This window comes from Phaethon aethereus (assembly GCF_964289735.1).
Source record: "Phaethon aethereus genome assembly, chromosome: 2".
In the NCBI taxonomy this organism is placed as follows: domain Eukaryota; kingdom Metazoa; phylum Chordata; class Aves; order Phaethontiformes; family Phaethontidae; genus Phaethon; species Phaethon aethereus.
In genome coordinates, this window is record NC_138582.1 from 140,990,377 (window position 1) to 141,278,734 (window position 288,358).

At 37.6% G+C, this 288,358-nt stretch overlaps 1 protein-coding gene across 1 annotated transcript; it reads left to right on the forward strand.

The window, feature by feature from the left end:
- Positions 1 to 30,247: 30,247 nt before the first annotated feature.
- Positions 30,248 to 230,027, forward strand: THSD7A (thrombospondin type 1 domain containing 7A). Its single transcript, XM_082015333.1, has 28 exons — positions 30,248 to 30,422; positions 104,049 to 104,880; positions 122,665 to 122,913; positions 124,479 to 124,660; positions 126,446 to 126,514; positions 130,819 to 130,974; positions 134,285 to 134,488; positions 155,929 to 156,120; positions 164,955 to 165,189; positions 168,224 to 168,339; positions 170,755 to 170,887; positions 172,490 to 172,593; positions 182,457 to 182,651; positions 187,354 to 187,617; positions 199,661 to 199,839; positions 204,144 to 204,277; positions 206,141 to 206,294; positions 207,133 to 207,274; positions 207,773 to 207,888; positions 214,093 to 214,210; positions 216,915 to 217,060; positions 217,604 to 217,778; positions 219,868 to 220,041; positions 221,064 to 221,159; positions 224,126 to 224,208; positions 224,547 to 224,757; positions 228,224 to 228,311; positions 229,865 to 230,027. Exons 1-28 carry the CDS (start codon positions 30,263 to 30,265, stop codon positions 229,947 to 229,949), a joined length of 4,992 nt encoding a protein of 1,663 aa, XP_081871459.1. The 5' UTR covers positions 30,248 to 30,262; the 3' UTR covers positions 229,950 to 230,027.
- The last annotated feature ends 58,331 nt before the right edge of the window (positions 230,028 to 288,358 follow it).

Consider the following 288,358-nt stretch of genomic DNA (forward strand, 5'->3'; position numbering starts at 1 on the left):
GAGTCAGAGCAGAAAAAGTAACTCCTCATGAGCTCCCATTTTGACAGAGATGAGTTCAGTCTCTGTCTATGAAATAGAGCAGGAAAGACTAGTAGCTGGTATTTAGGAGAAAGGCTAAAAGACTTGTTCTTCAATCTGTGAAATCGATACTGGAAGAGTTCATAGTGATTGATGTTGATTGTTTAAAAAGGTGCAGAAGATCAGGAGAAGGTACGGAAAAATGTCACATAAATATTGCTTGAGGAAATTTTTCAAAAAACCCTGTTTTTTTTCATCGACAACAACCTTAAGTATTACTATGTGTAAGATGCAGAAATCCCTTCAGAGGGGGAATAAATATTGGGTGCTAAAAATATTCTGTTAAAGTAGATGTATTTCTGAAAGACACACAGAGAATGTGTGACATTTACTGATTTGGAAGAATCTGGGGGAGTTTAAGGTTTTGTAATAACTCAGCAAAATCTTCTGACCCTGTGAAGCCTAGGAACCTGTGAAACTCTAGGGAAACTGTTATTTTGCATGTAGTCAGATATGCTGTGTGAGGAGTAAAAGTATCCCACTATAGTCCAACTCTGTTGTGGTGGACACAGATAAGCAAGGTTGAGATTCCATAATGCTGGCATCTCTTCACTTTGAGGTGTTTGGTTTTTGGTTATTTAATAATTATTTCAATATTATTATTGTCTTTTGAAATAGTTGGAGTTTTTTGGGAGGTGGAGGGGGTTGTAGAAAAGTTATAGGCCAGCTTTTGGTGGTCAAGACAGGTCCATCACTGACAAGTATCTTGCGGTATCCACTCTAGTCTATGGTCATCAGTGAGAACCTAGGGTGTGGTGACAGACACTTCAGTTATCATAGTAAAAGTCACTGCCCTGCCAGATGCTGATATACACATATGTAGCCAAGCCTCCAGCTCTTGAGCCTGCATTCCAGACTGGCTTTGGAGCATGTTTGCTTGGTTGTGGCACCCATGTGTTCTGGGCTGCAGAGCTGCTTGCATCAGAGTATCCTGGAAGCTTGGACCTATTATCAGTTTGTTTCAGCCCATAGTTGAAGATAGCTGTGCCACCACTGGGAGAGGTATATAGATAGAAACCGAGCTGTTCTAGCAGCATTTTATTGTTTTTAGCAGGTTGTAGAGGCTCTTCTGTTCTTTGCCTACCCAGTTCTCTACATTTGTGTGTTTCATACTGGAAGCATAGAAAAGGTTCAAGGTGACCTGTGTTGGAAACAATTACCTGTTTATGGCCTGAGTTTTGTAAATATTTCCCAGACCAAATAAATGATTGCCTGGTAGGAAAATGTGTGAAAAGCATAAGAACAGGAAATACACTTGCTTATGAATGGAAATGTTAAAGAACTTTAATTGCCATATAAATAAATGTCAATTTTTTTTTTGTTTTTGCTTTTAATTGTTGCAGAAGGAAGCAACATACTCCAAATCTGGAAGCCAGAGAACATGGGTTTAATCTAATTTATATATCTGTAGTTGAGTAGGTAACATGACACTTGTATATTCAGAAAGCATTCTGAGGTTTTAGGGCAGGATTCATCTGACTGGTTTTAGATACACACTTCCAGGCAAGATAAATTGTATCTTATTGACTAGATCTTTATTGACTGTAATGAAGTATAGCTGGAATGTAGATAACAACAACGGACACTGATGAATCCTATTCAAGATATGTGCTGGAGAACTCCCACAGGCAGTGCAATACTGCACATTTCCATCAAAATGCATGTACTTTCTGAAGTAGTTGCGAGAAAATTATGTCCTTTCTTTCCAGCACAGCAATAGGAAAGCTCAAGTACTTGATTAATAGAGAAAAAAAACCCAAATGCTTTGTATGGTTGACTGATTTATGCTGAACAGTGCTTTTTATCTTTGAACTCTTGGATTGCAGGCCAGACTGGATTGTGTAACTTTTCCTATGTTTCAGAACATTCTGTGCGGATGTGATTGAACAGATATGTACAAGAAAGTTTTCTTTCAGACAAAAACCAGACAGACTTCTCCAGGTGTTGCCTATGCTGGATACAATTAATACAGTCTTGGGAAGTGACCCCAGCCCTCATAAATTGCACTAACCTTTAGCTGGTGGTTTGGAGCCAGGGGAGAAAAGTTCTGACCCATTTTCCTCAGCTTTCTCCCCTTAAGAATGCTAAGTACTTTACTCAAGTTTGCTTTATGTATTTGTTCATATACCTTTCTACACAGATATTGAGGCTTATTTATGTACTTCAAAGAAATAATTTTACAGGAATTATGAATATTTTTAAATGATGCCCACATACTCAGAGTAAATGAGACATTGTTCCTTTGACTTTCGTTGTTAGAGTTGCTCAATAAACTAGTTACCTTCTGAAAGGACTACTTCTGTTTCATTTTTCATTTTAATGTCACTTGGGTATTGACATTTGGTGAATTTATATTTTTTAGTGAAAATACAGACAACTTTTATATGGCTTGAAGTGTTAATGCCATGTATATGCAATATATTAAAACAATAGATCTTTGGTGAAAATAAGTGATGGGATGTTGGTAACTGCCAGAAGTACTGTGTTTTTACATCAACTGGCAAGTAGACTTCTGTATCTTTTAAAACTTGTAGTCAATAAACTTACTCTGAATTGAAGAGAAATTGTAAAAATGCATGGAGGAAAGTCTTACAATGGCCTTCTCATTTGGTCTTGGAACAAGGAAATGAATTTTTTTCTTTATAGTCATATTGAAGTGTCTGTCCTTTCTAATTTTGCGGAGTATATAATTGTTGAGAAAGTTCAAAATGTAGAACTGAAGCAGTTGAGAGAATACTTATCCATTTAAACTACAAGACATAATGCTGATGGACTGGTTAGGGGTGTGAATGTTTGTCTTAATGTGTGATGATTCCACCTGTGGTGAGTCGTTTTTAATATCTTCTGGCCACTGTTAACTGTAAAATGTCCATGCCAGGCAGTGAAACAGAGAACTTTAAAATTCAAGGATAACAATTTCTGTTGTTTTCTACTCTTTTGATGAATAGAATAAAAGAATGTAAACCCCAAGTGATCAGGCACGAATTGAATCAGTTGGGTTACCTCTGTGTCTTTGAAACACTCATTTTAACAGCCTGAGCCACTTTGTTGTTGTGTGAGATGTAATAATTGATTTAATATTTTAGATAAGTTTTTAGTGATATGTCAGAGAGTAAAGGAAACTTCTTCAGTGCTGTATCAAGATATGTATTTTAAATAGTGCCTCCTGATGCATGGCAAGTCCATGGAAATTCTGTTTTGAAAACTCGCTAGCAGTGATAGCACTTCTTATTACTGAATCAGCTCATGTTTCTATTCAGAACAGTAACTGGTAGGGAAAAAAAAGTATCTATTTGGGAAATTAAATTGCTTAAAAGCTGTAGTATAATGCAGTTTCTTAGTTATTCTGGTCCCAGTTTTATATGGTTTCTGTTGGAATTTGCAAAGCCAAATGCTTCTTCCAGACTTTGCAAGAGTGCTGAGTTCCTGAAACTTTACTTGCTGTAAGTACTAGAAACGCATGTGTATGCACAGAAGGTGGTTTGGGACGAGATTTGCATGCCTAAATGTTGCACCGCTGGATCTATTTAATCTTCCATTACAAATGAATAGCTGTCCTGCCATTAAAGGGAATGCGTCATGTCATGTATTTTGGCAAAAATTTCCATCCTATCTGCGGCAAAATGTTTGGTAGTGCAACCAGAGCTGCCACGTGCTTTGTGTTTTCTGGGACACAACTGCACCTGGCAGCTCTGAGACACCCAGCTCAGCTGGCCTGTCTTCTGCTGGGCTGGGGCAATGGCCTGCAGCTGCAGTCGCTCACTGCTGGGGATATTGGCTCTTGCTGTAGAGATCTGCTCCTGGTACACTACTGGCCTGAGGTGTTCATCGAAGCATGCTGTCTGGTGGCCTCCTATGTCAGTGTCACCCTCAGACACTGACACGTGTCCTAAAAGTCATCACATGTAGCCCGCTTGCTCCCCAGTGCCTTCTCCGGTGGCCAGGCCACCGCAGCTCCCACTGTGCCACCACCGCCCTTCCTCACGAATCATGGTCGGAAAGTTGTGCTTTTAAGCACTGTGTTTCTAAACACACGTGTAAAGTGGTTAAGTATGCATAAGATAACGCTAAGGTTTTGTAAAGAGCTGGAATGGGTAATGAATTGACAAAATCGGGCCCAATAGAGGTGGAGAATGTGTTTTTGCAAGGATTTAACTCAAAACTTTTAACTGAAAAACTCAAGGAAGTGTAAACAAACAAAAAGATTTCTGTAGAAATTTTATTGTATATTCTGAATTAGCATTTTCATGTTATGTCTGTAGCATGCTCTAAATTATTTTTGTAAGCTTCATTTATTGTTTTGCCGGTTTTTGGAATAAGGCAGCTACACACTGACGGACAAGCGAGCAGTAATTTTAAGCTTTTATCTATATTCATACATCAGCAGTTGTTGAGAATACCACTTCCCAGCACACTTTTTAGAAGGATCCTATTTCAGATAATGTTTCTTTTTATTTGTTCTTCCATGATTAGCCTTGGCTTCTGTATCTGCCAACTAGCCTCTCTGAGAAGCTCAGATATAGCAGACATGCTTATATATATATTTTTCAGGGGAATAACCAGGAATCTTAGATAAATAAATTTCCTCACAATACAAGGTAGATTAAAAAAAGCCTTTAACTATAACGAAAGCTATTGTACAAAATTAATCTGTAATTAATCTCAGATGTCTCTTGTACAGCTAAATACTTTTTTTGTCTTGAAGTCTATTATGTGCGTATAAACACACATATATATTTAATTTAAGCATTCAGTTATCTTATTTTTGCTTCCTTTGATAATACTGAGTGACTTCCTCTTATTATACTTCACACATTAGCTTCATCCTTTTTTTTTGTTTTCCTGCATGAAAAAAGACCATGTGCACAGTATGATAACTGAATGTTGGTAAGAAACCTGTACATGGGTGCTAATAATGAAATGAAATCATTCTCATTCTCAGTATATAGTTTACTTGGACTATAAATTAACTGAAGCACTGATAATTCTGTGGAACTTCTGGGTTTTAGATGACAAATCCATCTTAGTTTCTTTTTGATTTGTATTCTGTGTACAGTTATTGCATGACTTGGTGCTCATCTCCATTTTTTCTGTGACAGAATCATAGAAGACAGAACTACAAATGCACGTTCCATCACTAGCAAGAAATGTCTTTATGGAGTTTGATTTCTTTTTAGTGGGTTTTTCCCCTGTAGCTCTTCTAATAAATTGTCTGATAATGTGTTCTTTTTTTACTTTTTATCAGTAATTTGAAGTGTCAGTCTGTCTTTCAGGATTAGGACACATGTTCCATTAACTTTCGTGTCTCCCAGCAGTCTTAATAATGGAATTACAGATATTGAAATAACAATGAGAGGTGAGAAGTCTCCAAGAATGTCTTGTACTAACATAATGCCACACTTGAACAGTCTTATATTTTTCTGACACTGTAAACTAAAAAAAACCAAAAGTCCTGGTAGAATGATGGATTTATAGAATTCCAGTCTTTTTTACTGGAATTGTGCTTTTCCAGCACAATTTACATGTGCTCTCATGTATTAATGGAACTGTTTATAGGTTATAGAGGTAAGTAATAACTTAAGGTTACAATACTAGTACTTCTAAGGCATTAATAAGAGTTGTAAGCAGTCAATAGAGCTATGTTTTTGCTTAGAACTCTCACGTTTTGTATAAAAAACATTTGCCTAAAATACTTCTAACGACCTTGACCAGGAGATTTCACAACAGTGAATTTGAATTTATTCACAACCCTTTATTATTACACAGAAAACAGTAGAAGCTACTCACATATGAATTTCTTAAACTGTAACCTACAGTTTCAAACTACTGAAGACTGAAAGATTACTAAAATTATTTCTCTATGTGTCATCAGCATAGAGAATGTTGAAATGTTCTGTTACAATGTAGAATAATTAGAATTCTTGGGTTTACAAACAAGGTGTCTAAATTATACAGCTATCCTCAGTAAACCTAAACTATAAGGTAGTGCAAAGTCATGGATACTGAAGAGCAGCACTGACTGGTGCAAACCATCTGTCTTTTCTGTGAAGTCTGATCTTTTAACAGCTACTTAGGTTCTATATCAAGATGGTGAAAAATAATAATTAAAAAAAAAAAGAAGCAGCTTAAGTCCTGTTTTGAGAATTAGGTTATTCCTATAGAAAACTAACACTAAGTTTACTGTTGGTGTGCAAGTCTGCGCAAGCTTGTCCCATCACTGGAAAACACTGGTAGTCTGCACAATGCAGTAATAGAGGCTTTCTGTCTTCAAAATATTTCTTGAAAATATGCAAAAGTACTTTTCAAGCTTAAAGAGTTGTCATTTACTCTTTACTGGGAGAAGAGTTGGTGAATGAGTGCAGCCTCGTGAAAGAGATCTCAAAGAAAAATTTCTGGTGTCGGAAATACCTATGAGAGTCATTTATGAGTATTGGAAAGATGTACATCTCTGTTCAATAAGAGGTCACTGATGAAGACCCTGAGATAAATGATAGAACAGTTAGTGTTATGGGAAGAAAAATATGCAAACAGAAGAAATAGCATTTGAACAAGTGTGCCAGTGCTTTGTTCTAAAATTAAATAAATGCATTAAAAAGTTAAGCTTTGGACAACTTGGGTTTTTGTTTTGGTTTTTTTTTTTCCCTACAAAAAACATTAAAACCCTGAACTTCCACAAGACATTTTGGGCAAGCTAGCTGTTGATTTTGCAAACATAGTTTATAGTTGCTGATCATCAATGAACTACAGACTTAAAAGTTGGTCCAAAAGTAAGTTTTCTGAGAATTGGATTTCAGAAAGAAAATATTTGATATGTATTCAGATTAATCTTGCTAATAATTGAACATTCTGTGTACCCTCAGAGTACATTGTAATAACTCAGTAAATTTTAAAATCCTATGATAACAAGTATGAAGTGGTTACCTAAAAATTTCACCCTCTTTAGTCAAAATAACTAAGAATAACCAATACTGTAAGGTACTTATGAGGTGTTCCACAAAAATAAGGTTGTTTCAATCATTGTTTTGGTAATTTTTCCTCATGAACTTTTTATTTTTAGAGCAATATTTTTATTTTATTATTCCTGGTAAAAATCAGTTCCAGAGTCTTGTCAAACTGATCAGCATTGAGACATGATGGTAGATTAGCTCAGTTTAGTACAACACAGCTTTTCTGCTGTGGGCTGCATATGTTCATAGTTACTTGAGCTTGCTGGGTACTAGAGCCAATATGTAAGCAGTGTGCTTAAACACACCATGTTTGCCTCAATGTGGATAAAACAGGTAAAATTCTGATGTTTACTGTGTCTTCTTTTAAAAAAGCATCCTGCCTTCCTGCTTCAGACAAACCGAAAATATTTCAGTTTTTAAAAAAATATTTCATAATCTTTGCTAATGGGGGGAGAACAGCTTCATCTTCAAGCTTATTTTAATAGGTGAAAAATCTGTTTTTTGCATTTCTCTAGTTCCGTTACATCAAATGAAAAAAATGTTTTGTTCTGCCTTACATTAGAAAAAGTAATGTGCATATTCAGCTCTGTTGTTTATTACTCTAGAAGTTCAGGCTTGCCTACTACATGCAGGAATGACCGCACTTATTTGGGTGTGATAGGTGAATACATACCGACTTAATTATATGCATGTTTTTGTGCAGTGTTCTGTTTTTGTAGGGCTTTGAAAATTAGGGGCAGATGGGTCAGATTGCTGCCCGGGTAATATAACCCTTCACTGCCCCAATGGCATAGGTAAGGCAAAAAGTTGTCCTTAGCTGGAGAGTACTGTAAAGGTACATGTAAGTGTTGTGACGTCCTGCTTCATAGAGCCAGGTGCAACTATGCAACCTTGTGTTAGTGTAATAGCAAAGAAGAAGCAGAAGCTGGAAGCCAGAGCAGTCCTAGAGTAACCCAGCCTGCACATTGGTCTGACTGATCTTGGACGTCTTAGCGTGGCCAGAACTGCTCTGCTTATTTATAAAGGGGCGTACCTTTGTGGCTCCACTACTGAAGAAATATACAGTCAGATCTAATGAAAACTATTGGTCTCAGAAATTACATGCACTGAGGGAATGCTAGTCATAAAAGCACTTTCTGTCAGCATATGAAAATATTGTTTGTTTGTGCTGAAAATAATTGTATTCCAGATGTTTTGTATGCATAACAAACATCATATTTATTTATGTGTACTGAAAATAGCTGTTTGACAACATATTTTGTAGATAAATACATAGTAAACCTTGCTACTCTTTCCCCCATAGTGTATCACAGATGGAGTAAATGGGGCTGTAACTCCCCTGGGTTTTTAAAAATGCACTGCCTTAGTTCAGATGCTGTGGCTGCATCATTGCCTCAGTACTGAAAGTGTCTGATTCAGTCTGGCGTGCTGGATGCAAAGCCCTGCTAGATTAAACTGATAGCTTTTCTTAAAATCTCTTTATGGATTGTTAATCACCAAAACAGAGACTATAATGTACTGCAAATATTTACGGGACTGCAAGTGCTATCATACCTGGATAATCTGGTAGCTTTGAAAGCCAGTGGTGAGCAGCTACTCTGAACTGGTGAGCAGTTATTCTGAATTAAGAACCAGCTAAAATGTAGAATTAGTAACTGTAACAATAGCTTTGACTTCTGTAATTAAAATCCTTGTCTGTCAACCTACAGAAGTATCTCTCCCTGGAGTTCAAGGAAAGATTTTAGGATTTGCTCTTAAAATGATTATTTTTAGATGACAGGAAAAATGATTGAAGTGAATAAAAGCTTTGTCTACAAATACTTTGTAAGTGTTGAATTTCCCTTTCTATGTATGATGTATTCTGGAACACAGAATATGGTTGGAAATCATGAAATTCTGTCTGCTTGTACATTCACCTCCTTTATTTTTTCTACAAACTAATATGTATGTGGAAATGTTTTAAAGATTTCTTTTTTCCTGCATATCCGCCCCCCCCCCCCTTTTTTTTACAGTGTGCTTTTTTTCCCCCTTAATTGTGGGTTGGTATCTTGTTACTTACATAAGTTGATGTAATAAAATTTCGATAAACTCTCTTTTAATTCAGTTGAAGGGTTTCTTTCCTGACAAAGGATTTGTTTTGAAAACTTGAATCTTACCCTCTCTTCACCCAATGACAAATACATAGAGGAAGTTAATGTGCTAATCTTCCTGGAAAGCGTATGTAACAGGAAATGGGAGCTATATTTAATGCAGGAAAGGAAAGTGTTAACTGGAACAGGACGCTGATGAACCTAATTACCATACAGAATTAACTTATCATTCTATAAGCTAAATTATACCCGGGAGGTATCTATAGAAGAAGTGCAAATTGTGACATATAGTTAAGATATGTGTTTTGCTAATATAACTCATAGGTTGTATGAATGTATTGTGTTACTTTGATAGTGCCTGAATTGTAGTGTGGACTGAAATGTCTTGAAAATTTTCCCTTCATTTATAAATTTTAATGTGCACAAAAAAACACATTTCCATTTTTATTTTTGAAATTATTTAATTTAGCTAAAGGATATTCTATGTTTACAGTCCTGTAGAACAGCCACAGAAGTCCAGGGGTTAGCAATCTAATGGGCTGAGATGAGGAAGACAGCAGTTGAAGGATGGTAGCAAGATGAGGGTAGTTCTGATTTCAACCATGTGGCTAAGTGCTTGTGACAGAAAGGGATGTCAAGTGTATTCTTTAACCCCACATGAATGGAGTGCTCTTAGAACTTAGCTCTTCTGTGCATTTTCAAAGTGTGAAAATTTCTGTCTGGCTTTATGAATTTTGAAATATTTTAATTTCCTCAGTTTTCCTCACATGTTTATTAGACTTCCACTAAAGCTAGGGTAGCAATGGGAATCAAGCACAAAATAAAAAGATATTTTATGAAGCTATCATTAATATAAAACTTAATGGTAAAGCAGTATCTCCTCTAGAGTTAAAGATAAGGTCTAGCCTCTCCAACACATGCATGTTCGTTTGTCATCTGACAGAGAATTGCAGGATTGCTGATGCACCATCCCATTTCCAGGCATCTTCCCACTGTCCCTAGGCTGGGGTACTGTGCAGCACCCCACAGTCTTGCTTGGTGCTGAACCCCTTCAGCTCATTCATCATCCTACAAGCCAAGGTAGCCCAGCACCCTCAGAACTGGGCTGAGAGTCATTCTTTTGCACTGCTTAAAGGACTGGTTAAAACTTACTGTTGCAAACTTATTTTTGTGACTTTTCTGTTTCGGATAGCGCGAATGTAGGCTTTGCATTTTTCCTGTGCCAATTTCCTGATTGAGGATCTGTGCCAGCTCTCACTAACATCAGCACTGAGGCTATTCCAGTAATTGTTTTGGATGGAGAGCTTAGGAGGAGTCCTCAATTAAGCTAATTTTTAGCTGATTAACCATTTATTTGCTGATCCCTTACCTATTTGCATTTTGTTTACCTGTAGTTATGAAATCATTACAATAAAGATATGAAATTTAGATATTCCAAAATTACTTTGATCTTTGCTAAATAAATAGGTGGCAGTGTAATGGTGGCAGACATAATCCTAGAAATTTGAGTTTCCATATTACTGTGGCCACCCACCTCTCCTACTTTGTAGTTATAGTTGGAGAGCTATGTTTTTAATAAACTGTCAGTCTGACCAGCTACATGTACTGAAGGTCGGGAAGCAATTTCCTTTTGAAGCCTTCGGTTTTCTTTTTTTAACCTTTGTTATTAGACTATCAGTTAGGTATAGTTGGGTTAATAGCTGAAGGACTTGTAAATGTGATCTTCAGTAGTATCTAGTGTTGGTTATTTTATTACCACTGTGGGCAGGGTGGATGAAAGCAAGAAACAGCTAAGCCTTGTGCCTATGGAACAGGTGAGATCCTTAGGATTTATCAGAATAGATCTCATTATTTGGTTATTTTCATGGGTCAAGATTCAGAGGCTGAGATGAATATTACAACTAACCCTTGAAGAGCCTGTTTGAAGTGTGAGGGATTCGAGAGGTTGAATTTACCTCAAAATGTGCTTAACACAGTGAAACTGCATTCTGCCACTTTTAAATTAAAGGCACGACTGGAATGTGAATTTGATGAATCTCAAGGTTTTTTTCAATGACTTCAAAATTTTAATTTACACTTTAATTTTTATGAATTGAGTGATTTAAATATGTTTCTTTATGCTTTTAAAATTATAAAATTGTCTGAATAGGAGAGGATTGATAAGTGTTTCTTAGGTACAAGTTAAAATTCCAGTACTGTACTTCACATAGTTTGCTCCAGTATGAATTTATATGTATATTAATCTTTGAGATATTTTTTCCAAAATAAATTTGCTTTCTGATTGTATCTGCCCTTACAATATCAGATGTGTAATTTCTTATTAATTGTCTGATAATATTCTACATCTTTGGGAGATTTAATGTAGTGCTCGGCTTTTTTAAAAAGAAGAGCAATACAGTGATTGCTCTCCAACTCTAAAAAAAACAATTGTCCTTTGTCAATCTCCTTTTAAACTTTATGTGTACTCTTCGCTGGGTTAAGAACTGGCTGGACAGCCAAGCCCAGGGAGTTGTGGTGAACGGCGTTAAATCCAGCTGGCGGCTGGTCACAAACGGTGTTCCCCAGGGCTCGGTTCTGGGGCCGGTCTTATTCAACATCTTTACTGATGATCGGGATGAAGGGATCGAGTGCTCCCTCAGTAAGTTTGCAGATGACACCAAGTTGGGTGGGAGTGTTGATCTGCTGGAGGGTAGGAGGGCTCTGCAGAGGGATCTGGACAGGTGGGATCGATGGGCTGAGGTCAACTGTATGAGGTTTAATAAGGCCAAGGGCTGGGTCCTGCACTTGGATCACAACAACCCCATGCAATGCTACAGGCTTGGGGAGGAGTGGCTGGAGAGCAGCCCGGCGGAAAGGGACCTGGGGGTGCTGGTTGACAGCCGGCTGAACATGAGCCAGCAGTGTGCCCAGGTGGCCCAGAAGGCCAACAGCGTCCTGTCCTGTATCAGAAATGGTGTGGCCAGCAGGAGTAGGGAAGTGATCGTGCCTCTGTACTCGGCACTGGTGAGGCTGCACCTCAAATCCTGTGTTCAGTTTTGGGCCCCTCACTCCAAAAAGGACATTGAGGTGCTGGAGCGTGTCCAGAGAAGGGCAATGAAGCTGGTGAGGGGTCTGGAGAACAAGACTTACGAGGAGTGGCTGAGGGAACTGGGGTTCAGTCTGGAGAAGGGAAGGCTGAGGGGAGACCTTATCACTCTCTACAACTACCTGAAAGGGGGTTGTGGTGAGGTGGGTGTTGGTCTCTTCTCCCAGGTAACCAGCAATAGGATGAGAAGAAATGGCCTCAAGTTGCGCCAGGGGAGGTTTAGATTGGATATTAGGAAAAATTTATTCACCGAGTGGTCAAGCATTGGAAGAGGCTGCCCAGGGAAGTGTTGGAGTCACCATCACTGGGGGTGTTAAAAAAACATGTAGATGTGGCACTTTGGGACATGATTTAGTTGGCTTGGTGGTGTTGGGTTAATTGTTGGACTTGATGATCTTAAAGGTCTTTTCCAACCTTAATGATTCTGTGATTCTGTGATTATTCTAGCTATATTTGCTCAAATATATTGTTGTTGTTATTGTTATAGTAACATAAGTTTTGTGCATGTTTAGAAGGAAGATAGTAAGGGCCTCTTCTGCAGCTTTGAGTAGACAATTTGCTTTGAAGCGTTGATCCTATTATTGTTACTGTCTACTGATCCAGACAGTAATCAGCGTTAATGCTAGTTCCATTACATGAGTTCTTTTTAAAATAACATATATGTTCATGACTTCTAAGATATGTTGTCTTGTTCTTTATCAATAGTATCACTGAATCAGAAGAAAGAATAATAGATCATAGTTGCAAGTATAAATTGCATGAACCAAACCAATACTCAGTATCGTTACACTAATTTTGGTGAAGAAAAATGTGTATCTTTACAAAAGTTTATCATTAAGCGAATTTCCCTATTTGGAACAATGAAGACGAATGAAAATAAGCTAACAGTGCAGTGTGTGAAACATGCAATCTTAAATTTCAGTTGTTTCATTTAGCTCTACTGACTGAGAAGGCTGGAGGTGCACAAGAAGCTGGGAGGGGGCACAGCCAGGACAACTGACCCAAACTGGCTGAAGGGATATTCCATACCATATGATATCATGCTCAGTATATAAACTAGGGGGAAAGCTGGCTGGGGGGGCCTCTGCCTGGGGACTGGCTGAGCATTGGTTGGCCAGTGGTGAGCAATTGGATTGTGCATCACTTGTTTTGTATATTCTTTAATAATAACCATAACAATAATAATAACAATAACATTTTATTTCAATTATTAAACTGTTCTTATCTCAACGCATGAGATTTTTTTACTTTTACTCTTCTGTTTCCCTCCCACATCCCACCGGGGGAGAGGAGTGAGTGGCTGTGTGGTGCTCAGTTGCCGGCTGGGTTTAAAGGATGATGGCATTTCATCCCTAGAGTGGGGCTTATATTGACCCCATTACTATTACAGACTTTATCATAAATCAGTCAGACACTTGTAACATTGCCTTTTTTAGGTAACTCCAAAAATAAATACTTTTCTATTTTCTTCTTCCTTTTTTTTAGTGTTAGTTAGTTGTTTCAAATATGGAAAAAACACAGTTTTGAGTAGGTAGGAGAGGAGTAGATTGGGCCAAACCTGGAGAATGGGAAAGGGAACAATGGAGGCGTGTTTTCATTAGATTAGAAATATTATTCTTTGGAACTCAAGGTGCAAATTATGCTGTGCCATAATGTCCTTTTCAAACACACAAGATAAAATTTGCATATCTAAATTGGATCAGCTTGAATGAGTTTCCCTGCTGTCTCATCCCCTCAGCTGCAATCTTTCTGAAATGGCCTGCAGGTAGATCCAAATAGTATTTTTTAAGCCTATTTTTAAGAGCATCACTAAAATAAATATTTTTTCTCTTAGTTTTATATTGATTTCTTGCAGCAAACATCAGCAAAAATTGTCCTATGCCTTATCTGAGTATAATCTACATGATAATTGGAGGTTTAAATTTAATTCTGTTTACATTGACTTTAAGAATAACAATTTCAACTGTCTCAATAAAATCACAGTTGTTTCATAATGTTAAAATAACATTACTTTTTCACTTCTTTTGGATGAAACGTCTAAGAAGTATGTGTAATCTTTATGATAAATGTGAAAAATTCTGCTAGCCACAGGAGGTCGGTGGAAGACCCTGCAAACAATCTTTTTCTACACTTATGGGTTTTTCTTCTGTTTTTAAAGGTAAACTTACTGATTGAGATTTCTTTTCTCCCTTTCCATAAACATCTTTCTTATAACTTTGATAGTATTATATTACATTCATCTTGGTGGAAGTGTATAGATTCTCCCTTCCCCATTAAAACTGTTATATGCTTTATAGATTTTTCTCAAGTATGATTTAGTTCATCCATCTGCTCAACTTATTTTCTGTTCATTTGGTAGTATGACTTCTGGCTTAGTGAAGAAAAACAGCCAAAGGAACACTTTAATTTCTGAGGACAACAGGGCTACAGTTCAAAGATAATGCTTTAATTCCTTTAAAATAGAGTTTAAAAGTTCTAAGGGAAGTATTTTTACAGTGTTCCTGCATAGATATACTCTGATGTCTGCGAAAAAGTGTAGGGTGATCTTAGATGATAATGGTTTCTGTAAGTGACTGGAAAAAAACAAGGTGTGGATCACCTCAGGTTTGTGCCAGTTCAGCTATATCTTACTAGCTATGAATGTGTTTAAACAGTGCAAAACCTTCATGTAGGACTAAGGAGAATGCTGCAAAGAAAGTCCTCACTCTCTGTTTAACGGAGAAACAGAAGCAGGAAAGTGTTTGACATCAACGGAGATTCACCAGACCCTGTCCAGGGTGCTGAGGATTAGAACTCGTCTCAACGTTGTGCGACGGTATTGCACCTACTGCGGAAGGGCGGCTCAGGGTGTTCGTGCTGTAGTCTTCTGAAAATCATTGCGCTTATTGTAAGATTATATTTTGGGTGCGCTTGGGTTTTTGGTGTTTTGTTTTGTTCTGCTGTGGGTTTTTTTGTGGTTGTTTTGGTGGGGTTTTTTTGCGGGCGTTTTTTGTTTGGTTGGTTTGTTCCTTTTTTCTGGTGGTTTGGTGTGGGTTGTGTGTTTTTTCTTTTTTTGGGGGGGGGGGGGGGTTGGTATTCCCTTCCCATCTGGTATATGTAGAATATCAGAATATTATAGAAAAAATGAAATTTGGTTTGGTAGTTTTATGTAGGGATGGTTAAAACTCAGAATTATTAAATATTTATCAGTTTACCTACTGCCCTTAACTCAGGCTGGTGTTTCTGTTCCTTTATGTAGAAGATTTGAAGGCTCTAGTAAGTTCAGGTAACATATATATAGTTACATATTGATGGAGTTTGTTTCTCTTGTTCTTGCCAAAGTAATTTGAAATTTTATGAAAACAAGCTAGGGTTACTGCTCTGTCCCATAATGATGATACTCTTATGTATCAGTCAGAAAACAAAATTCTTCCTAATTAGTATTTCTGGTTGATCTTTTTTGAAGATCACAAAAACTGTCATCTTCCATCTGAGTGACATTCAAGGATATGTGATTGACTTAGAGTCCAATGACTGTGTCTAACTCATGGATGCTACTCTTTTCTGTTACCACAGTAAGAGATTAATAATACCACCTCTGCAAAAACACCTTAAATATCAATGGAGGGGTAAGGAATAAGAGATGTATTCTGGTGATTATTTTTTGACTGCAGGAATAGGTCTCTTGCTTTAGGCTTCTAGGGAGTACAGTAAGGTCTAAACATTGTTTTTATTGTGGAGAACATAAAATGCCATCATTTCGGGAGAAGGTTCTGACTATGTTGTGATGGGGAGAGGGGGAGCTGCACAGTAGATAATGTGGTGCTGTTGTGCTCAATTTATTAGTCGACCAAGCAGGGAAGGATGGGCTGTGTCAGGGGAAGCTTCTCACACATGCAAATACACACATACACATCTCAAACGTTAACTGGGACTTGCCCCAATTAGCACTGCAGTGGTTTGGCACAGCTGAACCAGGGCAGTGGGAGAACGCAGCACTTACTCTAACCAGACTCAGTGTCAGGCTCTGGGCAATGGCTTAGCAGCATCCCGCAGCGCTCCCACCCTGGGCACTCTGCTTCTACATGGCATTGGACCTCTGTGTAACCAGTCTTCCCCCACCATCTCGCTTAGTGTGTGTGTTAGCCAGGCAGCCGCTAATCAAATCAGCCCACAATGGTCAGGGTGCACCTTTACAGGTGTTTCTGGCGTTCTTCTCTTGTCGCTTGTTGATCCATGGCCCATACTGATGTTCATAACATTTTAACATAAGTGCACATTTCCAGAGGTCACATCATGGATACTATGTTATAACTCTGAAAATAGATGTGTAGAATAATTTTGTGTGAGTGTAACTGTTCGGCTTTGTTTATATAATAACTACGTATGTTAAGACAATATATTTGCCAAACTATAGGTGTGGTGGTTGGCTTTTTATGGGAAGTCCTAGCCAAAAAATCACCATAGTTTAGTAATGTGTAATCCAATTCCATGCTATTGCCTTTCTGGTTAACCTGTAGTCTGTTAAACTGCCTTTACTGTTTATAATAACGCTGAAGTGTTTCAGTTAGCAGACATAATACTTGTGCTAAGTGTCCTTTCTCATCTTCTTTTAGACCCATTCAAAGTATTTACCCTCAGAGAGAATGTGGGTTATTAGTTCGTTAGGGAAATGAGGGTACAGGAAAGTTAATTAAAAATGAAATAGTTGCTTTTCTGTAAGACAAGAAATACCTTGAAAGTTTACCAATAATCTTTGTTAAAAAGCGGTGTGTGTGCTTTGCAAAGATATAATTTGTTCTGCCATAGTGAAGCTAATTATTCTCAACACACACCAGCTATGTCAAATTGCAAAACGAACATCAGACTTTGTGTGTTGTAGGAATTAAAACACCATCAGTTGAGTTAATGAAGAGCATACAAAGAATATGATCTCATTTTTGCAATGCAGTTAAAGTAAAAGCCATTTAAAGAACTGTTGCAAAAATCATAATTTAGGGGGAAAAACAAGCAATAAAGCAAATGTTTACTATCTATTTTAATTACTTTCTGCTTAGAGGTATGCATTAGGTTTATTTATTGTTTGATTTCAAATTCTTTCTTTTAATGGTTTAAGAATACAGTAGCTAATGGTCTGTTCTGAAATCAAATGAATACAATCTTCTGTATTCCATTATACAAAGCCAAAGAAATGAATCTGGGGTTGTTTCATTATGATATCATCTGAAGATCACTACCTGAAATTGTAGGTTAACATAAGGATGGGAATGTGAAAGAGAATATGAAACACAGAAGAGAAAGGAAATTCTTGCACTTTTTTTGAAATGGGGAAAAAATGAGACGGGGTTTCTGATTTATGTTCTGAAGATGTGAATGCAATGAAAATGCCATTCCATATTAATATTTTAATTATTTTTCTTTTGTAGAATTGCTCACAAAGAGAGCACTACAAAGACATCTTTCTTGTAACAGATGATTTCCTTTAAACTTTCCTAATGCTTGTTGTATTGGTTTTGCAAGGCAAGGTTTTGGTAGTGGGGTTACTACAGGGTTGGCTTCTGTGAGAAGCTGCTAGAAACTTCCCCTGTATCCAACAGAGTCAATGCCAGCCAGCTCCATGAAAGACCCACCGCTGGCCAAGGCCAAGCCAACCAGTGGCAACGGTAGCGCCTCTGGGATAACAGAGTTAAGAAGGGGAAAAAAGCCCCACGACAGCAACTGCAGCTGGAGGGAGGAGTGAGAATATGTGAAAACAACTCTGCAGACACCAAGGTCAGTGCAGAAGGAGGGGCAGGAGGGGCTCCAGGCACTGAAGCAGAGATTCCCCTGCAGCCCTTGGTGAAGACCACAGTGAGGCAGACTGTCCTCTTCCAGCCCATGGAGGTCCACAGTGGAGCAAATATCCACCTGCAGCCTGTGGAGGACCCCACGCCAGAGCAGGTGGATGCCCAAAGGAAGCTGTGACCCCATGGGAAGCCTGCACCGGAGCAGGCTTCTGGTAGGACCTGTGGACCCGTGGAGAGAGGAGCCCAGGCTGGAGTAGGTTTGCTGGCAGGATTTGTGAGCCCGTGGCAGGCACCCAGGCTGGAGCAGTTTGTGAAGAACTGCAGGCTGTGGGAAGGACTCATGTTGGAGAAGTTAATGGAAGACTGTATCCCATGGAAGGGACCCCGCACTGTGTGTGAGTGTGAGGAGTCCTGCCTCTGAGGAGGAAAGAGCAGCAGAGACAATGTGTGATCAGTTGACTGCAACCCCCATTCCCTTACCACCTGTGCAGCTTGGAGGGAGGACATGGAGAAAAATCAGGAGTGAAGCTCAGCCTGGGAAGAAGGGAGGGGTGGAGGGAAAGTGTTAGAAGGTTTGGTTTTAGTTCTCATTATCTCTACTCTGATTTGATTCATAATAAATTAAATTATTTTTTCCCCAAGTCGAGTCTGTTTTGCCCATGACAGTAATTGCTGAATGATCTCTTCCTGTCCTTATCTCAACACACAAGTGTCTCATTATACTTTTTTGTCCCCTGTCCAGTTGAGAATGGAGTGATAGAGCAGCTTTGGTGGGCAACTGGCATCCAGCCAAGGTCAACCCACCCAATAAATTCTGTACTGGCCAAAGACAATAGCTATTTTTGCATACATATCAGAGAGATAGGAAGATTGATGTTCCTCCTTTCCTCCAGAGATCCAAGATATGTGGTTCTTTGTCAGAACTATGTATGCACCTAGAAAACTTAGGACATGAAGTCAGAAGTCTTGACTCTAACAGGGTCTGGGAACCCTCAGTGCACTTTACCAGTCCCTTCAGGAATTAAAATTAAATCTTGAAGCTTAGTGGAAGCCCTGCCAAACTGCCTATACCCAAATAAAGAATAATTTTTATTAGAGATCACTGTAGTCAAATAACTCAATACAGTTAAGTTTACATTTAAAAAATTCTGATTCACAAGGTTGGCAATCAAGCAAGTATTTGGTTGACTGCCAATCAACCAGTTATTGACAGAGTAAGATTTGGTGTAGACATATGCTTGTTTAAAATGTTTGACATAATGAAGGGAGTTCTTTTCTGAAGCCTATCAGTGTAATACTTTGCTGTGGCAACCCTGTAACTTTACAGGAGATTAATTTATTGAATTGTACCTTACTGGAGCCTAAGTAAGATACAATATGCCCTGCTATTCAGCAAGTTTCAGTATTTAGGATGTATTCAAAGACCATATAATATTTAAATTCCTCCTTTAGATAAGTGCATATGCTACAATAAGATATGGGGAAACTTCCACATATTTTATGCTTATGACTGTGTATCTGTAGGAAGAAGGAAGAACTGAAATGATCTGGGGATTTAACATGCAATTATCCTCTGGGATGTCCAAAGCAGGTTGCTTATAATATTTTTCTAGTAGTTTTGGGAGGAAGGAGATTTTTTGTTGTTGTTGTTTTCTTCATCTTTCTTCATGTAAAATTCTGAATTACTTGGTTTTGTAGTTGATATATAAAAGTTACTAAAAATAGCTTTTGTAAACATTGAAAATACCTCCTGGAGTTAATATGTGTGATGGAGACTTTAATGTTGGAGCGTATGTAGAAGTGTCTGCAGGCAATGGATGGAGTTTTGCCTACTGGTGAGAATATTTTAGCCACATATTACAAAAATTGCCATTTTCCTTTCATTATGTGGCATATCTCAGAAGAATAAGCTTCTGCTTAGGCACTGGTATATCAGCCAGACAATTAAAGTTAGATGTGTTGTAACTGTATTTATAGATGGGTGCTAAGAGAATTTAAGATGACCTAAATCGTGTTGATATTTTGTTTGTAATAGTGAAAACTCAATATGTATGTTAAAAAAACATTAAGATGAAAGAATAATAAATTATTTTTTATCTTGTAGATACATCTAGGAAACAAGTTCTTATGTAAAGTTTTATTTCTGCTTTATGCATGATATGCCTTTTTTTTGCGCTGGTAAAACCTGTTTATCTGTTTACCTGAACTTAGGTTCTTATTTTAACTGAACTCAGTGTCATTCAAATGTTGTTGTTGCAGTTTCAAAGTGATGCTTCATTTTTTTTAATGCTCCCTACCCCACTTCATCCATGTAGATTAAATTTCCTTGTCCCAGGGAAATCATGATCCATTCATCTAGCTGGATGGTAAGAACTGAACTTAATGTTGATCTAGAAACAACTGTTTTTGCAAGTTTCTATACTATTTCAATAACACTGCAATCACCGAGGGAACTCCTTGCTCTTTTAATCTCCTCCATACTGTTTCTTCCTTCAGTGAGCAGTATAACAAAGTTGTCATGTATTCTGCAGAGACTATATAGATGCAACTGTCAGTTATTTAGACCAAAGTTAGTTTTGAGTCTCATGGCAGAAATTTGTGGAAGTACTAGAGCTGCAACTAGCAGTTAATTGGAAAGCTTTTTCTCTCATTTTCAGATATGCAAGTATAATAGCTACTGGAGAAAACTGGCAATAACGTCTTTTGTCACCATAGGGAAAAACAACGGTGCCAATTTAATGAAATTTTTCCCTGTTCTGAAAGTGTCACATCACCTTAAGCTTGGTTTGATCCCCCTAGTGAAGCTCTAATTTTAATGCTAATGCTGATAAATTCGAGAAGATTTTTGAGCAGCACACAGAATGTGTTAAGTGCATTGTGATCTCTATGCAGAAAATCCATGTATATATGATTGTGATGTCACCTATCTCAGTGCATAGATTTGGCTACTTGCTTTCTTTTTGTGACAGAAATATTGGTGCAATGGAGTGTTGGAGAGGATGGTGCTGCAATAGCAGAGGAGGAAGAAAAGTCAACACTTATGATAATGGGAGGTGTTGTTAAACACAACTCAGTGTTTTGAAACTAGTTATCCATGTGGTTTGAAATGATATCATACTTTCATTAATATGGGCTTAGAATTCATTAATTTTGTTGCCTTCCCTATTTAGATTTAGTTTTTACATTGTCGTTCGCTACAGAGTTGACTTCAATGAGAGTGACCTATAATTTTCAGTCGGAATTGAGATTGATCAGTATCGGAATGAAGATTGATCAGTAAGAACAGATTTCCCTTCCACCTCCCAGTTAAAGCACCTACCATATAATGAAAATGTGACAGATGGATCATGCTTGTGAATTTTTCATACAAAAATTAGAGTGAAGTATTTATTTTCAGGTATTATCTTCTGTGCTGTAACTTTAATTATAACCTAAGATTCTGCAAAATGTAATTAATAATGATATAATATAGTTCTATCTTAGGGCTTGGTTAGTTAACAAATCACAGTTGAACCTTGGTCACTAATTTAACATGGTTTAAATCTCACTGCATCTTACCCCATGTCAGAATGGTGTGAGATCCTTTAATCAGTTTCCTGAAGTTATACTCCTCTTGTTTATTGATCTGCTGAAGTCAGCACAAAACACACAGCTGTACTTTTGGCTAGCTAAGTTAGGACTCTTAAGAAGTTAGCAAATCATTAAAAGCTATTTCTAACTATATTGTGTTTGTCACTACTGCAGAGCCTGTCCAGCTCTGGAAACCATTAAATGTATTGGTTGAGTTAAAAAAACCTAATGACCCAACAACTCACTAAAGAAAGCAGCCTTGTTTAATTTTCTTATTAATTTGTATTACCTAACTAATTTGAGAATTGATAACAGAATGTTTGAGTGATTTATGGCTTGAGAAAGAAGACCAGCATTTCCCTCCTTGAAAATGGAAATTGGCTTGTCAGACATTTAGATGAAGAATGATCAGTCAATAAGGTTTTAATAAGGAGAACGTTTAAAATTGACTGAAGGTGGCTTTTGTTTAAAGGTGATTTGGTATGTGCAAATTACTAAGCTCTCCCTGGAGAGGATTTTCAAAGGCAATAATGGGCACTGATTTTCTTTGTTTATTCCATTCTCTTTCTGTTCCCCTTGCCAGGGATTTCAGTACTTACTTCTCTGTTGTGTCTTTGAAATTTCCCTCCTGCTTTTCAGGTCCTGTGAATTATTCTACTTACTTGCATTTATAGCTATCAGTTTTAACTGTTATTTTTCTCCAGTGAGCATGTTGTCTGGATAAAGTTATTTATTTTCAGTGTAAGTTCATGTTAGGCATAGAGGCAAGTTGTTCCCACTTATTTTAGAAACAAATTCCAAAAGCATATGCACACATTGAAAGAACAGGGTTGACTTGGAAAGTCCCATTAGTCTTTCAGTTTCTTTTTGGAAAATCTCGTATAATGGGCTTGGTGATAGAAAACTGGTTCTACTGGCAATTATGGTCACCTTGGTTGATTTGTTTTCTCCATTAGTGAAGTCTGTCTTGAACTTTCTGAAAGTGAGATAACTAAAATTAGATTAAAAAAGCTCCATTCTTTGTGCAGTCTAAACCACATAGGTATACAAGCTGTAGATTCATGACAAATGTGTTAAAAGTGTAAACAGTAAGTAGCACACCCACACAAATTCTGGTTGTCACAACTTCTTCACAGTATTTTTCCCCACTAAGGCTTCTTATTCTGATTCTAGTCTGTTTTTGTAGCTCTTCCAATCATTTACTCTTTACAAAGCTTTCTATCCCAGTCACTTAGAAGCTAGCTTTATATTTTAGTCTCACTTTTGTGCTCAGTCTTAGTTTTTTTCCCCTCATTACCCTATAAGCGAGTGCATACTGGTACCACAATTTCAGAAGAGGTTCTAATTGTGTGCAGACTTCTTTTCAGATGTTATAATAAGAAGAGCACTTTCAGATGTTATAATAAGAAGAGCACATTGGTCAATCCCAGCAGAAGCAAAGTTCAAGTTTCTTCCCCAAAGTGCAAGTTATCAAAACCTTTTAAGTGAAAAATTCACCGCTTTCCTCATGCACATATTTTATTCCTTTTTTATTAACACAAAAAGGTAATGATTGTCTCTGGGACCAAGATGGAGATAATTTTTATGTGTTTTTCTCTTTCTTGTCTTTGGCTTTATCTATAAAGTTACTATGAAACTGCAAATTTGGCAGTCTTAAGAAACCAAAAAGTGTAATTGAGAGTCAGAGTAGTGATACAGACCTCGCTAAAAACCCTAGCTGTAATTAGTATTTTGCTTGTGAATTTTGTGTGTGATTAGAATTATGCTGTACATATAGTCTCTCCAAAAGAAATTTAAAACACAAGGACTTACTTCACCCACTTCTGAATATGTGAACGTGCTCAAAATCTCCTTGAGCAAGCTGGTGTATCAACGCTGTTGGCTTGCCAATGAAAAACACATACGGTATTTTCCTGCTCTGCAGCAAGTTCCATCAGAGGCTACTAAACAGATCTTTGAATTGATGAGAAAAGGTTGAGAGCTTGAATTCTCAATAGAGATGAGAATTCCTGATAGGGAACTATCATGGGCACTTATGCAGCCATTTCTGATCTTTGGAAAGGTTCTGCTTCATGTGGTTGGCTGTTGAAGCCAATGTAATCTGAGCTGAAAGGACGATGTTCATTCACAGAGCCAGAAGGTAGAATTAGCTGATTTAATCTGACCTTCTGCAGTTTTTGGACTACTATATTTCTTAAAGGTATTGATTTATTTAGCCCAGTAGCCTTTCCTCAAAATGTATCATCATGTCAAAACTAAAATTTTTCTGGAAGTCAGGCAATGGTGGTAAATGCAGAGTTTCGCCAGGTAGGTTAATCCAAAGATAGGTGCCTCCTTGATAAATCGATTGGTTTCTTACTTGAATTCCTCCAGCTTTATCTTCCAACAAGCAGTTCTTGATATACCTCCTGGTCGTACGTTATCGTGTTCTTCTTACAAAGAACACTGTCTTTCTGTGAGTGTTCCGTGCAGGGAATGTTGGGTGTTACCTACCAAAAGGATCTACAAAAAGTGCAACAGCCAGGTGTTAAAACAAACTGAGAGAACTACTGAAATACAGCAGTACAGATTAAAAAAAAAAAAAAAAAAAAAAGCCCACAGGTTACCAATGAAAGAATAGCTAGAACTACTACATTTGAACTAGATTAAAAACCAACCAAACACCACACCACACATGCCCCAATATAATGAAACAAAAACCCCCAACCCTCAAAAAAAAAGAAATCTGTACAATGATTACTAACTTACCTTAAAAAAACCAAAGCATTTGTAAAGTCAGAATCAGATGACCAGATGTCTGCTGCTCATGCATTCATGTAAGTAGAATCTTAATTAATTTTCCAAAAATATCTTTTTCTTCTTGCAAAGATTTTCAAAGTAATTGAGAAACACTGAAGATTTTAAGTATATATTATTAACATATTCGAGCGATTTTGTACATATAATGCTTTGTTACTTCTGCACAGCTCACATACATAACTCTTAAAGTTCATGGTTTGTCCTCCAAGTCCATGATCCAAAAGAATGATATAAATTTAAGAGGCATCATGATACTTCTAATGTTTGCAAAACCAGTTACTCTGGCAAAACCAAAAATAATTGTACTCCTTGTATGAAAGAAGCATAAATTTGCTGTTTGTTTTTTTTTTTTTTAAATTACAAATTTGAAAAGAGGATGTGACATAATATCACCCCTTGAAAGAATAAAATCAAGGTCTCTTATCTGCTGTGAAAGACTGAGAGAAATTAATAAATAGTGTATTATGACATGGTCGAGTGTGACACCTAGAGGCCATATGTTTAGGATCCCTAAAGAATAACTTTTAACTAAGCACCACACAGCCACTTGCTCACTCCCCCCACAGTGGGATGGGGGAGAGAATCGGGAGTAAATGATAAAACTCGTGGGTCGAGATAAAGACAGTTTAACGGGGAAAGCAAAAGCTGTGCATGCAAGCAAAGCAAAACAAGGAATTCATTCACCACTTCCCATCGTCAGGCAGGTGTTCAGCCAGCTCCAGGGAAGCAGGGCCCCATCACGCATAACAGTTACTTGGGAAGACAAAACGCCATAACTCTGAATGTCTCCCCTTCCTTCTTCTTCCCCCAGCTTTATATGCTGAGTATGTACGTTATCATATGGTAGGGAATATCCCTTTGGTCAGTTGGGGTCAGCTGTCCCAGCTGTGTCCCCTCCCAGTTCCTTGGGCATCCCCAGCCTTCTCGCTGGTGTGAGAAGCAGAAAAGGCCTTGACTCTGTGTAAGCACTGCTCAGCAATAACAAAAACATCCTTGTGTTATCAACACTGTTTTCAGCACAAATCCAAAACACAGCCCCATACTAACTACTATGAAGAAAATTAACTCTATCCCAGCCAAAACCAGCACACAGCTGCAAGTTTTGCACAGCACATTTAATTTTGAATTTAAGGAATGGAGCTGCTGAGAGATTAAGTATATTGCAATACATAAATTTTTTTTTTCACATTGTTCATGTTTAGGATATTTTTTGTGGCTTCCTGATTAGGGTCCCTAGCATTGATACAAAGTAAAATAATAGACCATTACTGTGTGGTGAGGAGTGCTCAGTGCTCTGCAGCAAAGCCTGAAAGAGCCCTGTACAGCTTATTCCAGCCTGAAGTTCTCAAAATCTAATAAAACTCTTGCAGGTGCCATCTCAAGACAATCCTTATGCTTTCATCGGGAGTAAAATATTTGCAGGAAAGTCAGGCTTAATATAATAATATTATCTCAAATAATGCAGAACTAGAAGGTTTGGACCATGAGTTTATGTCAGGGAAGAAAGAGAACAAAAGTTTTTTTGAGCTGTTATGAGGATTATTTAGATCATGGATCTTGCAAAACAAACATATATGTAAAGGAACATACCACACCTTCCCAACTTCTCCTCTAAAAGTTAGAGGTGCAACCAATACTGCTGCATCCCATACAGGGGATATATCCAAGGGCACCCTAATACTGAACCAGATTAGTATGTTACAAATTTAGAGTGCTTTTCAGAAATGTGTGGTACTGTATTATCCAATGGGTATTGTCTGTAATAAACTCACTGTAACTCTAGAGCTCTTTTCAGGGAGATATTTGACTTACTTGTCTTTGGCAGCGCTTGTCATTTTCATACTTAAGTGAAGGGAAAAAGTCTTGGAGATAAGATGAGCAGAGTTCAGATGTGGAGGACAAGAAAGAAAGCATTCTTTCACACAAAGAAAACATTTTTCAGTCTTTGGAATTTGGGTGATCTTTGTGCTATCCTGTACTTGTATAACGCAGTTGGTTTAGTGTGGTACAGTTGTAGAGTTTGCAAAACATCTTCTATAGGTCTAGAAGAGTGGACTGAACTTCTCTAAAGATTTCTGGCTTAAGCAGAGCGTGAAATTGAAGGTGGATGAAAGCGATGCTGGACGCACCTCTTCATTGTGTATTGACTCTAGAAAAAAATGTGCCATATATATGTTGTACTCTGCATGCTTTTGACTTTACTATGTGTAGAAATACAACATATTCAGGAGAGAAGATAATATGATCCTGAAGCTTTTATTCATGGCATTTCATAAACAGAGAAGGGTGCTAGCATAGGACTGCCTGCTAGCAGAGGAACGCCAGCAGTCTGGGGCTGTTTGGCAGGCAGCTTTTCATACCCAGCAGCTAAGAAATTTACGCCTTGTTCTCTTTTCTCTTTCCACTAAATAAAAGGTATTGTGTGTTTGTTTTGTCATCCTCTGTTTAATGCTTGAAAACATGAACAAAGTAATTCCAGTGTTTCATGGCTAACTCTACCTCGTTTTCATAAAGGTCTTTGAGGTTAGTCATGTTTTTTCCTAGGAAACGAAAAGGTGCTAACTTGTCAATCATTTGTGCGAGAAGTTTGAAGACCCCACATAGCTGCTGTGCCTCAAATATATAATTGTATCTGAATAAAAGTCTCCCAAGACTCATATGTTGGTGCTCCAAGGTACAACACTGACACTATTATGTTAGTGATATAGATACTAATGTCAATTGTGGCTTATATCTATGCTTTATCTAGAGGTTTCTGCTCGGAAGTAATTAACCGTTTATTTGGGAATGTCTAAGCCATAAAAAACTGACAAATTATGGTCATTAGGTAGGTATTAGAAGATGGGTTGCCAGCATGGACTGGAAATCACGGTTGCAATGTTAACTGGGAGGGGGGTCCTGTGTGGCAAGTAAGGAGAGGGTAAGAGCATATTGGGCACACCGGGATGGAAAAGGCTAACAGCAGCTTTCCGCGTTAGGCGTGCTGGTAGCAGCTGAAGTTTGCAACCAGGATATATTGCTTCTCGTGTCTGAAGTCCAGCTCCTGCAGACAGGTTGGTGTGGGTGTCTCTGCAGGCATCAGCCTACTCTTTGGCCTGTGGTTTCACTGGCCTTTCCCTGCCCTGATTAATAGAAGATGAGTATATGTACTGGAGAAGTGATCTAGTGCTTGCCAAAACCAGCACTTCAGGAATCCTTATTGTTTTTTCCAGACACAGAAATACTTTTGCATAATTAATATCCCTTCCGTTCTGTTCCTGTGACGTATTTCTGAACAGTTTTAAATGCATGTTTTAAATGCAGATTTTTATTTTTTACCAAAAAAACCCAAGGTGAAATTATTCTTTCATAATTCATTGATTTTTGAGAGGAAAAAATGATACAACCATAAAAAGTAATGTGGGATTATTTTATTTTAATAATCTATTTTAGTGAAGTTTTAAAAGTATGTGGTCCTATAGTTGCATAAATGTAAGAAAATATTTGAGTGTGTGTGTGGTGTGTGCGCGCTCACCCTCTCCCATGATATTGCTTTGTTCTGCTGTCAAAAACCACTTTGATTCATTGTGCCAACTACATGGATGATCTGTTTGCTGGTGATGTTTCCAGATGATCTGAGTCACATACAAAATGTTTTCAGAGGCTTTCTTTATACATTCATAAAAGTTCTACGTAGAATCCATTGTATTTAATAAATCTGAAAAGGGTGCTTTTTACCCTAGTCACTCTATAAACTTGACTTTTCCCCTGGTACATAACCCCAGCTAAAAAGCCAACATTTTTACTCTTAATTTTTCAAAGGAATGTGTAAGTTATACATGTTTTATTTCAACTATGCAAGTCAATAAAACTATTGCCACAGATTTCCTGATGTTCTTAAAACTTTTTTAAGCCCTTAAAATCTTCTTCTTATTTTTCATAAGTTATGAAGCTGGCATTATTTTTATTAGGTCAAATATTCTCGAGTTCCTCTATGTAACATGTAAAATAATGTCCATGTGACTGACTTAACCCCAAATTTACCTGTGAAATTGCTATAATTTGATAAACTCAGAGAGCATTTTGATTTAAAGCAGCATTGTGTCCAGTTCAATGAAGTCTGAAGGGGTTTCCATGCTTCCTGAAGTGAATACAGCATGATGTAACAGAAGTGAATAAAATGTATTTTGAGAAGAGCTTTAGGTGAGGGTACAAGTTCTGCATCAGGATGCCTTAAATTTGTTAAGATCATGGCTTTCTATGTATCCCTTATCAACCTATAATCTCCTGATTGTTGCTTGTTTTTCAACAGCTGAGGAACGGTAATCCACACTTGCTTATCTCTCTTAATCACAGCCTCACGGTGCTAGAGCTCCCTGAGCCTTTAATTCCCTCTTAGAGGCGTAACAGAGTGGAAAGTAAACAAAGACAAATTTGCAACCTTCAACATTGCTAATTTGCTCTGATGTCAGAATATTTAAACAGACGAGGACTTGGGAATTATTTGATCACAGTTGATTTTAATCTAATGCATGTGAAAAGGCTGAGTCTGGGAAGGTTGTGCAAAATGACAGGCGTCCCAGGAGAGGTTGACTGAAGGTTTCTTCTTTAAACAACAATAGCTCCATCATTTTCAAACTCTGGGTCCTGTGTTCCTACTGTATGTTTTTGCACTGTTTGCATTTTTAATGAAAGGCTTTGGATGTGATGGCAGTTTTCTTGAAGATTCGTCGTTTGCTTCCCAGTTTATAGGTGTCCGAAACCTGATCTTTAGGCTCGTTATTGCATCTGTTCAATGGGTGGGGAATGGGAGGTATAAAGATCCCTATTTAAAAAGCTTTGTCTCTCGCCACGTTTTTGTATTGTCATGACAGCCTAATGTATCCTGAATACTTTCATATGTAAAACTCAGTGTATGTTTTAAAAATGATTGATAACTTGATCTTCAAATTATTTTGAATTACACAGTTGACATTTACGCATGTATATATGTGTACATACTTGCTGGATAGGAAAGGATGTTATCTTGCATTATATATTACATGCACACTTCATCTACCATGGAGGTGATGTACTTACACCTACATACATGTTATCATATTCACATATTCATCTGTCCTCACAGCAGACAGCTATATATTATAACCTGAAACAGATTTGATAAATATGCAAGGCAAGTTAGTGGTTAGTGTTTTTTTTTTCTTTTTTTCTTTTTTTTCCCTGCATTTTCTCTCATTTCCCTTCATAAGGTCTTAATTGTCTATTTAATGCATGTGTAATCACTTATTTTTTGTTGTTTACAAAATGGTTAATGTAGCATGCATATTGTTATCAGGACAAATATGTGATGCTCTCCTAATTAATATATATCTTCCTGGTCGTATCTGTTCTGGTTGTATGACTTGTGTTTCTGACGCATGTCTGATGATGATTTCTTCTTTTCTTCTTAGTGTGTATCATTTGGGGTATTCCAGGGAGAGATGTGTCTGGGAAGCCAGCCTTTTGCAGTCACTCTCTGCATCGAGACTACACCACTGGGCTGTTTGTGTTTCTCCTCATCCCTGTTTCTCTCTGTCTCTCGCTCTCTCCAGCTGGTGTAAATGACTGCTGCTGCCTCCCAGAGCAAGATAACCTGCTCAGTCAGCTGGAGCCCCCCGTGGACAGCTGTCTCGCTTTTAGCTGATGGAAAACCGCTACTAACCGCTGAATGGAAGAGCGTGGAGCAGCAACCATACTAGCAGCAGCCGCCGCCGCAGTGAGAGTGAGCAAGGACTCTATTGTTCCCTGGCGTTAAACAGTTTTTCCTTTTCAACTGCCATGCACAATAGCGGGAGAGAGGTTTCCAGTCCCCTTCTCCCTGTGAAGAAATTCTGAAGAGGGGAATATTATTTGAAGAAGGTTTCGCGGCCGTGCCGCAGGTTTTGGGGGTGGCAGCAGGCTGCTGGAGGCATGGGGTTGCGCGAGGGGAGCGCTGCTTTCTGCCGTGGTCCGGGGGTTTCCGCCGTGCCAGCCTGGAGCGTGGGAGTTCTGGTGCTTCTGCTGCTGGGAATCTGGGACGCTCGTGCACAAAGTGAATTTCAAACTTCGTCGGTGTATTTGTGGAAGACTGGTAAGTAAGGATGCTATGTTAACACAACGGCAGAGTATTTATTTTTTTGTTGCAAGTAATAACCTTTTTGTGTGCTTTGTGTAGGTGGAGAGAGAAAGTTAAATCTAAATTACTAATGTTTACTTGCAGGATTATAGGAGAAGAAATTAGGTCATCTTCCAGGAATCCACCAACCAAGCAAATATGGCAATTAAAAAAAAAATACACTTGTGACTCTGTGGCACTGTTACTGGGATCTTTTCTGTATTTTCTGTGTCTTCTGAGGTTTTTCATTTTGTTTAGCAGCATTGTGTTGCATGTAAATAGAAAAGGTCAGGGATTAGTGCCTGTCCACAATGGGAAAGTACATTTGTTACAATTGGAGTCAGCAACGTTAACAGCGCTCTAAAAATATTGATACTTCATAAAGAAAGATGTAATTCAGCATGTCTAATCTTTGTGCTCTGTGCTGACATGTAATATATTCAGCGTGGTAATTGATGGGGAATTGGGTTTGTTAAATTTAGGTTTGTTGCACAGTATATAGGACACGTGAAAGCTAATGATGGATTAGGTGAATAATCCAAGTGATGCGAGATCTCATAACCAAAGAGCCAAAGGCAAATAGGCTATGTAGATTCAGCACCACACGAGATAGATAATTTCCTCTACTTTGATACTAATGAGCTACGTGTCTGTTTTAAAGATTGCGTAGTCATAACAGTGTTACAACCTTAACTTTGCATTAAAAATCAGCGGGGAATTTTCCTGTGTCTATTAATATATTACATTAATTCAGAACTTTAGCAGTAATGAATATGTGCCTTGTAGTTGTCTAATACAGTTTGAGTTCCTGTGTAGGTAGAGTCAAAACCTCCTTTAGGAAATTTAAAAATTGCCAGCCAGTAAATATTTCACATTGGCTTTGGCAGTTGGCTTTCTTCCCTGTACGTTGCCAGGAATAAAACAATCCAAAAAGTAGTAACTTGTTTTAAAATTGCTTTTCCATTAAAGCATAACATAGTAGTAAGAGAGTGTGCAAATTAATCATTTGTCTGAAAAACAACTTTGAGAAGACAGTCTCTTCCTTGGATGGAGGGTCCCAGTCTTCTGACACAGAAGCAGATCAATTTACAATTACAGTGATATCCTGAATTTTTTAAGAGGCTCTATCTATCCAGCAGCTCAGGGAAGAGATTAAAAGGAAATTCATTCAAACAAGAAGACAAGCTTTCCAATAATGCTAGAAAGAGAAATCTGAAGAAGGGAAAATCCTTTGCAACTTTCACTTCCGACTGAAAGATGGGTCGCACAATGACAGTGACACTTTTTTTTTCCTTTGAACCATTGACAAATTCAAAACATATTTTTCAGTTCCGTTACAAATTTGTAAATGTTCAGCGCACAATTAAAAAGCGATAAAATACATGCATAGGTTTATGCAAAAGCACAGTAATAACATAGCATTTTCATAAAGCATTTTACAATTACCCTAAGTCACTAGGCATTAGTAGAATAAACTCTCCAGCATTTTATTATGTGTCCATTTAACAGATTGTATTTAAAAATGTTAAAATAATAACATAAGTTGAGAATAATAACAACTGAAGTTAACTAATGCTTCTGAACATGCACTGTCAATATGCTGTGGACTTAACTCTCTCACTTTGCATATAGTACACGTGCTCTGAAGTCACGTCAGTTAAACCAGCTAGAAGGAAACTGTGTGGCTTTTATTTTCTCTCCCTTTTTCCCTTCCTGGCAAAAACTGCTTTTAAGGAACTTTTGTTTAGAACAGGTGTGATCTAATTGCATTGCCTGATGTTCTTTCCTTCAGCTTTTTTTCTGCAACCTCTCTCCTCTCTTTTGCCTGCAATGAGGAATAGGATAAGCATGTTCACTGTATAGTTTTTAATATAATAACATCAGTGATTTGATGATAACATGACGAAAAACAAGTCAGAATGGCTCTTTTCAAACGATGAATGGCAAGATTCAGTGAATAAGGTAGCGTGTTTGTGTCTGGCTTCTGATTAAATCTTCGTACTCCTTTTCTTAGCTGTTTATTGAGTTTTGCTGTTTCTCCCCTCCTCTTTGTGGGAGGTTCTAGAAAGTGAACTAGGAGAATTGCTGGTCAGTGATCTGAAGGGATGTCTAGTATGAGGTGTATAAAGTTCAGCTAAAGTATCAGAGGGAATAAAACTGAACAGTAGTGAGCTCATCCAACTAAGACGGTTTTTTGCTTTTCCTTCTGTGAAGGAAACAGGTCAGGGGAATATGAGGCTAAGACTATGTCTAGGAAATCAGCTTGATCATATGCCTTTTGGGACTTGGTATGTCATTTTTTTTTGAGAAACGTGCTATTTTTGTATTGAATTTAGTCCGGCATCAGCTTTTGTAAGTGCAGTTCATGACTTGCATGTGTCTGATTTTTATGTCTAAAGATTTTTGAAATAATGTCTTGGTGTATGCTACTCCATGTCTTCTCTACTGGTTTACTGCATTGTGTTTTCTTAAGGATACCCTTGGCAATAATGTGCAGGGGATATGAGGTTTGAGTTGGCACATTCTTTCTCTTACAACAGTTGTGGTACCTGGTACAGTTTCCTTACACTTTTTTTTTTTAGGTGCTGGTGTTTTGTTTGTGGCCTTTGGGTTTTTTTGTTGTTTTGGGAGGGGGTGTGTTCTTCTGTTTCGAATTTCAGCTGTTACTTCCAATCTGTGAAAACCTCTCAGGGGCCATGACTTTTCCTGTCTATTACCATCCTCCTGTCTACTAACATAAAAATCTGAGGTGTTTGTAATACTCAGGATAACAATTTTGGGATTTAATTATCTTTGATTCAGCATGGACAATGTTGTGAACAATCTGCCTTGGGCAGGGAAGTTGGACTAAATGATCTCTAGAAGTCCCTTTTAATCTCCACCATCCTGTGATGTGGACGCCATCACCAAGTCATTTCTACTTCTTTAACTGAAACTGCTTTGAAGTTTTGGCTTTTGTAACTTTTTTGATCTCCTGTGAGAATGGGTATTTGCTTTTGAATATTTATGCTAGAATGACGGTGTGTTTAATGGACCTTCAGTGTTTTCAATGACATTTCGATGAACATAGTTAATCATGGTTACTAGTCTTGAAACTAGGTCTCAAGCCAAACGTTCTCATTCCATACTGTGCACACCCGGTGTGCGCATTTTTTTAGACACAAATACACAGCTGGTTCATTTTGTGTGGTCACTGTGAGAGCTACCTGGTTTCTTTAAAATAAACTAAAGCAAAGTCTTCATCGATGCAGAATACCTGGCTCTTCACAGCAGTGATAAAACAGCTGTATTCCCAGGATTGAGTCACGGTGTCTGTCTGCTTGATGATTTGAGGTAGAAGGCAGCAGTTTTTAGCAACTCTTCGAACAGAAGTTGTGGTATTAAGGGGTGGTGATTCCAACGATGCAAAGTGGACACACACTGCCTAACGATGGACTTTTGAAGTTTTAAGAATTTTTGAATGATCTGTTTTGTTCATCAGTTAATTGCCCTTCTCTGAGTCTACTGATCTAATTTACGATGAATAGTTGCTTGGTTCAGGTTCTACACTACTATGTTGAACTTCTGTGAGTTTCTGAAATGTTTTAAATTTCATTAATATAATACCTTAACTATTAGGAAGCTTTATTGAATTGTTTCTATATATGCATAAAAAAAATTTTCTATGTACCACAATTCAGAAAAAACTGCTTGTGTGTTAGCTTTTGTTAAATGTTATTGTCCAGTCTCTTTTTTTTTTAAAGTGAAATTTTCGTGTTCAAGAACAGTTTATAATCTTGTTTATACTGCCCACCATAAGCTAAGATTTTGATGTACATGTAAGTTTTGCAGTGAAGAAAGTGAGGAGTGCTGATTCCTAAATAAAGACTGCCATACTGTTATCACTCTTCCAAAACAAGAAGATACGTATTTTTCTTGGTCTGTCATTTCATGATGCAGGCCATATATACACACCACTTCTGTACACAACTGACTAAGCATAGGCACGTCTTGCCACATCAGAACTCTCCTTTACTTCTTTCTACCCAGTGCTTCATTTGTTTTCGTTATATCAATCGACACGGTGATCTGTGATGTGCTGTCAGTGTTGGGTGTAATGCCTGCCTGCAGTTACTAATATAATTCCTGGAGAGCTGCACAAAATCAGCAAGGTTTGATCACATTGTAAAATTGCTGCTTCTGACAGTTTGAAGTAATGCATGTTACGCTCTTGAAGTGGAAGCATTGGTTTGATACTTCTGGAACAAAAAAAAGTCATAAGAAAAAATCTGGGAGGCAGTGCCTTTACCATCATTATCTATTTTAAAGACTATCGATCAGATCTCAGATGGTATAGATTGATATAGCTCTGCTGAAATATTTGAGCTATCTGCAGTTGTGTAACATCAAGGTTCGGTCTTCTGTATAACAACTGCAGTTGGATGTTTTCCCCTTCTTTTTACAAAGGTAGAACTCGAAATAGACTTTCTGTAGGTAACAGTGCCTTTTTAAAATTAAAGGGAAAAAGTCTTAATTTCTGGAACAGACCACTTAAGTATCTATATCTTTATGCTTATGTTGTGTCTCAGTATTTGAGAATTGGTCCTTAGGTAATAACTTGCTCAACATTTGAGGCAGTGGAAAATGAGAGGAAAGGCAATAATGTGGATATAGGAAACATACAGAAGTTCACGTGTACTCTTGAGGTAGTGGAGGCCCTGAGTGAAATCAGTATGCCAAGTAGTTTCCAGCGGCACTGGAGGGGTGTTGCAAGCTCTGCAGCCCAAGAGGTTTCCTTAACCTCTTTCTGAGCTTTTTCAGGCAGCAGCATCTCTCCTTGATTCTTCCTTGTTCCATCTTCTTGGGAAGAGGACTCCAAGGGCCTCCTACTTCACCTGAAGAGCCTATAAACAAATCCTTCTGTTGTTTCAAGGTGTTACTGTGGGATCTTCTAGCCACATCATGCTTCTTCACTACTTGATAAGAACTTGGATCTCAAAACCCCTCTGATCTCTAACTTCTTGGTTTCCCACTTACCCACGAAGTAGAACATACGCAACCTCTGTACCGTTGTGTATCCTTGTCAGGTTTTGCAGATTTACACGTTCCAAGGACTGACTCTATTTTAAAAAGAGTTTGGTGCCATAAATGGGTTGGAGAGAGGAGGTTTTCCAACATTTTGTCTGAAATTCCTCATCTACCACCTTTGGTAGCTAACAAACATAAAATCAACGAATAAAATGTCTTATTTTATTTTCCCTACATATATCCCTAGGACTGTCCTTATTTTCACAGGACTGAATGTTCCTATCTCATACTAATGCCTTAGGGGGGCAGAAGTCCTTCTGAGCACCAGCAGTCCAGCAGGCATTTAAAAATGTGTCTAAATACACACTGACAGGAATGATCACAAGGGAAGAGAGAGAGAAAAAAAAATTACCTAACCAGCCCTCTGATTAAAGCACTTACCTTTCAAAGGTTGTGTCAGCTTGTTTGTTGAAGCTGTTCCATCATATAGCAGAAAATTCCTCATTTGTTTCAGTATTTTTTTTTTTCCAATACCAGAGTAAAGAATTTTTGCAGTAATCACAACTGGAGACTAGAGACAGATAAGCCTATGTCAGTGAACAGAAAACTCACGATTTTAAAGAAATTATGAAGAAATAAACTGAAGAGGCGGATTAGATGTGAAGACCTAGGGAAAATGCTAAATGAGAAAAGATGTTTTAACTTGAGGCCTGACTGACAAGAAGGGAATTCACATGTGGTGATGAAAGAGGGCAATGAGGACCCCTTCAAAGGAAAATAGAGCTCTAGTTATGGCATGGTGAACTTGAGGTGGTACCTACACATCCTTGAGGAGGGAGAGAAAGGTGTCAAGATTTTTAAACTGTCAATGTAAAAGGTGTTATTCAGGATTCGTCTTTTGATTCTCAGGTCTTCAATTACAGAATAAGATAAAAGGAATATTAGAAAAAGCTGCATTTCATCAGCTTTTCAAAGAATAAAAATGATTCAAGCAAAATGTCCTAAAGATGCTTTACTGTTACCTCATTGATTTAAAATATAAGTGATCCTCCAGGACTGAACGTGGTTAAGTGTTAGTTACATACGCTCTGCATAAATTCGTATTAATTAGAGTTAGAATTTATCACTTCTATTGCATTCTGTAATGTGCATCTAAGCAACCACACTGTTTACTGCTTGTCTGCCAGTTAAATTTGACTTTTATGTAGTCAAATGGGGCTTGTCTACCTATGACTTGAATGAGGAAATATTAATTTTCATTAGGCATGTTCATCACTCTTGCTCTTTGCCTTCATTTATAAAATATAATTTCAAATGTTTTTATTCAACAGAAATTGTGCAAGGCAAGTATTAAGTCTTTGGTTAATGTAAAAGATTTTTAGTGCAGCTTGGCAAAAAAAACCCCCAACATTTGGCAGAGATGCAGAAAATGGTTGCTTTAAGGAAATTATTTATAAATGTTTTTTAATAATCTGTGCTTATTTAACAGAATCAGAGTAAATATTTAAATGTTTGGAGAAAAATTCTGTGCTGCTGAAATTCTTTTTCTTATGCAGTTACTTTGCCATATCTGAAATAGGAAAATAGTAAAAAAGCGTGGCTGATATTAGAAGCCTCTAGTTAAGATAAACAAGTAGTATACTCTGGACTAAGTGTTGACTTCACTTGTAGGATAGCATTTTGAAGCTGTCAGAAAGTGGAAAATGGTAGTTGATGATGATGTACTTGTAGCTGAGAATGTCTGGATTGTTTTTAGCAAGTGCCCTGGAGTGCTTATGCTAACTGGATCAGCTGAATCCCTCAGCTTATAGGGATGCTGGAATAGGAGAATACCTCAATAACTACAGGTCGTTTTGTTCTGTAGGTTGGCTGCTCCAGGACTGGATTAATTCAGTTTATTCATATCTTATAGACAAGGTTTTATCTTTGCAGTTCTCAACTCCACTTGTTGTTGATGTCTTCTTTTGTTGTACTCATCCACTCAGTTGTTCAGATGTTAGAAGCGTGTATCTTTTAACACAGTAACTCCAGATTTAATAGAAAGCCCAATTCCCATAAAATAAAGGCTAGTATTCTTAAAGACAAGTAGTAATCTATATTTTGAGGTAATGTTTGCCGTGTCATAAATTAAATTGCACGTTAAACTATGTACTGTAGCTGACAAAGCAATTTCTGGGGTTTAGGACACTGTATATATTTATTGTGTTTATTGAAAGTCCTTTTCTGCATTCACAACTTTCTTCATTATATATGTCTTTTTTCTTTTCTTGTATTTCTCTGTCATCTGCTTTCTGTCCACAGACAAGGCCTCTCTGTGTAACGGGACTGGGAGACCCTTTTCTGGATGTATGTCCAGTCAAAAATCTCTGTTTCTCTTTCATAGACTAACAAAGCTGAAGAAAAGTGGTGGGTTCCTTAGGTGGGTAAAGATGTGTTTAAATTCAGACTGACAGAAGTTGAAGATCCGGTTGTTTGGTGTGGAGCCTCAAAGGAGGCAATGGGCTGGCAGAACCTACAGTTGGAGACGGCAGTAGCATTGACATTTTATTTATGGATTTCTTCTTTCTTTTTATGTCTTTTTCTGTCTAGTGAGGCTGTAAAAATATGTGGAGTTACTAAAGTAATGGAAGAATTCATTGAGACAAACATAACTTGATTTTTTTAGTGTTTCTAGATATTGGGTAAAAGTTTTCCTAAATGATCACAATTGAAATAAATGTATTGTACTGGATATTGAATCTCAGTGAAACAAAAGTTAATGTAAGCAGTTTTGCTACCACTAGCACAAATTAATCTCGTATAGAAAAACCCTTATTTATCGCTTTCATATGAATGCTGTACAGTGTTAAACATACCAGTGTCTGGGATTTCACACAAAATCCAACAGACATTTATTGTAGCAATGGGCATGTTCTCAGCATAATGAGCACTGTGCGTTTTGGTGTGGCTGACATTTCTGGAAATTGTCAGTAGACCACAGTAGCTGGGTTTTTTTAATAACTTTCTGTATTTTGTGAGCATTACCAAGATTGTTTTGGTGTTTTTATGTCTGTGGAATAGAGAAGGAAAATCTGGTGTATTTGCATGGATTCAAGGAAGGAGTGGCATTAGATGCAGCCCTTATTGACTGGCCCAAGTGTGATCCCTAGTGAACAGTGTTGCTGGAAAAGCTTTCAAATGTCCAAATACTGGTAAGAGGTTTCCATAGGTATTTTAAGAGAGAGAGAGAGGGAAAGAGACAATAAGTAACTATTTTATGTAGACTGTTTATATTTCATAAAGTGAGTGTGATGATATTAATTGGAAATGGTTTCTGATGTAATGAGACATACTTAAACATTTTAAAGATTGATGACATCTGCTAATCCAATGAGAAATTTCTTAATGAGATATGTTATTACTTTCTACCTCCTGTATTATGCAAAATGAAATGTTTATATTAGTGAACACTCCTTATGCGTGCTGGGGAATAGCTATTTTACCACTAACTCATTAGAGAAATAAAGAATAGAACTGGGAGAGATTGTTTTATAATGACTTGTGTTTGTACAGGGCCTAGCACAAATTGAGTTCTCTTCAGTTGCTCATGTTCCTATGTACCACAGCTTTGTATGAAATTACATAATTAAGACTTGTTAAAGACACTGTTTACAAAGATACGAAGATAAATTATTAACATTCTAAAAGAACATTCAGATAATTTCAAGTGCCCAAACTAGTTCAAATGGCTGATATCAAGACACTGTACTAGACATTAATAGAGGAGAAAATTATTTTCATAGGAAAATGGTGTTACGAAAAGCCTTGGAAGCAGGATTGTCTGTGTAATAGTTCCAAAATGCATTGTTGGGAGAAAATGGCTTCAGTAGTAAGAGGAAAATTTTTATATGTTCCGTAGCATTTCCACATTTACAGATTTGGTAGTCATCCCTCCCTCTATCAGCATGTAGCAAAACTCTTTTTTTGAATTTGGTATGAATATGCTTGATTATCCTAAAAGATCACTCGCATTATGTAAAATTTTGCTTGTTTTGCAGTTTTCTACTGACTGGTTGGATCAAGTGTACATTATGATGAATTTTGTCCCGTTCTATTCTGCTTTACTCGATTGGCTTGTGATTTTTTCAGTCAAAATAATTCCCAGATTAGAGGAAGAGGTGAAGGAAGAGGGTAAAGCCACTACGGTAACAGTTATACTGCTACATCTTGCAACAGGGAACATCAAACCTTATTTACAAAAAAAAGTCGTTATAAGCTAGTACAGAGGCTGGATCTTGCACCTAGTCTCAGGTCAGCAGGTGGTTTCCAGTGGTGACATTGGGAATCTGTTTCTTCTTCTGTAAAGTGACATTTATATGAGTATAATTTTCTGGAGGTCTCTGTGCCTACAACAAAACAGAAGAAATTTTGAGACTTGTGATTTTTTGATATAGTTATCATACATTTCCCAAGAAACCAGCGCTTTAGCATACTTGTGTGCTACTGAGCACACACGTATGCTTTAGCACACTTGCCGTATGCAAGAAAAATGGATGTAATGAAAGAAATTAGGGCATTTGGGAAACAGAAAGACAGACATTAACATGAGTGGAGAATACAAACATGAAAAGTATGGGACAAGCAACCAGCAGCTATTTTCTGTTGAATACAAATATTTAAAATGGATTGTGAAATTGAAAAACTCAGGGGGCTGAGAGAAGGTGGCAGTTGATGTATGAACAGATACTGAAATTTTTTAATTAACATGAGTTTTCTAATGAATCTGTCTGGAAACTATTTTTGTATGACATTTACAACAATACATATACCTGTGTGTGCATGCTTGCATGTGTGATATATATATGATGGTCTGAAAACATTACTGAACAATTCTGTATGGATCCACTGGCACTACCTTAAAATACATCTAACCCTAAGTTACATAGATCTTCAATGTCTGAGTAAAACAACAGCACAGCTTGAATATGTGGTCACACCTAATAACAGAAGTGCATTTTTTTTTTTTATATATACCACTAACTTATTTTAGGGAATTCCAGCTTCGCTGCTGCTACTTAGCTTGCTATTTTTAAGAGGCATATTTGACGGCTGTCATTGAAACCACTTTTTTTTTTTTGTAACCCCAAATGAAATTCACAGCCAGCATAGCTTATTAGACAGAAGCATTGGAAAGATCAGCTTGTTCCCGTAAGACATGCTTGGTGCCATGCAGAAGATAATGAAAGGAAGAGGATGGAGAGTGATAAATTGACTGAGCATGCAAGGAAGATTTGTAGTCTTTAACTTGAAGTGGATGAATGAGTTGTGGCTTTCCATATTTCAACTTGATATATGAATGTCAACACCTTAGGAATAGTTTGGGTACCTGAAACATAAAGATAGGAAATTCAGGTTATTTTCTATATGGTACTTCCATTGTCTTTGTATGGAGCTGCAGGAGAAGTCTATGGGCTGTGCTGCACAAAAGTGAGTTCTCTGAAACTCTGCAAAGTGCATACCATGACAAATTTGTATAGGTTTACATATTTACTAGCGATATATATTTCATTTCCCCCCGTGTTTAATATATTTTAAAAGCTTTATGGGATAAATCAGGATTATAAGTGTATATACCGATTATAATTGAGTCTTGGTTCTTTTGTCATAGTACAGATCTAAGCTATTTACTACCAATTACATGTGATGGAAGTAACTCTAAGTTTATGATTTTGTTATATGGATGTAAGACAACTTGTTTTTTGAGATAGGATATGAAAAAGACAAAAATGATGCTAGCTCTGCAAGAAGTTCATTTTATTGCTCTGAGGACGTTATGTAGTAAACGCCTTCCCTTGAAAATACTGAATTTGCTAAGGTACATGCTTCATAATTTCTCCTGAACAGTGTACTGCTTAGTTTCTCTCTTAACACAAACGTAATAGTCTTTAAGAATCAGAATCCCCCCCCAAAAAAAGCTAAAATTGGGTAGTAAAAATTTTGCCTTTTGGATGCAGAAGTAAGTTTTCCAAAATAGGTGTTTTTCTGAAGCCTCACATATAAAGGGACATTGCTGATTAGAAATGAAATAAAATTCAGTGAACTAAAAATTACTGCCATGCAAACAGGAAAAAAATGTCTCTCAAAATGACAAAATCTGTTGCTTACATAATGTCTTCATCACTCTAATTTAAGAGATAGAATATAGATTTGTTCATATCAATGAGAAATCTTTATTATTGGACTAGAAACAGATGAAATGGTGAACCTGTGTCTCTGAGAGAATTGTTTGTTACTGTTTATAGATGCTAATTTGGGTGTAAGCCATTGTAAGAAAGATGTTAGTAGGTAATTTGCTTCTAAAGTAGCTTGTGTATCTCTTAGAAGGGTTGTATATGCATCTTCTGAACTAATAACCTTGCTGTTTTAGTAAATTAAAGGCAATCTTCAATATCTGCCCATATCTTTCTAAACATATTGTTTTCTCAGCAAGTAAAATGCTCTTATCCAGGAGGTTTTTTATTATTATTATTATTATTATTGTACTATGAATGGATTCCAATCTGTATATAATCCCCTGAGAGTGAGGTGTAGCACTCCTAGAGGCAGAGATTCATTAACAAAATATGGATTTAAGGAGAACTTGAGAGGAAGAAAAGGTGCAACTTAATTAAAGATAAAATATTAAAAGGAAGAGGAAAAAATTAGTTTTCAGTCTTGTGATGCTTATGTTAGTTGTTAATGTAATTCAGCGTTGAAGTTTCTTTTCAATTTCAGACATTCATCACCTTTTATGTAAGTGTTACCAGAGAGAGTTATTTTAGAAAGGAAAAACAAAATACATTAAGAAACCTTAAAATAAAGATGCTCAGCTTTTTGTATAATGACTCAGACAATATATTGCCTTTTAGTAACTTTTCTTTTTCATGAAAATATTTAAAAAGAAACAAGTTATCAGTAGCTAAAGCTTACTAAATCTTCAGAATGTTATCAAAGTAGTCTAACCTAAATGGGAATACAGATTAATAAATAGCACATCTGGAAAAAAACAAACCCAAACATAAATATTGGAGTGTAGAACATAAAAAATAGCTTGGCAATTAAAAAAAAAAAAGATTTACTTTTGTGTTATATCGCTTCACCTGGGTCTGGAGCTAACAGACAGAGAGTTCATCTAATTTTTGTTATAAACAAAGATTCCATTTGAAGTAGTAGAATTGCTTTTGCTTTTGAATTTTTAAAGATGAAGAAGGCTCCCTGAAGATAGAAATTCATTAAGAAAGCCAAGGGCTTTTCAGAGAATATGTTCTGTTCTGGGTGTTTTTTTGTTCCCCACTTTGTATGTCTCGGAGCACACTGCAGCTTCTAATGAAAAAATAATGCTGTTCATTAATCTGAAAAACTTCTGATAGTAGCTACATTCTCACAGTATTCTGGGAATTAGTTTGAACATAATTGGTTGGATGTCAGTATTAAAAAGCACTCTAATGAAAAAGGAAATTCTCAAACTATGATAGTTTGCTGCTTCTGATGAAAAATTTAATGAGGCTGAATAATTATCACTTCTCTCTTCTTTCTTCCCAATCTGCCATGTCTTTCCCAAGCTCTGCTTTACATTCATTGTAAATATTTTAAGCAATAGGATTTCTATCGCCGTAATTGAAAGACTACACTATTGTCTGCGTGCTGCACTATTTTATAGCTAGTTTGCCTTTTTCTGTAATTCTTTTTCCCTTCATGACTAGATTACTCAAGAAGAGTATTTGTCAGTTGTCATGACCCTCAGCTATCACTTAGCTGAATTGCACTTAGTGAACTCTAATCTTTCTTGATAAACCAACCTATTAGTGCCATGCCAAGCAGCGCAGTGTCTGCCATTTACATAACGGTTACTCTAGTTGGCTTAATGTGACTTTTATCTTCTAACTTCACATTGAGTATTACTTCCTTCTGAGATGTGATCATTGCCCATATACACACACTTTCCAGTTATTGAGTTGACTATTAATCACTTAAAGTTATGAAGTTCATGGAAGTTAGGATTTTTCATGGGGAACCTATTTTAAGAAAAAAACCCAACCACCCAAACCAAAACAACACACCCACACAAACTGAAAAGACACAAACCCACGTTATTGGAGGGCCTTTTCTTCTGATCCCAGTTTCCCAATATGACTTGTATTAGCTCTTCCATATCCTACCCCTTTTCTGCCTCAGTGGGATAATGTATGAGATGTTTGTCCCCATGACCTGGGGAGAGCTGCCTGTTCAATAACTGCTCAGTATTCTAGAGAAGAAACATGTGCTCTTACTGCCATAGGCCTCCACCTGCAACAAGAAATAGTGGTTCACCTTTTTGTGATGTTCTATTAATGCACTTCCAAAGAGAAAAATAAGACAGACACAAAGACAGCCTTATTTATCTTGTGCTGTCAACACCTGAGAATTTTTATCAAAGATGAATTGAAATTAGAAGACAAAGCCTGAACCATTTTGGTGGTTTTGTTAATGATATTCTAGATCTGTAAGTTACAAACCCTGAATGTCAGTCACACCATGATGGCGATGCAAAAGTTAATTTTAATATTCAGCTGTGCTCCATAGAGACGTTTAGTGCTTCAGAAGACATTTGCTGCTGTTTCTTTAGAACCTGCAGCCTCAAAGATGACTTGGAATGCCAGAGTAGGAAATTGATAAAGCTGTCAGTGCTTTGCTGTGCTCTACTTCCCACACTGCGAGCCACCTTGTCACATGTAGTGCTCATGATACTATCAAATACATGTTATTAAGAGATCACACCTTTTTCCTCACTTCATAAGAAGGTGAGAAAATTTTAGTGTAAGCTTAATAAGCAAAATATGACACATCTACACAATCTCTTAAAAGGAATTTTTGCTTTTTTGCCTAATTCCATTTCATTTAATAATTCTGTGAGTTTTCCCTTTTTATCATGGTCAAGAGAGAGGCAAATCTGAACCATAGAATCTTTGGGTTGGAAGGGACCTTTAAGGTCATCTAGTCCAACCCCCTGCAATGAGCAGGGACATCTTCAACTACATCAGGTTGCTCAGAGCCCCGTCCAACCTGACCTTGAAAGTTTCCAGGGATGGGGCATCACCTCTCTGGGCAACCTGTGCCAGTGTTTCACCACCCTCATTGCAAAAAATTTCTTCCTTAGATCTAGTGGAAATCTGCCCTCTTTTAGTTTAAAACCATACCCTTTGTCCTATCACAACAAGCCCTGCTAAAAAGTCTGTCCCCATCTTTCTTATAGGCCCTCTGGAAGTGCTGGAAGGCTGCAATAAGGTCTCCCTGGAGCCTTCTCTTCTCCAGGCTGAACAATCCCAACTCTCTCAGCTTTTCCTCATAGGAGAGATGTTCTATCCCCCTGATCATTTTGGTGGCCCTCCTCTGGACCCTCTCCAGGGTTATTACAGATTGTAATAACAGTGTATTTTTTCATTGAGGAAATAAAATTTCTGGGTCCAACCAGGTATAAAATGTGTGTCTTGATCTTATTTTCTTTCCAGGAGATTCTTAGCTACTAGGTAAATTAACCTTTATGCTTCAGTAAGGAATAACACCTAATCCCTTGAATTAAAAGGAATGGGAAGCAGGGGCTGAAAGTGAGCTAGGTGGCACTTTGCTCAGAAATATGAGTGCCTGTTGTGAATTGATTCTGAGCATAATACCAATGTAGTTTTAACATGAAGACTTGGTAAACATACAGATACATGAGTTTTGGATTAACATAGGTTGTTTTGGCATCCTTTAATTTTTCAGTTGTAACGAAGGATATATTCTTTGGGTGGGAGTTGGGGAAATTTTAGTTCCTATAGTTAATATACATTTGTAGATGATGGTTCAAGATCTTATTTAGGAGTTGTTCTGGTTTGTGTGCCCAAACCACTTCTGTCTCCTTTTTGCATCTACCAGGACCGTTGCCATCTATGGAACTAAAGTAATGAAAAATGCTACTTACATGGTTCTTGCCACCTCCGAGGTCCTTTGGTTATGTGGAAAAAATAATTTTAAATTTCAATGCAGTACAGGCAAAAAGGTGTTTACTCCTTGTGATAGCACAGCAATCTCTGAGTTAAACTTTTCAACTGTTATACCTGTCATTTTGAAATCTCACAGATGAGTACCCTTGGCCTGGCTGTTGGCAATGATTTTGTATTTAAACAAGCTTTTCATTGCTATTCCATTTCCAAAGCAGAGAAAGTGATGTGTAGTTAAAAATAACTGGTCTCAAGAAAAGTTTCAAAATGAGAATACATTGTTTTAAAAACTACTTAATGGAAAAGCTTTCAAACTAAAATTTACTTAATGGTAGCTGCTCGTGAGAAAGGCAATTCAGTATGATTCCAAGATTCTGCTTTTATCTGCCTTGATAATAGTGCATGAATCTTCAATGCTAGTAAAGATACAGAAGTTGTTCCTAGCAACATAAATGCAATGCCCATTTTAAATTTAAATTAATTTTGATGAATTTGTAATCAAGTGATTCTTTTTTGATAGTTAGTCTTTGTTTCTATTAAGTTTTAAAATTATTTTACTTTTCCAATTTAGTTTCCTTATGTAGCTTTTCAGTACAATATGGGAAACTAAACAATCTTTCTACTGCAGGGATAGAGGGTTGAACAAAATATGAAATGTATGTATGACCATTCTTTCAGAGCTAAGACTGCCTGCAGTTTCAGTGCCATCCATCTATTCAGCATATATAACAAGACATTTTTGTAGTTTGTTTACAAACAAGAAATTGGGTAAGGCATTTTGGAATGCAATATTTCTTCTTGGACCAGTGCAATCAACAGTTTCTTAGTTTGCAAATTATTAGAGTCTGTTTTATTATCACTGATGTGCTTGTAAGAAGAACACATTTCAACAGCGCGGCCTGGTGCTTCTGTATTTTAGAATATTCTTGAATACTTTGTGGTGATTAAGTATAAGTAGCCTCTTGGAAATACCTATAACATAGTGATGCTATAGAATTACTAAATGTAGTTTTCATCGCTGAAAGATTTTTGCTATCTGTTTCTCAGTGTCAGGATTTTTGATGTCCTGACAGATTATTGTAATTTAGCAGATGGCCTGAGACTTGATCTTTAATAAGTAAACTCAAACTGAGGGTTTGGTGTTTATCTGTTTCATTCTTAGCTATGGTCAAATAGCAGGACAGATGGATTCACTCTGGTCAGTGAAGCTGCTATACAGAGCGCTCTTTGGAGCAGCAGATATTGCTGTGAAATACAGCTAGCACCACTGTCACTTTGGATTGTTGTGCTTCAGTTTTAATGTAATGTAAAATCCTCTTTTATGAAAAAGACAATTTTATTCCACTTGTTACGAAAGCCCTATACAATTTTCAAGGGAAGCTCAACTAATTTCTAGTTAACCTTATGTAAGAAAAGGAGAGCACCTGAGAACAAATAAGGAAACAGGAATCTTTTTTATTTTGCTTTAAATGTATTACATATGGAGATTCTTTCATGTGGGCTTTCAACTTAGTTACCTATTGTGTAATATTTTTATTGCTTGTAGAGAACTATTTTTATGAACATTTGAAACTGTCTAAAAATATGTTCTTGAAAAATGTTGACAATTTCACAAAGATATATTTTAAAAAATAATTTATTTATATCTGATAAGTTCTTAACGACAAAAGAGATTTGTTGAGTTTTGGCTATTTTTATTTTTAATTTTTTTTAGAAATATATATGTTAAAGATGTCAATACACTGGTTGGTTATAAGTGAGACCCACAGTACTATTGATACTGCTTTATCAGCATGTTGTTTTCATGCAATATGTTCTCTTCATGTCAGAGTAAGAGTACTCTGCCATTAATTCAGTGGATTCAGTGACAGGTTGTTATAACTACATCTCAGAATATAGAGATAAAATCATGATCTCTATAAATACATATCTTTGTCAACCAGAGCTAGCTTCTGCTCTTAAAGCGTAATCTTCCTTCCTGCTAGTTTTTTAAATTTTGCATTTTGTGCTTTGTTACCTAGAAACTTTGTTTCTACAGAGGAAAAACTAACATTTTGCTGATCATACCTGGTTTTTTTCTCAGTGTTTCTTTTTTAATACTGTGATGTTTTCAATTACGAGCCTTAATCTCATCAGCATAGATTTTGAGTGTAAATTGGAAGGGAAAAAGAGTCAATTATGTTGTTAGTTTTTGTATGTCCTGAAGTAGTCCATCGTTCTTCAAAACTGCTGCTGCTGTTTGTTTCCTAGAGGAGAATGATGGCTGGCTGTCCCTACTTGGAAGAGTAACTTTAAATGATACTCGATTGACTCATTCAGCAAGTGTGTTTAGAAATAACATTGTTTTATATAATGAAAAAAAAAGTAATTCTGTGATTCTAAAAATCATCTTAAATGTAAAATACAAAGTTTACATGAGCTTGCCTTTCTGTTATTTTGGGCAACCTTCCCTAAGCAACGTTTTATTAATGGTAAATCATTTTGCTTTATTTAAATGTGACTGTCAAATAGTATAGGTAGACCTTAATATCACACATGAGAGGTCATAATAGGAATAAAGCTAAACAATTTAGAGCCAAGTAGACTAATTATTGGTGATGGAGTGAACTAATTATTAGCAATGGTTGCATTTCAACTCCCTTTTTCTTCCCCTAAGTATGGTATTTTGGGTATTCAGTCTTTTGAACTGCATTAGAAAAATACGCCATATGGTATCGCTTGTCTTTCTTGATTGGATGTAGCACCAGCTGTTACTTTGCAGATTCCTGAGTAGACAGTATAGATTTTGTCTGTAAGTGCTCAGGCATTCATTTTCGTATTTGTTTTCAGCAGGGATTGTCTGAAAACTAGATTATGATTTATTTGAAAATATGAAAGGGATCCAAGTATGGATATTGTTTAAAAGTAAGTGTAATTTCAGTTAGCGGTTTGAAACTTCATATGCAAAATAAAAGCACAGCATGGTGTGGCTTTCTTGTAGTGCGTAGACTTTGCTTGTATTTTGAAAAATTGCATGTGTAGAAGTAACTGACTGTATTTCTTTAAAAAAAATTATAAATAACTCTCTGTAGAGTCAGTTTACATGTATCATGTTTCCTTGTAATATAGATGACTACATTGCATAAACATTTCATGTTTGAGCTCTTCATATTTATGGGGATTTTTAGAGTTACTGAACTATTTTAATTTCATTAAAATAATGAAATAATGGTTTGTTGTGGGTTTGTTTTTTTTTTCAACAACATCGACACTTGGTTATGATAAAAGCTAAAAGGTTTTTCTTAACACTTACGAGTTTGGTAGTAACTGGATCAAAATAATGAAACTGTTTGCTGTATCAGAGGTTGGATAGTATTCATATTTATTTATTTCGAGTTTCCAGTCAATATATCTTCTATTGCATCTTGTTTGTTGTGAAAGCAGAGTCAGCAGAACTGACCAGTGACTTGGGAGTGCTGGGAAGAGCAGGGCATTCCCAGAGTGACTGTACGAGCACCCAAAATCACGTGATGCAAAGGTTCAGGGTTCAAGGAAAGAGTTTGTACTCTTAAGTTGTAGCATATAGGACAGTGTTTATAGTACTGTGGAAAAGACTGTATTGTATAAGCATCAGCTTATCAGTGTCTTTCTGTTCCCTCTACTTTTCCCCCAAACTGGTGGATGAGAACCTTTGTTCCCTTCAGGTGTTTATGCAGTGGACTTTGCTATAACTGCATTACGGGAACACGTGAGTTCCCCAACTGCTCTGTGCCCATCATAGGATGGATGGTTTCTAACATTCATAGTCATTCTAGTTGGATGGTTTATTGATGAAATTGCTGTTCAAATCTGATGACAATTTAATACAGTACATGATAACTGAACTGAGTGACCTTTGCTGCAATTGATGTTGGCCTTTCTCCTTGTTAAGTGACCGCTCAATTTATCTAACTTATAGGAAATACTGTGATTGCTGAATAAACTGTCTTGGACAAAGATATCCACCATTCATCTTGAAAAGGTTGAGTGGGCACTAGTAATCAGAAAAGGTCAAAGAGCCTGATGTAAGATATTTTTTTTTTTTTACATGTAGTGCTCTTTTTCAGAGGTAAAAGTACATGATGTAACCAAATGTCTAACTCTGGTATCAGTGAGTCTGCTGAAGGCAAACCAGTGGTGTAGAAGACTCTTTAAAGAGTGTCACCCAACTGTCAGTTTGGCAGTGCTAGACAGAACAAAATAAAAGTTTTAGGCTTGTCTTCAATTTTGACAGAAGACGTGTAATTATTTAGTTTTATCATAAAGTTGTGTGGGACCTTTTAGTATAAATATAATTAATATTTCGTAGAACCGGAGACAAATGCTTCTCTTTAGGGAAAAAGATCAAAGAGAAATGAAGGGCAATCGATCTGCATGCTTTTCTTCAACATATACTGATTTAGTCCATGAAGATTATTTTCTGTTTGATTATTCTGAATCTTGAAGTGTTTTAGCAGGAGATGATTAACACAGTGATTTTTGTTCTCTCCTCTTTCACTGTTGATTTGATAGCGCTGGTGCATTACTTACGGAGTGCATAGCACAGGAATTTACTACTTACTTAGAATATTGTATAGAATGTTGGGATGGTTTTACCATATATGGTACCTCCCCCTTTTTCAATCTGACACAATTGGAAATCTCCCCCCCGCCCCGCCCCAAGACTTTTGTTGGGTTAGCACACTAACATTTAAATGGATGCAAGCATTGTTTCAGAGTTGTATGAGAGATCCAGTCTGTCCTAACATGAGAGTATTCACAACTTTTCACTCTAGGCACCCAAGTTAACTGGCTAGTTCCTTTAGAAGATAGTCTGTTTGAACAGGGATGTTGAATTACTTCAAATCATTGAGGCAATCTAACAAGCATTTATTAATTTGGGGTTTTTTTTCTTAGTTCAGTGTGAGTTTCTCATAGCATTGACGCACTATTTCAGAGAAGGGCTATAATCACACAGTTGTGAGATCCAGGTCTCCTTTAGATTTTCCTAAATTGATCTGTATGAAATATAGACATATTTCTACCCTGGAGGTAGAAATATAGACACTTCAATTTCTCGTCCTTATCTTGGTCAATGATGAGATACACAGACTAAAGTGTCCTGTGTTTATGTATTTTAGCATGTTTTACTTTTACTTTCACTCATTAGATCGGACTACAGTCATCATTCCAGTGTGGATACACGTGTCTACATGTTTGCTTACCCAGTGCACAGTGTGACTTGATTGAAGTTTCATTATAAGCTTGTTAACAGCTAGGTTAAAGAGAGTGTGTAGGCTGTCTGGTTGTTAATTAGTTCCCGTCAGCAAAATTATTAGCACAGTAGGTCAGAATTACTCCTGCCAAATGAAAGCCTCAATAATCAGTACTGTATCTGGGTCAGAGACCAAGATGGTCATTAATACTGTGATTGCTTGGGCCTGGAGGGTGCAGAGCCAGAGTCAGCGGCACCACAAAGCTGATGACGTAGAATTGCTCCTCTGTCACTGTTAAAACTATATGCTGAATGTTAGCGGTAGTGCTTTTTTTTAAAGTTTTTGCTGACACTGTGGAATATTGCCTATTACCAATAACAGTGTTCAAGCATGAGGCAGCAGCTTTTGTAATGAATCAACACTATAGGAGATGTGTGAATTGGGATTTTTTTTCTTTCAAAATATTGTGCTGATAAGGATCTCATCACACAGGCGATAGTAGTTAACAGTTACAATGGTAGAAATAGCTCTCAGGTTAACTAATCTGTCTGAATTTGCTCATAGGTTTTTGTCCATACTGTTCAATTTCCTATGCATTTTTCTTTGTTGTAAATAAAAGTTCTTCAGAAAGAACTTTTCTTTGTCCTTCCTTCTGCATCAGCCAATGGTCTCTGATGTATTTTGGGTTTCCAGTTTGCATACGTAAGCAGTATTTTTTATAAGGCTTAAAGTCACATTAAAAATAATGTAAAAAATAATTATTGTTTTGGTGCTCTTTGATTTGCTTTTGTAAGTTGAAGACAAATGTTCCAATGACAGTGCTATATTCTCAGGTTTTGCTCCAAAACCATGTGTATGGGTTTAAAAACAAGGAGAAAGAAACAAGGATATCTTCAGATGTTCATGCGTTAGTGTTTTACGGGTTTTCTAAATCTCTTAAATTTTATATTTTCCTGCCTTCTTTTTAGTTCCAGTGTATAATCCTAACACTGTAGGGATTTTTTTCTTCCCTATTTATCACTAATTTGCCGCAGTCTTGCAGCGGTATTAGCATTTAGGGTACCAATAGCAGCATCTAAATTAGAATGGGTTTATTTCATACTATATCTCCTCAATTGCTGTATATACATTTTCATTAAGTGGTCTGGAAAATATGAATGTGTGGTTTAGGAGACTTCATCTTCTAGTCCTAAGATCTTGTGCTTATAAGGTCACATTCTTTTAGAGTTGGCGTGATCTGCTCTCTGATACAGGCTTGTGCTGCCCTGCTGCTCGACCTTGCTTTTGTTACCTCTAGCTTTTCTTTGTGCCCCTTATCACAGCGCTGAAGATAAAAAAGATAAAAAACTACTCTGCAGTTTTCACCCTCAAGGTCCTGTGGTGGTGGTGCTTCTTCCCACTCTGTAAAGCTTCATTATTCTGTTAGCCAGCCAGCAGCTTAGTGTTGAATGGCAAATGTGTATCACTCCTTTGTTATGTGTTGGGATTTCCCCCCCCGCCCCGGTTAGTACTAGGAATAAAGCCAAGGTCTCTTAAAGGGCAGAGTTCTGTGCCCTGTGTCAAAAGGCTCATGGAATTATTTTTAGTAAGCGCACCTTCTTGGTTGTCATCCTCATATTCATCTTACTGCTTGTTGTATGACTGAAGTAATGTAGTAAATGAGAAATGTCTGGATATTGGTAATATGGGACAGAGCTATAGAACTCCTAACATACCAGTGTGCATCCAGCCCTTGTGAAAACCCAGATCTCGGGAATTGTCGGAATTCTTTTATTTTCTTACTGGTAAGCTTGGCCAGGAGTTTGGTAATGGGTTACTCTGATAATGAGTGGTACCGGGGAAATGGCGTATGCTGTAAATCTAGTGAGTGCATAGTATAGCAATAATACATAGATTTTCTTTTCTCTAAATATCTCTTGCATATGTTGCCATAATGTTGTTTTAAACCTGTCTAGCCCTTACGCTTTCCTCAAGTAACAGTATTTAGTAAGTTTAAAATTTTTTGTCATGTCAGAATTAAATATCCAAGGTCAAAGAACTTAGAATATACACTAAGTGAATTCTTAGCCAAAAATAAAAGCACAACTCCATAGTGGGCTATGTGTTTGCATGTCGGATGTCAAACCAGTATTTGGGTCCGTTTCATTTTTCATGAGAATGCGCTAAGAGAGAGAAGTCCCTGAATGAAATGGGTTTGCCATGCCCTGTGTTTCCACTCTTATTTCTTTGACATTCCTCTTTCCTTCCCCAAAGCCTCTGCTTCTTGTAGCATGCATTTCTAGGAAACTGACTCTGTTGTCATCCTTTCGTTAATTTTGGATGTAATTACATTAATAATGAAATGCACAGTTTAAGTCTGAAAGAAAAGTGGAAGCTTCAGAGACTAAAATGTTCATAAAAAAGGGAGGAAATCCACAAATTACTGTCCACACTGAGGGGAATCAGGCAAATGGCTCTTACAGTACTGGCCACCTTCTACATTGTCTATCAGTTGTATATCAGTTCTTCTACACTGTCTATCAATTCCATCCTACAGCTGGAATAAAGGACTTATCAGATACAAACTGTCAACTTAGGATATTTTTTCATGTTTCTTCTCAGTGTATGGCCTGGTTCAAAGTTTTACTCGGTGTTTTGGGTCCCTCCCTGACCCCCAAGCTGTGATGAAGCAAACCACCACTTCAGAGAGGACCCTCACTGTCCTTGTCCATGCTGATGAGTGGTGCTGGCCGTGGATCTGGTTCATCTGTGCCATTTTGGCTAAGAAATTGCTTAAATGAAATGTCTGTGGTGCCTGTGCTGGCCGCATTGACCAGAGCATCCCTCTTCCTCCCTCCCTGAGCCATTGTATAATTGGCTGTGTAACACTGCCAGATTTGCAGGCTGTGTTAAGAAGCTGCTGGTACAAGGCATTAGCCAAGGTTTTTAAATAGCTATAGTGGGCACTCGGCAATCTGTGAACAGAGTGGGAGAGCCCCGTCAGGGCATATGGCATCCTTTGGCATGACCGGTAAATCGCTGCTTCTTTAGGAGAAAATCTTCCTCCGAGCTGCAGTTGTTGCCCCCAGCTCCATGTATGATTTCTGCTTACAGAAATCATAGGATTTATTGAGACATGGCAAGTAACTGCTACAAGACTTCTGGAAGAACTGCAAAAGTCTGCATGACATTGGCATGACATCTCCCTCTACCCCACCTTCCCAAAATCTAAACTCTAGTTACAGTGCTACTGCTGATGAAGGTACCAATGTACCTTCCCAACCCACCTGTAGTGGGAAGCAATCTGCTTTGTTAGATACTTGTGTTGTTTGTACAAGTTATATCTTCCTTTCTGATTTTAAGGTAGAATTCAGTGGTATTCAGTGACTGTAAACAGTGGATTTTGGCACCCTACAGTCTACAAATACACAGCAATGTACAGAATGTGAGAAAAGTGCTGTCAAAAACTGTTCATGCTAATAAAATGCGTAGAGCTGAGAGAGATGAGAAGGCATTTGACTTTAAATTCTGAGCAACGTAGAAAATACTTCTTAGTACTGAATGCATTATGTAATGCTGTGCTTTCTGCTTTGAATTTTTTAATGTATGTATCCATCTAATTACAAAACTCTTTTGTTTCATCATAGGATGACCCAAGCCAGATATCCAAAAGTTTGAATGTAATGTGAAACCAGTAATATTTAATATATGCAAAACTAAGAGACAGGGAAACTATGGGTTTTCAATGAGAGAGGTTCAGAGGTGGGACAAAATAAAGCATTTGATTACTAAGAGATAAACGTTGGATACAAAGGAAAACAGGAATTTGGAGATATAAAAAAGAGCAGAAAGAGAATGAGGGGGGTTAAAAAAGATGTTTAATGAAAAATTTAATATGCAGTCTTTTGACCCCTCAGGCTGCTAAAGAGTTGCTTTGCTCTGATATGTAGAGAAAAGAGGGATGAATTCTCCATCCCAAGTTGTTTGGGTTTTTGATGCGGGTACCATGGTGAGGCAAATTCTTTTAAGCTCTCTTAATGGAGATACTGACTGATAGAAATGATATCTGTAAGATGTGCCTTATTCTACTGTAGTATAGAGAAATTATTTTTCTTTATCATTTAATATAGAACAGTGTTGGCACAAAATGCCATCTATGACGTTCTCTGGTCTGATGCAACTGCACAGATAGTGCAAAAAACGGATCCTGAAATTACTATTCTGCTTGCAGTTTGTGGCACATAATTGGAGGCCGATAACTGGCGGTCTACCCCAGGGGTCAATACTGGGTCCAGTCCTGTTTATCATCTTCATTAATGAGCTAGGTGATGGAGCAGAGTGCACTCGGAAAGTTTGTTGATGACACCAAACTGGGAGGAGTGGCTGATATGCCAGAGGGTCATGCTGCCATCCAGAGGGACCCTGGCAGGCTGGAGAAATGGGCTGACAGGAACCTCCTGAAGTTCAACAAGGAGAAGTGCAAGGTCCTGCACCTTCCAGGGAGGAACAACCCCAGGCACAAATATATGCTGAGGCTACCCAGCTAGGACGCAGCTCAGCAGAAAAGGAGCTGGGAGTCCAGGTGGACACCAAGCTGAACGTGAGCCAGCAGTGTGCCCTTGTGACAAAACAAGGCCAATGGTATCCTGGGCTGCATTAGGAGGAATGCTGCCAGAGGATTGAGGGAGGTGATCCTTCCCCTCTACTCAGCACTGGTGAGGCCCCATCTGGAATGCTGGGTCCACGTTTGGTCACAAAGATGATTAAGAGTCTTAGAGCATCTCCTCTATGAGGAAAGTCTGAGAGATCTTGGACTGTTTATCCTAGAGAGGTGAAGGCTGAGGAGGGATCTTACTAATTCAAATAAATACCCAAAGGAAGGATTCAAAGAGGACAGAACCAGGCTCTTTTCAGTGGTGTCCAATGACAGGAGCAGAGACAATGGGCACAAACTGAAACACAGGAGGTTCCGTCTGAACATCAGTAAACACTTTTTTTTTTTTTTTTAACATGAGGGTGACTAAGCACTGGCACAGATTGCCCAGAGATTTTGTGGAGCCTCTGTCCTTGGAGACATTCAAAAGCTGTTTGAACATGGTCTTGAGCACCCTGCCATAGGTGGCCCACCTTGAACAGGAGCACTGAACCAGATGACCTCCGCTAGTCTCTTCCAATCACAACTGTTCTGTGATTTTATGAATTTGTAAGCAATAGAAAAAGTATCTATTGCTTTTTGATAGATCTCTAAATTACAGGAAAATATTATAAACAAATTCTACATAAATATATAAAAAAAAAGAAATTCCTCTTTAGTCACTGCCATTTAAAAATGCAAAGATAAACTCAACAAAGAGTCTTCACCCATCTGGAGTCCTTCAAACCTGGTATCTCCCCCACCACATACATGTGCACATCTGTGAATATGCCAGCAGCTTAGATGCCTTAAGTTATTCCCTCTCAAATGCACACTTTCCTTCACATACCATGACCTCTGCTTTTGCTGCCAAGGCTGAATTTTGCCTTTCGAGCTGAGAAGCCTTGAGCTGGTTATGAGGAAGGGGAAGCAGTGATTACTGCCACTGACTCCTTCAGAAATGCATACACAGCTAACCTGGGATGAAATATTTGAATAAATTGTTCTACTGACATATTTTAGATGTATTTTATACATAATGTCTTTTACTCTCATCCATGGAAGAGACAAGGTTGTGTCTTTGTTTCTGTGCTGTTCTGAAGTTGGAAAAAGGCATTAGCTTTGTGCAGTGCACAGTGCCACTGAGCTCTGCCAGGGAAGAGGCACCTGGGCTCTGCTTTGAAAATAGCAACAGGTTTTTGGTTCCATTCCATGGGGTGCTCTTAGTTACTTCTACACAGATGGTTTCAGCCTGAAAAAATATTTATCCAGCCAGGTAGTTATCTGAAAAATGAAGTTTTAGCATTAGTTGGTTGGTTTTGTTTTGTTTGGGGTTTGGTTTAGGTTGTTTTGGTTTGGTTTTGGTTTTTTTTCCTAATTACTGCTCATAATGATTCTCACTGAAGACCATTTTCCTTTAGCATCTCACTTCCTTAATGTTACTCTGGAAATGTTGATGTTAAAATAGAATACTTTTTTTTTTTCTTTCCTTGGACCTGTAATGTGTACTTTATAAAAGTAAAATAAACCAATATGAAGTTGCATAATCATCTTGTATCAGTGGATCAGAATTTTTTTGGAAACTGATAATTGAAGAAGCAGCGTTTGAAGACACTAGTGATTTTTACATACCTACTACAGTTCTTTCTCTAAAACATCCATTAGAATTGTTGAAATATGAGGGTTGTTTGGCTGTTAGATTTTTTGAATTCTTGAAGAATGCGGAACTTAAAATGTCCAGCAATTCATACTGGAACTTCTGTGTTCACAGAAAACTTGTGGACAACTGGGAAACGTATTACTTAGGTTTGCAACACCAACTTCTAGCTAATTTGGAATGTTTGTTTTTTGCATAGCTCAAAAATTTTAATTAAGTTAACATTTTGACAGTTACATGACTTTTTTTTTTTTTTTTTCCCCCAAACTTGGAAGTCCTGCGGTGTTATTTGAGTGCTGGGGGGTAGGTTGACTGGTTCTTTTTTCAGTTGGTTGGTTTTCATTAGTATGTGGGCATAATGTAGTTGTCTCTGATATGCAAAACATTCTTATTTTGGTGGAGATTAACTTAGCTGTAACTTATTATTTATTTTATAGTCATTGCTAAGAAAACAGTAGGTGGTGGCCTAGTTAGCCTTGGCTGTGTGAGCGAAGGTGATGTTATTCAGTTGCCCTTTTTATTACTCTGAAATTGGCATATTTGATAGGTAATACTCTCCTACGACTACTGTTCCTGCAAATGCAGAAAGCCTGGTGTTGGTATCGTTGGCAAAGCATTGGTCTTGATTGATTGTTCTTTTGCCAGGCAGTAGACTCCCATAATTTGAAGGTAAATCTTTCTTACTTGGGTAAAAAGTAAAGCTTAGAATCAAATATTTGTGGATTTTTTTTTTTTCCAGTTGTAGCAATTGCTATGTACATGAATGGTACGGAATGAAGTTAGAAATCCAGTGGACATTGGCATCACATAAGCAGTAAGATCAGATGGCAGTAAGCCTTTATCCCATTCTGTGACGTGGCAAAACCTGGGTCTCTTCAATCACTCTGAGTATACTCAGTATTGCCTGGCTTTTCGTCTAGTGTGACTTGTTTCCAGTCACTGCTGATATATAGCAAATAAATTGAAACATGATCAGCATGATGGATTGTTTAACCCACCTTTGTCTGTTTTATGGCACATCTATCGTTTGTAAACTTGAATGAAACCTTGAAGTATCTTCCTTGCTGCATACATTTCTTTTTGCACGACATACTGCCTACCTTTGTGTGATACAAAAAGTATGTCAGTAGAAAAATTCAAAAGTAGGTATTTGCTATTTGGTAATTTGTGCTTTGGTTTCTGATGCTTTGCAATGCAAAATTGCGATGCTTGTTGGAAGGGATTTTGTGTAGCTTTAAAGGATTGCCTTGGAAAAAAATTAATATGCTTAATTTAAATTTAACTATTTCCCCATTTTCAGGAAGTTTCTGTTAATTTTTTTTTTCAGTGTCAAAATTCAAGTAACAAAGTAGTTGTATCTGTAATAGCTGCTATTTTGTGATTTATAAAGACGATTTTTCAAAGTGGCATAAGAATGGTCAAGAATTTGTTTTTGAGTGTAGTGAATAAAGCAAGGCATATATTCTATATGTTAATAACTGAGAGAAAGTATGCATAGAAAAACATTGTTATTGTCAACCACATAGTCTTCCTTAAGTCCATGGTCATTTTATTCACTGCTGATTTTAAACTAAGCTTAAAGAAGAAAAATACAGTTTATGTATACTCTGTAGGTAGGTGCTGTGTAGCTTTATATATGTGTGTGTGTGTATATAAAAAAAAAGTTTTACTGCAAGTTGCATTTGTACTCCAGTGCAGAGGTTTAAGGTTATGCCGTTAAATTCTGTTTACATAGCTGATTGAAATTTTACTTCTAACTCACCGTAACCAACTTGCTTCCAAATTCATATGTCTCCCATTATCTTCAAGCAGCCCCAGTGCTATTTTGGCAGTTTCTCATATTTTCATACATGAAATGACATGCCTCCCTGGCTCTAAACTAACAAAGCTGAGCACATTCTCCCTTATACGTAGTACTGCAGGCCTACCCGTAGATTAGAGTCTTAGCCATACATTCATAAACGAAAAAAAATTACCTCACCATAAAGAGCAAACAGTCTGCCACCTGACAGAATGCAGATAGTTTAAGAGTATAAATATATGAAGTACAGATGTGACTGCAACTGTGTAGAGAGTGCAGCTGAGATATGGCAAACCCAGGCTCAAGTCCCTGCTTTACCTACCGCAGCCTTGTGAGTTGAAAACAAAGGATTATTCTCACTACCAGCTATGGCTGGTCAAAGCAAGTTTCGTGTATCTAGTCAAATGTTTTCTTCTGGATCTGAGATCTTTCTGACAGGCATTAAAAAATATATGTGTACACATATGTATGCCTATAACTATCATATATTAATAAGCTTGTGAGTCATCAGCTGTCAGTGTTACAATTCTTCTGTATGGTCCTGCGTCTTTTTCATTTGTTTGTTTTAGATAGGAATAATTTAATTGCAAGCTTTGTGGTTTGAAAGATCAGTTATATTTAGTCAAATATTCTATCAAATTTTTCTTTTTAATGAGACGTACGTAGGTGTAAACTGTATTCTGCTTTGTTGTTCCTTCAATATCCTTCTGTACCGTGACAGCACATCACTTATCCTGGTGGTCTGAATTTTGACTTGTGCCAGCCATCACTGTTGTATTGTGTTGAAGAGGTAAGATTGCCTGTTATTGTCAAACCCTTCTCTACAATATTTAGGAATAGGAGTTGTCTTTTCAGACTGCCCTGGAAACTCAGCTGGTGTGACTTTTTTGTTTCGCAAAGCTCAATACTTTAATTTCTAGCTCATTAAAAATATATTGTGATGGTGATTATGACATTTGTAATGTGTTCTTTCAATTGCTTTATACAGTTAGAATTACGATTGATTACTGACTATTGTATCCATAAGTGCTATAAAAATATTGGTCAGCTTTTCATAGTAATTATCAGAGCAGAACTAGTAAATACAGCTATCCTAGTATTTTAAGTGGCGGTACATGTGATAATCCCTAATAGTAATGTGAATTATGAAATTCCGTAATCTTGTATAAATTATAAAATAAAAGACATAGAATGTACTTACTAGAGTGAGTTGGATGCTTGACTGAGCAAAAATGATCAGTCATATTACAAAGTTACATTTTCTGAAGAATATGTTTTGAATAGCATGTTTTACTGTGAACTTGAATGATCAGGATCATGTTGCCATTATAGGTAATCATTAAGTAAGTAGAAATTACTAAAATTTTCAGTAGCTGACCATGGAAGGAGAAGTGCTGCCTTAAGTGAATTATTTCCTTTCTGCAGCCTGGTCTCCTTAGATGTGAAGGTGATAAATCACTCACTGAAACAACAGCAGGGATCCTTATTAATAACAACCGTTAGCTCTCTTTGCAGTCACTCCAAGTGCAAATGACACAGTAGAAGTATTGTGGTTTTTTGGTTTGTTTGTTTTGTTTTTTAAATCTGAAACGTGCATTTTCTGCTAGCTAGGAAATTTGCCTAGATTGAAGGGAGTCTTCAGCTGCCAGATTAAAGTTTTGTGGTCTGGTTTGGTTTTGGGAGGGGTGTAGATTTTGGATACTGGCATGTCATATACAACTGTGGATGGACATAGGAGGAAATGGGAAGGTCAGCTGGTGATTCTATGAAAAGAATTAATTACTATTGAATTTTTAGTTAATGAAATTAATGAACTGGCCCTTGTCTTTCATTAGAAAAAAAAAGAAAGTGTGGGGTTTTTTTGGTTGTGTGGTGTTTTTTCTTTGAAAGCTCAAGATTATTTTAAAGCACGAGTTTTTGTTGGGACTGTCCAGCTTTGGGTTTTTTTGGTTTTGTTTGGGTTTTTTTCCCCCGCTTGGAAAAAGGCCCACATCTGCAATGAGAATTCCAAGCAGAGGCTGGGAAATGGTCAGAAGGCAGATATCTAAATAAGACAAATTAAACTTTTCTGAAATATTTATATGCATTTTTGACCTTAACTTTGTCTTAAACTTGCCTAACCTTTTAATTTTGAGGTTGCAAGTTTGAGACACCTCAATTTCTTTAGAGCAACACCTGTAAGCCAGGCACAATACTAGAGGATGCGTGAGGTACATCTGCTTTAGTGTTTATAATTGGAACAGGAAAGTGTGTTTTGCACTGAATTATGCACTGATCCCCATTTACTGTGCTTGCCTTCACACTGTAAACCAGTATGCACAAATTGGTTTCCTTTGGGTGAAACTAAACTGAATAATGCTCCTTGGGAGTGCATTTGATTTATCTCCTACTCCTAACTGGAATTTGGTCCATGGGACCATACCAGATCTAGCCCTTGAAAAAAGGGATTGCTGTTGCTAACTTTGATGTTGGTTGGCTGGGAAAACTCTGTTCCACCCTGACAGTGTACAAGTAGTGTGTTTAGGACTGGAATGAGGAATTCTGTGATCGCTATAGACTTCTCCAGTTTCTGAGATGTTCCTTGCCACTTCTTGCAAAGGTTTTCATGCCTACAATATAGAATACGTAAAATGTATAGCCATGCTTACTGGAGAACACATTACTTCCTTCTTCACTAGGTCTGAGTCGGTCTCTTGTCTTTGCTGTATACGTATTCATCTGTGATTGCAAAAGGATACCATCAAAGTTTGCATACTTATGAACATTTTCTTCCTTTTCTGTGTGGAATTTACATGTGGCACCAATCTCTGGGGTACTGTGCTTGATACCGAACACCAGCTACAACTCAGGCTACTATTTACCAGTCTTTGAGCCCAGCAGTCCAGCCAGTTTTCAAACCACCTAGCAGTCTGTCCAGTCCTCATCTTATTTACAAGAATACTGTGGGAGTCAGCATCAAAAGCCTTCTTGAAGTCAAGTTATATCACACTGCTTTCTCCTCATGTGCAGGAATGATCTTCCATTGGTAAATCTATTTTGAACGCTCATGAGACTGCCTTATGTGTTTGTGAGTAATTTCCCAGAAGACATGCTTCATGACCTTGCCTGTGACTATGCTGGGACTGGCCCAGCTGTGGGTCCCTGGGTCTGCCCAATTGTTAACATTTCTCCCATTGTCCTCCTCCAGTTTTGTAGATCGTAGACAGTGGCTTGAAGGCACAACAGCCTGCTTTGAGCACCTACAGGTAAATCCTCTTTACTTCTATGGGTTTTCATATGTCCAATTTCTTTTAAGTAGTTTCTAGCTTGTTACTCTGCACTGTTGGCTGTCACACTTCAAAGAATCATAGAATCTTTGGGTTGGAAGGGACCTTTAAGGTCATCTAGTCCAACCCCCCTGCCATGAGCAGGGACATCTTCATCTAGATCAGGTTGCTCCATCCAACCTGACCTTGAATGTTTCCAGGGATGGGGCATCTACCACCTCTCTGGACAACCTGTGCCAGTGTTTCACCACCCTCCTTGTGAAAAATTTCTTCCTTAGATCTAGTGGAAATCTACCCTCTTTTAGTTTAAAACCATACCCTTTGTCTTATCACAACAGGTCTGGTTAAAATGTCTGTCCCCATCTTTCTTATAAGCCCCTTTCAAGTACTGGAAGGCTGCAATAAGGTCTCCCCAGAGCCTTCTCTTCTCTAGGATGAACAACTCCAACTCTCTCAGCCTTTCTTCACAGGAGAGGTGTTCCATCCCTCTGATCGTTTTGGTGGCCCTCCTCTGGATGCACTCCAACAGGTCCATGTTTTTCCTATGTTTCCCAACCTTGCTGTTTCGGTCTGTGAATACTGAGGCAAAAAAGTTGTTGATCTATATCAGTCTGCCATATCATCCTTCACTAACCAGCTCACATCCATTTTCTTTGAACTTCTTTTTGCTGCTAACAGTATATTTAAATGAGTGTGTTTTAAAGATGTTACATACAGAATCTATGGTTTCAGGAATATGTTCTGTATATAGTGCAAATCTTGTTTCGGTAATTTCTGAATGTCTTTCAGTATGTTCAGCCAATACTACTATATTTAGTAGCTATGTTCAGCACTCAGCACTTTAGCTGAACTTGAATATTAGGGTAATATTTCACTTGTATACCTCCTTTGAAAGGTAGATTAATATTTTTATGCTTTATTCCTTCTCTTGTCATTCCAATCTTATTTTTGAATTTCATGCAGATGTCATATTGTCTCTTTACAAAAGGAAGCGCTTCCTAGGTGAGCATTCACTTTTCTTGTGGACAGTAATATATTTATTTCATTTAAATTGAGTGACAGCTGCATAATTCTGGTTTCTTCTAAAGTCCATGAAAATGGATGAGCAAGGCCCATATACAAGAGAAGAATGAAGTTCGTCAGATTCTGAGCAATGGTAGTAAAAATCCCTTATTGGTGTAATCTTGATAACAGTAGATTCAAAGGTTTTCTATGCGTGTGTAAGTCAGAATAATAAGCCAGTTTTTAAAGTTCCATTGAATTTTATTATTGTACTTATTCCAACATATGAAACTGGAACAGTAAAAGTCAAGCTTTCGGGGGGTTATTAGTGATTTAGCAGTGGCTGCACTTGACTTATATTGTTGCTACCCAAAAAAGGTTGCACTAGAATCCAAAGAGAATAATTTGTATTAACCTTTCTCTTAATAAATATGTAAGTAAGCCTAGGCTGATTGACTTTGTAAAATTGAATACCTAATTATGATATGATACTGTCATGGTTGAACCCCAGCCAGCAACTGAGCACCACGCAGCCACTTCCTCACTCCCCCATGGTGGGGCGGGGGAGAGAATCGGAAGGGTAAAAGTGAGAAAACTCGTGGTTTAAGATAAAGACAGTTTAACAGGTAAAGCAAAAGCCGTGCACGCAAGCAAAGCAAAACAAGGAGTTCATTCACCACTTCCCATGGGCAGGCAGGTGTTCAGCCATCTCCAGGGAAGCAGGGCTCCATCATGCGTAATGGTTTCTTGGGAAGACAGATGTCATCATTCCGAAAGTGCCCTCCCTTCCTTCTTCTTCGCCCAGCTTTATAGGTTGAGCATGACGTCATATGGTATGGAATATCCCTTTGGCCAGCCTGGGTCAACTGTCCCAGCCGTGTCCCCTCCCAGCTTCCCATGCACCCCCAGCCTTCTCGCATGTCCAGCATGGAAAGCTGGACAGTCCTTGACTGCTTAGCAGCAACCCAAAACATCAGTACATTATCAATATTTTCTCAACCCAAATCAAAAACACAGCCTCACACTAGCTTCTGTGAAGAAAATTAACTCTATCCTAGCTGAAACCAGGACAGGTACATATAGGGATACTGAAGGTTGTGTCCTTCAATATAAAATGAGAAAAGATAGCTGATTAAGTCTGAAGGGGAAACCAAGATTTAAATCACAACCGTTTAAGTTCAGTGATATGCTGTTCTATTTGTTTGCTATTTCAGATACAGTACAGAAAAATCAGCTTCAGGAAAAAATTGCAGGAGTTGGCCATTTCAGAAGATTATTTTTTTTTAGGTTCAGATGGCTAATTTCCTGTCAAATCTGCCTGCATCTTGTAAATGTCCAACCAGTAGACCAGGTTGCTGTAACACGAAGGAATCTTACGCCTGCTGGTATAGGAGAAACATGCTTTGCGTTGCTGCTTATTCTACCAAACCTCATATTCCAGTTTTTTAATTTCAAATGCTGCAAAAGCAATAATGAAAAAGGGCCCAGCACTCTGCTCACCAACAGCCAAACACCTGTCTTACTTGAGGTGAAGTGCAGCAGTACTTTGCTTGAGGGAAGGCTTCACACAGGGATTATAATTTGGTCCATGTAGATTTATAGTATCTGGGCATGCACCACACACTTCTCTTGATATTAATCAGTTGTTCCATAGAGTAAACTCATCGTGACTGTTGGAAAGAGTAAGCTTTATTCCAGCCAACTCTGCTTATGTACTCCCTTACAGACTTTCTGTCATGCTAATTGCTAGAGAAGTGTCATTTCTGTATTGGTGATCTTTGAGTTAACATCACAAGTAGGAAAAATGCTTTCAGAATTAAAGTCTGTTGTGCTGCATGAATAAATGTTCTGACTATGTGATATTGCCTGATGCGGTTACATCATAACAAAGAAAGGTCCAAGCTTTTTTAACACTCAAATTTCCTAGACTGATGTCATTCAAAGTGAACTGTGATTTTTGAAGGGCAAATTGGATCCAGTGTTTATAGAAAAATCTGGATTTGCTACAATAGTAAGTGTATCGGTGCCTACCACAGGGAATGCTGTGATGAAAGGTGATGAACCCAGTTAAACTATGCATATTTAAATAGCATCAGGATCAATTTCAGTAATCCCTTGTGATATCAAGAATTCTTTTCTCCTGAACCTGAAACATTGTTTATATCCAGCACTGGGACAATTCTATGAAGTCTATATTCTGAATATCATCATAGTTGATGCCAATTTACGATGATTTGGAGCAAAAGGATGGAAAGGGTGTTCATCAACACACATACACAGAAATCAATCTATGGTATCTGTTTGCCTGCTGACCTCAGGCCAAAATAGATTGAAGGTCAAAAGTAGTCAAAGGGAAATTCTGTGTCATTATGAAATGCTTCAACATGTCTTCCATTATGTCAGTAATGAACCTTTAATTTTGGATGAGCATGTTTACAGTTGCAGCATGATGTTTGATTCACAATTATACACGGTTTTGATAAGCAGAGATGGTTTAGGCTGAGAAGCAACTGTGAAATGTTCATAGTGAGTGTAAATATTATTTCAGTTCCAGGTACAGAGGAACAAAAAGAGGTTTTCAAAACCGGATGGTTAATCTCAATGAAAAACCAGCAGTAAAATATGAATAGTTCCAGCATTAAAAAAGTTACTTTCAATCATCTGGTGGAAATTATTCCCTGTAATATTTGGGCCTGTAATGTAAATTCTCATTTTGTCTAGTTCATCTACATATCAAAATATTTGAGCAATATGTAGACTGATGATATGTTCTATAATTTATTAACAAATTATCAGTGAAGATGATGATGAAAGATTTTTAATCAGAGATTTACAGGAACTATGTCTTAAGCTTTATAGTTAACGATGGACTTTGGAATATTGCAAATGATGAAATTAATGTTTGTTAAGTTCTAAGTTTTCCCCACAGTAATTGTTTTTCTAGTGACAATTCTTCACCTATTTTGTTTGGGTGAGCTTTCATTTTGCTTCAAGTCCTAGCATTTTAAAATATGGTAAACTGCTAGTAATGGTGAGACGAAAAGCAAGTTCTTAGCTAGTCTTATTAGTGCCTCAATATTTTAATTGTATTGTATTGTTGGTAAGGGTAAGGCTTTATGTGTTTTGGTATAGTTACTAGAAGTCCTGCCTTGTTTTGGGGTGTGCTTCTGCTCCCCTCCTTCCCCCTCCAAAGGTAAAAAAAAACACCAAAAAGCCCCCCCCAAAACCTTAAATTATTTCCAAGTTATGAGTAATTATTTGTTCCTCATATATAACACCTTCCCACCCCCAATTTCAAAACACAAAATACCAACCTACCACTAACTCTTTTTTTTCTTTTTTTCTTGAGCCAACGGAAAATAAGCAGACAAACAAAAATCCGAGTTTTAAATTCAAGAAATATGCAAGTCAGGTGATGATGGTGTATATCCCCTTAACTTCATGAAAGTCAGTTCTAACATGCCAGGTTTAAGTAGCAAAAGATCTGGCCCATTAACTTGCCCTAGAAAGAACTGTCATGGGAGGGTCAGAATTAGATCTCATAATGTGGATGCGCACCATTGAAAAGCCATTTTTTTAACATGTTAAGTGATCATATAATAAGAACTCCAGCTGTAGATAATGTGTTGTCCTCTTGTGACATACGTCTTCTCAGAGAGGATTTGTGCTTTCTTGTTATGTGGACATAAAGTAGAGGAGTGCTAATAGTAACATTTCCTTTTGAAAAGTCATTAATATAGAATAGAAAATTCTTACCTTTCTTACATTTACTTTTATGTACAGTTAATGTCTCTACATTTAGCACTGTTGGATCATTTTAGAATTTCCTTTAAAAAACCCAAACAGACTTCACCTTTTGTTTTCTCCGTTCTGTTAATTGTTTTTTAAACACATGAACTACTCTTCATATGCCTAGCCTTAGAGAAAATTGCAAATGAGCTACCTGAAACACAAGAGCAAAAATGCTTTACCTTCAGATCTTAGCCATATTTTAACATTAATAACAACATGAATGTTCTTTGCTGTTTGAATAAGTGCATTGCACTAAAAAAATGAAAGGGGAAAAAAAGTGAATTTCTGTCTGTTGTAGTACACAAAAAATAAAAGGAAAAGTTGGAGACAAGCTCTTCTTTACAAGGATGCACTCTCACAGAGCAAGTAATCATATCTTGACTGGAATAATTAATTCCACCATGCATTACCTTTCTTCAGAGCAGAATTATAAAGTCAGTGTCTTCAGACAGAGATGCCCAGAAGCCTCTCCATAGGCTTCAAGCAAATTGGTGAAATAAGAAGCCAAATACTTTGCAAGAGAGAAAACAAATTAAGCAACTTTGCTACAAATTTGGAAGTCATCATGCTATAATACCAGCATCTTGTTTTTGCATACAGCTGCTTATAAGTCCTGGTGATTTGTGACACCAGTGTCGTAAAGGACATCATAAAACTTCAAGGTTTCTTTGCAGTTCATACAACATACAAGTCTATGCATACTCAGGATTCCTGTAGCATTGCTTTAGGTTTGGTGGATTCTGACTTTGTGGGTTATGATTTTTGTGTAACAGCATGTTATATTCCATACTGTTATGTATCTATATTAAGCTAAAATGTAATCAAAGTAGTTTGGCAAAATTCTCCTCTTTACTTTTTTTTTTTTTTTTTAATCATTGTCCAACTTCACATTCAGCAGTGGTCATACTAAAGATACTCTGCTATAAAACAAAAATAAAATATCATTAACAAAATACTTCGATAACTTTTTCAGGCAGGCAAGAAGATAGCTTTGTTTTGTTTAAGTGTTTCTACATTTAGTTGCACAAACATCTATGTCCATTGATAGTCATAATACCTTGAGGGATTTTGCTTTTTTTGAGAATGGTTGGTGAAGAATGCCTCGGCACGGAGAGTTGGGTTTTGATTGATTCCATTTTTACTGAAGTGCATTATGTTATCCTTAATGGCTTAGAGATGGATGCTGGATTTCCTGATATCCGAAGTTCAGGCTACGATTTGCCCATTTCCTTCATTGACACATGTTTTTCTATGTTTTTCTATGTGTAGTTGCCTGTGCATGGCTGCTTGGAATATGAAGTCTGTATCTGGATAGTGTGTGTGTGTGTGTCTGTAGGGAGGCTAATACAGGACGGAATTTGGGTCAGGCTGAAGGGGAAGATGGGTTGGGAGGAGTAAGGGAGTTTGCAGTTGAGGTCTGAGTGCTGTACTGAGACTTTGGAAAACAGGGCTGGGAACTGCTCTGGGAAGGAAGAGGCTGGCTCAAGTGGATCTGCAGGAGAGATGTGGATGGGGAGGCTGATGTGCACGGTCTGTCTCTAGGCTTGTGCTCAGAATGGATACAAGTAACCAAGATTTTGGGTAGGGCAGGAACATGTGAACAGTTTTAATAAATGAATGAACATATTTCTTTGGGTTTATTTTTTACTCTTGTAAGTACATGTCTACTTTAAGGCCCAAGTGCACAGACTTCATTGTATGTTATCTGTAGTTAGTAACTATTAGCTGATCTTTACTGAAAAGACAAAAAACGCTCCACCTTCCCAGTGGTTATGTTACTGCAGTTACCACACTTATTTCTCCACCCTTTTAAAAGACTCTTTCTGTGAATAGAAATTTGTTTACAAGTATTTAAAGCCGTTGGAACAGCATGGCTGCATGTCCTTTACCCCTGAAGAAAAAAGGACTTGTGAATTTTCTTATTAGTCTCTCATTGAATGATTGCAGGAGTTGCTCGACCTTGAGAGAAATAGGACACTGCTAGTGTTCTCCAGTGGCTGGTGTTATTAGTGTTGGCTGACCTTGGGGAACTGGGTGACCTCCATTTCACCTTCCAATCTCCCAACACCAAAACAAAGGAGTGTTTTGCAACATAACGTGAATAAAAGACAAAGCACAGTTGTTTTTATATATGGGGAAGAGTGAAAGAGGCTGCTGTAGCTTTGATTAAAAAACACAATGCAATATAAATCCATCTTGTAACCAATAAAAAGACTAGACTTATATAAATATTTTGACACTAAATTTCAAATTTAAGGTTTTCACTTGGAGGGTAATGTGCATAAACGTCACTGTATATCCTACAGTTATTGCTGGTTTTTAAGAAGAGGATGGTCCATATTATGTTAATTAATCATCTTTCCTATTCCATTCGTGGCCATGAAAGACAAGCAAATCAGTTTGGAAGGTAAGTGTATGGTGGTAGATAATCCACTTCTGAAGGTATCCACCTTTGTGTCCTCTGCTGTACCTTACAGTGAGAGCTGAAGCCTGTGCACCAGCTTTCTGACATGCTCTAGCAATGGTTTTAAAACTGAATTTCAACAGAGTTGTGTACGTGAAATTCATTGAAACAGATTTCTTGCTGTGAAATAAATGATGTGTTGCAGCATAATGTATCACAAATATATTCCTGGTTGGAGACTTACATTTTTGATACATACAGTCTGAAAGCTCTGATATTTGCTTAAATGCATGCCAAGATACTCTGGTAATTTTAATTGCATATATATGGTACATGTCTGGTTCTGTTTCCACTTAAATCACATCAGCAACTTGCCTTTCCTTTCAGGGGTCAATGCGTGTATTGTTTAGAGTTCAATGGGATGACAATTCTGTCATAATATTGAAGCCAGAGGTGTTTTCAGATTGGAATGGATTCAACTAATCAAATAACAGTGCTGACTTTTCTGACACTGAAAAATTATGATATATTGTAGTATAAATTGGACCTTGGCTCAATAACACCAATAATTGACCTTGGATCAAGTAATTTTTGTAGGAGTGTGCGAGGAGGAAGAACTCGATATTTGAGAGCAACTCCTTATCAGCGGTTTGGAAGGCAGATGGCATGTAGGAGGAGAAACAATTATATAATACCTGTGATCCATAATTTCATCCACATTTTATCATTTTAACCTCTGTCATGTAACTTTAACTCAGAAAAAATCCAAGCTGCATCATGGTTAAGTCATGGACAATCTATTTCACAGCTGAAGCTATGATAGCAAAGTAATAATTAAAAAGTAGTTATAGAGGTGTGTGTTCCATACATACATCTCTGGTGTCAGAGCTACATGTATGTGCAGATAAAAAAGTCCTTTGTCATCAGAGAGATGGTGACTTTGTAGGTGCAAATATTGTCTGATCAGGCAGTCTAGATCTGCTGAATATATATGGCCTCTAAGTAAAGATAGAGTGAATGTGTTTATCCAATAACGTGTAACAGCTCTGGCTGTCATTTGTTCTTACTTAGCTATATTCATGCTTTCTGTCTCACCAATCCAAAAGTGCTCATTTGCATTAGAAAGCTTTATAGAATCAACTAATGTCCACTGAGGATCTAAGAAGCACTGTGGTGATGTTTGGGCAAGAACTTTGTTTACTGTCGAAAGTAAAATTTTTTTTTTTTTTTCTATTTTCTACTATTTTACTAAGTAGAATTCTTATCTCCATATTTTATCAAATTGCAGAGAGTAACAATGAGACTGTTTAATCTTTTCCTTAAGAACTACATGCATGCGTAGAATGAGATCCCAAATTATAAACCATATTACGCATCTGGTAACTATCCATGTCAAGCCTGGAGTTCTCCATTCAGAATAAGAACACTGATAAAAAGTATTGAAGTAGCAATGAAACGCTGATATATTGGTTTATGTGCGCATCCACATGATTATCATGAAGTTTCAGTATAAACATCTTATTAGGGATAAGAACTCTGAGCAAGAGTGAACAATAATTTTGGCTCTACAGAAAGTAAGTGAGAATTTCTGTGCAGCAGAGAGCTGGAAGACTGGTGGTTCATACCTTCAAGGATGGAGGTACCCCAAGAATAGGCAGAGATAATGGGTTGCTGGGTGACTTTGGGACTTGAGAACCCTTAGGATGATTGTGCTAGTGATTTCATGATCCCTTGTTAGCATGCTTTCTCCCAGAGCCAAAGATGCACACTATCCTTGTAGTTGGATAGTAACCTTTAGCATAGTCTTACTTTGTGACAGCTGCACGTGAAATGCCAACAAGTGATGTGAAACTCATGAGTCAGGTTCACTGCCCTGAAGATTTCTAGAAAATCATATATTTTAAAACAATGAGAGAAAATATTAAAAGAGGAGCATCGATGTTGCATTAACGTGTAAGGTTTTGTTTTCCAAATGCCTGTTTCTTTTTGGAGAAACAGCCTCAGCACAATCCAAATCTTTTCAGAGAGACATCAAAGACAGTGAGTTGTGCTGAAGTAAAAGTGCTGATGTGCCAAAAGCTGCAGAAGGATCCTTGGGGGTGTTTGGGCCTCTGGTACTGGTATATATTTTAAGTGATCCAAAAATAATTATCTCATAGCTGAAGGATGTGCTTAGTTCTGCAAGGTATTCAGACACTGTGAGGTGTACAGATACAAGAGTTTAAAAAAGAGATCCAGCTGTGTTTATAAAAAAAATAAAATAATTACATAGCCGTTTGGGACTCTTAATAAATGACTCATTCTTTTCTGAAAGTCATATTTGATGTAATTCTTGTTCTGCAACAGAATCGTTCCTAAACCACGACAGTGCTCTACAGAGAGAATCGTCTGCCTAGGAAGGTGAAGTAGAACTGAAGGAATAAATCATTCATTGACCAAAGGCTGTGATACAGATGGGAAGCATAGAGCCTATGCATCTGATATCCCTTACAGTGCATGAGTGCGGAAGGTTCTTATGTGTTGGCTTAAAGTAGTAAAATTACATGTCCCATTGCTGTGTTAAATCTGGAACTTCTTTCTACACAAGTACATGGTTCCAATGAAAAAGGTGGTCCCAGTCTTCCTTGCTACAGCCAGCTGCTTGTTATGGACAGTCCCACAAGCCAGCTCTAGACCTTGTACATTTATCTGGCAGTTGGACGATGTAATGGCTAGTTCTTGGCTGCATCAGCCGACTGTGTAATTTGAGATGATTTTTGGATCTTGAGCATTCAACCCAAACCATGTGTGTGGGGTTTAGTGGTTGGGTTTTTTTTTGTTGTTCATTTTGTGGGTGGATTATTTAATTTCTTGTCTTGCTTATGTACTACAACTGAGTTGCTTTTCTAAGGGTTGGGAGTTGGCTGTCCTTGCATTGGATTTATTGATTGTTCTTTCTGTTAAAGATTAGAAGTAAATGATTTGTAATATATGTGACTTTTTATTTTTGGGCTGAAATTGTTTAATGTGTAGAGAGCCTTGCATGAATCAATAAATTGATGACATGTATCTGTCACATACTAGTAGTTTATCCATTCAGGTGTCATTTCTGACACAGAATTCATTCCAAAGCCTACTTATCCTGATTTCTCTGCAGTGAATAATGTAGCAAATGGGATAGAGGTGTCAAAGTTTAAAATTTCTAGAAGGAGTTGTGAGAGGAGCAAAGGCTCAGGTCTGGGAGGAGTTCTGTAGGCTCTGAGCAGGATCAGACAGATGTTTCCATACACCAAGGGGGTAGTTCTTTGCCTTTTGACATGGGTGGCTCCAATAGCTAACCAAAGAGAGAGCTGGGGATCCTGAGCTCAGTGTGGAGAGTGCTTTAGAGAAATAATGGATCGAAGACAAAGAGAAGTGTTAAGATTTGACATGTTTCTTTGGATTTCTGTATCTCTGGTGTTAAGTATTAATTATAGCTGTATGTGGGCGTGTGTGTGTGTGCTTCAGCTGTTACCTAAACTGGAGATCTGAATCATAAGACAAGAATATCCCCTGCAGAAATGTGTCTGTGTCTGGAGTACTTGGCAGGGTGAAGGGCTCAAGTCTGGTTACAGCTCCTGGATAAAGGGTTCATAACATTAGCACTGTACAGAATGGTGACTAAACCCATAAAACAGGTTCCAAACCTATAATCCATATCAATTGGACTCTGAAAAAGTCTAATTTGATAGTCTAAAAAGAAATAGACATGGACGCTGTTCTGTATAGTGACTCCTATTGTCCTGTGACACCTAAAGTTGATGGGCATGGCGTAAGCAAGGTCCTAAGACTCTAGCAGTGAAAACATTAAAGGTTATATATTTTATAGGGCTGAGGGAGGTGGAAGTCTGTAACAATGTCAACCCTAGAGAAAGCATGAAGATGTTTTGGTTGCCTATGGAGCAGGTATACTGTCTGTGCAAAAAAAAAGATGACAAAGTTAAAGCTAACTCTGTGCCAGATACAATTAAAAAAAAAAAAAAGACAGCATTAAAAAAAAGGTTTCTGTGATCAACAATAGCACTGGAGAAAAATGAGGGGCTCGTAAAGAATAAAATAAAAAAATAAAATAAAAGTTTACAATACACCCTAGAGGGTGAATGAAGGCTTCCAAGGAATATAAAGCAACAGTAAAAATACAGGCTAGAGAAGGATCTTTGCTTATTGCATGGTTTCTGGTTGATTAATCAAGAACTGCATCTTCCAGATTTTCATAGCAATGGCAGGAAGAAGCTCTGATAGCATCACATAAATTGAAGGGCATGGTTAGGAATGGGCACATACTGCAGTGGTGGAAATAAAGTCTCTGTGGCAGATGGCCTCATATTTTCAAAGGGTTCACAGGATCAAGAGGTTTAGGGACTGAATCACTGCCTACTTCATTTGGAAAATCCTCACTGCTTCTCTCAGACAAGATGACACTGTGGAAATCTTCAGGGCAGCCTCGCAGTATTCTTCCCCTTGGTTTGGTCTGCAAGTTTTGCTCAATCCAGAATAGCAGGATTTGGTAATTAGGAACAGATAACAGATAACAGTTCTTTGCTCCTAACCCAGTCCTGAAACAGATAATTTTGTAACACTGCAGCCTTGGAAGGTATGCTAACAATGTGTATTTGTCCTTACTGCGCATGTTCACTCATGCGGTCTGTTTTCCTTTGGATTGTTCAAGTTGGTACAGCAAAATGGTTTCTGGAATTTGGCTTTTCTCATAGGTGCACTTAATCTGAATGAAGTAATTTGTAAGCAAAGCCAAGAGAGCTACCATCAGTCATCCCTAATACATCAGTAGACTTAAAAAGCCTGCAGCTGAAATCAGACTTGATCTGGTTGCTGATATATCTACTGTATTTGGGTCACAGTATGGCCATGTTGAAGTCAAATAGTAAGATGATAGTGATAAGAGGAAGACTAATCACTTACCTAAATACAATTGAAAAGATGGCTTATGTACAAGCCATTGGTTTTCTGCCCTTTGATAAATGCATGTAACTTTTTTTTTTTTCTTTTTTTATCCCAGGCTTAATCTGCTAATGGTCTTCACAGAAGGTGATTACTTTTTAGCTTGGTACAGATTTGATTGGACTTGTATTACAACTGCAGTGAGCATAGCCTTTGGGATAGAGTCAGGTTGTCAAATCAAAATGTAACGGTCATCTTCTGGAGTGTCTTTTTTGATAATAGATTACAAACATTCAACACAGCCTTTTGTGCAGATTCAGTACTGTCCTAGAGCTCTGAAGCATCCTTTAAAGTAAAAAAGCATGAGTGCTGATGTTGAGCTTAGAATTTTTTTTTTTTTTTTTGGTTGGAGAAAATGCATATCTGCTTTCTGAACATAAGGTTGACATGCTCACAGCTCGAGCACTACTGTTTATGTGAAAGCTGCACAAACATTGTTATCCAATATATGAGTAATTCTCTTTTTTACCCTTCTTTACCCCAAAATTCAGCATTTTTAACTATGTAACAAGCTTTTTTTTCTCATCTTTTTAGTAATGATTGTAAACCATTGCAGGTTTACATTTTGATTGCCACGCAAGTTACAGAATATTTTTGTCAAAGATTTAAATTGCAATCTCAAAAAACCAGCAGTAGGTGCAAGCAATAGTATTTAATGAGTACAGAAATGCCAAAAGAGAATGTTATGTGTAAAGGAGCACTGTTGCAGATTGCTCTTCCTTTATTTAGCCTTCTGGGTAATATGTACTAATACTGTTTCTGGTTTTGAACTAAATGTGTAGGTTACTGTAAGATCTTAAAAATGATGGTATGACTAGTGATTTTAAATGGTGGCTAAAATGCTGCTATTTTGTGTGGCAATGTCGTTACGTAATCAGGCCCTTTCTGCATAAACGACACCAAGAGGAACCATTTCATTTGTAAGGTTGGTGCATAAAACATGTACTTGTGAGCATCAAGATGATGTTTAGGCTGCCTTGCAGGAAGGGCTTAAATGAGGTTCCTTTATTTACTTGGAAAGTGCAACTTGAAAGGGAATGCATTTCACTTTATGCTCCAACACATTTAAAAAAAGTCAGAACAGTTTGTGCAAAAAGAAACAGCTAATAGTACATGAACAGATAGATTGAAGGTGGCAAAATATATATGTAACTATAAATAAGTAAAATTTGGCAACAAACAGAAATGGAGAAGGAGACTTGGAAACAGGTTTCCAGGTTTCACACCAGTAGGAGCACTTAGGGTAAAAGGCTGAACTATTTTAAGAAAAATTCAGGCATTTCAAAAATGTTTTAGGTAAATGAAAGATTTGTGTAAGAGAATACATGAGGTATTTACCTTAAGAAGGTATTTACCTTCTTACCTTAAGAAGAGGTTTGTATTTGATAACATTCCTACATCCCTATTTTAGAAGGATATTGCCAAAAAAGACCAAAGTCAGAAAGACAGAAAACTGTTTCCATATTGCAGTGCTGTCCAAACTGCTCTGTAAAAAAAAAATTCCACTTGTATTATCTCTGTGGCTTCGATGTATGAACCTGTAGAAGACATGTTTGTAATTGCAAGTCATGCAGGACAGACATGTTCTGTCCTTTGGGCCAGCCTTGTTCGGTTGCTTTTTTTTGGTGCGCTTCATGCTGCATGTGCAGTCTGCTGATCCCTAATAACATCAGGGACGTTTCAGCTGTTTTACCCCCTGTTGTCATTGAAATGTTGTATAAATACATCAATTTTTATATTTTGTGGATTTTGAGGGGAGTGGCAGGTGAGAGAGGCTCTCCGCTCCTAACAGTGCTTTGAAACAGAAATTTTTTCCCCCACTACGTCTTCTGTCACTGCTGTGCTGATTGCTACCGTACCCACTCAGACATGACCGGAATCCCAATATGTCTATCAGCAGCACTTTTTCCAAACAACTATATTTGCCTCTGCTTACATCTGTCACATCGGCTAAGCCACAGCACCAGATAGAAATAATCTGTCAAATATAGCAGCACTTACTATGCTGTCGTGTGCCCCTCTCCTTCCCCTTGTGCAAAGGCTGTGGGTGCTCATTTACAGCACTGCTTCTTGAAGAAATTTTGACCCCCTAGAGAGGCTGTGCACATCAGAAAATCACTGCCCAGCATATCAAATAAGGCAGCCCTTGCTGAAAGGAAGATTACCTTCGGAATTACAGAGAGTATTGAAGACGCCGATTCAGTGCAGTGGATACGTCACAAGGCAGTTCTCCGGCATGTTCCCTCTTCTCTGTTCCTCCCTGTAATCTCATCTGCTCAACAACTTCTGTCATCATCCATCACAGCTGTGCTGAACACCACCTCTCACTTCTGACCCTTCTCGCTCTGGCTCTGTCCCATTGCCTTTTCATTTCCTCACTGATTTCTCAGAACAATTTAAGCTCATCTGTCCCCTGGCAAGCTGAGCCATGCTCTGCTATCTCAACTACAGGTTTCTGATCCCATCCTCGACCCCGATCTTTGTATCAGTATTGCCTTACTTAGCCACTTTCCCAGTATTGCCCCCTTGCTGAGCTGTATTTAAATTCATTGAATCACATGGTGATAGGAATTACATTTTACAGAGAAATTTTGTAGTGCATAAACACACAATCATGAAGCTGAGAATGACTTGGTGGTCTTACCTGCCCATGGGCATCCTGAAGGGTGTTTGCCTTCACTTGTTTTTAAGAGATTCCAGAGCTGGGAGCCCTGTGACATCATGAGATGACATGTACTTCGTTACACTTTTCACTTTATGCTTTTCCTAAAATCTAACCTGTGCGATGCTGCAGTTTAATCACCGCCCTCTGCTACTGCTCCTCTCAGAGCTGTGCAGAGTAGTAGCTCATCTTCCTTGCCTTCAAAGCAGCCTGCAAAGGTTCTTTTTCCCTCCTGTGCGGTCTGAATAGACTGCAGCGGTATAAGCAATACACTGCTACAGGAAGTCCCCAAATCATTCACATCAAGAAATAGGTGCAATTCTGTAGAAAAGGATTATTTTTAACAATAGTATTTTCAGCATAAGAAATGTTACTATGACTGTTTTCTATCAGGGTGTTTCTTATGTAACTCATGATACCTTTTGCTTTGGCTGATGAGTTTTAAAAATCTTGGGTTTATATTTTATGTTCAAGGATGTATGAGAGGCATGAAACATGAGATAAAAAAATTCACAGCCATTTCTCTGTATTTTTATGGTTTCTGTACTACAGATTGTACAAAGTTCTTGTGTAAATAGGCTTAAGTAATGCTGTAAACAAATCGGTGGATTCACTTAGACTTATCCTTTAAATTCTTCTTGTGTAGATTAAATATCAGCATTTCTTTATGGTTGGTAGAAACAACTAATCAAGTAATAAGCTAATAACCAGAAATCTGTTCTGTTGCTCCAACAGTCTCTGACTCTTGCCAATTAAAATCCAATTAGTTTCTGTTTTACTGTCAAAACAAGTTCATGAATTGTTTCTTCTTAATGCTGCTAACATTTTTTTTGTAGTAGAAATTTCATTGTTTGAATTTTTTTGTCTTTCAGAAACCAAATATATCATAACTGCTAATAATTTCCCACATATACTTAAGTGAAGCACAGAGGAACAGTACTGTAGGTCTTTGACATTGCAAAATAATAACTGAAAAAAATGCAAACTCAAAGACAAAAGTGCTGTTTTACTCCAAAGAAAAACCCCTTCTTCAGATGCAATAATCTGCTAATTTATTCAGGCTATTTATTCATTCTATTTAGAGATCAACTTAGTAACTGCTTTCTTCTCACTATTTTAAACTTTTATGTTTTCAAGTTCACTCACTCAGAAAAAAAGAAACATTCAATGAATGAAATAACCTTCTTGCGTACAAAAAGAAAATGGCATAGAAAAATGGCTGATCTGGGATTTACAAATATCTTTATTCATGCTTTTAAATAGAAGCTATATGCAAAAATCAGTATAAACTTTATGAGATCATAAAAGATCAAATGCTGTTACAGGCTTGCAGGCAAGTCTGGCGAATAATCATTATTCTGAGAAGGGGAACATGCATCAATGTAATCCCTTAAAATAATCTCAAATGTAACTCTAATCCTGAAAATAACTTTTCTGAATTTGTAGAAGGATTAAAAAAAAATGAGAAAAAGGTATTAGATGAAATGTTTATAATACAAAATCAGAGTAGTTGAAATGCCTTAAAGCCGTCGGAGTAATACAATTTTGATTCTTAAACAATTTTTGGAAAAAACACCCCAAACTTGTGAAATGTAAGTAACGTAATAAAAGCGATACGTGGTGTTAAGGCATTAAGGCATTTTGCAGAAATGTAAGCACATACGCACTCTAAAGTGGGATTTTGAATGTAGGCTTTTTTCTGCAAAAGTGAAATAGAAACCTACTTTTTCATAGAAAGCAGTGAACTACTTGGAATTCAGCAGGGCAATTTTGAAAACAATATCAGGAATGCCATTATGCTTTATGAAGTAGCATTTCTGAATTGTTACCAACTGAACCATGACCTAAGGGACAGTAGTGCCTGATATCCACTGACCTGAGAATTTGTTCCGCTGCCTCGTTCTCCTCTTGTTCCTGAGACTGTGGCTTATATATATATATATATGTATTTTGCTCTCCCTGTCTACATACCATAAAGTATATGAAGTTTTGAAAATCCATCCTTACACAAGAAATGGTAATTTGAAAAATAAAATCTAAAATACTTCCATGGTTTCAACCCTTTGTAATATCAATACCCTGATTGATCTTTGAGGATTTTCCTGAATGCCACCCATACAGTGGCATTTTGCAAGCCATAGACAAAATGTTCATTAGTGGCAGTCACATTTTCAATCACAGTGGGTATTAACCAATTATTTATAAATCAAAAGATGTTATAAAAGTTTTAGTCTAGCTATATAATTTTACTTCCTATGATTCAGAGCAAAAGTTTCCTTCTGTGCCAGATTTCAACATTTTGGAATTTTGGAAGCCTCTGGATAGGGAATGGTGGGTTGGCACATAAAGTGGTTGCTGACATTGATTTTGTAGGGTTGTTTTTTTTCCAATTTCCTTAACTGAGGAGAAAAAACAAATATATTTGGATTTTATAATTGGATAGCAGAACTGACTAAAAAAGAAAGAATATGTATTGCTAATTCAGATGTTGGGATTTTGGTTTAGTTTGGGGGTTTTTTTTTTTTGTGTTATAGCTTTTATACTATTAGGTAGATTGCCTAGGTATTAAAAAATGAGCATTTTACCCAACTATTTTTGTTTGATGGAATGGGAATGTGTGTGCATATGTTAAGCTGTGTAACTAAAGAAACAAAGAATGCTTCAGTATTTGATAAAGGTGATTTCTGACACATGTTTTTAAGGAAGATTTTATGTAATTAATTCATATATTTGTGATTCCTGAGATAACAGTATGAATCAAGAATGAGATGTCTCATTGCATCAACTGGATGGTTCAGTGCATGCAGAACCGATGATTAACTTATGCCCGGGCTTCACATACATAGTTGGCTGGCATTTCCTATGCTGAGGGAGAAGAGACTGTGGTTCTTAGTTCTTTTAGGGGTTTGGGGATATCTGTGTAATTGAGTTTTCTGATTAACATATTACAGTGGATAATCTCCAGCTTTTTTATCTTTCACTAGTTGTTCTACAGTAGTTAGAAGATGGACATCACATTTGTGTCCCTCCTGATTTTCTTCAACCAGCTTCCTTTACAGCTTTCATGATGACAGCTTGTGCAGCCTCTGTTAGCACATGAGTACCTTTCAAATGCACACTTATATCCATGTTATTCACCGCACCTAAATATGCATGGTTAAGCCTATATAAAAATTATGATACATTGCAGGGTATTTTTGCTTTCCGAAAGCTGCTAAAGAATGTTCTAACACAAACATGCTAACAGAAGTTGTTTTCTATTAAAAGATAATAAACTTTTAACATGAAAGAAGTAGCAACAGGCATGCATAAAATGACAGTACTATCAAAAACCTGATAAGTTTTGATGATACTTTTTAAAGCAAGGTGGGTGAAGACACATTAGTGCATCACGTTCACTCGATAGCGCATGACAGGAACTTTGCGCTGGTGCTGCAGTGAAAATGAATCTCAGTCATTTTGCACTTGCACTGTAGTTTCACACACTATTTCACAACAGGAACCGACTAATGTGATAACTTCACACTAAGGTGCAGTGCCAGCCTTGAAATAAAAGATGGAGTGCACCGAGCTCCCAAAGGGTGCAGCCAATTAGCGCGTTCTCTAATAGGGTCTTGCTGTCATGGGATGCGAGGTTTATTTCCCTCAAACTGAAAAATATTCAGGCTCCTACAAGGTTTGGTTCTTGGGAGCTGCTGTATAGATTTCCTGAGTGGAGAACAATTAAGCGAAATGCCTGTCATGTTATGGAGTCTTAAGATACTGATTCTAGGTAGAGCTGCATGTGTTTTACTTTCATATTTATTGATTAGAATGGTAAAGAATAGAAAATTACTCCAGTATTTAGATCTGAGGGAGTTTTGCATTCCTCCTACACCATTTTCATTCTTTTATCCCCCCTGCCTTAATTAATTAATAAAGGATATAAACCCACTTTGTGTTTTGTGCATATAATACTAAAATTAAACCAAATTTTATGATATAAAAACTTGGTAGCATATCTGTGTTCCCCCAACCCACCATGTAATTCTTGATTGTTATTTGTTTTTGACACACACACACCCCCCAATGTATTAAAAAAAACCCCAAAACCAAACCCCAAAACACAACCACGCCCCTCTCCACCCCCCCTGGAAATTTCACTTATTTTTACACCATTGAAACATGTTTAATCTAATTCTACATAATAATGAAGGAAATTACCCTTCTACAAGCATTTGCCTTGCTTATGATTTACTGAAATATCCAGGACTAAAGGAGAAGGAAAACTACAGTAGCTCTGGCTCATGTGCTGTTTTCCCTTTGTACAAATAATGCCTTTTAGGAAGTTTTCCTTTTTTAGGCTTTCTCTGGAAAGCAACCCTTTTCCCTCTAAAGCAACACTTTCTTGATGTGTCCTTGCATGCTTTCCCACCTCACAGTTCTGTAAAAATCAATTGTTTACAGAGTTCCCCATGTTGAGTGTGATGGCTTTTGGCACACACTGTGCAGCATGGATTTTGCTGGATCTTATGAAAGCATACATGATAATTTGGGGAGAGAAGGAAGAATTTTATAAGCATGGATTTTTAGACATGCTGATTAAAAAAGAGCAGTCATATCAATTCAGAACAAAGGCTGATCTAACGCTAATATCCTTTCTGTGACCCTGTCTGTTTCTGGATGCCTGGAGAAGAGTATGAAATGAGGACAATCATGTAGTGATACCACCTCTAAATATTATTCCTGCATTGAGCAAATCATGTCTTCCTAAGCCAATGGTAATCCATTTCTGTGTAATAATTATTGTTACTTTTTTTCCTCCATAACCATGTCCTGCTGGTTTCTGAGCACCTACGACAAGAAGTTCACAAGTTGTTTTTACATGTTATGTGAGGAACCTCCTCTTTTGTTTTGGTTTTAATTGCAATTTAGTTCTACTTTTGTTTGAAGCCCTTCCTTCATTTATTAGAAAATGGTAAATAGCCACTGTTTATTAACAAGTTCATGAAAGACAAGGCTAGTCTAAATCATCATGGATCCCCATCATCTTATCTGTATGTATATGTCTAAATGCTAAGTATGACCCCCAGCATAGCTATCTAGCACCTCAGATATATGTGGTTTTATACAGGAAAATGATGCAATTATGAGACCTGTAAAATTAATTAAATGTTTTGAAAGTCCCTTGATTTAGGCAGTATCAGCTGTTTTGAAATAGCAGATGTTTGGAGAATGGTAAAGTTGTTAGGTCAAGAGCTTATCAGATTTCATAGAAGTAGGTATTTATACAGTTAAGGAGACCAGCCACACACTGACGTGGTCATACAGCATAGAATAGAATCGTTCAGTTGGAAGGCACCTACAACAATCATCTAGTCCAACTTCCTGACCACTTCAGGGCTGAACAAAAGTTAAAGCATATATGGTGGTAACTGAGCTAGTAATCCAGCTTTTCATAGGGAATGGACCTCAGGAACATCATAGCACCCTGACAGTGGCAGTTTAATCATGTGGATCATCTCTTGTTCCTGAGTTGCTTTTTTTTGTTTTTCCACATCTTTAATGTATTTACTTAGCCCATAGTTTTCAGGAGTTTTACATTGTGGAGCAGATCAATTTACTAGCTGTACTCCTACTGTGCTGTTGCAGTGGTGTTGGAGGATTTTCCTAGGTCAAATTCCTGACCTTGGCATGATCATTGGAGCAGGTCTAAAATAACAGAGCATGCAGTTCTCCTTGTGTCTCTGAAGGAGAATGTCAGAAGAACATGCAGGGAAGTTGTGCTGTCTCTCCGCACTGCAGTTTGGTTAGGAATGCCTCCAACAAGAGTTTGGCCTTCAACCTCCTGTGAATCCCTGTCTAGAAGGAGCAGCGTTTCTACTAGAAGTTGCTGCTTAGCCACGGGTTGTAACCATCCAGCACCGTGCTACTGTTTTTGGGGGCTCAGCTTGTCTGATCGCAAGCTTGGACTTCATCTGGGACACTTTGTGCAAGTGTTTCAAAAGCTGATATCAGCACTAACACGGTATGGCAAGTTTGGGTGATGAGCAGACCATCACCTTCACAAGTGCTAATTTTCCTAGTGGATGTGGGTTGGACATATGCCTTTTTTGAGCTAAACTTTTAACCTGTGATGTGAAAGTGGACCCTAAAGGATCTGAAGAGTGAAGGGGAAGACTGGGAAGCATACATCCACTCAGGTGCCTGCTTTGCTTTTTACTGGGGACTGAAGGGAGCATTTTCATTCAGTCTAAAAACTGTATTGAAAGGCTGACTATTGAAAAAGGGTTTTTCAGGGATATTGAAGGATGAAGGAAAAAATGTTGTAGTGGTTCCATATGCATGAGAACAACACGGCCTAATGTATTCTCTGAGGTGGTATGTTTTGAAGCATGTTTTCTGGGTAGTGGTTTGAAGGAGTGCGTACATCTTTGAGATGCAGCTCGGTGCCCGAAACAGCCTGTTGTAACTCAAGGGCCCAAAGCTTGTACAGGTCTGAGGCATTGAGTCGCTGGAGAGTAGCTCATGCTGACTTCTGTTTGCTGCCTCTAGCATAAAGCATGTCTCTAAAGATAAGTCCATTGAATGGCATCATCTCTCTCTCTGCAAAACCCTCAGCAAAACCTCCAGTTCCTCTCCTGCCATGCATTTTATGAATGTTTGCCTGTCATAATATGCCTCAGTAGGAAAATTAATGTAGACATTGAGGCAGATGGCCTTTTGATAGGGTTAGTTGGTGTAGGAATGTGTATAGGGGAGGCAAAGGCTTTTTGGATCATCATTTTTCACCTTAGACAGTCTCGAGAAATGCTGCTTTGGCCACAGTGTGAATGCAGCCAGGGTATTTAAGATAGAGGTTCACTTATTGGCTTGGGATTGACCTACAAGAACAGGATTGACCTATCAATTTTGTCCACCTCTTCCATAAACTGCTGGGAAATAAAATCCATTTTGTTAGTTGGTGCCTAGCACTCTGCAAACATGTAATTTCAAGTCAAGAAAACATTCCCTGTGTGAGTATTAATCATCCAGCATCTTGGACCTTTCAAAATATACAGACAAAAGCAAACTGGACTGTAAAATTGTTACTGGTGCTAGAAAGCCTACTGGGGCAGGGACGGGAGGCCTCAGCCTGGTTCCTTTATGCATCTGTCTAGCAGAGAGGAATGGGAGTGACAGGACTTGCTGGCGACGATGTGTCCGTGCTCCCTGAGGCTTTGACAGTTGCAACCCATGGTTTGCAGCAGTGATCTCATGCTTATTCTGAAACATATTAATGGAATTCTCTTTGACTGAGTAAATAAACTTTTTAACCAATTTAAAATGCTCTTACAAAAAATGAAACATCTTTTGAAATGTTTATTCTCAATATATATGTATCATGAAATCTTGTATTGTATTATCTCCAGTTTGAAAGTAGTTCTGACACATATGCAGTGTCAAAGGCATTATGTGTTTCCCATGAACCAAAAATGCACTGTGCTGGAATGCGAAGGCCCTTGGTTTTGTCACCAGTTCTTCGAATTCTGTGTGTTGAAGCAAATTTTCATGGGCCCAGTTCTGCACTGTTGAAATGGAAGTAATGAATTTTTAGTTCCCGGTACCATTGCAGAATATGGATTTGTTAGTGTAAAACTGTGCCTTCTTCCATCGCTTCTACTTGTTGTTTGTGGGAGAATGGAAAAAACAATCTCATGTTCTGCAGGACCAAGAAGTCATCTCTGGGCAAGTGCTTTGCTCCCCACCAGTGCTGGTCCCAAGCTGCAACCTCAGTTTTCACACACTGTATTCCCAATCACTGTCATTCCGATTTTCTTAATAATTCCCTGTAATGTTTGCCATATTTTCAGTTAATAACCTAGGAGGTCCATATGTACTAATAACCTCATCAAAGGTTAGAGTACTACCAGAAATTATTAAGCATCACTAGATAGAAGTAGGCTGCATATATTGAACTGGTGGGTACCACAAAGTAACAGAAATAACCTTCCTCTGTTGTTACTGTTATATGTACAATACAAGTCAACCCTTTAACACTTCCAGAAAGGGGGATGTATATATTTGACATTTATGTTGAAATATTAACACAAGGCCTTGGTTAGGACTGAGTTGCTCTTAGTAGATTTCTTTTCAATCATGCAATACATTTATTGGGAATGCTTTTTGCCATCTGATAAAAGAGCATATACCTGAATAATGGAAGAAAAAAAAAATCCTTATTTTTGACCTTGAAATTTCTAGGTTATTCTGAGATAATAATGGGTCAATCTTTTTATGCTACCCAAGTGTTTCTTGCAAACTAAAATCAGGACATCAGTCTGACGGTTGTTGCAACACATCTGAAATACGGCCATTCCCTATTAGAGAAACTGCTTTTACTATTTTATTGTTTTCAAACCTTTGTTTCGCAGGTTTCAGAGAAACAAAAAGAAGCTGAAGCATAATTGGAAGGCACCATTTTAATACAAACCATCTCAGAAAACGTCAGGTTGTTTTATAGAAAATCTCTCGCGTTTTCATTTAGACGTTTTCTTATTTCTGCTCTGTAAGTTGTGTAATACGGTTGATGTGTTCAGTTGCTGATAGTGAAAAGCCTGTTGACTTTAAAGAGCGTTTGAAGTGAAACATGCAATTAATATTGAATTTGCTCAGACAAGCATTCTATTTCTTACAGAAAAATTATGAAAGCTTCTGATATCATTCCTAGTAATAGAGGAAAGTCTGTTAGCATCTGGATTAGTGACTGAAACCAAGGTCTTAAAGGCCACCAAGGGAGTAGTAGAATCGCTGTCTGGGCTTCTATTGTTGGATTGTAGCTATTAGTGCTTGAATTATTGAAAAAAGAAAGCACTACAATAGCTGTTTTTTTTCAAATCTCTCACTGTAATGAGTACATTTTGTCTGCTTATTTAAAAACCAAAACATACTTTCAATAAAAGCTATTGCTTTAAATATATTTTATTCAAATTTATTAATCAGTATAAATATATTCTGTTATTTCATAAAATAGTGCTCTCTGTAACTTTAAATTAAAACTGATTTGTAGACAGCACATGTTGTATTTTACCTTAAGGAGGTGAAAAAACAAACATTCCCAATAGCATGTTTCAATCAGTTTTTTGTGACATATTTTACTCTGTCAACACATATCATAAGTGGTTGATTGGGTTATACTAATGGCATGCTCCAAATGAAATCATGCTGGCAGCATGCTTCCTGGTCCATTAATTGTATTTTCATTTTTACTTTGAGTTAACATCTAATTTAAATTTAATTCTGGATTTTTGACTGGTATCCACTTTTAATGTATGGTCAGGTGCTATGGTCCGAACAGTAATGGGGCGTGACAACACCTTAAAAAACAAAGCTTTATTGAGGCAGTAGGAAAGATGAGTAACACCACACGCATACAGCGACTCACCTAATCACCGATAGCAAACATAGAGTCATATGATGCCACTGCCTCAGCCAACTTCCAGGAACGCTTGGTGTCCGGGTCATCTGGCAGCAACAGCCAGTTGCACAAATGCCTTTTGCGTGTGGGTAGGAATTGCACCGAACCTTGGCTCCAGCAACGGCAGCATGATTGGAGAGAATCCTGCCTTAGACCAATAATGTGGGCGGCATCCTGCCTACGCTGCTGATGTCGGGCAGGATGATGGCAGTGCAACTACACGGCTGATACTGGTCAAGGGACAGGGTGTCAGGTGTAAGAAAAGTTACCCATGTGAACGTCTGCAACAAAAAGTTGCACTAATGTTGTGTGGATTATGCGATTATGCAATGGTGTTGGGTTGATGGTTGGACTTGATGATCTTAAAGGTCTTTTCCAACCTTAATGATTCTGTGATTACTGTCTGTTTTGAAAATTATTTAAGGTTCTTTCTCAACTGAGGCAAGATAATTTAAGTTTTCAGGCAGTTGAAGACTCCCGCCTGTGGTAGCAGCTGCAGAAGCAGCTAAAGTAGGGTCTTTTTGTATGTGAAATCCACTATTTTGAGCTCTTGTCCTTTTCTGATTGACTGTTTCAAACCTCTCTTCCTGCCTTCCTCACAGGCACTGTACCTCTGCTCCACTCACACTTCTCATTGATTCTTTACAGTTTTCCCTTTTTCTTTATATTTGACATTAAACCTTCCCAGGAAAGCCCAGAAAAGGAAATGATTGATCAAAAACCATATTATATTAAACCAACTAATATTTTGCAGTCATCACATTGTTTATTCTGCACCTCCATTATACATATCTCCCCACTGAGGCTGATCTAGCCTGTGAACTCCTTGCAGTAACACCTGGACACTCCAGTTCTCTGAAGCTGCACAATGTCTAACACTGTAAGGTCCAATGTGGTTGGTCCTTAGACCAATAAAATGAATGTGAGTAATAGAATGCATCTTCCAGAAACGCATCTAGTTTCAATCTCAAGACATCTAGGGAGTGAATGCTATCTTCTTGGTGATTTGTTTGAATGGTTGAAAGAGAAGAAAGTTGTCTCATTTCTGATTTTTGTTCCTTTGTCTATTTTATGATACCCAGTTCTGGTAAGATTTACATGGTCCTGTGCTGTTCTAGGGAAATTCTGGTCAACTGGCATGAAGTCAGGTTTCTTACTGCTATAACTTCCTACTCTGGAGTGGCTTTATTGCCTTTAAAAATCAGAACTGGAATGAAAAATGCAGACCTTACTAATTAAGCAGGGTGCAATGATTTGCATGTAATAAGCAGGTGTATGTGGTTGGGAGTATATTTTAGTCTCTTTGCTACACAGCTGACTTCCGTTTCTTTCAGCAGTGCCATACTTGGTTGAGCTTTCCTTTGCTTATATTAACCTGCTGTTGAACAAACAACTATGCCCTTCTTAAAGTGTGCCCATTCTCTAGATGACTCTGACTATTTTTCACTCCGAGTAAAAAAAAGCATTTTAAAGAGTATTATAATAAGGGGGGGGGGGGAAAGAAAAAGAAAAAATGCAATGGTATCAAGGATTCATTAATGAGATCAAAATATAAAAGACAAATCTAGGCTCCTGCATTTGATTTATAATTAGTTTGCTACACTTCTATATGAGGCATATTGTTGTCATCCAGTCATAAACCCTATGTTTTAATTGGGAGCAAGAGCTTCTCCAGTTCTCCAGTAAAATTGGAATTGATTCAAATTTTAAATTAGGATGGATATTTAGGCCAAATGCATGTGTATCCCTGCTTGGACAAAATTTGTTCTTCTGCAGTGCATCTGAAAAGGTTGAGAGATTTTATGGCTGCTAATGTAGGATGGATAATTACCTCTTAAACATTATCCCCCAAAAAACTCCCAACAACAGTGGCCATAAGATCACTGTAAATGTCCTTTTGAGACATTGAAATTCCCATAATAGGTTTTTTCTTTCTTTGTTACTGAGCCCAGTGAACATTCTCATGTTGATGAGTTTTAAAAATGATTAGGAAAGACTTCTCAGTCACTCTTACCCCTTTGTAGAGAGGATCCTTGAAACAAAATGACCTTTCTGTTTTTCAGAGCCTTTTGAAGATTTTTTTCAGTGTAATTCAGGCTGATAAGGATCTTTGCATCACCTATTTGGCAAGAGGGCAAGTGTTTCTTTGTCCAACACTAACCTTCCTTCTCTACTCATTATTTCTGGTAAGGGCTGTTTTAATTGAACTCATCCCTTCTGAAAGATATCTCCAAGCCAGTTCTTTATTGATTTTGAAAGATCTGACCTGTTAAAAATTCCTTGCCAATGAGTTAACCTTCTTACCTGAAGGTGAATTAAAAGAGAGAATGACATTTCTAATTTCCTAAGTGATGTAGCCAAAGGAGCTGTGATAGAGTGGTACAAGTTAGCTAAGTCTTTTAAAAGGATAAGATTTGTTATTTAGCTTGATGAGTTTCTTGGGCTGTGCAACAATAGATCTTTGCTCAGGTGCAGTTGCTTTCTGGAATAGCTTTTAATTGAATATTATTATATTGCAAAGAGACGCGCTCAGATTTGTCTCTCTTTCTTGAAGTTCTGTCGTAAAGTTACACCAAGGGATTCAGGTCTAATCAATCATTAGCAAAATTGAAGAATGTGAAGATAAGTAAACTATTTAGCTGCCTAGACATTTGATTGACCTGACATCACAGCATCATTTGAGCAGTTTTGATGAACTGGGCTCTGCAGACACTTTTTTCAAATACATTTTTCCTAATTCCAGTTGCAGTGGCTTCTTAATAAGCAATCAGGCAGTGTCCTAAAATTTCTACTAGTGTGACTGACTATAAATGATCGTGCCCCTGTTCAGATATATAGATATCTCCCAATACTTATTTTCTCCTTTTAAATCAAACTTGCACATGGACTGTTCCTTTACCACGTAGAAAATGAGCTTCATGTTTATCTAATATTTTGAAATAGTGGGAGGAAGAATTTTAAGAATTAATATATATGTAAGTACACATTGTTCAATGAAGCTTGAACAAGGAGATTTAATGCTTGTGATAATCCATAAAGACTGCATTATAAATTCTTTTCAATGTATAATTTCTAAACTGTTATGCCATTTTTTATCTGCCACATTTCTTTCTCTACTCAAGTAGAGTTAATAATAAAAATATTTAGGAATTAATTTCTAGTGTAGTTAATATTTAGTGAACCGTGAATACATTACACATTTTAAGTTTGTGTGAATTATGCATTATTTAAATTTTTAAATTCTGTAGATGATTTTAATAATAAATTGTTCTTCTTGACACTTCTGCGGACAGTCTTGTTTAATATCTTTATTGATGATCTGGATGAGGGGATTGAGTATTCAGTAAGTTTGCAGATGACACCAAGTTGGGTGGGAGTGTTGATCTGCTGGAGGGCAAGAGGGCTCTGCAGAGGGATCTGGACAGGCGGGATCAATGGGTTGAGGTCAACTGTATGAGGTTTAATAAGGCCAAGTGCTGGGTCCTGCACTTGGGTCACAAGAACCCCATGCAATGCTACAGGCTTGGGGAGGAGTGGCTGGAGAGCTGCCTGGTGGAAAAGAACCTGGGGGTGCTGGTTGACAGCCGGCTGAACATGAGCCAGTAGTGTGCCCAGGTGGCCAAGAAGGCCAACAGCATCTTGGCCTGTATCAGAAACAGTGTGGCCAGCAGGAGTAGGGAAGTGATCGTGCCCCTGTACTCGGCACTGGTGAGGCTGCACCTCAAATCCTGTGTTCAGTTTTGGGCCCCTCACTACCAGAAGGATCTTGAGTTGCTGGAGCGTGTCCAGAGAAGGGCAACGAAGCTGGTGAAGGGTCTGGAGCACAAGTCTTACGAGGAGTGACTGAGGGAACGGGGTTGTTCAGTCTGGAGAAGAGGAGGCTGAGGGGAGACCTTATCGCTCTCTACAACTGCCTGAAAGGGGGTTGTGGTGACGAGGGTGTTGGTCTCTTCTCCCAAGTAACTAGTGATAGGACAAGAGGAAATGGCCTCAAGTTGCACCAGGGGAGGTTTGGAGTAGATGTTAGGAAAAAGTTCTTTACTGAGTGGTGAAGCATTGGAACAGGCTGCCCAGGGAGGTGATGGAGTCACCATCTCTGGAAAAATTCAAAAAACTTGTGGACGTGGCACTTTGGGACATGGTTTAGGGGACATGGTGGCGTTGGGTTAACGGTTGGACTTGATGATCTTAAAGGTCCTTTCCAACCTTAATGATTCTGTGATTCTTGTCAGTTTTCTGATACAGAACTTCTGGCGTGGAATTAAATAGCCATTTCAAGAAAGGTACAGGCTTTATACTAGATTCTATAATTCATGAACCCAAAGACTTAACAAATAGCATTTTCTTACTGTCTACTTTCTGGATATATCTATTCATGAATACATAATGTCTTTTAGTCTTTATATAGTGATCTAAACTTTGTCATAGTGCCGTTTGGGAAACTGAAATTCTGGAAAATAGATATACAAATACTTCTTTTGTGACTTTTGTGCTTGATATTGATATGTGTGTATTTCATAGAATCACAGAATGGGTGCGTTTGGAAGGTACCACTGCAGGTCACCTTGTCCAACCCTCTTGCTCAAGCAGGGCCACCTAGAGCCAGTTGCCCAGGTCTGTGTCCAGACAGCTTCTGAGTATGTCCAAGGATGGACACTCCATGTTCTCTCTGGGCAACCTGTTCAAGTGCTCAGTCACTCAGTAAAAAAGTGTTCCTGCTGTTCAGAGGGAAGCTTCTGTGTTTCAGTTTGTGCCCATTGCCTCTGATCCTGGCACTGGACACCACTGAAAGTAGGCTGGCTCCACCCTCTTTGCACCCTCCCTTCAGGTATTTGTACACACAATGAGATTCCCCCTGAGCCTTCTCTTACCTTTCCTTCTGTATTTAGATTAGAAATGATATTCTGCCTGTGCTGTTTTGTGTTCATATTTTGTGGAAAATTAACTATTGCTAAGTTTTATCTCAGAGGTTGATAAAATGGTCCCTAAGTTTCTGCTGACAATGAAAATTTGGTCACCGTCAAGATCAAATTGAAACCATTGTTTGTAAAGTATAATGGGTGCCTTTAAGTATCCTGTAATAACATAAATTTTACTTACTTTAGCATTTACATCCCTTTCACAGAAGTATACTTGGTAGAGGAGGTTCTATTATTTTAGGTTTATTATGTTACCTGGATGGGCTTTTAGAATTGTGGCTGGCTTTCTGAAAGAGCAGAAACCAAAGATTTATTTCTGCCCTCTCTTTACTTATTTAAATAGCATTCACAAGTGACACCTTGCTCTGTCTTACTGCGTTTTACTTTATGCCAAGCTGTCTGGAAGGATTTCTTTTTCCTGTAGAGGTGATTTTTTTACCGACACAAGAATTCTGTTAGAACTACATGTTGTTGGGATTTTTTCATAAAATTTCTAATTTCTTTTTTTCAAAAATTTAAAAGAATTAGCTCAGTAAATATCTGATTAATACCACATGATGCATTTTCTGTCATGTTTTCCTTTCTACAAGCTTCCACAATGTCTGATGAAATCAAAGGTTTACAGTTTTCTTGAAGGTTGAATGAGGATGGGTTTGGAGGAGAATAGTAAGGAAATCTGTCGTCTTCGAGGACAGGAAAATAACAGTGACATAAAATCATTCTGGAGGAGTACTCAATGACATTCCTCACTGCTGAACTTTGACACTTCAGTACAGTTTCCAAAGCAGCAGCAAATTAATAGAAAAGACAGAAATCAATTTCTTCGTTTTGCCTTTCTGGAGAGAAACATGTAGTTTGCCCAGATGCTGTGTGCCTTCCTCAGCCTCATAGCTTTGCACAATTGAAGTCCTCAACTGCCTTCTCCATCTCTCGCCTTCTCTTAACGGGGAGGTGTGCCAACGTAACAACTGAGTAAGTCCTTCCAAATCTACAGAGGGTCTAAGGTGATACTAAAAAAAAAAAAAAATTTTACTTACTATTTAGTGATTCTTCTGTCAAGATAAAAGAATAAAAGAGATCCTTTTCTAGTAGCATCTACTAAAAGATTCTGCTGTTACTTCTTATGAGATGATCTCTGTGAAGTAACTTCAGAAATCAAAGGTAGTACTAGCAATGGAAAGGTAAGTCCTTTTTGTGCTAGAACGGAAGACAAAGGCAGAGGTCAGTTGTTCCTGTCTCGTTTTCTTTGATGGGTGAGAGGAATTTTATGAAATCTCCTGGAGATTTCTGCTATGAGAGTATTCTTGTGATGCCCTCCTTAAAATACTTTTAAATTTTTGCAATAGTGATTCATTGTGTTTTTAATAGGACATCTTGGGTTCTTGTAATAGATCAGTGTGATAATACCAGATCAAGTTCATGTATTTTTAAGCAGAAGTCCCTGCCGTGATTAATGGGGAGTTCTGTTGAAAAGCCAAAGTTATGATATGAGATACTGATATGACTGCCTACATTAATATTTCATAGAAGTTGTTGATTATGTCTAAAAAAAAATTGAAAAAACTTTATATAGAAGTGTTTGTTAGATATATTACCAGCATCACAAAAATAGACAAAACCCACTTGTTTTAATATTTGTACAACGTTTGCTAGTTGGAACTAAGTAATAGTCACTTTTTTGAATTAATTATTTATCTAGTTTTGTCTAGAATTAAAATGATTGACTGTAGAGCTCTCAAATGAAGACATTACTTATTTTGCATACATTGCAGTGACAGGTTTCGCATGGTCCTGACAAGACTTTAAAACTAATACAGATCTAGCCCTGTCTGATACACAGACGCACCTGTATTTTGAGTACATCCACATGGCTTAGTAGGCCTTCCTTCCCATAGTTTTAAGTACTATGGCTGTATAATGAAAGCATCACAATTTTAGAGGAAAGTTTCCATCTAAAAATCGAAAATGGTTTTCACAGGAATTTGGCAAGCTGCAGATGTTGATGAATAACAAATGAACAGAGAATATGCTTGGGAGAATGTATCTCAGCAAGACATAAAGTCATAGTGCACTTCAAAAGATTTGTAACTCGATTGTTATTTCAGTCCAATATATAGCCAATTTAAATAATGAAATAAAGGTAAATAAAAATAAATATATAAAATGGATACTTTCTGTAATGTTCTGTACTTAGAAGATGCAATTTTATGAAACTTTCTTTGCTCCAATTAATTAGAAGGAAACAAAAGGATGACAGGTCCAGAACATTATCTAAGTGATATTCATTAAGTTCAGGTCTCTTATTTTATTTTATTCCATTAGTGGCAAAGAAAACAACTATAAAGAATCCAAAGAGATGAGAAACCTTCCTATTTGATCCTTGAATGTCTATATTAGCTCTCTTGTGGCCAAGGAGGCAGAGGGAAGATGCAGATGAGAAGTACGCATGCTGTGCTCTGTGGATAAGATTTCTGCCAAGAGTAAGAAAAAGCAGCAGTTTATCGTCTGGGCTTCTTGCTTTATTGTTAAAACACACCTTTCAACGCAACTGGGTTTTAGTGCAATACTCAAGGGAAAGATATTGAGTAAACTGTGTTCATCCAGAGAGAAAATGACAGAACATGTATTCCTACTGCTATTTACCTCTTGCACACCATTTTCATCAATATGTCTAAATCGGCTTTAAAAATTCAAATTGTTGTTCCTGCCTTATACAGCAGAAGCTGAAGTGCAAGGGGACAGAAATGGTGCACACAGATCATCCTGCAGGCTAGCAGTAGGGCTGCGATTACACCTTAAATCTCGTTCTGACTTCATGCAACTAAATTGTAGTGGTTTTCTTATAACCAACTTCCTGCTGCCTTGTCTGACATTATATCCTGCAGGAAGTCTGACCCCTTAAAAAGTCAGTGCGCAAAGATATTACATTTAATTTCCGATGTCTGGTGCTAGTAGTTCAGTTGAAAAGCTGTAGCCAGTCTCTGAAAAGTTGTGGCAGTAAATTTCTTCATATCTCATTGAAGGAGGTTTTTGACTTGTTTGCCCTTGGCTAATGTAAGCAGAGTCTGGGATTACAAACCACTGGGCTGGCAACAAGCGTGATGGCCTGTGTTGACAGATGTACCCTGTGGTTGCGGCAGCCTCGCGACTAGCACTTCTGGCCATCAGCACCACAGCAGGAGGCTAGAATGAACAAGGGAAAGAAATAAAAGGGCAGAAAATGAGACAGAGGCAGAAAAATAAAAGCATTCAGTCTTGATGCTAATTGAAACAGAAATATTTTGTCTTCTCTTTTTCACAGATTTTTAATGTATCAGCCTGCCTCTACTGAAGAAAATCATGTTTAACAAACTGAATTCCAAAATATTCATGATAGAAATGTAAGTGATCTGATAGGAAGTCCCTGTAACCTGTTCAATATAGCTGATTACCATGAGATTGTGCAACACTATGCAGAGAAATAAACTCTCCTAAAAATACAACAACATGCTGATGCCCAAATGTTGTGACGAGGGATAGTGGTGTTTTTTCAATTGATCTAATTGAGGTTCATTCTGATGAAAAGTGAAAGCCTCGGTTGGGTGAAATAATGCAAAAATCTGCATTTTCTTGTATAGTCACTGAGACTAGTATTAGCAATGAGATTTATAGGTTGTGAGATGTTTCAGTTAAAATACAGCAATTTCCACTGAAATTTGCTTTGAGATTTGTGAGTGAATTGAATGTAAAATGCCGACGGGGAGAAAACAGTGAAACTTGGTTCAAAACAAAGGGGAAAACCTCATCTTAATCTATACAAATCAAATCCTTCTCTTTAACAGGCAGTGGATCCTGAACTGGTTTTCTCAATAACCTGTCCCTTAAAATCAGATTTTGACTCAGAGCTGTAAAAAATCTCAGGAATACGGATAAGAATCATTTGTGGTGATGTTACTGTTGCTCATATAATTATAGAGCTTTCACTGTTAAAATGTTAATATTTACTCATGATTTCAGTCTCTGTAATAATTGGAAGTAACTATTAGTTTCACAGATCTGCTCGTAATTGGCTTTGCTGTCCATAGGACTGGTTTTTGTTCTGTTTTTCCTTGCCTGCTGTATAAGAAAAATTAGGTTCATGCCATGTGTTTTCCATCATTACCTTTCTGGTAGCCTTGCACAGAAAAAAGAACAGCAAATTTAGGAGTTTCTAATATGATTTCTAAAGCTGATCTTCCTTAGAAGGCAGTTGAAGAATGCATGGATGTTCTTTATCTGATGTCCATGTATAAGTATTAATTATATTAGAAGGGTTGTACCAACATGTCTACAGTGGTGTGTGAGCTGGAAATGGTGGGAAGCTGCGGGTGTACCAGGGAAGGCAACTGCATGTGCTCACCATATTTCTGTATCTTCTTCAAGCCCCTGTTCTTTGTTGCTGTAGGAGATGGGTACTGCAGTAGGTAGGTCTTTGGCCTGACTCAGTACAGCTGTCTCATGCAGGAGGTGCAGAGCAGCTTTCAAGTGTTAGTAATCAGAAAAAACCAAAACAGACTTGTGGGACAGATACAAGCAGAGGTTAATAAAGCCTTTCATCCAACTTACAAAGCCCGCGAGAGCGTTTGCAATGTATGGGAATCATCATTTTGTTAGAAGAGCATTTTCTGGCTTTTCAGCAGGCAGTGTGACTAGAGAGAGAACATAGCAGGGGAGTGTGAGGAAGATGTTGATATGGTTTAACACCACCTCTAATGAAACAAAGAAATGTTCGTGAACCAGCTTTGTATGCAAACAGACTGTGGGCTAGAGGAAACTCCATTCAGTATCTTACAATATCATAAGTATTTATTACAACATGACTAGAGGCTCAAAGTACTGTAATTGCTTTGTAGAACATAGAAGCTCTACTTCTCTTTAAAGCATGCTGCTTCAATTAAGTATTCCTTTTGTGTATTCATTTAATATTAATTTTGGCTTCTACTGCTATACTACGTAAAGGAAAAATGAATAGTTAGAGGAACTCATGCTAAAAAAAATGGTTTGGAGGAAGAACTGTTCTAAAATTTGAATAATATTTTGAGAATTAGCTAAAGTTTATAATAAGCCTAAAGGAAAGGATTCATTACAGGTTATGACAACAACACAAAGCTGTGAGCTGTCAGCCTTTCATGTTTTTGTATGTGCGAGCATATACTTCAGATTATCATGTTGAACCACTACTGCGAGCTGGAGGCTCTCCATAGCTTTGGTGCAGATAATGATTTTCAGGCTGTTATGCTGTTGTACATTCAAATTACTTTGGGAAGAAACGTGGTATGAAAAGTGTGAGCCCTGATGCAGTTTATTTAAAAATTTGAATCTGTACAGCCAGGGTGACAAAATAAATATTAAACAGTAGCAAATATAAGGAGGGTTGTTTTTTTGGTAGGTTTTTTTTTTTTTTATGTGTTGAATTAGGTTTTCAGACCTTGACTGTCTTGGGGGTGAAGAACTAGCATTATATTAAATAAAGGAGAAAATTTTTGAGACCATTTTGTTTCCTTATGGTTTTTTTTGTACTGTAGAAATAGATACTTTTTACCCTCTCCTTGTTTATAACAGATGAAAAAAATATTTAATATGTATTATAATTGTCACAGTGTTAAGACAGAAAAAGCACAAAGCAGACAAAATCCCCTCTCTACCATGTGAAACATGGTGTTAAAGTTACCACGAATTATGGCACAGGAGGCCACTGTATCAACACTGGGAAAGCATATTAAATTCAATTTTTTTCTTATGGAGCACACTACATTGTCTTAGACATACCTGTTTTCTACTATACAAAAGGAATACTTGCTGGAGTAAAATAAGTAAAATTTGGTTCCAGCAGTTTGTAAGGTTCTAGTATGAAAATACTCAGTTGGGGAAACACTGCATAAGTGTTACACTTTTTGTGATGTTGATGTCAGAATTTAAGCTGGTATGGTTACTCTTAAGTTTATTTCATGTGTGTTACAATCATGATTTTAAAAGAAATTTGAAAACAGATGGATAATGTTAATTACTGTGCCGTTAATAGTATCAGGAACGTGTGAGTGTATTCTCCCAATGGATATTAATAGCGGAAAAAATAAAAGGGCCCACACTTGTAAGGCACCTTGATTATGTGCAGAGCTAAAAAGATTTCTAATTGTATGATTTTTCTATACTTTCAAGTTTGCCTTTACCCCATTGTTTGCAAGTGCACCATGGAAAGTTGGGGAAATAATATGAAATTTGTAGATTAGATTCACCTACATTACTGCTTTTTAGTATTAATGTTTATATTTCCCTGTTAATTACAGAAATGTGAACAACTACTTCTTCAGATTCTGAAATTATTTGAACTACAGTGTGGCTTACACTCTCCCTTATACTATCAGGAAATAAAAAATTTTACCTAGGAGTCAAATAATTTGTAGGTATATTTGATTATCCATTATCTTATCTGAATCACAGATGTTATGTTTTATTATGTTGAGAATCCTTTCCTCTTTTATCTCTCTTCCATATCCTGAATCCATTTTCTTTGATGCAGACACCGCCTTGCGTGTTCTTTTCAACCTCTGAAAGAGGAGCCGGGAAAGACAAAAGCATTAAATAGAAACGACAGTCAAGGTGATCGGTAGCGTTCCTGGAGGGGAGAGTTTGCTGGCAAACAGAGCAGGCGGCAAGTCATGCAGCACCCTGGGAGTCCCTCCATGGGTGGGAAGGTGGCAAAAATAAAGGCTTTGTTTATCAGTGGTCTTCTACTGTCTTGGCACTCCCAGTGCTATAAATTTCAGAATCTGCCTTTCCTAATGCTGCCAGCTTGTCTTGTTGGTACCATCTCAGATTCTATATATATATATATATGTATAAAAAAAGAAGCTATCAATAATTTATCTAGAATTACAAGGTTCTGCTGTGTTACTTCTTTCCAGTGTAATAGGCAACGTGTCTGTATTGGTGAGACTTGGTTTCCTATTTGGACTTTTGCAATTAGCTACTGCCTGTGATGAAAATACTCTGTTGTGGCAGCAGTTGTTTTTTCCTTTGTTGCCTTAATTGGGTAAAGCAAACACAGACAATATAGATATACTGTATTTTAGACTTTTTTTTATATTTATAGACATTTATAGACATGCTTATCGTATTTTAATTTATCCAAGTGGATCTGCAAGTGATTTTGGTGGCAGCTCTGTGGCTGTTATAGTCCCAGTGGCCTGCTGTTCATCCTGCTCCATGACCAGCTCTGCTACCAGGAGCTGCAGTTTGCATTTACTGTCATCTCCCAGGTCCTTCAAAGACTTCTTGAGCTGTGTCTTTTTGACCTCTCTCGAGATTTACTGCTTAGGTTTGAACTGTACCTTGTAATGCTCATGCCCTTCTGACTCTCAACCCTGTATCACCCAGTTAACCTTGGCCCTCATCACAACCTTCTCATAATACAACAAAATTTGAGGTCTCCAATATTGGGTAAGGTTAGCTCATTTCTGAACTTAGGAAAAGTAGATTTCTGCTAATCAGTCTCCCAATAGTGTCTTTAAATACAATCCTCTCAAAATACGGAAAACTAAGCTGCTCATTGTCTTGTGCAGTCCGAGCCTCTCTGGCATTAAACTATTAATGCTACTTATAGGCACAAACCAGTAACAAAAAATGGGTCAAAACCATTTCTCACTTCAAAGTGCAGCAAAATTCAGATGAAATCAGTAGTGTAACCATCATTTCTTAAAAATGGGAGTAATGTTTTGCTCGACGTTTTGGGACATGTTTTGAGTTTATGTTTGGGGATAGCCGGGGGTTTGTTTTGTCTATTTCTTTGTATTTTGTATGTGGAGAGAAGCTAAAGAGATTTGCACATAGCCTTATTTGCCCTGGATAAAGTTCAAAGTAAGTTTTTTCTTCTTCAAATAGTGATAATTTTAATACCTGAAACAATATTAATGTACAGAATAATAAATACTACGATAGCTTACTTTGTCCTCAGTTAGCTGGAAAGCTATCAGTGCCTTAGTGGGGGTTTTGTCTTGATTTTTTGACTCCATTGTGATCACTCCCTGAAATTTCAGAATAAACTTGCAATAATGGTTAATTCACATACTTTCCTGCTCCCTGACAAAAATAAATGTTAATCCTCCAGAAGCTTAGAGGGAATCTTAATATTGTAGTTTAGATTTGTATTTTTTGTGTGTTATTGTAGCGAGTAATCTCTTTTAGAAGACAAAGAATTACAAATGACATTTTAAACTCAGTAAGACTTCAGTGGCAACTCCCAACAACAAAAAGGAAGCAAGATTCCTATTTATTTCTGTAACTGCCATTTGCAATATGCTGATTAAACAAAAAGAAGATAAACGATGGTATTTGCATGAGACAAGTACATCTCACTACAGGTAAACTATGACTCATTCGTCTAAATATGTTTGAAGCGACATCCTAAGAAAAGCTACTTTGCATTCGCAGCAGCAGGTTTTTTCCCCAGTGGGAGGTGGTTGGAGCACACGCACATCCCGCTGCCCAGGCGCGACTGGATGGGCGCACAGCAGGCAGAGCTGGGCGTCTGCCTGAAGGCTGCTGTAGTGGGAAAGAGAGAACCTAAAGAATATTCATAAAGAGCAAATTAAAACATCATATGAGGCCTTGATTAGGCTTGACAGCTTTCCTAAAGACTTTCTGTAGTTGTTACTAGTGCTTAACATCAGCTGAGGATTTGTGAAAGAGCAGCCACCCCCACCCCCCGCAGCCTTTAAGCGATGGTAGTGGGTGAGACTCATTACGCTGCGTTCTGCTCATCTTTTTCATTGCCCACTTGCATATCTATGCTGCACTAGCTTCTGCGAGATTAATTATATCCCAAAATGTCACATTTACAAATGTTGTGGTAAATGCGCTGCCCATAAAAATGATATCATATAAAAGGCATGTTGCAGGTGATCTGTATGGATTTCTCATACTTCTGAGGATCATTCAAAGCCTCTACCTTCACTGTTTTTTCATCATGTATCTTCAGTGATGTCTTGACCAGCAGGCAAAGAAATATTGTAAGCGTGTGCTGGGTGCTTCCTCTTCAATCTGTGGCAATGAGATAAAAATTGGCAGTGGATTAAGACTACTTTAGGATGCATTTCTTGTTATTTGGACAGTCATAAAAGTCCCCTTACTCAGTTCAGAGATATTTCTTTTCCTGCTTTTCTGTGAATATTTTCAAATCAGAATCATGTCTGGCCTTGATGCTTACGATGTCTTTGGGGCCACTTAAGTTAGAAGTGAATTATTGTAGGCTCTCTTTATAACTGGTGGAGAGAGATGGGTACCTGCAAAGGGACTTGCAGAGGAGCTTCTCTCTCTCTTTTTGTGGTCCATATAAAGAACGTATGGCAACAACACTCCTCAGCAAGTGATTGAGGTTAACAACAGTGACTTGTGATCCTACAAGAAAATGTGGATAACTTAACTGAAGATTTCAAAGCAGTGTGCAACTGAGAACTAATGGAAATGTTCGTTAATGTGGGTGCCATAAATTGTTTTCAAAGGAAAAAAAAAAAGTTTTGGTATTTCTGAGAATAATTTTGGTCAAAACAAGTTTCTGTTCCTATTGCTAACAATTATTTTCTTTTTTTTTTTTAATTTTTTAAAAGCTAAGGAAAGTAACAAATGGCAATTCCCCTTCTTCCACCCCCAAAAGACAACTGAAGTAAACTGTTGAGATTGCTGAGCTACTCATAGGCATTTTGAAATTATTTCATTGGAAGTTAGCTTGAAACTCTTATTCTAAAGGAGCACTGAGTATGCTTTTTTTGTCCTTTTTTTTTTTCTGTATCTTCCATAACCCCAAAGAAAAACGTGGCTAGTTGTGAAGAATGGTACTGGTTACACTTTTTTGCTCCTGGCATTACATTTGTTCAGGAAGTAGTTACTGGAGCCATCTACAAAGATAGGTGAGATAGCATAGAAAAGAGAGAAAGTTTGAGAGAGTGGAGGGTATGGCAGGGAGCAGGTGGACAGCTGGCATGGGGAGAGGGATTTCTAGAGGCCACAGAGCACAGGACAGAGTTTGCTGCTACTCAGAAAGTCACTGTACGGGAGGGAAGCACAGAGTCACCACGGAGGCTCACAGGGCAGGGGAAGAATTGTGAATATCTCATTTTTTTGTTTCTGGCTGTTGCTTTCAGCTTGCTTTCTTTAACACCTCCCCCTTCCAGAAGTTTCTGTGCAAATGAAATTTGGTTTGGTCAAGTGTGGAAGCCCTTTAGTCTTTTGAGGAAGCTCACTAAGGAGAAAGCCTACACAGATCTCAGCCCCAAAGCTGTGGCTCGCTTCAGGACCCTGTCATAGTCGTATAAAGAAGGGTGCAGCAGAGCGAAAATTTAGGCTTTTGGTGTACTTGTAGCCTTGTACTCTAAACGAATTGTTTTGTATTTGAACTTAAAAGTCAACTTAATGTAGATAAGGGGGAGGGCCAGATACATCACTAATAGCTCTGTGTCAACAACTACATGAACCTAGAGGGGCTGAGTAGTTGCTTAAAGGTTCGTGTAAATATGGTTTATTGGTGCTCACTGACAATGCTTTTATAAAATTGCATACTACTTCAGAGCAAAAGCAGAATAATGCAATTTAATACATAAGCCTATCTGTGCACCTCATTGTTATTTTGGATCCAGTTCTAAAAATAACAATCTTGTAATCTAATGAAAGATCTTCTTTTTGCCAACTATTAGTCACATACAGATTTTTTTTTTTTCATCTTTACATTGCCAAATGCAGTAGTTAGTGCATTGAGGCTGAGATTTTTATCATTTGCATTGGTACAAAGATGTCAGTGAATTGGATTGAAGCTACTTAGATGTCAAGCACAAATCACAATGTGATTTTTTGGATAATTGACAATTGGAAATTTGGTAGAATCCCAAATGGGCAAACTCTTCATCTGGAGTGCAGTAAAGACCTAATCTTTAAAAAGAGAGATTCTTCTTTAAACACACATAGTACACACAAGGTGCAGTGATCGGATGAGACAGAAATTTGTAGTTTGCAAGATGAATTATTTAGCTTTATTTCAGTCATGATTATTTTAGTATCTCTGCTTTATTTGGAGATGTTCTGCAGTCTTTATTCTTTTAAAGTTGGCGAGTGTTCAAAGTGGTGTTCTGGGGAAATGATCTCTCTTAACTGAGTGTAAATACACCTAAATTAAATATAACCACGATTATGTCATTTGTGGAAGCCTGGTCAGAGATAAAGTAGGGTAATCTTTCTGAAATGGAAACTGAAATGTATTTGTATTTAATATACATTTATTTTTCTGGATAGCTAGCTAAACCTTGGGAACCCTAATTCAAACTTAATCTGCAAAAAATACGGAGGAGTTTCCATGGGCTGAATCGGTCTCTGCCAGCTGGCATTGCTACTGGGTATTAATGCTTAGGATTTCAGAACCACAAACAAACCGTTCAGCTGCAATGTCCGCTTGAAAAAGAGGCAATGAGGAGCAGAGGCTAAGTGTATAGCCTACCATCAGCCCATTCCCAAACTGCTACTGACATTAATGTTGGATGAACAGCTAAAAATTATGTTGAAGCCAATGAGAGTTTTAAAGCTCATGGGAATCAGTAATAAGATGTGGCTTCATAATCCTTGCAATCGTTCAGTAAGGAAGTGTTGTAAATAATTTGTACCTGCCCTAGTTCATTTAACCGACTCTTGTGCACTACCAGAATTATTCTGTTAACCTGCTTTGGAAATAAAAAACTCTCAGCCCAGCACATCTCACAAATTTACTCCCACAAATAGTCTTGTTACTGGAGTTGTTCAGATGAATGAGGATTGCGTGGCCTGGCCCCAGTTTGTTCATGGAACATGAGTACTCCTCAGTCAGAGAAAATGTCTTCTGTGTGACTAACAGTCTGCAGAGAGACATCTCTTCTTTGGGAAATGGTTACAGGTTTTTCTTCTGAACTGCTTGTTCTTTTCCTCTTTCATAGTACATCAATGCACGGTGTGTATGAGGGGAGGTATTAAAAAAATGGAAAAATACTGATTTTTACCCTCTGATTTGTGGATTTTGAGAGTTGAACTGGGTGACTATTACAGTTTTTAATAACGGAAAAAGCAACCATATCAGCTTTCAAGGCTATAGGTTTTTATTGGGTTTTTTTGACACTAATTATAACAACATGTAGAGTATTTACCATAGAACTTAAAGGTTTTAAAAAATTAATAACTTCTGTTCTTCAGACAGTTACCAGCTGGTATGTCTCTGTCTTCCAGAACTTATTCCTTATAATCATTTCACAAATTGTGTGGAACAAACGTTCTTTAACTGGTGTTTAATTTTTATTTAGTTATAATAAAGGAAAGAAGTGGCCTACCTGAAATTACCTCTATTTTTCAAAATCTATTGTGTTGTTCTCATTATTTAACAGAATATGGAAAGAAGAGAGTGTCATATTAATTGGCATTGGAGTGTAAAGAGTAGTGCAGTAGAAATGCGAAGCAAAAACTGAAACAGTCCAGGAAAGGGTATGCATGCAGGTGAAAGAGGATATTAGATTCATACCTTGGAGGGGAGGACTTTGGCTCCTATCTTCCTCGTCAAAACTATGTGATCACTTTGTGATTGCTCAGTTCTTAGTTCTCTAATGGGATTAATTCCTGTGTATGTTCTTGAAATTAAATAGTCAATTTGTCTAGGATAAAAAGTGAAACGTATCTGTAATAATAAAAATAGATTCGAATATGAAGAATAATCCCATACTTGTTTTGTGTTTTCCAAGTTTGAGTTTCTCCAAGAATGAAATTCTTAGAAATAGAGGAAACGCAAAAATGGTTCTCCGTGCGTGGCAGAAGAGCAATTAAGTGTGCAATGTTAGCATCTTCTCTTGTTTTCCAGGTCCATGGGGGAGATGCATGGGAGATGAATGTGGTCCAGGTGGCATCCAGACGCGAGCGGTGTGGTGCGCCCACGTGGAGGGCTGGACCACGCTGCCCACAAACTGCAGGCAGCCAGAGCGGCCGGACAACCAGCAGAGCTGCTTTCGGGTCTGCGACTGGCACAAGGAGCTGTACGACTGGCAGATCGGCAGCTGGAACCAGTGCCGGCCCGTCCTCTCCCGGAGCCACGAGAAGCCCCTGGAGTGTGTCAGAGGAGAAGAAGGGATCCAGACAAGGGACATCACCTGTATCCAGAAGTCCAATGGGGTGCCGGCTGAGGACGTCATCTGCGAGTACTTTGAGCCAAAGCCCCGCCAGGAGCAGGCATGCCTCATCCCATGCCGGCAGGACTGCATCGTGGCCGAATTTGGCCCCTGGTCAGAGTGCTCAAAGACCTGCGGCAACGGGCTTCAGCATCGAACTCGGCACGTTGTGGCTCCACCGCAGTTCGGTGGGTCTGCTTGTCCTAACCTCACCGAATTCCAGATCTGTCAGTCTAGCCCATGTGCTGGTGAAGAAAGCCTGTATAGCCTAAACGTGGGACCCTGGAGTGCGTGCTCAGTGCCCCATTCGAGACAAATACGGCAGGCGAGGAAACGAGGGAAGAACAAAGACAAGGAAAAAGACAGAGAAAAGGCAGTTCGGGATCCTGAGGCTCGTGAGTTAATTAAGAAGAAGAGGAATCGAAACAGACAGAATAGGCAGGAGAACAAATATTGGGACATACAAATTGGGTACCAAACCAGGCAGGTCACATGTACTCACAGAAATGGGAAAACTGCTGCTCTGAGGTAATCACTGTTTATTAATTTGCACATCTTTATTTTTCTCTGTTTAAAGTAAAGCACGCATAAGTGTACACTGGTATTATTTTACACAAGCCTGAATCTCAATATGAGACACACGCTATTTCCAATATGAACATCTCTTATCAAGCTCAAGATGTTTCTGGGACATGAAACATGCAAACTGTGCTGGCGATCATACTAAGCATCACATAAATGTGCACTGCTAAACTGTGCTAACTGCTAAATAGATTTTCCCTCAAAAGCCTGAAGATACTTGTCAAATGTCTGCTCTGTTTCTGTGGGTTCAGCCAGGTTTTTGCTCTCTAATAAGTCATGCATGTTCGGAAGAAGTGATCTTACCACTTTTAAGGCTCTGGGCACAAGGACTCACAGGAAACTGGGCTGGGTCAGACTTACAATAAAAGCAGAAAACAGATGCTGCATGAGAAGGCAGTATCTATTCTTTCCAGTAACTTTTGTTTTGAAATAGAAGAGCATGAAATAATGTTTATCCTTCTTGATTCATACACCAAAATTCCTGAAAGAGAGACTCTGAAACCTCTTTGTTTCTTCCATGTACTTCCTCTTTTTCTTTCTCATCTGCACCTGTATGCTGTCTGTCTGTTTTTTTTCTGATCTTTTTAGTTATTTATTTATCATCTTACTTTTCAAGTGTTCTGGCAGTCACAGATGTTTTGATAACTCTTTCTATAGGGTTATGGGTGCATTTCTTCCACTTGTTTGTTTTACCTGGCATTCTCTTACTAGCTCATGTTTTTTCCTTCTCATCCTCCAGAATGTTTGTGTCCAACTCAAAAATCTTTTTTCAGTCTATTCTACCTTTTTCTGTCTTTGATGTGATTCTTTCTATTTCCTTTCCTCTAGTTCAATGCATGATTAATCAATTTTACTTCAGCTGTGAAATGACTAAGATATCTTGCTGAATGAGGCTGACACCCATTGCTGCTAGGTTAGTGTTTATGAACTTTTTTCAGGGTGTTTTACCTTGGAGTTTTCATTGTGCCAGTTAAACATTCTATTAAAGAACTTGCAATCACTTCAACCTTTCCTATCAGAAACTCTATAATACAGTTTTTCAAGTGTAGTAAACATTTTTCAAGTATATTTCCTTTCAAGGGAGGATCTAGCAGTAAAACAGGAAAACAATGAGACACCCGTGGCTTAAGGGAAGAACTGAAAGATGTGGGTTGTTCAGTTGGAAGGAGGGACATAAAAGTGAAGATGTGAAGTGTCTATGAGTATGTAAAAACCCATCACAAGGAAGAATGGAACAAGCTATTCTCTATATATGGATATATAGGAAAAGCTATAATGGCCTAATCACAGCAGTGCTGAATGGGGTTGGACTTCTCAATACTGGGAATAGTGAAGCTCTGGAGAAGATTGCCTGGGTAATGTGTGGCACCTCTGTCTTCAAAGGTTTATAAGATCAGACTAGAAACGCATGTGTCAGCAATGACACACCTCGAGTAACTCTTGTTTGGGGAAGAGGGGCTGACCCTAGCTCTGTTTTTCTACAGTTTTTTCAGATTTTGACCCACATTTGAATGCACAAGGAATCTCAAAATCATCTTGCTCAGGCAGTCCCAGGTGTCGGCTGCTGCCCTATCTCAGTGCTGGTGCAGGAAGAAGTTGCCTTTACTCCTTCTTTTTCCAGCCTCACATCATGCAGCCCACACTGTGCCTAGCCCAGGATCATCATTACCCTTTAAATACAGGGAATGATTTATTAAACATAACAGTGGCTAGTAGATAGCATCCAGCCACTCTGTTTGAAAGTCCCCAGGTTTTTGTAAGGTTAAACAAATAATTCAGAACTACTATATTAAAAAAAAAAAAACAACAAAAACAAACCCACAAACTAAAAAAAAAGGGAGGGAGAATGAAACATTCCTGTGCTGAGGCTCTGATAAATGGTATAAAAGTATAATTGGAAGTCAATGGCATACTTTACTCATCATCTTTACACTCAGTATTGAATTCACTCAGATCAGTAATGCTGTCTTAATTTCAGATACCTCAGCGTATTATACCATATATACATATTTCAGGCTGTAGCAAGGAAATGGATGAAACCCTCTTGCCTAAGGCAGTGAAACAATAGATAAAACAACACAGGAGTGATTCTTCATAGGGGAGAAAATGATACAAATGATGCAGTGGACATTTTGATATGTAATGGATATAATTTTATGTTGTAATTGCACAAAGAATTACTAATAGTCTTCCCATTTTCCAGTTGCATAGTGAAAACAAGAAAATTTGGTTAAATGATTCATGTGAGAAATTCTAGCACTGATACCTTAGCTTTTAAAGATCTATCTATGTCACCTATATATCCATTTATTTAATTTACGCTACACTCTTCTCTAAGTGGTCAAATGCTTTTTTTCTATGATTGGCATTCCAGAATATCAAGCAATAGAATTACTTTTCTGCCCAGATTGCCAGTGCAGCCAGCTCAAATGATTTTATAATCTCCATCACATAGTAAATGTGTTAATAATATAGACAAGTAAGGTGACTGGAAAACCTGCCGTGCTCATGTGAAATGCTCTTCGGCTTGAATAGTCCATTTTCAGGGAGTTTTGACTTTAGCGATCAAAAACAATCAGCCCCCTGGCAGGATGACTGAAAGAAGCAGCAAAACCCTCAGGCGAGTAATATTTTTTGCAGAGGTAGCAAAATTGGTATAGTGTAAAAAGGGTTTCAAAAAACAGGTTTCAGAAGGGTGCTCCAGAGAAAATGGTTCTGTAACACTGTCAGCAAAACTTCAAAAAGGCAAATTCTCTTGACACATCAGCACACTAGGCATGGTAAAGAGAAGTAAAACAAGAAAATCAAAGTGTAATTTATACACTTTATTGCCGAGTGAACAATACGTAGTCTCCTGTGAAGGATGAAATATTGGATATTGTATCACTTATTCTGCAATAACGTACATGTTACGTGGCCTGTATTTGCTTTATGTTTCCCTTAGTCTGAAATTCTGGTGCACAAAAACCATTTTAAAAATAGAAATGTTGGAGAAGAAGGAATTTGATAATTAAAGGTGACTTATAAAATGACTGCCCTGGATAGCTACCAAAACCTGGATAGTGTTGCTGTTAGCGTTGAGGACAATACTGATCCTCTGAAATGTTTCCTTTTTTTGGGTTTTTTTCGGTAAAAGTGGAGTTTGCTAGAGGTTCCACAGAGAGCCATTAAGCAACAGACTGTCAATGTAGAGAAACATAAAACGCATGTAAAAGTTAATTTTGAGTTACAAATCTGATTGCACTATGACAAGTGTGATGATTGTGCCTTATGTTAAGCCTATAATTGTCTATTGTAGTATATATTCTGGATTTGCTTTCTTCTACTCTGCCAAATTGTTTCTCTTGGGTCTTAAACATTTCCTCGTAATTGTCTTCCTGAGATCTTTTTGGGGGAAGTTTAGCAACAATGTTTTGGCTGTTTTTTTACAAGTCTAAGAAAAAAAAATATTTTCTTAGCAGTGTTTAATTCGTACAAGAGTTTTACTGAGATGCTTTTTTGAGAACCCACTGGCTTGGGGAAAAAAATTGATATTTGGAAGGACTGGAGCAGGTTATGAGCACAGACGTTTATAACTGTGAGAACATGGAACAGAACTAGAGTATCATCTTGGCCTGTATGTTTCTGCACTTCAGCAAAGATTTTGAAATTCACTGAAAAAGTGCATCAAGTTCCCCTGTAGCAGTTGGCCCACAGGCGTGGGGACAGCCTGCGGCTGCTAAGAGTCACTTAGCTCACATGGCTGCAAAAGGGGCTGTGGTTAAAGCAGTTCTGCCAGCATATAACTGCCTATTAAAAAAAAAAATAAATCCCAGGAATTTCTGCACTGTTTCCTTTCTCTTTCTCCATCATTTGGATATGGCCTGTTTATTTTGCTTAAGCTGGGACCAAAACACCCCCATCTGAATGGGGGGAGAAGTGGAGGAGACAGAGTAGGAAACTGTCCCCACCAGCTCTTCGGCTGCAGTCCCCAGAACTGGGTAATATTCCTCTGGCAGCACCTCTGTGGCAGAGACCGATTTGTGAAGCTGAACATTATTGATGACTTAAAGTGAGAATTCAAGAAACAACAGTAAAATCTTAGATATATTCAGAGCTTTTATTTCATTGTTGGGAAATAACCTTAAGCAATAACAGCAGTGGAACATAAAGGTGGGAAAGAAAAGCATCAAAAATTTAAGAAACGCTGACCAGTTCCTGAGCAGATTGATTCAGCCCCTTTATGCATTTGGTCTATTATCATGTTTCAATTTTTTCACCTTTGTCCTTCTCAGAAAGTAATTATTTGTTATTTCTTTTCATCTTCCTCACTGATTCTGTGCATTCATGCAATATCTAGCACACTATATCCACACCTTGTAACGAATTAAACTCACTTGAAAGTTTCCATGATGGTCTTATTGCAGCACTTTTCTAACTTTCAAGTTTGGGAGAGTTTGAGCTTTTATTTATTCCGCTATTATAGTTGAGACAGGAGAGATAACAGTAGGGCCAAAATTATTGAGTTGTCTTGCTAATTTTGGGCACCCAGTTTGAGGGTATATAATACCTGATTTTTCAACTTACTTCACAGAGACCTCTATCTGCTTAAAGCACAGCCACTGTATTCACTACTGGCCACAAGTCTTCAGCTGGATACCCAGGGACTGAGAATTGGAGAATGGCCAACTGAGTATTTAGGCTGATGAGCAAGTGATACTCAGGATGTATTGGCAGAAAAAGAGAGAATCTGCTCCCCTAGGATGGCATTTTAACTTTGTTGTTCTTTCCAGGTCCTGAAACCTAATCCAAGTGCTCAACTTCCAAATCTTGCAACAAATGCCTCCATCCACTTTATGAACTCTCACTCTTCTTCTAAGTTACAGAGTGTGTGAAGGAGGAAGGTAAAAAGAAAATACAGCATAAGCCTGTTGCTTTCTTGTGCCATTGATTTGGAGAAGCAGACAAGTCATCCTGAGGTATATGTTGTCAGCAAACAGAAAAGAGATTCAGACATGTAGTAAAGCAGCTTAGTTTGTTGGACCCTGTAATATATTCCTTGCTTAGAAAAGGCCTTAAAAGATTCTCTGTGCTCTCTGAGCTGCTCCATGAGGCAACAGGCAGAAAGGATGATGTGTATGAAGGTGGCAGCAGCTAAGCTGGGGCAGCTTCAAGGAGACTGGCTGTGGGAAGGTGAGGGAGTAGTAATGCAGAGAGGACAGGTTGTAGAGGTGAAGAAGCGTAAGCAACCTTTAACTTGTTCGTCGAGGACCAGATGGAAGCATCCATGTCTGCAGGTGTTTTCTATGTTACTGGAAAGGTAGCTTTGCAGCTGTGTTTGTAGAGGAAGTCTCCAAGCTCACCACATTATAAGGGTTTAGAAGCCTGCCCTGGTTTAACCCAAGCAGGCAACTAAGCACCACGCAGCCGCTTGCTCACTCCCCCCACAGCAGGATGGGGCAGAAAATCAGAAGAGTAAACTCATGGGTTGAGATAAAGACAGTTCAATAGGTAAAGTAAAATCTGTGCATGCAAGCAGAGCAAAACAAGGAATTCATTCACCACTCCCCATGGGCAGGCAGGTGTTCAGCCGTCTCCAGGGAAGCAGGGCTGCATCATGCGTAACAGTTTCTTAGGAAGACAAAATGCTGTAACTCCTTATGTCCCCCACTTCCTTCTTCCTCAAACTTCATATGTTGAGCATGACATCATATGGTATGGAATATTCCTTCGGTCAGCTGGGGTCAGCTCTCCCAGCTGTGTCCCCTTTCAGTTCCTTGGGCACCCTCAGTCTACCCGCTGGTAGGGTGGGGTGAGAAACAGAAAAGGCCTTGATTCTGTGTAAGCACTGCTCAGCAGTAACAAAAACATCCCTGTATTGCCAACACTATTTTCAGCACAAATCCAGAACATAGCCCCATACTAGCTACTATGAAGAAAATTAACTCTATCCCAGCCGAAAGCACAACAAAGCCATAATTTGTCCACTAACAGAGAACCCCTAAATATCACATATTTGGATAATGATCTATATACAGTCATCTTGATAAATTAACTTGGAATCACTTAGACCACTTGCTGTTAACAAATGGAGAACAGGGAAGAAGCAAGTCGTCTTGGAAGAAAAACATCCTGATATCTAAAAACTGCAGGGTAATTGTCAGGTGCATTAGGATAATAAAAATATAAAATATTAGAGAAACAGGATGCCTTCTGCCACTTTCCACTGTGCTTTTAGAATTTCCAGGAATTTGAAAGTCAGAAGCATCCTGTAGTTTTTTAATGTGATTTTGATGGAGACAGTAGTTTCTGTGGATATGCATAATATTATTCACTGGGTGTTCCTTTCTATTCTAAGTACCTGCTCCATCATCTTACTGAGGCTGGTGTTTTGACAGTGGCTTGTCACTATTGCTATACATTTGACATACCATGCCAAAATCTAGATTTAAAATGGAAACACGCACTGTGCTGAGTAACTGAAACAACAATGAACCATTTCTTTCTCCACACCATATTTTAACTCTTTTCATATAGTGAACAGTTGTTCTGTCATTTAAATGTATGACATTCATATATTTCTGTGCAAAGTGCCAAGATTGGATGCCTTTCTAGAATATATTTTTTATTCAAATACATGTAATTGGTTTTCCTTAGCAAAATATAACGGCTTGTAGTGAGGGTTGAACTACATGTTCTGATAATCTCTTCTGGCCATAAATCCTATGAATGAAGAAATGAATTCTATGAATGAATGCTGTGTTGAATTTCTAGCCTTAATTTAGTAAGAAATTAAGATACACAGTTGTAAATGGAATTACGCACTGAGATCTTTAACAAAGATTCTCCTACACTCTACTCTTATGCATTTTATCTATTCTGCCTCATTGTCAGAGAATTTTTGTTAATTGATTTCAATATGCCTAAATGAATAAATACCAATCAAGCAATATTTTTTCTAAATTTTGAACATCTTTATATCGGTATCATATCATAGTCTGTAAATAGTCCCATAAGGAACAAACTGGAATGTATTACTTGTTTAGAGTTATTTTGTTTTTTCTATTAATGTGACTGCTAAGCGCAGTCTGGAACATAGAGTATGCCTCTGTTTTCTCAATGAGCTTTTTAAAGTTATGGTACAGCATATGCAGCATCCTCCTGGGAGATACTGTCGCCCAAGGAGCGGGGGACTGTACAGGTTGGGAAGTCACAGAGTTCTGCTTTGCTTTTCAGGTCCCCAGAACAGCAGCGTTGTGTACTTCAGTGCCTAACTTTCAGTGGTCCTACTGACAATAAAATGCCCAGCCTACTTCCTAATATTGACCACTTATTTTCAAATATTGGAGACTGAAATGAAACCAGTGGTGTTGTCAAAGATAAGCATCAATACAGGGAACAAATTTAAAATATATATATATAGTAATATAATTTTCAAGAATATATTTTTTTGCATTTCAACTTGACTGTTGCTTATTTTTATTTACAAAGTTTGGCATTGTGTTTATTTTTTCTTTGCTTATAACTCCATGAATCTAACTGTTAGTTAGGCTCAAAGTGAATGCTGGTTAATGCTATGTAACAAAAATTCCCACTGACAAAGAGAAATCCCCCCAGAAACCTTTAATAAGTCATCTATGTGGACTACTGCCAAATAACCTGCTCTATAAATTTTAAAATTATCTGTAGCACGGGATGTGCATTCGTGTCACTCTATCATTGGACTGTGAAAGATAGCACCTCTCTCTAAACGCTTCTGCTTTCTTGTCTCCTACTCTCATGGTATCTGCAACAGCCCCACAGCAGCTTTTGTTGCCACTCATTTAGTGTTGCTTTGCCTGTATTAGCCGATACATTTTTCCTTGACACAGTAGTTGTAATCTGTTTTCTTTTCTCCCACAATGTAGAAAGCCTGAGTGGTTTTGATTTTTTCAAAACTATTTTGGCTGTGCATCTTTGTTGGCAGAATTAATTAGAGTTGTCAAAGGATCATGGGAAAGTAGTGTTGTGAAAAGCATTTAGGTGGACAGTGCTTGAATTGTAAATGAATAAAACTGGCCTCATTGTTTGTGTGATTATAACAGCCCATTATACTGTGAGGCACTAACAGTTTCTCAGAACAATGTACAATATGACAGTGCAGCTGTAGGGAAAATGAATCAGGACTATGTCATGAGGGATACTCATTACATTTGCCACTAGGAAAAAATACAGATACTGTATTTTCACTAACTTCTTTAAAGAAACTAGTGTGTACCATGCATAAACTGAAACTCTCAAGGATAACTAGACTTTACAAATTACATTTTATATCTTCAGAATAACTCACGGGGTTTATCTAAACTCTGGATTTAAAGTACCTTTCTACTATTGCTGCTGTCTAGTACCTGCTTATTAAACAGAATAATTGTTTTCATTTGAATTTATTTATGATAAAATAAACTCTTTTTCTTTATACCAAAGAGTTTATCACAATCTCTTTCAAAATCCAGCTATATCTTTGATCCGAGAATGATATAGAATTTGATTGTTTTGCTTTAGAGGTTAATGCATCCAACAGGCTGTATGAACTCTGAGTATAACACTGCATAGAAGGCAAATACCTTGTTGTAACTCATTGGGACATTGTGCTTGATTCTTGTCTCTGTATGTTAACTCCAAAATCCCTATTACTCATACGAGCATCTTTTAAAGTTCCATGGTGGTCAGATAAAGAGCAAGGAGGAGATACTACACATGCAATATTAAGATGTGGATTTAGTCCCAGATAACACCAAGGGTTAATATTCAGCATGAGTATTACTGGATTTCCTCAGGCCTTCTGATCAGTAGAGTGATCATTCAAAATTGCTGTAGAAAATTGCACACGTGGGTACATATATTTCAAAGGTTGATTTGACCTTCTGACCTGACCAGATTAGTGATGTGAGGATCTGGTCTGTGGGACTGCCCACGGGTAGTCAGATTTCCCAGCAGTGTAAGCCTGAGCTTTTCTACAGTGCGATGCTAATGAGTGTTGTGGTACATGTTTTACCCCTTGACTGTGAGGTTAGAGTTAGGAGAAACAGACATGGTCTTTGGAGAGTGTTCCTTACAGTCTCGCATTTCTTTTGGCAATTTACTGAGATTTAAGCAAACTTTAAGCAGTCTACTGAGAAAAGTAAAATATGCTTGTATTCAAATCCTATTTTAATTTCTTTATTTGTTTTAAAGATTCTTTGGGAGTTGGATCGGTGTTCTTTCATGGCTGTAGGATGTCTTGCAAGGACACTGTTTGTCCAACTTAGTGGTTTGTTTTGGTGGGGTTTTTAATTGTTATATTTTGAGTCACAAATGTACTTTCTGATTCTTTTCCAAAAGCTTCCTCTAGCTTTAGTTTGCCCTTCAGTCAAAAATGCAACCTCTACAAGACTGCTTCTGTGTATTTGTATTTGTGTGTGTAATGTTGGTTTTCAAGTGCTAAACTAACATCTAGTTTTGGTGTTCTCTAAGCAATTTACTGTTCCAAGTACTTCTGCAGACAAGTTTGGTCAAATGGCCTTTCATCTTGTGGCCAGTGGGAAAAATTGAAAACCATTTTGCTAATGGTATTCAATGATGTAATGTCTCATGAGATCAGCGAGAATTCAAGAGACTCTCATGGTTCCTGATGATACAGCTGGTTGTGGGAGGTGCCTGATGGTGTGCAGGACATTCAAGGCCAGGAAATGGTTAAATTATTCTGCTCTGAATGAGCCAGCTGTGTTTTCTTTTATCTGCCAGATAGTCTTTGCTCTTCTTCCTTAGTATTTAGATAAAGCCACTTAAAAACCTGTTAAAGGATTCTGGATTTCTTTAGCAGGTTCATTGTGCTTTGATCTGAAACCTTCAGAAGTAGCTCCCTTTTTCTGCTGAACTGCTGAACCTCCTCATATCATACTCAGTATGGGTTTCTTCCAGGAAGCTAGCCTAGTTCTTTATTATGTCGTCTTCACTCCTCTCAAGTTTTTAATTTGTTCATTCATTCATTCAATCCTGGGTTTTGAAAAAATAATTACATCATGAGCTTGTATTTCTTTGCTGAAAATGGAGTAGCCTCCTTCAAAAACAATGGTAAAGTACCATCCTCAAAGGTGCTCGGGTTGAATTCCTCAGAAGACAGATTGGGTTCTGACCCCACACCCTCTCTGATCACAAAGGATCAGGGGTGTGATATATAATCCCTGTAATACTATATAGTATGGAAGAGGCAAGGGGAGGAAGAACACCATTTCTTCCTAGGTTTTTGTATGATGTCTGACAATGTAGATGTCTGTTGAGTGTCTCTTAACAATGCCTGCTGTGCTGAGCTCTCGTGAGGATGGTAAGATATGCGAGTGCTTGCTTTCCACACCAGGGCTGAGGGTAGGTCGGCCATGCCAGGACCGAGGCAGCCTGGGCAGACTTGTAGGGTGCATTTACAGGGAACTTTAGAGCCACAGGAGCAAAGAGCCCTTGGGCATAATCTACTACTGCATCAAATACTGATCCAGGCTTGAAAGATCACAGTTTTCAATTTACAGGTAAAATTAGACTTAAGTCCTTTTCAGTCCAGCTCTAACTCCATGGCTTTTGTTTCCCTTGTGTGCCAAAAATTTATGTTGGCATGAGTCTTTTTCCTGAACTGTAGCCATGTTATTCATTTCAGAACAATGGAAATCTCTGTATGTAATCAAATGGAAAATCATCTAGAGAAAAAATAAATATATCTGAATTCCAAGAGAATGTATATAGTGAATGAAAATAAGGAATAATAGCTGTGAAATGTCATTAAAGAAAACCAAAGCTGAATGCTAATAACGGCAAAGGAATAGAGAAAATATGGCAAAATAGCACAGACACAAATTATTGAAGAGACTATTTGGCTTGCACGAACCTTGTCAATTGGGCTCTGTTAATTTACATAATAGGTAAAAACAGTAAATAGCGGTTCTCGTTAAATATCAGCACTGGGTGGATGAATTGAATTTGTAATAAAGAACATGTTCTCCACTGTACTATTTTAGATTTAAATCGCAAACCTTTCACTGGAGCTCGGTTACATGTGAACATATTGAACAGCTGCATTGGGAAAAGCACCAAACTGATCTTCAGAATGACATCTCCTTAATATGTTGGAGATATGGCCTCAGATTTCCATTAACTTGTAGATTGTCCAGATACAGTAATGTACAGATATTTTGGGATTGTCCTCTGAATCTTGAACAGCCCTCAAATCCAGGCCAGTTTTACATCTCAAAGTTGCACATGTAGTAGAAAGGATTGCAGGCTATAACTGTGTTCAAATAAAATGAGACTAAGTGAAAGAGAACTCTTGGACCTAACAAAGAAACAGTCGAGGGCAGAGCTTATAGAAGTCTCTGAGCCCACAAATGCTACAGAGAAAGTGAATAGAGCATGGTTATGCAAAGCCTGAAGCCAGAAAATTAAATTAAAAGTGAAATTTTAAAGTAAAAATAGCTATCTACAGATATCGATGAGTAAAAAGGGTTTGTAACATTGTTTCCAAGGTGATCTAGATACCAAAATCTTACCTGGGTTCAGAAAGTGTTTACACTAATTCATGGAGGAAACCTTTATAAAGGGCTCGTTAGTGCAAAGACACAACTTGTTTTCAGGAAGTCTTTATGCCACAGTTTGTTGGAAAACTGGAGGGTCTGTTGGGAAAGAGTAACCGAGTGCTTGCTATCTTTCCGTTTTTGCCCTCCATCTGCTACTGCCAAGGCAGATATAAGACTGCATGGATTATTAGTTAGAACCATGCAGCCATTCTCACGCTGCTTGTTTGTCTTTTCTCATTAACTCTTATTTCTAGTTATCAGTCCAATATGATATGGAGGAAACACCAGCAAAAGTAGAAAATCTCTTAGTTGTACAAGTAAGTTATTTATAGCTCATGGAGTAAAATGTCTTGCTTAAAAGCTATTTATTTTTTCCTTTTCATTCTCCATAAATGTAGAGATCAGTCCTATGGTCATGCATTTGACTTTATGCATGCAGTATGCATGGCTTTATCTATTGGAAAAAATAAAAAGAAAATTCCTCTGAGTTGAGCTTATAGAGGAGGAAATTCCAATGGTCTCTTCTGTGACTTTTCTATACAATTTAAAGGATAACTTTTGAGACTGAGATTACAGACGCTCTGACTGTTCATTGGCATATAAAATCAAGTTGCCCTGGTTTTTAAAAATTGTAAAAGCATGATTCACTGTCTAACAGAAATTTAGGATACCTCAGAATTACCTCTTGACTAATGTAATTTTATCACATTTAAAAGCTTATCTTCCAATGAAGAGACCGCTTTCAACTGCACAGCTTGCTCATTTGTTCGTAGGTAATATGGTGCAATTTGCCCCAGGCTTATGCCTCAAGCTTCATTCTCTATGTGTCCATAGCCTTAATTATCCTATAAATTACTTTGAATCCCTAGGGGGAACCTTCCTATCCAAAGAGACATTTAGTTTTTATTTATTGCTGTAAGAGCAAAAATCAGGCTACAGAATGTGAGTAGACACAAATTCCTGACCACACATCTCCAAAAGAGGTTGAACAGCAATTATTTTGTATTTTGCCCTTTGAACCAGCACTGCTTTTTTCTTTAGTTCATTTAGCTAATCTAAGTCTTTGAGGTCACGAATAGGTTTGATGTTGGCTTAATAGCAATAGGGCTCATTCATCTCCTATGATGTTTTGTTTTGCTTGGGATTGCCTTCTCTTTCCACTACGTCATCTACGTGCTTGTATACTTGAAGCTTCAGTTCCGCACTATACCTTTTGCCTGAAGACCTTGTCTCAAACCACAGCCTTACTTCATATTTTATAATGTCCTCTTCCCTGCCAAAAGGCAGACACTTAGGACACTGTCCTTTGAATAACAATTGGACTTCATGATCTTAAGGTCTTTTCCAACCTAAAGGATTATATGATTCTATGAATGTATTCACTGGGTTGAGAGCAAGTTCCTGCGGACTATACGTTACCCCTATGCTCTCTTATTGTATCCAGTCTGCTTTGTTGACTTATAACAGCATTTTAATGCAGTTCATGTAATTTTCTTTGAGTTTCACAAGCAATTATCTGGACAGAACTGTATGGGTTGATAGTGAGGACTTATTTGTGCGCTCCCTGCACTTTTTGAATGGCTAACTTTGCATATAGTGTATGCTTAGGTGTTACTGAAAGTACACAAAGCATGGAGATGTTTGATGCAAAACTTCTAGTGATTTAGGTGGTATCATGAAATGAATTTAACAATCTGTTTTTATCTTCTGATCTGTTTCTTACCCATTTGCTATTTCTCCTGCGAGAAGATTCATCCAACTTTGGGTAACTAAATCAGTCACATAAATATATCAGAAAGTGCAGAGCGATCTGCATGAAACTAAGCTTTGCTTTAAATTATTTGTGGAGGTCAAATCTATAACATTAGGTACCAAACCCAGAAGACACTATTTTCTGTAACAATGATGTTCCCAGATCTTGATTAAGAATCAATCTGTGCAGTTTCTTGGATCAGACATTTAAAGAAAATGTTACCAACCTCTTCAGCTAATGTATTATATATGCTGAACTTTTTAAATGGCACATGTATCTTTCAGACTTAGCATCTTTATACAATACAGTATTAGTAAGTTTAGTTATGAAAGTCTGTCTATATATAGTCATCTGCAACTGAAAGGTACGAGAAACATCTGTTACTTTTGGTAAGTTTGAAAGTTTGAAAATCTTTTCCAAATATTTTGAAGGTGTCAAGAGTCAAAAAAGAAGAAGAAAAAAGATCTTTGAGAGGGGACTTCGAAACATCAAATTTATTGTTCCCAAATTTCCCAGGAAAGAGGGATATGTGGAGATGCAACATGAAATTAAGTGTAGATTAGTTTAGTTGCACGTAATAGGTATACATGCACTCGGTACAGGGAAAGGTGGTAGTGAGGGAAAAGATCTGTAATCTGCTCTGGAAACTACTGTATTACCTCCAAAGAGATTGAAGTACTTAACAATCATTTACTTAACTAAAGAGTTTTAACTCGGTCTTGTTTAGAGAGATTTGTGATACTGAGAGTTTAAATGTGATGTTTCCGTAGTCCCTACTTGATCTAGAATGCAACACTAAGAGTTGCAGGTCTTGCAATCCAGTATTCCTTCTTCTGCTGCGTGCAACATGAAGGAAAACTCTTGATAATGGCCATTTGCAATTAGCTTTCACAGTTTCTCTAACTTGTTCAAACAAGTGTTAGAAGAAGAAACCAGCTAATTTGCTTATCTGACACTTCTTTTTCTAGTTGCAACTGTCTCTGCCCTCTCACAAAAATAATATGACAGTATGTATAACAGTGAAGAGATTGTTTGCTGGTGACTTACAATGATATCTGTTACTTGTTGGTATTTACATAATACTGCAAGTGGTGTGTGGTTTTAATAAGCAAGCAAGAAAATAAATGGATAACTCACTTTGCCTCTTGTTTCTCTCCCTAGTAATAGTTATGTTCTGATTAGAAGAACTTAAGATCTTGATTGGTTTATATTTCATTTTAAATTTAGTAGTTTTATAAGTAAATACTTTAAGTGAGGCATGCTTTAACTCTATTGGTTTTCTTCTCTCGAAGATCACAAATAAACAACGGGGTTAGTGACATGGTACAATTCTCTTTGGGTCCTCTTCATACCTGCATATGGAAATAATTCATAACAAACAAGATAAAATTATCATTCTAATTATATAAGCTATATCAACAGCAGCTTTTAATAAAAAATAAAGTGAGCATGAAGTGGAAGGTACTAGCCTACTGAATCTATGCCACTGACCAAATAACTCTTCATCAGAGTCCTGTGAACAAATCTAGGTGTAAATTTTAAAAAATATTTTTCATCATGATTCACAGAGGGACTTCAGCATCATGACATTCAAGATTACAGGGGTACTGAAAAGTGACAAACTTCAGGAGGTCTTTTTGCATATATAGCAATTACAGTTTAAGGATCTATGAAATGAAATTTTTTTGTCTAAAGTTGCAGTATTATATAAGCATATGCTTATGTTGAATTCTTTGTGAATGATCTAGTAGCAATTGGAATCTGAAAAGGGCCTGAGACCTATAGTAATCTTTCAGGAAATGACTATATCCTCTAAAAATTGATAGATATCATTAGTTTGCAGGGCTGGCCTTAGTTTTAAGTGGAGTTGATAGACAACTTTCTAGTTGTCTATCTAGTTGAACTATCTAGTTCAGTTTAGCAACTGTTTTTTTTTTTTATTTATGGTTATGGGAAAACATTTTTCCTCAGTACACTGACTTGATTTTGTCAGTTTTTTCCACTTTGTTCAGAAAATCTGTGATAAAAATTCCTTTTGAATTTAACTAGCTCAGAATATTATTTTTTTGAAAACTCATAAGTGCATTAGTTTTGAGCTTGATTGCAGCTCAAGGTCTCGTTTCTCCTGTGCATCAGTCATTCTACAAAACTTTAACTCTTTGTTAAAGGGTCACCTTTAGGGTTTGTGACAGTTAGGGGATACAGGAAGGTTGAAGGTAGTGTCAATGAAGGAAGATTATTTATTTATTTATTTATTCAGTAAAAACAACTTCTGAAAATGAATACTAGTCTTTCTCATGTAACACTTCTCCAAAATAAGTTTTGAAGCAGATTCAAAGCCCATGGAGTATTACACATCATTAATTGACCTCTTCACTCTGCACCAAAGGTACTTTGTGGTGGCAATTTTGTGCATGTTCCCTGGCAATATGTATCTATAATTAAACTCAGCCCCAGTCACAGTAGGAGTGAAGAGGCTGGTTTTGTCTTCTCTCAAAGGAGTCACATTGGAAAGGACCTTGGGAGGTGATGATATGTCATCTGTTCTCCAGAAGGATTTGCAAATACTGCCCATGTTAGAATCCATAAGGAATAGATCTTTTCTCCAGTCATTAAAATGTGTGTCTTTGTGGGAGAAATGAGTCTGTATGTTTTTTTTCAAAGGTACAGAAACTGCTATATTGGATTTGACAGTACTGTAGTCCTATACCAGATGGGGCTAGATGAAGGTGTATGAAGTCCATTATCAAAGAAGAATTTTCTCAAAAGATTAGAGTGTCTTTCACCCCAAACAGGGTGTAGTTTTTGTCTTTAAGCAGAAAAAATGGTGTCTATCATGTGTTAGGGTTTTTTTTTTCCCCCCACATAATAAGAACATAAGGAATCCCCTACTGAGTAATCCCCTATGGACTGTGAAGCCCACCGGTGCCTCCACCCTGTTGCCTGCAGCAATGGTGAAGGGAGATGCTATTTAGAGACCAACCATACGAGCTCTGGCTGCCTTTTGCAGCCCATTCCCTTTGTATTCCTGTAGTACCCAAAGACAGTATTTTAGGGATGGTGGCAAGTGTAGCATTTCCCTAGTCTTTTTAGTATCCATATGTAGGCCTATTGTCCACAAATTCATCAAGCCTCTTTATGAACACGCTGCCACTGTCTGTCTCCGCAGCCAAGGTCTTCTGTTAGCAAGGTGTAGCATTGCTCTGCCTCTTGTACATAAAAGTACTTCCATTTATAGTGTTTTCAAATCTCCTATTAGTCTCATTCAAGTATCTCTAGTTCTAGTATTATAAAAATTTTTAATAGCAGTTCAACATGATGTTGGATATATAGGTACGGCAAAGTTTTGTATAGCAAAAAAATTGTTGTAAATATTCATTATTCTGTATTATTTTCTATTCCATTAGAAGGAAAAAAAATGAGCCTTTGTTGTGTTGTTTATAGGACTGGTACTGAACAGAGCTTTCATTGTGCCATCTGCAGTGCAGATAAAACTTTTCCCTGCCTGTTAACTACTTCAGAAGCCAGAATTTTATTCCAGAACAGCCAGGATAAATACATTTTGTTGTAATTATAATTAAGGAGTTAAAGTTATGATCACTTTAATTGTATTTTAGCTTTGCTATTACTCATTTTCCTGTTGTAAATCAGGCTTTAAAGTAGAAATAAGTTAGTTTCTCATTAGAACGTAACATTTAAAAATGCAGAGGCATTTAGAGGGAGAAAATTTTGCTGACAACCTATGTGATATGCGAATCAAGCAATCAGATGGAGAATGGAAATGAAATGACGGCCTTCATGGGGAACAGGAAATTAAGGCTATGGTTTCACTTCAGCAGGGAAGGCTCTATTTTAAGGGAGAGATTGTTCCCCTTTCAGATCATGAGACATCACTGTGGCAATATACCAGCTGTTAACAAAGCAAATAACTAGTGACTAAGTATTCAATATATTTGATACTGTGTTTTTAAACAATTTATTGTCTGGAAATCAGGAGAAGATGACACTGAGCACATCATTCTCTTCTAAAATGTTGTATAGCCATCTCTGTTATTGATCCTTCACTTTCTTTTTGTTTCAAGAAAAATAATTCCTAATATTGCTAAATAATACCTAAAAAGAAAAAATAAGCAGTGAAAATTTCATGTAATTGCCTCTTTGTACTTCTGTTTTAATTTTGATCACAGATAGGGCAATACTGGTCACTTCTAACTATAGCAAATCTTATGTATGTGGTTTGAGTCAGTTTAACCAAAAGTCCTTTTGTCCAACTTTTTAGGATCAAATACATGTGGACTGGAACTTAACAGTTTTACAAATATTTACTGATTTTTGCATGTTGCAATGGACAGCACTTTTCCGTAGGAGTTCATGACTGTGAATATGTGTCCTGAAAATCGTAACGCTCTCTTATTACAGCTTTTGCAAGCAAGAGAAATTGCCCATTACGTTCCAGTCCTGCGTGATCACGAAGGAGTGCCAGGTGTCAGAGTGGTCAGAATGGACCCCCTGCTCCAAAACCTGCTTTGACATGACAACCCCCAAAGGGAACCGTACAAGAGCACGGACCATTAAACAGCTCCCTATTGGCAGTGAAAGCGAATGCCCACAATTAGAAGAAACAGAGCACTGTGTTTCTCAAGGAGATGGTGTGGCACCATGCATTACGTAAGTTGGTTCATTTCAGTTCTCATTATACTAAAATGAAGAATTTCAATTAAGCATACAGGGCTGGTAATGGAATACCGACCAAATCATTATTAAGGAAATAATAGGTTTGATTTTCTTTTTTTTAAGTCCTTTGCTTTTTCAGTGCTTTCCTTAAAAGCCTGAAGTCTGCACATAGCTGTCCTTATAGTGAAATCACTTCCTCTTCTAAACACAGGAAAAATACCAAATACATAATCTTTTCATTATTGCTAACTTTTAAAAGAGAATATTTGTGCATATGCAAGCACAGTCCAGACCATAAAAAATTGTATTAATTTGTCAGTGATCTTTTCCCTACATAACATCTCTACCAAAACCATTGTTTTCTGAAGTACTTGTCTGTTAGCAGACAAAATGCTGAACATAACGAAGAGGTGATAAACATCTGTTTAGCAAATAGCCTTTTTTAGTGAGACTTGTATTCATCACAGCAAAGGCGGGACTGGGCCCCCAGTGTATCAGAGAGGATAACAGTGGCAGTAAATAAATAAACAACTCTGTTTAAAGTTCAGGAGAAATGATAGCAAGCACTTTATGATTCAAGAGGCTGCTGTAATCCTTATCAGCTAATCAAGATTAATATTAGAGTCCCAACTGTGCTTTTTCTTTATCACACTGAGAAGAGGGTCTGGAGAGATGTCACTTGATGCTAAGCATCTTTGACTGCGGTACATATTTTTCATTTAAGAGTTGAAATGTTATCTTTCCCTATCTCCAGCCACATTAGAAAACATTTCACTTGATTTAGCCTTAAAGTACTTGTTGGGTAGAGAATTCTGTGACATTTCTCATGGCTCGTAATCCTGACTGGGGTTTTAACTGGGAGTCACAGATCTTCTTTCCTGTGCATTCACTGATTAGAAAGCTCACAGCTTCTCATCATTCATCAGTACCCAGCAGGGATGCTTCAGTACTGCAGAGCCATCTTCCTCTTGATGGTGAAAAAGGAACTTGCTGAAAGGCTTTTCTGAAGTAATAATAAAAAACCACAATTATACTAAATATTCAGGAGTAACTTCTGTCTCTCTTATCAAAGATGAACAAGAATTTTTGGTTTGTTTTTGGAGGGTTGGGTGGTTGGTTTTTTTGCCTTTCTCCTTTTCTGGCTCATGTTTCTCAGCATGCACATTTCTTTGATAGTTTGGTTTATATAAATTGTCTATCTCTAAACAAATGTTGAGAGCCACAATCTTTAAAGTTTGCTTATCTGAACACAGAATATATGTCTCTGTATATCAAGTTTTTCTTCCCTCCAATAAAATATTTATATGTGCAGTATGTTTCAGGAATTGAACAGAAAAGATCATCTTAAAAAGTAGTGCTTTCAAAAGTGAAATAACAGAGGAGAAGTTTCCACCCACATAAGATATCAGACTTAACACATCTTTGTGTACAAGAAATTGTGGGGATCAGGCTTTTTAGAAAATGAATAAAGCTATTAAGGTGTTTCAGGTTGTATAACTTAGTGCTGTGTGAAATGATTTTATGATTTGTAAAGACTCAATTAACCAAATTTGATCCAGGTATGGTTGGCGGACCACAGAGTGGACGGAATGCCGTGTCGATCCTCTCCTTAGCCAACAAGACAAGAGGCGAGGAAATCAGACGGCGCTGTGTGGAGGTGGCATTCAAACCCGGGAAACGTACTGTGTGCAAGCTAATGAAAATCTACTCTCCTATTTAAATACCCTCAAGGAAAAAGAAGGTAAATTTGATTCACTTGCAACTGAATTTGTGTGAAATCAGAGCATTTCAGCATTCCAGAGCACCTTGACAGCCATTGCCTTCTGTCAAGAATGCCTTCTTACCTTGCAGGTTACTGTTATTTTCTAGTTCAGATGAAAATACTTAGTGGCAGTAGCAGAGAATTCGTTCTATATGCTGCAAGTATTGGTTCCTACTATAAATGACTATTTCCTAATATTTGCTGAAAAATACTATCTTATGTAAGGCTGTCTCTCAATAGTAAAGAGCATAGGAAGGTGGGTTCCTGCAGATTTTCTGTGTGTTCTTCAGCTGGATTATGAACGTGTGTGGTTTGATGTGCTGAAGGAGTATGTCAGTTATTGCATGTAATAAAAATATGACTAGATTTCATTCTCAAGGAATTGATTTTTTTAATTTTTCTTCTTTTCTTGATTTGGTCAAGTTCTTAAGCTGCTTTCAGGACTTCAAGCCAATATAATTTCATGGGTTTGTTTCCCTAACTGAAATAGAGAAGAGGTTATTCCTTGTCACTGTTTCGGCCTGTACAGCTTCTTAAGAAAAGAGAGAATACCTTAGGAGACAAAATCTTTAATTAGTTTGGTAATATTGGTAGTAATATTGGTAGTAATGTCGGTAGATTAAGAACAACACTCGAGCATTTTATGTTACATCGTCTTCTGCATACTAATGCAGCGCTATAGATTTAGAAATTAGTGAATTAAGCTAAATGCATTTAGCTTGTTAATTAAATTTTATCCTCCTCTGTAGCTGTTTCGTATGAACACACTTTATTATTAATAAATAAATAAAAACAGCCACATAGTTCAGGAAAAGCGACGTCGTTACACAAGTTACGTGTAATACAATATTTACACCAGAGCTGACCAAACCGTGGGCCAGTGAGGAGTCTGCTGTGGGTTAAAGGTACTCCTAAACTTGCCGTAGAGGTAGAGTTTGTGGTCAATGTTAATGCTGGCATCCATTTCAGAGCGACTGCTCGGATCCGTAGGGTGTGACTTGTGTGCTCCCTGGGCCCCACATCTGTATTTATTAAAGAAGCAGCTTTCAAGCCGCTTCATTTAATGCAAATCAGCTTCTGCCCAAGGGGTCTTAGGAAATCGCCTGAGTTTAGATGCCTCTGCCTTAGAGTAAAGGAGTAAAACCTCCCGGCCAAGGAGGTAACAATAAAATCAGTGGCAGCTTACTGTTCAGCATGATGATTAGGATTTTGGTAGCCTGTGAAGTCTCGCCGGCTTAGGTGGGTGTGAAATCTGCCCTTATCAGCGTGTGACAGGAATATGCGGAGCCCATCAGGAGGCAATCTCTGCAGGCCCCAGAAAGCTGATTAAAATGTAACTCGTCTTTGGATGCATAAACATGAGAACAGTATTTCAAGAGTTGAAACTAGGGGTGAAGTGGGTCTTAGTTTAAAAAGGAGCTCTGGGGTGTTTCCGAATTAAGGGGCAGATTTTCAGAAGAGCTGCTTCTCCACTCGTCCTGCCTCTCTCTCCCTTCCATCTTGGATTTGGTGTGGGCAAGAGCTGCTCTCTGGGCCCTCCTAGGAACAAGCAAATCAGTGCCTCTAAAAATGACACCATTTGAAAACGAGGAGTAATTTGAGGATGGAAGAAAGCTGGGGGAGACACCGAGCAGTTTTAGCCGTGGGGAAACGCCTTCATTTCAGTGCAGTTTGCTGTTGGCTGTAGTGAATGCTGTCTCGGTAAGGCTGCTTTGAAGACCTCCGTTCTCATATACTCATGGTGGCGTTTCCCTGTTATTTCAGAAAGTCAGTCACAGAGCAAGTCGAAGGCTAGTGCTGCACCTCTGCTATCGATCACTTTTGAAATAACAGGTAGGTAAATTAAGGCCGTGAGCTGGCCTTTCAATCAAAAGTGTGGTAAGGAGGGAACATCCCTTTCAGGGGAACTACGTCGGCTGTATGTGTATAATTAACATGTTTATATAGCTATGAAATAGTTTAACGGATTTATGCATTCTCAGAAAATTCAAGATCAGTTTGAAAGGGACAGGCCCGAACTCAAACTAGTGAAGTTCATGAGCTAGCTAGGACACCAGGGCGGTTCCCTCCTCCCACACCTGAACTACTTGTTGTAGCAAGTGACTGATTTTCTTCCTGATTCTGAGCACTGGGAATTGCTCTCACTGCGTTCATCACAGCTGCTATTTCCAGTCCCTTTTGCAGATTTAGAACACCGAGTTAAGGCTCCAGCAAGAATTTGAAATTTGAATACATAGCTGAGCCAGAATCCCTCATGGCATTCAGGTCTGTATTGTCTCCTATCAGAATTCGTAAGTTTAGACCTGAGGAAGAAGAGGGAGTATTGTGTGTAGTAATTAGGCATCTGACAATCAAGATTCTTGGAGGCCACTGTCATTCTGCCATTTACTTGCCACTGACTTACATTGTTTCATGTCTAATCACCTATTTAACGGGTTTAGTCATGAAGTCGCTCTCCCAGTAAGCCTATGAGGTAGGTCGTGTCACCTTTTTCCAAGTACCTTTAAAACTCTTGATGTAGAATGAGGATAGGAGGAAAGATCCTTTATAGGAATAAATTTATTCTACATCTGCAAACACACACTTGTTGCCCTGTTAAACATAGAACTGCTGACATACATGGGGCTGTGCGGTTGCCTAGAGGACCAGGTCCTGAATTACCTGCTGTCCTTTGATGACAGCATTCAGCATTATAGAAAATGAGGGGAGAATGTGTATTCTTTCATTGTTTGTCATAATGTGTTTTGGACTCGGGTTTTTCTCACTTTTTTGGAGTGAGAGCACTTTCCTTCTTCTCCTTCTTTTCCTTCTCCTTCCTTTGGAGTGAGACATTTCCTTCTGTTGTTTACTGTGAAACCAGAGTAACAAATGACTAGAAGGAGGAATAAGAAGTTGTGTCTGCTTATGCTGATGCAGCCACATAAAAATTCAGTCTCTTCGCCAGCCTGGTCGTTACTGGGCACTCGTTTGTTGAAGGTTCTTAGAGAAGAATGGGAAGGTTGATACACCAATAAATGTAACATCCTTAAGAACAGAACTGTGTTTTTTCTTTTCAGGTCTTTTTAAAATGCAGTCATTTAAAAAACATTTTATATACAAGGGTATATAAAATGTATTCAGCTAAAATTTCTTAATACAGTAGATGATTTGAGGACAGGGTGATTGAATCTCTTTTTAGTTTTTAGGTCACTCCCTCAAACCGGAAAGTCATACAAAATCGAGTCTAATTTTATATTTAGACTAAAGGAGAAAGAGAGATTATCAAAATGCATTCACTTTTCTTTCCATTTTTGGCCCAAAATTTGGTCAAATTCCACATAGAGCTTGTGGCATTACACAGAATCTAATCAGCATTCATCATCACTGCCAAGGAGTAAGGAACAATCTTTATTGCTACCACAAGAGAGTATGAAAGGACAGAGATAAGACATGGTTTTAGATTGTAAATGCCTGCATCCAGCATCATCTTCTCTCAAAGCGTCTTTGCTGAACAATAAGCAGAGCTAAGCTCATTTATACTTTTTTGATGCTGGAAGAAATCCATTTAAATTGATGGGGGCAAGATGTTCATAAGATACCCAGGCAAGGCTAAATTTTCTTACTTTACTGTCATCTCAAAGAAAGAATTCTGACTAATCCTGGGTGAGATACATCCTGAGTCTTCAATGATGAAAAAAAATTTTAATAATCTGGAATATAATTTGTCTGTCCTACTGTTGAATTCTTTTGTTTTAAAAGCAATATATGAGAGATCTGGTAGCTGACATTGTACATCACTTGTATTCTAAGAACAGCATTTCAAAAACATTTTGGCATATTGAGAGATTTATTGATACCACTTACCTGTCCCCAAAGCACTTCTTGCTTCCCCTACACTGTAATGAGTGGTGGAAAAGGCAGATGTTTTCAGTGGTTCTTTTCATTATAAATTTATTTAACAGTGTTTGCTGACAAGACCTAGAATTCTTACTGGACAGATAACCAAAAAAAAGAATTGAAATAGTGTTCCTATTACTTAACTCAACCCCTTTAAAGCCAAACACAGTCATGATTCCTCATGTTTTAGAAGTTCAGGACCATCACAAATTTAGCCTGAAGCTAAATGGATTGCAACTGTAGCACAGTAGTAGCTTCTATTGGCAGACTCTTAAAGAAATCTGGTTGAGATATGGAACATCTGTGATATGAAAATTTGCTGTTAAAAGCTTCCTAATGAAAGGCCTTTGTTATTTTTCTGAGTAACATCCCAGGAACTAGTGTGATGCTAAGTGCTTTATCCTGATGCAGGCTGGAGATGAAGCAAGGCATTCCCCAGAAAGCCTCCCCTGTTCCCTGAAGCAAGGCTGTGTCTCAGGAGTGTAATTGACCCTTAATTTCAACTGTCTCACTTGGGCAATTCCCTGATTAAATCAAGGTTAAAAAGTATGGTTAGCAATTACTTACTGTTTTGTTTTTTTTTTTTTCTGAAACTATTCAATACAAATTCAATTACAGGCAAATTATGTTTATTTATATCCATGTTCTACCCAAGATATGCATGGGTAGATGTTGATTATCATGCACATTAGGTGCGCGTGTCAAACTTGTAAAATTCAATGTTCTGTCACAAAATTTAATTCAACATAGCATTATGCAAATGTTGGAATATTTGTTCTTGTATTATTTTGTGTTAAGAGATTGGTGAGCTGGAGGCAGTAATGTTGGATGACTATCTGCCATCTTCATGCCTTCATTATGTGGAGCAACACAGTGTAAAACTGTGCCAAAAGAGGCAAACTGGGAAACCAAAATAGGGTTATGATTTTTCATTCCTTTTTCCTCTTAAAAAGTGAGGATTGAATGCTTTTTCTGTAACTGGAAAGATTATCTACTTAGAAAGTCTGAATGGAAAGAGACACAGATATCTACAAATGAGGACATACTTTACGACCTGATGTTTAGTTTAACTTTATATCTGTAGTTATTGATCTTGTCTTTCAGAGGATATTTGGTGATATTCTGAACTTATTTCAGAATATGTTTCATCAGAGAGCTCTTTCCATCAAAAAAGTCTATTTGTAGTAGTGGCAGAAAATTAATAAGGTAACTTTCCTCGTTATAAAAAATTCTTCCTCGTTAGAAAAAATGCTGAGGGAGTAGGATGAGAGTGTTTTAACTTAAGGATTGCATGTTTCTTCAATCAACCAAACCGAATGAGTATGGCAGACTTCACTTTGCCCTCTAGCAGATATTCTCTGTTTATTTTAATATTTTGTCAAGTCCTGTATTATGAAAGAGAATTAAAATCTTGCTTGCAATGAAATAATACATTTTGTTTAAGAGTTCTGTGCCCTACTCTGGCACCTCATGGAGTCATGCCATTATTTGTGTAACCTGGGAGTTCAAAAGTATGGAAAGAGCAGGGTGATTTTGGCCTGTTCCAGGGCTTATTGATCCATAAAGAACAGAAGAATCTGCCTTCGCAAGTGTCTTTATAAGTTAATAATATTGTAAAGAAAAAAATTAATTGTCTTGTGCAGAGTTTTAATGCTTTTAAATATGTTTATATATTTATATTATATACAAAAATATGTATCTAAAGCAAAGCCTTTCTTGAACTAAAACTGTTATTGTACAAATCTTATTGCTGAGTGTGCACTTGAAGGTCTTTAGAATAAAAGAAAATTTTGTCATAATTTTAACTGTGTTTCAGGTTATAGCTTAAAAGTAGTCTTCTAAATATTAATTAACCAAGCTTTTGAAGTTATAGTATCATATAGGAGCAAAAGGATTTATACAGCTTTTTGTATCGTTTCTGAAGACATACTGAATAAGACAGCAGGACATCAATTTACACAGTGCAAATGTGAACAACTGTTGTAGTAACATAATCTCTCCATTGAATGAAAGGACTATGTCCGAGAGGGTGCTGCAATATCTAGAGTCTTCCTGACTCCACGCAATCGGATTTGGCTGTGTTCATACAGAAAGTAAACTGACTTCTGTTTCAATTTTTCCAAGCTATGCATTTTATCATCACTGCATCAAATCAGAATGATGAGATAGCAGCTTTTCTGAGTGAAGGATGGTTCTGCCCACTTAGAGCTGAGGACCGTGGCCAGTGACACGTGAGAAATATGTTGACTTTGTTTTGACAGCCTCGAGGCCGGTGGACCGTAGGCTGTGTACAGGACCTCTTCCCAGCACGTCCCAGCTGTGCCATATCCCCTGTCCTACAGAATGTGAGACCTCAGCATGGTCAGCCTGGGGACCGTGCACCTATGAAAGCTGTGATGACCCACAGGCCAAGAAGGGTAAGTAAAAATTCAGCAAAGCCTTTTAATGGTGGTTATTTCATTTTCCTAAGTCACTAGTTACCTCTAGCTATACAAGCATATTAAATTTTGTACCAGGAAGGGTATATCAAGTGCCTCTGAGCATCAAAAAAAAGTCATTAAATTAGGACTATATTTAGCATTACTGCTCTACCAAAGTTGGCAAAAATGTAGGCTGTTTACTAAGCTCTCAAGGTCAATTTGGGTTATTACAGGTCAATTCCAGTTTTAAACCTTCCTCTCAACGTGAAAGGGATACAGTTTCTGTATGTGATCAAATCACAATTCTGGCACTGCCTTCCAAGGAGGACAGAGAAGCCTTTGAAGTGCATGGTGTCCAAGTCACTCAAAGACTTACAGTTCAATGATAGCTTAAGAATTCACCAGTAGACCATGAAGCATTCTCTGGCAAAGAGCTGAGACCATTCACTCTTGACAAGTGACACTGTTTTACTGATGACACCTGTACCGGTTTCAATTTTCATATGTTTTACAGTTTATTCCTATGCAGAACAGATCGTAGTAACTGACGACAAAACCAGAGAGCAAGAATGCAGTGACAAGGACCTCATGTAAGAAGGCTGCAGGTTTCCGGCCGTAAATGAGAACTGTCCTAGTCATTGCTGTGATGTGATTATCTCACAGAAGTTGAGAATCCAGACTTGGTTCCTTGATTTAAATATACTCATAAGAAAGGGCTGACACGTATGTCCACTTGAAGGAGCCACTGTAATTACCATGTTAGCTTAGTTTCTTGCTGGTATACTGCTAGCTACACTCCAGTCTGGGCAGCAATAATGCAAGTTTTACAACACTGTTTCACGGTAATGTGACTCAACCTTGATCAGTTCAAGAAGGAAAAAGCAGTTCAGTGTGTAAGCCCACTGGATCAAGTCTCCTCTGAGTCCAACAGTCAAGTAATCTGTTATTTCTGTTGCTGTTCCATCACTGAAAGATTTGCTACATTTTCAGGGATAATGTTCAGGATTGTGAGACTGATTTGGACACCTGCCTAATGGAAGTGTATTAGGATGTACTTTAGGAAAGTCTTTATTCTGGTATACATAAGCAGGGATGTTTTCTCAACTGCCAATGTTTTCGTTTTATCTGGAAATTATTTTATAATTGCATTGACAGATCTGAGAGAATGATGTAAAAGTTGTACAGGCAATTCCAGTTTTAGCAGCAAATCTCTTTACGTATTTGTCGTGGTTTAGCCCCAGCTGACAACTAAGTCCCACGCACTCCCCCATGGTGGGACAGGGGAGAGAATCGGAAGAGTAAAAGTGAGGAAACTCATGGTTTGAGGTAAAGACAGTTTAATAGGTAAAGCAAAAGCTGCGCACGCAAGCAAAGCAAAACAAGGAATCCATTCACCACACCCCATGGGCAGGCAGGTGTTCAGCCATCTCCAGGGAAGCAGGGCTCCGTCACGCGTAATGGTCACTTGGGAAGACAGACGCCATCACTCTGAACGTCCCTCCACCCCTTCCTTTTTCTCTGTCCCAGCTTTATATACTGAGCATGATGTCATATGGTATGGAATATCCCTTTGTCCATTTGGGGTCAGCTGTCCCAGTTGTGTCCCCTCCCAGCTTCCCGTGCACCCTCAACCTTCTTGCTAGCAGGCCAGCATGAGAAGCTGGACTGTCCTTGACTACTTAGCAACAACTCAAAGCATCAGCACATTATCAACATTTTCTCATCCCAAATCCAAAACATAGCCTCACACTAGCTTCTATGAAGAAAATTAACTCTGCCCTGTCTGAAACCAGGACGGTATCTCAGAAATGGCCTTTTACTGTGGATCATTTGCCTCCTTTGTTGCAGTAGACACTGGAGTTGTTTTTTTGAAATTATATCAGACTTTTGTGGCAGGCTCAGTAAACCATTTTAACATAACTTGGACCCCTTCAACTGAGGAAAAAAAATTAAAGATACATGAAAATTTATTTTTAAAGTAATATTTATTATAAATTGATTTAATTAAGAGGCACATCTTCAAACAAGGAATCAATTCTTACGCATATGTGTTTGAAAACTCTCTCCTGTTTAGTTTGTGTCCTGGTAGAAATTAATGGGTTATATGTAGTGTTTTATAAAAAATATCTCTGTATTACTAACCTGCCTGAATATTGAGATTAAAAACAAGGAGACTGTGAAGAGATGTAAAAAGATAAAGTTAAAATATTCTGATCAAATATATCAGAAACTATAGAAAATTATTACATGAGAAATTATTTTCTGAATCCATTCAGTTTGATTACGTCCTGACCATAGATTTAGTCTGGCTTTTTCAACATGCCATCCTGAAAGTGAGAGAGAGAGAGAGTTCCTCTTAGAGACTGACATCAACCTGGCAGATGATACACTGTATAAAGGCCCATCAGTTGCTCTGATCCAGAAATTTGTAAATGCTTGCAAGGGAATATTGTGGTGTTAGTTACTGAAAATTTGTTCATAGGACTTCTTGCGTTTATTTCTGTGCCTTGCCTTTTCTGGCAACGTAGTCTTTGGTGGGGCCTGTTTATAAGTTCTTTTCACTTCATAATCCATCCCTGTTGGAGGATCATAGAACCGTAGAATAGTTTGGCTTGGAGGGGACCTTTAAAAGTCATCTAGTCCAACCCCCCTGCAGGGAGCAGGGACATCTTCAACTACATCAGGTTGCTCAGAGTCCTGTCCAACCTGACCTGGAATGCTTCCAGGGATGGGGCATTTCCCACCTCTCTGGAGAACCTGTTCCAATGTTTCACCACCCTCGTTGTGAAAATTTTTTTCCTTAGATCTAGTCTAAATCTATCCTTTCTTAGATTAACACCATTACCCCTTGTCCTATTGCAGCAGGCCCTGTTGCAATATAGATAAATATTATATTAAATAATATAGATAAGATACCTGAGAAGAAAACAAACAACATATTTGAGAAATAACAACCCAGCAATCTAGTCAGGATTTGTTGGATGAGATGGACCTGACAAGAGTGATGCACAGGAAATTAATCCTGTGTCCCTTCTGGAGTATGTATGAGTAGGATAAACAGGAGATTAAAGCAAAGCTTACTGAATGAGCTCAAAACTTGTGATGCTCTTGTCAAGTTTTACCTCCCTTCTTTAATGAGTTCTTCTACCCAGTTACCTAAAATGCAGTGTTGTGATGAGTGTCTGTGGTGTCATTTACACAGAAGAGAAACAGAGCTGTTCCCTCAGGTGTAGATAGATAAAAATCTCTTCACTTTGCATTTTAGAATTGAATTATTCTTCACTTTGTATTTGCATGGACATTTCAGGCTTTAAACTAAGGAAACGACGCATCATCAATGAGCCTACAGGAGGAACAGGAAACTGCCCTCACCTGCTGGAAGCCATCCCGTGTGAAGAGCCCTCCTGCTACGACTGGAAAATCGTGGGACTGGAGGAGTGCATTCCTGACAATGAGAAGCCATGTGGCCCTGGTACGCAGGTTCCTGTTGTCGTCTGCATCAACAGTGATGGTAAGATACTTTTTCCCACAGTCCACACCGACTAGAGTAAAGATGCGAAAATGTAGTCCAAAAGGGTAGCAGGTTTTTTTTTTCTCAGCTTTCTCAGGCCTTAAAACCAAGCTGTCTGGAATAGAGAGAAATGTTCTTTAGTATTGGTTAGGAAGGATGGGCCCTCTAGTTGCTCTAGGATCAAGCTCCTTCACCTACACACTGTAGGTTTTCAAAGGTTCCCAAAGAGACTTTGAGAAAAGAAAATAGAAAACAGCTATTGTTTTTCATGCCTAAAATGACTTGACTGAATTCCCTGATGTAATCCTGCTAACAAAGCTAATCCGCTGAGTCCAAAACCAAATAAAATGGAAGTAAGATGCATCGCAGTAAGTATAGCTAGAAGAAAAATAATAATATGTTTATTAAAAAAGCATGGTTTGATGTGTATTATGGAGTTGGTTTGACAGTCCAGGCTGTCTTGCTTCTTCAAAAGGTCAAAAAAATACCACCATTATTCAATTAACCTCTGTGAGAGCAAACAGATTTTGCATGACATAGTAATAAAAGCCAATTTTGAAAGCTGCTTACAAAATACTTTAATCTACAGAAGACTCATGAATTACCGTTGTGAGAATATTCCTTATTCATTAGTAATATTATAGTCTAGAGCAGCGTTTGAATTAAAATAATTGTACTGACTACAGCGTAGTTATGGTGAGAGACTTCTAACTCCCTATAGAGGATTAAGTAAGGGCACACCTCTGATGAGTATTTAACAGCTGCACTAAATATTTTATAATTAAATTGGTCAGAAGTAATAAGAACTGATTATAGAGAGATTTAAATCTTGAGCTTTCATGCTCAAGAATTTGGGTCATAATTGAGTTTTGGGGCTTAAATTGAAAACCTTGGAGCATAAACTTTATTTTTCTTTATACACATCAGAGAACTGGTAACCATTTTTACAGCTCAGAAAGAGATTAGCCTAGAATTACAATACTGAATCTACTGCATTTTCTGTCCCTTTCTTAAAAGATTTCCCTTCACAGTGTAATAATTTCTTGGCAACAATACTGAAACTATTTGAAATTGTGTTTGTAGACATTTTCAGATGAAAAATGGCCTTTTCCTCATAAATGAAAGTGTGCCCTAAATAATTCTGAATTTTTCTTGGCTTTTTAATAGCAAAAAAAACCCCCCTATAAACTGAATAGAAAGTATTTTTTTGCTTCACTATATTTTGATAGTTTGACTTATATTTAGTTTTGAGGAGTGGTATTTGCTCACATGTCTAACTTCTGATTAGCCTTATTTCTTACTAATTGACTCTAATTTATTGTAACCATAATACATTTGGAGCATGCAATCGAGCTACTATGAGATATGTTTTATGTATATGCTATTTTCTATTGTTCTGTTTCAAACTCATGGGATTTGCTCTCTGCAATGCATGGGCTTTGGTTTTGGCAAAATTTGACAATATGAGTTAATGAATAACTCTTTTACTTCCAGTATTAATCTTTGTCTTTCTGGCTTATATGGTGTTATATATTGCTGTAATTATATGGAATTATACATCGCCTATCTCATCAATCTGTCCCAGGAGGAGTGAGAAGTCAGTCTTTGGCTGTGTGCCTGTCAGTCTTTAAGATTAGAGTTGTGGGCAGAGCTTCAAAGAAAGGAGAAAACAAATTGCAATTATGGTTTTCTTTGCAAAGATCCAATCACCCACAAAGATACGTGTTCAATATCTTTCAACAGAGTGCAAAAGCAATGGAGAGTAATATAGTCAATTGCCTCAGCTCCTCTTTGAAATCCCTTCCTTCTCTTCTTCTTCCCTCCTCCTCTTCTGTGATCTTCACCAGTAATACCAAGTGGCTTTTGCTTAGGTCTTTCCTGAGAAAGATTAGCATGATACAATAGAAGCAAAGAAAGTACAAAGAAAGGACCCACCAACCTTGGTAGTCTCTCCCTCCAAGCTAACCCTACTCAAGCATCTCCTTTGCCTCCCACAGCACCAACCCACTGAAAATCCTGTAGGCAACTCTTAAATGCTTTTTCTGAACTACCTCTTCCCAGGTAGTTCCCATCTAGTACTCAGACCTCTGACCCTGGCACACGTATCCTTCATCAAACGCTTGTTGCGGGCATCCAGATTCTGCTCTGCAAAATCTAGGAGAGCAGCATCTTGCAACCAGGCATGTTTTGCATCAAATGACACAGCTGCAAGGTAGTTTGTGGTAAAATAAGGTTTGGAGAATGCTACTCTTTCATTGTCTAAACATCATGGTTTAAATTAATCTTCATATGAAATTTGTGATACTCAGTGTTCTTTGAGCACTTCTTGGAGAAGACAACATTGACTGTCACTTAAAGACTGTGATTCAATTAACAGGATAAATAATTTGTAAGGTAATCATGTGTTGCTATAATTTTAATCTAAATGGCACACAGGGAATTTTGTTCGGTTTTACAGGTAAAATGATTGTGAAAGGAAACAATGTGTGGAAAGTGTTTAATCATTGACTAAGTTCGCAATGTTACTTAAACTGAACTAATCTTTGCTTAACAATACTCTCTTCAGTCTCTTCAAGAGCTGCTTTTTTTTTTTTAGTTCATATGAATTAATTAGCCAATCTTAAATCAATGCCTGAATAGGAGAGGTTGGATCAAAGGGACTTAAGTATATTAAAACAAAATTATATTTTCCTCTTGGCTTCTGCTTTATAAAATGAAAAAGGCTGGATTTGTAATTTTCAGAATCAAGCATTGTACTGTAAGTGCACCGCTTTAATGTAAGATAAACCCCACACTGATGAGTATCTTGTCTTTCTGTTGACTGTTTCATCATTCTATATGTTTAAAGCATAATTAGTTAGGATAACATGTCTTGACCTGGTGTTTTACTTTACAGTTAGAATCAAATAGCAGTGTTCGTGAGATCATTTTATATAACTGGAATGAGCTCCTCTCTTCAATTTGGTGTAAAGATAAGAGTCATTACAGCCTTTGAGACAATAGCAAACAATAGATTATCCTCCTGTGTTGTTGCTGGAGGCCTATGAATGTCATTCTCTTTCCACAACTGATTGCAGTAATCAGAATTTTCATTCAGGCTGAAAAGAAATACGACAGTCAGTACCCCACGTTGTCATTGCAGTGGTTATAATGAACTTTGATGTATTTTATTATATAAATGGAACTTCAGGCTTTTACTGTGGAAAGAACATTTTCAGAATAAATATTCTTAGTACGTCTTTCAGGAAATTTTACAAAGGAGCTCCTTCAGGTGAAAAAACCTCCTTTCAGCTGTTGAAACTCCAAGATTGGACAGAAGCTGATCAGAATTCCTCCTTCATATATATTATTTTAATGATTAGAGATCTGTGGCTAATGTTCCATGCTACAGATTAACTTTTGCTAATGATGGAATGACATTTTTAAAAAAATAAAATGCAATTAATCTATTTATATATGTAATACATATGGCATACTTGCATGCAGGTACACACACAGTTATGTACATATTATCTATTATTAGATTCCTTAATGCAGTTCAGAGGACTGATTTTACAACAGATTAATTTGATCTATTTCTCTGTCGCTATGGCAATCCATGAAGAATACAGTTTCAATAATATTTCGGTATTATTTAAAGACTCAGCCTATAGTAGGAAAGCTGGCCACTTTTCCACTCTGTAACAAATACATTCGTGCTGCCCATATGTAAATAGGGCAAAATAATTTCTGGCATAAAAATCTACAAAATTAACTACTGCTGAAAATGCCTACAAAATGTTGGTTCATTCATTATGCTTTTTTAGGTTTTTACCTTTGTGCTGAACTCCGCAGCACAGGTACCAGCAGCGGCAGTGGTGTCAGTAGTGTGCTTCTGATCCTCAGACAATAGGCTGAAATTACTTGCTCATTTTGTAGGAACGTGTAAATAATAAATTAGTTTACAGCCTTCATAATATACTGCGCTTTGTACCACTGCATGTGTTACTCAGGATAAAATGGATCTCACTTTTGAAGAGCAAATTTCTTCTGGACTTTGTTCAAGCTCACTGATTGTTGGGTTACAGTTAGCTCCACAGGGGGAAGGGATGGACTCATTGCCGTCTCCTACCCCACAGCTGTGAGAGATGACTAACCTTAGAAGAGGAAGCCATGGCAACAGCAAGGCTCTTTGTGTATATGCAAATTCCTGCAACTCCTTGAAGTAGCAAAATTGTTCCTGAAGTTGTCTGGGCAGAGATGTGTGCTGATGTAGCTGAGGGCCCCAAGTTCTCTTCTGGCACCTGGACGTCCGCAGGTGACGCGGGTCTTCCTGAGACTGGAGTGCGAATTCAAACCACAGCGATATCAGTATAACCTGCTGTAACACGGGTGGGCTGTGCCCTGTCTGCAATATTGAGGGCAAAAACAATGGTGTCGGGTAGTTAATTCAAAGACATAGAAGGTAAACTACTCTGTTTTGTTGAGATACTCAGATGTAAACATTTCAAAGCGATTAGTTTAGCTATTTTATAAAGGGTGGCTCAAACACTGTACTGTCCAAAGTGGAATAGTGTACATTTCCTTTATCTGTGCTTATTCTCAGCTAGTGTGACTGACCCACCCTTCAGCTATAGTGACAATCCTATAGTAATTGCTTTGCTATTTTTCTCTAGACTCAGAAATACTTATTTCTGAAATACAAGTATTCTTTTTACTGAATTTAACTTTGCAGAAAAGCTTAAAAAATTTCTTCATGTAGTTTAAATTTTCTTCTGTAGTTTTCTGATCACTATCTATATTGTGTTTCTTAATTTTTAGCTTGTGGCCTTATATCTTCTTACAATAGGCATCTAATTAAATATATAGAATAAACTTCAGGAAAGAAACTGAAGATTGGCTGGTGCAACAATTTTCACTGAAAATGTTTTGGCTGGTTAAAAAATGGCTCTTCCTGTATATTTATGGTTTGAATCAAATATATGCTAAATGACTAGCTGCTGGTCTTCATTCATTTTCATAATGGGAAACAGTAAGAGAATCAATGGAAGCTTTATAGGTATACCCAGGTAGAGAGCCTACTTCTACCCTTTCTATTATGTGGCTATACGCATTGAATGAAGAAACCATCAAACTAGTTGGATGATTACTTAAAAAGAAAATACCTACTTTCTAGCACTTGATGACTTCATTCTTTAAAAAGAATGAAGAGCCAGATTCAAATTGAATTACATTTAATTATTGAGTTAATCCTGCAAGAAAACCCAGATCAAAATCTGGCTAATGCTCAGCACTCAATTAGTAGAAAAATACAGTATCTAATGACAGTTTTTTCAGAGCATACTGCTTTATGCTTACAGGAACTTGGTTATATGGGCATTAGTCATCATTTCCCAATATTCATTTCCTAGCTAATGTCATTACAGAATTGATTGGAACTGTGTTTTTTTTTCCTGACAGCTTTTTGGCTGACTATCTGAGGCATTAAATCAAATGTAAGATACATACTTTGTTCTTCCCTGTAAACACATAGGATATGAAATTTATAAACCCATCCTTCCTTTCCTTTGATCTGTCTGGTTACATAAAAACTATTAAATGTGTTTATCGGATGTTTGTTGTATGTAAGAATTTGTTACTAAGGGTAAAATAAAACCAGTTTAAAGGACCTTAAAATTGATATTCTCAGGCCATTATGTTTCAGAGTATTGGATTTTTAAGGCATTTCTTTTTAACAAGTTTTGCTTTATTTAGTATAAAGGAATACAAGGAGAAATTAGTGCACAGTACTGCAATTAAAGGTCACATTTAATACGTTATACCAATTCCTGTTTGTCTCTCATCTTGATGTTGGGAAAGTGGACATATCCCCATTAAATTCCATATAAGAATGGTTGCTTTTAGTGTTTGTATAACATGAAGAGATTTCATTATATGGGATGACTTAAATGCATAATTTACTTTGTCAATGTCTTTTATAGTTAGCCTGGAATGTGATGTGTTGATTTTAATTAAAGGGATAATTGCAGTAAACCATTATCACTTATGACACTGCAAGAGACCCTTGTTTCAAATTTATCATATATGTTTGAAGACAGAGTTGCGCTTGGTGTGGACAATGTCTGCAGAGACATTAATGTTCATAATGAATATAGTTAAGTTAAAAATGGTTAGGATAACTTAATTACCAAAATCTTTTTCTTGTGTCATAGATAATAACCTGGCTGTCTAGTCACATGAGTTTGCTGGATTTTGGCATGTTTACTTTTAAAATGTAATAGAACAACTTTTCCAAGAAGGTGTACTTGGTACTTAAAATTTATTGAATCTCTAGGAATAGAAGTTGCTGTAGTGGGAAGCAAAAAAATTTTGGAAATACAACACAGAGAATGCAATTACATGTTTCATATGATGCATGCTTTTAGTAACCTGCTTTTGGTTTTGGTATCACAACCAGATGGAAAAGTAGAATATTGCAAGAATTGCTTGTAACAGCAGTACGTAAATTAAGAGGGGGGATTTTAATGAATGAGTTTTGATTTGCATAGCAGCCTACAAAGCAGGAACTCAATCCTGATTAGACTCCACTTTTTTTAGGAAGGCCAGTTTAATGCTCTGCAATCTTTCCATTTGTTACTTCAAATTATGCTGTTATGAAACAAGAAAAAAAGGTGTTTGTAGACTTACAGATGGATTGAAAAACGGGTTTTATAGACCCAGCATTGAACTTCTTTGTTTTTCGATTTTTGTGTCATGTGTTAACTCCATAGAACAGATTCAGAGTACCTGAAATTTTTTACAAAACCTCAGAAGAGATAATTTTACATTTAATAATGTTATATATAATAATAATTTTGCATATTTATAAATTAAATACCACTGTCTTGGAAGATTATATTACACAGTACTAATTAATCTTTATAATAAAATGTTCTAGGACAGTATCCTCTAGGACAGAATAAATAATAGGAATTTTATTCTCAGTACTTCCAGCCTTAAGCAGCTCATTGTCTGACCTTTCTTTCAGATCATAATTTGTGTTGAGAACTGCTTAATGTAAAACCACTCTTATCTGCCAAGAAATATTTGATTTCACAAGCTGGCTGTTCCAGTGGTAACTTAAAGAGCCTTAAGATAATCTGTGACATTTTGCAATTCCTGTAACTCCCGTGCACTGCACAAGCACCATCTCCACTGAATACTTAAGAAAACTTCAAAGTAAGAGTAAAACATGCTTGGCTACAACGATTACACCAAATCAGAGCAAACAACTGAGGATCCCGGTCTCTCCAGTTTTCCCAGTGATCTGTTCCAGATTTTGGGGTGCAGGTAGCTTTTGGCAGGGTTTCAGATAGATAGAGTTACAGACCCTTTGCAGAAGGAAAGGAATAGATTTGTACCGGGGATTTGGTGAAAAGGGGATGGAAGATGAGGGAGAAACTGGTACTGACCAAGCAATGAGGTTAAGAGCTGGGGAAAGGTAGGAATGGACCCTAGTTTCCTCCAGGACAGTTTACTAAGAACAAGTAAGGAACTCAAAAGAAGTTATAAAAGGTCTCTACATGGCAGGGATTAGGAATGAATTTGAGGAGGGATTCAGTCTGGTGACGGTCAGCCCCAAGGAGGATTTGACAGGCAGCTGGAGAGAACTTGGCAGGGCTGGGTGAAAGGGACAGTGTCTGACTGACTGGGATTAGTGTCTGGAGAAAATAAGGCTGGATAAGAAGCCAGAAAAGGGGAAGAAAGAAGGAAATTTGTCAGTTCTAGAGCTGAAATGCAGCACATTATAGTCTGCTGCTGCTTTTGTCCTGTGAGATCACCTGGCAGAGCAGTAAGTGTCCAGAGTCAGTGTAACACCCATGGCAAAAGTACTGTTTTTCATTTGGCTTCTGTTTTAAACTAGAAATCTGGAAATAAATATTATGTCAAAAATAAGTGTCTTAGGTTGCAAAGCCAAACCCTAAAACACTAGGAAATTAAGGTTGTTTGTCTGGTCCTTATGTGAATGTATCAGATGGAAGTCTTTAATTATTTAATTGTGCCTACATGACATTTTCCCCACAGAACCTGCTACTTATTTGTGAAATGGATGTATCTCCTTTGGGGATTAAGTGGGCATTTTGTAGTAATGAGTGCTTCATCTTTGAGACGACTAGTCTTAGTTGTCTCATTCTTAAGGGTTTAATTTTGCTCTGCTTTTGTTCAGCATCAGCAAAATATAAATAATACTGACCTGTCATATCTTGAGTGTTCTGAAAATAAATGTATTAGCAGGCATCTGGTAGCCGTCACAGAAAGATCTTAGAAAAATTACCAATTCTGTTTTAATAACACTTTTAATTAATATATGGTAAATAAAACATAGGCTCATGCCTTGAACAAAGAGAATAAAACTAAAGATACCAAACAGCTACTCATTGAGGAGTTTCCAACCTGTGAACTGAACCAGGAAGGGACCCAGTGGAAAAATAAATGTGTGATTATGCAATTTAAAATCTGTTTATACAAAAGCAATGTTAATTCTGGCTTTTACTGCTGCTTGGTTTCTTGACATAATTTTGGGAATAATTTATGGATTAGCTATGTAAATCTTACCCTAGGAATTATCAGATGTTTGGTTTTAATTTTACTGATTTGAGACATCCTTTATTGGTACCAATATTATTTTATAAATAGCAAATTGCCGCATTAGTGTTTTCCAGAGAAAAGATATTAAGTAGAAACTACATCAAACCTCTTGTTCTGAATGTCTCAGAATGAATATTTCTTTAAAAGAGGAAAAAGAAGAATAAAGCTAGTTAGAAGCTTCTTAAATCTTGTGGGAGGCTTCCAGGAAACCACTGATGTCCTAGTAGGGGAAGGGAGCTTTATTTCCAGGGTATGGTTGATTTCTCTGAGTAGGTGCAAATCTGGAGTGAACTGTCAGATATCTGTGACTTTAGGACATTAACCTCTATAACTTAGTAACAAAGTAGAAAAGTTATAATGTACTTGCAAATGTGTTCCTGCTACTTTTGGTTTTGTTGTGTGACAATGTTATTGTATTTCCTTAATTTAGCATAGGTTTGTAAGATGGAGTGGTATTTACCTCTGGTTGTTTTCCTGAGAGCTCTTTCTCTGATTCCATATACTGAGAGGCCAGTAAAAAGGAAAAGTGAAAAGAATGGCTTAGTTTTAGTCTTCTAGAGAGGAATCATTTATGAAAATGTTTCCAAAAGACAAGATTAATTCACAGTCTGAGCTCCCTGAAGGCATGCTGTGCTTTCCAGTTGTAATGACGAGAAGATATTCATTGCAAGATGGGTAAAAAGATGTTCTCCAAAGACTGCATTTTATTTGCCAGTAGTAGGATATGGACAGAAGCACCCATGAAATTAATTATAAAGCTGTTTCTCAGAAATGTGTAAACATGACAGTGGCAGTGATCTCTTTTACACCTCTTGGGTCCTGTGTTTTAACTCTGATTGAATTGAGCTGTCAGATTACATATAGAGTGACAACTCTTTACTAGCAGCAGCTGGATGAATAATGCAAAGAAAATGTTTGCAATCGTCTTTTACTATATGAAATAATATTTTGTATACTCTTAAAACCCCTCTTGAGTTACAGGTATATTTGTGTGGCAAGTTGTATCACAGATATTTATAAATGTATAGTTGTAAACTTGCTGCAAATTCACTTTATAGTAGTGAAATATTAGATAATTGACAAACTGAAAAATTCATCTAATATTCTGTCAGCTGCATGCCATTAGTCATTCTCTTCAGCATTATACTCTTATTATTATTATACTCTTGCATTAGAGAGAGGAATAACATTAAATGTTGGTGGCCAAATTCTAGGAAAACACTTGGTCATAAAACTGCAGTGCAGGAGTATTTATGAATCAATTTATGATGCAACTGAACTTACATTTATAAAGTTATCCTCCAAAATTCATATTTATGCAGAAAAAGAGAAACCTGAATTCATGAAAGTTATGGATATTCAGTGTTTCTTGGAAACCAGGCCATTTAATGTTTAAATATTCAGATTAATACCACAGTGTAGGGAATTGTTCAGAAGATCGACTGTGGTGAGCACTGTCATTCTACTGACTTTAGTGGAGCTTTCACATTGTTTTCATGCTACTGTTTTTGTAGTCATGCTTATTATTTCCTTTTTATTCTTCTATTCCTAACTCATACCCCTGAATGTTAATCTAATTCAGATCAGCACATCAGAATTAAAATTTCTAATCAAACGTGTTTGAAATCACTAACATGTTGTTGCCTATCCCAGACTTATTCTACCCTTAAATATTTGCTCTTTGGAGGTGAGGGGGAAATGTCTAAAATAGTAGTTACAGTAAAATACCTGTGAAACCTTTTTAAAGGCTACAACACTCTACTTGTCCATATCTGATGAGTTTAAAAATTTGATGAAAATAACCAGTAGTAAACAATAATAACATAATTGCCAGTGTTTAATAAACTTCTTGTTTTCTAAATAAACAAAAAAACTTAGTGCAATGCTAAAATAGATACATGTTGCATGTTCAAATCCATGTATTTTAAATCCTACAATTATCAATGTTTAAAATTACATACAAACATTTCTAAAGTCTGTCAAAGGAATTTCTTTCACTGTTAAACACAACAGAGTTTCTGTAATGTTTTACAAACAAGTGGAGAAAGTATTTTTAATTTTATTTTTGAAGTCATACTTTTATATGTTTTTGTCACTGTATAAATTGTGGCTTGATCGGGAAAAGTTTATGAGAATGTCTGGTTGATCTTGGGATCAGCTATGTCTTTTTAAGCTGAGTTGGAGCTTTTTCCAAGTGTTCTTAAAAATACTCTGTGAATTTTCAAGTGATTTCATCCTTCAGATTCACACTGTGTCTTCTTGTTTCCTTATAGCTCTGTCAGCACTTTTCCCCTTCTTTCCCTGCTTTGTGTAAAATGGCCTATTGGTCTGACATATTGATCCCACTTGGTCCCATGACTAATATTGATTTTACTCTCAATGGGACCATAGCCTGTCATCAAACTTACTTTTTCTTTCATATCAAGATGACGTTTGATTGGCTTATTTGACACTAGAAGGCAACTGCGCTTGGTTATGATCAATACACTTGTATCCTCTGTTCCTTATCATTCTCAGTAAGACTACATTAGCAAATGAACCGTGAAAATGCTTCAACTACCTGTCAAGCAGAAGGAAAACCTTACTGCTGTTGTTAGGCAATGTGTAGGTACTCTGCTAGGTTCTTTATTAGAAATACTGGACTACTATTCCTGTGGTACAACTCTTCTATTACATGAAGTTAAACTGTAGCAGATTTTTAGCTAAAGGCATATAATATTTCAGATTTTGTTTACCCTGTCTTGTCAGTGTGGAAACATTTAGGAAAGTTGATCCAAATTAACTGCAAAAAATAGTATTAGTTAAACTATATTAAATGTGTATGTGAATCCTTTTATTCAGAATTAAGGTGGCCTTAATTCTATTTGTTAAGAATTTTCTCTTTCATTCTGAATAAGGATAGCCACACAAAATGTTAATACAGTTTAACTAATCTCCTTCAAAGTCCCTTTTTAATTAATTTGGATTAATTCTTCAGTATTCCTATTTAGAACAGTCTTTTTCAGTGATACATTATCACTAATAGTTCAGATACAGCCTCTTTCATGCTAGTGGATATTCAGTGGTATCAGAAGTAGTGAAAATTCAAAGAAGGTATCATTTGCAAGAGTTTTCCATTAGTCTTTGATGCATAATAAAAATATGTACTCAGTAACTTATAGTGTTGTGTCAGAGATAAAAAGGCTGTGTTACCTTTTAAGCCATAGTTAGTGCTGTAAGACACCCTCAGTGTGCCTCTGTGTATAGTGAATGAACTGACCTTAAGATATTTTTTTGGATTTTGTTTTTTTGTTTTTTGTTTTTAAATTGTGAGCTTCAGAGGTAGCCAAGTGATTGCTGTATGCTTGGGAGAACTGATACTGTGGCTGCCATCACGACTACCACTTAGAAAATTATGTAAATAAATACAGGGAGAATTGGAAAACATTTTCCATATTTTCTGGGTGAAATGTATGTAATTTAATTTTTCAGCCTGAGTACATCTAGCAAAGGGTAGTGAAAAATAAGAGATGGTATAAAGGAATAAGAGGTAAAGTTTGAAAGTGGATACCACAAAATGTTATTTTTGTTGAGATGACAAAGAGAGCAGAACAGTTTCTTCCACATTTCTCATTCTCATTGAGTAAGGAATTCAAGCATAAATAAGAAGTTTGCAGGTCAATGGAAAAAACTAAGGTGTCTTCCCCCCCGCCCCGACCCGACAAATACCTCAGGTTATTGTATATTTCTGAATTAACATAGTTATGGAATATTATTTTTTCATATTGTTGTTTAATCTGACCTTCCTACATATGTGACAGATGACATGCATTTTACATCAAAAAACTATTATTTGGATAAAGAAATGTATCTACATGACTGTGGTACAGATGACTCTAATATAGATGGAGGTACATATGTTCTATTAGCAGACATGAAAATGGGATTACTGGAAATGTTAGTGTTGTATCTGAAGGTGTGAGTTCATCATTTTTAACCAGTGCATCCAAAGAACATCCAGAGATGTTTCCCATCTGAAGCAATTTTAGAAGGAAATATATGTCTTTAAAACATGTTCTTCATTTTTGTTTCAGAGTTCTCCCTTTATTGCTGTCATTATTTCAAAGTAAGGAGTGTTATTTTGGGTTTGATTATTCCTGTAACTGTTTTGTATATGGTGCAAAGCCTTACCTTTACCTGATGCATTAAGGAATACCAAACTGGATTTTGTAGCAGTGATTTACTTTTCTTAAAATTTGTGTGGTTGAAACTTTGGATGAGCTTAAGTATGTTGACATGCTATTATCTTTGATTTGAGAAACACTGGTTGTGGTGGGTTTCTAAGCTCCCGCTATTTTCCTTTTCTTTAGTATTTGTTCCTGCCATCTTCAGTCATTTTTCATTGTAAATGTTTGCTTAAAAAAACACAAACCATATTTTAAAATTTAGGATTATATTTTAAAAGGTATTATCTTCCTGTATTTGCATAGTGAAAAGGGAGTAGTCAGTGGCCTTTTCTATATGTCACTGGTTTGTATGTGCAGTCATGGTAAACATGTAAATAAGATGAAGGTATATGTGCTTGTGCTAAATAGTTTCTTGTTTTTTTAAAAAAATTGCATCCATGTTTATGAGAGTCATGATTTTTTTTGATTAAGTGGCCAAAGTATCACATTTATAATTTTTCTTTTAGTAAGCAATAGACTGTATGATACTACATATTGTACAACTGTATGATCCAAGAAGGCCAACAGCATCCTGGCCTGTATCAGAAACAGTGTGGCCAGCAGGAGTAGGGAAGTGGTCCTGCCCCTGTATTCGGCACTGGTGAGGCCGCACCTCAAATCCTGTGTTCAGTTTTGGGCCCCTCACTACCAGAAGGATCTTGAGTTGCTGGAGCGTGTCCAGAGAAGGGCAACGAAGCTGGTGAGGGGTCTGGAGAACAAGTCTTATGAGGAGCGGCTGAGGGAACTGGGGTTGTTCAGTCTGGAGAAGAGGAGGCTGAGGGGAAACCTTATCGCTCTCTACTACTACCTGAAAGGGGGTTGTAGTGAGGTTGGTGTCCGTCTCTTCTCCCAATTAACTAACGATAGGATGAGAAGAAATGGCCTCAAGCTGTGCCAGGGGAGGTTTAGATTGGATGTTAGGAAAAATTTCTTTACTGAGAGAGTGGTGAAGCATTGGAGCAGGCTGCCCAGGGAGGTGGTAGAGTCACCATCACTGGAGTCATTCAAAAAGCGTGTGGATGTGGCACTTCAGGACATGGTTTAGTGGGCATGGTGGTGTTGAGTTAACGGTTGGACTTGATCTTCAAGGTCTTTTCCAACCTTAATGATTCTGTACTCTATATTTTACATTGAAGCCAAAACTGCAGTAAATTTTCACACACAAATCACCAGTTTACAATCCTACAAAGTTTTCATATCATTGAAGTATTGGACCAACTTTTTTTCATTTTTGCATAATGAATAGATGTGATAAAGTCATGTATTTGTCTTCACTGAAATCACAGATATTCACAAATATTAACCATCAACTAATTAAGATGTACTTAATTAAATGCAGATACTACTTAGCAAAAGCAATTGAGAGAAAGGCATGTGATTAGGGAATTAGCAACTGATTTAACACTTGGAGCTACCAGCTAGGCACCGAAGTGATAGAAATGAATGCAGAAACTTCAGTTGATAAGAATAATATAAGGGAAAAATACACCATCTTTTCACATGCTGTTTATTGAAAAACTTTGGAGCCAATGAAGTAGAATATATTGAGAAAATTAATTGTAGGTTAATGCTGCTTTACATTCAATAATTAGAGAGGTTAAAAATTATTCAAAATGTTGAAAATTTATCAACTTACCTCGTGCAGCTCTAGAGTTTTTTTGACAGCTGGTCATTCAGGAAACAGAACAGAAAATAATTACGTACAAGGTAACATAGTGTTGCTACTGTTTGCAAGGATACTGCCGTTTTACTAACATTAAGCTTATGTTGACAGCCTTTATCTTTGGAGCAGATATGAATAAACACTGTCAAGATGTTATGAAGGTTGCTGGGATTAATAAAACACTTGAAGTTTCCTAATGTCTATCAAAGTGTGTGTTATATACAAGTATTGAACTTACTCAGTAGCGAAAATGGGTCTGTCACTCAGATGCTGTTGCATGTGCTGCTTTTTTTTCCTCTAAATACTCTTAAGATTGTTGGGCTAAACAAGATGGTAAATGATGAATTTCTTGTAAATATTATTATTTCCCCTTTCTGTGGCTTATTTGATTAGGTTTTCAGAGATTAACTTCTAAATTCTCTCTGCCTAAAAATCTGGGTCAGCCTTTTGCAATTGTGTATGCATTTTAATTAGAGACACGTGCTATGAGAAAGACAGCTTTCCTCAGAGAGTTCCTCTTGTATAAGAAAAAAACCCCACAACCAAACACCACAACAAAATGAATTGCCAAAAAAAACCCTCAGTCATGGTATGAGACTGAACTTCCAGTCAGCAGTTCTGATAAAGTTGAAGTAACATAAGGAACTTTGAGGCAGATAGATCACAAGTGCCTGATTATGCAAAAGGGCAGAAGTTAAATGAAAGTGTTATGAGCCTCCGCTTTTTCCTATGCATAGTTCACAAAGTACTTCCCTACCTCTTCTGATCACTGAAAAAAGAAAAATCCATAGTACTGCTGCAGAGCCCTGATTTGGAAGGAAAAGTTAATTTGCTGTGACAGTTCATGCTAGGTAGGCAGGATTTTTCCTTTTGTGGTGAACTTTGGGGACTTGTAATTGCTTAGTGATTTGAAAGAAATACAATAGTATCAGAAATGAAAATTATAATGTTAGTTTGTCCTGTCAATTGATTACTGTCTGCTTATTAGCAGATGCTGGGTCTTACAGTATCTGAAAAATGTATGGTTTTGTGATAATTTTGGTATCTTTTCTGTAATTTTGCATCAGACTAATCAGCCAATGTGTAGACAAGGTTATTACTAATGAAAGTCGAGTATAGAACTTTAAATTTGGATAAGTATATATGTCTTATTTAAGTGGTTTTCTTGAAGTTGATTTTTTTCTTGCATTTTCTTTAGAATAATTACATTTAAACTGATTAATGGTTTTTCTGTTACATTCTATTACAGTCTGGTTTTGATGTTCTTGTAACTTTGAGGCAGCTATATTTTAGACTGATATTTTCTTACTTATTTTCTGCCCTGAGTTATAATTAAAACAGATATTTAGGCACTGGTAAGAATTTTTTTTTTTTAAAAGCATTTTCCCCTCTTCTAGTCAAACTATCTCTGCACATCTACAGGAATACCATAAAAATTGTAAAATTGTAGTATGCACAACTTTTTTAGTGGAGAAGCAGATGCTTTACTAACTTTGGGTATGGCAAGTGGTTAAAGTTAGTTCCATATGAAAAACAGGACTGAGCACACACCACAGACCTGGTTTTACTGAGTTTTTAATATAGATAGGCATATTTTGTTCTTCATGGGCAGAGTCCACACAGCAGCTTTGGCTCCTCAACCAGTCTGAGGTCATTCAACACGCTCGAAGGCTGACAAGGGAGTCAGCGTAAGGACATGTGTAGGTCCTCATGTGGGAGGAATGCATATGGGAAACTGCATGAGAATTCAAGATAAAGAATAATCTTGTTGGCTATTTCAGCCTTTACACCCACACAGGAGGCAGTGCGATACTTTCCTGTTGATTATTTTTCCTCTACAGGGAAGGAAGGAAACAGTGAATGCCAACCAGCACAGCTCACAGATTTTAACATCGTGTGAACTAACTGCATTTTTTTCCTGCAGCCTCCATGCTTAGAGGCATTACTGAAGTCAATTGAATAATAACAAGACCTTCTTCACCCACAAACACAGAGCGCTTTAAAAATTGAGCTCTGTAGTGCCTTACCAAGTATATGAGGTGCCCAGCAGTTTTCCAGTGGATGACGCATTGTGTTCCTCCTTTTTAGCTTCACTGGCAAGACAAGAAAACTGGTAAGAGCGGCATCAGCCAAGAAAGGGATGCCTATAACTGGTGTAGTCATAGACATACAACACTATATACCCTAGTGTGTTTAACCAGTACATCCAGATCATGCAGGGCTTTGAACTGTCAATCTTTTCCATCCTTTTGTATTTTTACATACTCATTTTAAATGTGCACTTTTAAAAACATTTGAATGACACACTGTAGTTTCCTGTGGTCTGTTGTACTTAAAAGCAAACTATCACGTGTGGCTGCCAGGAGCCATAAAAAGAAGGTATCAGCATAACTGAGCCTTTTTTTTTTCCCTTAGAGTTGCAGATATACTGGTAAATTTGAACACATTTGACTAATCAGTACAGAGTCTGAAGTCTGCAGTTTTAGCATTTAGGCTCAGTTGCTGTCATTAATTCTTTTATGAACTTATAGAACTGCATTATTTATCTTACCACTGTGTGATATTCCTGTCCCTTACTGATTACAGAGATATCTTAAAAATATTTTTCAATATTAATGTTCAAAGTACTGTCATGATTTGATCCATTTATTGTGAGTTTATTGCCTATTTTTGACTTGGTTTATATCAGGTTATAGTTCAGCCTTTCAGAGATTATAGCTGGTTTCCAAGTATAGGACTGAGACCAAGTTCATTGCTTTATTGCAGAGGACCCCAGCAGCATTTTCATTTTACACTGTTTTTTTTTCCCCCAGTTGTTCTTCATGCCTCATTGAATCTTGCACTGATTTTACTGTTCATTTTAAGGCTTTAAAAAAAATTTTGCCGTCTGTTAAGCACTTGCCTTTCCATTTACTACAGGTCAGAATTTGACAGCAATTTTTCACTGTGCACTGAAGCATGCATCATATTAAAAGATGCACAATAAGCAAGAGACTTTTCTTTCCATGTCTCTGTACTGATACCAGCTCTGGGAATGCTTCCCATTGGAAAGGTCTTAAAGCATTTTACAAGAAACTTAAATATCAGCCACATTTTACAGACGAGTAAACAAAAACACTAAGGATTCAACTGCATGATTCAACTACATTAAACACAGAACACAGGTCTTCCGTGGTATAGCCCAACCTTTAGCATCTAGATTAAATTTTCACAGATACCATATCTGCTTTGTGAGTGTAATAAAACAAGAATGTTGATACGAATACAATCTGATACTTATAAATAGCCAGTTCCTCCTGCATGCTATTGACAAGCTGCCTCTCATATCTGTAAAAATTTTCCTATTCAAGTAGGGGGGGTGGGTTTTTTTGTTTGGTTTGGGTTCTTTTGTATTGTTGTTTGTTTGTTTGAAAGCAATTAAATATTTCAGTAGTTCAATAGTGGCCCTGGTGTGTGAACACATGCTAGGTCTTCACACCAAGGCGGTAACTACAAGGAAGTTTAAATGTAGTGACTCACTTCGTTGGTTATCTAGCTGGATCCAGCATAACAGTTCAAGGAAGAGATGTGGATTTGAAAGGCTATCTCCTTGGCACTCTTTACTGGTGATACAAATCTGTTTAAAAAATCCTTGAAAAAGAAAACCTCTTTTGCCTCCTGGCATTTCCACATGCAGTCACTTCCTTTATTGCAATTTGGAGAGTTTAGCCCAAAATGTGCATCTGTTGCGTAAGAGAGAAATATCATTCAACTACATAAGCACTGTTTCTGAATATGGACTGTTGCTAGATTCCAGATTTTAATGGACAAATCAGTTGATAAACGGTGAAGAGTCTTCCTGACGGAAGTGTTGTATTCTGTTTTCCTCTTTGTGGTTTTTACTTTTTGTCATTCTGTTGCTTAGCATATAAGTAACTCAGGGTAGGGACATTTGACTCATGTTTTTGGAGTTCTGTCTTCAACTCTCGTGCAACATAAATGTACATCTATAAAGTTCAAATACAATGTTAGACTACACATGGTAAATTTTTTCAAATGGCACTTTTTCTAAGTCGCTTTAGTCTTTACATTGGCATTGTTCCCAGCCTATGGTTGAGTGGTTCTTGGTAGTTGACTACACTATGCACTTTAAAGAGAAAGGTAACAAAGGTCAAGTTGTTCATAAAATCATTAGTGAAATGTCAGAAACAATTTAGTCTAAATAAAGTATTTCCCTGAAGATAAGTACCACCCATTATGAAACATTCCTTCCAACTGCATTTCTATGCTGTTGAATTCATCAGATAAGAATTGAACAGTTGACAGAAATGAAATGCTGATATGGAAGGTACATATTTCTAGACTATTTTCTCTATAAAAGCAAAGGATAAAAGAGGTCTTTGATTTTGGGAGAGAGTGAAGGCTTTTTTTTTTTAATATATATAAACTCAGACTGAAACTAATTTACCACAATTTCTTGTTGTGACTGCAAATTTAGCTTGAGTTTCAAGTTAACGCCACCTTAGTTGGCAGGCGGTAAATAAGCTCAATATAGTATTGTATGTTTACGTTATGACATACATCGTTGTAATAGTGGTATTCCTTGCAAGTTGTGAAAATGTCCCAGCAATTTACCTCATTGAGTCTTACTTGGTGATGGAACAATTTGAGAGTAAGGTTCACCCCTTTTCTAGCTTTTTCCTATTCTTTGGAAAAGCAGTTTGCAATCTGCTCTTCCATCTTGTCCTTCAATCCAAACACGTGCTCTTCTGATGAAGCAGGCAAGAATCCCTCTTTCATTGATGTCCTAGGTGTGATGACCTGTGATAGAAAAGGAGCAATTGATGCAAAGAATTGAGTCTAGTGAAGGAAGCAGAACTTAATGTGAGAGATTAATGAAGCCTCTGGCAGGGCTCAAATTTGTGTTTTTAATATGGGAAAATACAGCTACTGAGACTGACTTGGTCTCAAAGGTCTTTATAATTCAGATGATTATGACCACTTTAGGCTATTTTAAAACCATGAACTGCAGGACTATCCCTGGTTTGCAGAGCCAAGGAGGACTGATGTTTGCAGTTCTGTTGTGCCTAAAGATTCAGTATGAATAAAATATTTGACACTGGTTAAAGGCATATAATACTGGATGGATGGCCCTTTTATGGTTTTATAAAGAACTTGGTCGTTAATAATTCTGGGACTCATGATACGTCACTAGTACTAAAGTACGTTCTATTTTCAGGAACTCAGTTTATCAGATATTCTTATTTGAGAGGTTTTAAGACTCTGTAAACCTTGAATGACAAAAATGTAGTTTCTGTTTAGATTAGTGTTTGATTCATTTTATTATTATTCTATTAAGCAATAAAAGCCTAACTGAGGCTTGGGTAAAGCAATGTTTGTAGATCTTTGGTTTCATTTACAGCATTCACAGTTCTTACTGAATTAGTTTTCAGAATCCAGGTGGTAGTTATTAACACTGGCTGACGTCTTTATTATTATATTATAGAGTATTTCATGATTATTTCTAACAAATGTTTTGTTGTACAGAAGACACATTCATTGCAAGTCTTGATGAGACACTATTTTGTTGACATTAGCTATTAGAACAAAAAGGTTGACATGATGGATTGTAGCAAGTGTAATGCTATAAACACTCCTGTTTGGTCCCATCGAGATCACATATGCTTCAATAACATTTCAGTAGATGAATAATAATACAACAGAAGGTTTTATGCTCTAGTACAGCAAGGATCATATAGGACAAAAGGCACTCAGATGCTTTGAAATGTTATGCTTTTCAGAAAATAAAATTTGAAAAAAAAGAGTTTCATATTTACAAATGAACTGGCTCTTTCCATGCCTTGATTGTACATGATTAACAGGGCCTCGGAAGTCTTGTGTGCTCTTAGATGCGACTTTTTCACAGTTCCTTGTAACTGGCATTACATATTGAGCTACTGCTGAGTTCCTGGTGTTTTTCTTTGCAAGCACTTTCTGTAACTGGTTTGTATGGTAACAAGGCTGTAACTCTAAAACAGTCAATCCAAATCTCTCCTTCCTTAGTTCATTTTTTTCCTTCATCTGCTCCAAAATGAAGATTTATCCTGAGGCTTTTGTCATGGTCGGTGAGACTTACTGACCTCAGAATATGTGGTCATTCGTTCATTCCTCACTAAAGGAATATTAACTGATTTGATCAGGCCATTATATGTCACCTTACTAAACTAACCACTTTGTGGCCAGGGTACCATTCAGACAGCTCTCAGACACAGTGCTCCCATAGCTTCCTTACTGAAAACAAAAGCAGCCCTGCTACTTAAACACTAGCTACTATTTCATTAAACAATTTATACCAGCCTGGATCTTTTTATTGTAATGAAAGGTGTACACTGATGTGACAGAACATAAATGCGTAGATATTTTTATACTTCCGTGACACAGAGTGATGTGTTACTGGTTTGCTAACAAATGACGGTCTTTCTAACCAAACAAGACACTCTGACTGCAGCTTACTGCAACTCTCTTTATATCTTGATGCATAGCTGCAATTCAAAGGATGAATTGTGGCTTATAAAATTGGCTAAGCTGGAAGTTAGGATACTTTTCCCCTTCTCCCACAAATGTGTATAAAGACTAGGTAATTAATGTACATTCATTTCCATGTACACAGTTTTCCATAGGTGTATTATATACTCCGTTATTCACATTAGGATTCTCTGTGGAATCAAATATGTATTAAAAAAATGAAAGCCTAAAGACCACTCAGGCTGGCATTCACTTCAGCAGAATATCAAATTAAACCAAGTTTAAGCGTGTTCTTCTAGAATCAGGGCAGAGGAGACGAGTAATTTTAATAAAAAAAATCTATTTACCTTGTTTATATAGGAGAATAGAATCTAATTTATTTGTGTGCCCATCTGGACTAGATTGCTCATTTTAAGTTAATTTAACAAATGATAGACTGCTACTGGCCTTTTCTTTCCCAGGAGAAGAGGTTGACAGACAGCTGTGTAGAGACGCTATCTACCCAATCCCGGTTGTCTGCGAAGCTCCATGCCCGAAGGACTGTGTGCTCAGCATGTGGTCCGCATGGTCCTCCTGCTCACACACCTGCTCCAGCAAAACCACAGAAGGGAAGCAGATGCGTGCCCGCTCCATTCTGGCGTATGCAGGTGAAGGTAAGGTCGCATACCCTCGCAGACCCTTGTTTGATTGTGAATTCTCGACTGTCTTTGCAATGTCAAAGTAATTTCTTGATCAACAGAAACAAATTATTAGATGGAGGTATGTTTTTTTAAATATGGAAAAAATATTTAAATGCTTATCCTGCATTTACTTATGGTACCTAAAGCTGTTTTAAGAGCTTTAGTTTGTTTATTTCAGTTAACATTACTATTTTTATTATTCTGCATAATGTTACTGTTTTGATTTTTAATATATGGTTTTCCTGTTTTCCATTACAATCAAACAAGGTGAACGATTTATCCTGTGCAAACCTCTATGAAAGACATGTGCAGAGGATTGTTAGTAACCCTAATTATAATTTAGGTCCAATTTGGAAGGATATAAGTATGAATGCTGAAAAGATGAGGTTTTTAATGGATTCAGATATTAACAAATGGCTTTTGTAGCTTCTTAGCTCGAACTGGTGACTAATGTTACCCCATTAACCTTTTGTATTCATAGTCAGACTGGTTTTACCCTGTAAATCTCACTCATGTGAATGGTTTCCATTCATGCAAATGGTCCTCGTGCAGTGTCTGCAGCAAATGCAAAGAGAATACGTAGCAGAAATATAAAGGAGAAGAAGAAAAAGGTTTTATGGACAGGTTCCTGTCTATTCTTTGCTGATTTTCCATGCTTCCTATAACTTGTTTTGGTTTGTTTTGTTCTTAAGTATTTTGGGGAGTAATAGAGCAAATGTATTCTATATGTAACACGGTTCTAAAATGGCAACATCAAGTGTACCAGGGTTGAAATGGTAAAATGCCTTGTGCAACACTGAGAGCAAGGAGACCTAGTCACCAAAGACTTCTTAGAACACTTTTACTCACATGTATTACTGACAGTAAAGTTAAATGCCTTCAGTATAAAAGGATTACGTGCATGTTCTTCTTTAAAACTGTTCAGCATTTTATTACTTCGAGTTAAGATGAAATTTAGCTGAAAAGCGAAAGCTGTAAGGTATGGAAGAAGTGAATCACAGAATCACTAGGTTGGAAAGGACCTTCAAGATCATCAAGTCCACCCATTAATCCAACGCCACCATGTTCCCTAAACCATGTCCCAAAGTGCCACATCCACATGTTTTTTGAACACTTCCAGGGATGGTGACTCCACCATCTCCCTGGGCAGCCTGTTCCAATGCTTGACCACCCTCTCAGTGAAGAAGTTTTTCCTAATATCCAATCTAAACCTCCCTTGGAGGGGGAGAATTTCTGTTTCAGGAAATGGAAAAAGAAAGGTGCAGGCTTCATCATATACCAAAACACTTCTCTGTTTGCAACACAGTTAATTTCATTGCTAAAAGTATATTGTGTACTTGGCAGAATTTGGGTAATTAAAAAAAAAAAGAAAAAAAAAGTAGCAGACCAGGCACTTTCAGCCTTCTGCCTGAAAGGAATCTTTCCTACAAGTGTAAGAGACAATCAGAACTATATGCATTTTAGTAGGTGATTGAAATAATAAATTACTTAGATGGATCTATGTAACAAAGTAGAAATGCTCTTAAAATTAGAAACAAAATTGGTTTTATGTTATCCCTTTTTTATAGTGTGTTAAATGGACTCATTTTGAGGGAACCACAGAGCTACATTTTCAGATGATAATTCAAATAAACATATATTCATGTGCTTTTTGTTTTTCCACATAGGTCAAGATAATAGATTTTCTATATGCTTATGCAGTTAGCTGGAGACAGAAATTTAACATTCTGACAAGCATGCCATAGAAGTGAAAAACTAAATTACTCCAGAAAATAATTCCATTTTCTTAGGCTTCTTTTTAAAAAGTACTTATTTTATCTAACTTTGGTACTTGACACATCTTAGGATAACTTACAAAGCTGCAGATAAAGTAAATCCGTTAAGCATAGGCTAGACTGCAAGTATATGAATTTTATTTATGTGTGTTTTGCAATGATCAGAACCAGCACGGAGCGATCACAGAGATTGACATGTCTCAGACCACACAGGTAGTAGTAAAGAGATCCCTAAACTACTGCTGAGAAAGCCAACTCATTACCTAGACATTGTGGTGCTTCGGTTTTGCTCTAACCCTGGCCTCTTTACCATTATTCCAAGGTGAGGGTATTCTGTGCCTTTTTAAGGATATAAGCTGGTATGTCTACCTAGCTTACAAGAATTCACTCACATGCTGGTCAGATATCTTCAACACTGTGCTCCTTTGCACTCTGTACAAACTCTGGAGAATAAAAATGTATAAACAAATAAAAGAACCTTCCAAGGCTTAACATATCGTTACAACTCTCACTGGAAGGTACTTTTCACCTTTGCTTGTATTATATTCAAAAAGTATCAGTTTAGCTTCTTTTTTTAATGCTTCACTGAAATTTGTTGTTGTCATCTTTCTCCTCATATGTCTCTTACACCTTTTAGTAATTTGCTGCCTGACAAATAACTGAATGACTTTTCACCTCCAGAATTGCATGACAGAGATCAGCCATGGTCCCAAAACGGAAACCACTGATTGTGTTGGTGCTGGGAGGTCATTTTATGTTCTGGGGGCACAGAATATATTAATGTATCTGAAAGTCTGTATTCTGCTGATACAAAAAGTAACCTCCACATGAACCTTTTTTGGGAAAACATGCAGTTCACAATTCTATTCAGAGCTTATAAAAAATGTACATTACTGTTGATGAAAACTCTGTCAACATCATGTGTAACTAAGAAACCCAGGTCTCATAAATGTAAGACCAATAAATCAATTTACACATTAAAACTGAATTCTGAAAATAGCTATCAGTTCTGTTCAGGTGAACAGTCCCAGAGGTGTTTCCTTTTGGATTTTTTAAGCTTTCCTTGAACTGTTGGTGTGAGAGACAGACCAGGTTAGGTAAGCCATTTCGTAGCAATGCCTGTCTAATATAGCCATGATATTTGAGAGTTTTTATTCAGAATACAATAGGACAAATATATTGTACATAAGTATATAAAATTCCTATGATATCAGGATTGGACATTAATGAAAGAATGTGCAAGTCTGTTGCCAATCTATGAGTAAGGCTAAACTTGGTTTCTAAGATGACCTAAGGTGTCCAGATCTATCACTGTGAGTCCTTGATCACATGTATCCTCCTGCTAGTCATGGAGAATTTAGTCTACAAACCTGGCAAGATCAAAGCATTGCAGACGTTACATACACAAGGAATATCACGGTCCCTCAAAGTATGTGAAGTGCTTAATTCTTGTTCACTGGGGTACTTAAGCATGAACACCCCACTGAAATTTTTGAGAGTCTGTAAATACATATGAAATCGGTTCTTTTATCTGGATTTCAGATGGCTTCTTATCAAAGTATTGTCTGTGATTATTTCAGAGAGGAGAGAAACTCAACAAAAAATACAATATTCTGTCATTTTGCTTGTTAATGTTGGCAGGTGACTGTCCATGATAGAGCTATGCCATTTCACACTTAAGACGTTATTTTTCTTCTTACTTCACAGCTGTCTATGCTGCTGAATTGCTTTGAAGAAACCATCAAGTTAGCATAACTGGCCACCAGGAAAGAGCCACAGTATAATAAAATTTCTTGTGTGGCTTAGAATAGGAATAATTCAGCAGCATTATAATAATTCCTTAGTGACAAGAATAACTTCAACAGAAAAATTGAAGCCATATGTAAATTACAGTAGTGACAAAGTTTTCTAATGAGCTCTGGGATATGACTGCCCCTCCAGCACCACGCTGATTTCTGCCTGAGCCAGGAGCTGACCTCAGCCGTACACCCTCTCATCAGCATTTCCTCATTCAGAACAACACCTCTTTTGCATGGTCAAACCATAAGCTGCAGAGCCTCCAGCACAGTGTGGCCATGCACGTCTGGGGTGGGCTTGTTTACTTGCATTCAGTAGAGAGAGAGGAATCTCTTTCCTTAAGATAAGGACTTTCTGTGGTTTGTGAGATGACTCCATGTGAAAACTGGTGTCAAAATAACCATCTTTGGTATCTTTTCTCAGATCATTGTCCTCAGCTTGAAGGTTTGAAAGGTGAAGTGATTTTTATAAATTTGCCTGTCTGTGAGCCTGCCTGCCTATAGCGGTAGCTCATTTGTGTCACTGTCAAATACATCTTCATGGTACAGTAAGAAACTTGGGAAAGTCATTGTCTCAAAATTTAAAATGACAACAGAGGACATAACGATGTTACCTGATACATCATACAGTTGTTCTGCATAAGTCTAGTAAAGGCATCTCATACAGCTCAGCCTATCTCTGCTGAATGTAGGGTTTGACTATTTCTGGGGTTTTTTTCTATTTAATATTTCTGTTAATTTTTTACTTCCTGCTTACAATAAACCTTATATAATTAGTAATATGTGCTGACTACTTTACATAGGCCATGACCTCTGACTAAAAAGTACTAAATAAGTCTTAATTTTTCAGTAAATGGTAAATATGCAAATTGATTCTGTATTGCTTATACACTGTCGTTGATTGACACTGCCAAATCAATGTCATATAGCATAAAACTAATGTTGTGGACGCATTCCAAGTTTTATCCGTAGTAAATGACTGATACTGGCTTTGGAAAAGTAAAGATTCAAAAACCCAAACCACAAGTCAAATGCAAAGAAGATTTAAAAGCTTAATCTAGTAAAATGAGTGAAGGACAATTTAAAAAAAATATTCTCCTAGAGCAGTGATTCATATGCGTGGCAATGTCTTGCTGTGGCTATTGTATGTTCATAGATTAGCAACGTATAATGGCAGAAAGACTATTTAGTATGACCTCATATATCACAGACTGTAAAATATCAATGAGTTAGATAGTATAGAGTAGCAGTTGTCCATCTTATCAGGTATTCTGTTTGACAGGGGCCAATAGCTCATATACTTCTCATCTATCTGCAAGATTGATTTACTGAACGTGTAAGGAATAGCTGGATCAAAGGAGTTTCTTCTCAACTCTAGGCAAATTATGGTTGATATGTTTTAAAATTTTATTCCTGTTAAAATTCCAGTGCACTTTGACTTCAGAGTTGTAAAAGAGGAGTTACATTTGGGGCTTTTGAATGTTTTTACTCTCCTTATGCTTGTTGGGTTTGTTTGTTTTAAATTTTTGTATTTTCCTGGTTTGAAATAACAGTGCTTGGTAATTAAATCTGAAAGCATAGAACTGAGCAAAATGCTTATTCAGCCAGGGATCAGTTTTGGAGAAGACAGGGTTTTTCATGAATTTAAACTGATTTCAGCTGAAACAGGAATAAAAAACCCACCCAGTTTTGGAACTAGGGAACTTGAACTTGAACTGCATGTAAAGGTGAGCCAGGGGAGAGGGTGTTACAGTGCTCCCCTTTTTGCTCAGGACCCCTCAGTTGAGATTCCTGCCTGAAGTGTGGGGTCTGGGGTTCAAATCTTATCTGAGAAAGGACTTGAGGACAGACCTCTCATTTCCCATGGGTGCACCCTAACTCCTGTCCTGTTGTGTATTATAGGACAGGTTTGCTTGATTTGTATAACTGACACGCACCAGGGGAGGGAGCATGAATGTCTGCAGAGCTGGAACAGGAGACCTGAACCAACAGGGCAGTCGTCGTTCTTACATTAGCAGCCTGCATGTACTGACCCATGTCTGGTTTTGGGAAGTGCAGCTGCCTTGAGGATTGCCTACCTTGTTCCTACGGCAAAGAAGAAATGAGTAACACCTCACTCTTTTTATATAAAGAGGCATCTCGGTCACATCTGTTTTCTCAAAGTTTAAGATTATTCCAGCTGTTTTCAAATGCATATACAAAATTACGTGCATTTGTAAAGTGATTAATTACAACTGTCTTAAATGCTTTAATAAATGTTAAGCATTTTGAAACCTGGAAGTTAGCAAGACAGTGTCACAACAAAGACTTCTAAAATACAATCCTTGAATATCCTGGAGTGAGATGTCTTACCCATTACCAGCTCCAAATCAGGCAGAAAAGCAATCTAAGCGTATGACAATTCTGTTAAAGCTTCAGGTAGACTACCCTCCATATCTCTGCTATTTTATGAGTAATATGCAATTCCCTCTGTAAAGCTAGCCTTTCATTGCCAAGTGTCCTTTGCTTAAGTATCCAAAACAAAAAAAGAAATGTTTCAGCACCAACTGTTTTTTGTACCTTGGAATTACTATTTTTAACACTGCCAAGCAGTTATTTACAGTCATCTGATCATGTATTATATGAAAGGTGTTTAGTATTATATGTCCCTTTTTCTTGTATTCTGATAAAATTAAATGTCCTTTTTTTTTGGTGATACTCATTAATTTTTATATTCCTGTCAAACCTGTCCTCACTTGGTGAAATGCCCTTAAAGTTGAACAACGCTGATCTTGTTACCACTATGCAGGTGGAAACTACCAGTTTTCCAAGCCTGTCTGCTTCTTCTGTACCTGTCTCAATTTGAGGGAGCACAAGGGAATGCTTGTGCTTTCCTGGAGAGAATGACACACTGATTTATACATAAATAATATGATTTTATTATTGCAAAGGTGTGGTACTAGTGGTAGTTGTTTTATATTTCAGTAATATTATTTCCACATTTTGTTCATTCTTTACAGTTTTTAAGCTACTCATTTAATATGAATAGAACTGAATTCCCACTGAGCTGCAGACATTCATGCCCCAGTGTTTTTCATTTACAAGTCAATGTCACTCTAATTTTTTCCCTGAATATACATTCTTGCATAGCTGTCAAAACTGAATCGAAGTTGTCACTTTATTCTCTCAAATGCCTTAGGAACTGGTGGCTATGGCATCCATTCCTGGGGAAACATTTCTTCCCCCACACACCCTTTTATGAATTTGCTTAAATATTCCCCTTGTGTTTCTTCTTGAGCTAACATCAGATGGAAATAATTAATTTAGTTGCCTTCCTTACCTCTTCTAAATTCTCCTTTTTTAACCCTTGTATTGGGGGAACATGTCTAGATGTCTCGTGGATCGATTTTTCTCTCTCGTGCCAAATAATCTGTGACTTTACTCTCTTTGGGTTTTTTTTCTTTTCAAAATGCACTCACTTTCCTGATTTCCTTGCTTATATTCCTATCTGCTAGTGTTAACTGGAAGATTTTTTATTTCCTTAAGAAAGCTGCTTGAATAACTTTTTGAAACTTATTACGTAACAGTAATTTTGTTTTACCATTTTTTTTTTATTTCCTTTTTTTCAGGAAAATGCGTATGACGTTTTGTCTTGATGCTTTGCATATAGACATATATTTTAAGTAATTCTGATAGATTTGAGTTGCATCACTTCTGAGCCATAAAACAATTTGATTCCAGTCATTGTTTAATTACATTCACATGTTTTAAGGTTTTTCTAATCCTCTTTTGTAAAACTAAAGATTAACTAGTCTTTGCCGTGACATTTCAGTTAATACGATGTTTACTGTTGCTTGGTTGCACCAATATTTTTAGCCCAAAGTCAGAATTTAAAAATATCTCTATGGAAATAACTTGAGAATTCGGATTTTGCCCTGTGTTTTCATTAGAATGGCCCTTTCCTCATGTTTGCTGCAGATCTAGACATCCTACCAAAGCAACGTGGGTTATAAAGTATTTTCACGCTTGTGACACTTGACTTGCATGTGTTGGAGTACTTGAAGTATCCATTGTTTATTTTATTACATTTAGTTGTCTGTTTAATTTATCTGAACAACGATTGCTTAAAACTCCCTCTTGCATGTCTGTAGAGCTGGAGGTCAACCTAAAGTTGAGTGGTGGCATATAAAGGCTAATATGCTCTCTGACATGCACTTAGTGTGAGCATGCATTTTTCTTTACAGAAAAAAGTTGTATGGCTCATTTGCAGTAGCTAATATAAAGCTTCTCTTTCAGTTATCTTTCTTACTGTACTTGTCTTTCAGGAAAGACTAAAATGTTTAGATTTTCCGTGGCTTTCCACCACTTGAAGATAGGAATCCTATTGTTCCTGTGTAGGCCATGAATGTTTAATTTAATTCTTAAACCCAGATTCTGTATGTGTAGTAACACCAGAAATTTAGCAGACACACGGTCTACTCACAGGGCTAGCGATCTAGTAGTCTATGATCAGGTCTGGTAGGAAAGACCTCATCTTTACTCATGGAGGACTGGGAGGCCAGATTAGCTTTGAAGTGCTTGAGTATAAGAAACTGAACATACTATCTGAAACCGGACACAGGAAAGATAGCATTATCTGAGCTTTTCTTCACAATTATTGACACATGAATGCATTTTAATCTTAACCTGTGACAGCCTTTGTCATCTCAATCTGGACTTGAAATTGCCAGCTGTGCCATCATCCTCTTTGGTAATTACGTAACATGGATAAATATCCACTGGGAGCTAGGACAAGAGCTCCAAAAATCTTTTTAATTGATCCGTGAATTAGACAAAAACAGTGGTCTCTACACATGCATAACTAGAATATTTAACCATTTCTTCTGCCTTGAGCCTTCATACCTCCTTATGTGATCTTTTGCAGTTTCTTTTCAAAAACCCCCAAATAAAAAGGCTGTAAGTTACTCCAAACACGTTGAAGTAGTGTTTTATAAAAGTTTTGATTATTTTGACATCCTTATTGTACATGATTACATTTAATGTCCATGTACAGTCTGTTCTGTGTAGTCTGTTGGCTGAAGTTTGTCAAAGTCAGTGTTGGGCATATGAAGAGGAGGGGAAAGGAACAGGATTTCTTTCATGTAATCAAAGTGATAATATGTAACTAATAAGATTTCAAAGTGTGTTTGTTTATTTCTTAATAAAACACCTCATTTCTTTCCACTGCATGAACTTTTGCCCTGTTTTATTGTTCCAGGAGGAGTACAGTGCCCAAATAGTAGTGCCCTACAAGAAACGCGCAGCTGTAACGAACACTCTTGCACTGTGTATCATTGGCAGACTGGCCCATGGGGACAGTGCATAGAGGATACGTCTGTCTCTGCTTTCAACTCCTCTGCCAGCTGGAACGGGGAGGCCACCTGTTCCGTGGGGATGCAGACAAGAAAGGTCATCTGTGTGAGAGTCAACGTGGGACAAGTGGGCCCAAAAAAGTAAAGATCTTAAGAAATATCTTCATGCTCTAATTATCTTTGGGTTTTGCTGTTTTATATTTATATCACCAATGACTGCATGCAAAGACAAAAAGATCCCCATCTTTGGGTTCTCATAAGGGAACAATTCGTCTTTTAAATATACAAAACTGAAGCTACAGGATGACTGTGTAATACGTCTCTCATTATTGATTTTTACGGGTGATATTTGCAGTGGTGATTCTGCTGGCAGCTGACTGACTACTAAATCCACTTGGCTCCTTGCTGTCATCAGGTTGAATCGAGATAAAAGTCTTGGGGTACATGTGTGGTGTGCAACGCAGCACCATTTCCAAGATCCTTTTCGTACCTCCAAGCAAGCGGCGCACTATATGGATTAGTGCGGTTGTGCGCAAAAATACTGTTTTGGATCTAAATTCGGCACAACCCACCTAAGCGCATCTTCTCCGAAGCAGACCAAGGAGGCGAAGCATAGTGCAGCTCTGTCAGGGCATTAGTTTGAAATGTTAGTCTGAACATTAATTTGACAACCTTTGTGAGGTTTTTTTCCCCACATGCATGTTTTTTTAAGAGATCCCTTTGGACAAGTGATTTAATTTTACAACTTAATACATAAACAGGGTTAAATACAGATTCACTGCTAATAAAATGCATGTGATAATATCTTCATACAGGTTAGCAGTCTGTAAATATATCCCATTTGGGACAGATCAAAGCTGGAAGAGCTGATAGCAGCGGTTGTTTAGAAAGTTCACAAGTCAGCTATTCTTGCACTAAATATTTGCACGATGCCTACCATTTGTTGCTTTATTCAGCAGTGGACTTATTCCTAATTTAGTTTAAATAGAAATATGGGGAATAATACCAGTACATGCAGTAATCTAAGTTGCTGTATTTAAGTTGCTGTTCTATTCAGTTGTGATACCATTATGTGTTTTATTTGTTATCCATTTTACATTTAAAAAAACCTCTGATGATTTATCTTCCTTTCTAAATCTACTGTTAATGTCTCTGCCTTTGATTTGACCTTAAATTTTTGGGAGCCTTGGTTAATCTTCCAAGTTGTTCCATTAAAATCACTGAATAATTTTTAAAGACCCAGACATTTAACATGAAAATGTAAATGGGAACCTTGTTTTAAACTCCCCTTAATAAAAAGGATTACTGTGGTATGATACAATCAATATTATTGGCCTTATCTACCTCACAAGTTACAGACTTGAGCTTGTATCTTTTCTGTTTAATTTGACCTTGAGTAAGGACTGCAGAAAAAAATCAATACTTTGCTTTAAGCCACATATACTAAATACAAACAATGTAAGAGATAGAAATAGTGTCCCAATTGAACTAATTGCCTTGTCCAAGGATCTGAAGAGGAACTGTAATGTTCAGTGCTCCTGAAAGATGGAGTTCTCAGTGAAACAGTGAATGTGTATAATTCAGACATTTGTGTATGCTTACAACTTCTGTTGTTCTCTAAGAAAAAAGCCATTAGTAAGCCAGTGTTCAATAATTTTCAGAATAATTTTTAATTTTAACCTTAGAGAAAATTTCTGAAAACATAGTCAATGTATGTGATTGGTGGCAGATGTTTTTTTAAAGTGTACCTGACCATATATAATACACCCATGCATATACAATCTGACTTTATGAATCACACAGAAACAAGGCACAATTTGACTTAAAAATATAGAGAAAGCTTATGGAGAGGTGATGTAGATTTATGTTGCTATAGTTATAATATTTCATGGTCTTTCATGTTGGTATTTTAGGGTAGAAAAGAGAAACGGTGGAGCTGTCATTATAAGAGGCACCAAGAAGTTGGTGCTGGTTCACGGTAATGGATCATACTCTGAGAAGTTTATGTGAACTGACAGGAAAATGCAGAGATAACTGATGAAAATAATGAACTACGAAGTGTTATTGCTGAAGAATATGTTCCTGTAAAGCTGCAACTCAACTTTTCTTCTCCTTGACCCCTTCTTCTCCTCCCACACCACACAGGCATAGTTCTCCACTGACCATGGAGATGACATTTTCTGTGTAGTTCATCATTAGACTTCCCTGTAATCCCTTCAGCCTAGCAAGAAAGATGCCTCATGCAAGCCAAGCTTCCCCAGCTGATCCAATCCAAATATAAATCTGGTATCTCATCTCCCTGGTCCAAGATGCCCAGAAGTCACAAGAGGAAAAGCTAGTCACAATAATGTTTTTCTGCCACGAGCCAAAAGCTCCAAAATATAGACATGACATTTTTTCTTACCTCTTTATGTAATCCTCTGACAGTCCACATTGTTTGCACTTTTAGGGCAACAGTAATTTTGAAATTATTTTAAAGATTTGCAGTACTTCTGCAAGAGTTATTGTATCATTCTGAAAACAAGTATTTCAGCACAGAGAGTTGTTTGTCCTTGATAAAAAATTAGGAACACAGAATGGGGGAAAATGACCTGAGTTAATCAGTCCTCTATGTGGCAGTCCAATAATCCCTTTTATATGCTGATCAAGCCTCTTCCTAAAATAAGCAAGGTTTTCTGTCCTTTCTGACAGTCTCTCACAATCTCATTGATCTGGCAGTTTCAAACCCTCTTCTGCTTTCTGTCATAATCATGGCCAACTTACACCTATTTGTTCCTAGGATAGCAATGTTATTTAGTTTAAATATGCCTCCTTCCAGAGTTTATGTTACTGGAAGATTTATGAAGAGCTAAAAATGTATTTTGCTAAGCTAAACTATCTGGCTTTTCTTCATAATCATTTGGAAGCATGAATATAACACTCAAAAGGCAGTGTCTGGAATCATGATTTCTTTTAGTTAAGTCCCCAGGTGTAGTATGCACCAGTTTTGGCTTGCTTCCACCAGCTGTATTTAAATTCTAACAGTTTTTATTTCTGAGCTCAATTCTGGTGAATTCTTGGCAACCAACACTCCCCCCGTGTGCCTACAGGCTTTCAGTACCTCTCGTGATTCACCACTTCACTGCAGAATGATTGTTTATTTGATAATGCTGCTTTTTCGGGTGGTTTTTTTTAGATGCCCTGAGAACCTCCGACCAGAAACAGTGAGGCCTTGTCTGCTTCCCTGTAGGAAGGACTGTATCGTGACTCCGTTCAGTGACTGGACGTTGTGTCCTTCTTCATGTCAAGAAGGTAATTTTATCCATTGTGTGCTAGTAGACAGATTTTTAAGAGAAAAAAGGAGTCAGGCTAGCAGTCACTTCTGGCAGAATACCTGTCTCTTTCTGACAGAGGACATGTAATAGCTGGTAGAGCAGCTGCAAGGAGTTTCTGCTGAAAAGGATAGTTATTTCTATACATTTTCTATAAGCATCTGTTTAGTTTTTTTCCCCATTTTGCCTACTTTTATATTACAAACTCCCATTTGCATCTTCCCCTGATAAAGAGAGACCTAGTCACAGAGCAGATGCTGATCTCTTAGTGTGACACCAAAACATACTTGTACAATTGCAGAAAATGTATTTTAAGAGAGAGAGGTGTTAATTCGTATATAATTTTGGCAAAACTCTTTCACTTTTGCCTGTGCTGGTTTATTCTAGCCCAATGAAAACTGAAGGAAAGTTAATAAAAATCAGCAGGCTTTAAGTTGATATTAATGGTCTGACTTAAACATACATTGCAATAGCATTATAATACACTTGACAAAGCTCTTAAAACCAGTGCAGGTTTCCACTGAATTTTTATTACATTGAAATCATAAATAAAGTGATGACTCGTTTAATATTGCCCACATTTTTCTGCCTTATCTCTTTTTCTCTTTTAAGCTTAACAGGAGGCATTTTTATAAGATGTACTCTCATAGACAGAGTCTATAATACCCCGAGTTCCACAGGGTGCTAATCCCTGTGTGGGACATGGTGATTACTCACAGTAACCATGTTATCAGAATGTAAGATATTGTTACATCAAATACACCCACTTCTAATGTCATGGCCAATTCTTTATGCTTCATAAAAGACACAAGCATAAAGTCATTTTTGCACTAATGCCTCTTAGTGCTTAGTGTGTTCTAACAAATAAAAAAGGAGTTAGGAAGATTAAATTTAAAACCTTTGAAAAAGAACAGAGAAATAAGACCATTGACTCTGCATCTATGAAACAGTTATTCGTTATTAAATACTATGTTGTTTTACAGCAATATTAATGGTTCTTTCTGAAATATTTTTGTTGGGGCAGATCATCTTGGACAAAAATGCCATCCTCTTCTTATTTCTGTGGGTTTTAAGGAAGGTCTTGATGCAATGAACATAACTTCACATCTGTTGACTACAAACTATCATGTACGGTTCTAAAAATGGTGTATTTGTGAATCAATACAGGCCTTTTGTCTATTCAGTGAGTCAAGCACTTTTTCTACTACACAAACAATTTTTATTTCATGAGTTTTACCCATTCGTGTCAGCAAGCTCGTCAGCAACTTCGCTGGGCTGCACGTCTGTCTTGCCCCCTGTGCCAGCTCCTGGCATCGCCTGGAGCTGATTGACTCGGGAGTGGAGGGTTTCCTCTGCGTTGAAAAGCAGCCAGGTGGTGGAGAGCCACCGCTGGGATTCTCCTACCGCTTGCTCCTAATTACAATTGCTTGGCCATGGTCCAGCGCGCTTCTATGTTCAGACAAGCTGCAGCTGCTGTAATAACCCACCCAAAGCTGATATCAACCCAGTCAGCCAAATGTCTGTGCTACAGCTCTCGGGCGGGGGCTGAGGGGTGAAACAAAAAAGAAAAAAAAAAAATCCAAGACTTTCACCTAACTGTATTTGTGTATTAGGTATTGCTATGGAATTAATATAGATTTCTGAGGTTTCTCTTAATGTTCTGCCTGAAGAACTGATATCTGAAGATGAGTGGAATAAAAATTTTTACAGGAACTATTTACTGTTTATCATTAATAATGAATGATTCTACTAATTAAAAATTGTGAGCTGTAAATTGAACCCAGAGTGGGAAATAAAACTTCACATTTAAATGTAAAGCATGCTCTTTTGGAATCTGTTTCATGTATCTAGATAGGGTAATGTTAATCCTAGATGGGAAATGAGCAGAATTAAAGCCTGGTCTGGAGAGAACCAAGAGTGTAAATTAAATTTTTTATATTCCTGGCTACAGAGATAAGCAAAAGGCAATCAGATTTTTCTCATGAAGTCATTTAGTAAATGGAAAAATATGAAATATAATAATTTCTTTCCATTAATTTCTGTTTCTGGTTTTGCATGCAAATGATTAAGGCAAATTTAAAATTTGAAACTCTAAAGTGTAGCAGCAAACTGAGCTGGTTTAATTTTCATTAATTTGAACTGGATGTTCACTTTAGCATGATATTCATTTGTCCAGTAATGCTACTGTTGCTTTCTGTTTAGTTCTGCTTCCTGGCCTTTAGCTGAGATTGAAGTGTTTTATCTACTAGGCTTACTTTTCTGCTTATGGACAAAATAGCATGTCACTGTCACAGCGATCGACTCAAATACTTGTTACATTAAATCTTATTTTACCCCCTAATTACTGTCATCCCTATGTAGTGGCAGGAGAAACAAGCTCTTCTACTTTTTGCAGGGGATGTCACAGTAAAGAAGCAGTCCCGTCACCGAGTCATCATCCAGCTCCCCACCAACGGTGGTCGAGAATGCCCAGACTCTCTGTTCGAGGAAAAGGAATGTGAAGCTTCTCCTGTTTGCTATAGCTACAGGTAGTGTTAACCAACCAGAGACAGCTCAGACATGATTTTTCAACTTGTACTACCTCTAAAGCTTGTTGAATTCCACTTCTTAAGAAAAATAGGATACGTTTCTAAATCACGGTTTCAGAACAGATACGTAGACTCGGTTGGGCATATAGTGAATTACTAGTTCATTTTATTCCAGTTCCTTTGCAGGAACATGGCAACAACTAAGAATTACTTTCCAGGATAAATCTTTCCTAGCAACCATTTTGAATATAGAACTTTATGTAGAATTTTCATAGCAGTTTATATTAATGATTAATAATAACAATGATGTAAGCAGCACAACAACATTACATTTTTTATGAAAGTTTTTTTGCAAGTTCTTTTTGTCTATGCTTTGTTGATATGATTCAGGCCCATATTCACATTGTATGGGATCTTGTGGTTGACTCTGCATTTTTAAGGTGCTGCCACTCAGCTACCCAAGGCTCCAGGTGCTCTGGGTTGCCTGAGGCACCCCTGCAGTCATTTAAACCCAGTGTCCCAATGCTTTGCTGTAGCTGGGGTCTTTTTGCTTCTGATTTCTCCTTTTGAGATAGCATTTGGAAGATGAAACTTAGCAAAGGAATTTGTTTATTGTGAAAACTTTACCCTTGTAATCATGAAATTTGAGAAAATAAAACAAAAGTCCCAAGACTTTCCTCATCTGACCTCATCTTTGTTTGTAATTCCAAGACTTGTTTGGGCTCCAAGCAAGGCAGAATTGTTCCCTTTGTTGTCCTGTTGCAAGGCATGCCTAAGGGAGGGGAAGAAAAGACCTGGGGAAGAGGGAAGAAGGAAAAGAGAAAGAAAGGCACTAACATGTAAATGTGACAGTATTTATTGCCAAAAGACGCTCCCAATAGTGCATGAATCAGAAATGAACCCTGGAGGCTTATCTCTGGAGTCTCAAAGACTTCAACACATCTTTGCTTCACTGAGATAGGTGTAAAAAAGAAAGGGAGGGAGGGAAAGTGAGAAGGAGGGGAGGTTTATTTTTAGGGGATATATTAGTGCCACTTTCCGAAATCCACTTTTCACATTTTATTATGTTATTTTGTTGACTGGTAAAATACTCTGAGCATGCTCAGATATAAATCCATAACAAAGGAGTTCTGTTAAATGGGTATTCAAGTCACATAATTTTATTATTTTGTATAGTATTCTTTTTTTTTGAAATTTCTTTCTCACATCTTGTAAAAGTGTGTTAATGCTTTGTATTAATGTATAATCCTCATATTGTGGGTTTTTTTCACTGTGTATTTGTTAGGTAGTGTTAATGTACCTTTGTACTTTGAAAACCTTGAAAATATATATGGTTTGCTTTCTCTTGCTTCCTCCACCTCCTCTGTGCTTCTGTCTGCTTTTAATGGCCTAATCCTAAAAGGAGCAAAAAAGTTGACAGGAAAGAGGGAAAAGTTTACAGTATTGTTACTGTTCGTTGTGAATTGGCTGTGACTAATTAGTAATAATAAGCAATAGCTCACGGTGGTTTCTAATACTATCTAGCACTTCTGCTGCCTCTGTTTTGATTGCTACAAGTTTAGATGGATTGTTTGAAGCTGATTGCTTCCCCCTTCATTTCAGGTGGAAGACCCACAAGTGGCGCAGGTGCCAGCTAGTACCATGGTATGTGCGCCAAGACAGTCCAGGAGCACAGGAGACTTGTGGACCTGGACTACAAGCTAGAGGTTAGACCCTTTGTTTCTGTCATTTATTCCTCAGAAATCTATAGCTGCACTGGTGTGTGAAATGCCTAAAATTTTGGTCATCATAACCTAACATTAATTTTATTTATCTTTATGTGCATCAGCAAAGGAAAATACTGAATGCTAGTATGGTAGGGTGCATCCTAACCGGTATTTGACAAATGTTTTTTTCATAAAATATCAATATTAATTTGGTTTTAAGTATAGATACCACATTAGTGACTAATTTTATGGTATTGTTTGTTTAGCTTATTTCACCATCCTTAGCTGAAGCAAGTTTGCAGAGGTGTTTGTGGAAGGTATGTTTTCAAAAAGAAGGAAAAAAGAAAGGGATGGATGACTTCACATGCTTCTTTTGGTGAAAAAGGTTGTGTAAATTCACTTGTGAAAATGTGACATTTTTCATGTGGCAAGAATGTGAAGATATATTTATGGGTATATCCATTAGACCTAATATAAGACTTTTGCTCCCTGCAAGTGTTTGTTTGAAAATTTAGTATCGGAGAATCCTACAATAATTTTGAGTTGAAAGGATGCTCTAGAAGTCCCTTGGTCCAACCTTCTACCAAGAGCAGGGCCAGTTTCAACGTTAGATCCCACCCAGACTAGAGTTGCTCAGGGCCATGTCTCAACATGTTTGGACTACCTCCCAGGATGGACATCCTACAGCCTCTCTGGGTTTTTGCTCCAGTGCTTTGTCCAGTCTAGCACTGCATTTTTTTTTTCCCCTAATATCTAAGCTGATATTTTCCTTGTTGCAGTTTGTGTCAGTGGCCCCTTATCCTTTCACTGTATATCTCTGAGAACAGTCTGGCACTCTCTTCTCTAGACCCTTGAATTAGGTAGTTGTAGAGAGCAATGGGAGCATGAGGAAGGTAGGACGTTGCATTTACACTGTTAAAGTTCAGTGCCAGTCCATTTCACCAGGCTGTCAAGGTCCTCTGAATGGCAACACTACCCTCCAGGTAGGTATTGACTGCTCCTCTCAAACTGGTGTCCCAAATGTGCTGAGGATGCTTTTTGCACAGGTTGTTAAAGATGCTAAACAGCATTGGCCCTGGAATTAACCACGGAGGTGCAGTGCTCTTAACCAGCTGCTGGCTGGACTTCAAAACCACTGACCCTTCGAGCCCAGTGATTCAGACATTTTTCTGCAATGTCCATTTGATAACAAATAATTTTAGCATCCCTATCCAGCTTTACTGTCACCTGTCTTCATAGAGACCTTTGAGGATTGTGTGGCTCTATTTCAGGAGACAGTTCTTTAGATGCATTAAATAAATTCAGTATAAAAATAATTGCAGTTCCTACTTACTGTGTTACAGTAATTGAATTGCTTTGAACTACTAGTCAACCCTGAATTCCAGGAAGCTTTTTTTTCTTCTGCCTTTTCTGAGTGCAAACTCCAATCCATTAAAACAATATTGGCTCAGCAGATTGTAAAATTCCTGAGCAAGGACACTGCTAACTGCAGAAGTGAAATGTTCTGGTCATTAACTTCGTTGCAGTATTAGTAGAGGTTATGGTATACTTAAAGATATAGAGTAAATCTCAAGCTAGTAACTCCTACCACAGAAAGTGTTACAGGAGATCAGTTTAGGGTTTACCACAAGATGAAACCTGAGGGTATTGCCTGCTAAAACAAAAGACTTCTGGCTGTGGTAATTCTTTTGAAGGTCTATCACTAATGCAGTCTATTTCTAGCAGCTCTGGAGGACACATTCAGATTACACACTGAGAAAATAAGATTTCTGCCTTTGACAGTAGGAATTCAGGTAGTAAAAAATGTCTTCTGTACATGCATCGTAGCACTTAAATCTCTTGACTTTGCCTCAGAGTCAGTTAATAAAGACAGACAGTACCGCCTGCAAATTGGTTTTTATTATTCTTGTGTATCATGAGACTTTCCTTTTTTAAAACTGTAATGTCAGTCACGTGCGGTACACACATATGAAGAGTAATACGTTATTTTGGAATCGCTGGGCATTCAGTTTTCACATCTGGTAAAATAGATTGACAAAATTTCTGTCTGGTGCTACACAGAGTTTGATCTTGCAAAGGATGATGTATTCAAGCAGTAGTCTTGTTCCTACAAGCAGATATAATGGAAAAAGCTCTCTAGTGTAATATGGTCAAGTGATAAGATGAGCAATCATTAATTAATGATTACTGGGAGCAGCTAAGCCTGAAGAAAGTGGATGGTTTTGGTAGAATTCTGTAAATGTTTCTGAGTTCAACTGTTAGAAAGGGGAGATTTTTGCTTTTTATTAAATCTATCCAATGTATAAATTTTATTGTAGAACTCAAGTTATTTAAGTTGGATAACCAAAGATTATTTGTGCCTCAGTCCAAGCATCTAAACATGAATCTAAATATTGTCTAGCCTGTTGCAATGGTGAAAGTTACAGGCATTAAAGACAGAGCTTTTTTTGGCACAATATTTTTGTAATATTTGAAAATGTAAGTTTCAAACACAGGCATATTATATATCATGTCTCACTGTTTTAATACCTGACAATGTGTTGAATATATCTTTTACTTTTGTGCTTAGTAATGTAAACTGATATTCTGTAGGAGCTAAATAAACTAGTACAGCTCTTCTTTAGATTGAGAAAAGTAAAATATTTTCTGGGTTTTTGGACACCTTTACAGTGAATATGACTTGGAAGTAATAGTTGAATTTTTGCACAAAAGTAACTTTCACTTTGGAAAACATACTTCTGCAATTATAGAGATTATTGGTTGAAGTTTTATTCACTTCGCACCTCAGAAAATTGCATTTTGGACATGGATAGTGTGTTTTATTTGTTTTATATAGGTTATCTCCTACACAGGGCATTATCATATTCCCTTTCCCCTCCTACACTTCAAATTCTGCCATGAAAATAGTCATATGTGAATTTTCAGTGGTGCACATTATTTTGTTTGGTCCCCCAAGAGTTGATTTCATGCAAGGTGCTCACTGAAAGGAGACTGACCTGAAAGCAAGCGTACTGCCTGCCCTGGACAGTGTTAGAAAGATTTCACCAGCTTCTGAAGGAAGACTCTGGAAGAGGGTTTGTCACCTCTCCCTGCTAATTTCTTGGCTCCCTCCTGTGTACTTGGCCTGACGTAAATAAACTTTCTACAGGCTATGGAAAACTTTGCATGACAATATGTTTTGAAAAGTTCTGTACTATAAATAATTTATTTAAAGATTATTTTGTGATGGAGATACAGAAAAGACTGAACCACTACTGTGGAAGTCCATTTAACCACCCCAAAGTCAGGGGTGTTTTTTTCCTAACCAAAATTAGGAAATGTTAAACACTGAAATATGAAATTCATTTGGTATAACATTCTGATATTTCATTTATAATGTGATACTGGAATAAATATATTTTGAACAGATCATTTATCTGTTTGTTGGTGATTTATGTGCAAATGTTTACCATACTGTGAAAATGTAGACATAGCAGCATTTCCTTTTCAACTGAAAAAGACTTATCTCTCAAATTTCTCATGTTCATAAATGCAGAAATCACACATCCATTCATCTGTTTGGGGTAATTTTGATGACAAAGTGAAACAATAATCTTATAGAAGTAATCTCAGCCCTTCGGTTTCCTGTGGATTGTCCTTTTATTTTGCATTGACACTCAGTAGAGCAAGTAATTGCATTCTTGTACGTGAGAACAGTTCTCAGTTCCTCTTTTTCAGTGCAAGGGGATGTTGCCAATGCTATTAGTTTGTCCTATTTCTGATCTGATGGCCTACGCACACTGCAATATGTAACGTATCAGCAAATGTGTTAAATAAGAAAGAATAGGAATGTACACCAGGGAAAAGGCACATCTGACTATGCATTCATAGCGGTTTATTTTGAACAAAATAGTCTGCACTCTTCATATTTTAGTTAGAAAGATAATTAAATCTGAAGGAAATACTAGAAGTTAGAAATCAATAAAAATGACTGGTGAGGTGTCTGATCTTAAGAGTGTGAGTAACAAGAGCATATGCACACCTGTATATCACAGCTTTACTATTTACATTTTCATTCTTCAGCTTTTTTATCACATTAGTCTTCCTTGGCAGAAGAGATACTTGGGTGAATCATAAAGTTTAGAGTAGTGATTCATTGTTAAAGACAGCTCTGTTTCTAGCTGTCTTGTAGAATGAAGGTTTTGTTACAAATCATGTCAGTTTAAACGAACAAGATTAGAACTTGGGTCAATGCAGAGGAAAGAGAATAAAAGGGTTTGGTGTTTTTTTGTTTTAAGAATAAAGTCTTTTAAGAATTTTTTTAAAGAAAATGTTAGTTATTCATGCAAATGATGAACAGGTATTTATATCTAAATCTAAGCATAGTAACATAGCATTTAATACTTGAGCAGCAAATTCATTGTCATGAACCTTATTTGAACAAGGCAGACAGTCATGACAATTCTGTTGAATTTCTGTGGTGAATGAAAATTTTCAGTTGTATCACTGGTAAAATGCCTTTTAACAGCAGATAAACAGGGCAGGAATGTATTATAGAATTGCAGTAACTTAAGACATAACTGTCTCTTGTTCAAAACCCTCAAGAGGGGATATTATGGGTACATCAGCAAGGAGTTTGAAACTTCCCTTTAACCCTATCCAACAGGAACAAAAAATGTAGAGAAAAGCCATATTTTACTGCAAAAGCATTTATGTTGTGTTTATTTTCATAAGCTATTTCTCAATTAACAAGAGTAACTTGACCACATGTCTTGAAGAGTCACCTGAAACCCAGGAGGGAGAGGCACAGAGTGCTGGCAATTACAATATATGAAAAAAAATTACAAAAACTAGAAGAAGAGAGTAAATTCTTGATAAAGCCAGGCTACTAGTATTTGATGGGGATGTGGCCTATAAAAACTCACTGAGAGAGGAACTTCCTCCAGCTAGGGTGTGCTAAGAGTTACTACTGTGTATTCTTAAGGCTGACATTCATTAGCACATAGATAACTTCAAAGTAGTGGTCTGCTCAGTGAGATAAATTAATGTGTGAAATTTGAAATTGTGACCAACTTAAACATATATGTGTTGTGTTATGCTCGTATCTTAAAAAAATCTGTGCTGGTAAAACTCAGCTTCAGTGACTTCTGAAGGAACTTAGAAATACAGATCAAATCCCTTTTTAATTGTAGAGAAAAGCCTAGGAAACTTACTAAAAAAGATTGCTTTGCCAGTAGCTTCTGCAGATTTCAGCAGAGCTTGTTGGACTGCATCCCAATGCTAGTGAAGAGGATATGTAGCAGATGAGAAGCTCAAGTGCCCAAACGGCAATAGCCTAATCACATTGTAATGTGTATGGATAGATGCACATGGTAAGGGCAATCTCAGTGACCAGAAAGAGATTTGCAAAAGCATGCGCAGCCTGCAGTCCTTGCCACCGTAAATCTTCCTCAGTTTTGTAGGAGGAATGGGATGGAAACTGTGAAATCCATCAGCATATTCTGTAACAGCAAGGGGAATGTTATTTATAAAATTTAAGCAGAAGCTTAAGTAACGTTGCTGTCAGAGAAAATATCTGAATAGCTGTACTTGAGGTCACTGGGAACTGGCCATTATTAAAGAGCTGATCCTGAGCTCTTGCTGGTCTTCATTCACAGGGTGTATGTAGAGTTCTTTGAAAGACAGTGGAGCAGGGGAATCGGAGGAAGCTTCCCAGGATGTCCGTGAGCGCACAGGCAGGCCTTGAGCGGGGGGCAGAACTGGTGGTCAGAAGTCCTTTCCTCTCGCTGTGGCTGAGCAGGGACGGCAGCCTCCCTCTCTGGGCATTGCTTCTGGGGGCAGGGGCATTTGCTCTTGTGGGGGTTTCGTGCCCTCATTGAAAGCACAAGAAAGGAGACAAAATCATGAAGGAGAGCTGCTCCTTCATGGAACTATAAGCTACTATTTTAACATCGTCGAGACTTAGCAGATGAGAGTGCCCTATTGCCTGGTTCGTATTTTAGTCACTGCAAAGGACAACGGGCAGCTTCAGGGTTTGTACTGAAGTAAGAATTGGAAGAACAGTGCTCAAGAGCAGTACTTACATGAGAATTTTTTTTTTTTATTGGCAAAACAAAAGCCAAAAATCTGCCGACAACTTTATTCAGCAGAAACACACTCTTTGGCGTGTAAAGAACGCTCAGGCTTCTATTTTAACAGTATTATTGGCATGTGCCTCCTGCTTAAGATACTTCGTGATAGAAACGTTTCATCATGCAGTGTCTAGTCTGCTGTGTTCCACAGAAAAAGAAATAAACATAGATTAAATCATAGCCTAGGCAGCACTGATAGTAGGTGGAAGAAAAGATAGTATGCTGAAATAATTCTTGCCTTTCTAGAAATTAAACTAAATATTTTTGTTGTTAAAAATACTTAAAAATTGAAAAAATGGTATCACAAGTGTATTGTAAAAAAAAGGACATAGAGCACGTTCATTTATAAAATACTTTGATTTTTAGGTGTAGGCAACACTGAATCTCACATCTCAGTGAAATCTTGGTGAAGAATCCTAATGATGGTAACACTGGAAGGTGTTTATGTAAACCCACACAGAACAAGACTTGTTAGAACACAGTCTTACTGTTTTGTTATGCCAACAACAAGTATATATCAGCCTGTACTCCCCTGTGGCTTAGTGGAAACAATGCTATCAGATAAAGTTTTAATTACATCAAAGTCCCTTGTCTAGAAAATTTAGACTGCCGTTAATTTCACACCTTTCTTCTGGGAGACGATAATTGTTAAATACCAAAACAATTTTGTAGGTGAATGGTTTCCATGTTAAATTTGATTTTTCTGTTAGTGTTACACCTGTTTTATGTTTTCACTTAACAATTACTTGGGCTTAATTCAGTAATAGAAAAACCAGCTCTTTCCAATTACTGCTAATGGCAGTAATAAATATAACATGGTTGTATAGGCAAAATAATTAGTCTGGCACTGCATGGCTTTGTAATGGTTGAAGACACTTCCCTGTATAGTGAGTTAATAATCAATCACAGCGACTTTTAAGAATATAATTAAAGAACCATCGGTTTGATCAGAGAGGCAGGAGATAAGTTTGAACAAATTATGTTGTGAGTGGAAAAAGTAACTCCATTAACAACAAGAGCATTTCAGATGTCAAGACATTTACCTGGCCAAAATAATGTAGTAATGGAATGTATACAGTTGTCAAAGTCCCTGCTTTAAGTAATAGAAAAATACCACTCTTCAACAGTCTCAAAGAGTATAAAATTTTCAAATTAATACTTGAATCTGTAGAATAACAATAGGAAAATGGAATATACAGTGAATCATCCAGGTCTTGTCAACTAGAATTAACATGAATAGTTATGGACAGGCACCGTGAAAATTAAGATTCAGGAATTGATTTCGTATGCCAAGCTGTCCTCTAATTTGCGTTGTTACTAAGGTGAAATATTTAGGTCTCAAGGATGAAGAGTTTTCCTGGTTTAATTGCTACAGTACAACTGACAGTTAATCTGGAAAAAACCCAAAGTGTTAATCCTCAGCGGAGCTTCTCACCTGGGTCTGCTTGATGTAAATTATATGCACTAATATGAGTCTGAAAAAATTTATGACAGAGTGGATATCTGCCCATGGTGTAATGTGCAATAACCAAGAAAGGTGAGGGAATGAATATTGGCTTTAGAAAAACTCAGTTTAGCTGGAAAAAAAGTGTTCTTCAATGGATAGTGTTTATGGCCTATCAAAGGACTAGATGGGAGACGCAGTATCTAAAATGGGTGTTAAACTTTTGAAGAAAGTTATTAAAAGTTATTGAGTTAATCAGTGGACTGTCTTTTAGCCCTTGGCTAGGTGTAGTTTTCATTGATAAAAATGGTGGCCTATATCTCCCTGAGAACACGGTGAAAATAATGCAGTTAGTTTTGCTGATGCATGCACATGCCAAAGTCAAACTCAAGACAGAAGATTTAGGTTTGACTTCTGAATTTCCACATGGTAGAACTAGTCTGAAATGTGTTTTTACCTTGGGGAAACCGATGTGTGTTATTAGAGAAGAGTATCTCACAAGAATCCAAAACAATAGCCGAGGCTTGTTTTGGAAGACTTTGGTTTCACTTGTGTTTTTCCAAAATATTTGCATAATTTTAGAAATCCTGTAGTAGGTACAGTTAACACATCCTTAAAAGAGTTGTTGTATGGATTTCCAATTTTTTAGATACTTGGTTTTGCTCATTGAATAATTATATCTGAAGAAAAAAGGGTTTCCTCATGTAAACTACACCAATGATAATAGGATTTGACAGAATAATTGTATTAGGCAATGTACAGCTGGTCAGTCCCCCAATAAGCACAACTTAATGCAGTACTGAGTCTCTTACAAACAGTGCTGGCAGCCTTGCTCTGAAGGGCAGTCAAGGATCAGGGAAGTTGTTTGCTTAGCATCTCTGCGAAAACAACCCTCCTCCTTTTCACAGTGTTTTACCACAGACGTGTGGCAAAAACAATTCATTTGGGACCTTTCAATATCTTTTAGTAGGCACACAGGCTTGAAATGCACCATGAGGGTCATCAAGTTCAGCTTCCTACAGTCATCATGAGGTAGAAATTTAGTTTAGAACTGTCGGACAAAAAAGCTTTTTTCAGAAATCATAGGTTGCTAAACTTTACAATTACCTTACAGTAATCTAAAAAAAAAAAAAAAAAAATCCTCAAGTATTCTTCCTTCTTCCTCCAGGAGGAAATAGTCACTCACAGTGAGTTTTCTCTTTTATTTCGAAACTGCATTTAAACCCCATTTTTCTCCAACAGTTGAACTTGATTATGCCATAATAGTTTGGTTAGTAAAATTCACATTTTTTTTTCAATTCACATACCAATAAAACAATTATTGTCAGTACATCTGACGTGCTATACTTAAATTATGGAGTGGAATGTAATATAAAACATGATATCCCCTCATATGTATACAGAATTATATACTGTGTTCGGATGCAATGTTACTGTGACAATTGGTGACCCAAATTACTTTTACAGTCATTATGGGATATTGCATATACTGTGTGCTCTCAGAGGCCAATAAGCATAAATAAAATTCTATTGTGTAAACAGCTAGAAGTTTCCAATCTTGTCATTGTGTAATAAATTTTATATTGTTTTGGGCAAGGAAATAAAAAGAAATTTACTGAGGCTTAGGTTAGAATAATAAACCACCATGTTAAAAAAATAACCATGAAAACCAATAATAGAGCATTGTTAAAGACTATATTAATGAAACAGACCTATTCTTTGAAAAATGTTGTGTAGTCTTTCTTTTGTGCCATCTGAAGTGTTCTTCAACCCTTTTTCCAGACTAAAAATTGCTGAAGAACATCAGTCAGGCAGCAATACTCTTGTGGGTGGTTAAGTGGTAACCAGAACTCAAATATATTTCTAAATTTCATGTCTGTCCCTTTTTCTAAAATATATGCTGCTGATACAACTTTATAGCTTATATAAGATTCAGCTATTTAAAATGGCATTGCAAGTTTTTTAAATGTCTGAGTTATAGGCTATATAGGAAAAATGGGAATGTGAAAAATGGTATAACAGATGTGGATAACATGGTGCAACTTTTATAATATTTACAGTTGTCTGTAAGATTTTTATTTTTTTTCCTGGCATGTCCTGATAAATAGAAATTTAAACAGAATCTCAAAAAAGTCATAGATGTCATATGTATTCATTCAAGATATAACTGATTGCAAATATTATGTAGTTGTATAACTATTCCAGGCTTTCCATGTGATTTTGGGGTAGAATATTGTAGACTTACTAAATGGAATAGAGACATTCATGAAGAAACTGCTGAATTAAACTCCATCCCTTTTTGCTTCCAGCAATTACTTGTCGCAGACAAGACGGAGGACAGGCTGACATCAGTGAGTGCCTTAAATACTCTGGCCCATTACCGTCCTTAACACAGACGTGCCAGATTCCCTGCCAAGAAGACTGTCAGTTTACAAACTGGTCAAAGTTTTCTTCCTGTAATGGGGACTGTGGAGGAGTCAGGACAAGAAAACGCACTCTTGTTGGTAAGAGTAACAAGAAAAATAATCCCTCTTTTATTAATTATTGCTGCTCTTTTGATTAAAACCTGCATTCTTCTGAGGTTTCCGTACAACAAGCAAGCAACGTTTGTCATCGTGGCAGAAAGCAGACCTAATGTCACCATCATGCTCTATATACTGTTGGTGGAACAAAAAATAACATCTCAGGAGAACAAACTCCTGCCATATGTGTCAGACTCTTGATGATGGGGAAGTGGCTAGAGAGAAAATGGGAGAACAGAGGAGGCCAGGGTTTCTTCTAAATGGAGAGCACGTAGTGAACTGCAGAGCAGACCATTTCTTTCTCTGGCAGGCAAGTCAGCATTAGCTGTAGTTCCAGGGAGGTTAAAATGTAAAGCAGCAGCATCAGCTAACAATCTGATCCAGTCTGAAGAAATAAAATAAAAAAATATTTGCCCTCATTTTTGTTGAACCTTTGTTATCTTTTCACCAAAAGGGGTGCAATTCTTTGCTATTTAAAAGATTTCATACCACGTGTCATGAATGAGTGGTTTAGGACACTTAAAGAATCATCGCCAAAGATATTAGAAAGAAAACGGTTTTAGAGTGAATACATAAAAAGTGCAACTTAACAGAGTTCAATGGAAAGGTTCATTCTCTCACTTATTCAACATGGAAGAAGCATGCAAAGGGGAAATCAAATTAGAAATGTGTTAGAATGATTTACACGTGGCTTGGGGGAAATGATTTACACAAGGTCAGGGAAAAGTCAGAATCAGTTGGTGTGATTTATATGGGGATTAGGGAAAGAAGATGAGGGACGCCCTCAAATTGAGTCATGAGATTCCGAGTGGACACCCTTGCTTTCTAAAACCCTATTCAGAGGAGTTTAAGTGCGGCTAGATCCACTCTTAGTCCCAGACTTGGTCAATGGTTTATATCTAAAGGGATTAAATGCAGGGATCTTGGTGTGATGATTTAACATATTATTTTGTGTTTTGTATTACTTTAGAATAGTAGCAATTTAATGTAGAATAGCAGCAATTTAAAATTCATTAATACTGTTAAGAGAAACCACAATATTAAATGATATAATTTAATAACAAAGCTTAGTCCATTGATAATCAACAATTTGTTATGATTAACACAACAAATTAGTTAAAGACTTAACAAAGTTCTCAACTTGCACACACAAATATGGATATAAATATATAAATATAAAGGTATAGCTGCTAAAAATTCCCCTTGAGTTCAGTGAAATATTCATGTCAAATGCCTTTGCATTTCTCAACAGGCGAGGGTTGAGCCTCAAGGAGTAGGGGTTTCAGCCCAGGTCCTGTTGCTGGTCTTTGGCAACAGTCCTCCAAACTTAGCTCACTTGAGAGTTCATGAACTCTGAGAGGCATCCCACTCAGAGGGGGATGCTGGTCACAGACCACTGTGGTCCAGGAGAGCTCAAAGGGCTTCACTTGGGACTGCTGTTTATAGGGTCACAAGATGATTGACTTTAGGCATCAGTAAATTTCCATCCTGGCCACAATCCAGATCAGTAATTACTGGAGTTCTCAAATCTCCAGTAACACTGGTACTGGTCATTCCAGGGCTGCCAGGGGATGATTAGTTATTCCCACTCCTTCTCCACGCCCTGGCCAGACAACTGAACTCCAGGTGCAATCAATGCCATTCCCCACCTTAGCCACCCAAGAGTGCGTGGTACAGCCAAGGGGCTCTTAATCACCAAACTCATTGCACAAAGGCCAAGGCTTGCCAGCTGACTGAATTTCTAAGGTCAAAGAGTGGTCCAGGAGCAAGGGCAGGGGGATGCACCACCATGCCATGTTCATTACAAATCTTGATTCTGCAGCCTGCTTCTGTGCACAAAGAGGTCAGGAAGGTTGCTGGTTTATGATTTATCATTTGTACAGAACTATGTCCTTGAGATTACCTACTTTTGCTAAGTATTTAACAAATATAAGAGACAGACCTTTGTGGTTACACTCTCTCAAGCAATTTCTCTGAGTTACAGTTTAAAATATTTTTCCAATAGCTTTTTTTTTTTTTCTTAAACTTTATTTGACTGATAGTTCAGGCAGGTGTTGGACAATTTAGTGAATGTCAAAAAGGAAATAACTCACAAACAGTATGGTGTAAAAAGCCACAGACCTTGGTCTCTTCAATATGATGTAGGTACTGTGAGGCACTCTGAGAAGTCCAGAACAACTTTGCTTTGTTCTGGGAAAAGAAAACTCTTCTCTTCACATCACTCTCAAATCACTTTCAGTCCCAAGCAAGGTTAAACAATTTTAATTTCACTAAGACAAGAAAATAGATTTGGAAAACTGATAATGAAAACCAGGGTGGCCTCAGACCCTATTATTTATCTGTATTTTCTTGGTTTATGTGCTATTTCTCAGCTAAGAGTTTAGGAGACAGGTCTGCAATTTGTTTTGATTTCTCAGCAACCATAATTCCATGCAGAAGCTGTTTCTTGCTGGCATTGTCTAAAGAGATCAAATTCTCACCAGATCGAATTGGGTCTGTTTTCTTTGGGTTTTTTTTTGGGGGGGAGGGAGGTTCTGAACTGTAATTAAGGGGAAAAAATCTTCTTGAAATTCACCTAGAGCTTCTAATAGAAAATTTTTTAATAGAAAATCTAGTGAAAGTGGATTTTATTTTTATTTTTTTTAAATTGGTGACAGACCAATCAACAACCATCTCTCCTTAAAAGGTTCAGGTGTTAACCCACTCACAGTCCTTTTCCTAATTCTGGTCTTGGCTACACCAGCACTATCATCTCAGATGGTCTTTTGGTACATTAGAATTAGTACGGCAGCTGAGTGCTTTTCAGCCACTTGCTATAGATCATCATTTTCAGCCTTATGCTTTGGTTTACCTGTTTTGAACTTAGCTGCATCTTGAATGTCATATTTACAATTAAGCTGGTTCTTTCCCTGGCTGAATGCCTGCTTTCCTAGTTCTTTGTGTTCTCTGTTCTTCCATTGTCTTCATCCAGCTACTCAGATCACTGCATGAGGCAATACGTTGCTTAGTTTTCTGCATTACTTCTTGATAGAAGTAAGAATGCTCTTTTGTGGGTGATTTTCCTCTTCATTAGGTAGAGTCTCTGTGTTGTGACACTGTTACTTTGCAGTATTTTTGAGGTTTTGGTTAAGAGGATAGTAAGTTTTTCCAGTGATGTCCAACTCTTTGCCGCAAACTTTTCCTTGTTCCATATGATAGACACCCTTCCAATTTGAAATATTTTTTCTTCAACTTCTTTTTAATCTGCTTTTTTTTTTTTCCCAGCATGAAGAGAAAAAAAACCATGCTCTGTTTCTAGATTATAACTTAAGCCTCAGTTATAATATGTCACAGCACTATTTGCCAATTAGTCTGTGTTGGCTGTGGTGGAGGAAAGCCAGCTAAGGGGGGTGCCCATTAGAAGCCTCAGAAAGGATGTGGTAGGATCCAAACCCTATCCCACACTCCATCCCCCTGTAAAGCAGAAAATCCATGGACAGTGAATAATTCATGATCTTCAAGAAGACTCACTGTGACTGTCTTAGAACTCCAGTGAACTTTATTTTGGGTTTGCTTGCACGAGGGAAAAAAACCCTGGCTAACAATTTTTATTTTAAAAACAAAGCAAGAAAGAACAGATCCTCTTATCACACTATTAACATTTTGAGATACTTCCCTCTCCTGAGGTAAGTTACCCCTTCAAACTTGCTAAGACTGTGATATGTGCTGTGGTGTATTCTCTGTGGCAATGTGCTACCCAGGCTAACATGTAAACCTAACTTGGTGTCTATTTATGGTGAAAATGAGGAGGAGATTTATCTTTTTAGTATGAAGTTGTGTTGTCAAAAGAATGATAAACTTTTCTTCGGGTACCTTCTTTCTATTCTAAATGAAGGCAGTAGTAAGTACAAGCACAAACGGTGCTGCAAAGTTGTATCCAGTGCTTTATTTTGAATAGCAAGGAAAATACTACAGAATATTAATCTACTGTAGCATCTAAATAACAAACATTTTTAAAACTACTTTTGCAAAGACTTCCACATTAATATCTATGAGCCAATATGGAAAGGAAAACTGAGCAAACTTTAACAATGACAAGTTTAAAAATAGATTTAATGGGAAGTGGAAGGCGAGTGAATGGCTACTCCAGTTGTGAAAGGAAAACGAGCTAGAAGACATTTGGAAAGAAACATAAATTCACTGAAGGAGCTTATTCTATTAGAGGGGAAGAATGGTAATTAATAAATGTACAATAACAGGTGATGAAATTAAAAGATTTTAGCATTTTGAAAGAAGGTACTACTGTAGCAAAGGTGCATGTTATTTCCTTCTGCAGTTTCCTTCAACTTGCGAAGGTTTTATCCAGAGACAATTTAATTTATTGGACTGCACACTGCTGATGAAATAGGGGAGGAAAGGTATATTTGTTTAATTGCTGAATTTTTTAAACTGTACTCCCCAAGCAGTTTTATCCAAAGTAAATATAACTATAAATATAAGGCTTTATTTCAAAAAGTGTTGCCTTTGTGCAAACTGTAGGCATTGAGTACTTTAGAAATTCAAGTCATTAACCTAAATGAAGAAAGATTAATGTAACTAGTAGGCATATGTATTTGATTGCAAGCACGTGTTACAGATGTCTAAATTAAATTTCTGAGATGTAAACTGATACAAGTTTTCTAAAATAATTGCTTCTTCTTTCTAGGAAAAAGTAAGAAAAGGGATAAATGCAAAAATTCTCAGTTGTATCCTCTGATTGAGAATCAGTTTTGTCCGTGTGACAAGTACAGTGCTCAGCCTGTGGGAAACTGGTCAGACTGTATTTTACCAGAGGGCAAGCTGGAAGTATTGCTGGGAATGAAGGTACAAGGAGACATTAAGGAATGTGGACAAGGCTATCGTTACCAGGCTATGGCGTGCTATGACCAAAACAATCGACTTGTGGAAACATCACGATGCAACAGTCATGGTATTTAGAAACCTCTTTTCTCTCCTCCATTTACTTATCTGCTTTATTTTGTTTAACATAGTATCTGTACAGGTAGAATTAGCAGATTATTATTTATTGCTTAGGCTGCATTTTATCCCAAGACACTTTCAAACCCAGCATGTGTTTTTGCTGACTTGCAAAGTAGTAAACTTAATTTTTATTGATTACTGTAGCGCAATATTTAAAAGTAAAGCAATGATAAATTACTAACTAGGTATTTTAATACATAAAAGTAAAATCTTGTTGTTTTTCCTGATAAGTGTACCTGTAAATTTGAGAATAAAGCCATTTGGAAAGGTCAGATCCTCAAAAAATAAACAGGGACAGCAGAGGACTGTTTTGGAAAGGCTGAAATTGTTTCCAAAGATTCTTTAGATATCTTAAATCTCTTTAAATAGCCTTATCTCTACCATTTGCTCTTCAGCACCTAACAGGCATGCATTGTCCCGAGTTCAGTAGCACACACCACTTTGTCTATGTAATTCTGTCATGCGTAAAACTAGGATGTTTAAAGACTTTGTATTCTTTGTATCCACATTGCTCCTGGAGGGAACAGTGTTCCTTCCTAAACTGGATGCATCTATAGTGTTAGAATCAAAACTGACACTTCCTGATTTTCAGTGAGCCAGAAATGTGCTAATTTACATCACTGGAGTTTTTGTGTTCATCTGTTTTCCTGCTTGCAGTGCAAAATTGTATCTGAGGTATTGGTATGAAAAGCTGGATGTTAGTCTCAGTACCATTAAAAGGTCAATGTAAGTTTAATTTGTATATGTGTTCTACTTTATAATGTTAAATTAAGATAACAGAAATGTCATTTATTTACTTGGATAAAGTTAAAATAGCTAATCAAAGAAATTGAATGACTTAAGAGGATTTTAATTAGCACTATTAATTCCTGTTTAGAGATATGATAAATTAGAAAGTGAATGTATCAAGCCAAGCTGTAGCATATCTTTGTGATTCAGTGGAAAAGTGAACATTCAGTTCAAAGCAAAGCTGGAAGATAATTTTATGAAGAATTCTCTCACATGTTTATTTTTATTCAAAATCATCTTTTGCTGTGGTTAACTCATGCTGAAAGATAAGTTTGCAAAAATACATCTGAATGACAAAGTCTACGTCCTAAACTCACATGGAACAGGAAATCTCTATACTCTGAGAATGTTCTTTAATTTTGTTCTCAGCTGTCTGTTCTGGGTTGAGGTCTGCAAAGATTTAGTTTTGTTCTTCTGTGTAGTATAAAGAGGACATACTACACTTGCTCAGCCTGACCCAGGACCACTTGTCATCTTCGTACTATCAAAAGACACAGCTACCTCTAATGACCAGCAGTTGTGTAAGCACAGATCTGCCTGGGCTGGGTAGTTGTCCTGAGAAAATTAGAAAGCTTCTCAGAAAGCTGGTACGAAATGCTGAAAAAGGAGTCATGGAACAATCTGAATTGTTCAGAAGACACCGTTACAAAACACAGAACTGAAACTTTTTCCTATTTCTTTGTTGATTTTTTTTTTTTAAACTTTAACTATATGTGACACTATGTTAGAAATTAGTATTCTTTCAGCATTAAGTCCAGAGTGACCTTTGAAAAATGGAAAATTATAAAAGAACTTAAGGCTATGGGAAACTAGAGGGACTGATGGCCTACTGAATGGGCACTGTCAGGTTTTGTGTCAACAGCCAAGGGAAGACACATGAGGGAAGAAGCCATCTGTCCAAGAGCAAATTGTAGGTGTTGTATGTGGTAGGTAACATGCTGCTTGAAGTAGCTGGCAAAAAGAGGTAGGAACTCTTTCTTTGCGCAGAACGAGCACAGGCATAGCTGCTTTCAAGGCCTGGCAGTGCACATTAAGGTGCAATTCCATTGCAAGAATAAGAGATATATAAAAAAGGAATAAAAAAATGGGAAAAAAGGATATTCTCAACCATCTCTGTTTACCCTGTTAAAACTCTTCATGATAGCAATTTCTAATCTGATAGATTTTGTCAGTGAATGTTGCCCATTACTCATTGACCACAATGAGTAATAATACAACAGAAAAGCTACTCACAGTATATTGTCATTATACCTACTCTAACAGTATATTGTTATTATCACAGAATCATTAAGGTTGGAAAAGACCTCTAAGATATTCAAGCCCAACCATCAACCCACCACCACCATGCCCAATAGACCACATCCCGAAGCGCCACGTCCACACATTTTTTGAACACTTCCAGTGATGGCGACTCCATCACCTCCCTGGGCAGCCTGTTCCAATGCTTGACCACTCTCTCTGTAAAGAAATTTTTCCTAATATCTTGTCTAAACCTTCCCTGCTGCAACTTGAGGCCATTTCCTCTCATCCTATCACTACTTGGGAGAAGAGACCAACACCCTCGTTGCCACAACCCCCTTTCAGGTAGTTGTAGAGAGCGATAAGGTCTCCCCTCAGCCTCCTCTTCTCCAGACTAAACAACCCCAGTTCCCTCAGCCGCTCCTCATAAGACTTGTGCTCCAGACCCCTCACCAGCTTTGTTGCCCTTCTTTGGATACCTACTATAGCCAGGGCTACTGCTATTAGCACTGGCAGGCTCCAAAGACAAACTTCCCAAAACACAATATAGTACTGCTTTGGTTTGTTTTTTTCTTTCTACAGTTCCATCCCATTTTTTCTCATGGGAGATTTGAAGTATCTTTTATCTCTCTTTGTAAACTGGAAATGTTTGTGAGTCATTACTATATTTATTGTAGATTGGGAAGCGTGAACCCTTTGTTTTTTTGGGTGGTTTTGTTTTGAATTCTTTTTCTTCTAGTTCAGTTTATTAATGTGTCTGGTTCTTTGATTCCCTCCCCCCTCATTTCATTACTTGTTTTTGATAGTGAAGCATGAGGCATCTGCGTGTGTTTTCTCATCAGTTCCACCTGAGAGAGAGAATATCTTTATCTTGGTCCATGGTGTAGTGCATGGGCAGATGAAGATTGGAACTGCTGTTGAGCTAATCCTGTATTCCTTGAACTTCCTAAAATTGTTTGACAGGAATTTCAGGTGTACATGGAATGAGGTATCTAATCTGACTTTGATGGTAAGGAATTAAACTGATGCTAAAGAATATATCACTACGATTATGGTTTCCTTTCCAGTAGCTCTTTGAGAACAAAAATCTGTTATTGATGGGTGTTGTATGTACACATAGTACAGATTATTTCTAAGGTTCACCTAATTTATTGTTGGTGTTTGGCATTTTTCCAGGTTCAGCGTACTGTTGCAGACACAAGGGGGCTACAACAGATGATATAGATGCTTCAGTCTAATTTCAGTATATGTTTGCTGCCTTTTCTGAATATCTGCTTTGTATTCATGGATTACATTCTGATGATTTGTTTCATCTTTCTCAACATATATAAACTGCTATTTTGCCAGTTGAACCTTATTTTATATGTTGCCAGTATTTATGATGTTTTTCTTGTTATTTTCATGCCCTTGGTGTATGACAGTCTGCAGTTTGGCATCATCTCTAGATTTCAGTATGCTGTTTGATTTTTTTTCTTTAAAAACAAACATAAAAGTTATATTATGCCAAATCAACAAGGGACTTCTGTGTTATCACAATAGTTACTCCACCTGCTAGCAAATAAAAGTGCCTTGTAGCTTCCCATCAATCTGCTTTTAGTTTTTCAAGCTAAATTTGGCAGGACTCATAATTCAAGCCTGCTTGGGTTATTTTTTGTAAATTTTAACAGAGTTGCTTATTTCTCTATGGAAATGATAGCACTGAATTTTTCACTAATTTTGTAACTCATCCAAAGAAGAGTCACGTTTGTCTGCTATATTATCTGCTTTATTCAGAAATCTGTTTTACTGTTAGTTCCTGTGTGTCTGTAATTTCTTTTCCAAGTAGTACAGTATGTAATTGCAGTTTTTATGGGACATGATTTGGTCACTTAGTTTGGACTAGGAGAGAAATCAAGACCATTATTTAAGGGAAGATGCTTCCTGTGCGATGTCCAACTTTTACTTGGACTTCTATTATCTCCTGAAACTATGAAATCGTGAGGTGGGAAATGGGGATAATTGTACTTCTTCACCTGTGACAACACCCTCTAATTCTGACAAGCGGGACAAACTACACCCACACTGATGTTGTTAATATATCATGGGATATGTTTTGTGATATACTAAAATGTCACAAGAAACTCAGATTGCAAGACTATCAAAAGTTTTATGTAAATTTATGAGGCTATGAACAGGTCACTGTTGCAAGTCATGCTGTTTTGAGTGGGAGGAATCAAAAGACAGACCTGCTCTGCAGTGCCAAAAAATTCATAAGCTGTTTGTTTTGTGAAATGTTGTGTGTTTATAATCAGAATTCATTTGACTTAGGAAAGAAAAGGTAAACAGGAGCAGAAGAATAAATACTTCAGAACTCTTTTGAGAACAACTCTTTTGAACTCTACTTGACATCTCATTTTCAAAAGATTTGAGAATAGTTAACTAACAGTTTCACATAGACTGAGAGGCTAAAGGAATGATGCAACACAAGGAAGGCCCCTAAATGAAGACCCATTAGAAGATTCTTGCGACAATCTTTGAAAGTTTGGATGCAGCTATAAAGTCCCTAGTATGAAGCAGTTTCTCAAAAAGACATGGGTGACCATAACTCTAAACAAAAGGAAAGGCAAAATAAGTTTAAATAAATCTGTTTTTACTGCTGGACGAGAACATTGGAGAAACAGAGGACAGAGTCCTTTTGGGAAGATGCTTAGCTTTCTGTAGCTTTACAGGTACTTCAAAAGAAATCCCAAACTAACAGTTGAGAATAGACCTAAATTTCAGCTGCAGAGGGACAAGGTGTTCTCTTTCTTCTTTTCTATGTGTTTTTTTCAGTATTATATACACGCCTAATATTTTGATTTCTTCTTTCCAAAGTATTTTGTTTCAAATTTGAGCTAAATTTATTGGTGAAAGAGATAACACCATTCAGCAGCAATTTGAAATATTCTGCCACTGGTATTTTTCAGCCATACCAGCTCTGCAGAGTGTGGACAGGAGCTAACAGCCAACGGTTATTAACAGATGTGGTAATGTCAGCTAAAAGTGGTAACTGAGCTGTTGTTTACCTGTTTTCCTTAATGGAAGACACATAAATTGCATGGTTTCTGGTTCCTGCTTTGTTTCAGTAATGCATAGGTAATTTTACTGGAGAAATACAGAAATGTATAGTTTGCTAGATAGTCAAGTGTGAGAGGGTTTTTTCCATTAGAAAAGCAGCAGTTGTTTTTTCATAGCTTTATCCTTGTCATCATTAGTATGCTAGAGCTCTGTGGATAATGACATATGTCTGCGACCAATCTGTTTCAGTGTATTTGTGAAAAAAATTGAAAGAGAATCTCTTTGCAGTCCCTTTAAACTGTACCTTGGAATTTTCATCACAAAAAATGAGAAGCAGGCCACTGTCATGCTTATGAACTACACTATTTATTTACTCTTCAATATTTAGTTTTCCTCCATCATATATCAATTATGAATCGTGACCCACATAAGCTAAGCAGTGGTTGTGTTTGCGTGCGCATAGTGAAAGCAAACATAGTAGAATGGCAGACAGATGCAGCATTTTTATATAGGTCGTATTACCCTTCTTAATTCACGTCAGTTTACTGTTAAGACCCAAGGCACAGTCAACCAGTCCAGGGTAGTTTGTCTGCTGCCTTATTAGTGTGAGATTATTTTCCCCTTTAGCATTAATCAAATGAGATGCATTGATTTGTGCTGACTCTACAAAGCTCTCCATGGCTACAAGGCTTATGCAGGGGATTAGAGAGGAATATCTGCGTATCAGTGAATACTTTTACAACAGCTGCTAGAGTACCAATGTGAATCGAGGAATTTTGTGTTTAATTGCTTATGTGTGTGATAGTAAAATCCCGTATGTTATAACAGTCTACAGGGTCCAAGATGTCAGTTAGAACTTGCTGTATCCAATTGTAGTCGGATTTTTTAAAATCTTTTTTTTTTCTTTCAATATTCTAACCTGGAGCAATGAAAATCTACCAACAAAAAATGGCACAGTGTTAAAATTTAATTGAGACTTTCTGTTGAGCGTTTATTCTAAAATAAATATATTTCCCATAGGAGATTCTAATCTACTATGGTAGTAGGCTTAGGTTCTCAAATTGTTTTTAGGATACTTTGCTGTTTTATAGCTTGTATCTTTTCTAAGATTTTTTTTTTTTTTAACATATACGAGGTGCTATATTTGTCCTGTTGTGTGTTCTCTAGGAATATGCTACCTATCACCCTGGACTAGCTTAGGCCTCTGCATTATGATGCTGCCATATCTGCCCTGTCAACAGGACATCAGTCATGAAGCAGTCATCCATCAACCCAAAGACCTGTAATTAGTTAATCAGAGACAGAACTGCTGATGCAGAAGATAGTTAAACATTAACAATTGCTCTCAGGTTTTGAGGATAGACAGAAATATGAATAGTCTCAAGAAATTCATATATTGTGTTACAAGTGAAATGCAAATAATTGTATTTTTCTTCATCACGGAAGATGAGATCCAAGAACTTTATATTTCCTTGGAGCATGAACCATTCTGACATTGCAGTTTTTTTCTTGGAAATGTAGCATGACATATGCTCCTGCTTTCATGACTGATAACTCTGTCAGTCCTAAGGACAAAAAAGTTCATGTAAACACTTTCTAAGATGTTCTTTATGTCTGCAGCCTTCAACTCAAGTAGTTGGTCTGTTCTTACACATTGCAGGCGAGGTTTGTGGGGAAAAATTTTATATACATGTACTTAACCTGCTTTGTCATTAGACAAGTGTGAAGTCCATTAAAGTCCTCCATTATAATTTATCCATCACATCTGTTAATGACTTTGTTCTAGGAGTCCAGATTTTATAGTCAATTAGCAATGGGACAGTAAACCTTTCCCTTTTAATAATGAGTTCAGTTCATACTCCTAGTGGTTCAAAGCTATTTGTTAAATTGTGTCTCAGTAATAAATCTTTAATTATATAATAGCCATGTTCTCACTCACAGTAGACAACTGCCCATTTCACAGCCTTGTGAAGTTCAGCTGATGGGAGCTGAAATAATTGAGAAATGACTGCACTGGGAAAAGGAATAGGCCTTAAGAGATGGGCATCTCTTTCCAATACCCTTCTGGACCATGCAGGGCCGATGATCTGTACCACAGTACCCCAAGGTCCCATCTCTCCAACATACCTCAGATGTTGTTGGGGGAAGGAAGACCTGCAGGAAAGTGAAAGACTTTAGTCAGGAGGAGAAACAGTAGGCAGAACATGAACTGCTAATGTCCAGAGAACATATTTTCAGCTTTTACAGTATTGCTCTTCTATTTCACGGTCCCTCCCTCACCTTCACACTCTTTTCCTCAGCTCTTCTTCATAAGCCACTTCACTTCTCTCATTCTTTCCTCCTCTCTGCATGTACTGTATTTCTACCTTGGTAATTTCTCACTTGTTATTTAAACCTCAAGGTTCTAGTGTGCCATTTGCTGCAATTTTGTTACACAACCTGTCTGTGCGATAGAACTGTGTGATATTCCACCATACAGACACCCCCACATTAGAGGACTGTTTCTTTAAACAGTTCGACTTACAGTGTCTAACACAAGGGGCACCCTTTCAAGGATGATTAGATCAGAGTGGAAACAAGACTGAAAATTGAAAAATGTCTCGTTCACGTCCTTTGCATGTCAGAAACTATGCATCTGCGTCACCAGTCCCATTTTCATGTAATATTTCTGGTTTCTGTGTTTCTATGTTTTCTATGTATCACAGTATCCTTTCTTCTCACTTGCTAAATTTTTTACAACATGGACAAATTTTACAAATACAAGCATCTGAAATTTAACAAAAACAACAACAAAAAAAAAGAGTATAAACTTTTCAAAGTTCCTGAATATCTGCTTTCTTGGATTTGAGGGGTGACTGCTATGAACTTCTGGAGATTATCATTCTTAGTCACCCTAAAAGATATGTTGACATCATACAGACAAAAAGGCATCTGGGGTGATGACATGCTTCAGAGAAGGTTTTTCTGAGAAGTACCATTAGATGGGTAGTAAATGTAGTGGGACAAGCCATTTGCAACAATTTTGGTTTTGTTTTGTTTTTTTTTTAATTCAGTCTTCTTTCTTGGCTAGAGAAATATCTGCAAACAATTTGAAGTCTGCTTCTGCCTGGGTTCTGAGGGAGTCCGGTGGCACAGCTAAATGCTAAATTGTCTGCTGAGCAAAATAGTGAGGCACCTGAGAGGAAAAGAGTATGCCAAGGGATGAATATGCCAAAAACTTTTAAATGTCAGATATAGCAGGGCCATTTTCATTCTACACGCTAATTATCTATAGAATGCAAATCAGAGGCCACAGGGGTTTTTTTATTTCTTCCCTTTGTCCTCTGTTTTTATTTGTGGAAACATTCTTCACCGCATCTCACTGTCTGGTCAGAAGTTACTAGAATAGGTTCTTTCTTTGTTTCTATCCCTGTACAGTATGTCTTTACAATTCTCTTGACTCTGTGTTCTGAGCCATTTATTTTCCTCTTCCCTCTCCCTTTTTTTTGCTTACCTTTTCCTGTATTCCCCCTCAGTCTCACTTTTGTCTTTTGTCTCTTCTGTTCTTTTGACTTCTGAATCTTTGCCATGAAAAGTAACATCACTCATTTATTTTCTTTTCCTTCTGTTTGGAGAAGGCTTGGAACCTGTGAAACTCTTTTCTGGATCCCTTTATTCAGTTCATATCCTTGACCTATTTTTTATCCAGTCTTCTTAGTGTACCAGTGGTTAGAAGTTTTTTATGCTTGTCTTGCATCTTGCATAATAATGTGTTTTTTTCTCTGCTCTCCAAAAATATTCGACATTTCCAGTAGCTCCAACCCTGCCTACCTTGTAGAGCTTCATTTTATGCCTTCAATGATTGACTCCATTCTTGTTCTGTTCTCTTCTTCATGTGTCTTTTCCATTCTTCTTGTTCAGCTGGTTAATTTTCACATGTGGAGTTTGGGTCTTGATGACCCATTTTCTGAGGAAATAAGAGTGAGGGGGAAGAGAGCGTCATAGGCCATCCTCGAGATGGCATAAGAAAGAGCAATATGGTGAGCTGAAGCTATTCCATGAAGCTTGTAGGGTTAAGGACCCAGTATAAGATTGCAGTTCGGTATTTTTTCATTATAAAGTAGGTAGGAAATGTCAGCTGGCACACTGCATCCTCTCCAATATGCTTTAACATATAAACAACCTTGTGGTTTTCCACGTTACAACTCCTCTTACTAAGACACTCTACCTGTAAGATGATGCTTTTCTGGCTTTTTGGCATTCTGTAGTAAAGCAGCTTTAGTGGCTGACTTCAATATAGATATTTCATTGATAATGTGAAAAAAGGTTGCTGTAGTGGTATGGTTTCATTTGATATTTTATAGAATCACTTGAAGTACAGCTCAGTGTAATTAAAATGTTACCTGGCACTTGCGTATAGTATAATGTATTTGATACTGCGTCTGTCTGCAAGATTCTAAAAATCTTGTTAAACTTTTTGGCTAGCATTCTGATTATCTCAAAAAAATCTTTATTGTCTTTGTTTGGATGAGCTAAAGGGAAATAAGGCAAAACAGTTTCTAATTTGTCAATCATTTTAGTGTAGTGTATTCCACACGGGCTCCTTTTGGTAGGCTCTGAAGTATTCCCATGCTATAGTTATCCAAGTCCCAAATATCATGATATCCTGGAGAAGATCTTTTTCTATAACTGCGGCAGATTGGGAAGATCCCTTTCAGATTAGTTAAGACAAATTTAAAATAGCTCAGAGGTTTATGGAAGTCTTTAAAATAAAGTCTTCCTGAAGCAGCCTGTACCAGTTAAAGTTACCTACTTAAGGATTTACAATATATTTAAAGCAACTTGAATGTGTTTCTTCAAGACATTAATTACAGAGGCAGATTTAACAAATGCTAAATGGCATAGCTGTGTTATAGCTGAAAGGTTTCTCCAGAAAAAAATTACGTAGAAGTTATACTGGAAATAAAGGCAGCATTTCAGAATCTCAAGAAAATTCATAAAGAGCAGTAGGATTTTCACTTAGTTCTATCAGACAATAAATATCACTAAACACTTTTTTTTACTGCTCAGAGGGAATTGTTTCCTTTAACTTTTTTCCTATTGTCCATTTTCATTCAGTAGTTTCTTAACTGTATGAGTATATGGTTTTGTACAGCACCTAAGAAGGCTTTTTTAAAGCTCATTTCTGGTGAAGATACAGAGTTTGATATTTATGCAATCAAAGTTCAATGTAGGATGGGGCCCTGAGACAGGGTGTATCTGATTTCTAAGATTCACTCAGAGATGTCAGGTAAGGTGAAATGTAATCAATTCTGCATTTACTACTGCAGGGCAATCTATGTCACCATCTCTGATGTGCAGTGATATGATCTTCAAAAACATATTTTGTCTAACACAGTGTACCTTTCATACAATATCACCGAGCTGATCAATCAAATGGCGAGAGACACTGAATAAACATGCTTGTAATTCAAGCTAATAACATTCTAGCCATTTTAAGGAAGGTATATTTGGTGAACAGTAATTCCACAGTGCTCAAATTCAGGATGTGCTCTGTGTATTTAGTTAACACTTTGTTTAACACTTCCAAACAGAGGAAAGCTATATAGGATAAAATCATCACCTGAATTTAACCATAAAATATTCTGAATGTTCCTGTATATTTAAAAAAACCCAAGCCTTTCTGTTCTTTATATCTCAACCAAATTAATGGAAGTAACTAGAAATAGGTATATAGAATTGAAATCTTTTAAGTGTTTTTATTCTTTACACAGCTTGTGATTGTTTGGTATTGGTTGCTTTTAGAAGAGTCAGAATAGCTTTACTTAGAAAGTATAGATTAAAAACATAAAGCTGCTAACATCAACTCTGAAGGAAATGACAGTGATTGCTTTTAAACTAAAAGAAATTCAAGATATGTGAGAAACATTTGAAACCATGCCTAGCAAACTGTGCCAGTCATTTGAGAATGATCTTACCCAAGTATGTGTTTATTTTGCAACTGTGTTCATCGCACGTTTTAATTCACTTTCAAATGCACTGATGTTTCTTTAAAGTGCACATTTGCCAACAGTAAACACATTGCAGATCTGACACGGGAAAGGAGAGAGGAGAGTTCATACAGGTTTAGGGTATGGTTGTAAAAATGCAGTAAAGACCAGATTTTTATTGGAGGTTTTATAGCTTCTGCTGTAAATATTGGCATAAATGACACATGTTGTAGAGCTATGGCATATGTTGCTTTTGAAAGAAAGACATTTTCACTTATTCAGTGAATTGAGGCCTCGTGTTACTCCCTGCAGACCATGTTATACCCCTTTCCAACCTCTCAGGACTGATGACTTATCCAAACCAAACATCTGCTTTTCCATTCAGTGCAATTATTCAGTGTGCTACTGGGGGCAGATGGTTGTTAATCGGCAGATCATTAATGTGGCAGGCCACTCTCTCTTTCTAGCCTTAGAAAGGTCACAAAGTGTTAAGTTCCGTTCCTCCAGGCTGGTAAGATGCCTATCTTTTGATTCAGTTGGATTTTTGATGTATAACTGCAATTGAATTAATTGATACAATTATGGAGAGATTTTTAATTAAACTTTTTTCCTTAAAAAAAAATTAAATTGTTTTTGCAGTGTAATAATGATGCAACCAAGAGATGGGTTAGTGTCAATTATGCTGTAGCTGTCAGAAAGTTTGAATGCTGAAACCTGGTGAGTGTGAATCCTAATCAGATAGCAGTGAGGATGCTCAGCTGCTACTCTAGCATAGTCTCCAGCTATATGTGTCAATTTTCTGCAGAATTTAATTTAGCCCTAATGATGGAAAGATCTCTCTATTCACACAATCCTGTCAAGTCAAACTTTGGACAATCTAAATGAAGTAGACGAGGGCTTCAGGGAGAAGTGGCAGAGTGACATGCTGAAGAGATTTCTCTTTCTTTTCCACTCACACAGGTTATATTGAGGAAGCCTGTATTATTCCATGTCCCTCAGACTGCAAGCTCAGTGAGTGGTCCAACTGGTCTCGCTGTAGTAAATCCTGTGGGAGTGGGGTAAAGGTTCGTTCTAAATGGCTCCGTGAAAAACCGTACAATGGTGGAAGACCCTGTCCAAAGCTAGATCATGTCAATCAGGTAATTTGATTTATATTTGCATTATTGATATAGCTTTTTCCATATCTCAGATAACACTTTCAGCTGTATGGTTTGTTGATGTAGAAAAACTATACAACATAAGGTGCAGATGCAGGTAGAAGGAGTATGTGTTGGCTTAGATTTCTTCAGTCAGCATAGGATCTGCCTTCGTTACTTCCTCGTCTGCAAGAATTTAGCACATTATCTGAACTGCAGATTGGAGACAATAAAACATTCTTACATGCAGATTGTGAAGACCACATTTCTGAAGACCTTCTCTTACAATGGGTAAAATGTCTCATTACAGATGCTCAAACTAGTAAGATTCTTAGTGTCATTCACTGACCATCTTAGATCTCAAACACTCACACAGTATCATCCCAGTGCCCCTCAGCGGGTTTTAGTCAAGCTGGAACTTAACCTTCTGTGTACACTTGCCCTGGCACTGCAGTTCCAGTCAGGAATGCACTTCTGAAGTCAATCTCCCCATTGTCCCACTAACCACACTTGATTTTCCAGTACAGAGCAGTCTGACTGCACAGTCTGGATCCTCTTCAAGTGAAACTAAGCCAGAAAATGTGATCCAAGAGCACACTGGGAGTGCTTTGACCACTAATGAGCATTTAGTTTTTGGGACCAAGCTTAGGTCTAGTCCAAGTCAAATCCCTGAAGCTTGTTTGCTCCTGTTTGCTTCGAGAGTTTTAGAAAGAAAAACCTTCCTTGTCAATTAACTTATGTTCTTCAGAGTTGATTTATAATCATATTACTGTTGAATTTAATTTAGTCTGCAGAGGCATGTTAAACAGCCACATGGTCTTCTCTGTAAATATTCAGAGAATGAAAAAAAAAAAAGTGCTGTCAATTTGCATTTGAATAAAAAGGCATGTACTTAATATTATCCTATTGACATTTTGCTAGCACAGAGTGAAACGGCTTGTTGATCTAATTTTCTACTTTAGGGAAGTAATTAGTTCTAATTTAGAAAATAATAAGTGTTAAACTGCAGCTAATAAACTAAGTTTGTGATCTACTTTAACAAAATAAAAAATAGAATGAGGGCTGCTGGATTTAGGTCAGCATGTAAATATGCTTTAAATTAGGAGGAATGTGTTTCAATAGGAGCAAATTATAGTCTATACAGAAGTCTTTTTCCGTCTTTAATATTCATGCAGTACATAATTGGCTTGCATTTTTCTGCATCAAAGGTTATTTTGCTAGAGGTCTGTTAGACACTTATGTGCAACACGATTGCCCTCTACTGGTACTTTGACTCGAATTTGGTTTATTGTAATACATGGTACTTGTCAAATAATAACAGATGATTCAAAATGTAATTATTGTAAAAATAAAATTGAAATATAGTACTTTCACGAGAAGGGAGCTCTATAGATAGGACAAGAATGTCGAAGAATATAGAGGCTGTATCTTTCAATTTTAAATACATTCACTGTCAATTCAGAAACATGCAGGGAATACACCTGCATTCTAATTTTGAGTTAATTATTTAATCGAAATGTAATCCACTAGTCATGCAGCTGGAAAACTGATGACTTCAGAATATTTATTTCAATTATTAAGTGTAATTTGTTTTATTTATATATTTAATACTTCATATGTAAAATGCTTATTTGCATACATAAAAGCACAATGTTTAGACTGAGTCTTTGGTGCCCACAAGTATGTGGAAGATGATGTACAAAGGGTTTTGTAGGAGGTCTAGGAATTATGGACACTGAGGAAAGACTGCAACGTGTTGTCTAGCCTATGGAAGAGAAGATGAAAGGGAGGATGCTGGCAGCCAGCTAGCATGTACATAAAAGACTGTTGAAAAGAAGGAGGAAATAATCCATTTTCCATGGCCATCATGGACAGGATAAAAAGCAGTAGGCTTAGACCACTGCAAGCAGATTTGCGTTAAGCCTTGGGAAAACTTTCTAATGGTAAGGCTAGTGAAACATTGAAACAAAATGCCTAAGACATTGGTCAAGTTTTAAGAGAAAGTTGCTCAACATCTTTCAGGGCTGACATGTATGACTGTATTTTGGAGGGGGACTGAACACAGGGAATGCTAGATGTCTCACTGATTGTCTTTCCTCCTGGGCCATGCATGCCAGGATGACTCCCAAACCACACTCCAACTCTGTAAAGCTTGCTCAGTACCCACTTCATTAGGCTAAAAGTCTGCATAATTACAGCAATAATAGAGTCAGGTTTATTATAAAATCATGTCAATGGACTTCAGAGGATTTCAAATTAAGAGGCTAATCTGGGACTATTAGAGAAAATGAGGACATCTCTCTCTTCATTGGCTCCAGGCATTATTTACCCACTTATCCAACAGGTGGGTATGCAATCCTTACACCACCCAACTGTCATGGCCTACAGTCATAGTTACAAAAATGGCAGTAGAGTCAGGAGAACACCACTAAACACATGCAATGCAATATAGAGTTCTGCTTTGGCTTTGGCTTTCTGGCAAGATATCCAAGTTTTCTGTTACTGGAAAGGCTATTGAATATGTGGGGTTTATATATTTCTTCTTATGCTGACCAGAGTGAGACATATAGAGACATTTCCCTAAATTAAGGCTTCACTGTTCTGATTTTGGAAATCCTGGACAAGAATAAATAAAGTGCCACTTCCCATGTGACTACAAATTGTGCACTGAGTCCAATACCTTCCTTAACATGCATTTACATCACCCATCTTTATGCCTGAGTTAATGCTTATGTACTTTAAAGAAAGCCCAAATATGCTGACTGTGCTGGTCTTTTGCATGGGCTGATCAGCTGCATAGTACTCTATCAGACTCTCTACACATTCACTGTTCGAGGCATCATTTCTTCTTTTTTTTTTGTGACTGGTGGTAATTTGTTGCAGGTTAACTGGTAAACTATCAACCGATTAGCCCTCTTCTTCTACCCAAGAAGTGTTGCTGAAAAGAAACTAAGGACTTGTTTAAGTCTTAGACTGTCTAAAAATATTAGTTGTGCTGTCTTGATACCCAGAATGATATGTGAAGTTAGCTGGTATAAGAAAATTTTGAGGCAATAGGCTTTTAAGTGATCAACGTATAATTAAGATGCTCAATAAAGGACTTAGGAACTTTGGATGGATAAGAACTGCCAGTTTCTTTTATTCCCCTGAACGTATTGCACTTAATGCTGTCAGAGCAATTTTGATTAATAGAGAACTCCAGTATCCACTCCAAAATCGTTGTGGATTTTCTCTTGTTGGAGGGAAACTGGATTCCCTACTGTGTGAAGAGCTGATGCTTATTATAGGCAAAAAGGGGAAACAGCTTGATCATGTGTTAGGGACTGAAAAAAAGACTAGCTAAATTATAGTCTTTTCCCACTAGTTGTGATTTACAAACTTTTATTTTCTTCCAAGGGCAAACCTCTTGCAAAAATGCCTCATGACAGCAAGGGAGATCCAAGAGGAAAAATTGGATGCCTTTTGCTTGTCAGAAGTTGTAGAATATTGTTTGTAATAAAAACTAAATGAATGCCATTAAAATACCTATGCTTCACTCTAATAATTCTTTCTTTTTATCTTTGGTTTTTCTTTTGGGTTCATGAAAATACTTTCTTCAGGCTCAGGTAAGAGTTTCTAAAATAGAAAGATAACCTTAACTTGTGCTTCCTGATTGTGCTTCAAAGTTTACATTGTCTGTCCTTTTTTTGTAATCTATGTTTGAGAAAATGTATGGAACATTGTATAAATTATTTGAGATACTATTTCAAATCTGCATTCAAATGTAAACATAGTACTAATGTTGGCACAAGAATATATTAGAGTGATTTTAAGTATACACAATTAAAAATAAAGTGAATCGGTATATATTGGTATAATTTACCTTGAGCTCACCCTTCTTTAGAAATATAAAACCCTCACAACAAATAACAGTTGGATGGGATGGAATAGTTAAGGAGAGATGTGAAGGGTAGAAGTAAAGTTTTATCAGAGTTTTAGCAGCGTTTTTCTAAAATGTATACTTGTGAGATAGACTGGTTACAGATTTCATGTTAGTTGGGTTGATGTTATTGGTGGAAATGGCACAGCATGGGCTCAGTGGCAGAGAAAACCAGGAAATCTGTCATTAGGTGTCTTAGCTTCTGACTTTTTGTTATTTCTATAGTTTTCTATCAAGTATTTTATCTGTATTATTACTACAGCCTCTAAATCAGCAAGTTTACGTTTGTTATTATTACCAAAAAGAGCACTCATCTTTTTTGCATGATCACTGTTGCATGTCTATTTTATTTGTGTGCAACAAAACTGATGTTTGATGTGGATTCCAGGTATATGAGGTAGTCCCCTGCCACAGTGACTGCAGACAGTACGTATGGGTTACTGAGCCCTGGAGTGTCTGCAAGGTGACCAACGTGGACTTAAAAGAGAACTGTGGAGAAGGTGTTCAAACGAGGAAAGTCAGGTAAAACAGTATTGCTCCTCCTTCACTGTAGAGAGCCTTCACTTTTATCCATGGCTGTATTTAATTTGATGTAATTCCATGTCATGTATAGTGGTAAGTCCAGCCATAGTATACTGGACCAAGAACCCTGGCTGATGTAAATCACAACAGCTTCAGTGAGTGCAATATGGCTCTGTCTACCGGTTATGGGTATAGAACTTGATTCCTAGTTTATAAACTGATGTATATTGTCCTTATACTACTATAAACAATGCAACGTATGATTTTAGTGCTTTTCTGAAAGGTGAAATGGTCCTTTTTGTATATGAAACTATGATTTTGAAAAACCTTTTAAGTACATACGCACCTGGGAATAGTAGTTACGCTTATTACAGGAAAAAGTGGCAAAAGTGAATGAAGTAAAATAGAAAAATACATAAATCTTCTGTTGTTTATTGACTCTGATCTAGGCATCTTGTACGCTTGCTCATCATCCTAGAGCTCTAATCAAAGGTTAATTAAAATTAGTCTCACATAGTGTGGTACAACAGCAAGTAAAGCAGTACATGGAGTTTGGGTTGGTTGGGTTTTTTATTGACTAACTGTACAATGACACACAATTTGAGATTATAAATCTGAACAATAAAGCATAACGTGAATTCAGTCTGTAGGTCCAAAATGAGAGCTGTATACAGTGAAGTGCTAAATGTTCTTTTCTTTAAATGTTAAAAGTACTTAGACACTTGCACATTTACATGATTTTATTCACAATAGCACTGTTTCCTCAGTGTAACTGTGTACTTCAAGAAGGTCAAAGTCTTAATCTTTGCTTGACCAAAGATGGAAAGACTATGCATAACTGTTCTCACAGAGTAGCATCTAAACAAATACCAATAGAATACTCTTAAAAATCTCCAATATGAAAAAACAAAATTAATCAATGTTTATAACACTACCATCAAAGATAAAGGAAGAAGGTGTTTTCTGCCCGTTGGGACTAAAAACATCTAACACTTCATTTATTATCACATAACACCGTTAAATACTAATTCCACAAAGCTAATAAATGCTCCTGCTGCATCTCCTATGTTTACCTTAGAACAGAGAGTGTTTCAAAAATTAGTTTAGTCTGATAATGTAAGATATTAGTAAAAAAATTAATGTGGTCAGGTGGAAGAAACGCTGAATATTTACCCACGTGTGAAAGGCTTCTTATTGATAATAGCTTTTCTTTTGCAATTCTGGAAAACAAATGAAAGTGTCTTAATTTGAATGATCCTAGTAATGTACTAGTTGGTCTTCTGCTGACAGGTGGAAGGGGTATGTTAACAGTAGATGCTACAGTATTGGAAATACTGTGGAATGAAGACTGTTGTCTTCAGCTCTACAAAACTAAGCATATTCATTTCTCATCTTAACTGGGCCTCCATCTGCTAATTTAATATAATGGTAATTAAAAAGCATCAGTGTAAATTAGGGATTAATACTAAGAATATAAAATTTTAGAAGTTTTATTATTTCTAGATTTAAAATTATCAGTTGAAGCATGCACAAAATATGTCTAAACTATAAATGCATTATTCTCGTTTAGAGGTAAGCTAATGTCAAGTAAATCACCTGCCCAGAAACTCTCAGCAAATGACTCACAGGGACTTTCTAAAGTCGGTGCATTTCTTTATGTGGTTGTCATCTGTAAAAACACATATTACTTTTGGCTTTTCAGTTTTTCCTGGATATTCATAGATCAATATTTAGTTCTGTTACTTTAAGTACTTAAGATTGTTATGTTCTGACAAAATGTTAAAATGCTTCAGCATACTGTGGAACAGAGTTACTGTATAAATTCCATGGCAAATGCAGCTTATGTCCAGTTCTTTTTTCCAGGTGCATGCTAAATACTGTGGATGGTCCTTCTGACACTGTAGAGGACTACCTGTGTGACCCTGAAGAGATGCCACTTGGTGCTAGAAAATGCACGTTACCATGTCCTGAGGACTGTGTTATGTCTGAATGGGGATCATGGTCTCGATGTTCTTTGGTAAGAAGTATACTGAAGTGTAACATTTACAGTTTTAGGAGTATACTTTAAAAATGTATGCATGACGTATTGTGCAAAGATGCTGAACTGAGCAGTGATTACATGTGTAAATATCTATCTTTACTGTCATCTTTAGGGTTGTTGGTAGTTGGCTGCAAATAAACTGTGCCAGTAATTTCCATTCAGTGAAATTATTCCAAAACACAAAATATAATGTCCCCAGTGGTCATTCTTCAGCATCGGGTGGGTTCTATGTGGTGGAATAGCTTTGGCAGTGGCTTATGAGTCCACCTTTGACCCTAGCTGTGAGCCTCTCCATAGCAGTGGAGTCACTGTACTAAAAATGTCACTATCCTGTAACAAGCAAAGTCTGTAGATCAAGACTGAGCATAGAAAGATAATTTTGGGCCTCCTGTTCCCTTCCTGCCAGCAATTTCAAAAAGAAATGTCAAAAAACCCAAACCAAACATAAAAAAGTGTTTCAGGACCTCTTGAGTATTCGGGCTCCGGTGCACTACATTATAGCGTTTGTAAAGTTAGCATCGCAATATCCAGTTTATGAGGGAGAGAGTTCCAAAGCACTAGTACTGAAATATAAACTGGTTAGGAAAGTACCCAGGTGTTACCAAGATAGAGTATATTTCACCTTGGGTGGTACCAAGAGCAGACTAAATTATCTCTAAAATAACAAGGAAATGGTTTCTCTTACCCAACAGCATGAGCCTGTTATTTTACATTTGTGTTTTGTGAAGGGACTACTTGAAAGGTCGTTATAATGTTGCATGAAAAGATATGAGAGTGCCAAAATATTAAAGCTGCTTCCAATCTCCCTTTCAAGCCATGCAATGGAAGTAGTGTCCGTGAAAGGTCAGCTGAATCCCTGAGACAACCAGATGATGGAAAGTCCTGTCCTGCTGCCACCGAGACAGAAGCCTGCACTTTGAACAAAAACTGCTACCACTATGACTACAACGTGACAGGTATTTGTGGTGTTATGCTCTAGTGGCAGCTGGGGACTATGGCTTACTTCCATTCACCTTACAGGACAGATTTTTCAGCTTTCTGTTCTTATCTGGAGGGAGCTGTGGAGCTTGTACTGAAAACTGATTCAGACTATTTGATCCAGATAAAATATTACTGGAGGCTTTGCACCTTCAGTGAAGTGTGCATGCTGTAACTCCAGGAAATGTATTTCTCCTATCATTTTGTGATTTGCTCAAAATCCATGCAGATGAAAACAAATATGAACTTTTCAGGAAGGCATCATGGCACTAACTGTTTGTAGTAATAGTTACTGTTTGTAGTAATAGTTGCTGTTTCCAAAAATGTGTAGCAGCCTGTCTCCGTGAGCCTTTGCACGTGTAAAAGTTGCTTGTGAGGATTACTTTTGGCCCTCAGAATTAGAATTAGTTGGGAGATTGGATCATTATGAGTTTTATCTAAAATGTCTGCTACACAAATGAATTCTTTATTTCCAGACTGGAGCACATGTCAGCTCAGCGAGAAGGCTGTCTGTGGTAACGGTATCAAAACACGGATGCTTGATTGTGTTCGCAGTGATGGCAAATCGGTTGACCTGAAGTACTGTGAAGAGGTGAGTGGGTACCTGTGAATAAGCTCCCTTCTAACGGTGCTAATTAACGCTGAACCAACTGAGCTATACGGCATGTAACCCATCTTCACCAGATGTTTTGCAATACTATTCATGGATTGTTAAGTACATCTGAAATGAACTGTGCCATCAACAGTGATTTTTATACAATTTCCTTTGGTTACTTTTGAGTGCCTCCATGAATGTATGCTAATTATTATGTCCTGAAGGAAATTACTTAGAAACAATAATTAATAAAGTAGAATAAAGGTAATAAATCTTAATCGGAACACTAATCATCATTCTAATTTGATACAATTTCTGCATGGAGCCTTGGACAGCTGCCAGTATCAATCATTTACTCAATGTGTTGGAAAATATTTCTCACGTGCCATTCTGCAGCTGGGCTGAATGCTAACTTCTTCTATCCAGCTGTGCAATGCAAAAAATACCCAAGCTAGTGTGAAAAAATGTGCAGCATGACTGCAATATTAAATAGGAGCATACAGGGAGACCAGCAGCAGACAAGAGCCCTTAAATTTAAAAAAAAACATTTCGCAAATGTTCAAACTATCTTCAGATTTGACAGCATGGGTTTTTTGCTATTTTGTGTGTTGGTCTTAATGTTTTCAATTGCATGGAGATAGTGATGTGAAGGAAAATGGGAAGACAATACTAGTGTTACATTAAGGGTAATCCTACATGCATTTCTGATGGAAAGTAAACTTGTTTCAGCTGCCATTCCCCTACCACCTTGACATCAGAAGCAAAATCTCTTGCAATGGGGTACTAAGGTGGAGTGGCCTCCACAGCAGCTTTGGTACTGTGGTGGGTTGACCTTGGCTAGACCCCAGGTTCCTACCAAAAACTGCTCTATTGCTCCCCTCCTCAGCTGGACAGGGGAGAGAAAATAATAATGAAAAGCTTGTGGGTCTAGATAGGACCAGGGAGCGATCAGTCAGCAATTATTGTCATGAGCAAAACAGACTCAACTTTAGGAAATTAGTTTAACTTATTGCCAATCAAAATCAGAGATGGTTAATGAGAAATAAAACCAAAACTTAAAACCTTCCCCCCACCGCTGTGTTTTTCCTGGGCTCAACTTTGCACCCAATTTCTCTATCACCTCCGCCCTGAGTGGCACAAGGGGATGGGGAATGGGAGTTGTGGTCAGTTCATCACACATTGTTTCTGCCACTTCTTCCTTCTCAAGAGAAGGACTCACATTCTTCCCCTGCTGCAGGTCCCTTCACATGGGAGACAGTCCTCCATGAACTTCTCCAGTGTGAGTCCTTCCCACAGGCGCAGTTCACAAACTGTTCCAGCCTGGGTCCCTGCCACAGGGTGCCGTCCTTCAGAAACTGACTGCTCCAGCCTGGGTCCCCCCCAGGGTCACAAGTCCTGCCAGCAAACTTGCTCCAGCCTGCGCTCCTCTTTCCATGGGTCCACAGGTCCTGCCAGGAGCCTGCTCCAGCGTGGGCCTCCCACAGGGTCACAGTGTCCTTCGGGCATCCACCTGCTCCAGAGCGGGGTCCTCCCCGGTTTGCAGGTGGAAATCTGCTTCAGCATGGATCTCCATGGGCTGCAGGGTGACAGCCTGCCTCACCGTGATCTTCACCACAGGCTGCAGGGGAATCTCTGCTTGGGTGCCTGGAGCCCCTCCTGCCCCTCCTTCTTCACTGACCTTGGTGTCTGCAGAGTTGTTTTCACATATTCTCACTCCTCTCTCCACCTGCAGATGCTGTGTGTTGTTTTTTTCCCCCCTTCTTAAATATGTTATCCCAGAGGTGCTACCACCGTTGCTGATTGTCTTGGCCTTGGCCAGCGGCAGGTCCGATTTGGAGCCGGCTGGCACTGGCTCTATCGGACACAGGTGAGGCTTCTAGTAACTTCTCGCAGAAGCCAGCCCTGCAACCCCCACCACTACCAAAACCTTATCATGCAAACCCAAAACCTTTTCTTTTGGACCTTCCTGGCTAGTAGCTGCTCTTCAGGACATGTCCATAGAGAACAGTCTCATCAGAAGTGGAGGGATGCAGGAAACTCATCGTATACAATAATTTGATCATTTATGTCTCAGGAAAAAAACTCAGGATCTGGCTACCTACCAGCAAGTTTCTGCAAAGTTAGTAGCGGAATGCATTAATGCCTTCTGTTAACGTTTTAATGCATTAAAAGAAAAAAAAAAGGCTCTTGAGTTATTTCTAAGAGACTGCAATATTGATTAATTCATACCAAGACATGATATAAAATATCCATCCACATGAATATTTAAATAGAAAAAAAAAGCTTTATTAGTTTTTAAGGGGAAATATATTTCTTTTACCATAAAACCAAGAAATTATTCCTGTTGTTATGCAAAGATTTTGAGCAACATTTAGAACAAATGATTACATTTTACACTGAAATCTCATTGCAGAAAACCTCTGGAGCTTTCCTGTATTTAAGAAACAGAAGGTTACTACTCAGAGAAATAATTAGGGCAACAAGATAACATCTCAAAAGCTACTTGTAAAAGATTGGCCAACAGACATCACTGCAGTGGGGTCCTGGCTTTATCAGTAACCACTGTGATACAGTCTTATTTGCTCTTTTGATTTGCTAGACGATATAGAGATACATCTTCCTATAGAGAGCCCTGATCCACTCCCCTGTCACACTGTTATGAGTGTTTGTTGAATTATGGATGTGTAAGCAGTAGTACAACAAGGTCAAAGGCTGATCCAATAACTATGAGGAGTAAAACCTGTTAACCTGATTAACAAGAAAGCCAAGCTGTTCAGATCTTACCAGACCCTTCACTCTAAAGACGTGAAAGCCAACTCTGTGACCTTCCAGGTCATGAGAGGAGAGTATTCAAGAAATTATTAAACTGTGAATACATACTATGCACTTCTTACTAACCTAATCACACATGATCCTTCAGGGTGGGGGTTTTTGCTGTGTTTTTGCACTATAAAAGCAGTGCAGGCATTTCCCCTGGGCTATCATAAAGCTTTATACTAGATGTATGAATAAAGCAAAAGTTTTGTTTAATTTATGTGTAGATACATATACAGAAATATGATTCTCAATATTATATGCAAAGATGAGAGATCAGAATAGTTAAACCTATCTTCATCCCTAAGAAAGGAAGATGCCTGATTGCAATGTCTGAGTTCCTATATATCATATGTGGTTCAAGAAACTAATAAAAGCCATATATAAAAAACCCTTCACACTGTCCTTTGACTATCGCTATCTCTAGGTATGGGCATCAGAGTAGTTAAATACTAAAATTTCTTCCAAGCCCTTGTGTTCTGGTTTCCTAATGTGTCCATATGATCTTGCGTTTGTTTCAGTCAATCAGCTAAAGAAGCTAGCCAGTCATCCTGATTACTGCCAGGATAAATCAATTTCCAGAGCTTATTTCCAAGTCCTTGTTATGTTAACATAGTTCCCTTCAAACTCTCAAGGCACAGTAATACTGGATTACTTGCTCTCTAACTCTACAAAGTTAGCATATCACAAGAACTCAGCTTGTCTTTTCCTTGAGTATTTGAAAATCAAATCACCTAAAGCAAGCTGGGCCTCGTCACATTCATATTTATGGGCTTATTTTTTATTCATTTACCTTCAATTAAAGATCAGAAAAGCTTAGAAACCAGCAGTTTTGTCTGCATTAGAAAGTAGACTTTTCTGTTCTATTGGCAAATAGTTTGTTTGTCAGATTAGATGATTAACCTCCAGCAGAGGTTAATCTGCAGTGCCAAACATGCCTATAAAAAAAATACAGATACTTTTTGTGGATCTCGGGGTTTATAGAGAGTGCTGGTCTGGCAGCCTGCTGCGCCTGGCTTGTGTGACCAGGAGTACAGGGTGCTCAGTGGTAGCTTTCAATGTAACTCCTCCAGAACTTGCCATTTTCGAATCAGAAAGCATAGTTCGTCCAGAACAGAACTCTTTCAGGTAAGGGAGCTAGTGAACACTTTTCCAAATGTTTTCTAAGATCTTCAAGGTGAATTGTGGTTCATCAGTTGAGGGAAAGAGAGGGATGAGAAAAGAATATATGATTAATATCAGATTGCTGCCTGCCAATTATTCCCCAAATCTGTTTCAGTAGCACTTCGGTATCTAAGACATACAAATGGCGGATCACTGTGGGTAATCTGGCCTTTAGCTTTCTCCTCTTAAGCTTTAATATCTCTCTTGGGCTTTACCTTCTCTAGCTGCCAATGTCCAGCTGAGAAGGCCAGTCCTGAAAGAGAGCAGTCATGTTTCTATAATTGGCAGGAGTCAATTCAGCAGGCATTAAAGCCTTTGCTCAGAAGATTTGATCCAAATACAGACTTCAAAGACGGTTCTCTAGTTTCCTAATCATCCAAATTCCAAATTATCCCAAGGTTTCAGGTGTTGCCTGTGTGTGATAGCTGGATAATCAAGGTTATACTGTACTACAGAGAAAAGCCAAGAACTCATTCTTTGATGTATAAAACAGAACAGAGATCTAAAAACCTCATTTGTCTCAATAAATGGTACTGCAAATGCAAATTTAAGGCTTGGTGAGTCTATCAGGATGTGACATTTCCAGTACTTGCGGTAGTTTATTTATGGAGGACATGGTAATATTGTGCCTAATTATTGTTCTATGCTTGCAGTTAGTAGGAAATAGCGTTTTTATTTCCTTTTTAAAGTCTTAACTGCTGGGTTTATGTCATTAACCTTTCCAGTCATTAAAATTAATAGGTTTTGAAATATCTAGTTTGCTTTTTTTTTTTTAAACTATGTGGGGATTTTATCTACTCAAAGATATCCACAACCTCCTGGGATTCTGAAAGGCCCCAATGATGATCAAGGTTCACTGGTGAGGGCCAATGAAGAGGGCAGTTTTTTATGCTGGGAAGCTGCAGATTGTATTGTTCATATTGGCAGGATTGATTTTCTTTCACACTTTATATCATACACACTATAATTGACCTATGGTTTTAACTCATTCTGAAGCTGTACAGGCTGCAGGGATTACTATTGTCATGCTAATATTTTTGCCATTGGTTGTATTCCCTCTTGCATCATATATTCTCATGTGTGTTATTGAGAATATCTCTTTTCTTCCTTGGTTTGGGAAAATCTCGAGCTTGGGAGTTTATAAGAATATAGAAATGACTTTACAGGATCAGAGAAAGGACCATGTAGCCACTCTGCCATCTCCAAGCATGGCCATAAAACTCTTCATACCTTGTGGGGGTTCCATAATTTGTTGGTGTTAAGCTGACTCCTGGCCAGAGAAGAGCTCAGTGCAGAATGCATTTTTGCGAAAACATGTGAGTCTGGTCATTTTCTGTGTTCCCTTCTCTCATACTTTTCCAGGATTTGCAGCTTTTAGTTAGGTATGCTAGAGGATTCTTCTTTTTGCAAAGCTTTTCAGAAAAAACATGCAAAGCTGTTATTCTTTTTGGAACAAACCATTGTCAGTGTAGCATCAGTATTTTTGCATACAGTAGAATGGATAGCATAATATATATAATAAACTTACACACCATGTTAGGGAAAAAACAAGAGAGAAGCATAAGCAGATGCCTAAGGAAGAGCAAGGAGGACAGACATATATGAGTTTTCATCTAGTCTTTTCATAGCCTCCACCTGTTTTCAGCTCTTGGACTGCATTTCCTCAACATGATTTCAGTGTGTTTAAAACTTCAGATATCTCTTCCATTAACTTGTTCATCCTCTCTTGAGCTCCTGTAAACTTTCAGCATTTGCAACATCTTCTGACAAATAAACTGAATACCCAATGCAGTTCGTTCTCCTCCTTTTGTTAGTTTTGACCCTGGCGCCAAGCATCGCTTAAATTCAGCTGTTAATAGCTGTTGATAGTTCAGTATTTGTATATTCCGATTTCAAAATACTTTACTGATACTTCATAAATTACTTTGTGCATTACCTATTGTATAAAGTAATACTGTAGAGCTGAAGCCCTCCATTTATAGGCTCTAATTTAGAAAATAGTTGATGAAAATAGGATTTAAGCATGTATTTAAAAATCAGCATATGCATTAAGACTGCCTTAAAGTGAGATTTTTAAATGTCCTAATTTGCTTTACTTTCTATTTAGTAATGACTTCATGTTTGCTTAAAGCTTTAGTTGTATCACATTCATTGTGTTCAAATGCATACTCTGCACCGATGACACGGACTGGGTGTTACATGCTGACCATTATTTTCTTTTAGCTTGGTTTGGAGAAGACATGGCAAATGAATACATCCTGTGTTGTGGAATGTCCTGTGAACTGTCAGCTCTCTGACTGGTCCCCTTGGTCTGAGTGCTCTCAAACATGTGGCCTTACAGGTCAGTATATACCTCAGACTGAGGGGTTTTTTTTCCCCCCTTTTTTTTTTTCCCCCTTAATAAAAGCAATAATATCTCTTTTTGAAGAACTAGAAAATGCAACTAGCTAGGGACTGTGATGGGGATCTAAATCAGCCTTATTTATGGGCATAATATGCTTCAGTGAGACTGTACTCACTGAAGATAATGAGAATTTGGCCCAGAATAGTTTCTGACTCTGGGAACAAAGTGAAATATGATGAGTGATATATTGAGGCACAAATAAACACTGATGTGAATATATTTCCGTGGGTGAGGGAGGAAGAGGAGGGAGGGATTTTCTCTTAAGTTTCATTAGTGGTGAGTTTAGAACAACTAAGCTTGTAGAAGAGCACAGTGATTAAAACCAACAAATCTACTCACCACAGAATTCCATATTTTTAAACACAGAACAAGTGTGGGGAGACAAGTTACTTTCACTGTGATCACATTAATTTGTTTTTTTCCAAAATGCTTCTAACTACTAAGTTTTTTAAAATCAAATCTACTTCAGAGAATGGATATCAAAAGCACATTCTAGGTATGGAGGGAATCTTGTTATTTATTTGTGCTGATATGGATCAGAATAAGCACCATTGTGTGCTGCAACTAAGGAACACAGACTACTGAAAGAGAAGGGTAGAAGCCCATCTATGAAGCCTCTTTGTTCTGTAATCACATCTGTAACATGTCACTACAGATATTGGATGGTTAGCAGTGTATGGAATCCAGTTTCAACTGCTGGGCTCAGAGTAAAAGGATATTGCATCTTTTTGTGTTCCTTGGGGAGTGCACCACAGGGAAAAGGTCTAGGCAAAAACATCCAAAAGCTCTGGCCACCTCAGGATCCCAACAGAATGACCTATCATTTTTTAATGATAACATACTGCAGTATCTAATTATGTAATAATTATGTAATTATGTAATAATGTTTCAGTTCTTGACATTACCTCTCAAAGCATGACTTCTACATTCAAATAATCTCCACTTAGATATTAAAAATAACCCTTATAGAGTGAGAATTGAAGTAACAGCTCTATTGAAGGCTTCAATATGTTGTCAGATTTTCCTTCACAAGACTCTGTTTATATACAAGACCTGAACAATTGACCTGATATTTTTCTTAATGAGAATTATTGTTGCTATGCTTTTTCAAAAAATAACAATATAAAACAGCTTTCAAATTTCCAGTGTTTTTAACAAACACTGGCAACCTCACATGTAAGTCTTGAAACTGTAGTTTTCCTATCAGGTGGGAAGTTGGAAGTAGCTGCTGTTTTTCAAAATCAATAAACATCTAATAAACCCAGCAGCCGCAAAGCTGAATCACAGCTGTACACCCATGCAAATACCCATAAAGTTGAGGAAGAATTTTGTATGGAAGAATTCTGCTCATTGTGGTTTTTTGGGTTTTTTTTCTCCAGTAGTTTTCAAGAAAGTCTTTTTTTCTCCTGTAACATCTCAGCTGGAGCAGCTGTGAACCCAAGAATGATGAGGCTCCAGTTGGTAAACTGCATCTTTCTAGCTAGCTGCAGTAAACACAGCTGGCTGGGAGACTGGTGTAGTTCTGCTGCTGCATTGTGGCTTGTGTAGCCTGCTCGCAGCAAAAGATTTGAGTCATGATCACTAGGTTGTTCAATTCCAAATGCATCAGATTGAAATGTGGAATTAATGATGAATTGTTTTGGCCAGCTAACACCAGCTTTTATGTAGGTAAATCTGTGTAATGCCTTAGTTTATTGTATGCCTCAGTATAAAAATTTAAATACATAGATCTTATTTCAGACTTGGTTCATGTATATATATCTATACATAGATTAAAATACTACAGCTGTGTTGATTTTGTGGAAATGTTTGTGAGGTGCCAAGCCTAGAGCAGCTACTTTACCACTACTTCTGGCACACAAAAATTATATTGGTTATATGACATGGCCTGTCTGTAATGAAGCATAATGGTCTAATGTCCACTGCAAGATGAAGGAAGCAAGAGTTGCTGAAAGGTTACAAATGTCTTCCTCTTTCTGTTTATATAAGTATTTGAAATAGAACCTGTATCTCAGTGATGCTGGGTAGCGTGAATCTTCTCTTCATGATTGAAGAGAAGATTAATGTTGGATAAGCCTATTGTATTTTAATTTTCTTTGTGCCTGAGAGAAGAATCCTTCATCTCCTGCAAAATCTGCATGTCACGTTGTGCAGATGGACAGTGAGGGAAAGTGGCAAGCTGTTCCTGGTTGCGGGAATCAGACAATCATCATGGGACACATGATTCTGTATTAACTGAGGGAAGAACAGAACACGTTGGTTTCTTCTAGCAGCAAACTCCAGATGAGGAGCTGGAATCTCCACTGAAGTACCACCGACACATTGTCACATTCAGAAGGAGTATTTTTGTCCATACTTCTGAACTAGGAAATTACTACTTTTGTTTGCTCAAATCCTAATCAAACATCCTCCTGCACTTCTTGCAGTACAAACAAATGATAGAATATAAAACGTCTGACTTGTCTGTTATATGGATTTACATTTCTAACAGCCAGCAGGCCTGCTTTGCAATCCAATTTGTTAAATGTGGAAAAAATTACTTTATTCAAACACAATGCTTTTCACCAAAATAGAACCATCTTGAGGAATAAATCAGTCTAACCACTTTGTTGTTAGTTATATTGCTGTTTCTCATTTACAGGAAAAATGATCAGAAGGAGGACCATAAATCAGCCATTTCAGGGTGATGGGAGGCCTTGTCCCTCTCAGATGGAGCAGTTCAAACCCTGTCCAGTAAAACCTTGTTATCGATGGCAATATGGTCAATGGTCTGCATGCAAAGTAGAGGTAAAAGCTATATGGGACTTTGAAGTTATGGAGCTTGTGTATCTAGGCATATTGGTGATATGCTCAGACACCTGCTTCATAACACTGTAAACAATTTGGTTCCACCTCTCTTATACAAAAACTAAGGAATTTTTCTTAGAGTTCATATTTGTCAACAGATATAACAATGTGCTACAGATATTCAAAGTATAAATGTAAACTTTGGTACCCAAGCAGCATCTTTGTTAATAATTGAAATCCTTCTATTGTAAAAGAATATCTGTGGAAATAGATTGGCATCCTAGAAGAGATCTCCACTTGAGATACTGCTGTGGTTGCAATTCAAAAGCATAATTAGCTCCATACTTTAAGAAACAGTGGTAGCAGCCAGCAGAGGTTTTGGTTGGTTGGTTGTTTCAGAAGTAAAGAACAAAGTCTTCTCCCCACACTGGAATGAATAAGTAGTTAAGCAAGAAATAATAGGAGGCAGAGTGACATGTAGCTCAGATCTAGTCTTCTGGCACTTTCTTCTGTCCAGCATCCATGTGTGTCCTCCTTCCCCAGGATGCTCAATGTGGAGAGGGAACACGAGTGAGGAACATTTCCTGTGTGGTTTTTGACGGATCCATTGAAGATACTGGCAAAGTAGTAGATGAGGAATTCTGTGGAGAAATAGAGCCTATTATAGATGGTAATAAGAAGATGATACTTGAGGAAACCTGCACTGTCCCTTGTCCAGGTAACGAAGCTATTCAAACAAATGTTGCATTGGTTTGGTAACATTACAGTTATCAGTGCCTAGCATTAGCCACAGGCAATTAAATCTTTTTCACATGCTTTATTGATTGGATTCATCCATCAAATGACTATCGGAGTTACTTTCTGTTAGTGGCTTCATGACAAAAGATCAATTAGAAAAAATACCAGGTTTTAAATTTTATAAAAGACATGTCTCAGTCACAGATTGTACCTAATAAGAATATACTTTTTCCCAAAATCTTTTAAAATAAAACCTGTGTTCAACTCTAAGGAGTGTTGGTTTACAGCTAAATATTTACTTTAAGTGCTTAGATCACCTAAGAGCTTTATTAATACTTTTAACAGTGGCTAAGAACTTAATGCCTTTTACCGGTGTCTAAGGAAGCTAAGCTAGGGAGTCTTATTTTTTTATTTGAAGTGGGCTATTTCAAATGAAACTAATATTTTGATCTCTGAGAAAATGGAGTGTTTCTAGCTGTTTAAATTTGCTGGATGTGACATGCACTATCATTGCCCTTGTAGACTGAATCCAAAGGAGATGTTATAAATGATTAGGTCCATGACCCTCATACTGAGAAGGATTAAGAGCCTATAACAGCTGTTTAATTTCCAGTAAAACTGCTCCACTTACTTAATTTCAAACACTTATTTGTAGAATTTGGAGTGTATTGCTTTTGTTCAGTAGAGTCATTAGTGATGTATCTTTAGAAGTAGTGATTAACTCCTTTAGTTCCAATGTAGCTATCATTCCAAACCAGAACTTTGGTTTTGTTCTCTTGCAACTCTCTCAGAATTTTTTTTCCAGTTTATTTCAGATTGGACTGAAGGTCAAGTTACCTCAATAAATAGAAAATAATCAAAAACAGAGAGGCTTCCATTGCTGGTTTGTGCACAGCATTCCAATTGCATGATTTTCACATATTTGTACTTATTAAATTGGAAGAATAACAAACTTGTAGTTATGTTTTCTTGTTAGTCAAATATATATTAAAAAATATAGCTGCTTACTGCTCGCTTTTAAAATTTTGCTGAGCAGGAACCTGTTCTTCAACAATCTCGCATTTAGCCAGCAAGAATAACTGCCCTGTGGGGATGTGCTAATGATATGCTCCAACTAATGTTTCCAAAAATCACTACTTGTTTTCCTATTACGTATACATCAGTTCTTCAATTATTCATTTCTTTGCATGCTTTCCTAACATTGGCAAATAAAATTCCTTCATTAATCAGGCATCTGGTCAACACGGTACTGATTATATATATCATCAGTATAATGCAAGGTAGCATGAATTTTTAATAGCTCTTTCACTGAAATAATGAGAACTAAGAGGTTTGTTTATGAGTCTGTGCATAGTCTAGTCCTATTTCCTACTGCAGTTTTAACAAAATGGTCTCTTTGTGTTGTGCCTCAGATCTTCCTTAAATGTTCTTTAGCCAATCATGCTAATTAGTGTCATTAGTATAATTTTATTTTTTAGTTTTACACTATAAGATAACATTCTACAAATCTTTATTATCCTAACATAAAATAGCCAGAACAGACATTTTAATCACCTTCCCATTTCCCTTTCTTGCAAAGAATGTTCCAGCAGTTGTTTCCACTGTTTAGAGAAATTCTGCATCAGGATAAGCAACAATTAATTTTTTTAAAACTAGACAACGTTTTCTCTTTCTAAGATCAAAGAATTGTGGACAATATATATGAATTTAGCGCAAGGCATACAGTACACAATATGCTAAAATTTACAAAAATCCAAACATTGGGTGGAGCGTTATTCAGAAATTCAAAATGAGAGTGATTTTATGGGAATGCTACAGGAAAACACCCTGCTTTAGAACAAATAGGCTTTTGTATAAAATTTTTATTACTATTTGCTGCTGCACAGATATTCAGACTGTCAAAATATTATCTTCTCTTAAATATGTCATGTTTAAAAGGAGGAATGAAAGGAAATATAAAGAGGGAAAATTAATAAACCAGATTTAGACTTTTTTTTCTAAGCCATATTCAGTGTGAAAAACTCTTCACATATGATCATCATTCATTTTACAAAATTGCTATTTGACAGGGGACTGTTACTTGAGAGAGTGGTCAGAATGGAGCCTTTGTCAGCTAACCTGTGTTAATGGTGAGGATCTTGGCTTTGGAGGGATACAAGTCCGGTCTCGGGCAGTGATCATACAGGAGTTAGAGAATCAACATCTCTGTCCAGAACAGGCTTTGGAAACACGACCATGCAATGGTAAGCACCAAAATACATATAAGGCCACTTCTTGTAAGAAAAAAATACAGAACAACAATAGTTTTGTTTTCTTTCTGTTCAAGGTATCAAGTTTAGGCAAATATGGATTTGATAGACTTGGAAATGCACTTAAATTTTTGTTTTCCAGATATCAATTGTAAACAGAAAAACTTTCAAAAGCTAACTATCATATATTACCACTTTAAACACAAACGTTGGAGAATTGATAATCCTTTTTAAGTAGTGATATTTCTTTTTATGATATGGGGAAAAATAGTTGCCTTATCTGCTTGATAACAGTAATAAAAAGAAATCTTTAATTTTTGATACATAACCAAATTTAGATTTCTCTCTACCCTTTGAATGGTTGTTAATTGCATGACAGTGATTTTAAAAAGTCTCAGTCATGCTTACTGCCGGTACTGGACAAAGTATCTAAGAAAAATAATTTCCTGTACAGACATTTCTTGTCCATTCAGATGCCAGACAGATCAGGCAAAAAGGAATTTTATATTTATAAGGGAGCTAAGGTGCAGAATGATTTATCCCAGGCCATATAAGAGATGTACAACAGAGCTGAGACATGAAGCCAAATGCAGCCCAAGTTGCTTCAACAAGCACTGGAGCATTGACTGAAGCTCAGCATTACAAGGAAAGGAACCTGACTCCGAAATGAGTTTTGTGCAACAGATGGGCCACAACCATTATGAGGTTATTGGAAACGTCTGCTTTGCCCATTAACCACGTTAGGCTTACTCCACGAGCTGTATGTACAATCATTATAGTTAGTGTCAGGGACACATCTGGTCTATTCTGTATGTATCCAATACGTGCAGGAGACCTTGGGGCCTCCATGTGTGCAGCGCACCCTTCTAAGTTGCTCGGTGAAGGAGGAAGGGGCCTACTTAGCCATAAAAGCCATTAAACATAATGCGTGTGGTCTACTGATGAATGTGGCTGCCACCAGTGGTAGCCTAAAATCTTGTCATCAGATTTCTTAAAAGTGAATGTTCTCTGTGTAGATGGCCAGTGCTATGAATACAAGTGGATGGCTAGCCCATGGAAGGGATCTTCTCGAACTGTGTGGTGTCAAAGGTCAGATGGTTTAAACGTCACAGGTAACTACTCTTTCTATATACACACATAAGCCTGGAAAACAGGTGGATAATGTCTTTTCCCAACAAAGGGAATTTGTTTTTTTTTTAAGAAGCTGCTAAAAACACTTGTTCCTGATATATGAATCAATGTGGTGGTGTTGTGAATCATCTTGTTTTTGCATGCTAAAGATGTAATTTCTTTTCCAGAAATCTGCAGCACGTAATGCTAAAAGTAAATATAAATTTTGTCTTCTGACCTGGAATGTTTTACGTTGTATATTTTTTTACCATAGACATTCTTTACACTTTTGAATTTAGGGTTTCAGATTTCAAGCCCTACAAAAAATAGAAATATTATGTGTTAAAGCTCATTTTAGTGCCTATACAGAGGCAGAGAGAGATGCAAAGCTTGATAATATCATACATATATCATATATCTCCTTAAAATTACAAAGTATAAAATTTTAATAAACGTGCTAATCTAAGTTTATTTCTCCAATGACTTAAACCTATAGCAGGATACTTCAGTAGAGAGCTATAGAATGTAGTTAATTTTTGTGCAAACCAAAGCACAAAACACCATGAATTAAGAATGACTGAGGTCTCTGAATTCAAGCAAATCTTCATATATATCTATTTATATGAATTTATTTGTCAGAATTAGGGATTCATTTAAACTAACAGTTATGCTTATTTTATATAAATAATTTTTATATCAGCCGAGGTGATAATAAAAGAATTCCAGGGACTGTAATCACATCCTCAATGCCAGCCGCTGGCAGGAGGAGAGCTCTAATTCATGGACTGCCAACACAATACTTCTTGATGGTGGAATCCACCACCACTGTCTGTTGTAACAGTAGAAATAATACTTAATAGCCCAGAGTCTCATTTGCAAGTGTCACCTTGTGCTATAAGAATATTAAAATGCATCATCTTCACAATGAATTCAATGGGGCATTGTTTATGCACCTTGATTGCTTCCTGCCTAGTTAAGATGCTTGTATGGTAAGTAAAACTCTAAGTAAGAATTCTTATTGAGATTCATATATGATGTTATCTATTAAAGGACCTACAGGATTGCAAAATAAATAACATCTTGGCTCTTATGGTTCTAAGATGTTAAAATCAGCATATATTCATGAATCACAGTCAGTCATATAAAAATAATAGTTTGTTCTGATGTGACTGAATAGAGCCATGTGATAAATTCCAGGAAAGACAATTGCATGAATATGTGTATATTTTTCATATATATGCTGGCATATTTTTCATGATGGGACCTCCTAGGCAGAGTAACCTTGGACCTATATTGTATTTCTTTTTTCACAGTTTGTTTGTGCATGGTTTTAAAGCTGTGGTGACTTTCTGATTTGAAATTAAGACTAGTGGAAAATTCCAGACAATATAATCACCAGTTTTCATGCAGTGCAAAACTATATTTTTTGTATGTTCCTGATAGTTTTCAAACAAAGCACTTAATTATAACATTCCATGAGAACTCCTCTGCATGAAGTATATGGTCATAAACCAGATTGTAACTTACATCTGAACGTTTTTTTGAAAGTAGTTTGTATAAACTACAGTGTTTAAGAGCTCAAACTGATAAATGCACATACACGATTTATTTAAATGGAGATTACCTGTTTCAATCTAGAATCAACCCACATCTCTGATTACTGTGTTTCTTTGCTGCTGTATTTTCTCTACATTTGACTCTAACATAGTGTATATTAATTCAGAATTATCCAATTTGTATTATGAGTCCTGTTACTTATTTACTTACTTGCATAACGTTATTGTGCTGAATAGTTCTTTTTTACTTGAAGGTGTTGTTTCCCATGGGCGATGAAGCAACTCTTTCCTTCTGCAGCTTCCTTGGATGACTGATATTTTATTACATAGATTCCCACAGGCATGTGATTTGTATGCTAGGATATATGATTTTCCTTTCTGGGGGTGGGGAAAATTTATGATAGCCAGCAGGGTTTTCTTTGTTCTCATCGGCCATCCTGTTAACACTTGGATCTACGTAACCACATCTAACTGCATCTGCTATGGTCATGACCAACCTCAGCTATCAGGATTTCATCATCATATCACACCAGTATAAAAATGTTGTTAATTTAGGAGATGCAAGATAAGTCATCCTGTAGCAGTATAAATTTTAAACCACGTGATGCATATGCCTCTTCTGTAAGCTAGAAGGAAACCCAGGTAAATTCAGACTGATTCTAAATGTATTTTTAAGTCGCTCTGGCTGAAATGATAGTGAAAGCCTGATGTGTATTGGTCCATAACAATAACTGCACTGTATGTAAAGCTGTAGAAATGAGAACTAGGACTGTATAAAAAGGAAAAAGACCGAAACCCACTATATCATCAGTATCGTAGCATTCAGTACATGCTTTACTGATAATACTTCTTTCCTTTTGAAAAATCTGTCTTGGACTAGCATGAAGTGTGGCTTCACAAGAGCCAAAACTATAGCATGTGTAAAAGTAACTACTGAGGAGCAGCAGAAAACAGGTATCCATTCACAAACAGGATGAGTAGTTTGTTTTCAGTTTAACAGGCAAAGATACAAATCAAAAATATGCTTTTATTTTCTTTGTGGCCGCAGTTTTAATATGTAAGTCATAAGGAGTGCCCTAGAGAATCAAAATCTGTTCCCTCAAGCACAACAAAACATTTCAACTGTTTTTTTTGAGCCATCCACCAAAGGAACAAAGGAAAAAACAAAAGGTTCAATTGCCAAATATTAGTTCTCTAAAATGTACTTGAATGCAAATACATGTGCTCTATCCTTACTCTATCAAGAAAATACTTGATACCAATTATCCTTCACCTTGGAATAAGAGAAGGACTCTTAAATTCAAAATAGCAATAAAATTGTAATCCATGACATACTGTAGCAAGTAATGACATCAGTAATTTCATCAGTGGTGAGGTATTACCATGTCAAAATATGATTTTCTGTCCTACAGGGGGCTGTTTAGTGATGCACCAACCAGATGCTGACAGGTCATGTAATCCACCGTGCAGTCAACCCCACGCTTACTGCAGTGAGGTATGTGCTACTGCATTGGAGCGTAAAACACCCCTGTGAGGGCTTCCCACACATCTCTCTGCATTACAAAGATTATGCCAACAAAAAGTATTTTCAGAGTTTTTGCTAATAATTAATTCGTTAAAATTAACCTCAGACCATTTTCTACCTTTCAATGAAATGTTGAATAATCTCTGTTGAATTGGTACAAACCTGCATAAAAATAAATGAAGAGGTACTCTGCAGGCTAGCACTCATCGAAACAGTCTTCTCTTCCAGTCATCCATGTTTTTATGCTTTATGGCTCACAGAAAACTGTGTTTTTCTGCTACACAGTGTAAAACACTTGTTCCCTACAGACTAGAACATGCAGTTGTGAAGACGGATACACTGAAGTTATGTCCTCCGATGGCACACTTGAACAGTGCACTCTCATCCCAGTGGTGGTGATCCCCACCATGGAGGACAAAAAGGGAGATGTGAAAACCAGTCGAGCTGTGAACCCTACCCAGCCCTCCAGTAACCAGTCAGGACGAGGAAGGACCTGGTTTCTACAGCCTTTTGGGCCAGGTGAAGTCATGCAATGAGCAGTTCTTAATGCTAAGTACCGCTGCAGGGTCTGGCATTTACATTCTTGTGATGCCAAGGAAGAAAAGAAAAGCCCTTAAGTGTTCATTTCAGAAGAGGCATCTGCCCTGACTGAAAACAATGGAAGAGAATTAAGCAAAGCCCTAGCCTTCTCAGCTACTCTATCAGTAGATTTAAGGAAATCTTGTATTGCAGAAGGTTTCCTTTTAATCCCTTCTACCTTTAGAAGGGAGGTGGCTGCAAAGTTGCAAGCCAGGCTATTAGATAATGCTGTCTCAAGCAATAATGCTGCTGATAGAGGAGTGAAGAGGTAGCACTGAACACTGCAGAGGGTAAGAGCTGCTTAAAATTTGCAACCATAGCATAAATTGTAGGAAAATAACCAGTATAGATATGCTAATGTTTTCCTACCATATCCACATGTAAACTAATTCATGTTAGACAATATCTAACCATATTATTGGTATTTAGCATAGACATGCTCTAAGTCTCTATGGGAAATATGTGCTTTTGTCATGGACCATGGTCTTTAGAGCTGAGCAAGGACCTATGTGCAAGAGTGGCAAGAAATATAAGACAGTTATCCCATCAAAAACACTTTATAAATAGTCCATCATGTAATCAGATTTCAGTATCTATTTCCTGGTACTATTAAGCATTGAGATAAATAAAACTTTAAGTAACAAATTGCCTTTACATAAAGAGATTTGATGTTTGTCCAAAATATTAATTATATTGAGAACAATTGGTTATCTTCTTAAGTGTCTTTTAAATCACGTAGGTCTAAATATTCTAATACATTTTTGTCTTAGAGTGTTCACTTCTTTCTAAACCTTTTATGAATGTTTTTAATCTGAAAATTGAAAACAGTATCTTTACATGCATAATCCGTAAAATTCTGCAAATTGAGAACTACAGCAATAGTAGTAGTATATTATATATACTACTATATAATATATAATATTATATAGTATATAATATATAGCAATATACTTTCTAATAAGCAGATTAAATCATGTTTGGGTTAGGAATACTTATGTTAGAGCCCATTAGTCCTACTAGTATTTACTGTTATTTGTACTGTGATACTATATTTGATACCTGCAATAAAATGGTCTTTGCTCCAATTAGTTAATACTTTAATCCACAATAAAAAAATAAAATTAAGATTTTCTGGTCCTCCTTTAAAAAATAGCATCTTACCAAATATGTTATGTTTAACTCATTGTAGCTACCTCCACCTGAAAATGCCAGAATGTGGGTTGTAGCAGCCAGAGTGCTGACAATAAGCAAATGTCAGACAGTCGCCTTCAACTATTTAGGAATGTGGATGCTTGTGTGAGCTCGGGCATAGTTTTTGGAGCAAGGAATAGTTGAGAGATTTAATGAAAACTTACCAATTTTCCAGTAATTCAAGTTAGGAAGGAAACATAGCTCAGCTCAGATAAAAGCAGCAGTATTCAATAGAACTAATACTTTATTCAGTGAAGGTATGAGTAAAGGTGGAAGAAAGCGAACATTTTGCGCTTCAGATGAGATTTATGCTTGATTGTTTTAATTCAAGGATTGGGTAACTATTGTAAAGGGTTTGATTTACTCTAGCATGATTATTCCTTTCCTCACAGTTTTGAAGTCTAGATATAAAATAGTACTTTCACTGTCTTCCAACAAATTATATTGCAGTTCCAGAAAGGAGGGCATTTAAACTATCTTCTTCAGGTGTCTGTGCTGATGTATTACCCAAAACAGATGAGTTTCATATACCAATTCCCTTATATACGTAGAAATAATCTGTCCAAGGGAATTCAGAAAGTCTGAGTTAGATGCCTGTAGTTGCATAATATGAGTGACCTCATTAACAGAGTTCCCTCCTTTGACAAAATTAAATAAAACCATACACAAGGTAATGCCAGTCTTTTTTTCAAGAAGATAATACTATTTTAAAACAAGAAAACCCCAAAAAACCTGAAACTCCTTACATTTACTGATGGAAACAAGTCAAGGGAGAAGAAATTAACATATTTAACAGTACTGAAGTCTGAATTCCTCTCATTCGTATTATGGTGTCATTGGATATATCAGGTCAAATATGCTGTTCAAGCCATCTTTAATAGATTAGTTATTTCAGTTATATCAGTTATAATGTTTCATTAAGATGATTAATGTAATGAAGCTGAAATGCTTTTATATTAATTAGTCTTAAACAAGTTGTCCACATGACTGCAAGACTTTGCATCACTAGAGAACAGAAAGCCTGAACTTAACTGCGCAGCAATAGAGAGGGCTGCTGTGAATCTGAGCAAAGTCAGTTTGACTAATTTTTAGTTTTAGTACATTGTAGAAACATCAACTGCATTGATAATGCCTTTTTGTTCTACAGAGGCATTGGGAAGCAACAAATATTTGGTCAGAAAAATTTTAGTTGTGTTTTCTTACATTGAAAATTCACACAACTTCATGAAACAAAAAACTTGCCCTTTGTAAATGAAATAATTCAGCTTTTTTGTGGACTTTTAATTGTCAAGGAGGTACAGCAAGGCTAGCTAACCTCCTGTAAAAGAATGTTTTCAAAAAGCCATTTAGAAATTTGCAAAATTAGTCAGATAAAAGTAGTGAGTCAAACAACATGCACTGACGTGGGGTTGTGACATACTCATTTGGGGGTCAGAGCAAAACCCCACAGGCAGTCACACCCGTTCTTCCCTCATTTTCCTGGGTTAAGTGAGTGCATCTAGGATCAAGGCAAGTAGGAGAGTGGGATGTATACTTCAGCCTGCAGGGACATCATGTCCGAAATACAGACTTGCACAAGCTGTGCATAGGTACAGTCCTTATTAACAACAGACAGTTGTTCTATTTATAAGCATGCGTTGTCTTTTTGGTGTATTTTTGCTTGTTCTGTGAGGGAAAGTTGTTTTATAACAACAAAACTTGCATTTGGTAGGGGAAGAAATTGAAAAATTATTACTTTATGCAGTAGTGCAAGTTGTGTATGTGCAGTTAAGGTATCAATGAGGTAAAACATGCTAAAGGTATTTAGAAATATAAAATTAAATAGCAACAGGAATGACAATAACAGGCATATTGATTTACCAGAGCTAGAACTGAATGTGATTCTAACAGCATAAATGAGTTGCAGGCTGACCCGCTGCCCTGCAATCACGCTGAAGGATGCTCTGCTACCAGGGGCTGCTTTCTGGGGGTCTCACTTGCTGCCTTAGCCCCACTTCTTGGCTCCATTCAGATTATCCAGACTTCAGCTGAAAAGCAAAGCACAACTGCACAGAGAAGCTATTGCTCAGTCGTTTAATAGTAGTTACTGTTATTAAGCTGTAATTGCTAGTAAAGACATTTATTTCGGATTATAACAGTATTTATATACTATATCACAACTAATAATTCAACAAGACTAACTCAAACACTACTGACTAACATTCATTCCTTTTAGATGGGAGGCTGAAGACCTGGGTTTATGGTGTAGCTGCTGGTGCATTTGTTTTACTCATCTTTATTGTTTCTATGATCTATCTAGCCTGGTGAGTTCTTTAATTATTTACAAAGAAGCCGTCCCACACAGACTGTAATGCAAGTGTTTACATATGCCACTGTAGAAACTGCAGACACTTCTGTGAACTGCAGTGTTTAATTTTCCATGTCCTTTTGTCCAAGCTCGGGTTAGTGGACTCTGATTGTAGTCTAGATGATGGATAAACACATACTTTCCTGAGGCTAGAAGAACTTCTTACAAATATGGGGTAGCTTAGTGTATAGTTTATTTTTGCTCAGTTTATCTCTTTTAAGAATGTACTGTGTCCATGATAATTTCATTGTGTCTGTATGACAAAACACAGAGAGAAATGGCAAGAAGGAAATTTAGTAATCAGGCAAGTCAGATTTGATATTTGGCAGGATATGGAGATACACAACCAAAAAGTCTGAAAATTTTCTAATATGTTTTCCATACATGAAAAAATATTTTGTTGAGAAATCTTAGTGCATGTGAAAGCAAAAATTTTTTTTCAAGAAGAAGTCACCTTTAAGAATGCTCTCCTTTGAAGTTTTCTGGGTCTTTTTTGGAATTTGTGATCCAAATGACTGTGGAGGTAGAAGGTGAGGGAAGTGTGGTCGTACCCATCAGGCTGTTGGCTGTATTGCGTTAGTAAGCATTTGGAGGGCTTCTGGAATTGTTTAGTTTTTAGTAAACCTTCGCCAGAATCTCACTTCTATCTAAGCAAGGAAAAAATCTTTTCTTTTTTGAGGAAAAGAAAATCCATTACCATACAACTCCACTGCAGATTCTTCAGACTGGAAACTATGGCCATTGAAGGTCACTGTAACAACTGGTTTGGTAACAAAGGTTTAGATTTGGGCAGCCTAAGTGACAAAGCTGAGATAAGATTTTGGACGAGACAAAGGATGCACAGGCCCAATTTAAATAAATGCTTATATTAGACTCCAAAAGAAGACAAATACCAAAGCATGCATAAACATGCATTTTCCTTTGGATTGGTAATTTTTTAAAACTATATCAAATGGATTGGAAATACTGCTGGATTAAAATCTAATTCGAGGCTAGACAGGGAATGGTTAGGGCTAACAACCAGATCCCTGCTATTTATGACTCCTTCGATTACAACATTTAGAATTAACTGTAGTAATTACAGCAAGTATAATGAGACAGAACTAATCAAAAGATGGAACCTTCTTTGGGAAATCTTTGATGTGTCAAGGGAGGTTAAGATTTGAGCCATATGGTTTAAAAGAACTTGATTGCGTCTCTGATACATGACCAAATATTGCACTTGCAGGCTCTGGGTTCTTCTGAAAAGTGACTGATCTTGCAGTATTACCTGCCAAGGATTTCATCAAGTCACATCCGCACCATAACAGCCTGTTTCTGAACAACTAAGCTTTGATTTAGATGTTGCTTTGGATTGATAGAGATAATTACTCATCCAAGTGAAGGTTTTAGGCTTATAGCTTTTACAAATGAAAAATCAAATACCCTCATCTTTCATTTAAGACTGAAATCCATCTTTGCCATGTTATTAGTTTCTTGTTCTATTTACAAACTATCTTATTGTTTCAGCAAAAAGCCAAAGAAGCCCCAGAGAAGGCAGAACAACCGACTGAAACCTTTAACCTTGGCTTATGATGGAGACGCAGATATGTAAAGTATAACTTCTCACGGTGATAAATGGAGTCTAAATTAATGCATTGAAATCAGAAGGTATCCAAAGCCACAGGGATTTTCTATGGAGTGGATTAAGTGTTTTGACTTTTTCTTTTTTGTAACTGCATCATAGATAAAGAAGGATGGATTTCATAATGCCTACGGATATTGAAGGTATTATTGCTTCACTTTAGACCATCAGCTCTGAGAAATCTGGCAGAATCACATTAACAGACATTGCAGTTGGAGATTTGTGGTCTTTCCTCAATCTTACAAACTATAAGCACCACTTCTATCTCCAGAGTACTGTAGCTGACATAGTATTAACAGTTGGAAGCCCCTGCAACATTAACCAAGTATAATCAGTACGCATGAAGAGTTTGTACCAAGCTGTCTATGACTCTTAACATTCAAGCATAACGTATATACTCAGTTGAGCCATATGTATTACTCTATCAGATTATATACTTGTTAAAGAGCATTTTAGTGCTTAGTACAATATTAACTTTTAACTGGGATTAACCCACTGACCAAGTTCAACAGTTTGCCAGGTGATAGTAACTTGTGTTAACCTGCATTTCAGAGGGCAATGACTCACTTGCAAAATTCTGTCCTGTTATCACTCCGAAGTATAAAGGCCTCACATGTACATCCAGAAAGGAGGCATTCTCAGATTCAGTATTTTCTAGCGATTTCTGTCTGGAAAAAGAATACCCATTGTAAATGTTACAATCTGTTTCTACTTTCTCTAACTCAAACTGTTGCCTGCATATTTTTTGCCACGTGTAAGGCAAATTTTTGCACTATATTAGTGCAGCATGATATGCACTTAACTAGTATTGCCATAGAAACTGCCTCTTTTCAGAAAGGATGATGATGTATCTTGTGCAAGGAGTGTCAAGTAGACAGGTCTGGAATCCTGAAGAGAGTGGCGTTCGGTTTGGACTGCAGGTGGATGGATCGGCTAACGATGTGCACTGTACACACCGTTCCTCGTCACAGCGGCCATTTGTAGTCTATATCATGGCAGTAATACAAGTGTAATACAAGTGTCTAGTTTCTTGCCCCATCTACCTATACTGGTATAGATTGTCCTGCTGGTTTCTAATTGTACTTTGAAGGCTGTTTATGACTAGATTTTTTATATTTGTTAACTTTGTTAGAAAAAAAAAAAGAAAAGAAAAAGAAAAGTGGTTGCCCTGTAATCCTAAGTGACAAACTTACTGTCTAAAAGGTATTCTGATTGTTTGTTCAACTAAAAAAAAAAAAGGTTTTGCTTTTTTCCCTTCCGCTAGTAAGTTTTCACTGTTGCTGACAGTGCAATACTCAGAGCCCTTTTGCCTTTTCTAATTAGGATAATTGGATAGACTCTTTTAATTATTCAGTCAAACTCTTGAGTGTACTGGCAAGTAAACAATAAGATCAATAGTTTTGCTATTTTAATACTCATGACTTTTTTAAAAACTCTGGCAGTATAAAAACTCACTGTTAACCTCTTCCATGCTTATGGCCTTTGTGTTATGCTTCCTACATGAAGCTTATTGAGTTGCCACTGTATCTACATGCCTGTTACGGATGTGATTCAGGACCTGAGGAGGGTTATTCTCATCAAATGGCTTCTGTGTGTAGCCTGAACATATAAGTGACTGTGCCACTACTAAGCAATATAAAACTTCATCAGGCAACCTCTCAAAAATAATTGTTATATAAAGTTCAATATTAGGTTCTCAGGTCTTTTTTATAACCTAAACCATTTCTGCCTACTCATCACGCTATGTACTCAAGAAGCACCGGTTTTTGCACACTGAATAAAACTGTAGCTTTGCAAACTCTGGCCCAGATCCACTGAAATCAATGACAAGACTCTCATGGACATCAATCAGTAACGTCAGTCCTTAAAAATACCTACCTTTGTTCCATGTAGAATAATGCTTGGAACCACGTGCACTTTGTGAATGTTCAAGAGAGATTATGGACGTACTTTAACTTAGCTAACTTACATTACCAATGTGGTGGTACTGCATCAAGAAAATTACCTTCCTCCCACTACGGAAGTACTCCCCAAATGGGAATGATGAGCAGAGAGGAACAATAGTAACAACCTTTTGTACAGGTTTGATTTCTCGTTTTATAGCTTTTATAGGTGAAGTGCCATGGTCGCCTGCCACAGCAGTGGTTTGTTCATATACGTGTTGCGGGACTGGGGGCTTCAGTCTTACATAGCTTTGTAAATATCCATAGGAAAAAAAATAATCTTGATGAGTTTAATTACTTCAGCATTCTTGAGTAGAAAACAAGAAAAACCTAGCTGATTCCTACTTTGCTAGGCATACAAAAAATAACATGGAAAAGTTATAAAGTTTTAAAGAATGGTAACTATCATGTGGAGACACAAAGCTTAATTATGATTTCTGTACTTTTAAAAGTCTGATTCTGTGTTGTCAGATGATACTGGACCAATAGGGAATTGAGGGAACAGGGTTTCTTACATTGGCAATGAGTCATCTTTATTTATTATACCGGCTGGTCTTAGCAGGAGCTGTTGCCTAGTTCTTGCCTTGAAGATTTTTACGTCCTAAATCTAAGAATTTAATAACTTGAAGTTAAAGGTATGCCATCTCCTTTTTCTCACTATATAAAATGGACAAATGAAGAAAGAGATAGGAGGGTTTTTTAAGTATATTTGGCCTTTGAAATCCATGCAAGTATTTTAGTATGTGTAATATTTTATATCTGGTCAGTGAATTTTGCTGGTGCACATCTGCATCATACCAGTGCTGCATTTAAAATCTAGAGTGCATTTCTATTTTTTTTTTTAATGAACAAAGTGCATGGAAATTTGAAGCCAAAATGGCTTCCCTCATTATCAACAAAAAAATATCAGGCTATAAGAAGGGCTGAAATTGTATGTAAAGCTAAAAGTTGCAAAGGTGATTAAACTCTTTAGCATTGAAACAGAAATAAATAATAAGTAAATTATCAGTTTGGAATGAAAAGCAATTTGCTTTAAAAATCAGAGTGCTTCTACAAATCCAGTGCCTAAAGCAGCCACTACAGTAGATTGTTAGTTTGTGAAAGTAACGTTTCCAGTGATCAAATAAACCATTTGGAAAATAGCAAAGTAGACATTTTCCTGTTGATGTGGTAGTTTGTATTTTCCTTTTTAAATCTGTAGTTTCTAGATTATTGTGTCTGCTTTGAGTCCTGGAGCAGTTCCTTTTTGAAGCTTTGGTGCAACTGCACTAGCTTGTTTATATTTGGTATAAAATATCAATTTTGAAACTCCTTTTCTCCTGCACAAATGTAATAAAGTTTGTTTTCCAGTATTACAATCTGAAGAGACCAATTTAAAAACTTTATGTATAAATCACTGTAAAATATACCTTGAACAAAATGGAAATCTGTCTTTTTACCTTTATGTAAATTGTACTCACCTAAAGTTAAGAGTTTATTTTGCCTAACTTAATTTACTTGAATATTTATTTTGTAGAATGAGGCGGCAGCTGTCTGAGGAATGTTTACCTTTTTTTTGTTAATGTTAATTTGTAAATTGTGTAATGCATTTTTATTTTTTAAATTATGTATATTTCTTTTTTAATGCACAAAATGTTTACGTACAACTACTGCAAATTTGTGTATATTGTCACTAAGCTTTATTCAGTTAATACAGATGACGTGAAAATGTAACAAGTCTTACATTTTCATCTGGATTATTTTTACATAACAGATGTACTGCTGACAATAAATTTAAACACAAAATCATTTCATGTCTTTTTTTAACAGATGTAGTATACTATGCTGGGATAGAGTATCAATAAAAGCCAGATCCCTAAAATATGACTATCTTTTAAAGTCTTTTTTTTCTGAAAGCAATTAGCAAACAGACCCTTGTTAAAGTTAGTATTTCTCTCTAAAAAGAAAGAAAAATGCTTTCTAATGTTAAGGTAACTATCAAAGCCCATTGATATAGCCCTTGTTGACATAGAAGTTTGCAATGCATATGTACTTAATTGATAAACATCCAATAAATCAAATCAATTGTATTCCAAATTTTGTTCCTTAATTGTCATTTTTAGGTCAGGAAAAACAACATGTTTGTGGAGAATAAGGGGTGGATCAAGGTCTCACTAAAAGAACTCTATTCACTTCACTGAAGCTGAATCTGTCCCTGTCCCTATACAAGAGCAAAATCCCTCTCCTCCAAATAACCAAACGTGCCCAATGCAATCAATAAAATTGTCATTTACACCCCAGTTGTTGACTAACCATTACCAAATTTACTCTAATTTCTTCTAGAATCAAGAATTTCTTGTTGATTACCTAGGGAAAAAAGTGACTCTGCGTTTTTTTCGTAATTGCTCATATTCTTTCTCGGTGCTCTACAAAACTAAAATTTTTCATGTTCATTTCTGCAGCATATATTTACACACCAGTTCATGGGGTTTTGTCCAATTTCAGTAATTATTACCTCCCCAGTGATTCTTCCAGGCTAACCCTTAAAAGGTTTAAACCCAATTTTGAGAGCACACAACTCTAATTTTAGAGGCATTTCTGGATTTTCAAAAGTACCTCCTATCTACATTTTCTCTTGCTGAAATCCACAGAAAAATAACAGAAGCATTGGACTTGTCTTCCCACCTGCAATTTAATAGAGGAATTGTTTAGATTGTTTAAAATTGATTAATTCAGTACAGGCAGAATTCTACAAACAGTTAAAAAAGATACTGAAGAAGAAAATTAAAATTCTCATTTAAAGCCTGCAGAATAGAATTACCTATGTTATGCTAATGAAGATCGTAAAGTCTTCATATGCAGTAAAGAAAACTTATGGTAGGACTTTGGCAATTGTTGGGAAGTGTATTCTTTATTTAAAAAAAAAAAAAGAGAGTATGATTTTCCAATACAAGTAAAATGAAAGGAGATAAACAGAGAGTTAAATCAAAAGGCTTAGATGGGCATTGTAAATATTTTAGCCTTCTAGTAATCTGAAGATCTACAGTATTAAGTCTAGAAAACGATCCTGATGAAACAGTAGTGAGCTTAAGCAGCCATTCAGGGGATGTTTGGTATCACTAAGCACAACTTGGCTACAGAAAAGGTTATTGCTGAATCTTCTGGTTCTTTTCCTTAGATGTGGTAAAGCTGAATATCTATCCAAAAGCATCTGACGACCAGGCAGATGAACAAACAATTTGCACTTTTTCGGGGAGGGGAGGATTTGTGGGGGTGGGTCTCAGTATCTGCTTGCCTGTTAGTTTATTTTTCAGCAGAGGGAGCAGGTGACTCATTTAGTTTACCTTCATTTGGGCAGTGCCCTTGGCCATGGAGGGGGTTGTCCTGTGGTGAGATGCTGGTGAAGCATCTCTTACATCCTTTTGAAAATGGGCATCCTTGCCAAGTCCTGCTTGATCTGAAAACTGTGAGGCATACCTTCAGCGACATTTGGCAGGCACCATTGCTCTTTCTGTTTGGCGTCAGGCAACTTTGCATTGGGAGAGGGTTGAGCCTCGTGAGAGCGCAGTAGTCTCAGAGTGGCAGCCGTTAACACCAATCTGCTGATACTCACATACGGCACTGCTTTAAGACAACCCTTCTAGCCTCACGTATGAGCCATTTCTGGTACTAATATTCTGAGCTGCCTTGACAAACTGATACTCTTGGATGCTACCTAATCCTGCTTGTCCTGATCTGGTTAGGTCACAGCCCTGTTGAAAAGGACATAGGGGTGGTCCTGGACAACGTGCTGACCATGAGTCAGCCGCAGACCCTGGCAGTGAGGCAGGCAACCACACATAGGGCTGCATTGGCAAGAGCTTGAAGGAGGTCATTAGTGCCTCCAACCCTCATAATGCTCTGTTGGGAGCCTCATGTCTGGTTTTGGGCTCCCTTTGTATAAAGGAAAAAGTCCTTCAATTTGTCACTGTGGTGAAGTTAAACTTAACCACAGGATCATAATCCATGATCGTGGCTACTGTTGTTTTCCATATTCAAAGAAATCACATTTAAAACAGTTCAAGGTTGAACCTATTTAGTTATTACTAAGTGTTTGTCTATTCACAAATCCTTTGTCTTTTTAGAGAAAATAAGATTTGGTACTTGTCTCTTTATAGATGAGGGGTTGGTGGCTCCCACATATGTGTTAATACTTTGTGGGTTGTATTCAGAACGTAGTCCTGAAGTTTATTAGAATTCTATTCTGAAATTGAAATTATAAAATGAGTCAAGTTTGGTTTATTTTCAAAAATACCCTTCAGAGTGTCATTATACTTCTTTAAAATGGCAGATTGTTTCTCAATAAATATGAAATCAGTTTAGCTTATCCTACGAATAAAAAATGTTTTGTCACAAATTCAGTGTTGGGTTTGAAAGCAAGTTTAATTTTTTTCCTTCCCTTATCAATTATAAGAACAAAAACCCTTTCTTACCTATACATGTCAAACTGTGACTTAAATCTCAGCTTTTTAATTCTTCCCAGTGCTGCTCATTGAGATGCATATATGGCAATAGAAATGTAATTTAAACCCATGACCAGAATTTAATTAACAGTTCTGTGAATACACATTCACAGTTTGTTGGCTATCCAGTATTGACAGATTACTTTTCATGCGCTGCCTAATGAAGTCCTACAAAAACCTCTCGCAAACTGAATCCAAACTTATTTACACGACTTGTATCACAGAAATAAATATGGAAACTGGCACAGAAAATCCAAAGAAGGGTGACATATTGTGTCTTGCTTTCATACTTTAAACCTGATTCCCTTAACAACTTTCTTCCTATGTCCCCATTATGTCTTCGTGCTTGAAGCTAATGCCAGATTTTGTCCTTACCTGGAAGTTTTCTGATTTGCACCGATTGCTGTCATAGCCTTAATTGTCTTTTGATGTGTCTTCTCACTCTTAAGATCATGGTTAGACAGCAATAGTTAAAGTTGACAACTTACAGGTATATGAAGGCATGCTATCAAAAGCAAAAATATGCATACTTAAAATGTGAATTTTGAGGCTGAAATAATTTGTTTCCTCTCTTCATGCAACCAAAGCTGCATGTATTTGGAAACCTTGAAGATACCCAATTCTACATATTTCAGGTTCAGTCACACAATTCTATTGCTGTTACTTTACCCTTCTCTCTACTGTTCCCTTGCTGTATTCATTTTGTGTTAATTTTCATTGTAAATTCATAGTAAGGGCTGTCTCCTCTGTGTGTACCATTATACCAGAACAGAGAACTCCCTCTTTGGAAACCTGACTGTGATATGACAATAAACAAAGATTAACAGAAGCTCATATCTTCAGTATCTATTATTTTTCCAAGAATTCTGGGGTCAAAGCTTGGTCGACTAGCTTGGAAATATTCTCTATTTGTGAAGTCCCTGAAGAATAAATCACCACAGAAGTCAACCAAAACCCCTGTGAGCAACTCCATGGCAGAAGGTTAAATATTCACATTTCCTATTTATGAGTGTTTCCCTAAACACACATGGATGTTCTGGTTTTAGTTACTTTATCTATAAGCTATACCAACAACTTAAAATCATGGGTAGTACAGATGATCTCAAGGTATATTTAAAACATTTTATGAGAGATGTGTAGCATCATACGTGTGAAAACACAGAGCTGAGTTCAGGTCAATATATTAATGTCAGGAGGGGAATCTACATACATGTGTATTTCAGCTTTGGATCTTGTTTTTAGTTTTGGTATTCCACAAAATGAAAGAATTTTTATCACTTAATTTGATTTGAACCAACGTAATAGAGACTAAAACACCCCACAAACTCAGTACTGAAGAATAGTACTTCTCAGCCGCAGGTTTTCCTCCTTCTCAACCAGAGGGCTGAACCCACGTAACCCGTGTCTCCAGGTGGCCGAGGAGGCCACGCAGGCCCTCACTTCTTTCCCTCACTGGCTTCTTCTGCGAGGACCAGTTCTTGCTGAAATCACTCTCTTCAAACAGGCTCTGTTTGGCACTCACCTGGTCATTAGTTGCCAAAGCATAAACTACCACATATTAATACTGGCCCCATGACCTACTAGCAAAGAACCAATGCCCCATACAAAGCTTGACTCCCAAGGCAGTCTGACAAACTGGTAGGAAATTTCACTGGCTCAATGTTACCTGTTATTTTAAGGATTATGTTGGTATCTTCCTCACTGCTCTGTTTCTTCAGTCTCCAAGAATGAAGAATTCTGTAGCTCCATTTTATCAGTGGAAATTGGTGACACCAGGTTTCACTCAGCTGAGAAAAGAAAAAAATAATTAGCTGGCAGTTTTGTGACTGCCTGAAGTGGAATTTAATGAAGTGCAGCAAAAGCTTTCTGCAACATTAGAACAGCAGCTGGAGCTAAACCCTGCATTTCTGCCTTAAATGGCCTCCACTTACTAGTTGATGAGCAAAACATTAGTAGCAGTCATTTGTTCAGTTTTGCAGAAATATAAAAGGAAGCTTTGCAGCACAAGCAAGAAGTTAATTGTCAATCTCAAACTGGCTCTCCAATCCCGTTGCAGAACTATAGTGTTAAAGAAGCTGGGGCAGAGGTCTAATGGCCTCAAAATTGTAGATGGGCCCTTTCAAAAAGGCAAAACATTATCTACATTAAAAATTGCAACACTCCATCTCTGTTAATGCATTCTCTTTGAAATGATGTGGTATTGCAGATGACATGACTTCCATCTGCCACCTTAGATCAATGAAATGGCAGTACAATGTGTTCCTCCAGAATACTTCATGAGTCTCATCAAAAAGCCTTACCACTGTGTATTAAAAACTGTATTTATATTTAACAAGTTATAAGCTATATAGCTTTCTGCTATTATTTAAGGCCTTATATATAACACTATAGAGATTATAAGAAAAGAATATAAGTGATAATAACATGTAATATTCCTTTATTTATATTGTTTAAAGCTTTTAAGTCCTACTTCAGTAGTTGTCAATTAGCATACAAACCATCCTGGGCATTCCCCACATAAAGTGTATTGAACTATGTATATAAGAAGAAAACACATATGCAACAGGATTGGGAGGTGTTTTTTTCCAGCAGAATCACAGGACAATTAAATAAAATTAAATTACATTAAATTGCTTTCAAAGAGGGGGAAAATATTATTTTAAAGAATTCTCCAAATCACTGCATGCAATTTTCCAGCTTTTCATTCCTATTGCTTTTTTTTTTTAAAAAAATCCATTTACCATACAACCCTCAAGACAAGGACGGGAATTTGTGCAATGTGCTCCCAGTTTCTCAGTGGAAGGTTTGCACAATCCATTGCCTGTGCATTTCTTCATATTTCCATAACTTTTTGGGGGGGCTAAAAAATAAATCTTTCCCTTTTTGTCTTCTTGGCGACATTGTACATATTTGATTGTCAGCCACATATTTCTATGTCCATGTTTCATTCTCTCATGTCCTGGAAGTCTTTTGACCCAGCTGAACCAGCAGCTAACAAGAGCTTCAAAAAGAGGACAACAAGTTGAAGTGGCAGGAAGGGTATCAGCTGTTTACAACTAATTTGTTTTGTTTGTCTTTGTATAGCACAACCGTAGTTTTACACAGATAGCAGTAACAAGCAGCTATTCTATGCAGAATAGTGCTTACGACATCAACATGCTGATGCAGTGCAAGGACAGGACTGGTATGACAGCAGAGCCCTTGAGCAGTGAAGAGAGGATGCAGTCAAGAGGGCCACAAGCACAGGATGCTGAAGGAAGGGGCACAGGCTGGCACTGGAGACCCCTTGGCTATAGCTCACCCATGTTCAGTTACAGAAATGCAGACCTGGAGCTGAAGAGAACTGGTTTTAGGGGTGAAAAAGAAAACAAAGAAATAGTATCTAATATACATAAAAGACACCATATATAGTAAATTTGGGCATAAAATGGAACTGTAGACAAATGAGAACAGAGCAAAGGTGTAAAACGGTGTTGGCAGACATATAAAAATGACCCCAAGTTGATCCTAGAGTGACCAAGAAGTTACCATCAACACGACCGTCATATTCCTCACCATGAAGGACTCCAGGTGCTGACAATTCACCCTAACGCCCCACCACTGCCACCAGCATGAAAACACCATGCTCAGCACCCAGAGGAGCAGTGGAGAAGTGTGCCTAACACTGGGAGTAGGGGTAGGCACTAGGACATATCTGTATAACAATTTTAACTGCATTATCATTCTTTTTTAAACAATTAGATCTGGACTAATAACAGTTAGACTGCTCCTCTTTCTGTTATACTAACAATAATTTTTTAGCTTTACTTATATAAAAAATGTGTTTCCTCTGTGACCATAAGTAAGATTTTGAGTGTAACAACTCTGCAGCAGCAAAGACAATTTTGCAGCAGGTGGATGAGAAAGAAGGTGATGATGAATGATGAATTTTTGAGTTATATGAATATAGATACAGTAATCCTCTCTTGGTACATCAAATTTTAAAAAGAAGCAGAAAAACTTTGAAGCCAGATACACTCTGGCTTCAAATCATTGCAGAAATGTGTAGAAATGAAAGCAAAGGTTGTCATTACCTTAAGGCACATCTTGCTATTTTTAATATAGAAACTCAAGCTGGTTTAGCAGGAACTTTTAATTCAGAAATGAACCAAAAATCATAAATTTACCAAATCTGTACTATGTGCAAAACAATGTGATGACAGGAAAAAAAATCAACACTGACATTTTATGTAGGAAATATTTAAAGTATTTATTACCATAAGCAAGGCTTTTATCTGGATCATGATGGCAGATGATGTATCACAAGGGTAACCAGTTGAACTAATTTTGTCCGCCTAATATGCCAATGACCTAGAAAACTGTTCAATAAGGACACAGAACTTGCTAATGCTAAAAAAAAAAATACTTACTGAGCAGACATCGTAAAGAAGCCTGTGGGCTAGTTATTGAAAGTAGTAAAATTATGAGCAACTGGAACAAAAAGTGCCTGGAGTGAACTAAAGGGTAGCTAGGATTAACTGTAAAACACTGCAAGATAGTGGGGGAAAAAGAAGAGCAAGGGAAAATATGTCATAAAGCAATGAGCCACAGCAAAATCTGATATGATCAAAGACATAACAAAGCATGTGCTGTGAGGCTTCTCTCCCTCAAGAGCAAAGTAGAATCATTTCAAAATAACTTACATTTGTAACAGCAAATAGCCAAACAGTGCCTTTAACTACAGCTCACCAAAGAACTGGTGAAGACAGGGACAGCATAAGCAAGGAATTACTTAGTAGTAGTACAACATATCTTCTTACAAAACAACTTATTAACAAAATATATTAATGAGTGGAAAATTTGACATTAATGTTTGAAGAACAACAAAGAATGCAAACTTTTCGTAATACCTCAGAGGTCTTTTTCTTGCATGTACATTATCAAGCCAGGTATCATTTGTCTCAGGACTCCCTAGGCCAGCAGTTGTCCACCAGCCACAATATCTAGCAGACTTAGGTAGCTTTTTCTTTGATGACGGCGGCCAATTTGCTTTTGAACCTATGCCACCTCTTAGCATCTGCTGCTCTTCTAATGATTCCGGGGTGCTCAGGTAAGAAGCAGATCTGAGGTATGGTCTACAGCAGGTATCACTGTTGTAAATCCATGAAAGGCGAGAAGCAGGAGTGCCTGGCAGTCTTTGGTTTCCTAGGAGGGTGATTCTTCCTCGGACAGCAAGGGTAGCTTAGTGCATACTAAGTCCCTGGCATGTGCCTGCCCACCAACAGCATGGTTGAAAGAATCCTGAGGTGAAGGCAGATGAATAAAATTAATTTGAAAAGAGGATTTTAAGGAATATGAATATCATAATGAGGTGAAATAAGAACAGAATTAAATTCCAGCACATTCAGATAGTCAGTGTACCTTGAGAATAAGGCAAGCAAAACCATGTAACTGAAGTGCATCTAGACAAAAAAAGACTTTGATATATGTGGCCCAGATATATGGCCTTGAAAAAGTATCCATGCAAATTTCAGCTCAACTATTCATGATTTCTAAGACTAAAGCATGCTCTCTCCAGGAAAGTCATAGAAGTCCCATCTGGTGAATCATTCAAAATAAACTCCCTACAGCAGTGGAATATTTGTGGAGCCAAACAATCCTGCTATCCAGGGGAAAGCACCCAGGTCCCCATGCCTAGGGAGTGCTACACTGCTGATAGGCCGGGTAGCCTATGGTGACAGTTCTGCAATATTTACCATTATAACAACTTGTTTCGATTACTTTTACCTTCATTAATCTTTATGTAATTTAATATTATTTTAAAGCTTCAACTAACATTGTATACCATATGTTGACTTTCTCAAGCAAAAAAGTTGAACAATTCTTTGGGTAGAAGCCTTACTTTTTCTTCACTTTGGAGGAGAACCCAAAACAGGGGAACTGCTAGGAGGAGCTGACTGTAAAGTCAAAACCAACCTTTCTACAATATTTCAAATAAGGAAAAATTACAAAGCTTTTGAAACCCTTCATTTCCCCCTTGTGCAATAGAAACTTCTTAGAAGACTGGAAGCTGAACTCCTCAAGATTTCTTTGGCATGTCACACTAAGGAGTAGCAGACGACTAAGTGACTTATGGACAAGAAGAAAGACGAATTTGAGAAGAGGATGAGGATGAAAATTGAGAAGCAGATGCAGACAAGTGAATTGTAACCATTGACTCTCTGAAGTGAATGAAGATTGGACCCTGTGAGAAAAAATACCGTGATTATGTAACTGTTAGTATTATAAAACATGCTCATCTTTGCTTCCATGCATGACTGTGTTTTGTTCAGATACTGAGACAAATAACGGTGTAGGATTCATGTAAGACTTGATGGGATTAACAAATAACAGAAAGGTGGGGTTTTTTATAGGTTTTAATACTTGCAGGCACAAACATGGACAATAGCATTAGTTCTCACACCCACAATGAGGCCAGGCTGGGCTCCTGGGGACTGCAAAATATTAAAAATGATAATACGAAACTAATTAATTAGCCATAGACAAGTGAAGAAAGCCCCCCTCACTACAGCTAGTAAACTCTAGTGGGAAAAACATTAAAGTAAAAAGAGAAAAATATTTTTCCATATTTTAAAAGCTAACAAGTGTCTCACTAAAGGCTTTATCTCTTTCAGCTTATCTGCATTTGGTATATCATGTATATAACCAATTTCCAGCTTCTCAGTTGACCAAAGAGGTCAAATTCCTTCGTATGCTATTTGTCTAATAGAAGAATATTTATTCACTACTTGTAAGATGGACCTAAAATATAGTGAAAACATGTCCCAGAAATCTTAACTTATCACCTTCAGATTTTTAGGTACCAATATTAAATAAGATTGTGAAATGACTGCATTCCATCACTGAACATTTTGGACTTTGCTTTTACAAGAGTTGCTTCCTGAGAGTTAAATGCCATCCAAGTTGTTATCACCACATCAGTATATCAAATTAAGCGGACTTTTAAAATAAGCTTCTAATTTGTTGGCTGAAAAAAGAAAAAAAAAGGTCATGATTTCGCCACATAATATTTCCCTTGTTGCCAGTCTGCATCCAAGCAATTTTACCTTATGGCATATACTGCCATGTTAGATGATTTAATAGAGCTTATCTGAATTAGCTTCACTTTCCTGGCATTGCCTACATTATAATTAGAGCAGGCTATTTCACACACTGTACACTGGTTTTATAACAAACATATGTGAGACTTCGGGGCTGGGGAAGCTGATGGACTAATAAGTATGCTAGGAAATCCAGCCAACATGTTAATTTTCCAGTTGTAGGCCTTCATCTAAGAGGGTGATGTAAATTTTCTGTAAACTTCAGTGAAGGAGTATGTAGCTACACCTGAGTGGCTTCTCTGGCAAAACAAATATCCATTTTGTGATCTTTCAATAGCAAACGCTCAGAGGCATGTTTCTGTTTCTTCTCTTCTCCACAGAAAAGCACTGCAGTGCTGCAAGATGACTAGTTAAATTACCAGGTTTGGTTTCACCCTTGTACCACCTATAACCATGGCCTGTGTGGCTTCCCAAGGCCCTCTGTAATACTCAGGATTCTCATGCGTTGGACTCCCAGGCAAAGTAAATAGTACCTTGAAGTAAAATAATGTCTGCAGCTATAGAATAGGTCCACTCGGTTTTGATTCTCAGAACAATTTCCCTATAGTCTGGTGAGAACAGGGCAAAGACACAGCTCTTCAGCAACAAGATCTGTACAGGTGTACAGTGGTATGGAGCATAACTGTGTGAGCTTATGGAAAATAAACTACAGCCACAACACTGGGACAATTTATAAGCCGTTATATTGGTAGGAAAAGGGTAAAAAATCAGGGCAAAACTGCTTTGCTTATTTGCACAGCAGAAGGCCAGAGCAGCAATACAAATATGCTGGAAGCATGTAATAGCTAATGGCTCAAAGGATGAAAAAGATGCCAAATTCACTGAATTAAGGATGAAAAGAACTCACTGTTCAGCCTGACTCCTACTAGACTAGCAGACAAGCACTTAGGTAACCATAGAAACTTAACAAAACTTTCTAGCACTAAACTCATTAATTATTGCAGATTCCTTCTGTTTCGTAAATAAAAGTGAATTTCTGGTTACATGGTAAAACAACAGAAACTACTGTTGCAGAAATGCAAGACCAACAAAATACGTTCTAATAAAAAGTTTAATGGGGTCAGGGAAAAGGCAGAGCAATCAAAGTGAACAGGGATCTTATATTACAAACACTTCAGCAGACACAACTTATTTACAGGTTCAGGATGCCAACTGGGAACTATTGCTACACGGCATGAAACTGAATCCAAGCTTAGAATAATGACACAAAACGTGCATAACACTCACCTCTAAGGTGAGGACACCCGGTCCCAGGAAGTTACTTTGGATGGCGTCCCAATCCGAAGGGAGGGCTTCTGGTCACAGACCTGCAGCTCCACCGAGAGCCACTCAAAGGAGGTCTCTGGTGGGGGCCCCAATTATAGCCCGGGTCAGATCTGAACTGTGGTCATCTGTTGGTCGCGGTCACATACAACTCCCGGTGGTTAAGGGGTCTCCTAGGTGGACTTATTGGCTGAGGCGGTCTCTTGGTGGGCTCAGGTATCTGGGGTACGTTGCTGGGGGTTCTCTGTGTATGTGCTGGGCAGCACACACGCTGCCCACCATCGTGCCACCTGCCCTGTGCTGTTAGACTGGCTGCAGGGAAGCGAGGGGCTCCTGCCACAATTACCAAAGCAATGCCAGGTTGGGAAGACCTTAAATGATGCAGGAGATCGGTTGATAGAGGATATAAGAAATGAAGCACCAGAAAATTGACTTGTTCACAGTATCTGCTTTGATCTTACAACTTAGGCTGGAAATGGCGGTTCCAGGGAATACTGTGTGATGAAGAGCAGAGAGCTGCAACAGCATTATGAGATCCTGCAGCAACAGCACGGAAAGCCAGCCAGGCAGAAAGCCTGGCACAGAGAACTTTCAAGATTGCATATTTTTCTTGTCCAACACTAATGATTGTTCAAGAAGAAACAATAAAAAGCAGGAAGAAACGGTAGTACTCACAGAACATGGACAGACTGCTGCAAAAAAACACAACTGTCTCCTCCCAGAGGCAATACTGGAGAATTTCAGATTCATCGGTTGCGATTACACCACATAGTCGACAGAGAATAACATGCTATCATGACAACTGTTTAGTTTAGAAAGCGATAAATGAAGCATTTATTTCAATTACAAGGGGAGAAATAGATAGAAAAATCAAGGTCATAGAGGATCTGCTATGTCTGATTTCATAACACCATTAATTGCAATTCTTAAAAGATGAAAAGGAAAAAAATGTGGAACATACCCTCCTTGGCATATACGTATGGTAACATATACTGTGAATATCCTTGTTCTCCTGCACAGTCTTAAGGAAAAGTTACCTTAGCTATGTACAACTTATATTCACATGCCACCTCGTAAGTGAAGTGGCCATGGGCTGAGTGTCAAGGACAGCTCACCTTGTGGGAGTCAGAACTTTCCCGGGCAACTCACACATGGAGGCACAGCACGGGCATAAACAAGGCAGTACGCACGAAGCTTGTCTGGGCACCGAGGGGTTTTTTGGTGGTGGTTGAAGGAGACGCAATGGAGAAATGCAGCTCTGTTAATGCAAGATGTGCCATGCTGCTTGTTCTCAGTCCTGAAGAAGATGCCCTAGTCATGGTCCATCATTAGCACAGATGGATCCATAAGGGCTCCAGAGGATGCCATTATTGACTCAGGTACTCAGAAAAATGCAGCTACACTTCCAGGTGTCACTGTGGTACATGAAAGTCTACAAAATAGAGAGTCTGTGAATAACTTCCTAGACTTCATAGATGTGTTCTATAGGACTGATTAACATTTTGACAATAACATATTTATACTTCTATGTTTTTTTGCAAGTACATAATGTATGGAATTGCTTAGTATCCTTTTAACCAGTTCAGTAAACCCAGGTACCCTGGTCTTTTTTTACTGCTGTGAAAGTAATAAGCCCAGTTATTAAAATCCCATTGTGTGGACTCTCAATGTTCTTGCCTTAGAAAAAGAACAAAGACTCAACAGTTTCAAACATTTTTCCCTTTTCCATTAAAACCCCCTGAGGTAAAAGCAATTTAATAAAGCCTCCTTCTGATGTTTACAGCTCTGAAAAGAAGAAAGGAGAAGCTGCAGAACAGTTTACCAGAACACTAAAACAAATTGGGGGCATGTTTTTTCTGTCACTTTTGTAATGTCTTCTAGACACTTTTACATGTCATCAGACCAATTAGTGGAAAGGACACCTATCAGTGAACAAATTGAACCAGAATGACTTAATCATTTAACAGGAATAGCGCCTTTTCAAACATTACCATCCAACTATCATTTCTTTGAATCAAAGTGGGACATTAAAGATGTTAGATTAAGAGCAAAGAACCATAACTGCTGAAAAAAAAGTGATGGTCCAAGAAAAAAGATTAATCAAACAGAGGTGCAAATGAAAGCAATGAATCTCTAGCAGAGCTTTTAGTATAAACATTAGTATTTGCATATCAAAATATGAATGGGGAAAAACTTTAAAGAAGTTTCCAAGTGCTAATTATTACAAATTTTGGAGTGCTGAAAAATGTACTTGTAGTTTAAAACTGATCTATGTGTGTATTTATATATATGTCTTAAGACACTGGAACTACTAGTGTGTTATAGTCTTGGTACAAGACGGGGAGGAAGAACAAAAGAAACCTTTCTAAATACATAAGCTGGTTTTAGCCTATGTATGTCCAACATCCATTTATAGGGGACTAGCTCTGGAAACTATATTAATAATACTATTAATAAATGATAAATGGATATACGAGCAACTGCAAACAGGGCATGAGCTACCTGAACACAGTACCAGTGGGCCAAGACATAATCCTATACCCAAGATATTAGACAGTTTTTGAGTATGTAAGGCCTGAACTTCGATATGTGAATGACAATACATTTTAAAAGGCATTTACTTCCTCTTTGAAGACCTAACTGTAACAGCCACACATTCACTCTTGCAGAATAACAGAAAGCATACAATACCTAGGACTCTCCAGGAGGTGGCCAAGTGCTCCACCTTGCATTTTTGGTAGGCCTGCAAAGGTAGCCACAACCCCTGGACAAGCAGCTAGTCATTTGCTGAAATGACAGAAAGATCATTATTCATTTTTGAGCTTGACGTTATCAGTGAAGAGCTCTGCCTGTGTTTACAGTCAGCTTTCTCTTATCTTACAAATCAAATAATATCTCTCTTGGAAAAGAAAACTCAACCACTACTGAGAAAAGTAACATTTCTTTTTACTATCAGTGTTAAGCACAATACAATACGGAGTGAAAACCCACAACAACTAAGCTGAACACATTCAGAAGCCTCACGTGTACCAAGTTCTGAAGAACAAGGTGCGACCTCCCTTGGAATAAGCGGTGAGAGGTGAGGTGGTCACTGTGCTGTCCTGGGAGGATGAATCTTCTAACGGGTCTAAGCAGGTTAAACCTGCCTTTTACCAGAGGATAGACCTAGGAAAGTTAACGGTGGCCCTGCAACAGAGAAACACACACAGGACAATAACTTTGATGTCTTGTTTAGAAAACTAAGTCCAGCTCTAATTTTCCATATGAAGTCTACAGTTATTGACATTATTACCAGTTGTTTAGTTACTCTTTCTTCCTGCCAGTGTTTCTGCAACACCACAACAGCTATTTCCAATTCCTTCCTCGGTAACAGATGGGTATGAGAGGCCCTGTGCTGAACATGTGAACAATGAGCAAGGCACACATTCGGACGGAAACTACACGACTGAGGCGTCTGTCCTGTCCTCTGCTCCTTTCTATTCCTACTTTAAATAGTGCTTTCAAAGGATTTCTCTGGAGAGGACACTGGAATTAAATTACGTCTTTACTTTTGATTGACTGCAAAGCAGCTGTCAAACAACCAGAGTGTCTCCAATCTCTCTCACAAATTACAGTAAAGAGCTGCTATGATAAAATTTGCCAAGCTGGTAATGCCTAGCAGTGCTGATGCTGAAATGTGCACTGGACTTAAACAGGAGGAGAGAAGAGTATTTGGCAGTAGGTAATAAAATGAAGAGAAAAGCTCATAAGACGCCAGCCAGTGTGAGATTATGTGTTTTGAGAAGTGGAAAATGAGAATGGATATAAACACAAGGGCAATGCAAATAGTTCACATTGGGTTATCAGATGGCTTCATTACCTGAAAAACATCGAGGCTTCTGTTATGAAAACACCTCAACTGCGTCTGAAAAATCCTATTGCTGTATCCTTTGCCAGGTCTGGGTGATGAATATTTTGGATGGTTAAAACAATATCTTAATTGTTTTCCTTGCAAGGGACCCCTCTGACCTGTTCTCCCCATCTAACCACAACAACTGTTTGTGGGGGGGGTGTTTGCTGTTTTTACAACCCTGCTATTTAGCATAAATGCCAAGCTGGAGGTCTGGCAAGAACAGGACAGTGCCTTTGTCTGGCTGTCCAGGGCACTATCCCCGTATGGATACAGAAATACTCTCTGCCGTGGTAAGATGACGATCCCACCGTTTTAACTACAGAAGGCAAGATGCAGAGGAAAAAAAGAAAAAAAAAATCGTTGCGGGGGAAGGAGGGAGGAGAAATGTAACGAGGTATCAGCTGGTAACTCCATAATGAGAGCCCTTCCTTTTGCAAAATCTGACATTATCTTGTCAATTTTAAAATACGGTCAAGTTTTTGTCCAGTGCATCCGTGCCTCACGGCAAGCCATGGCCAGTGTTAGCGACCGCTGCCCCTCACACAGCGGGGTCAGCCCGAGGGGACAGCGCCGGCCCGGCCGGGACAGGGGCGTCCCCAGCGCCCGGCTCTGCCACCCGCAGGCGGCACTCCCGCCAGATGCTCAACCGGCTTCTTCCCGGCAGACGTTAAAAACTGTGTTTTCGGTTCATTCACAGAATCACAGAATCACTAAGGTTGGCAAGGACCTTCAAGATCATCAATTCTACTGTATAAAACTGAACACAGCAAATTATAGTTTTTGCCAAAAATACACATGCAGTTAGATTTTGGAGGGACATATACTGTAAATTCTCCCAAGATGTTTCTTTTACAGCAGAGGCAGAAATAAAATCAAGGCAACAGGGAGGTTTAGAGACGCAGATTACTGCACTGGGAAGGTCCCATCAAAGACCAAAATTTTCTTTTTCTCTTCCTGCTCTCATTTTTATGTCTTTGAATACAGCATTGCATGATCCGCTACAGTACCTCTGGCAAATCCGTGCTCTGCCAATGTTTTCTCTGGCTTTAGCTTTTGCCATTGCCACCACCCCAGCCCTTTCTGCTCCTTTATGCTGATTCAGCACCCCTAGAAACATTGACATGTAAATCAGCATTATATAGATCTTCCTTCCAAACCCAGATTAGCACACGTGGCAAGAGCCTAGTGAACACAGGACTTCGAGAAAAGACTTCACTACTATCAATAAGCTCTAAAAAGAAGATGAAAGTAAAGTCATAAGGTAGAATGAAACAATACAATGCAATTTTTTTTCTGAAGAGATGGTACAAAGCACAGCACACTACTGATGAAGAGCAGGTACAATCATATGCACTAATCAGCAGCTTCTGTAAATCAAGGGAAGAAAGGAATAAGGACCAGAAGTTTAATAAATTTATTAAACATTTCTGGAAAATTGTCTTGCAAAGGTGAAAGTGGATCTTGGTTAAAAAGATAGATCTTACAAAGGTAGCAGCATTCTTGCAGAAATTCAAATCTGCAGAGAAATTTTGCCACTTTTAGTCCCTTCAGAAGCTCAGTAAAGAGGACAATCTGTGCACAAAAGCAGCCTGGGCACAACCATTTACTATATACATAACAGTGAAACCTTTCAAAGTGAGGACCTTAGTTTCCATCAAATTTCACAGCCATCTTTTGGCTCCTAGGAATGATACAAATAAAATATAATAAAATATAAAATCACTCCATTATGCCCTGTGTGGGGATACTTTCCCCTCTTTGGATGAACTGCCAATGTAATTGGAAATGCAGGGTGGCCAGTGTCATTCTCCAGTTTATCTCAACAGTCCACAGAACTCAGCCAAGTCAACACAGTTCTCAGAGTTAATGGATTCGAGGTCTCTAGCCCAATTTGTGCAATATAAGCCAATTCTCTTCCCTATTTCTTGTCTGAAAAGCTAACAGTGTAACTACTGCATATGGAAGTCAATACTTTTTCCATCCCCAAGTAGGCAAGAGAATATATGCAGTTGCTTTTCCCTATTCCTATCCCTTCTGGGCAAAATTAAGTGTTACCACTTGCTAAACCAGTAATATACTTTGCTTGGTTATTTCAAAAGGTGTGAAGAATTTAATGATAATTATGAAAAGATACGTAACAACAACAAAAAAAAGTATCCTTACAAACATTGCAGGGAGATTACAGAGGTGCTCACAGGACTGGAGGTGAGTCCTGGTGGACAACACACTGACCATTCATTACCCAGCTGCAGACCCTGGCAATGAGGGAGGCAACTGCACACAGCCTCCATCTGTAAGACCTTGAACGAGGTTATTAGTCCCCTCTGCTTAGCCCAGAATTTATATCTCTACAAACTGGTCAGAATCAGAACCAAAAGTAGTAAACAAGAATACTTCCACTTTCTTTAATAGTAACAAATTAATCCTATCCTATCCCATCCTATCCTAATCTTATCTATATGGACTAAACCAGATTATGATCATGAATGCCAACAATGTTGTTTGCTGTCTACATTAGGTAATTAACCTGCCATCTTTACCTGTCATAAAGGGCTAAGCTTTCAAATATTTTCTCAAAACCAATAAACAATACAATGTTTTATTAAAAAATATTCTGGTAAGGCTCTCAAGCATAATTTTAATACTGCTGTTTACAACCTTAAATATGCTTTCAGAAAATGCAGAGGATGCATTTTAAATCATGTTAAACCTGCTGCTATAAAAGCTGATTATAGCCACGATTCTGCCATGATTCTTATTTATGTAGCGTGAATACTGATACTACTTATACCTCTGAGCTTTCTCTGGAGGCACGTATCTCTAGACAAGGCAAGAAAGACCCTCTCCACACCACGCATACACCGAGCGTTACCTTATCCTGGCCTCCTGCACCATACACTGCTTTGTGGGTTTTTTTCCCCTTAAAAGCCCTTGAAAATACACTGAAAAGGGCTGAAAAGCCATCTAAAAAGGAACGAACAGTCATTTTGGTAAAAACATATAACTTCTCTAAACTGTTAAACCACCTGGAGCTCCAAGGACAAAGAAGCCGTTCTGATGGTCGGTTTGTCAGCTCCTATCCATCCTGTGAACAAATAGCACTTTGGGAAACTATTCCTTTGGCACTGGCTTAGCCTCTCTTTGAAGGGGGCACATAATAGGATATTGTAAAAATGCCCTCTCCCAATCTCTCCTGAAATATTGTACACTCAAAATCTACTTGCCTTTCTTTTGTAACTCTCACTCTATTTCACAGGACTCACAAAAGCACGCTGATTATGACTTGATTCTTTAGACTCCCTCTTTTCACCGGAGAATATCCTGTCTACAAGCAAGAGAATACAAGGCTTGGCTACACAGAGGAGCTGGTATGCAGGGAGCTGGGGGCTGCATTTATAGCACGTTAGCCATTGCAGTAATTCCTCATGGAACCATGGTTTGCACTAAAGATACCTCTAGGACCTTACTTATTCCCCGTTGAAAACGGGCTCTACTCCTCCAAGGGTTAGGAGTGGAACAAATGTCTAATTCCTACCCCAAATTACCGAACTGGACTTACTTGGCAAGAGCAAATTCAGCCTTCTTAAAACTGCCTGTGTGGTTTTAATGATGGTGATACTCTTACATAACTTATCCTTAAAATCATTGCTGCTCACAGGGATAAGTACTCAAAGGAGAATTGTTTTCTCAGCAGAGGTGGCAGCAAGGATTTATATCAGGGGAATGAAGTCGAGCATTTTGCTGTGTGTGTGTTATATCAATGAACTCAAGTAGCCTTTCCAGACACAGATAGAGTATAAAGTTTGCAGAAGAAATTCTCATGGTGAGCCAGAAGGGGGAAGTTCAGTCTGTAGCCTGTATGTTCCTTTAGGATCCTGCTGGATAACATATGCTGTAAAATATATAAGATTTAGGGAATGTTCAGGCACAAGTAGATCTATCTTATGTTTTCCAGGTAAATAAGGTAATAAAATTGCTCTGCCTCTCTATCCCTCAATTACAAATAGCATTTCTGACCACATCTGACAGAAGGACAACAGCTTCAGATACTTCTATCTTGTAATGAAAACGGATGGCAAGGTAGAGAGGTGCTTGTAATGACAAAGCAACTGCCACATAAACTCAAACACACATATTTTTAGAAAAGTGGAGCATCTCACCCAGAAGATGTCCTCAGAAAGCCAGGTATCCGAAGTTCTCCTGCTTGTGGGCCTGTATGATTCCCAGGGGCTCAGTGAGGATGGCTCTGTGACTGGACAGCCTCCATTCTTTGACTGGACAGTGACATATTTTGCAGCATTATTCTAAAAAATTCACTCAGCACTCAGTTTCATAATACATGAGAAAAGATTTTAGAGTCCGTCATTTGGACAATACACCCCCTATACACAAACATCATACAGACAAATATCCAAGTTTTTGTTCTTTTTTTTAAATCATTCATTTTCTTCCTAAGGCTAATTAAGAGTCAATCAGAGCAAGATACAGATGTATTGCAGTGTCACCTAAAGAGAAGAAAAGGCAAATTTTCTTTGTTTTTTTTGCAAAAGAGCACGAACCTAATTCCAAAAGCAGTACACACAGCTATGTCAACAATGGATGCTGACCATCAAAGAAAAAATACAACAGAATACATTAATAGGAAAGATTGGCATTTATATCGCAGAGTTCAAACAAACTGGTACATTATATGTACTAAACCTCCCTTAGTAATAATCAATGAAACAAAATATAACCGTCAGAAAGGCAAGGACACCTTTATCCAGTGCTGGTAACTACCATACAAGTTCCACAAGAGAGCAGTATATACTTGACTTTGAGAAAGAAATGACACAGACCTGCTCTTTTCCCATCCTTTTCCCTCTTCCTTTATTATTATTCCTCTGTGAAAAGGTAATGAATGCAAACGCGCCCAGGCGGTTGGTAAAGCCGCAGTTCCTGAATGTCGGGGGGAGTGCTGTCTCGCTCCGAGCTGACAAAGTAGAAGGTGATCACATGAAACACATGAAAACTGTTAAGACAGGCTGTATTAAAAATGATGAAATATGTTTCACTATGCAGCTTCTTAAGGACGTATTCACTTGTAGGAAAGGGATGTATTTTTATTAGTGTATCAGAGATATATTATGGAACATTTAAATCCATGTTCAGGTATATGAATATGTGAAAATATTTTTAGGTGGAACAATTTGGTAATTATTTCAAGAGCACTGGGAAAACTAAGCATGGGTAGGAAAAAGATTTTTTTTATCTTCAGTTCATACAAAAAGCTGGTTTTGCCATTTTACTATACTATGAGTTTTACATCAGTAGCACACAAAAACATGAGTATTTCTATAGGCATTTCTTCCTAAAAGAAGAGGGATTTTAAACACCTCGAATATCAGATAATTCCATAAAAAATAAAACAAAACAGTTTTACAAATGCCTTTAGCTGCATGCTTTCCACCCTTCCATAAATCCTGAATTCAGGTGAGAACATCACTGGTCTGTACAGAAACAATCATAACATCTCCAGTGCCAAAGCAGAACTGCAGAAGTTCAGCTGAGTCACTCTGGAGAAAGGAGGACAGAATTGTCCATATTAATGCAAAAAAAAAAAAAAAAAAAAAAAAAAAAAAATCCACACCCTAATACTTGCAATAACATTGAGAAATAAAACATGTGTTTTAGAGGACCTGTCTCTTTATTTAGGTTAAAAAGTCCAATTCAACCCCGCTCACTGAGCGGAGAAGTTTATGTCTAACACAAACACTCTGGTTTGGCTGATCCTGTTGAATGGGCTGTAATGAACATTAGGTTGAAATTCTTCTAACTGAAGCAGCCAAAATGTCTGACCACTCCCATTAGCATTTCTTGCTAATGAACTGCTGTGCTGAATACTGGTTTTCAGCAATATCATGTTGTGTAGAAGACAGGCGCTGTTCAGCAGAGATACAGAAAGATGCTGGAGTGCCAAAAGAACAGAAAAACTGTCAGGCACATATTTAAATGCCAGCAGTGCTTGGTGAACTAGAAGATTTGTTCCATTTTGAAAGAGATTTAGAAAAGAGGTAGCTATCATGGATGTCAATTGACATCAAATCAGTTGTAAAACATCTGCAGATGACACATGAGCTCTTCCTTCACTCCAGTGCATTTGGAAATCACAATGTTTATCATTATTTGCGTGTGATGCTTGCATTCCTCTCCCTCCTGCCCCTGCACCTGTGGAGACAAACCTGTTATACCTATCTATCTTCCAGATTCTCTCTTTGATACTGATTTCCAGAATAATCAAAAGAACTATAAAGGGAAATCCATACTTTTTTCCAAAAGCAGCAGAGGAATTGTGCTACAAGGGGTGGGTCATCAATAAAGAAGGGGCCATCCGGACGGCTCTAGCTGTTTGACTAGCTTTTTGTCTTTTTGAGGCTAAGTCTCAGAGCCTCAGAGACAACCCCATCAAAGAAATTTGGGGCAAGATTGATACTCCAGTAGAAAGTCTGTCACATATAATCTTTTTAAAGAAACCAGTCATGCAAACGATGGCAATTTGCACCTTCCAGTCTAAAGCTGACATTTAACTGTTCCAGAGAAGCCTTATAAATGGACAGACAAATACCCTTATATATGGTATTGTTTTCTTGCTATACACTAAACATTTTGGACTTGCGACTCCCTTAAATGCCAAAACTGCATCAGGCCAGGATCACTAATGTGATCTGGAGGATTCTTGTTAGTCCTCAGCGCTGTGGGTGGTTAGGGTGCATGAGTCCTTCAAAGATAAGCAGTAGAAATAACATTTACCAATAGGGCCTTTGGATAAAATTCAGTCACAAATTGTGATTAAATTTTTTTCCTTATAATTGCAGGATATTTAAAACAACAGTGATAAGGATACAGCAATGATTTATGTAAGCCCTCTCCTCATTCCTTGATTCAATTTAAATATGCAATATTCAAGTGTTTTTCATACGCAAAGCCACAGTGTCCCAGGGATTCGCTTTCTCTTCAATTACTCCTTATGAATGCAGTTTTCTAAATGTCTGATAAAGAAGTTCCATGTTTTATCATCAGCAACATTTAGATGTCTCAGTGAGCTAGAATGATTTATCTGCAAATGTAATCCACTTGTCTTAGACGATTTATGGTTGGTGAGGGTCTCTGTTCTTCATAATCCTTCTTTTTTTGCTGAAAGAAAAAGGCTCCATTACAAATTCTAGGGAACATTATGTTATGGGTTATCATGGTTTTGCAGTCATTAGTGGTTTATTTCACTACACTATTATTTGTTACAGGCTGCAAGCATTTGCAAAAAACATGAGTACAGGAGAACTTTTGATACTTGTGAAATATATTGGGCTGCTAGGTAGTCACTCATTTCAGGACAAGCTATGATCTAGCCAGAGTATTGTAGGATAGTTGTGTGTGTTTGGCACTTATGAAATTGCATTTTAGGTACTGATATAGTTCCCACATGCCTACTATCTATTTTCCAATCTGCTTCCCCAGGACAGTAAAACACATTCTTTTAACACGTACATTCTGTTTAACACATACCTCTCTGGGTAATGACTTCTTCCTTCCTTTGTTGCACATAATAGGCTAGATATGGATTACTAGCCATAATTAACCCATAACTGTGATCAAGTTTATTTTCTCTTAAAAAAACACTCTCCACTATTCACAGATTATCATGATACTATATGGAAAAAAATATTATCATGATACTATATGGAAAAAAAAGCGCGCCAGAACTCATTATCCTCTGGACCATATACATACATTCACAAACAAAGTTTTCATGGCTGCATCTTACATTTTATTAGTTTCAACTTGCCCTGGCATTCAAATAATAGCTTTTCAAATAATATAAATACCCCTACTTTATATAACAGAGAGCTACTGCATCAAACTTTTTCCAAGTGTATCTCACTTGAGCCATTTATTTTTGTGGCACTTTTGAAAGATAAGGATTTGAGGACACTAATTTTGCGGCTTCTATATTTTACACATTTTAGTCAGTCTTCCAGAGGAGATGAAAGAAATGTGCCACACTGTGTAACAAAGCATGGTACATTCCCAGGTTTGGACAGAAATGACATGACATATTTTACTTTCTGTTCATGCATCATTTGCTTTATTTTGAGAAACTCTGTCCTTTCCCTTGGTACAGCATAGTTATTTTATATGAACTGTAAAAGGAAACTTCAGTTATCATTCAAATACGCTTGCTGTCTTACTAAATGGAGAATGTTATCTCTCTCTCAGATAGTTTGGCTTCTGAAGGTTAAGGTCCTGGGGATTCTGCCAGAAGGCAGATGCTGGGCTGGCAGACGGTGTATCTTTTCAGTCATGGTGTTGTCCTTCACTTCTTCTGAAAGAAAAATATTTTGAATAACTGTACAACAAACTCCTTTAACTTGCCTTTTTCTACTGAACAATGCAGTAGTCCTATAAGAGTCCCAACAGTTCCTTTGGGATCTATTCCCACCCCAAGGATGTTCATGATCTTATGGCCATCATCTGCTCTAACTTTGTTTCTATTCTTTATGAGGAATAGCAGCAGCAATATGCTAGGTTCTCAGTTCATTCTTTTGACAGAGCAAAGTATTCTCCTATTTGATCTAATGTGCTACTAGTGTACCTGCTTCCTCACCTCCCATGCCACATTGCTGATCCATATACCTAAATCTCTAATCCTAGCCAGGGGCAAACAAGGCTAACTGGCAGAAACTAGATTAGCAACAGAGCTCTGAGTTCAGTTTATGAGGAGAGGCTGCCCAACTGCTCTTCTCAGTTTCCCTGTCCTATTTAGCTCTTCAGGTGTGGGACATGAGAAAAAGAAAAGATGTGTGACCTGCACTGGAAGAATGGGGAGGGATGATACAACCAGAATTATCTTCTCCATGAAGACAAAAGTCTTGAGGTTCCCTAAGAAGAAATATGATATGAAGAGATTGACTTTAAAATACTTAAAACAGCAGGAAATAACTTTTTTTCCTCTGATGGTTACATTTTGATAACTTTTGTTCAACCTTACATGTCTGTTAGGATCCTGGAGGCAGGGGACATGTGGTCTTAAAACAGTTGGGGCAATTGGATGGAACAGCTTGTCCTTAAAGGGCTGTGCTCTAAGAAATTATATCGGTTGACACATGGAGCACTACTGCAAGGTGGGGAAACACAGGACTCTCACTGAAGTTCCAGCTAGTCTGTGCTGTTTCCTTATCAGGGATTTTCTTTACCATCACGGTCTCACATCTAAGGGAAGGAAAAGAATTTTGCACCAAATGACTTGCAGCTAGAATTATTTCTACTTGCAACAACGTGCATTTTTAAAGTGGATCTCTCTGATTTTCCCATTACATCCACTGTTTAAGTCGAACAACTCCTGTCCTCTGCAACTGGACTTGTTAGTGTGGCAAGTAGCCAGAGAGCAATTTCTGCCTCTTTCCCACTATCTGCTCTCACCTCACTGATTTCTACTTAAGGCAACAGAACTATCTCAGCTGTTAAAGACAGATGCTCAAATAATCAAATACCTAACCAGTTACACAAACTAATTTCAGCCATAAGCAAGCATAATTTCCACCCCCTTTTTCATAAACAAGAGGAAAAACATATTTTCAAAATGAGAATGAAATTGCCTAACCAAGTGCACTTTCACTTTCCAAAAGTAATTATTAAACTGCTTAACTCTGGCAATTTAAAACCTCCTGCTGTGAGAAGCAGGTATAGAAAAAAGCATAATGAGGAAGACAACTCTCTTCTCAACTCCTGTGAGGACCGGCTTGAAGCAAGGATTGACTACAAAAGCTTACATTCCTGGCTGAGCCGCGAGTCATGTTAGCTGTGAGGCTGCACCTCCCTGATGCTGATTTGGCTACCACTGGCACAATGTGTATTCTCCAGCAGTAGCAATGGCGAGGGACTGAGTTCTTCAGAGGAACAGCACGTAGGCTCAGAAGAGGCAAAACCCTTTGACTCCTCTTCACTAGTTGCTTAGTGAGAGGTTCAGGGAGGAAAAAAAAAAAGTTTGTATCTTTCTGCAATCTTGGAACAAAATAACTCTGGATATCGGAACTGTCTTTTTTATAAACACATTGTAAATACAAATTCTTATAAATAATACAATTGAAAAGTTGGTACATAGGGCATCAGTGTCTCTCAGACGATATAATTAGCATCGATCAACAGCAAAAGAGAACATTGTTCAATTACAACATGCTTCAACCAAGGGCCTACGAAAGTTTGTAGGCACTTATTTCACCATCCCCTAAATACAGCAGCATATTATCCTTACTTAAGGGTTGAAGACGGAGGTATGAAAGAGTAAATGTCTTGCCTTGGAAGACAGAAGGTTGTCCATAAGGTCTAAGAAAAGACTACAGCTTTCCTATTGTCTCAGAGGTTTTTTTTATAAGGCCATTTTCCCCTCTTCTTGTTGCATCTTTTTAGCAAGTATAATTACCATCCTTTGGCAATCACTATACTGAGCCAAATTAAAATGAAATTAGATTGGTCCTAATCTTTTTATTACCCTTTTTTCCAAACTAAATATGAAATTTGTAACATATAAATCCTGAAAATATAGGACAGAATGAGTACGGCGCATTTCTTTATACCTCAGAAGAGAAAGAACATAAAATATCAATGAAATGCTTCATTTTTTCTTACAAAATATGTTCTGATAAGTCTACTTTTATCAGTTTTAACTTTCAAACACTAAATTTAACATGCTTCCAATGTTCCCTGGTGATTTTCACAGGGCAGTAAGAATTATAGCCAAAGGACCTCTTTAAAGTCAGTATTTTGGCTTAGACACTGGCCACTTTCTAGTGAAAGGTTCTTTGTGAATAATAAATCAAGTCAATAGCATAATAAAACCCAGACTTCCTTTGGAATACTATAATTTCTTTGAGAAAAAAAATTATTTTCCCTTTGTGAACCCTATAAAATAAAGAAAAATATTTAATATTTCTCCCTATCTCCACATATTTTATGGCTATTTGTTTTAATCTTCATGTTTGATCACTGCAAATAATTTAATCACAGAATCACAGAATCATTAAGGTTGGAAAAGACCTTTACGATCATCAAATCCAGCTGTCAACCCAACACCACCATGCCCACTAAACCATGTCCCCAAGTGCCACGTCAACATATTTTTTGAACACTTCCAGTGATGGCGACTCCACCACCTCCCTGGGCAGCCTGTTCCAATGCCTGACCACTCTCTCAGTGAAGAAATTTTTCCTAATATCCAATCTAAACCTCCCCTGGCGCAACTTGAGGCCATTTACTCTTGTCCTATGGCTAGTTACTTGGGAGAAGAGACCAACACCCACCTCACCACAACCCCCTTTCAGGTAGTTGTAGAGAGCGATAAGGTCTCCCCTCAGCCTCCTCTTCTCCAGACTACACAATCCCAGTTCCCTCAGCCGCTCCTCATAAGACTTGTTCTCCAGACCCCTCACCAGCTTCGTTGCCCTTCTCTGGACACATTCCAGCAACTCATGATGAATGAAAACCAGCTGCTTCTTTTACAAGAACCATTTGGAAGATAAACAAATCAGAACTTTCTGCTGTAATCAAATGGCAATGACTATATACAACTGGTTCTAAAATTGTTGTTAAAGTGGAATTAAAGGAATATCAGTCATCTCCCAGGTATTTTCTTGAGAAAACACCGCTGTATATTGCCAACACATTATATATCTACCCAATATACAGTGGGGTGGCAGGAAGAAGGTAAAAAGCAATCAACATGTTACAGTCAAGGTTGGAAGGAGGAGGGACGTCATATAAATACACACATATATGCATATGTACACATATATATTCATATTCAAAATGTAGATATATATGCATATTTATATTGTAATATGTTTCTCTTGTATATACTTTATATACATACATTTTATATAACAAAACATTCTAATCATTTTAAATTGATGCATAAACTAAATATTTAGTTTGAATTGTAAATTTTAAAGCAAAACCTGAAACATTTAAATACTAAAAATAAAAATGTAAGCCTCGTTCAACATTCAGACAAAATTATTACTTGAATTAGACCCAAATTCATAGCCAGGTACCAAATGAGAGAGCTTGGGTTTTGTTTGGGTTTTTTTTTTTTTTTAATACTATTCATCCAGCATTTGTAACATTCAGAGCTGTGCTGTAGAGCCATATGTTATTTATTTTTCTAAATACAGAAGAAGCCCCGTTATAGATCACTGTATGGTGCACTGTGTTGTACTACAGAATAAGCCAAACCAACTAGAAACATACAAAACTTCACCTAAATGTAGCTGAAAACCTTGATTGCTTATAACAAAAAATGAAAAAGAAGGGCTACTGTCACACTGGACTCCAGGAGCACCAAGGGCATAAGTTCATGATATACTGTTGCTGTGAAAGAATAGTTTGTTGCTAAAGTTACCATCTGCATTAGTGAAGCATATATATATTCCTATATATAGGAAGCTAGTAAAAAAAAAGTCATCAAAATTATCACAGAACTTATTTATAACTGCTGTATTTAAAACAAGGGTGCAAACAGCCCTACAAAAAGGGTGAAAATCCAAATTGTGGGAGAAAGAACTGGCTGCCTGTCTGATTAGCTGTGTGGCACCTATAAATATGCAGTTGATCTGGCTCCAAGATTGAGCCACCAAGCATGTTCATGTCTTGAAAAGGCAGTGTAGATGTGAAATGTAATTCATCGATGTTACCTATTTCTTTGGACAAGAAACAGGAATCCAGGCTGGTAGGAGGTGGGGAGAGTGGATGGGGGACAAGTCCTAGGGACTTTCACGAGAAGGTAAGCAACTAGACAGCTGGAATTGTGTTTTCTGTTTACCTCTTTGTAAATTTCTCTTTCCAAACTTATAATTTCCAAACTTATAATTTCCAAACTTATAATTTCCAAACTTATAATTAGACCTGTAGACATACAAAACTAATTTTTGCTTCACAGTTAAGTCTGACTGGTGTCGGAGGCAGTGGGGGTAAGTCTGAAACCTGCAAACTTGCAGTGTTTCCTACAGACAGGTTGGATGAAGCCACCCAAGAAGGAATCTGGACTCTGCAGAGTGTTTCCTTCCCAATTGCAGAGAAACAGCTTCGGGAGCTGGCATGATGATTAGGAAAAAATGCACTCCAGCAAGCATAAACCAGCCCCTCCCCCTGCCATGTTCAGAGAGCTGAGATGAATCCCCGTGCTCCAGGAAACGCTGAGCCACCACAGCAACAGGGGCAGCCAAAACGATAATGACTGGCTGTGCTGGTTTTGGTTGGGATAGAGTTAATTTTCTTCACAGTAGTTAGTACGGGGCTATGCTTTGAATTTGTGCTGAAAACAGTGTTGATAATATAGAGAAGTTTTCGTTATTGCTGAGCAGTGCTTACACAGAGTCAAGGCCTTTTCTGCTTTTCATACCACCCCACCGACAAGGCTGGGGGTGCAGAAGAAGTTGGGAGGGGACACAGCTGGGAGACCTGATGCCAACTGACCAAAGGGGCATTCCATACCATATGACATCATGCTCAGCATATAAAGCTGGGGGGAGAAGGAAAGGGGGAACGTTCAGAGTGATGGTGTTTGTCTTCCCAAGTAACCGTTACGTGTGATGGAGCCCTGCTTCCCTGGAGATGGCTGAACACCTGCCTGACGATGGGAAGGCATTACCTATTAAACTGACTCTATCTCAACCCTTGAGTTTTCTCACTTTTTACTCTTCCGATTCTCTCCCCCATTCCACCATGGGGGGAGTCAGCGAGCGTCTGCGTGATGTTTAGTTGCCGGCTGGGATTAAACCACAACAGTGGCGTAGAGAAGGGAGGATGGCAGCTCATCATTAACAGAAGAGCAGGCGATAGTCAACAAAAGTGAAGCATGACAAAATTAAAATCTGGAAAAGATTTTTGTTTTTTTCACACAACATGTTGTTAAGCAGACCTGTAGTTGTGGCAAACCCATGTCACTGATTATTGGCGTTAAAGGTGGAAAGGACTGACTTACAGTCATGATGGTAGGTCATATCGTAGCCACAAGTTAATGGCAGGAAAAAAAATTCGGAAATGTTATGCAATGTCCTGCTTCATGGTTTCAACTATTTTTTCTGGTATGAATTATGATGACATCTTTAGGAAGGGCAGGTTATCCTCTTTCTCTTTCCTCTGGAGAAACCATACCAATTGGTTTGTCAATTACTCATCGGGTTTCCTGTTATTTCCACTAATGTCGTACTATAGCATAAGCCTGCTATTTCATAACTTTCGGTCACTCAAGGCAATTACATACTCTCAGTCCTCTGAAGAACCACATCCCAGGATTTGTTCCCTCAAAAATTGTCATATATAAATAAATACTAAGCCAAAACTGTCAGGCTTCTTAATCTATATTTAAATTCCTATTAAGAAATATTTTTACTTTAGTGGTCAGTAGTAGTGAGAGTTGAATAGTTTGACCAAATTAACTTTTGGTTATGTAAATAATGTGTGAATCTTATATTATTGCTATTTTTTATTAAAAATAGATATAGGTGACTTTAAATTAATGAAGAGCTGTCACAACTCAGGTATAAGAGATTGAAAAGGGAAAGAAAGGACTGCCTCACAGTTTTCACTAGTGTTCCCAACATTGCTTGCATTTACAGGAACAACGCTATTGAAGAATATACCTTTCCAGTCTTTACAAGTTAAAATTGCCTGTTAGGAAATGTTTGACAACTTCTGAGGGACTTTTATAAATAATACAATAATTTTGTAAAAGCAGAACATAGTGGATATTTTGTAAACAAGACATTAAAAATATAGAAATAGGTTTCTCAATCAGGGACCCTAATCAGTCTTCAATCTTCATGAGATGAAAATAGGAACATGGAAGCTCCAAGAGTGTAATGAGCCCAGAGGGCATTGCCACAGATGCTTTGAAAAATATACAGTAAAAACTTTATGAGATAACAATAAAACTGGGAAGTATATTTTGTTTACCTCCATTTATGGCTCCTAGGCTCTTGAAGACAGGCAGTGTGATAGACATTGAATTGCATTTTATGTGAGGGATGACAAATTTGGGGGTCTTTACACCTGTTGTAACATGTTCCGAAAGAAAATAAAATAATTAAACACCAAGTACAAAGAGTCAGAACTTGTATTAATAGCAGTATTTTATTTAACTCATACTGATTACTTGAAATAAGAAAACAGAATTCTGCAAAGAAGAGATTTTTAAAATAATCTGTGTGAGCACATATATTTGTGGTTCTTCAGAGACAAAATACATAAAAAGAGTGAAAGCAGTAAGTCTATGGAAAGATTTGCTGAATAATATTTCTATTACAGAGGAAAGAAAAAAGATACACAGGAAAAAGAGTCGCCTTCACGACACATACCCAGTGAATTAAATTACTTCCAGTAAAGGAATAATACACCTAAACAACATACAGTGGAACAACTGGACACTGGACAACATGGAACAAAAAGACTCATGGAATAAATGAAGAAAAGGTACCTGATGAACTAGAGCATCCTAAATATTAAAAGAAAGACAGGACACCTCTAGAGAGACACTTGTAGAAGAGTGCTAGGAAAGGTGGCAAAAGTATGGACTTCAAATAAAATTATATAAAGATGCCTTAGTTCTCTGAGATTTTGAAAAATAAATTCTAGAATTAAATCTGGAACAAAAATCCAGAAAAGATTGGAAGATGTTTACAAAAATTAAGTATTTCTTGTATATTTATAAACCTGTTGAACTTTCTGGCAAAAAGACATGTAATTGAAAGGAAGTCAGAAACTGTTGCAAGTTTAAAAACATTAAGAAACAGAAGCTTAATTTGGAGCAGGAATGCCCAGCTACTTTAGTGCAGTTGTCTACTTTTGCTGTTATTCAACTAAACTACAGTAAATATTGAGGGGAAAAAAAAAAAGAATAATTAAATGTGAATCATTCTTTCTCCTTTGTCTGAATTGCAAGAAATTCAGGGCTTTTCAGTTTCCTGAGGCAGCATCTACTAACTCTCTAAGAACTGCATTAAATTGCCATATACAATTTTCTAGTATTTAAACATTCTGTGGTGCACAGGCACAACTAGAACAGTGAAAGACAGGCTTCAAACCAGGAACTGATTTGGGGGTGGCAAATCTGATACACTTATCAGTTAGTGAGCCTTTAAAAGCAGGTACCTACCGGACACCTATCACAGCTATTAAAAGTTGTGATTACATGAGTCTAATGCACAGAATGAGTTGAACAGCAAATACAGACAGAAATGTACAACTAGCCAAGCATCAGAAAACCCCTGCAGCCACAAACTCACCAAGCCCATTTAATTTTTGCCATTTTGGAGATTTATGATTAAAATACTTAGCTGAGAGGAATGTGCCCTTTTATTAAGAGTCTGGTTATACATTGTGAAACACCCAAAACAGTCTCCAGCTGCAGTGATTCATTGTGCAATTTAAACATTCGGTGCAACGTCAGTTGTCTTCTCATGTGACTTTTCATTGGCCATTCTTGCCTTGCATACTTTGCTGCAGTGCCCCAAGTTCAAAAGGAGTGGAAAGTGTCCACACTTGGCTTTGCCTAATAGTTACTAAAACTCCCTTAAAAGCTGGAGGTATCATGCTGATGAGTCAGTAAAGAATTTGAACCCCAATGTCCCACTTCAGGTCTAAGAAGTATGTTCCAAACTCTGGTACTTCTGGCACAAGTGATGTAAAAAATCCCAAACCTTCAAAGTGAGGAGCTATCAGATGTAAAGCCAGAGGTTGTCATCACCACTGGCAGAACCCAACAATGTTATTTCTGGTTTTCATTATCACTACTGATCATGGTATCAGGCAAGAAAGAACTGTCTGAATTTGACTAGAAGTTGTTGAATATCCTCTTTCAGATAGATATTAAATAAAGAGGCAAGCCTATTCATGGAGCGGGGGTGTGGTGATGTTCTCCGTTTCTTTTTAAAGAACGTAAGGAGGAGCATACCTTATAAAGACTGAGGACTCTAAGTGGACAGAAGCACCCCCCAAGCATTCCCAAGTCCAAGTCTAGGTTTCATAGAGATGAGCAGGAGTTCAGATACTCTGTCTCCTCTCCTTGCAATATCTCTTGATTGCTAATTATAGGATGGCAGTTCCTATTTCAGCACCCATTCCTAACCCTTCTCAGGCATCCAACTCAGTCTGGATTCTGCTCCAGGTACCCACTCATTATGCACCCAAGTTGTAGGCATTCATTTCACAGATCACAGAATCACTAAGGTTGGAAAAGACCTTTAAGATCATCAAGTCCAACCTCCAACCCAACACCACCAAGCCCACTAAACCATGTCCCAACGTGCCACGTCCACACGTTTTTTGAATACTTCCAGTGATGGTCATTCCACCACCTCCCTGGGCAGCCTGTTCCAATGCTTGACCAAACTCTCAGTAAAGAAATTTTTTGTAATATCAAACCTAAACCTCCCCTGCCGCAACTTGAGGCCATTTCCTCTTGTCCTATGGCTAGTTACTTAGGAGACCAACACCCACCTCACCACAACCCCCTTTCAGGTAGTTGTAGAGAGCAATAAGGTCTCCCCTCAGACTCCTCTTCTCCAGACTAAACAACCCCAGTTCCCTCAGCCGCTCCTCGTAAGATTGTGCTCCAGACCCCTCACCAGCTTCGTTGCCCTTCTCTGGACACGCTTGAGCACCTCAGCATCCTTCTTGTAGTGAGGGCCCCAAAACTGAACACAGGATTCGAGGTGCAGCCTCACCAGTGCCGAGTACAGGGGCACGATCACTTCCCTACTCCTGCTGGCCACACTGTTTCTGATACAGGCCAAGATGCTGTTGGCCTTCTTGGCCACCTGGGCACGCTGTCGGCTTATGTTCAGCCGGCTGTCAACCAGCACCCCTAGGTCCCTTTCTGCTGGGCAGCTCTCCAGACACTCCTCCCCAAGCCTGTAGCGTTGCATGGGGTTGTTGTGACCCAAGTGCAGGACCCAGCACTTGGCCACCTTAAACCTCATACAGTTGACCTTCACCCATCGATCCAGCCTGTCCAGATCCCTCTGTAGAGCCTTCCTGCCCTCAACAGATACTATACTACTCTACTATATCTAGTGCTTGCCTCTCTGTATCTTATTTCCTTGTTCCTAAAACAGGACCTCACAGATATGGATGAGAAAAGGCTATTACTGTCTAAAAGGCATTAATGTGCTAATGTAGTCTAAACATACAGATAAGTTCATCTGAGGCAAATTTATTGGCAAATTAGTAGCCTACTCATTATTTTGCTTGATGATACCAAACTTTGACTGTTACACAGAAAGTTTGGAATCTAAAATAAATTGATTTACTGACACTAAATCTTAATATGTAAGGGTAAACTAACCAGGAAGATTACAATTGCAGTTATGTCCCATGCGTGATATGAAATATCTTGTATTATTTTTCTTAAGTTAAAAGAGCTATTATTAGAAATGCAGCTTTTTGTGGGTAAGTGTGGCAGATGGTGCATAGGAGTGAGTGGTGAGCAATTTACAGTAAACAAATTCTTTATCTCTGACGGGTCATGGGGAGAATTAACATAGTCCCCAATTCAATCAGGGAGTCATCTGGAAAACAATGGTGTTCAAATGTACTAATCATGTTGAAACACATTTTAAAAGAAAAACAAAACCAATACAAGGACTTTAGATTATCAAACTGAGAATTACTTTTTCTACAGAAATTTTAAGGACATGCCTTCTGGGGCTGACAGCATGATGCGATTTGTAAAGGTGCTCCACTGTGCTCAGCATATACTACTGAGAGCACTGAGAGAGGCTAAGCACCACTGAAGCGGTCAAATAGAATCCAGGTGTTTACTGACACACCACAGCTCTTGTTAGTAGTCTTTATATGTGGGCTATTATGTACAAATAAGACTTTATAACTACTGCAATCATGTATCTTACAAGACAAAACCCAGTGCATATCTGGGAATGTTCAGCAGGTTTTCCTCATTTTTTGAGGAGATTGTAATCTGTGTCAGAATTAGAGGAATCCCTTTGAATAAAGCAACCCTAACTAAAGGTACGCGAGTAATGTTTTTATGGGGTTTTTCATACACTGTTCAGACACAATATATTAATAAGAAATTTTGAATATTCTGCCCATATTAGCTATGTCTATCTGCAGTAGTACTATGAACTATAGTGGCAGAACAATAGTTACCCAATACATTTTCTGTACTTATTAAATTTGGACTCAAACAGTAGCCTGTGCCTAACAGGTAACTACCACCACTAGCAATAGGTGGAATATTTATTTGCCTTCTCATGGAGATGATGGGCTTACCAGGTTACAGATATTCCACATTAATGTCTGCCCCCTTAAATTAGAATTAAGTTAACTTTGCATGGAAATTTTTATTTTTATTTCTTATACATGGTTAGATGTAATCACTTTGGGAATGATGTTAGCTTGAAAGAGAAATTGGTAATTAAGCCAGTTATCTTCTCTGTAATTCCATTTACTTATACGAAAGTACAAATTCTTATATTCTTTGCAGACACTAACAAACTACCAAATACTGTTTTTCTTGTCTCAGCACCAAAATCCCACCAGACCACAGCCTCCATCTGAAAACTCTGTCTGCCCCTGCTTCTTCCGTAATTTGCTTTGTCTCTTTCCCATGCACATAAACCCAAGACGTCACAGGCTTGTCGGAAAGTACTTTGACATAGATGTTGCTTCCCAAAATACTTAGCAAAAGCGCATTGGTCCCTGAATCTCCATATTTTCCACACTACTGTTTACTTTTCTAAGCTTAACTGACCCATTTTCCCTAATTTATAGGTCATAAACTCTCCAACTTCTGCACATATCCTTTTTTGCTTCTTTAACTAGGGAATAGATCTCTTCTCTGAACCTTTCATACTCCTCATTGCTTCGGCATCCTTCCTGAAAACTGCCCTTTGTGTCACAGTTGTGCACTACAGCAAAAGCCTCTGCAGAGCTACCTGTGAGTTCTGCTGCTTATAACATGTCACTAGCATTTGCCTATGGAGACAGAGAAGATGGAGAGGTTGGAGACAATTTCCTGAGAACAATGACTTGCAAAAACACATAATAATAAATCAGTTTTAAAAAAATAAAATAAAGCTCTGAACACTTTACTTCTCAGTTTCTTATCTCGTACACTTTTGAAAGCTTCAAATCTTCCTTTGCTTGGCACGAAAAGAACCATTAAAGCTTTCACAGAACCTAGTTAGTCATTTCCCCAGGGAAATTGCCATGCCTATCGCTGACATCAAGACCAATGAAATACTTCTCTTCCCTCCCCACCACCTTCAACAATGAAAAGGTGACAATGGCTTTTAAATAAATATTCATGTCCAATACTTGAAATCCAAACGTGGAAAATAATGCCATCATCACTGATTTTCACTATGTACAACAGCAACAGAAAGGAGAATTCAGCAACAGGGATGAATAAATGTTTTTGTTTTGTAAATCCTTTGCTTTTTCAAATAAGATGCTATACAAATCATTGGTAAAACAGTTCTCATTTATACCAAGGACTTTTGAATCTGAGATTTCCTATATCATTTCAGCCCAAACAATCATTTATCTGTGTTGTTTTGTTCTTTGACATAAAGAAGTGTAGGTTTTACATTTCTAACACTCCTTATCCATTCTGGATAATCCCACTTAAGCCATATTTGGTAATTACATTAAACCTATCCATTTGCATCTGTGCTCAAGATGGCAAGGCAATCATCATCGTGATTCATGTCTGAGACAGTGAGCTAACATATAGAGATGTTACTCTATGAACTTCAGCATCTCCAGTGGTTGTGGAGCATTACTGTGAGCAGTACTACTGTGAAGCAGAATCTAAAAGCTATTGCATATTACTCATTTAACCTAGCAGATCCTGACTTCTTCTTGCTCATATATCTGCCATGCACTGACAATATTGTCTTCACAAAAGTCTGTTATTCCTAACTTCATGAAAGTTTTATGTTTACTTTCTAATGCCTGATTAACACTGTAATGCCTGGAAATTACAGTACTATATATATATTATTTCTTTAAATTAATATCTTCTGCTCAAGTTAGGTTTGAAATGTTTAAGACTTTACAAAACATTGTCTGTTTAAGTTAACAGAAATAAATCTAGGGCATCAGGAAAGTTTCAGATAAATGTTTACACTTGCTGTTGGCCTTCTTGGCCACCTGGGCACGCTGTCGGCTTATGTTCAGCCGGCTGTCAACCAGCACCCCCAGGTCCCTTTCCGCCGGGCTGCTCTCCAGCCACTCCTCCCCAAGCCTGGAGTGTTGCATGGGGTTCTTGTGACCCAAGTGCAGGACCCGGCACTTGGCCTTATTAAACCTCATACAGTTGGCCTCTGCCCATCGATCCAGCCTGTCCAGATCCCTCTGCAGAGCCCTCCTACCCTCCAGCAGACCAACACTCCCACCCAACTTGGTGTCATCTGCAAACTTACTGAGGGAGCACTCGATTCCCTCATCCAGATCATCAATAAAGATATTGAACAAGACTGGCCTCAGAACCGAGCCCTGGGGAACACTGCTTGTGACCGGCCACCACCTGGATTTAACGTCATTCACTACAATTCTCTGGGCTTGGTCGTCCAGCCAGTTCTTTACCCAGTGAAGAGTAAACCTGTCTAAGCCACGAGCCGCAAGTTTCTCCGGGAGAATGCTGTGGGAGATGCTGTCAAAGGCTTTACTAAAGTCCAGGTAGACAACATCCACAGCCTTTCCCTCATCCATTAGGCTCATCACCTGGTCATAGAAGGAGATAGGTTGGTCAAGCAGGACCTGTCTTTCATGAACCCATGCTGGCTGGGCCTGATCCTTTGGTTGTCCTGTACATGCCCTGTGAGCACTCTCAAGACGAACTGCTCCATGATCTTCCCCGGTACAGAGGTCAGGCTGTCAGGCCTGTAGTTCCCGGGATCCTCCTTCCGGCCTTTCTTGTAGATGGGTGTCACATTGACAAGCCTCCAGTCATCTGAGACCTCCCCTGTTAACCAGGACTGCTGATAAATGATGGAGAGTGGCTTGGCAAGCTCCTCCACCAGCTCTCTCACTACTCTTGGATGGATCCCATCAGGCCCCATAGAGTTGTGTGTGTCCAGGTGGCTTAACAGGTCCTTAAATGTTTCCTGCTGGATTATGAGGAGTTTATTGTGCTCTCCATCCCTGACTTCCAGCTCAGGGGGCTGAATACCCTGCGGATACCTGGTCTGGCTATTAAAGTCTGAGGCAAAGAAGGCATAAAGTACCTCAGCCTTGTCCTCATCCTTGGTCACAATGTTCCCCACTATATCCAGTAAGGAATGGAGATTCTCCTTGCCTCTCATTTTGTTGTTAATATATTTGTAGAAGCATTTTTTATTATCCTTTACGACTGTGGCCAGACTGAGCTCTAGCTGGGCTTTTGCCTTTCTAGTTTTGTCCCTGCTTGACCTAACGAGATCCTTGTACTCTTCGTGAGTTGCCTGCCCCTTCTTCCAGAGGTGATAAACTCTCCTCTCTTCCCTGAGTCCCAGCAAAATCTCCCTGTTCAGCCAGGCTCGTCGTCTCCCACCAGCTCTTCTTATGGCACATGGGGACCGTCTGCTCCTGCGCCTTTAAGATTTCCTTCTTGAAGACTGTCCAGCCTTCCTGGACCCTTTTGCCCTTCAGGTCTCTCTCCCAAGGGAGATAATGAGTAGGATAATGAGAAATAAAGATCAAATCTTAAAACACCTTCCCTCCACCCCTCCCTTCTTTCCAGGCTCAACTCCACTCCCTAGTTCTCTACTTCCCCCCCGAATGGCGCAGGGGGACGGGGAATGGGGGTTGTGGTCAGTTCACCACATGCTGTCTCTGCCGCTCCTTCCTCCTCAGGGGAGGACTCCTCACACTCTTCCCCTGCTACAGCCTGGGGCCACTCCCACAGAAGACAGTCATCCACGAAGTTCTCCAATGTGAGTCCTTCCCACAGGCTGCAGTTCTTCATGAACTGCTCCAGCCTGGGTCCCTTCCATGGGGTCACAAGTCCTGCCAGCAAACCTGCTCCAGTGTGGGCTCCTCTATCCACGTGTCCACAGGTCCTGCCAGGAGCCTGCTGCAGTGCAGGCTTCCCACAGGGTCACATCCTTCTTTGGGCATCCAGCTGCTGTGGTGTGGGGTCCTCCCCAGGCTGCAGGTGGAGATCTGCTCCAGCGTGGATCTCCATGGGCTGCAGGGGCATAGGTGGCCTCACCATGGGCTTCACCGCAGGCTGCAGGGGAATCTCTGCTTGGGCACCTGGAGCCCCTCCTGCCCCTCCTTCTGCTCTGACCTGGGTGTCTGCAGAGCTGTTTCTCTCACATATTCTCACTCCTCTCTTCTGATACAGTTGTCCATTTTTTTTTCCCCCTCTTCTTAACTCCGTTATCCCAGAGGCGCTACCACTGTTTCTGATGGGCTTGGGCTTGGGCTTGGCCAGCAGCGGGTCCGTCTTGGCACCGGCTGGCACTGGTTCTGTTGGACACAGGGGAAGCTTCTAGCAACTTCTCACAGAAGCCACTCCTGTAGCCCCCCTGCTACCAAAACCTTGCCACGCCAACCCAATACATATGGTAAATCAATTAAATCTTTCTGGGTGTTTTACTGAATACCAAATAATTTTAATTATATTTAGGTACTTGCTTTTATTCTATTGTGGAGAGTATGGTCATAACAGCCCTGAAAATAAATCTCTTAAAATGAATTCCGATCTTCTCTTTCCTGTTACGTATTGTAGCTCGGCATGCAAATTAGTTCTGCTTCTCTCTCTCTCACACATACTCATTCAAATACTCCTGCCTCTTTCTGAACAACCAGTACCCTATGTTATAAAAAGAAAAGAGGAATTCTGAATTGACTTGATATCAGAAACCGTCGGATGAACTTATTAGTGTTATTTATAATTGCTGCACTGTTGCCTAAGGAGCCAGTTGCCAAGGGAATCATTAAACCCACTGATTTTGACTTTTGTAGAGGATTTGAGAAAATTGCTTTTAAAAGAAATGTCTTTCATTTTATCCACAAAGTAGAAAAAAGGCTAAACTAGGCAGAACAAATAGAACTTCTTTGAGATGTCTGATCGAAAATTCCCCCAGGTGGAAACTTCAAATGGGTACAATAAATCTTGATTTTTAGAGGTTTTTTGGTACCGTACACTTCAAGGCAAGAAGGGTGATGGGTTTGAGCAACCATCTTGCAAACAATACATCTACGAGTTTGAACAATAAACAGAGACATTGTAACTAGTTGTTCAGGAGGAATAATAAAAAAAAAATTGTCAGTGTAAATATGTTAATTCGGTACTGATATACATATGGTCAGAAATATAAAAAATAAAGCATACTATACCATACCATACCATCATCCTTTAATGTCCTTAGACTCTTGCCCATGCACACTGCCTGCGTACTACACATTTTATTCAGTTACTTTCTGAAGACTTTCCTACTGGCCTACATCAAGATTAATTTCTCTCAGTGTACTAAGTGGCAACATAACAGAGAGTAGCTTCCAAAAACACCCTTCTGTTAAAATAGCAGTCCTAGCTGATACCACTTTCAGTCACCCTTTTCTCTTCATCCTCCTTTGTATTAAATGACGTCATTGAGTCCTTTCCTCAGTTCCACTCTCAATCCCACCATCGACCCTGAGAAGACACTATCAAATCAGGATTATGTAGCAAATTCTCTGAGACTGACCGAATGCCAGTTCCATTCATTTAGGGGAAGGCACTCCATTTTGAAATACATGCCCGTTAGTACTAGACTAGCTGTCACAGGAAGCAAACAAATGGTTTCAACATGGTGCAACGTTCAGCCTAGTATGCAGCTAAATCCTATTAGCTACTGACTCCAAAGCACCAGCTATTTTGGAAACAGTAAAGGATGAAGCAGAAGGAAAAAAAATTGCAGACATAATCAGTAGTTTGAACACTGCTGAGGAGATTGAACCCAAGAATCAATGCATTCAACAACAGAAAAAAGCAGAGGAAGGTAATTTTTTTTTTTCCTTGTAGCATTTCTTCTATTTTCAGCATTTTTGTCTGGCTTCCCTCGCCCTTTTCCAGTCTCTGGTTGTCCTCCACTTCAGATTGCCTCTCCTGCTTCAAAATTGGAGATTCTAACAAAACGAGTTTTTCTTATTTTGGGAGGGAATAGAAGCAGATTCAAATTTTATTCTAAATTTTAGATTCTAACTTTTCAAGTTATGACCATGTTGTGACCAGTAATTGGCTTTCCTGAGAGGATGCTTCACTCCACGTCACCCAGACTTCCACATTCTAAAATGTAAGCAGGTATCTACATTGAAACATTTGAACTTTTGCCAAAAAATGATACCCATTTCCTTTTTCTCATGGCTAGATGTAGTTATTTGAGGCATAGTTCCAACATCAGGTGTACCAGTGAATCACTTCCATACAATAAAATGGTAAAATTTCTGTCTGGAAGCTTTTCTCTCAGTCTTACAAGCAAACGTGCAAAATCAGCTGCAAATATATTTTGTTTAAATCATGTATACTAGTGAGTTACTAGTACTACTAGCAATAGCTGTACATAATTACTTAGTCTTGTGGATTTAGAGTGGATTTACCAACCTGTAAGTACGTGATATTTTAATCATACCAGACAATTATCATTACATTTTACCATTAAAATAGACAAAATCATTTCAGACAAGATTGCAAACGTAACCTCTCTTCATCCAGTTATTCATTTTTAAAATGTTATGAAGATATGTATCACTAATTTCATTTTGGTACAACTGTTGCAATAAGTAGTGGGAGCATGTGAAAACATATTACTCAAGCCATCCCAGATGAATGCCGTGTTAATCCACAAATATCCCATGTCTTACTCTATAACAAGGATTAAAGTTCAGAAAATGTCTGCGGAAGCATTTGGAATTATGGTAGCTTACAGAATATTTTGAAATTATGAAAAATTAATGCATATTTACCTAAAAAAAGATTTTTTAGAGGCTATGGAAGAAAAATGACATTTTGCTTGTATACAATATCAACATAGGAGAAAAGAAGATGAGAGTATGCTTGAGGGAAACCTTCAAATAATTTCACAAGAACTTATTAGCTAGCAAAAGTCAGTGAAACAAACATTGATATCCTTTGTCCTTTTGCAAATTATCATAGTGTTAAAGATGCATTTATTTGCCTTCTTATCCTTTTCCTTATATCAGCATCTCCAAAATGTAATATAAAATCTTTGTTCCATATTATGAAGCATTAAGCAATAAAAGGATATAAAACGTCTCTGTTCTCCATTCTATGATTTACATAAAGAACATTTGCACCAAAAGATAAGTTCATATTAGTCCTAAGATGGATCATAACAGAGCAAGTCTGCTGAAGCATGGATAAAAAGTGTCTATAAAGACCACAGGTAACATGTTAGTAGAAAATGATTTCTGAAACCTTCAAGAGACTGCGGACTTCCTGAGATCAATTTCACTATGTCCTACTTTGGATTTACATGATGCAAAATCTTTGTTATTGCTCTGGGATGGCCTCAGCAGTTTGAAACTTTTAGAAGTTTTCGAGTCTTTAGCTTTAAAAGCTTTTTTTGTGCATGGTTTAATGGCGAAATTTGTCCTTGGTAGCTGAAGAACTTCAAAGAATATTCTTCTCTGTGTGTGCTGAACCTTCTTGCCTCTTATCTAGTCAAATTTTCTTTTTTTTCAAACTTCTGAAGCTGAAACATCATTAAGAAAACACACAATCCTCATCGCTCTCAGAATCTTCTCTCTATTAGCACAGTTATGATCTCTGATAGCTTGAAGCCAGATGTTTCCCAGTTGGATGGGGGTGGGCACAAAGCAGAGTATTATGTGCTTAATTAATCTTAAACAGATAATTTCTAGATTTTCCAAGATGTTGAGAGAACTATTTCAACATTTATATTATTTCAACAATTTCTTCTATTAAACAACCCCTCTTTTGTATCTGCTTCCTCTATAATATTTTACTTTTTTTTTTATACAACTATTCCTCTGCTTTCAGCAGCATTCCACTACAGGACAAAAATGCATACCTCATCAAAGCAGCACATGAGTTATTTAGGTATCATTTGTGCCACCACCCTGTGTTGGACTAGAGATAGTTCCTGAAGCTGAGCATAGGTGTTGACTGGGAAATTTTGGATGGAGAATTTTTTCATCTGGTAGAAAATGCACAAATCACCTACACAAACGTTTCAAAAGAAATACACTGTTTTCGCTCAAGACTGCATGGGGGATATTCTCAGAGTAAGCAAAGATTGTATAGTGGCAAAAAGATGACTAAGCAGATTTGAGCTACTCACAAATCTCATATTTTTTCTCTGAATTAGCAGAGAAGATATTTAAATCTTTCACAATTCTGGTGGTTATTCAGATTATTTACTGCTGCCATTAACTATCCTGAACAGTGGGTGACTTTCCCCTACCACCACCTGAAAAAGACAAAAAAAATTTCACTTTCTTGCGGAACAGAATCAATAGCAGCAACTGTTGCATTTTTTGCAAGTTGAAACTCCTATTTTCAAGTTGTTCCTAGCAAAAATTCCTAATATTAAGTATTACAAATTTCCTTTTGGTCTCTGGAGGAGTATGCTTGATGTTTGGTCTTTTTTTCCCAGAAACGTGGACAGGACCTCCTTTGTCACAATTCTAGAAAATAGGCCAGTGACTCCGATTCTAAGCTACCTTTTGTGTAGCCAAGGCAAGTTTTTGTTTTCTACTTCCATCTGTGTAGAAATGTTCATGAAATATTCATGCGACAGGAGTTTGTTTCAAAGGAAGACTACACGCCTTATTTCTGAGTCACTAATTTTAGTAGGAGCTGGAGTGCTATAAATGAAGTCCTGTGTGTATAAAAGCGCGGTTTAAGAGTACGCCACTTAAGAGCGCTACCTTTGTTGCTACAAAAGGAAAAGTGGTTATTACTTTATAAACTGGAATTTCCCTTATTTTGTCTATAATTTCCTCTTTTGTTTTTAGCACACAAAGCAGAAAACCAGTATTATAGCTTAGCTGAAGCAGCTCTTTGTTAGGAAAATGCATAATGTTGAATAAACAAGAACACCCCCTCTCTTTTTTCTGTCGAGCCTTTCACTGTATGCCAGTATGAAACCCAGAGGGCAAGCGATGACTTCCCTGTATTTACAGCACGCGCACCCACTTAAAGAGTTTCCTTTGTTACAGGCCTTTTACAAAAGTTTAATTCTACCAAATTTCCTACATTTATTTCCCATAGAGTGTAATCCAGGTTGGGAAAGAGTACAGATGTTACCTCTTCGATCACTGAATCTCAGTGGGTAAAATGCCAAAGACCAAAAAAGAAAACAGATGGGTGGAAAGCCTTTCAAATCTCAGACTGAACACGCCTGTTTGTTGGAACTGGCTAAGAGAAAAGCGTCTTGAACATTTTTTATTTCATTTCAGATATTTTAGAGAATGAGTAATGAAGAAAACACTTCTAAATATTTTAAATTATTGATTTAACAAAAGTAAAAACTTCAGTAGCTATAATAAAAACAATCTACAGGCCCTTATATCTTCCAACATTTTTCATAAATACACTATATTTTTATGCTGTCAACGTTTTTGTGAATTCTTTCATGCTTTATCTATGCTCTAAAGAACAGTATTTTTCCTGATAAGAAGCTAGAGAAACATCCATTCAGCTAAGTGAACTTTTTAGAGTGTCTTGTATCTAGGACACCCTCAATCATAATTAAAACAAATCTGAACATACTTATTTCAGCAAAAATGCAAAACCATCTGTCTCTTGAAATGTATTATTTACGATTTTCATCAAAGTAGCCCCAGTAGAGGCTGTTAAAGTAGACGTCATAACTTATTAGTTATGGCCGCTTGTGCGAGGCATTCTATACACACAGAAAAAATACTTAAAAAAAAATCTGACACATTCTGACATTACATGCCACACTAAAATGTTTAAATTGAACACATAAATAATTTAAACCTACATATTCAGACTCCACAGCATACGTTTTGCACGTGCCATGTTTGAGGGGAAACGATGTTAAGAAAACAAGAAGACACTCTGCAAGCAACTCCATCTAAAATGTGTCTTTTAAACTGTGAGCACATCAAGGAAGAACCGATGACTTTGTGTGCACATGCTGTCCTGCATACTGCGCTCTGAAGCTGCCTAGACTCTTCTGATGCCTTCTGACAGCATGATGACCTCCCTGGCAGACACGTTCCAGCGGCACTGAAGAGGAGACAGGTTTTCTGTTGCTCCCATCAGCTTCCAGTTAGTTTGTCAAAAAGTGAGAGATCCATCCACTGATTTGTAGGAACATGCAGCTCGGCAGCGCTCCGGCTGCGGCAGGAATAGCTGGCAGCACAACTTTTGCTGGTAGGTTCCCATGTTTTGTGGCATTGAGGGGAAGTCCCCAATGACTTGCTAAGTAAGAGAAAGAGCCTATAAATCAGTAAAATCCTTTGCAAATCTCTTCAAACTGAAAAACTTTAATTAGCCCCATTCTATATGGCTTAATTCCCTAACAGAAAAATGAGCACCACGTATGTTAGGAGACTGCCTGTGGTGATAATGGTTTCTTTTTCTCCTGGACATCATGTAAACTTGCAACGCCTCTTCACCCTGGGCACTTCAAGTCCTTTTAATGTGATTGCTCTTATCTCCCCCACATAGCAGCAGCAAGCTTTTTTAAAATGTACACACAAAACTGGTCTTACACAGTGATTTCTTTGAATGTCTGACTCTCCCTGGAGAGTCATGGCACTCAAACAAAACACACATACACAAATTCCTGTTGCTCCATTTTGACACCGTTGTGCTCTTTCTGCATTTGCTAATTCTCTGTGATGTCTCTGAAACAGCACAAATGGCATAGTTCATCAAACCATAGCAAGCATTAAAAAAACAAACACGAAGAAAAACAAAACCCAAACCAACTCTAGAGCTCAATTACACTGACCTAAAAAGCCTCCTGCTATGTAGTTCTTGCATTAAGATGTAACTCTGCAAAAATCATTCCTGCTGGGTCATAATGTACTGATTTTTTATTATTATTTTTAAATCTCCCACTTGTCAGGCAAAAAGCCACGATGTGGATGTTGGAACATTATGAAAATGAATTCACAAGCCAAGTCTGTCTGTCAGAGTGTTCTTGCTAAATGCTGCAATGAGTGAGAGACTCAGCATGTGGCCAACCAAAACTGCTTCATGAAAGAAAATAAGAAAAAAATCAAAGTAATGCGGGAGAGAAAACATTTCTGACATCTATTTAATGACCATGGAGTTACATACATGTAAAATCCCCAGGGCCAAGAAAAGGTCTCTTGATTCAAATCTGGTAAAGACAAGAGAAAAGAATTAACATCAGTCCCATGGTCCCCCCACCACACACATCAGATGAGAGCAGGCCTGTGAGCCATGAAGCCCAAAAAGCTGTTCATTTGGTGTGCTCACAGACAATAGCCATGACTGCTAGAGCCAGTGCAAAGGTAGGAAAGGTAAGATGCAGCCACAGCTGTGCTCATGGTGTCAGCAAGGATCCAGATGTAAAGGTGGTTTTACACCGACTGTAAAACCAGACCCAGAAAGCCTTCTCTCCTAAAATTAATCTGCACACTTTTTTTTTTTTTAATTATAGCTCTTCTGATGGTCTGTTGAACCTCACCTCTGAATTCAACTCTCCTGCCCAAGCTGCCTGGTGTCTGGTGGCTGAGCACTACGTGCAGCTCTCCCTCTCTCACCGCAGTTTTCGTACTTCCCTGGTAGCATTCTTTGGTAATCTGTTCCCTCTCTGAACTTGCGTATTAAGGTAATTAATCACTTCTCTTACACCTTCTTACAGTAAAGGCCTTGGCATTACTGCATCATCTCGTTTCAGGCAAAATCCTGGTCTTATAGCGACCGTAAAGAGCACTTCATTCTGAAACTTTTCAAAATGTGACTTGCTGTTGAAGTGTTATTAATTTGACAGTTCTTTACCCTCAAACAGTTAAACATCTCTGTCAAACACAACAGCACAATAACAAGTAGACTTTTAAATCATTTTTATACAATTAACAATAAATTCCGGGGTGAAACTGAAACGAGATTAAAAAACCACCCTGGTGAGTGAAACCGGACCAATGAGTTGGCCGAAGTCCAACATAAAAGCCCAGAAGATCAATTTAGAGAACACTGGTGTGTGCACAGTAAGATTTATAATGCCTGCAGTGTACTGTGGCATAATTAATAAAGTCTGCCTAGGGTAAAAATCTAAAGAACTAGTTAAAGAAGAGCCACTCCCTTGCAATTAGGTTGGAAATAAACTGTCTAATAAGCTGGGAACTGCAGAGCACATGTCCAAGCACAGATATGACAAAGATAAGTTGAGAACAAACTTTGCACTGTATTTGATCTCTAAACCTCAATGACATTTTAATTAGACAATCCCTGTTCTAAATGTTTTCATTCTGTCTCTTACGTGCTGTTTAGCATTTTAGTACAGCTTGTCAGATTCTCTTTCTCCTAATGGGTATGGTTCCTTGTTCATAACCCTCTTTTGTCCATAGAAAGAAAACTGATTGCCAATGTTTTGGCCAGCGATGTCACACAACTGCCCATTAGCCATCTTCCTCAACAGTACAGCACTTCTTACAAATGTTACAATGTTACAAGTGTCACCAAATGCCACCCAGTTGTAAATTGGTCCTTTAACTAATTGCAGTCTCACTTTTCATCCTGAAGACTCTTTGGAGAGGAAGCTGGGAGAGAAACATAACACCGTCATTAGCCTTTTTTTTTCCTATAAAACTAATGAAACTAAACCCAGAAGCTAACTGTGGTGTAGAGTGTGCCATTCCCATAGACATTCTAAATAAATTGGAATCATGCTCATAGAGAGTATTAGTGGAGATCAGTGCTTTGAACCTAACACCAGACTTTCAAATTCAAGTTGAGAGCAAAGGTCCTGCTTCTGCAATGAACATGGGCTGCTGCCCTTGTGCTACACAGGGCTTGTTGCAGATTAATGCAAAGCTACTACATTTTATGGACATTCTTACTCTGGTTTCTTGCCTGCAGAGAAATAAACTAAACTTTCTTTTCTAGACTGTTGTTTTTCTAGAAAGAACATGCAATACAGACTGCCTCAGCTAAAAGAAGAAAATCCAATTCTTAGGCCTGTCAACGTTTATATACGGAGTTGCACTGTTAACCCATTTCACAGTCCTTTTCAGCTATTAATTTGCAGTATGCTGTTGCAGCGTGTACCTTCTCCTACCTCCCCACATGAAAGTTATAGGCATTACTGTCATCTGCCATCCACCAGCCCACTGTGTGTTAGGCAGGAACACTGGGCATCACGTGAGAAAGAAACTTCTCTTTCACAGGATCTTATACTGAGAGACACCATGTTAAAAGACACTTAAATACAGACTTACGTCTTGTGCTTCTTCCCATCATATTATCCTACCAGACTCCACCACATGAGCACTCCATGTGGTCTTTCAGGATTTGTGACAGTGTGCCTCCTTTAAGTTTTAAAACTCCTTTATGCTGTGTAAACACTGATACAAAACACTACAAATGTCTTATTAATGTGCCACTGAACACTTGCCACACTCTTCTGTGAGCAATTTGCAGAGCAAGAAGACACAGCCTGGTGATCTGCCAGAGAAGATGCACACTGAAGGAGCACCTACCCCCCTTTCCTTTCATTGCGCAAGGTCAGCCTCATCTCCTCGCACCGCCATCGAGAGGTGGACAGTTATCCCAGTTTGTTCAATTCACAGTCACGTTCCACCACGCTGCTCCAATTAATCCTCTCACCCATCAGTTCAGTGACAAGTCAGAGAGTCCAAGTACCTCCGTATTCCAGATCACCACCACTACCTTCTGCCAGCTCTATGCTGGGACTCCACCAAAGTTATCTGGGCTTGTGCCTGGACTGCCTGTCCTGGGTCTCATGAATTTGGTTTTCTGCAACATAGTAGTATAAAACGGGCCAGAATGACCACAAATCATTTTCAATCTGCATTAATAAAGTTAATGGCCATCTTGGACTAGGTTTTCAGGGTTCTTTTCATATTTGTCTCTTCGATATAATATGCATTTTTTTGACTGGAAAGCCTTTCCATTGTCATATTAATTCTCATCATGGTTTCACATATTAAATTATTACTAAGAAGTAAATTGCCCACTTTCAATTTTCTTAACATCTGCTGACACCAATTTTTAGTATATATTACTTATGATCAAGTATTTAGAGTTCTTTCATGTAATCTCAAGCTAAGGGCCCTGAGCAGAACTACTTATTTGCAGCATTTTGCACTGAGGGCAGAGACGAGGTCATCAAAGTAGCCTAAACTAATTGGAGAACTCAGAAATGAGAGGAAAATGCTTGTGTTGACCTTTCACTTTGTCCAATAATTTATCTAAAACAAATGTTCCTTTAATTTGCTTTATAATGGTAATCACAGGAAATGACTGGCCAGCTCTCAGAGGTTTCTCTGTAGTAGTTAAACATTTTCTACTCCAGAATTTCTCTTTCCATTGATGAAGCTAGAAATGCAATTCAGTTCAGCTGGAAACACACTTCTAGAAGGTCAAAAAATAAACTTGTGCCATTTCCTTCACCTTCTATTAAAGATGTATCAAACTACCCATGAACGTTTATACTGTATATCATTGAACATGAATGGGCTCAATGACCTGTACAGAACAAGGGTATTGAGCAACCTATTAGACATGCTGACAAAAATACAATATTTGGGTCATATTATACAACATAAAAATAATTACTTCAAAGTTACACTACAAGATACAGCTTACTCAAAACTACAGGCAACTTTTATTCTTCACTAGTCATTTTTCTCACAGAGAAGAATAAATTTATTTTTGTTAGGTTACCATTATATTTAAATGTAGTCTTGAAGTCTGTCTTACAGCATTGTATAGTCACAAGCTGTATTTAGAATCTAAAAATAAGAGTGCATACAATAAGTATTGTTGAATCTCATTTTGTTTAATTTTGCCCTTTTTTTCTACTCAGGAAGAACATTCTGAGTATTTAAACCCTCCAATAGAGCCTTAATTTTTTTCTTTCATAATGCATTTGCAGATTAAGTAGCAATCTGTTATCAGGAAAAATCTAGTTTTCTTATAATTTATGACAGAAACTTCATCACGGAAAAAAATTACAAAAAAGAAGCCAATAAATGTTCCCCATTATAATCAGGTTCAGATAAGGTTTAGGGTATGAACAGTCCCCACTATACAAGAATTTTGCATTTAAGAAACTCTTTCATGACAAAATATCTCAACCTTTACCAATCTGACTGCTAAAGGACATACTTGAGTGAATGAAAGCAAACCAGGAAATCTCATTAAATGTTGCCAGCAGCTTCAAATCATTATGAATTTTCCAATACAGCATCTGATAATTATATTAGTTTTCCAATAATGTAGTCAAATGTCTCTCATTACAACTAATTTGAGAAAGTACAACAGATTACACAATCTCAATGTTTTATGCAAAGAAAATCATGTTTGGTCAGCTCTGCTAACAGTTGAGTATGTTGACATGCATGAAAAGTCACAAACATGTCAGCACTTACTTACCTCTCTGTGGGTCAGAATACCCTTATGAGACACTTCTTCCCACATAAACTTCTAAAACTGACCTACAAAAAGTTGTGCAAACCTTTATATCCACAGTAACTCTTTGACTACAATCATAACTGTTTCTAGTTACCAAGTCTAAATAGGTTAATTTTCTGTAAGTGTCAAATGCAGAAGCTTTCCTGGTACTCCACAGACTTAAACTGTCTCTGACCTTCAGGGCAACAATTCTGGGGACAGTCCCATTAGCTTTAGATTAATGCCTCTCAGATATAACCTGCAGGCAATAAGACAGGGCATAATTGGAGCCGCACAGTCTTCGCCACTGCCAATGAGGAGCATGCTGGAGGAAATCCAGATGAAACTTGTAAGATTGGCAGTCAGGCTGGTTTCCCCCCAAAAGAACAATAAAATCCACATTACTGTTATTGTTATTACTACAGTTATCCAGCTCAGAAGAGCTATAGCTAGTAAAGCCCTGTATAGCTAAGTGCATTAGGTGCTTATGTGGTAATCCAGACCAAGAACACAGAACCTACTGTGCTGGTTGTGGCAGAGTCGCCCTTTAAGCCTGGGCAATGGGCACCTCTCAGCATCTGCATTGTGAAATCACATCAGAACGATGAAGTCTATTTGGAGGCAGAAAATAAATGGTCATTCCATTCTGGACTCCTGTATAGTCCCTGGCAAATTACTTTTTACAAAATTAAAAAATGAACAAACAAAAAGCTGAGGCAATAAAGGAATATGCTTTTTTAACATGCCCAAAATATGTCTTCACCCAGAAGTTCCAAACTCATAATCACTTAAAACAGGATGACAGAGGGAAGATGCAACTCTAAATGAGATTCAATAACTTACAGTAGCTTTTGGAGTCACAAGCATGACAGCAAAGGCCTGCAACCAGAAACAGTGTGCAACTACTACTCCAGCTCTGTTTTGACGCCATTTCCTGTACATCACCCATGTGCTTCAGAGACTTCAGGGCTGCAGGCCATGAGGAGCATATGTTTTCTATTGCTTTATGCACTTGTGCCTACAGGCTTGAGAGCAGTGTGGTCACTGCACTCAGTTATTTGGTGCTGAAGTCCCACCCTTCATGTCCAGGGCAGCAGAAGGTAGCCATGGTTCAATGCCACAGAAGAGCGCGTATGCCCCTGTCCAAAGGAGAAAGTACAGCCGGTGGATAAAAAATGATTAGGAGGACACAGGAACATCCCTGTGCAGCTAAGTCCGAATACATCTCAGTATTTCAAACGCTTTGCAAAAAACCCTGTTAGGAACTTTGCCTTCACATATGAAACAGGCACCCATCTAATAAGCACAAGGCTATAATAATAGGATGTCTATAGTAATATCAATAACAATAATAATTATGTTGATAAAGGAGACAGTTCTGTAATAAAAATTATGGTGATTAATTTTCCAGAACTTTCAAATGGCCATTTCAGACCACTGTCTTCATATATTATGAACACTGTGTATATGTTATCATTGATTTTTTTTTTAACTTACAGCTTTTGAAATATTTATGGCTTAAATCAGCGACAGACACAAAATATGCACGGAAAAGATAGCACAGGGGACACTTGTGACACGTTTGAGAAGTGCTGCATGGAAAGAGCTGCAATTATTAAAAGAGCAGCAAGACACAAAGATACCACAAAAGCGATCACACTGTGTGAGTGAAAAAAGTATTTTGCAAAAGATCTACAAGGATTAATTCTAAGGCTAAGTTAAGCTTTCCTTCCGTCTACATACCATTCATTTCTGCCCTGATAGCAATTTTCCTGATTAGTAAGTAGGCTACCCAAAGCAACAAATTTATTTAGAAAGATGGGCAATGGCAATGGATAAGAGAGCACCGCAATGAGCCAATAAATTATAGCTGTGTCATGTCTCCCTATTCAGGAACTACTAGCTGCCACCCTGGCTGCTTTCATACAAGCACTACTTGGTTAATATAAAGTAAAAAATTATGACTCAGCAATAATCTGTCCTCTCAGAAGCTTGAACCTGGGAATGGCTTTTCACTGAGTGGCAGGATAGATTATTCAAAGTCTGCATATAACATAAAAGTTTTGCAAAAAGCTCAAGAGAAAGTGCTCATTATTTAAAGGTCAGTTTGGCAGGAAATTAGTGAATATAGCTGAGAGTCCTGAGAACAATCTAAAACAAACCTGAATAGAAAAGATGGGCTGGCTGTTGGAGCCAAGGTGGGAGCACAGTTAAGATCCACTGCTGAGTATAAAAACTTACTGTGTCCCTTAGTGGCCATTTTAAATAATTCAAGCCATTTGCAGCCCTTCAAATGACCAAAAACAGCATTCAGAGTGTCATGTGTGTGTGTACGTGCATGTTGGCGTTTCTAGGGGGAGGAATAAAGCTTGAAATCACAAAATTGAGATTAATTTATTTTGCTCTCATTTAATTTGGCATCATTCTAAGTGGGGCAGTGCCCCAGGGGTAAAACGGAACCCACAACCCATAAAATTTCAGCTAACTCAAAAGAAAATCTAAATTCTCCTTATCATGAAAACAACAGTGATTTAAATGTCGGCAAATAGAATTATTTATCAACAGTTGCACGGCTTCACAGAATGAAACCCAGTTCAACGCTATTCTCAGAGAAACCATATAATGCAAAGATGGGAATGAAAATGAGTACTGTACTGACTGATAAAGGGGAGCTATTGCTTTCCAATAGGGTAAATGGCACAAGCCTGATTCCGGAGTAATTTGGCATAAAACTGGTTTTCCTGGTAACATGAAAAGGCCATTGTGCATGGAGTCTCTTCCCGTTGATTCATTCTCTCTTTTCAGGCTTCGCTGCTGCTGGAACAGATTGTCTCCTCTAGTGCAAACCCAAGTGACATCTGATTCACCCACTGGCAGCCGTTCAAGCCTATCTGGACAAGCAGGCCTCCGTGAACTGGGGACATCAGTTTTTTTCCACAGCGTTTATCAGCGGTTTTCATGCTGTTGAAATGATCTTGGCAGGGCCGCTCGCAGTAATCCCTCACACCTTTGTGCCACCGCTATTTGGAAACACAGCTCTCCTTCCTTCTAGGTGTGTTATCTCAAAAGACTTAAGCCTAGGAAGGCTGTGCAAATGATCAGCTAAATTTGACTCCTCAGACAATTCAGATGATGTGCAAAATCAATGCCCTGTAATAACAAATACAATTTTTTTAAATGCAATTAAGTTAACTAGCTGCCTATTTAATCTTAGCATTTCAGTCCCCCAAGGGCTTGGAGCCTGCAAATGGTAAAGCACTCCAAACATCACCTAAATACATTTCCTCTGGGTCCTAGTCATGTCCTCAGGTGCCAGGATCCACTTTGGGAGTTCAATTATTAAACGAAACCCAATATGTTAAATCATGTAAGATTGTAAGTAAGATGAGACACATGCTTAAACACCCATAGTGTCTGGGGTGACAGTCTGTGCAATAATAGAACAATTTGTTGTATATATGAGGGGAGGAATTTAATTTATCTGTACCTACAATCATACCCAGGAGCAGGACAAAAAAAGATGCCAAGTGAAAGAACTTGTGTTAACGGCGTGCCTAAAAAATATCTATGAGTGAACGTCTTACAACTTACTCCCTGAGGGAAGAAAAGGAATCAATCCATACTTACATATAACCATCCGCACATGATACAGTGTTTTGTATCATGAATTAGATGTTATCCAATGAAGGCTTCTAAGAATAAAGCAAATTAAGACCAAAACCAGGAACTCTGGGGAGTCCTAGAAATAACTGAGGATGAAAGCACAGCTGATTTTAGGCATTTATTAAAGCATTTAGCTTTTTGATACCTAAGCATCAGTTCTTCAAAGTCAGCCCAAAACACTGCAACAACCAAGATATAAGCAAGTTTAAATAGTACCAAACTCATTCAAAATGACAAAGGCTGGATGGAAAAAATCTCCATGAGTCAGCGCTATGTCAGAAGCAGAGGAAAGATTTGATATGACTACACTGAAAGATGCCCATGCTCAACACACATCAAAAAATAACTTCACAATTCAGCAGTTGGTATACAAGATGACCAGAGCCCAAGAATGAAACCGACTTGAAAAAGATTTCTACAGTTGTTCCTGAAGTTGAATATTAACCATCTTTTTGATCACATCAGTTGTGAAAGAGCTGAAACAAAAAAGGTACAGTAAGTCCAGCCTTCAAAGTAGAAAATGCTTACTTGTTAAACAAAAGATAGGCAGTACATACAAAAAGTCTCCTTCAAAATAACCCTTAAACTTATTACTATTGTGTGTCATTTAAAAATCAGTGAAACATGCAAAAAGGTGATGGCAATGTTCTAGTGATAGGAGGAATTAAGTAGTAAAATTCTATTTATTTTTCAATAAGGAATAATTTATTGCCAAGATTAAACAATGGACAGAAAATAACTTTTTTTTTAACCTACCAGGACAATTCTCATAATCGTTCAAACATGATATACTGTTATTTAATGTGGTAGTTTTCCAGATACAAAGCTCATCAGATTTCTCCTATTATCAATCATTAAGGGCAGATCAAGTGGTCTTTCCAACCTTTGAGAAGATACAGGAAAAAAACCCCAAACATTTATCTCTATATGTAAAATACACATGATAAAGTAGACAATATTTCGGGGTGAATCTGAGATGCGATGTAGTAACACTTTGTATTATCTACTGAATATCACAAAATGTATACCTAAAGGTTACATAAAGATGAAAAGCCATTGTGTGGTGTAGTTCCTTGCAATGTCAATAGCATCTTTCAGCAGTTGTAACTTGCATGCAGTATTTCTGTATTGAAAAGAGAGTCCTTAGACGATGGATAGATTATGAAAGCCAGTTTAGTAAATCCAGTTTTATATACCGACTTAGCAGTCCCTTCAGCATGGAATCAAAGACTTTTTGCTGTAATAGGAACCGGTACCCTATTTTCCTCTTTGTAAAAAATTCTTATTCATATTTTTCTTTTACTTATCACAGTAGTCATTTAAACCAGTCATGTCTTGTCTTGCCTTTAGACA

Bases quoted from the DNA above. Each gene is read 5' to 3' on its own strand.
- THSD7A (XM_082015333.1), top strand. From the start codon at position 30,263: ATGGGGTTGCGCGAGGGGAGCGCTGCTTTCTGCCGTGGTCCGGGGGTT. The intron at 124,661-126,445 runs GTAAATTTGATT...CTGTTATTTCAG, and splicing joins TACCCTCAAGGAAAAAGAAG to AAAGTCAGTCACAGAGCAAG. The intron at 206,295-207,132 runs GTAAGAAGTATA...CTCCCTTTCAAG, and splicing joins CATGGTCTCGATGTTCTTTG to CCATGCAATGGAAGTAGTGT.